The sequence below is a fragment of the Dasypus novemcinctus genome, chromosome 5 (genome assembly GCF_030445035.2).
Source record: "Dasypus novemcinctus isolate mDasNov1 chromosome 5, mDasNov1.1.hap2, whole genome shotgun sequence".
Classification (NCBI taxonomy): Eukaryota; Metazoa; Chordata; class Mammalia; order Cingulata; family Dasypodidae; genus Dasypus; species Dasypus novemcinctus.
This window is the reverse complement of record NC_080677.1, coordinates 101,189,166-101,460,100: the sequence shown is the minus strand read 5'-3', so window position 1 is coordinate 101,460,100 and position 270,935 is coordinate 101,189,166. Positions and strand designations below refer to the sequence as shown.

At 37.0% G+C, this 270,935-nt stretch overlaps 4 protein-coding genes across 10 annotated transcripts; 2 read left to right on the top strand and 2 right to left on the bottom strand.

Moving 5' to 3' along the window:
• Nucleotides 1-29,642: 29,642 nt before the first annotated feature.
• On the bottom strand, nucleotides 29,643-39,033 carry LMOD2 (leiomodin 2). Its single transcript, XM_004478247.4, has 3 exons — nucleotides 38,635-39,033; nucleotides 30,528-31,877; nucleotides 29,643-30,011 (listed from the first exon to the last, which is right to left on the bottom strand). Exons 1-3 carry the CDS (start codon nucleotides 38,905-38,907, stop codon nucleotides 29,985-29,987), a joined length of 1,650 nt encoding a protein of 549 aa, XP_004478304.2. The 5' UTR covers nucleotides 38,908-39,033; the 3' UTR covers nucleotides 29,643-29,984.
• Nucleotides 39,034-51,433: 12,400 nt separating this feature from the next.
• Nucleotides 51,434-128,187, bottom strand: ASB15 (ankyrin repeat and SOCS box containing 15). Of its 6 annotated transcripts, XM_071215254.1 has the most exons (13): nucleotides 128,044-128,184; nucleotides 111,041-111,192; nucleotides 89,689-89,805; nucleotides 87,241-87,311; nucleotides 80,822-80,930; nucleotides 79,170-79,222; nucleotides 78,959-79,090; nucleotides 77,957-78,115; nucleotides 72,353-72,598; nucleotides 70,175-70,346; nucleotides 67,923-68,493; nucleotides 67,229-67,382; nucleotides 51,434-54,403 (listed from the first exon to the last, which is right to left on the bottom strand). In XM_071215254.1, exons 5-13 carry the CDS (start codon nucleotides 80,926-80,928, stop codon nucleotides 54,231-54,233), a joined length of 1,767 nt encoding a protein of 588 aa, XP_071071355.1. In that variant the 5' UTR covers nucleotides 80,929-80,930; nucleotides 87,241-87,311; nucleotides 89,689-89,805; nucleotides 111,041-111,192; nucleotides 128,044-128,184; the 3' UTR covers nucleotides 51,434-54,230. The 6 variants fall into 6 exon arrangements, with proteins under 6 accessions (XP_071071355.1, XP_058153286.1, XP_058153289.1 ...); XM_058297303.1 differs by lacking the exon at nucleotides 89,689-89,805 and having other exon boundaries at nucleotides 79,170-79,225; nucleotides 128,044-128,187; XM_058297306.1 differs by lacking the exon at nucleotides 89,689-89,805 and having other exon boundaries at nucleotides 128,044-128,187.
• Nucleotides 128,188-128,212: 25 nt separating this feature from the next.
• On the top strand, nucleotides 128,213-143,434 carry NDUFA5 (NADH:ubiquinone oxidoreductase subunit A5). 2 transcript variants are annotated; one of them, XM_004478244.5, is made up of 5 exons: nucleotides 128,213-128,360; nucleotides 128,683-128,727; nucleotides 133,276-133,392; nucleotides 140,068-140,133; nucleotides 141,762-143,434. In XM_004478244.5, exons 1-5 carry the CDS (start codon nucleotides 128,340-128,342, stop codon nucleotides 141,861-141,863), a joined length of 351 nt encoding a protein of 116 aa, XP_004478301.2. In that variant the 5' UTR covers nucleotides 128,213-128,339; the 3' UTR covers nucleotides 141,864-143,434. The 2 variants fall into 2 exon arrangements, with proteins under 2 accessions (XP_004478301.2, XP_071071354.1); XM_071215253.1 differs by lacking the exon at nucleotides 128,683-128,727 and having other exon boundaries at nucleotides 128,248-128,360.
• Nucleotides 143,435-150,215: 6,781 nt separating this feature from the next.
• On the top strand, nucleotides 150,216-266,809 carry IQUB (IQ motif and ubiquitin domain containing). Its single transcript, XM_004478243.5, has 13 exons — nucleotides 150,216-150,359; nucleotides 160,145-160,584; nucleotides 163,063-163,197; nucleotides 164,094-164,255; nucleotides 164,342-164,514; nucleotides 164,719-164,874; nucleotides 203,671-203,881; nucleotides 227,797-227,972; nucleotides 234,251-234,421; nucleotides 238,945-239,121; nucleotides 253,308-253,556; nucleotides 259,885-260,070; nucleotides 264,665-266,809. The coding sequence occupies exons 2-13, from the start codon at nucleotides 160,149-160,151 to the stop codon at nucleotides 264,845-264,847; spliced, it is 2,415 nt and encodes an 804-aa protein (XP_004478300.2). The 5' UTR covers nucleotides 150,216-150,359; nucleotides 160,145-160,148; the 3' UTR covers nucleotides 264,848-266,809.
• Nucleotides 266,810-270,935: the final 4,126 nt, after the last annotated feature.

The window sequence follows — 270,935 nt, the reverse complement described above, 5'->3', positions numbered from 1 at the left end:
GGAGTGTACCCGTGAGGAGAGCCGCCCAGCGTGAAAAGAAAGAGCAGCCTGCCCAGGAATGGCGCCGCCCACACTTCCCGTGCCGCTGACGATAACAGAAGCGGACAAAGAAACAAGACGCAGCAAATAGACACCAAGAACAGACAACCAGGGGAGGGGGGGAAATTAAATAAATAAATAAATCTTAAAAAAAAAAAAGAGATTAAAATAGGTAAAATTTTTCAAACTGAATATAGTAAAGGGTACATAGCAATGACATTTTCAGCAGATTGCGTACCCTGAGAGTTAGAGTATACTTTTAAATAAACATTGTGAACAAAAGAATGTTACACCCTGTTCTGCTGGGAAACATGACAGCTGCTCAGGAGTTCTTCTGGAAGCCACTGCTGTGGTTTACAGAGTATTCACATTGCAAGGTCAAACTTTTGGAACTCTTTCATGTACCAAAAATGTTGAAGTTTTCTAAATCAGAATGATATTGGGGTTTACTGGTAATTTTAATAAAAACCAAACATAGCAATTCATGTGGGACTTAAATACCTTTTAATAAACAGTATCAGAAATGGTGCTCAGTTCATAAAGGAAACTCAGTTTTTTGATAAGCAGAATTTTCTGTTCTACTGACCCCACCACAAGTCAGTGGGTGTCTGAGGATTTAACTGAGTTATGGAATCTAGTGTGTAGGAAGCTACAAAATGCCTTTAGAGTTTTAGCCAAATTTAACAAACACTTCAAGAATAATTTGTTCTATTAAATTTTTCTGTTGTACAAATGTAAACACTTAAGAATGAATGTATTGACCAAACTTTTTTTTAAAAAGAGAAACATGCCTTAAAATTGTTCCTATCACATCATATTTATCTAATCAATGGAGAAATTCCTGAAATAATTTACTCTGCTTTATGAGTTCCTAAAAAGGACAAGTATAGGAGATAAGGCCTATTTATAATATAGTACAATAGAAAATCCTTTATGGAAAAGTTAGAAAATTTTACACTGCATGTTTATTTTCCTGACTCTGTCACATCTCACCTCTAAAACATAAAATTCTCTTGTAATCTTTCTGTCATTATTCATGAATTTTAGTTTTACACTTTCCTTTTTAGGGAAGCTACTGGGATAGGTAGTATAGTAAACTAGCTTTTATGAATATGATGGGGAACATATTTTGCAGCTAATACGAAGAGCACCTTTACTTCTGTATGTGGTAGTATGTTTTCTTCCATTACTATGAAGGGACCTATTGAAAACTTTGGCCAAAGCTTCTTTTTAATTTTTATTATACATATTAATATGATACAGTATTTAATTTCACAAAGGTTCAGTGTGAAATCAAAACTGGATTTGTACACCACCATTAAAATTAATGAATAAATCAAGAAATGAATAGTCCACGGGTTGTTTTGAGCAAAATATAAATGATGGTAGCTTTTAGGCGGTTATCAGTTTTGGCAATACAATTTTGTATTCTATACTTAATGATTAGGGAATTTCTAAAATATATGAGCAGACCCCTTAATTCTTTAATTTTCTGTTTAAGTTCAAACAAATTTTTTAAAAAAAGCTGTCTTGAATTGGTTGACATTTGTGACCTTAATGTATTTTTATGTTATTAAGGACCTAGTTCTAAGAATTTCTTAGCATCAATAACATACTGGGAGAAGATGTAGCTCAAGTGGTTGAACGCCTGTTTTCTATGTATGAAGTCCCAAGTTCAATCTCCAGTACCTCCTAAAAAAACAAAAATCAATTCTCATTGGAAAGTAGCTGTAGCTCAGTGGTTGAGTGCCATGTACAAGGTCCTGGGCTTATTCCCCAGTACTTCCTAGAAATAATAGTAACACTAAATCAACTATTCACTAAAAACTAAGTATGTAGTGGTTGCTAAGGTAATAACAGTAGGATAAGATAGGTCCCCATATACCTTTATGTCCTTAAATCTAAAATACTTACATTATAACTGAAAAACACTTGGAAATCATCAAGGTATATCAGAACAGAAAGATATGTGGAGCCCTCGCCTCTCATTTCACCCATATTCAGAGTAGTTGAAGGGGCTTGCCTATGGCCAATTATAGAAGGTGCTGATGTTACAAGTCAGATCTTCTGGTTACTAGGTTCAGTTCTTTCCCATACATACTGTTTTATCCTTGTTTTCCCTCTATATGTATATACTTTAAGTTAAGGATAACTTGCAGATTTTGCTTGTTTCTGAAGGATTTCTGGCTATAAATTTTACCCTTTCTGACATACCATCTGGGTGTTGATAGAAGTTTTCTGCATCCTGTTGCTGTCTGCCCAGGAAAGCTGGCATGCTTTGAGGAGCCAGCCTCTCACTGAAGCATGTGATATTTTGGCTCAGTGATGGTGGTCACTCTACATTATCCAAGCATTTCGTCATCACAGAGCACTTCTGTCATTTAGTACTGGGTTAAAATGCAGTTGTGCTTTTATTCTATATCCAAGGTATTTTTGTTATTTTCTTATAAATTTAAATGAACATATCACCTTTATGTAAGCATAAATACTTGCTAAACCCTTACAAACAACTTCCTGACAGAAAGTTAGTTTGAGAATGTATTTATTGTTCTGTGTAATTTTCAGTCAACAGCTGCACTGTCAATTTAAAGACCGGGAGTTCTTCCAATGCCACAAGGACAAACTGAACACTTTAAATCCAGCTTCCTAGTTTTACTGTTCGTGAGAGAAGGGAGGTTCTAATTTGGTTGCATGTACTTCACTCATATTGGAAAAGAAGCAAGAAAATAAAGCTTGGATCTAGTGTTTGTAGTGGTGAAAGAAACAAATTAAGTGAAAGAAAAGGGCAGGAAAGGGCATTACCTTGTCCTGTTAACTATAGGGAAACAGGAACAACAAAAATCTTTTTATAAATGTCTCAAGTCTATAGTTGTCTACAAGACAACTATAATTAGCCCTTTAAATCAGCTTCTGAGCCTAAAAAGAAACAACCTTTTATTTATTTTCTCTCTTTTTTCAAGCTAGTGTGGGAGTCTAAGGAGGAGAGAAAAGAAGAGAATTTGTTTGCAAGCAGATTTTTTAAAGCGTGGTAATTGGGAGAACACTGAGTAAAATTAAGAAATCTATTAGAATCTCCATTTTGGAAAGATGGAAACTAGATAGGAAGAAGTTAGTGCAATAGTATATTCATTTTTGTTTAACAAGCAAGAATGTGAATGTAAAAGGAGCAATTTTTTCTTTGAACCCATCAACCCAATAGAACTTTTGTGCATTCAGCTAAAGCTTATTCTACACCAGTCCTTTCAACTGGAAGGGTTTGGGTGTTTGTTTTCTCACAGCTTTTTAAAAAATTTTATTAGAGAAGTTCAGAGGTTACAAAACATGTAATCACTCATAACATACAAGATTCCCATACATCACCCCACCACCACCACCTTGAATTGTGGAACATTTGTTACAAATGATGGAAGATCATCATCAAAATGTCATTGCTAACTATAATCCATAGCTTATTTTTGCCATAAACCACCCTATTAGCACCATGTATTAGTATTGTATGTTTCTTGTAGTTCATGAGAACGTTCTCATATTTGTACTGTTAATCAGGGTTCACTGTTATATGGTCTCCTGCCTTGTACAGTCCATCCAGAGTGTGCACTCAGTGACTCTCCGTTTCATTAGAATTGTGCTGTGATCACCTAAAATGTCAATTTATTACTCCAAAAGGAAAATCCCATACCCCCTTACCCCGCCATTACTGACCCTTACCATTGAAATTGCACCTCCTTTGCCATTTATGTAAAAATACTGCAATATTATTGTTAACTACTGTCCATATATTAGTTATATTTTCCTATGTATCACCCTATTTTTAACACCTTGTAATTTATTCTAGTTCATAGAACATTTTTGTATTTGTACTAGTAACCACAATTCCCATTTACCACCAAGCACACTATATTATACAGTCCCTAGATTATCCCTTAGCATTCTTTCAATCGACATTTATATCCCTACACTACCCCTTTAAGCCACAAACACATTTATAAGTCAGCAATGTTAGTTATACTCACTATATTGTGTTAGCATCAACTCTATCCATTTCCACACATTTACAATGAATCTTATTAAATATTCTACATACATTAGCATCAGCTTCCCCTTCTCAATGCTCATTCTATCTCCTAGTAACCTATTCTCCAGAGTTTAACTCCTTGAACTTACTAATCATATTTAGTTCATATTAGTGAGACCATACAATTTTGCCCTTTGGTGTCTGGCAAATTTCAGTCAACATAATGTCCTCAAGGTTCAGCCATGTTATATGTATCCCTGCTTTATTTTTTCTTACAGTTAAATAGTTTTCCATTGTATTTTTACCATTGTATTTTATACCACATTTTGTTTATCCATTAATCAGTTGTGTTTCCATCTCTTAGCAATTGTGAATTATGTGCTGCTATGGATATGGGTGTGCAAATGCCTGTTCATGCCCTTGCTTTCAGTTCTGAATATATTCCTAGTAGCAAGATTGCCAGATAATACAGCAGTCCTATATTTAGCTTCCTACAGAACTGCCATCTTCCATAGAGACTGCATTCTACATTCTATATTCCCACCAACAGTGAATGAGTGTTCCTTTCTCACCACATCCTCTCCAGCACTTGTAGTTTTCTGTTTTTTGTTTTTGTTTTTAATAATAGCCATTCTATAAGGCCATGAAATGATCTTATTGTCGTTTTTATTTTTTTAAACTTTTCCTCACTGTGTTTATTTTAACCAAAAGATTAAATTTTTCTGTTTAGTCTTTTTTATTTAAAAAATTGTATTATTTGTATCAATGTTACAAGTTACTGAACAACTTCAATAACAATAGATCTGCTTTGATCATCTATCTGGAGTGGTTACATCCCCTTGCACCACCACCATCCCCTCCAATTTTGTTCATTCCTCAATCTTTAGGGATTTGGACAATGTCTCCTCTGCTTTAGCCTGAGAAGGGACATAGATATTATAGGGCAAAGGGAGGGAATTTTGCTTGTAGTTTTTGCTTGTAGTTGAAGATACTTCTTATTTTGGGGGTGGGGTTGGGCCATTCTCATTGTTTTGTTTGTTATCAATGTGGGAGGCCCAAAGAAGTGAAGAGTAGGAGTTGACCACATATCCGCTAGGTTTCAGGGTTCAACTGACATATTAACAATTTGAAGACTTTTAGTCTCTGAAAACTATACTTAACAGGTAAATTGAAAAATATAGGTTCAGATAAAAGGAATAGAAGAATCATAATTAGAGAATTTGTAAATTTGGGGAAATAGATTTACGTATATTCCCAAATAGGGCCCATTGAAGGGGTGTCTACTTCATAAGGCCATGTGAATTGTCTATGATGTCCAGACATCCCTAGGGCCCTCAGGAGCACTTTTGTTTAAAGCTTCATTTATTGTGGTAGTTTGTGAAGTCTGACTGAGATCTGCATAAGCAAAACCTCCAGAATGACCTTCTGACTCTGAAATCTCTTAGCCATAAAAACTCCATTTTATTTAGTATTTCTACCTTTGTTCAAGTTCTGTCCCCAAATGCATCACTGATTAATGCATGTTAATAATCCCTGGATGCCAGGAGGCTCATCCCTGGGAGTCATGGCCTACCTCAGGGGGAAGGTAGTGAGTTTATTTGCAAAGTTTGGCTTAGAGAGGGACCACATTTGAGTAACAAGGAGGTTTTCAGGAGGCAACTCTTAGGCATTAATTATACTTGGGCTTAATATCATTATTACAAGAATAAGGTTTATAAATATAAACCTTAAGATCAAGGTCTTGGCTTACTGGTCTGTTTATCAGGCAAAGCTTATGGTTTTCCCTACCACCCCCACCACCCCTTGTCGTTCGCGATTTTTCTATCTACTTTCTGTGTTCATTTGCCATGTGTTCTTTCCATGTCGACTTGTCTTTTCTTCTCATCTTTCTCTTTAGGGGGCATCAGGAACCAATCCTGGGACCTCCGGTGTGGGAAAGAGGCACTCAGTTGCTTGAGCCACCTCATTTCCCTGTTCTGCTGCATCTCTCACTGTCTCTCCTTTGTGTCTCCCTTTGTTGCATCATCTGCTGTGCCAGCTCACAGGCTGCCAGCTCTCTGTGGCATGGGCCAGCTTTTGCCTTCACCAGGAGACCCCAGATATTGAACCCAGGGCCTCCCATGTGGTAGACAGGAACCCAAACACTGGAGCCACATCACTTTCCTATGGCTTCCTTTTTTCTTTTTTTAAAGACTTTTTGAACTTTACTGTGGGTATTTGCTGGAGGTTATGATGTGATTAACTAAACAAACAGTTAACCAATTATGAAGAGTCTTAATTTAATAAGCGTAATCCTAGAATTTATACCATTTTCTTTCCAACTCACCTGTGAATGGAGTGCTTTCTGATTCTAAGTGGCTTTGTTTTGTCCATGATTGAATGACTGAATAATGTAAAATGTATTTATATTGGATCTGCTGCCTAAAGATATTTAGAAAGTTCAAGTACATTCTGAGCCAGATGGTTGCTTTAGATCTGCACCAGTGCCCAAAAGTTTTACAGCCAACGTACCTGGGTGAGCCCAACATGGTTTAGGCTAGTTAGACCATATACAAAGAATGAAGCTCTACACACCACCTGACCCCTTTTAACATCCTACTTTTTACCTTGGCATTTTCATCACTGCTTGCCAGAACACACCAAAACAGAGAAACTGCTTTGATAGAAATTGCTATCTTATTCATACACAGTGGAACCTCTGTAATCATTGTTAATTGATTCTGGGGAGCACAATGAGTACCAAAACAACGAGTACCAAACAAATTTTTCCCAGAAGGAGTAATGTAAATTTAATGCATTCCCAAACCAAACAATGCACATTTTTAAGGCAGTATGTAAAAAGATAGGGTTGTATATCATTACTTTACATGAGAAATAAACCTAAAAATTAATTCATACTTAGATTAAATAAAATAAAAACTTCCCTTTACCCTACTGATAAGAGTCCATGGCCTAATGGGATGGTGGGAGGAGAGTGGTGAGGAGGAGAGGTTACATGGAGAGTTGCTTGGAAGGAGAGTCCCCTCCAATAGAACACTGGGCACTTGCACTTCAGGTGTTCTTTCTCTCTTCTGCCTTTTTTCAACTTGCACTACAGGCTCTGATACACTTTTTGTCACCTTCACTAAGAACTTATCCAATGAGGACTGCTTTTGTCTTCTTTTCAGAAGTCCTCAAAAGTGTGAAATTTTTAGTCATACAATAAATTCACATTTCTGTTTTCAGAACTTTGTCCAGATAATACTTCTCCACAAAGTTTTGAACTTCTGCCCATTTTGCGCACATTTTTATCAAGTAACTGGGGACATCCTCCCTTATCTCCTCTTTACCTGAAGAAATCTCTTTAGCCACCTCTTGTTCATGCTTCTTCCGTAGTTCCTGCAACTGAAGAAATCTCTTTAGCCACCTCTTGTTCATGCTTCTTCTGTAGTTTCTGCAGCTTCTCAGGACTGAGCTCAATACAGTGTTCCTCCACTAACTCCTCAACATCAACAGCATTGACCTCCAGACCCATGGATTGGCCAAAAGATACAATATCCTGTACAACTGTACCCTCTGTACCTGCAGGCTTGGAGTCAGCCTCAAACCTTCAAAGTCTCTCTGAATCACAGCCTCTGGCCACAAAATCTTCCATGCCAAATTTGTTGTCCCATAAGAGACTTCGTTCCAGGCCTTATCCATAAGGTTAAGGCAGTGCAGGATATTGAAATGCTCCTGTCAGAATTCCGTGAGGGTCAGCAGGGTGTCAGAGATTATCTCAAAGCATCTCTGGGGAAGTGCCTTGGTGTACAACTTTTTGAAGCTTGAAATGACTTGCTGGCCTGCGGGCTGGATGAGAGGGGTAGTGTCTGGGGGCAGGAACCTTGCAGTGATGAAGATGAACTCCTCCAGTGAATCATCCCCCAAGCCTGGAGTGTGGGTGGGCACATTATCCAAAAGTAGGAGAGCTTTCAGAGGCAAATCTTTCTCCAGCAAATATTTTTTCACTGATGGACCAAGCACTTCTTTCATTCACTTGGTGAAAAATTGCCTCATGACCCAAGCTTTGCTGTTTGCCGACCACATCACATGGAGTTTGCTTTTTATGGCATGATGCTTCTTGAAAACTCTCAAGCTTTCACTCTGATAGCCCAATTGAGGCTTGAGTTTTAAGTCCCCACTAGCATTCCCACGCAGCAATAGAATGAGTCTGTCCTTCATTGGTTTGTGGTCTGGTAATGTCTTCTCTTTTGTGACCTAGGTTCTACTCGGCATTTTTCCCCTCAAACCTCCAGTCTCATTACAGGTAAAAACTTGGTTGGGAATAAAACCCTCAGCCTCTATGTAGTCTTGAAATTCACTGACAAATTCATCAGCAGTCGTTTTATTAGCTCTCACTGTGTCACCATGCCTTATTTCACTATGGATGCCGGTCCTCTTTTTAAAATTATCAAAACCAAGGCTGGCCTTAAAAACTTCAACACTTTCATCACTCAGTCCCAGTTTGGTTTTCAAAAGATCAGCATGCAACACGCGCTTTTTCACACCTCATGGCTTCCAATACACTGTAGCCTGCTAATTGCTTCTCGTTTACCCAAGTTAATAACAGCTTCTTTATTCTTAATGATGGTAGAGACCATTGTTCTAGGCATACCGAATTCCCTAGCAAAAGCAGTAATGTGAATACCGCTCTCATATTTAGCTATTATTTCTTTTTTTTTTTTTTTGCTCAATGGTGGTGTGAAATAATTTTCTTTTCTGCTCAGTCCTATCACTGTGATGAGAAAAAAATGCAAAAATACACAAAATGACCACAGAAGCTAACATAAGACCACAATGGGATGTGCACAGGGTTAAAACTACCGTATGGCTAATGCATGACTCTTTGTTTTGGCTGGAAAGGGTGGTGAGTCACCAGGCAACTGACACCAACAAGTTCTAGCTTATGTGTTGAGTATCAAATTTTCATATCAAAATGTGTCGAGTACCAAATTCAAAGCAGTTGAGTGCCAAGATATGGCTGTATGTTTCTTCTTTTCCCGACTGTCTAAATCTTATTAAATCTAGCATCATTCCACCCGCTTAGGAAAAGAGGGTAGGGAGAAACTAATTTATTGTGTGCTTGAATTCAGTTTTGATTCTGTAATGAGTTTGCAAAGCCTATTTCACAAATCATTATGTACAATTGATCTCAAATGGGATGTGATAGCTTGTATAGAAAAGAATGCAATTACCATTTCCACTACATGCCTGGTAACACTTAGATGTAGGATTATCTTTCTCTCTTGATCTTAGTTTGTGGCATATTATGTGTTAGAATTGTAGTACTGGCTCCATATATGAAAGGCTTCACAGAAAAAAACTCTGGGGTAACATATGAAAACCAATGCTATATTTTGACATTGGTAGGACACTCCATAAAATTAAGAATAGGGATGGACAATGTAAAAAATGTAAAGAAATATTTCGAGATTTTGCCTAAAAACCTTCAAATATTCAAGTTTCTTAATATTAATGGGAACTGGTGAATAAAGCCAAAGAGAAACAGGAACATAAGGATATGTTCTTTTATATCTTTCCTGAATCTTGAAAATTTTTAGACATCTGATTTATTTTTAAAGTCATCAGGTGAACTTACTTATTATTATCCTAATCCTATGCCAAAACAATTTAAAATCATTGTTGTTACTGTAGATCCCCAAATAAAACAAAATCCTCATTCCATGTACTCATATGTCTCTTAGGGTAATAGAGAAATTCATGACCACATAATGCTAAGCCCTGTTGAGATGTAAGGCTTTTTTTCTTTCCTTTTTTCTGGAAACTCCTTAGCAGGTTTTTAGAGTTTACTAAATTACCTTGACACAGTCAGGTTAGGAATAGACAGCATGTTCATGACAGATTATGAAAAGATAGTGAAGAAGAAAAGGAGAGCTAGAGAAACCTTGACAGTAAATAGACTTGACAGTGTGAGCCACTTCCAAAGCTATCTAAACATATGACATCTGCTCTAGCAGAGTGCTGGAGATTCATTCTGACTTTGGAGCTGCTTAATGTTATTTGAAAAATTACCTGTTTTGGTGTACATGGGCATAAACATTTCTACTTATTGATTTATATAACTTGTATTTATAGATCCATTCTGACCTGTGGATGTTAAAAAACAACTTGCCCAGGTATAAGGAGGAAGAATTAGTCTTATAAATTCTGTGCCTGACTCTATTTAGATTAAGAAATAGAATGTTGTTGGGATGTTAGCCATAGGTCATGATTTCTAAGGGGTTAATTACTGCACTCACTGCACTCAGCATCTAATAAGAAACTTTTGAGAAAACAGAAAAGGAAGAGAAGAGATTTCTATTTATAATCATTACCCACAAGATTGGCAATGAGTTCAATGATGAAAACGTAGACTAGTTGGTGATTACAGGCTGTTTTATGCAGTATTGTTAATATTGAATTACAATATAATTTATCTCAAAACATGGCAAGAGTTTATGTCATGTCATAATATAGGAAATATATGTGTATCCTTTAAGAGTTTTGTGAAAGCTATAGCAGTGTTTCTCCACTGTTGGTTTTTCTCTTATGATTGGGAAAAGAGTCATCAGGCATGGAATTTTGGACATGCACAAATTTCAGTGACCAACATGTTATTTAGAGACATGCAGGTGCCAGTGCCACTTTAGACTTTGCTATCTATCTCTTCTGTAATAAAATAGCCTGAATAAGTGTTCATCTTGATAAAAATATACATTGAGCTACCAGCACTATCCTGACCAAGTCTATTGGAAGAATAGAAATAATGCTATGCAAGGGTCAAAGTGTAGAAAACAAGGTTTTTAGTTTCAAGACCTACATTCCCAATGATATTTTGTTTTGGTAGTATCTCCCTAAAAGATCAAATCAATTCCATAATGGTGAACTGTTGTCCAAACAGGAAGAAACAACAGGTTTTAGAGAAATGTGAGGTTTGCTTCCCAGTCTTCAGTTACTGTGTTTTTTAAAAGCATTGTCCCCTCAAATTGTTCTCTAGCTTTACTCTTTTTCTAAATATTGTGCTTACTCTTCCTAGAGATTATCCAATACAATTTGTTGTTTTATAGTTTCTGCCAGTCCCTCCCACTTCCTTCTCCCATCACAGAAATTAATAGTAATTGTCAGGTGATTAAGAGGGCCGGGGTATATAAAGTGTACAAAAGATGGTTTGATATTACATGTGCGAGTTCTAGGAACTTGTAAGTGAATTGATATCGAGGGATGGGGAACAGTGAAAATTCCATAGACTTTACACAAGAACACATTCAAATGTTGGTCCTGTTTTGTAGTGGCAATATCTTTACCAGCCCATAGAAGTGTTTTCTATTAAGCACTCTCCCCAGGGACATAGTCGACACCTCCTTACTTAGTTTACAATTACAATTGTAGACTGCTTTCTGAATTCTTCAGGGTGGCATCTGCTGGCTCTGATCCCTTTCTGCAGATGTATTGTAATGTAGGTGCACACCTAACTTCAAACCAGACTACTATTTTTTTTTTGGAGGTTCCCGGGATTGAACCTGGGACCCTCATATATGCAAGGCAGGTGGTCAACCACTGAACTACACCCACTCCACAAACCAAACTACTTTTAATGATAATGATGAAACCATTTTAAAGGGCTTCCAGAAGTTCCATGACTATGCTTACTCCACTCCCAGACCTTTCATAGCTGTGATGTTTCCTTTGTTTAAAAGGCTCCATCATGATATTAGTCAATATTTATCAGAGCACTTATTAAGTGTTGGACATTGCATGAAATATTTCCATGAGGAAGGAATTATCCCAAGTTTTCATCCAAGACAACTGATGCTTAGGTTAAATAATTTGTACAAAGCTAAATGGCTAATAAGGGGCAGAGCCAGGCCTCAAATTCAGGGCTATCTTTATGCAAAGGATGTCGTACCCTGCCTGCCAGTGGCTTTAGGACACCAGTGATGGTCTGGGTAAAAATTAAAAACATTTCTCCAATATCTTTGCTTCAAATGTAGAAGGCTTGGGATTTTTCTTCTTAAGCTAATGCAAAGACTCAAAGAGAAATGTTGTCATTCTCTGTTTACATAAAAACAAGAGTAGAACAGAAAGGAAAATACACTGTAAATGTAGCTAAACCACCAGCCACTAAGGCAAGGCAAGTTTTGAGATTAAAGCAGTCTCAGATTTTTGGAGTATTCAGATAGTGAGTTGAATGTCTTTTAAAATTTCTCTTTGTTTTTCTCTTTCTCAACCTCCATTACCTTCTCCATCACCAATGAAATATTTTTTCATTTGAAGTATTAGATTAGGTAACTGGCATGTTCGAGTAATCCCAAATGCTTAATAAATGATTACACAAAAATTTATTTGAAATTATATCAGAGGGCTCTCTGTGAATTTTAAGTAGTCTCTGCCAGTGTGTCTTACTTCCTTAAGCATTCTCTGTTTAGTTCATATTTTTGTCAACCCAAAGGTGATTTTTAATTTGTGGATATCATACATGGGAAGCAAGTTGGATTTGTTTCTCTTTTCTCTCTCTCTTTCTCTTTTTCAGCTTCGGTTAGGAAAAAAGTTTGCATTTTTTCCCCTTCAAAAACAGCTTTTATTAGTGACAGTATCTGGGGTAAAATAATTGTTACCCATTCCAACAAGTTCGGACAGGTGAAGATTCCTGTTAAATTCTATAAATATCTCTGTAAAATCATCAAAAATTCTTGGCAGCATTTATAGAAAAAAGATGTTGGTGAGTATTACCTTGCCTCTCCTGAATGTGATATTTTCAGCTTTCTGCTGGCCTTTTACATCGTCTCCTCAACATTCAATGGGTAATATGCTGATAAAGCAAGAACTGCAGAAGATTGAAGAATAGCCTTTAGAAAGACATTCAGGTATAAATAAATGTATTTTCTTACTGTTCTAATTTGTGTGAAAAAAAAAGTTCCATTTTCCGTTTGCAACAATAAAGAGGTCATATAACTATTGGTTCACAAAAGTAGAAGAATGTATTGGTTTCTAACTTGAGATATTTTACAGCCACCAATCCACTCCCAGGCTTGAAGAATTATTCCATGATAAATTCAGGAAGAACAATTTGCAAATCGTAACCTGAGAATGACTTTAGATCATCTGAGATTTCATTCAATAAAAATTTTTCAGTTTGTGCTAGTGACAATAGCATTTTGCTCATCAGAGACTGTCGTGCCTTTCTATTACATTCCTAATTTTTAAAAATTCTAAATATAAAATTCCAAAAGTCTCAGTGACTCTCCCAGAAAAGTTGCATTGCTAACTAACCTGTTTTAAAGACTGTAAGGTTAATTATACAAAAATATTTCAGTCTGGAACAAATGTTTCATTGACTGATAATTAATGCAGAGTGGCCAGTGCACAAACAGATAATACGTAAAGTCAAACTGCAGCTTGAGAGTGCAAATCTGTCTAATGAACTCAAGATGTAAGGTTTTAAAGATTATAATTTTAAAGATACAATTTTACCTCAGGATGGTTTATTTAGAAAATAGGGCTGCCATTTTCCAGTTGTCAGTCCCTGGCTTGCCCAAACACTCTCCCAACTGTAGACTACCCAGCAACCCATGATTATAGCTTCCAGATCACACACTGAAAAAGGGTGGAGCCTTTGGGTGAGGAGGGCTAGTGGGAGTGGATACTGGTTATTCTTGGAACCCTGGCCCTAAAATGTGCAGAAAGGGAGTTGCCTACTGCTGCTCTGGAGTACTTAACCTCCAGGTGTAAGTCCTGCCCTTCCTTATCCCTGGGGCTAGTCTTGCCTCTATAGCCTTATTTTACAACCATGATCCTCTTTGATAAGTATGAAAAATTTTATTTCAAAGTAAATATTTTGAGTAAAAGCAAAATTGAAGACAATTGATTTGTTTTCAATGTATACACTACACACCAAGACTTTCATACATCCCTTTCCTATTCCACCATCCTCCAGCCGCAGCCTTCACTGTTGGGAACCATCTTTTTACAAGGAGCTCTACACTATTTGCACTTCTACTATCCAAACAGGACCAGGGAGTGCTACTCTTGTTTTGTTATTATACTCTGCCCTATCCCATCTGCCTACCCCCTTAGCTCCTTGCCTGTTTCCTAGGTCAGATCTGAAGTCGGGCCTGGCCTTGTCCTTCCCCTTTCATGGATGACAGTCAAATGCCTCAAACCCCATTCTGGGTGACTTCTTACCCTGGCTGCCCCTCCTTCCGACTCCATATTTCACATCCCCTTCCCCTAACACCACCATTATCACAAGAGCCATGTGGTAATGACTGACCTACCTGGACAAGAATTTTTCTTTCCTGGCCCCCCACACCTGGTCATCCAAATGACTCCAGGGGATTTCTGATTTAGCTTGCCCACCATTGGTCAATGGATGAATCTGTAGATCTTAGTATTCTTCTTCAGGAGATGGAAGCCATGGAATACAGCAATTCTAAGTACTTGATTTTGTTGGAGAGCTTACCATGTTACCACAGAATCCAATAATATAACATACTAAACATTTTCAGGATAAAAACCTCTAACATCTATCTATTCTCCTTCTTTTGGCTTGGAAACATTTTTTGTGAGTCCACATATCTGATCTAAAAATACGGTTTTCAAAAATAGTATCTTTGTAACATCTTTTCTGTCATGAAGCTCCAAACTGAGAGACTGACTGGGGCCCTTTTTGTAGCTGAGCAACACTTCACAAAGCTAGTCACTTCACAAAGGATAAGGATCCCATACCACTGTTGGCCACTCTCCCAAGAGGATGTCTTCATCTCCTTGGCTTGCTGTTCTTGAATTAAATATCTTCCATAATATCTCACCCTGAAGGGAAAAGAAAGCCATGTGAGGGGGAGTGATGAGGTGACACTGTCATGTCTCCTCACTGTTGGTGAGTGACTATCTCTATCTATTCAAATGTATGTATTATGTGCTTGCTATTTATAAGGTACAAGGATAAGATACAGTCCTTATCCAGGTTATATAATCCAGTAGGATAGCAGAAAAATTGAGAGATTAAGACAAGCATACAAAGAATATAATGCAAGGCAAAATGCAGGTAAGTACAAAAGACAAGCTTGAGCAAGGAACAATGATGGAAGAATGGAACAGATAAATTTCACAGGAGAAAAGAAGAGTAGCTTCCTGACTTAAAGAGCTATAGGGGAAAAGGCATTCTGAACTGAAGAAACAGCAGGAGCAAAATCATGGGGTTTGGAAAGCCAGGATGTTGTTTGAGGTTCAAGACCTGAGTGTCATGCTGACTGAAGGTGTTGAATGAATCAGAAGTTTCTGTATCAAGCAAATCTTAGCCACTATACAACATCAGAAGTACAAATGCTTTTACCATAAAGGCTACCCTGTAAGCCAAAAATATTTTTTTTAGTATCTTTTCTAAGAGTTATTTATTCATTCAATTAACAAATATTTATTGACTATATCAGACCCTGGGATGCTAACATGATTAGACATGGCTTATGTGCTCATTGTAAAGTGAAGAAGACAGAATAAAAATAGATAACTGTAGTATGGCATGGCAAGTGTGATGCTGGAAGTTGTCATCAATGTTGAGACTGTGGAAATCAAAGAGGGACAATTCTGTCCAGTGGGAAGAAGGGAGGAATAGGGACAGGGAACAATGTACAATGACTTATATGTGGGACTGATTTTGAAAGATGAGTAAGAACTGCTCAAAGGTAAAGAGTGGGAAGGGAATTACAGGCTGATGGAATGGTATGTGAAAAGGTGTGTATCAAGAGGGGGCATCTCTTGTTCTGTGTACTGCACATCGCTTGAGTACAGGGTATGTGAGGGCAAGTGATGGAAGATAAAGCAGAAAGACAATCAGGGCTGTGCTTGCCATTTTTTATAGGACTTTATTCTGTAGAAAATGGATGACCATTGAAGAAATTTAAACAGGTGACTGATGTGATCAGAATTACATTTTGGAAAATCACCTAACAGTGAGGAAGATAAATTGGAGGTGAGAGTGGAGGCAGATAAACCAGTTAGGAGGCAACAGCAGTCATCCAGATAATAGATTGTAAGTGGCTAAACCAGGGTTTTTGTGGTGGTTAAAGACAGGATGTAGTATTTTCCAGAATGGAAATAAAATTCTATTCACAAATATGACTTTAGGGTTGCTGCTATTAAATAAAAGTCTCTTTTGATCTGCTGGCCACATTGACCAGTTTGAATAGGGAGAGGTAGAGCTAGAGCTACTTTTGGAAGGAAGGTGCAGAGAGCTGAAATTGCTCTGCCTAACAGTAGAAAGAGTTTGGAATTCCCAAGAGTAATTTATTTTATTTTATTTTATTTTTCAAATTCTACTCAATTTATTCATTAAAAAAAAATATTACATTCATAGAATATGAGGTCCCCATTCACCCCCACTGCCCCCACCCCACCACTTCCCCCACAGTAACACTCTCTCCCCATCATCATGACACATCCACTGCATCTGGTGAGTACATCTCTGGGCATCACTGCACGCCATGGCCTGTGGCCCACACCATAGCCCACACTCTCCCACATTCCATCCAGTGGGCCATAGGAGGAAATACAATGTCCAGCAATTGTCCCTGCAGCACCACCCAGGACAACTCCAAGTCCCGAAAATGCCTCCGCATCTCATCTCTTCCTCCCATTCCCTGCACCCAGCAGCCACCATGGCCACTTTTTCCACACTAATGCCACATTTTCTCGATTATTAACCACAATAGTTCATGAATAGAATATCATTAAGTCCACTCTAATCCTTACTGTATTCCTCCTTCCTGTGGACCTTGGCTTGGTTGTGTTCATTCCACATCTATGTCAAGAGGGGGCTTAGATTCCACATGGATACTGGATGCAATCCTCCTGCTTTCAGTTGTAGGCACTCTAGGCTCCATGGTGTGGTGGTTGACATTCTTCAACTCCATGTTAGCTGAGTGGGGTAAGTCCAATAAATCAGAGTGTAGGAGCTGAAGTCTGTTGAGGCTCAGGGCCTGGCTATCATATTGTCAGTCCAGAGATTCAAATCCTCTAGATATATCTTAAAACCCAGCACTGGCTTGTGAAAAGAGATCACATCTGAGTTCAGCTCCATTATGCAGAAACACCAGCTCCAAAGAAGGGCCAACTGACATGGCAGTGAACTCCATCTGCCATGACCATAGAACCCGTGGGTCTCTTTAGCCCTCAAAAGAACCAATACCTGGGGTTGTATCTACTTTATCTGTTTCTTAGCCTCTGCTCAGGTGTGCATAAGGGCAATCCTTCTGACAACCGCCAGACTCTTTTTTAGAGACTCATAGCCATATAAACTCATTTGTCCTTTCCATTTCCCCCTTACTTTAGGTCAAACAGCATTTTTAACTCCTGTTATTATACGTAGACAGGGATATTCTGCTGGTCCGCGTTGAACCTTTAATTCAAAGGTCATTTTCTAGTTACATCATCAGCTGGTATTTGGTAGTGATCCCTTGGTGCCAGGGAGGCTCATCCCCGGGTGTCATGTCCCACGCTGGGAGGAAGGCATTGCATTTACATGCTGAGTTTGGTTTCAAGACTGGCCACATTTGAGTAACACAGAGGCTGTCAGGAGGGAACTCTTAGGCACAGTGCTGCTCTAGGCATTGTTCTTATTTCAGGTGTATAGGCTCACAAGCCTAGTCATTAGTATCAGGGGCTCACTGTTGGACCCTCATTCCTTCCTAGTCCTTGCCATTGCACCTGGGGGACTGCCGCTGCTCCCCTAGGGACCACGACAGAGCTCCCCCCCCCCCCGGCCAGGAACCCAGTACCCCGCCCCAGCTGTTGTTTTTAATTGCTTCCACTATGAGTATATCCAAACATTTCCATGCACCCTGGACACATGCCCTGTATGACTCCCTGTAAACCATATGTCCCCTGTCAATAACATCCCATACCAGTGTTCCTCCGCTGCCATTGTTGAATCACTCTGTGATCCAAAACTTCCTGAAAAGTGAAGCCCAATATAATGTCAGGTTCCCTTACTAGTAAAATGGAATATAGTGATGAGTTTAAAGGTTAGATATAGAATACATATTGATTTGGAAAATGGAGTAATTTAGAAAAGAGGAGTGAGGAGAAATCATGAGAGGGGAAGCAGAAAGGAGGAGACGAAGAGAGAAACAAGGAAGAAAATACTGTCTATTATGTGGGATAAAATAGCCAGTGGGGGGAAAAAAAATCTCTGGTGGACAATTAGCCAAAGGATTTTTAGTAACAGCAGTATCCCTGTTCAATTTCAAGTCATTTGTGTTGCTGTACTGTGAACCCCACCTTCATGTGCCAAATTTTCAGACAATGTCAAGTCTGTGGAAATCAAGAAAGAGAGCCAATGGCCACATCAAGTCAGTGTGGTTTTAAAAAGAGACATTAATAACAGATTGGCAAGGTGCATGCTTGGAGCATGGAGGGAAAAATGACTGTAGCAGATAAGTCCCAAGCCTCCACCCCTACCTCTCAGGTATTCTCAGAAATCTTGCAGATGACTTCGGACTATCATAGAGATAGAATAAGGTTTCTAGTCAACTGTACGTAGGCCTCAGTTTATATGAAAATATGTTTTTTTATCCCTCATGTCATGCAAAAGTTACACACAATGAAATGGTACCTTTTTTATCCCAAGACTTTGTGAACCCTCTGGATCTGCACCAGAGCAGCATACCTATTGTCTTGAAGCACTTTACTGCATTCCTTCATTCTTGGTGAGTCATGCCACTTGACGCAGACCACCTATTTCTATCTCCACAGTTCCCATGACCTTGCTGTCACCAAGGTCAATACTTTGAGTGAGCACTTTCAAGCTCTAGAACTCTCTGTGGAATTTTAGGCTCTTGACTACGCCTTCCTTGTTGTCACTCTGAGCATTTGCCTCAGGACTCTCCTCTGGTTTCTTTCTTCCTACTCTGGTCATACTCATCCTCAGTTCTCCACACCCTCTCCGGGTGACCTTGTCCAAATCCATGTCTTTAAATAGTGCTAGTACCATGTGACCCCCAAATCCTTACCTTCAGCAAGCACAGCTGTAGCTCCCACTACCATAATTCTATACAGAAACATCCAAGCAGACAAGTACCTGGACAAAATATGTTTAAATGTATGCTCATTTTTCCCCTCCATTTATGTTCCTCCTACATTCCCCATACTATTCTGTGGCACTACTATGCACCCAGATAGCCAACCAGGTATGTGGATATCAACATTTTTTTCTCGCCCCCTGCCACCTACATCTGATGTAACTAGATTCTGTAGATTTCTTAACCTCTGCTCTATTTGTTTTGTCTTCTTTATACTTATTCAGCATTCACAGTTCAAGTTTGTATCACTTCATTCTTAGATCAATTCAGTGGTTCCTAACTAGTCTTCCTGCCACCAGACCCACTGAGTCTGTCTTCCTCTCAGTTATGTAAGTGATATATTAAAAGCCTATAAACATCATGTTGCTCTTCCTCTTTAAATCCTTTGATGCCTCCCCATGGCTTTCATAATTAAGTTCACATTCCTTAGCTTACACTAGATTCTTTCGTGAATCTCAGTCCATCCCCTGACATTCTCCCATCACAGCCTTTTTATTCAGCCATAGGAAAATTTTATGCACTTAAAATGTGTCTTACTAATTCACACATCTGTGCTTCAGATAAACAGATAATTTGGTTGAGAGAAAAATGGTAAACATAACGATTTGGTTAAAACCTAATTTCCAGTTTTAGTGTACCACAATGATATCTCACAACTCTTGTCTAGCTGGAAGAAAGATTTTAGCTCTGATTTTCAGCTCATCATTCCTTCTCTGGGCTTTGTGGAATAATAATTAGAATAACCAAATATTAAAGGATTAGTAGAAACAAACTAAATAATCTAAATATCCAACAGTTGTAGAAATTGCTTGAACAAAGTATGGTGGATAATATCATGGTATGTATGTTCCCTGTCACTTTTAATATTTTCAACTTTTTATTTGGAAATAATATGACACTTACAGGACAGTTGCAAAAATAATACAGACCCCATATATGCAACATATTCCCACCCACCCTCAGATACCCAGAGCAACTGATTTTACCATTTGCCACCATTGCTGTATCATTCTATCTATCTCTCTATCGATCTATCTTATACCTCTCTCTCTGTCCACTATCTGTCATCTATCTTCTGAACATTTGAGAGCAGGTTGCACACATCACAATCCTTGAACACATAATATTTCCATGTACATTTCCTACAAACAAGGACATCCACTTATGTGATCATCTTAGTGCAGTTATCAAGCTCAACAATTTAACAATGATATAATGCTTACATTCCATTTTTTTCTTACATTCTTTTGAATGATTTGTCCTCCTTTATTAGATCCTATACAGCATCATGTCATTATCTCTAGTTTATCTTTCATTTTTTTAATAGTGGTAAAATATACACTACATAAATCTTCCCATCCCGTACCATTCTTTGGGGTTAATCACATTCACGATGTTACAATGTCCTCACCATCATCTGTTACCAGAACTTTCCCTTCACCCCTAACAGAAACCCTACACTTCATTTTGCTTTATCTCCCCATTGCCTGTTTGTAACCTGTACTCTACTTTTGTCTCTAAGATTTTGCATATTTTCTGCTTTTCTCTTTGTGATTACCATGAGGCTTAAATTTAATATCCTAAATCTATAGCAATCTCATTTACTTTGATACCAACTTAATTTCAATAGCATTCATAAACTATGTTCTTAAACCTACCTGTTGCCCCACAAATTATAAATTTATAAGAGTACAAAACCATTGCTATATCATTACATTTTATGTGTTTGCCTTTTAGATCTTTTTTTTTACTTTTTTTTTGTCTTTATTTATTTTTTTAATATTATATTCAAAGAATATGAGGTCCCCATATATCCCCCAACTCCCTCCCCCGACTCCTCCCCCCATAGCAACAATCTCCTCCATCATCATGAGACATTCATTGCATTTGGTGAATACATCTCTGAGCACTGCTGCACATCATGGTCAAAGGTCCACACCATAGCCCACACTCTCCCATGTTCCACCCAGTGGGCCATCTGAGGACATACAATGTCTGGTAACTGTCCCTGCAGCATCACCCAGGACAACTCCAAGTCCAGAAAATGCCTCCACATCTCATTTCTTCCTCCCATTCCCCACCCCCAGCAGCCACCATGGCCACTTTCTTTCTTTTTTTTTTTTTTTTGCTTTTTTTTTTTATTGACTTTGTAATAATATTACATTAAAAATATATATGTGAGGTCCCATTCAACCCCACCCCCCCGCCCCCCCTCTCCCCCCCCCAACAGCACTCGTTCCCATCATCATGACACATCCATTGGATTTGGTAAGTACATCTTTGGGCACCTCTGCACCTCATACACAATGGTTCACATCATGGCCCATACTCTCCTCCATTCCATCCAGTGGGCCCTGTGAGGATTTACAATGTCCGGTGATTACCTCTGAAGCACCATCCAGGGCAGCTCCATGTCCCAAAGACGCCTCCACCTCTCATCTCTTCCTGCCTTTCCCCATACCCATCGTCCACCATGTCCACTTTTCCCAATCCAATGCCACCTCTTCTATGTGGACATTGGATTGGTTGTGTCCATTGCACCTCTATGTCAAGAGGAGGCTCAGATTCCACATGGATGCTGGATGCAATCCTCCCATTTTCAGTTGTAATCACTCTAGGCTCCATGGTGTGGTGGTTGTCCTTCTTCAACTCCATCTTAGCTGAGTGTGGTAAGTCCAATAGATCAGATTGTAGGTGCTGGAGTCTGTTGAGGCTCAGGACCTGGCTATCACATTGTCAGTCCAGAGATTCAAATCCCCTAAATATATCTTAAACCCCAACATTAACTGCACCTCCAGCACATTAGCATGAAAGTCTTATGGAGGGAGATCCCAACTGAGTCCAGATTCATCACACATAAACACCATTTCCAAAGAGGGGCCATCTGCCCTGGTAGTTAACCCCATTGGCCATGACCATAACTCCCATGGGTCTCTTTAGCCCTCAAAGGAACCAATATCTGGGGGTTGTATCTGCTTTATCTGTCTCTCTGACTCTGCTCAGTTGTGCATGAGGGCAATCCTTCTGCCAGCCTCCAGACTCTTTTTTAGAAACTCGTAGCCATATAAACTCATTTCTCCTTTCCTTTTCCCCCTTACTTTAGGTCAAACAGCATTTTAAAGTCATGGTATTTTATGTAGACATGGATATTCTGCTGATCCGCATTGAACCTTCCGTATAAGGTCATTTTCCAGTTGCATCATCAGTTGGTAGTTGATAGTGGTCCCTCGTTGCCAGGGAGGCTCATCCCCGGGTGTCATGTCCCACGCTGGGGGGAAGGCATTGCATTTACATGCTGAGTTTGGCTTCGAGACTGCATGGCCACTTTCTCCACACCAATGCCATGTTTTCTTCGATTACTAATCACAATAGTTCATGAATAGAATATCAGTAAATCCACTCTAATCCATATTCTATTCTTCTATCCTGTGGGCCTTGGATTGGTTGTGTCCACTCCACATCTATATCAAGAGGGGGCTTAGATTCCACATGGATGCTGGATGCAATTATCCTGCTTTCAGTTGTAGGCACTCTTGGCTCCATGGTGTGGTGGTTGACCTTCTTCAACTCCATGTTAGCTGAGTGGGGTAAGTCCAATAATCCAGAGTGTAGGAGCTGAAGTCTGTTGAGGCTCAGGGCCTGACAATCATATGGTCAGTCCAGAGATTCAGGTCCCCTGTGTATATATTAAACCCCAGCACCAACTACAGTTCTGGTAAAAGTAACAGGAGAGGCTTGTGAAAAAAGATCACATCTGAGTCCAGCTCTATTACACAGAAACACAAACTCCAAAGAAGGGCCAACTGAGATGGCACTGAACTCCATCTGCCATGTCCATAGAACCTGTGGGTCTCTGTAGCCCTCAGAAGAACCAATACCAGGGGTTGTATCTACTTTATCTGTCTCTGGGACTCTGCTGAGATGTGCATAAGGGCAACCCCTCTGATAACCTCCTGGCTCTTTTTGGAGACTCATAGCCATGTAAACCTATTTATCCTTTCCATTTCCCCCTTGATTCAGGTCAAAAAGCATTTTTAACTCCTGGTATTGTATGTAGACTGAGATAGTCTGCTGGTCTAAGTTGACCCTTTTATTCAAGGTCATTTTCTAGTTACATCATCGGCTGGTACTTGGTAGTAATCCCTCGGCGCCAGGGAGGCTCATCCACAGGAGTCATGTCCCATGCTGGGGGGAAGGCAATGCATTTACATGCTGAGTTTGGCTTCGAGACTGGCCACATTTGAGCAACACGGAGGCTCTCAGGAGGTAACTCTTAGGCACCATGCAGCTCTAGGCTTTGTTCTTATTTCAGGTGCACAGGCTCACAAGCATAGTCGTTAGTATCAAGGGCTCATTATTGGACCTTCATTCTTTTTTGTTCTTTGCTGTTGCACTTGGGAGATTGTTGTTGTTCCTTTAGGGACTGTGATAGAGCTCCTCTGGCTAGGAACTCAGTACTCCCTCAGTTGTTGTTTTTAATTGTATCCACTATGAAAATATCCAAACATTTTTATGTACCATGGATATAAGCCTTGGAGAACTCCCTGCCAACCATGTGTCCCATGTCAATAACATCCCACACCAGTGTTCCTCTGCTGCCATTGTTGAACCTCTCTGTGATCCAAAACTTCCTGAAAAGTGAAGCCCAATCTATTGCCAGGTTGCATTAATAGTAAAATGGAATATAGCGATGAGTTTAAAGGTTAGATATAGAATACATATTAATTTGGAAAAATTACGGTAAAAATAAATTGGGGTATCAAAAAATTAAAAAATGCAAAAGCTTTGTTTTTGATGTTTTGCCTTCCATCACCACAGTAAGTGTTGCCCTGTATGCAAATTGGCAAGGCAACTACTTCTGTCTTTTCCTCAGTGTCTAGGTCCTATCTTTTTCTTTTCTTTTTTCTAATTATTAAGCTTATCTTCACAAGAGTTTTGGATCACAGTAATTCATATATACAATATACAGTACTCCCACATATCCAACATAAAACCTTTTCCCTTCCACAGCAATAATCTTTTTACATATTCATATTGTATTTATTGAAACTGATGTACAGTGCCTTTTGATCTTGTAGGAAGTAAAAAATAGTTACAAATAAAAAATACACTGATATTTATGTTTACCCATGACATTTCCTTTAGAAGAGACCTATTTCTTCATGCAGTTTCAATCAGTTATTTACTGTCCTTTCCTTTCAACCTACAGAGCTCCCTTCAGTATTTCTTGTAGGGCGAGTCTAGTGGTGATGAAGTCCCTCAGCTTCTTTTTATCTGGGAATGTCTTACTCTCTTCCTTATTTTTTCATACTTAGGACACTTTTTTTCAAAAAGTCTACTGGAATGGCTCAGGACTGATCCTCCTCATTGATGGTTGCTAATGCTTTAATCTTTCTCATTACCTAGACCATCATTTCCTGTTTCTTTGCATGCTTTGTGATCTTTTGTTGAAACCTGGACATTTTGGTATTTTAATGTGTCATCACTGGAATTTAGACTCTGAGGCTTCTGTTCCTTAAGCCTTTATGCAGCAAATGTTATGACAGAGCTTTCCTTGAATGCCAGGAGGTAACAACAAAAAATAATGAAAGAAGGAAGAAAAGAAAACAATTTTTCCAGTCTTTGCAGATTGACCTCCATGAGGACTGTCCTTCAGGAGTTATCCATAAAATGAGTTTGAAGCAAAGCTCCAGGCCAAAGTATGGGAGCCTACCTGTTTCTTTCTGTGCATGCATCTTGTCTTGGGCATATGTGTTTGGCCCTAGAAATTTTCCATTTTTAATGGTTTCTAATGTCCCGTTTTCCCTAGGAAGCAGTTTAGGTTCTCACTGTATATCTTATACCATCAATCCCTTGCCCACTGTTCTCCCATGGTGTTCTGTAGGAGAGCTCTGTGATCCACCTCCGACTCACAGGGCAAGTTCTAGGACAGCGAGTCCTTTAGTCCATGACCAAACAGATTGGTCCAGACATCTGTGCTCCCAGTATGTGTACAAGTGCTACTCTGCTTCCTCCAGAACCAGGTCTAGAGATCCAGACTGGGAGCATGGAATGGCTTTGAGCAGATCCAGTGAGCAGTAAGGAAGGGACCAGACAGGGTTCCATGATATCCTACCACTTTAAGTAGCCTTTTTCTTGATTAGGCACTTGTCCTGTTAGTGTTATTTTTCTGGAGCTTTGAAAAAGATATTTCTGCCAGTGCTTGTCAATTGTTCAAATCTTCAATTGGAGCATGGAGCCATTAAACTTCTCACTCTGCCATCTTGAATAGGGTGGGCTATTTCCCCCTTTTTATATAAGAAATAAATTATGTATATATACAATATGCATTAAGAAGAATTTAAAAGGACATACATTAAAGAGTTATCACAAAGAAATTTTTATGAAAAGGAGTTATGAGTATCTGTTCTATGTGAATGGGCTTATCAGGGATTCTTTATATTCTTTTGCTTATCTGTAGATTCTGATTTTTCTTAAGGATCATGTACTATAAAGGAAACTATATGAGTTCTATTCTTAATATGTCAGAATTACCAATACAAAAAATGGCTGAAATATTAACTTTTTATCAAATCATTATTTTTGCATGATTACATTAAACCCTATTATTTTTAGTCATTTTCTATACTATCCTTTTTCTACAAACTGAAATATCCCTTCCCATTCCCCACTCCCATCATTCAACTCTTTTTTAGCTTGGCAACTCCTCTATTCTTTAAAATGCCAAACCAAGTATCATCTTCTCTGAGATTCTTTCCTTGAACCTCTTATTCTGTTTTAGACCAAGCATTTCTAGTAAAGTATGTCCCACAGTCCAAATCCACCCAGTATCTATTTTTTCACAGCATGCATACTAAGAATGGCTCTTTACATTTCTAAATAGGTGGGAAAAAATCAAAAGAAGATTTTGTGACACATGAAAATTATATAAAATTTAAATTTTAGTGTCCATAAATATAGTAAATTGGAACACAGACATGCTCATTCATTTACATAGAGTCTATGGCTATTTTCTCCCACAATGACAGGCTTGAGTTGCTGTAACAGATACCATATACCCCACAAAGTCTAAAGTATTTACTCTCTGGCTCTTTACAGAAAAGTTTGCCAGCTTCAGATGATCAGGTTTCTCAGAGCCCACATAGGACTACACCTGCCTCCTAACTCAGCTCTTACCACATATTCTGGAAAGATTGGTTTCCTTAGGATTCACCATGGCTTTGAGGTAGGGGATACTTTCTTATTTGGCTTGGTCTCCCAAGTATCCAGCACAGTACCAGGTACAAAAGAGGTACCTGATAAATAAATACATGCGCGAAGGAATGATGTAATGCCTCTCCAGTGGAATGTAGGTTACAGAAGGACAGGGATTTTATCTCATGTGTTCGCTATGTATCCCGAGTCTCTAAAAGAGTATCTAGAACATGACTGCACTCAGAAAATATTCATAGAAGCTACTGAAGTGCATGACTGTTAGTAGAGTTTTATAGTTCATAGGTCAATTATTTTATATCGTCCTATTTTGTGATTGATGAAAATAAAACTCAACCTTCAGAGCCTCAGAGAAATACAGAAGAGACAGTTTTAACTTTGTCATGAAGGAAGTAGCTATTATATTTTTTCAAGAACATATTGATTTATCCCAGTCTTTAGTGCATCTCAATGTAGTCACTTCATCCTGTTATTATCTCTGCCTTTCACTCACTTCTAGCAACTATCTCAGGGCAGGTATTAAATCAAGATCCTGCTGACACTGAGTTATTAAATATCTTGTGGCAGCAGGGCTGGTGAAGTAGAGTGAAACTCAGCATTTGGGCTCCACTTCAAATCAGGATGAGATGTACTTTAGGAGATTAATGTGCACACATAAATCATACTCTAAACACTTCTTCTGATCTTAGACCCCTCACTCCCAGGGAGCTGAAAGCTGAGAACTGAGAGCTGAGCTCATACCAGCTCGAGGAGTTTTCATGGAGGATGAACTAAGAACTCTGTGCCAAAGTAAATAATGATAGTCAAAATACCTCACAAGTTCACAGTAAATATCCTGACATTACACGTTCTAGCCACAAAGAAATGTTTTCCTTAAGAAAAATATGAGAAACAGATGTGGCTCAAGAAATTGGGCACCTGCCTCCCACATGAGAGACCCCAGGTTCAGTTCCTGGTGCCTCCTGAGGACAACAAGCAGACAGCGAATGCAAACAATGAGCAGATGAGGGAGCCATCTCAGGGGGAAGGGGAGAATAAACTAAATAAATTTAAAAAGATAAATAGGCCCATTTAGTACCTGATTATATTATATTTTACTTATTATGGGCTTTATAATATTTTGTTTTATAGATTCAATGTGAGGGTCCATATCTTTGTTTCAATTTTGTAACTCCATGGTGCTCTCTCCTGAGGCCAAAGAATCCCAGGTTAATAATTGAGAAAATGTGGCATTGGTGTGGAAAAATGGCCATGGGGCTGCTGGGTGCGGGGAATGGGAGGAAGAGAAGAGATGTGGAGGCATTTTCGGGACTTGGAGTTGTCCTGGGTGGTGCTGCAGGGACAATTGCTGGATATTGTATGTCCTCCCATGGCCCACTGCATGGAATGTGGGAGAGTGTGGGCTATGGTGTAGACCACAGGCCATGGGGTGCAGCGATGCCCAGAGATGTACTCACCAGATGCAATGGATGTGTCATGATGATGGGGGAGAGTGTTACTGTGGGGGGAGTGGTGGAGTGGGGGCGGTGGGGGTGAATGGGGACCTCATATTTTTTGAATGTAGTATTTTTAAAAAAATGAATAAATTGAGTAGAATTTGAAAAAAAAATACAAAGGAGGGAGTAGATGTAGCTCAAGCAGTTGAGTGCCTCCCTCCCACATGGGAGGTTCTTGGTTCCATTCCCAGTGCCTCCTAAAGAAAAACAAGCAAGCAAACAACAAGAAAACAGTCAAGGGAGCTAACTCAGGGAAGTCAATGTGGCTTAGTGGTTGAGTGCCACCTTCCTGTACATGATGTCCCAAGTTCAGCCCCCAATCCCAGTACCTTGAGAAAAGAAAAAAGAAAAAAAAATGCAGAGGAGACAATATTTGTGTTCCAATCACTCACATCCAGTAAGAAGAACTGGCCAGTCTCCCCAGCCATCTCCTGGCAACATAGGTGCTAGTTTTTCCTCCTCACTCAGGAGGACTTCTTACTGCACATCCCTTTCTGGGCTTCATGCATGGTTTCATCAATTACCCAGTTTATCAGTAGTATTTCCCCCTCTGCCACATCATGACAGACATCATGACAGACAGCAAAAACTGCAGGGCAGGAGAGGGGAAGGGGAAGGAAAAAAAATAATGATCATGATTGTGGACACTAATGGAAAGAGGTTAAAAAAAAATGAAGTCACCATTAAGGGAAATTGTGAAATCTTCATGGTTGTTCTAAGAGTGGAGAGCCTTTGGAAGGTTCAAGTCTAGATGGAGGTACAGAAGTGCAGTGATGTGGACTGAGAATGGAATCAGAGATACAATTTCAGATGTAACCTTAGATCCAAGAACGACTGGAGGAATGTTCTAGTGAAGCACAATCCTCTTGATTGGAGATAATCCAAAATTGTGTGCATAAAAGCAAACAATTATCAAATAAGTGATCCAAAAGAGATTGCCAAGACCACTGTTACAATAGGTAGGACACAAAGGATTCATTACTAATCATAGTTAACACAAAGGACTTTAGAGGAGATTTATAGCTTTTCTACATTAGTAGAGTATTATTAAAGTGGAGTGAGGGTACTGTCTGATGTGTCTCTCTCTTATTTGAATTCAGACCTTTCTTGAGTGGGAAGAGAGAGGAGGTAGAATGTTAGCTACTATTGAAAACGGCAGGTGGACGTGTCCACAGGTGTGCATCATGGATGTCAATCTCATCACTGTTGTGTATTACAAACACATGTAAGGTGCAGGCTACTGAACTTAGGCTTGTCCTAGGAGACTTCAAAAGGAGAGTTGAGCAGTGACTCTTTTTAGCATCATCTAAGGGCAGTTTCAAATTCGATATTTCTTCTGCTAGACATTTTCCTATCCTTCCCTCTCCACCATGAAACTTCCTAACTTAGTTTTTTTCCTTCCAGAAATAGTTGATCTTAATGATAATTATTGCATTGAACTCTGAGTACTTATCCCACTTGTGGGAATTTGGGAGTGTCATTTGCCATCCTGTGGCTAACATCACTGTTCCAGGAAGACAATGGCTATGTTGGAGTCTTTTCCTGACTTTTTTTATTACTAATGAAATACGCTTTTAAGAAAGCTTTTGAGTCTAGTCCTTTAACAAGATCTGATTAAATTTTTGGACATAAGGAAACAAAGCAAAGCAAACCTTAAGGATCCAAGCCCTTTTTGAGTGAGACTGTAAAATTTTTAATATGCAGCAATGTTACATACATACCTGATGGATGTGAATATCAACTAACAGAAAATATTAATACTAATTTGTTTTTTTAAAAAAAAGAAAGAAAACTTCAATCCCAATTTATTGTGATTACAAAAATAATAGCACATTTCATTTTCAACTCATTACAGCTCAGTGGAACCAACACATCCGGAGATAAGAAGACTATCTTTAAATAAACTGCTTCTTGCCAATACAAATCTGATGACATAAAAAAGTTTATTTTCATATTTACAGAATAAGCATGCCGACTGCTTCTTAAAATTCTCTTTGAAATTAATGGGTGAAGCTATTTTTAAAGTCAAGGAGCATTTCAAAATGAAGAAGGTATTTTAGAAAAACATCTCACAATGCATTTTATTAATACTGCTGAACAATTCTGTATCTTCTTCTAAAGATAGTGATTTTATCGCAAAGCTTCTGGAACTTCCACCTACAAAAACAGGGGATTTTCTTTCAATAAAACAATACAAATGATTAAATGAAAACTCTGTAGGATATGTCTTTATCAGTAAGCCCTGAGAAAGACTCAGGTATAGATTGATTATTGCTGTGTGGTATTCCAATTTTATACGACAAATTACATTTTAAAATCACTTGCAACAACATGGTAAAACTTTAGACAAATGATGAATCCTTTTGGAATGTAGATTATAAACCCTACTTTTCTTATAAGGAAACTGGAGTTTTTATTTGTTGGAGGGTCTTAAAATGGGCCTGGCCCTTGCACAACTGGGTTGCTAAGAAGGTAGCCCAGGCCTTCTCAAATGGAAATGTACTCACTTGTATGCCTTCCCCTAATGTTTCAAACTTGGTATGCTTGCTTTCATATATTAAAACATTTAAGCGATTAATAAGTATTTGGGGAGGCAACTTTGGTACCATCCTGTAATGGAAGCAAAATTATTTACTAAATCTGAACCCAAATGTCCAGCCCCAGGTTACTTACCCGTCTTAGGTGTCTTATGCTGCTTCCTCGAATTGCTTCCATGAGATTGTCATGAGCTGATCTCATTGGGGTAGAAGGTCGGGAATTGTCTTCCATTTTCTTTTCTTGCACTGACCTCAGAGAATTTTTTATTTCCTTTAGGATGTTGTTTGGCTGTTTCTTACACTTTTTCCCTTTTTTCTTTTTCTGTCCATTCTGTAAGGCCCGTTGGGCATTCTCCTGTTGTTTGATGACTTCTGCAATGTTTCGAGTGATCAACTTTTTCTCTGGAAGTGGAGGAGGAGGAGGAGGTGGTGGAGGAGGAGGTGGTGGCAGCACTTGTGGTGGAGGAGGTGGCGGAGGAGGCGGGGGTGTGGCTGCAGGAGATGGAGCGTGGCTCCTGACAGTTTGGACTTTCTTTGGGAGTTTGGGGGATGACCAGGGAGAGTGCCTCGGTGATGCATAAGGTGAAGAGCCAGGTGTTCCTCTTTGCCAGACTTTGGTCCTAAGACTGGATCCTCCATCATTTCCCTCTTGCTGTTTTTGCTCCTGCATCCGCTTTTGCCTCTGTTTATCCATGTTTCTTGTCAAAATGCTTGTCATGCTCATTCTTGGTCCTGGGAGCTCAAAATGGTAGCCCAGCCTCAGCAGCGTTGTGTTCTCCTTCAGCAGCTTGACTATCTCCATTTCTACCTGGCTGCCCATGATGTGCCTTTGGTTGTGGAAGCGCAGCTCGGTGAGCACTGTATTGTGCTGCAGTGCTCTCATGATGGCCAGGATCCCCTTTCCTGTTATAAAGTTGGACTCGATGTTTATGTTGGTGATGTGCTCATTGACTTTGAGCATTTCTGCAATGGCCATAGCTGCACTGTCATCAGCTCGTGTGTTGGCCAGACTGAATATCTTCACCATTGTGTTGTTCCTGAGGGCTTCAGCAAAGCGAGTAAGGGTCTGTGTTGTGATGTTTTCTATATTGTTCAAGTTGACTTCTATCGTGTCAGGATCATTGTTTTTAATTTTTTCCAAAGCCTCCTCAATAACCGTAGGATTTCCACAAGGGTGAATGGCAACAGGTGACTCTGTGTTTCTTCCACTGTGGCCATTGGTCAAATTTATGTTTTCTATTTGACTTTTAAATGTCTTTGGCTTAGCGTTGTCAGAATTGATGCCTTCATAATTTACAGTTCCATTAATATCTTTTTCATTTTCACTTTTTCTCTCCTCTTCATCACTGTCTTCCTCTTCCTCTTCCTCCTCCTCCTGGGATTCCTCCTGCTCCTCCTCTTCAGTATACACCTCCTCAGAAACCTCACTGTTACTTTCAGTAAAGATAAGCTCCTCCTCACTCTCCTCTTTGTCTTCTTCTGCAACCTAAAGGGTATTTTAGGTATCTCCATTAGTCTTTTCATTTTTAAGCATATTTTTAATTTCTAAAAGTAACACATGGCAAATACTATGACTGCATATCATAAAAGGAGTTAATAATCTCTTGTTTCTATTCTCATTCATTCAGGTGACCAAGGTTAACATTTTTGCTTGTCCTTCAATAGCTTCTAAAAATATTTCCTTTGTCTCCTACAGAATAAATATCTAGAATTCAATTTATTGAGTAAAAACACTATCATTTTGTCAGACTAGGAAATTTAGCTTTGGAACATCCTTGACAAATTTTCATTCTTTCACCTATCCATTCTGAACTATTAAACTCCTAATAAACTTTGAATTCAGCAAGTCCAACCCTTCCTTCTGTAATCACCCTCTATTTTTCCTTATTTCCCCAACCCAAGCAAATGACAACAAAAATATACAACATGCTAATGAGTTCACTTCGTTAACTTTCAAAACTTCATCCCCAACCACAATGAGATACCATTTCACACCGATTAGGATGGCCATTATTAAAAACAAACAAAAAAAAATACACAAAAGTGTTGGTGAGGATGTAGAGAAGTTGGAACCCTCATGCATGCATTTCTGGTGGGAATGTAAAATGGTATAGCCACTGTGGAAAACATGTTGCCACTTCCTCAAAAAGTTAAACATAGAATTTCCATATGACCCAGCAATTCCACTCTACATACCCAAAATAATTCAAAACATGGATATAGATACTTGCACAACAATGCTCATAGCAGCATTACTCAAAATAGTCAAATGTCCATCAACGGATGAATAAATAAAATATAGTATATACATTCAGTGGAATACTATTCAGCTATAATAAAAGGGAATGAAGTTCTGATTCATGCTACAATATGGATGTACCTTGAAAACATTATGTTAAGTGAAAAATAAACAGACACAAAAGGACAGATATTGTATGAAACTTGTGAAATATCTAGACTTAGCAAATTCATACATATGGAAGATAGATTAAAGGCTACCAGGGGCTAGGGAGAGGAAGAATGGAAAGTTATTGTTTGGTGAGTACAGGGTTTCTGTTTGGTGTGATTAGAAAGTTTGGGTAATGGATGGTGGTGATGGTAACTCAACACTGTAAATGGAATTAATACCACTCAAATGAACACTTAAAAATGGTTAAAGTGGCAAATTTTATGTTACATGTTACCATAATAACATTTAAAATATTTTCCCCCAAATTTGCCTTCAATAGCAAATGTGGCAGAAGTCATGTGTTCTCTGGCCCAGCTTGTCTCAGTATAGACAGAGGCAGAGGTACCATTTGTTCCTGCAGCATTTATCTACCTCTGGAGTGGCAGCTGGGTGTGGGAACCCAGAGACTCCACACCACCTGAGAGTGGCTGCTGTACCTGGCACTCCTGGGGAAGGGAAGTGCAGGGCACAGGGCTGCTCTTCAGGACAACAGCAGGTAAAAACTCAGCTCTATGGAAAAAAAATTTCAGTTCACCCTTTGTTGCAAATCAACTTGAAATGTCGAGCTAGAGCAGGGTTCAATGAAATGGACATAGAAGACCAGGTAGCAAAGACAATTATTCTTGACACTATTGGATTCTAACTATAATGTGGAACAGCAAACAACAGTAGAAAATGGGAAGTAAGTCAATTGCCCCAACCTGATGGTCTTAAATTATTTAGCTTGTATCAATTATGAAAGGCTATCTGGCAAACACAATTTCATTCTATCTCTATCTTTCCTATTTACAAAACTCTCTGTACAAAGAAACCCAAGTGATTCTTTTCTCCTTGCTCTTTTTCTTGCTATCTTTTCTGATTTAAAAACAAAAACAAACACACAAAAACACCTGAAAATTGCTGACAGAATCTGACTTCCCGTCATGCTATCTTTTTAGTCCTTTTTTTTTAAAGATTTATTTTTTATATATTTCTCTCCCCTCCTTTCCCCCACCCAGTTGTCTGCTCTCTGTGTCCATTCGCTGTATCTTCTTCTGTGGTGACCACTTCTATCCTTATCAGTGGCACCAGGAATCTGTGTTTCTTTTTGTTGCGTCTTCTTGCTGTGTCAGCTCTCCTCGTGTGCGACGCCATTCTTGGGCAGGCTGCACTTTCTTTTGCGCTGGGCGGCTCTCCTTACGGGGCATACTCCTTGTGCGTGGGGCTCCCTTACACGGGGGACACCCCTGCGTGGCAGGGCACTCCTTGTGCACATCAGCTCTGTTCGTGGGCCAGCTCCACACGGGTCAAGGAGACCCTGGGTTTGAACTGTGGACTTCCCATGTGGTAAGTGGATACCCTATCCATTGGGCCAAGTCCACTTCCCCTTTTTAGTCCTTTCTCATCTCGAAAGCCCAAGGGCCCTTTCCTGTCCCCAGAACCACCAGCTGTTTTTTGTTGTTGTTGTCTGTTTGTGTTTTACTCCAAAGGATCCTGCTGCCTGAGCCATGTAGAACAAGCTTTGGAAAACACTACATTTGTCTAAATAGAAGTCTGTCTCCAGGTTTGTTTGTCCAGTTGCTGTCATAAAATAGCCTCCAGTTATCCACTTGTTTGGAGTGGCAGGCACCAAGTGATGGCCTGGAGAAGGGGTCAGCCACTCCAGGATAGTTTTTCCAGTCTTAATTTACTCACTTATTTAGAAGCAGAAGGGAGAGGGATACTCTGTGTGTATGTGTGTGTACACAAGTGTGATAGAGACATCATGTTTGGTAGCAGCTAGTGTGTGTGTGTGCATATACAAATAAGATATAAAGAGAGCCATAGTATTAGATGGTAGCTAGATGCAAGTCATACTTCAAAAACACAGGATAAAGAGGAGGTGATGGCTCTAGTCAATCCTCTTGTCATCTATGAGAAGAGAGAGGAAGTCTCATATGCCTAGCAGGGGAGCAAATGGATTAGCCAGAGAAAGAATTGTAAACTGGGTTCTTGGCATCTCCACCTTCCCGTCACCAAAGGCCTCTGCATATCTTTTTATAATTCTAGCCCAGGCCAGCTGTGTTTTTAACTGTTTCAGCATTTGGAGGAAAGGAGCTTGGTTCAAAATCCAAGGTATACTGCCTTTCATTTTGCCATTTTAACTTTATCCTCTTTGGTTTTTAAAAAGATCTTTAGGCTCTATCTGCAAAAGATGTTTTCAACTCAAAATGTACTTAGAAGAATTATATCTGACACTTCTATTCAGAAATCATCTAAATGACATTTTTTCCCAGAAAACCTACTTTGATACCACCTCCAAGTCTTCCTGCAATGCACTCACATAGCATTGTACTTTTCCTTAATAGAGCAAGTGTCAGACTTTATTTTAATTACTTAATTTTCATCTTTTCAAATAGACAATTGGGTGAAGGCAGGGACTATGTCTGTTTTGCTCACCTAGCACAGTGCTTAACATGTAGTAGGGGATCAATAAGTATTTGTGCATTAATGGTTCTAAATTGGCACAGATAAATGGTAGTTGAGAGCCAGGGCAAGACCCAGGAAGGAGTATTATACGGTGGGATGGTGTGGGGGAAAGATGACCAACTGTCTTGGTGTGCCTGGAACTGAGGACTTTCCCAGGACGTGGGATTTTAGTTGTAAAATCTAGATAGTCATGGGCAAACCAAGGCAGTTTACCAATCTAGGTGAAGAAGAATGCCATTAAAATGGAGAAAGGTGCCTGAAGAAGGAAGATGGGAAGATGTAAAAAACAAATTTTGCCTCTTCTATAAATTATTCTGGTGCTGGGACTACCTATACTACTGCAGATCACTTCCATACCATTGCTCCGGAGTTAACCCTGAACCCTGTGCGAATGAGGGTGGGAAGTAGGGGTGGGCATAAGAAGGGGGTAAAACAATGAGGGATGAGGTAGTAAGGGGCTGGACAGAGAGAAGATGAATAATGGGCAATAAGAGGAAGTGGCCAACCATTTCTCCTAATTGCCAACTTGGCATCATTACATAAGCAAGGAGGCAAGAGGCTTGGTTTTCACTTCTGGTCTGCTTCTGCCAGAGCTAGTTTACACAAAAAATTCACTAAACCTCTTTGGGTCTCAAATTAACTATGCTATAGTTCAATGGTTCTCAAACTTTAGTGTGCATCGTTATCACCAGAGGACTTGTTAAACCACAGAAATCGGGGACCCACCCCTGGAGCATCTGATTCCATAGGTCTGTGGTAGAGCTCTAGAATTTGCAGTTCTAAGAAGCGTATAGCCAATGCTCACATTTTAAGAACCATAGTCTTTGTGCCAACAGACATTGGTTTGAATTTCAGCTCTACTTACAAGCTATATTGAGTTTCTAACTTCTCCTAGTCTCAGTTATCTGCAGAAAGGTAAGAATTTAAATGAGAGAATGTGAGTTGACTCATTGGTACCTGGCCTGGTATCCATCAGATACTCAAGCCAAGGGAGCTCGACCCTTGGTCCCCAAGACTCCTTGGAGCTCTAAAGCAGTATATATTTGTGTAAACTAAGTGGAACAGAAGACTGTCATTCAACAGGCATTGGACATGATTTACATAAGCCTTCATAGAATCAACAACCTGATAACCAAGACTCCCATCTTTCATTTTTGGTCCATCCCATACTGTTCTTTACTTACAGTGGTGCTGCTGTACTCCTCCCCCAAACTCCTCTCCCCCAACCCTCAACCCTCAACCCTAAGCTATTTTGAGTTTTTTTCCTGTAGTGGGAATAATTTACACCCTCCACCAGCAAGCTTCTGCTCAACACCCCTTGGGATTACAAAGACAACTGCCCAGTAAGGAAAGTGTGGTGGAAGAAATTAGCCTAGAAAGGAATCAACTTCATCAACAAGGCAGTGTCTAATAGAGCAGATAAGCCATTGGCAGGGATCAGCAAAACCTTTGGCAGAGATCAGATGGATTTTATCAACAGCTGACAGCAGGCTTTGCCCTTCATTTCCCACCACTCTCGTGACATTATAATATTAAATTGCCTTTGTTGGGTTATTGCTATGGTGACTGTAGGTCCTGGATATTCTGAGACACTTTCATTCTTTTTAATAAAGGAATTGTTTAATAGTGATAATAAAAATGCCTTTATATTTTATATATTTGATCAAAACTTGACACAATCTCCTACATCAGGGCATCAGGGGGAAAAGGGATCCCTGAAAAATATGATAGTGAAGGAATTGTCCAGCTGAAATCGTGACCTGTCAAATGAGTTCTTCCTTACCTCCCTCTCCAGCCCTTCACCACAAGCAGCCACTGTGGCCTTGGCAGACTCTGTTCTGAATTCAGTGGCCCTTCTGGAGATGATTGACATGGACAAAGCTCATACATATCTTACTGCAAATATGTCCCACAAACTCTATCATCAAGATCATCTAACAGCACCTAGATTAATACCAAGGATGACTTGCCATTGGCTTCAGGCCATTTTGATTTAGTTGATTCCATTGGAGTGCAGGGATTTTAAGCTCGTGCTCTTGACTGTGTTCTAAGAATTCAGGGATTTTTTTGATACGATTTAGTACTCTTACTGCCATTACTATTTCCCCAGAGCACAGTCTTTTGAACTTACTTCTGTTAATGACTCATTTGGCAACTTCAAAGTAGCCATTTACTAGGCAGTAAACAAGAGCTTAGTAGATCTAAGTTCTAATATAAGCACATTTTTTTTTGCCTCAGAATCGTCATTGTAGAAAAGGAAGGGATCTTTGAGCTCGACTACATAGGCACACATAACCTGGGCCCTCATGTCAAAGTATGTGCCATTATCTTAAAATTCTATGCAAAATTTTGTATGTATATATGCACATGTACATGTGCATTTTCTTGAGGAGAGGCTCCATAACTTTTATTAAAATCTCAAAGGGGTTCTTTTCAAAAAAAAAATGTTTGTGGTAACATACATGCAACATAAAATTTTCCACTTTAACTAATTTATGTATGCATTTTAGTGGTATTAATTATAATCATGATGCTGTAATTCACCATCCTTTACCAAAACTTCTATAACCCCAAACCAAAACTCTACATCTCCTGAGCATTAACTCCCCCATCCCTGATAGCTTATAATTTTCTTTCTGCCTGTATGAATTTGTATATTCTAGTTATTTCATTTAAGTAAATCATACAGTATTTGTCCTTTTGAGTCTGGCTTATTTCGCTCAGCATGTCAAAGGGGTTCTTGATTAACAAAGGAAACACTGGCTCCAACTCCCTCGGTGGGCAGATAGGAAATAGAATCCTATATAAGTAACTATCTGGCAAGGCCTAATATCTTAGGGGCAGTGCAGGGACTAGAAATAAGGCCTCCTAACCCTCAGTCCCATGTATGTCCCACCACCCCATACTTTTTGGTATTGGAGAAAAGAAGAGCTATTTTTCCTGTAGCCACCAGCACCATCAAAGCAATCATAGTTCATAATTTTGTCTTTAAAGGAGGAAATATATTTACTTAACTGAAAAAAAATGAGAACAGACATTATGCCAATGTCACTAACTAACAGCTCAAATTAGATTTGTCTGGCAAAATATTTAAACCTGTATCTTGGTTGTGAATTATTTTCTCCTTGAAGGGCCCCTTTTTAGTCAATCAAGGAACCACAGGTAAGAATTTTACGTGATCCATTGGGTGGCCCCAGAAGTTACATGACTGAGCCTGAGAAATTTTTCAGTAGCAAATGCAAATGAAGGAAATGTGATGCTCGGCTTAAGAGTTAGAAAAATCAGAGGTATCTGGGTTTGGGAGACGGGGAGGGGGAGCAGTCAAGGAAAAGTCTGGAGCGCCTACCTTTCCATACTCCCCCAGCCTCTCCTTCTCCAAGAGTTTTTGGGACTCCTTTTCCCAATAGGCCATCAGTGCCTCTCTGCTGAATGTCCCCGTGGGTGTTTTCTCAGTCAGGCTCTTTTGCCTTAGCCCCACGGGAAGACTGTGATCAGGTTCAATGTCTTCCAACTCCCGCTCTAGCTCCTTCAGCTCCTCAGCTGACAGAGAAGCCAGGAGCTCATCCTCGTCGATGGACTCATACTTGCTAAGTCCTCTTCTGTAGCCAAAGGTAGACATGGTCCCTGCTTTGTCAGACCCACAAGGAACTGGAAGAACCAGGCATTCAAGGCAGTCAGAAGCAGGCAGGGAGGCAAGTGGGCAGGCTGGTCAGCAACTAGTGCTAGGAGTGGCTGCGATAGCCTTTTAAGAGTGATGATATAGGGCTGTGACAATGCAGAGAGGAGTGACAGCATGGGCTGTTTTAAGCATCAGACGTCAGCTAGACATTTGAACACAAAGAATGTCACATCGGTGGTGGCTGGAGGTCTCAGAACCAGAGGGGATTATTGACATACTGGCCAGGGCCATTTTTAGCTGAGTCTGATAGCTCATGAGGACAGGCAGGCAGTGTTGCTGATAGAGAGTAATGCTGCTCCTCTTACCTGGTATTCAAACAGGGGGATAAAATTTATGTTGAAAACAACTCGTCATCACCACTACAGCCATGAAAAGATTCCCTCACTATAAAGTCAGGGGTTCAGAAATTATTTCACATCACTCTATTGGTTGTTATTCTGGTTCTCCGATAAGCATTTTGTGGGTGGCATAGATGGAAAAAAAGGCCATAACATCATAGTACTTTCTATTTTTATTGTGTTTTGCAGTTTACAAAGCTCTAATGATTTTCCTAATCATAACAACAGTCCAATGAAATCAACAATAATGTACTCATTTTTTAGATTTTGGCAACTGAGAACTGAGAAACTAAGCGAAAATTTGAGGTCAGACAGCTAGAAAGACAGAGCTAGTATTTTCCCCCCTGCGCAAAATGGCTCCCCTCTCTTCAGCAAGTATATTAGTCCAAAACTAGATTTGGAGTATAACTCCAAAAAGAAAAATAATATTACAGGGTATGGTTTATTGAAGATATGCCAGCCCAGTGTGAAGCACTTTACATATTTTATCTCATTAAATCCCACAATACTGTAAAGAGTATATAATTACTCCTATTATACTGATACAGACTAGAGAGGTTAAGTAACCAGCCCAGGGTCACATAGTTAAATAGTAGAGCCTGAATTTGTATCCAGATTTGTATTTGCTAAAATCTGAAGAGAGTCTAATTTGAAATTATGTATATGAACATATTTTTATGAAAATGATAAAATATGTACATGATTTATAGGACCTCATAAATATAATATCATATATATATAATCTATTAGAATGTGAATTTATAAGGAATATGTATATATCAGTACATGTATCATGGGCAATATTTTGTTTACACATTCAGCAGTTGGTGAACATTTGGATTGTTACAAGGTTTGGGCAATTATGAATAACGCTTCTATGAAAATTTGCATATAAGTCTTTATAAGGTCATATGCTTTTATTTCTCTTGGGTAGATGCTTCTGGATAGAATTTCTGGGTCATATGGTCCATTTGCATTTAACATTTTAAGAAACTGGCAAACTGTTTTCCTAAGTGGCTGCACCATTTTACATACCCACTAGCAATGGATGAATATTCCAGTTTCTCTTCATCCTCACTTGTTATTGTTTATCTTTTTGATAATAGCTATTCTGGTGAGTTGGAAATGATATTTTACTGTAGTTGTAATGTTCATTTCCCTAATGACTAATGATGTTAAGCATCAATTCATGTGCTTATTGGCCATTTGTATATCTTTTTTGGTGAAATATTTATTCAAATTTTTTGCCCATTATTAAACTGTTTCATTTTCTTATTGAGTTGCAAGAATTCTTTCTATATTCTGGACACAAATCCTTAGTCATATAAATGATTTGCAAATATTTTCTCCCATTGTCTTGCTTGACTTTTGGTGTCTTTGAAGAGCAAATGTTTTTAATTTTGATGAAGTCTATACTGTCAATTCTGATCCTTTGACCTGTGTTTCTATGTTTATGACAATACCATTTATGTTCATTACTGTAGCTCTATGGTAAGTTTTGAAATCAGAAAATGTAAGTCTTCCTACTTTGCTCTTTTTCAAGATTTTTTTAGCTATTAAGATCTTAACTCAGGGAAGTGGACTTGGCCCAATGGATAGGGCGTCCGCTTACCACATGGGAGGTCCGCAGTTCAAACTCCGGGCCTCCTTCACCCGTGCGGAGCTGGCCCATGCGCAGTGCTGATACGCACAAGGAGTGCCGTGCAACGAAGGGGTGTCCCCCGCGTGGGGTGGCCCCACGTGCAAGGAGTGCACCCCGTAAGGACAGCTGCCCAGCGTGAAAGAAAGTGCAGCCTGCCCAAGAATGGTGCTGCACACACGGAGAGCTGACACAAGATGACGCAACAGAAAGAAACACAGATTCCTGGTGCCGCTGATAAGGATAGAAACAGTCACAGAAGAACACACAGCGAATGGACACAAAGAGTAGGCAACTGGGGGTGGGGGGAAAAGGGGAGAGAAATAAATTAAAAAAATAAATCTTAAAAAAAAAAGATCTTAATTCATTATAGTATTGTACCTCCACAAAAACTATGACTCTTTTCAATGATGCTAATGAAAGAGATGATAATAAATTAGAAATAACCAGTTCAATGAGTTGTTTTAGGGACTGAAGCATATACTTTTATGTAGCCTCAGTGGTGAAAGATCTTTTTTATTTGAAAATGTGCTTGATTTTTGGAAATGGCATCAGATCATTATAGCTAAATCTGGTAAATGAGATGGGTTATTCAGCTGTTTTCATAATATTCACATTTGAGGTAAAAAAGATGATATGACTACAATTATATAAAAATACAATGTGTTTTTTAAAAATGAAAGATGAGAACAAAATACAAGTAAATGATATGTTTATTCTTTCAACAATTATGTATTGGATGTGCATAATATGCTGACCCCTGTGTAAGCTTCTCAGCATATAATAATGTACATGAAAATAATGGAATCTCTTGTTTGTAAATTTTCCATACATTTTATATTATTTTTATTTGATAAATTTTATTTGAAAATGTATTGAGCACCTGTTATGTGCCAGTTTCTAATTTAGGTGTTGAACTTTGTCCTGATTCATGCAGTATTTGACATAGATATACTTTGATATCTTGCTTTTTTTTCTTAAACACAGCCAGCAGCATTATACCCTGCACATGGTTAAGTGCTTGCAGATGTTGAATATTGTTGATTTGAAGGGCTCTATGGGCCATGTCCAGGAGTTCTGGACTTTATTATCATCTAGTGTTAAGTGGAAATCTCTAACATTACCCCATACCCAGCATCTAAAACCACAGTTTGGCTTTTTAATTGCAGGTAACTTGTTAGTTCTAGCAAGTGAGTCTATTAATGAAGATTCAACAAGAGCATTTCAGCACAATTCAACAATAACTCCAAAAATGGGCAATACTGGTCTGCCAGCAGATCTGGTATTTCAATAAACAATATTTATAGGAAGTGATTAGAAGCCTCCTAATTCCACATAATGTAATATCTACTTCAGCCTAATCCTTTATGTGGCAGAACACACTATTTTCTAAAGATGTGCTCTGCTTATTTCTTATGCAGTTTTGGCAACTAATATTTGGAAGAGTTGTTTTCTTATAATCCCCAAATTAAAGGAGGAATTAGATAATTTCAGGAATTGTTCATATTTCAAAATGTTTGCACAGGCACTCCTATTTATAACAATAAAACATATTTAAACGAATGTATTAAATGAATATATTCAATAATAACCTCACTTTATTGGTCCTCTGATTTATTCTATAATAGGTACTTGTCATTCATAGATTTGATAAGCATGGTTTCAATAATTTGAAAGAGACCCCAAAGATCCAAGACTAAAATTTGAGCTCAAAAATGAAACCACCTTGAACATCCCCATCCGATGTCACACTGGTATATAAAACTCAACCTGCCCCAGATCAAAATATTCTTTTCACCTTTCCCACTCTCCCCCGGGCTTCCACATTTCTGAAAAGTGTCCCTCTCCACCCAGCTGCTGAGCCTGTGTATCAGCTTTGGCTCCTGCTTCTCTCACCTCCGTCATGATACCCAATCACAAGGCCTGGGCTCCTATAAATAGCCCTTGAATTCCTACTTCATTTCTGACCAGTCCCCTTATCTGAACTTCAGTCTAAGCTGCTGTCCTCATTTTCTTGGATGATTGCAACAATCAACTAGTAGTCTCCCTGATACATTCTTGTTCGACTCTTCTCTTTCCCATAATACAACCAGAGTTACCTTCTAAAAACAGAAGTCTCATCAGGTTGTTCCGGGCCTAAAACCCTTGAATCGCTTGCATTGACCCTTCCGACAAGTGCCTTTAGCCTTGTGCTCTGCTCTCCCCGGGAAAGGCCCTTCTTACCTCTGTAGCCTCAACGTGGCTCACTTCCTTCTAATCTCACACTTGGGCCACGCAGGGCTTCGGGACGCTCCATGTTTTCTATCCCCAAGACATGGCACATGCTCCTTCCTTCGCCTGAAACGGCTTTGTCTGTACTACTTTTCTTAGGTCTTAAGTACCATTTCTTCAGAGAGGCTTCGCTGATGTTCCCCCCGACCCAGCTTAGTTCTCTTAGCTCTCACAAAACTCTAGTCCATGGCAGCATATCACCTGGGATTATTTGTTTCATATCCGTCTTCTCAAGGAGGCCGATCCCTCCAAGAGAAAGGAATTTTTCCCCATTCACCATGCCCAAAGCCTAGCATAGTTATTAGGTACTCAGCAAATACGTTTTTAAACAATAAACACGATGAATCGGAGTGTAGGCAGGGAATCCAGGTCTTGTGGGGTCTGAAGACTATAGTGTTGTGTGTGTGGGGGGTGGGGAAGGCAGAATGAGAGTTTTTAATTAAGAAAATAAAAGTATCAATACAAAATTAGGTATGAAACTAAGAACGTATTTAAAACAATAATAGAAATAATGGCAAATTACTGAGCCCCAGGTAAAATGGGTTTCTTTTTCTGAGAACTCCTCAGGCATTTCATCAGAAAAGTTACCAAATTGTAGTTTGTCTTCTTGTTTCCACTCAGGACACTCTGATGCTTCTGGAAAACCCCAGCACTTACAAGGGTGGTGAAGCTCAGGCTTCATGAGTTGCAGTGTCAATCTGCCTTTGGGTGCAACCCCTAAGGTAAATAACAGAGTCCATCAGGTGTGTAAGTGTTCATATCTCAGGCTGGTGCTTTTGTTTATTCTGTGGATGCCTTCCTAATTTAAATTGTCCTCAATTTGCAGATTAAGAAATATGAAAATCATATGCTATAGTGTTATTTGCAAATTTGGGGAATCTGGAGATTCTATTAACTCATTCTCACAAATGTCAAGTGTCTTTCCATTGTTAACAAGCTGTTCCTAACTTTCAACTTCCCTCCACCCTTTTTGTTTGTTTTTTGTAAATCTCACCTAATCTACCTCACTTAATCTCTCTCACCATACAAGTACAAGATTGCTTCCTAAAATAGATCTATCATTTTTCCCGTTTATATATAGAAGGGTTTGAGTTTTCAACATTTTCTACGGATGGTTCCTATCAAGGCTGCTAAACCGAGGCAATAGCCCCTAAGGAAGTTAAGCTTCCGACTTTGCTCAATCTGTCTGCTCAGAGAGTCTCCCAGGGGGAAAGTCAGGCAAAGGTCAGGCTCTGGACAGACAACAACCAAACAAGCCATAGGGATCAGATGAAAACTGGCAACACCCTTATCAAGTCTTCACTCTCAGGCATGGCAGCCAAGAAAATCTCCTAGCTATGCCAGCTTCTGGTCATGAGCATGAGTCAAATTTAAAATTAGAGCTATTTATAATAATAGTAATATCTTGCAATTTTATAACTTTTATTGTTAATAAAATGCTTTTATATTCAGTCAGTATGTCAGTCAGTATAACAGAGTGATAGGATGTCTATTTAATAATTTTGTAGAGCTACCACTTAATTACGTGCCAGACAACACTTGATGAAATAGATACTGCTACCTCCATTTTACACATGATTAAAATGGAGTTGGAAGCTCTGAGAGGTTATGAAACTCTTTACGCACACTCAGCTGGTAAGTGGTGAATCCAGTTGTGATCCATAAGTCCAAGCTGCCCCTCATGTTGAGATTTACTAGTTTGTCATCTTCATATGTGTCAGAAAGATGGGATGAAAGATGGAGATTTGTGATAGAGCATATAATACTTTGCCTTGTGTTAACCAGTTCAAGTATTGTTTGTTGTTCTGATTTGAATTTGGAAAAATGAGTTGCATAAATGTAAATATAGACTGATAATGTTAAAACTGTAAAAAAAAAAAGATTAAAAAAAATTCCTCAAAAGTGAGGAAGAACAGTGAACTTCATCAATCAGGTCTTTCCTCTTATACAGCAAATCACTAATAAAGATTCTACTTATTAAATAGGTAACATATTAGAAAAACATCATCTGAAGTTCTAATAAAAGAAATTTTACTTGAAGTGGACCAGAGGGTATGAGACTTTCAATTAAACATGCAATTTTACTGAATTACTTTAGTTGATGGTTTCATTGCAATCGTCAGTGTTGATATTATGGTTTGGGACAGATTTGTGGTATCGGGAAGAAGGAGGTAGAGGGTGAGCAACCAAGACATGGGATTTTTCCCTCCTCATGTTTATGACAGCCTTCCTTTCAGAAAATGTCAATCTTGCAGGAAAAATGATACCTTAAAGAGCAGACAAGCTGAGATCCTCCTGTAGAAGAGGGAGCAGAAAGGTGAATTCTGTCAGCATGTCCTATAATGGGACAGTCCATGCTTGAAAGCTGGTATCTGGTGATTGAATGTTTTCTTTTGCCCTTTTATCATAAAATCAAAGACAATATCTTTTCACACAGACTCCCAGTTCCTCCATAACTTTTACTTCCATAGTTCCCCCATGTTCTCCAGATCTGTAGCCTTTGAATGTTTACTGTCCCAATTTGCATCCTGGAACTCATTCCACGTGCTATTCTCCTCCCTCCCATATCCTCCGAGCCCCCTGCCCCCTCCACTTCTTCCTGTTCTGGCTGCTACATCCCCAGGAAATCAGAGCTGCTCTTCAAGAAGTTACAAAAGATCCATCCCACTGGTACCATTATCTCTTGCCAATGCATGCCCTTAAAATGACAACCTTCAGTTTTAGCTCTCCAATCTGTATGTTTTTGTATATTGTTTTTTAAATAATCCAAAAAGTGGGAAAGTCATATTACAACCAGCATGAAAGTGTCAGAGACAGGCAGAGCAGACTGCATTTGCCTTGGCAGAGGGCTGGTAAAATTGGTAAAGGTAGCAGGCGTTGTGCTGCCCTTGAGAGCTTGTCTTATCAGTTGAGCAAAACTAATAAATCATGTGTTGCTAGCACAAGAAAGAAGTGCTTTCCAGTTGCTTTTCTCTGAGCCAGATGATTCCATTGTTTAGAGGCCACCTAGCAAGGTCATAACCATGGCATCACATGTCAATGAGACACATGTTCCTTCTATTCTTTTTTTTTATGTGATTTTCTAAAGTTTGTCTTAAATATCATTAAATTTACCCATCTTAAGTGCAAAATTTAATGAATTTTTTAGTAACTTAGCTTTTCAACAACCTCCACAATCCAATTATAGAATATTTCTATTTTGCCTAACGATCCCTTGTGCCCAATTGCAGTCAACTCTTGTTGCTACACTCCAAGACAGGAAATCACCAATCTGTTTTCTGTCTCTCTATATTTGCCTTTTTTCTGGACATTATATATAAATGGATTCACACAATATGTGGTCTTTTGTGTCTGTCTTCTTTCATTTAACATAATATTGTTTGAGATATATCCTTGTTACAGCATGTTATAGAATAGTATTGCATTGTACAGTTAAGTTAAATTTTGCTTGTTTATTTGCCAGTTGATGTACATTTTGACTATTATTAATACTGCCCCCTTATTCTTGATGAGCTAGAAATGGGTGGGGTAGGAAAAGGTTGGGATTTAAAGTCAGGAGTCCCAGGATGAGTGCCACTTCTGCCATTTATTAACTCAGTTAATTATAAAATTGGTTTCCTGATCTATAGAGTAGAGATAACTAACCCCTTTCCTGCCCTGCTCCTAGAATAGCTGTCACAAGTAAGGGGAGTGCTTTGTAAATTGAAAGCACAGGACAAAGAAAAGGCATTGCTATTTCCCTAGGTTATTTCCATATTCATAGAACAAATGATTAAGACTTTGATCTGCAAGAAATATCTGCCCTTTTTCTTTGTGGACTTGGTGTTCTACCATCTTCTTCTTGCCAACACCTAAAATCTAGAAAGGTTTTAAAATCATTCTCCTTCTCTAAATTTTACTTGTATTTTAAGCCTTATTTTTTTTCCCCTCTATGAGATGGCTCCCTCATCTACGTGCTCATTGTTTTTGTTCATTTTCTGCTCATTGTCTGTTCATTGTCTGGTTTTGTTTCTTCTTTAGGAGGCACTGGGAACCAAATGCGGGACCTCCCATGTGGAGGCATGTGCCCAACTGCCTGAGCCACATCTACTCCCTTACGCCTTATATTTGAGTGTCAAATAAAAAGGCTTTATTTCCTATTGAAGTTTCGAGAGGGTCTTCAGATACCCTAGGATCACAGTAGAAAGTCATATTCAGTATAGTTTAAGTTCAGATTTAATCAGAACACCATCCAACCTGCAGATTCAATTTGGCATCCTGGGTACTTTAGGAGATTGTGATGGCATATCCTGAATGAGGGGACTTGGGGCTGAGTTGAGCTCATCTTGAGAAACTTCCAATGAGTCAAAGTCTAAGCAAATCTTAGTGTCCTCCAATGAAAAGTGAATGAAATTGTCATTTCATTGAAACAATATTAAACTATTTGTGGTAACTAGATTGTTAGGAGTATTCAGACGTTCAGGAACATAGATTGCCAACCACTGTACATCATGCCTAGTTCTTTGGCTTGCATAAAGCATTAAAAAAAGTTAGTTTCCTTGAGAAGCCAGTGGGGACTTGTTCCCAAAAGAAAGGACTGGATATTAGTATCTCACACTCACTCAATTCAAAGGTGAGTATCACAGCTAGCCCCTTCCATGCCTTCTACCTAAGAACTTATACTTTAAATCTCTTTGGGCAGGAGCTGAGGTGGCTCAAAGATTGAGCATCCCTCTCCCACATGGGAGGTCTCAGATTCAGTTCCTGGTGCTTCCTAAAGAGAAGGTGAGCAGGCACAGAGAGCACACAGCAAATAGACACAAAGAACAGACAGTGATCAAAAACAATGAGGGGGGTAGGGAAAAATAAATAAAATAAATCTTTAAAAAAAAATCTCATTGGCAATCCAATGGAGGACTTCCAGGGTCAGAGAAATGTCTGTTAGCAGTTTACTGGAACCTGAAGCACAGAATGTGAGTTTCTGGCAAGTGCTTCCGGTGAGGTCACCGACCTTTTCAGCATTAGCACTCAGAGGCTGCCAGTGCCCAGATTCAAATTACTAGACTATCTCCTTCTGAAAACAGCAAATCCCCAGCCATCTCCAGTGCTCCCTGAGATTACATAACAGGGCCACCAGGGGCAAACAAGTCTACTCCTTCTACACATCTTTTTCCCTGAGAAGTCCTTTCTTCCCTTGTCAATGATTGATGATCAGGGTGCTGCTAAGCAAATAAAGATGTGGGGTTTTTTTGTGCTAGAGACAATTCTCTCCTAATTTTTCATGTTCTAAATTATCTCAAAGTGCTTATAGATGATAGTGAGATGTCATATACCTTCTTAACAATATTTTAAATATTTTTGGGATCTGAACAAGGCATTCTCCAAAAATGTACCACAGGAATAAAGTTCTTGACTTTCACATCTCTGGCTTTGCCACTGTGTAATAATAATGACAACTTGGGTTTCACATGCATTTACTCCATATTAGACTGTGCTTTATACACTTATCTTATAACATGTTCAAAATCAAGCAGCTAATAATTGGCAGAGCCAAATTCAAACTCTAGTCTATTTGATTATAAAACATATGTCTTTGCCTATTGCATCCCATGTGACTTTGCCATAACACCCCATAACAATATATTTTTATGTATTTGTGTTGTATGTCTATATGCCATATATATGTACTTATGTATGTGTAGGTATGGGCATATGTGTGTAATGTTTCATTTTGTTCCATAAATAACTTGAAGCAATTTAGGGTTTTCACATGTCCTAAATAATTTCTGAATTAGATGGTGTATTAGTCAGCCAAAGGGATGCTGATGCAAAATATCAGAAATTGGTTGCTTTTTATAAAGGGTATTTATTTGGGGTAGAAACTTACAGATACCAGGCCATAAAGCATAAGTTACTTCCCTTACCAAAGTCTATTTCCACATGTTGGAGCAAGATGGCTGCCAGTGTCTGCCAGGGTTCAGGCTTCCTAGTTTCCTTTCTTCCCAGGGCTTGCTTCTTTCCAGGCTTAGGGTTTCTCTCTTCCCAGGGCTTGCTTCTCTTTCCTCTGTGTGCTTACTTCCCAGGGCTCCAACTTAAGACTTGAGCATCAAACTCTAACATCAAAACTCCAACATTAGAAACCCCTCCAACTCTGTCTTTTGTCATGCCTTTTATCTGCAAGTCCCACCTACCAAAGGGAGGGGACTCAATGCCCTACTGACACAAGACATTTACTTGATTACTTAAGTAATCTAAATCGAATATAAACTCATATTCCCAAAGAAAAAGATCAGTTTACAAACATAATCCAATATTTCTTTTTGGAATTCATCAATAATATCAAACTGCTACAGATGGTGATTATATACATGAGAGTAGTGTGACTTGAACCCAAAATTTGAGTAGAGATTTCTGGTATAAGGTCAATGGCAAGAGCAAGCCTAAAGTATGTTCTCTGTGTCATAATAGATTCCATCTTGTTTAGAATTTCCATGCTGTCTAATCCATTTGTACTGATTTTTTCAAAGGGGTCTTACCTATGAATGTTTCTTACACAGAGCTTACACAATCATTTTCATACTTACACTCTCATCCCACTGCCTGACAACATGTCCTGTGTGACTGAGTGAACTGATTAAATAATATTCTTCAGGGGGCACTTCATTTCAATGTGCTTATTGAAATTATTTTAAGCCAGAAATGGAGATATTATTTAATAATTGCCTACTGAAAAACAAAATAAATTATAATCAAGGCAGAATTAAGATCTGCTTCTTTCTACTCAGATTCTCTGAATGATACAAAACAAAACCCAGTGGCAGAAACAACCATAGACTTCTCACCAGCATGGGAAGATGGCATCCAAATTCTATCATGTCTATTACACAGTGGTTAAACTGTCATCCTAATAGAATGGTTTGACTTCTCTCCTTTTCTTTTTTAATTAATTTTTTTTATTTTTGAAGAAGCTTTAAATTACATAAATATTACATCGAAAATATAGAGGATTCCCATATATCCCACCTCATTCCCCATATACGCTTTCCCCCATTAACAACATCTTTCATTATTGTGGTACATTTGCTCCAATTGATGGAACACATATTGAAGCATTGCTGCTTATAATATAAGCAGCACAGCACAGTTTTATAGGTTTGGACAAAATGTATAAGGGCCTGTAACTTTCATTGCTGTGCCATGCAGGACAATTCCAATGTTCCCAAAATGCCCCATGTTACACCTATTCTTCCCTTTCTCACCCCTCAGAACCTCTGGTGACCACAGCCTTTATATCAATGATACAAGTTCTTCCATTGCTAGAATAACAATAAGTCTACCTCTTTAGTCCATAGATGCATTCCCCCCTTATGTTTGTTCATTCCTCAATCTTAAGAATTTTGGGATGGTGATGCCCACTGTTTCTGACTGAGAGTCTCTTAGTTTCAGGTGTTTGGAACTGTCTTTCTTGCAGTTGTGGATACTCTGATTTTTGGGATGGATGTTTCCATCATCATCCTTTTGTTTGTTGTCCTGGGTGAGTCCAATGACCTGGAGAGTAGGTGTTGCAACTCTGCTGAGATTCAGGGCTCAGCTGGCATATGAATAGATCAAAGATTTAAGTCTCCGGAACATATATTTAACAAGGATTGTGCTAATTATAGGATCAAATAAAAGGGCAGAAGAGCTATGTGTAGGAAAATTAAAAATGAGTCTAACTCTGTTACCTTGAGAAGCATATATTCCAAGGTAAGGCCACTGACAGGGTGCTGAATTCCTAAGATTGCTTGCCCTGCCAATAGTGTGTTTGACTTCTCTTAAGGCTCTCTGGGAAGGAGCAGTTAGTTGTTGCCTTCTCCTGCATAAAGTGTCATATTCTCATATTCTAAGAGAAACAGAGTCCTAATTATATATAAATTACTTCCTCTTCACCATTCAGCCCCCTTAAAAATACTGCTAGAAAAAATTCTAATAAGGGTGAGAGAAAGATCAAATCTGTTTAGGTAGTATGATTACATCAGTTTTACAGGATACATTTTTCTCCTGACTTAGAAGTACTTAAAGAATAATTTTTAAAACATATTGCAAATGCAGTTAATTTACAACTTTAAATTTAATCATTTCTCGAATGTATTTATACAAGAATACATTAAATGCCTAATCTTCAGTGTACTAGAGTTTATTCAATATCTGAAGTATCAAATGCATTTACACAAAACTGGGTTAAAGAAAATGTCAATGCTTTAATATACTAGAGGTTATTTGATATGTGAAGCATCACATAGCAGACTTATATCTTCATTATTATTCATTTAGAGCAATATTTATAAGAAACAATGCATTTTAATTACAACCAGGAAAGTAACAAAGGGATTATGAAATACTATACATAAAACATAATAGTTCAAACTAAATAAATGAGCTTAATTTACATAAAATATACCCTTTAGAGAATACAAGAGGTTAAAATCAAAGTTGCCAATTATACAGTTATTTTTTCATTCTTATCTTTCAAAAAGATACACTGTAAAAAATTCACAAACCAGAGAGATATTACTGTTGAAAGAATGTAACAACTTAAGATACAAATAAATATGACTAATATATTATTAAAATCTAAGAAAAATAAATGTCAAATAATTACATTATTAAGGTGTCATAACCATTTCAGTGATTCATAATTATTTCACCATGAGATCACAGATTATTTTTGCCTGGGTTTTATATAATATTCACTCATTCGATATAGTCAACAAATAATTAAACTCCTTCTATGAGCTAGGGAATGTATTCAACCATGAGGAAACACTGGAAAACAAGATAGACATAGACCCTGCTCTCAAAGAGCTTACAGTCTAGTGGAGAAGACAAATGGGAAATAGGTATATAGCATGAGAAATGTAGTGCTAGGTTAACCATCCCAGAGGAAGTAACATCTGAGATAAGACCTGTAAAGTAAGAGGGTGGTGATCATGTGAAAAGGAGCAAAAAGTGGTGGAAAGAAAGTTCTAAGTAGTGGAAGAAGGAAATGCAAAGACTTGGACATGCAAGAGAGCATGGTTTATTCTATAGCAGTGGTTCCCAAACAAAGGTCCTCAGCTATTTGTTGGATCAAAAAGAAATTTTCACCCATCAATGGTGAAATGAGCACAGACTGGTAAGTCTTATCAAAGCTAAAGACATTTAGTTTTAATGACTAAATTTACAACCATCGTTTTTTTCTGGCATTAAAATAGCCCCTCTTCTATGAAATGACAGTGATAGTAGTTTTTAAAAATAGATTAGGAAAGCAGATGTGGCTCAAGTGATAGAGCTTCTGCCTACCACATGGGAGGACCTGGGTTTGATCCCTGGGGTCTCCTGGTGAAAAAGAAGAAGAGAGAGCATATCTGCCTAGTGAGCCAGTGCCCCACACAAGTGAGTCATGCAGCAAGATGATGACACATAAAAAGAGAGACAAGGAGAGAGTCAAGGTGAAGCACAGCAGAAACCAGGAACTGAGGTGACACAATTGACAGGGAACCTCTCTCCCCATCAGAGGTCTCCAGGATTGAATCCCTGTGAATCCTAGAGGAGAGAAAATGAGAAGAGATGACAACACAGACAGCAAAAACAGCAGGTGGAAGGAGGGAAGGGAGGGGGGTGATAAATAAATCTTAAAAAATAAAAAAATAAAAATAGAGGACTCTAATTTCAAAATTAATTTCAAAATAACAAAAACTACTTCTATAAAACCTAAATGAATAGGAATCAGTGTTCAAAGAATAAACTTCTAGAGGGTGTTTAATATGGTTAAAGGAAACTTGGAAGAGCAGAATATCAAGAGATAGGGTAAAGAGGAAGGCAGGAGTTTCATCATGAGAGGTCATGTAAAAGTTTGGGCTTTATCCTAACAGCAATAGGAATGAGTTTAAGCAAGGGAGTGACACTTCTATTTGTAAAAGATTACTCTCGGGTGCTGTGTTGCTGAGTGGAGACTATGTGTAGGGAGGGGCAAGATAGCAGGCAGGGGGGCCAGCACTGTAGTATCTAAAAAGGAGATGACAGCCAGAATAGAAGAAAATGACTTCAAGAGATAAATTTTAGGATTTGTTGACTTGTTATATTGTATAATAAAAACGGGGTGGAGGGTGTCAAAACTGATATCCAGACTTTTGCTTGGAAGGAGGTAAGTTCATTTTGGGACAGCTTGAATTGGTTCTGTCTTTATATTCAAATTTCCTTTAGGCCAATTGTTTATAGATGTCTCAAGCACATAAAGAGTTCCAGATATAAATTTTGTAGTAACCAGCATTAGATCGTAATTAAGACCATGGAAAGGGAAGAAACTTCCTAGAGAACAGAGCTGAAGAAAAGAAGGGGACTGAAGAAGTAGTACTAGAAATATTCAAATTAAGGAATTGGCAGGAGATGAGCAACCCAGAAAAGAGCCAGAGATGGAGCAGTGGGAGGTAGGAGGAAAACCAGGGCTACGACGTGCATGAAAACCAGGCAAAGAGACCATTTCAAGGAGGAAGAAGGCAACAGTGCCAAATCCTGTGGGAAGCAATTGAAACAGAAATTGAAGAATGTTCACTGACATTATTTAGCTATAAGGAACATGTTAGGGACCTTAAGGAAAGTAGTGGAGGGAGCAGAAGCCATATTACAGTCTATGAACCTGCAGGCAGGAGGAACTCTTTCACACAGTTTGGCTACAAAAGAGGAGAGAAATGGGCCAGCAACTGGCATGAAATGTGGATTTGAGAAAGTTTGTTTAAACATAGGAGAGACTTGATTCACGGATAATGTTTTCGGTAGGACCACTAGATGGGGAGAGTTTGAAGAATTGTGATTAATGAAGATAATCAATAGAAATTCGAATGCAAAATTACAATATGAAGTTCTTTCAGGATGTAAAACATGGTGCTCTGTTATGAATACATGATCCATCTATGAAATTGTCAATGAATTTCAATACACTTAACAATGTAAAATAATTTCAAAGAAATTCTATGAAGGAATAAGTAAAAAACACATTTTTAAATATTATTTTTAAGTTATGGCAATTTTAGCTCTTGTCCATACAGATCATATTCTTTAAATAATATGTATCTTTGAAGAGTTGGTGGTAGAGGAAGCTTCTCCATTGAGGCTGGCTGGCAGAGTTGCTGAAGTCCCATAAGTCTTCGAATTTTTAACCGGCACAAATGCTTTAATGAACAAGGATTCTCTAAAATGAATGGAAAAACAACAAACAAAAAGTAAAAACAGTATTTGTGGATTGACCTGTAAGATACAGGCTGTTTCAGAATAACATGAATTGTATCATCCTGAAAAAAATGTATGCGTACTTTAGTAACTGGCAACTTTAAGTGAAATTCAAATTTTACTTAAGCATTCTAGATCACTCTTCTAGAATATAAACTCTGAGGGTGGAGATATAGTTTGTCTCTGTGCCAAGAAGAGAGTCTGGCTGTGTACAACTAATTTGATGAATGAATAATGCATTTGTTTTATGAAAGCAAATGTTCACATGTCTTATTTATTATTTTTAGAACTGAGTATTATAGAGGTAAATTCCTTCACTGCCTCTCTTTTTTATCAATATTCCTGGGAACGATTATCCTGGAAATATCTGATGCAAATTATTCCATATAGATATAGGCATTCTTAGGTTAGTTTCCAGTGTCTGATTCATACCTAAATATTTTATATTTCCTCAAAAATCTCCTAAACCTTAGCTTTTATTTTCGATTCTTACTTTCTTGTCTGCACGACAAATATAATACTGATATACTAGCATATTGAAGGGACAACATAGAACACACGCTAAGTGCAAGGCCTCTGGACTCAGTTGGTTCTGCTACTTAGTAGTTGTGTGACCTTGGGCTAGTTATTATACTTAATGTCTGTGAGTTCAGTATTCTCATCTGTTAAATGCAGATAATAATGGCACATAACTCATAGAGAGTTGTGAATATTAAATCAATTCATGTAAAATAATCCAAATGTGCTTGATACATTGTAAATACTCAATAAATGTTAGCTATCACTCGACTCAATAATAAAAGCGATAGATTTCTGTTACAATGGAGATTATCAATATTCAAATTATCTATTTTATTTGAGTGATGTTTTCCAAAGATGACTGATGCAAAATTACTATTACCAAAACAGGCAGATAATCCATCTCTTTAAAAAAAAAATTCCAATTTTAATTTCTTCCCTGATAAATACAAAGCCTTATGTATACCTGGAGGAACCCTGACATCCAGTGGTTAACTGTGGTCATAGCAATCAGATGACAACACTCTATACTTGAAATAATGTATAATTGAAATGACAAAAAACTTCCTGGTCTTATTCTAACTTGGATTTTCTTTCCAAAGTCATCAAAATTGGTGATTCTTTTGCAATAAAAGCACATGGACAGTGGACTTCAGGGAAAGATGGCAGAGTAGGGAGCACTATGACTCTGCTTCCATCAAAACAACTATTAAACAGGCAGGAACTGTCTGAAACAATTATTTTGAAACTCTGGAGGCCAGAAGAACACTACATCATCCAGATAAGTGTGGGAGCAAGACCCTGATAAACCATAGTAAAGAGCAGTAAATTATTTTCTCCACATGTAGGCTACTGGTGTCCATCCCCCACTCTAGCAGTGGGCTACAGTGGGGTAGTGTCCCAGGCCAGCTGCTGCTGACAGAAAGGGACATGAATATCCTCATCCCCAAGAACAGGAGTGGGCAGGGCTGATCACTGAGTCCCAGCTCTGAGGGCAGCTATTGTTTCAATCTACCTCTGACAAAGGTGGCAGCAGCCACTGTTTTAATCTCATCTGAGACAAACATGGTGGCAGCCATTGTTTCAACCTTTCCTAATGCAGGTAGAAGTGATTTGAGATTTAAAGATGCAGTGCTTTCTTAGGGATGTGCAGGAAAATAAGTTGAAGGGCTGCATTTCCTAGACAGGCCATGAAAGCTCAGCTTTCAGAAGCCATCAGAGAAGCTTTTGGCACCCTTCTTGACCTGCCCCACAGGGCACATTGAAGCCAGCCTGTGCCCCCTTCATGCGTCCTCAGTCCTTTTTGGCCGGGAAGACTGACTTAGGAAAGTCCTCTCCAGGCTGATCTTCCTCCCAGAATTTGTCCTCCAGGCAAATGTAGCATGAGACAACAAAAGGAGTATAAAAAACTTTAGAGGCAGACAGATGGGGACAAGGACCTTCCAGCTAAAAACACCTGGCAGGGGGAGTATTGTCCCCTGGGAAACAGAGAGGACAACCAAACTCCTGTAAACAGGGAAACTCCAAAACAACTAACAAGCAAAAGCCCAGGACAAGACTGAGGCCCAGAAAGACAAGGAAAACCCTATACATAGAATTTGCCTTGAGCAGATATTCCTGATAGGAGAGCTGAAGCTCAAGAAAATCTGTCTTATTACCAGCTGTTACAAAATCAAGGAACAGACATCTCAAGGAGTACATTCCAGAATTAACATTTAAAAATACTAAAATATATAGTGTGAAACAAAAGAGTTCTTGGCAAACAAAGAAACAGGAAATGATGGTCCATCCAAAGGAAGAGGATACAAAGAAACAGAAAACACCAATGAAGAATACAAAAATGTGGACACAGAAAACAAAGCTTTAATAAAAAAGACCTTAAAATGCTTAAGGAGATAAAGGAAAGTACAGAAAAAGAACAGGAAGTACAGAAAGTACAGAAAAAGGATATCAAGAAACCAATTAATAAACAATATGACAGTCTAAATAAAGAGAGAGAATTTAAAAAAACATTCAGACAAAACTACTGAAGACCATAATAACTGAAATGAAAAATGCTCAGGAGGATTTCAAGAGTAGATTGGAGCTGGCAGAAGAAAGAATTGGTGAACTTGAAGATAAGATATTTGAAATGAGTCAGGCTGTGGAGCAGAAAGAAAAACGAAATATTAAAGGTGGAAAAGCCTGAAGACATCTATGGTACAACATCAAGTGTAGGAATATATGTATTATAGGAGCACCAGAAGGAGAAAAAGGAGAGAAAGGGGCAGGAGGAATGGTCAAAGAAATGATGACAGAGAACTTCCCAAACTTAGCAAAAAACATGAATATGCACATAAAAGAAGCTCAGAGAACACCAAAGAGAACATGAAGAAAAATACAACCCATCAGATATTCATTACACTATGAAATGCAAAGAACAAGGAGAGAGTTCTGAAAGCTGCAAGAAAAAAGCAATGTTTTATGTGCAAATAAGACCCAATTAGATTGATTGCCTAATTCTTATCAGAAACCATGGAGGCAAGGAGGCATTGTGTTGAAATACTTAAAGTGCTGAAAGAAAACAACTGCCAGTCAAGAATTTTATATCTCACAAGACTGTCTTTCAAAAATGAGGGAGAGATAAAGACATTTTCAGATTAAAAAAATGCTGTGGGAGTTCATCACTACTAGACCTGCATTACAAGCAAAGCTAAAGGGGGATTCAGACTTAAAGGAAAGGACAATAGAGAGTGGTTCATAGAAGTATAAAGAAATAAAATCCTGTGGTAAAGGTAACCATGTGGATAATCATAAATGCCAGTATAATTGAATTATATTTTTTTATATATAATTCCACTTCTTACTTCCTACAGGTGGTAAAACGCAAATGCCTAAAATGTAATGATAAACCTGGGTGTTTGGATAAACAATATACAAAGATATAAGTGGTAACAAGTACCAAAAAATGGTGGGGGTACAGAGTGGTATACGAAATGTATATGTACATGTTATTGAAGTTAAGTTGGTATCAAACAAAATATAATTGCTATATATTTAGGGTTTAGATTTTAACCCTTTGGTAACCACAAGAAAAACAATGAAAAAAATCAGATAAAAATAAGAAAATGCTCGATATGGTGCAACACAAAAAAGTAAATAAATATAAAAGTGGGCATTAATGGAAGTAAGGGACAAAAAGGTATGAGACTTACAGAGGCTAAATAGCAAAATGGCAGAAGAAATTCCTGTATTATCAGTAGTGACTTTAAATGTAAGTGAATTAAACTTGCCAATAAAAAGGCAGAGATTGGCAAATGGATAAAAATTCATGAACTAACTATATCCTGTCTGCAAGAGTCTCAACTTAAAGTCAAGAATACAAGTAGTTTGAGAGTAAAAGAATGGGAAAATATATATACCATGCAAGTAGTAACCAAAAGAGAGCTGAGGTGGCTATACTAATATCAGATAAAACAAACCAAAATTTAAAAAAAAAAATGGTTATGAAGGAAAAAGATGGTCATTATATACTGATAAACTGGATAATTCAACAGAAAGAGCCCCAAAATATATGAAGCAAATCTGACAGACATGGTGTAAGGAGAAGTTGATGGTTCCACATTAATAGTAGGAGATTTTAATAATGGATAGAACTCTCAATAATGGATAGAACATTTAGTCAAAATGTCTATAAGAAAATCCTGTATTTGAATGATACACTAAACGAATTAGACCTAACAGCTATATTAAGAACACTGCACCCAATGAAAACAGTATACATATTTTCTCAAGTGCACGTGGACCATTCTCCAGGATAAACCATATATTGGGTCATAAAACAAGTCTCAATAAATTTTAAAATATTGAATTCAAACAATGTATATTCTCTGACCACTGTATATTCTCTGACTGAAGATAGAAATTAATAAAAGAGGAACGAAGGGAAAATTCACAAAGATGTGGAAATTAAAAAACACATTAAACAACCAATGGGCTAAAGAGGAAATCAAAACTGAGATTAGGAAATATCTTGACACAAATGAAAATGAAATAGAAAGAGCCTATTTTTGTATTGAGACAGACAAGTGTTCAAATCCTTGCTTATAATTCTCTTCATCTATGACTTTGGAGAGTTAACTTATCTAAGCCTTAGTTATTTTTTCCTAGTGATTTCAAAATAGTTTTAAGCTTTAATGTGAAATAAATTAGAAATAGAGAAACTACATAGAACAAATGTATAGCTTTGTCTTGGTTTCCTGGGGCTTGGAAACAAAGTACCAAAAATTGGGTGACTAAAAACAAGAGAAATCTATCATATCAGTTTTGGAAACTGGAAGTCTGAAGTCAAGGGTTGGCAAGGCCATTCCTACTCTTAAATATACCAGGAGAATTGTTCCATGCTTCTCTTTTGGCTTCTGCTGGCAGCTTATGGGCAATATATGGCATTCACTGCCTAAATTGTCTCATGGCATTCACCTTTCTGTCTCACTCCTAGTCTGTGTCCAAATTTCTTCTAATAAGGACTCCAGCCATAATGAATTATTTAAGGGTTCACCCTACTCCAGTATAACCTCATTTTAACTTGCCTAAAGACCCTATTTCCAAATAAATTCACATTCTGAGGTACTGGGAAGCAGGATTTCAATATATCTTTTTGAGAAATACAATTCAATCCAAACAAAAAGCTAATAAATTATTACTTATTATGAGGTGAACAACTTTACTCACCTGCCAAGTCAAGGAATAGAACTTTGCCAGCCATCCCAGAAAGCTCTCCTCATTTCATCCAAATCCCAACCCCTTTCTTCTCCCATGAACAGCCATTATTCTGACTTCTGTAGAAATCATTTTCTTTAGTTTCATCATTCAGGTTTGCTATCCCTACACTTAAGCATAGTATTGATGTAAGTTTTTAAATTTGATGTCATTTAATTCTTTTTTTTTTGAGGTAACAGAGGCTGGGGATTGAACCCAGGACCTCATGTGTGGAAAGCTGGCACTCAACCACTCATCCACTGAGCCACATCAACCCTTGGGTTCCTTTTTTCATTTGTTTTGTTTGTTGTTGTTGTTCTTGTTGTTGTTTTAGGAGGCACTGTGAACCAAACCTAGGACCTCCTGTGTGGGAGGTGGGTGCTCAACCACTCGAGCCACATCTGCTTCCTTAATTCTTTTTTAATCTGCTAGTTCTCCCCTACATCCTTTTCTTTTCCTTTCAATTAATCTTTTGAAGAACCAAAGTCATGCAGCCTGTAGTTTCCCACAGACTTAATTTTGATTAAGTCTGATTGCATACTCATGGTGCAGTTCCATGTCCCACCGGTTCAGTATTTCTTACAAATTGGTTGCTGGATCCAGAGGCCTGATCAGACTCAGATTTGAGTGCTTTGGCAAACCTATAGCTGGAGCTGTGTTCTTTCATTAGAGAGTTGTGTTCTTTCATTAGTGATATTAGCAGCAGTTGATGTTAACTGAATATTTATTGGCTTACCACAGCCTGTAAATGGTGATAATCTAATAGCATTTCTTTTTTTTTTTTAAGATTTATTTATTTATTTATTCTCTCCCCTTCCCCCCAACCCCGGTTGTCTGTTCTCTGTGTCTATTTGCTGCGTCTTCTTTATCCGCTTCTGTTGTTGTCAGCGGCACGGGAATCTGTGTTTCTTTTTGTTGTGTCATCTTGTATCAGCTTGCCGTGTGTGCAGGGCCATTCCTGGGCAGGCTGCACTTTCTTTTGCCCTGGGTGGCTCTCCTTACAGGGCACACTCCTTGCGTGTGGGGCTCCCCTACGCAGGGGACACCCCTGCGTGGCACGGCACTCCTTGTGTGCATCAGCACTGCGCATGGGCCAGCTCCACAGGGGTCAAGGAGGCCCAGGGTTTGAACTGCAGACCTCCCATGTGGTAGATCGATGATGCCCTAACCACTGGGCCAAGTCCGCTGCCTAATAGCATTTCTTTTTCATTTGTTTTTAAGTTAAGAGAAAAGATGAAAGTGGTGAAGTCTGAGAGGGTTTCAAATGCAAGCTTTCACTTCCTCTCCATATGGAGTCAGAATGTGTCACATTCTAGTACAAGGATATCTTCACAAATCATGGAAACTCCTATTATTGGGTATACTATTATGAAGGGATGCTTTTGCCTATCTACTCCTTAATTACTAGTGGTACAAATCATTTAGGAAGGAGAATAAATGCTTGAATCTTTCCCTGTGTTTACTAAATTTTAAGATAGTAAATTGACTATCATTCTCGAGCTGACCAGTTTTTAAAAATATCATATATTTAACCATATTTGATAGACTTCAAGCTATTGAGATAATTATCCTTTTGAAACTTAAATTGTCCCATCTTTGGCCAATGGGAGACTCAAGTTGGGTCCTGAATTCTTTTGACAGGTATCCTGGCAGACATTTGGGAGTTTCTTTGCTATACAACATGATCAGTTGTTCCAGGCTCATCTTGCATGTTTCTTTCCCCAGACCTGGAATCATCCATTTTTCCTGATTTCTTTTGAAAGGAAATGGCATTTCAAGGCCACAATCTTGGTGCTAGGATTGTTCACTGCTGCTCAACATTATTTCTAAGCCTATTGAATGAACAGAGCTAAACATACACACATTTTCAAGATAAAATAGTTTCTAAGTCTATATTGAAAATTCCTATTCAAATTCAGGACCACAGGATTTTTCTTTAACTTTCTGTATTACATATGTATTTCCTTTCTTCCCTGCTGACAATACTGGTTCTCAAGGATACAAAGACTAGTCAAACTAGAATATCCTATAATTACTCATTTACTGAATATATTTCTCATTAAACAAAACAGTAGTCATATTATGCCACCACCATTACAGTTTATGATATATCTCAAAAAATCTTGCATTTTAAAAAGAGTTTGGCCATATTTACATTATCTGAAGGATAATATCAGAGGAACAATATTGCCTGTGTTCTTGTATGTTGTTAACAATGTCCCTGTATTAACTGAAAGTCAATTTTGCTGCATATGCATCCTTGGTTCACATTTTCTTTCCATGGATAGTCTTAAATATGTCACTCCATTTTCTTTTTTTTTTTTTTAAGATTTATTTTTGTTATTTCTCTCCCCTTCTCCCCCTCACCCCACTTGTCTGTTCTCTGTGTCCATTTGCTGTGTGTTCTTCTTTGTCCACTTCTGTTGTTGTCAGCGGAACTGGGAAACTGTGTCTCTTTTTGTTGCGTCATCTTGCTATATCAGCTCTCTGTGTGTGTGGCACCACTCCTGGGCAGGCTGAACTTTCTTTTGCGCTGGGCGGCTCTCCTTATGGGGTGCAATCCTTGCGCATGGGGCTCCCCTATGCGGGGGACAACCCTGAGTGGCACGGCGCTCCTTGTGAGCATCAGCACTGTGCGTGGGCCAGCTCCACATGGGTCAAGGAGGCCCGGGGTTTGAACTGCAGACCTCTCACGTGGTAGGCGGACGCCCTATCCACTGGGCCAAGTCTGCTTCCCTCCATTTTCTTTTGACATAAAGCATTGCTGTTTAAACGTTTAATAATGATTTATATTTTTCCTTATAAGTCACTTGCTTTTTTGCCTACATGTCCAAAGGATATATTAATTTATAATTTGTATTTTTAAATAGTTCTTTTTATTACAGAGAGTTTCCTTGAAATATAGTTTTTGTGCATGTTATGTTCCTTTGGTTCACCTTCTCAAGGAATCCTTTCATTCATATATTGGCTCATCATTTCCTTTCTTCAAATCTTTTTGAAGATGCTGATTCACAAATTCTCTTATGTATTCCTTCATTCCTATTTGATTTTTGAATTTTTCTTTCTTATCATCTTTTTCTCCTTATGACATTATCTATTGTATTATTAGCCCTTGTGTTTATTATAATTTATTCTACAAGTTTTAAATTCCTTTTTCCTTTTTCCCTACTTCTTCCCTGAGTCCTGTTAACTCATTCCTGAACTTCTCTAATTCTGATTTATGTCATTCTTTTATGTCTTATATTATTTTCCTTATATCTTTTAGCTTGTTTTGAAATAGGTTTCAATTTTAATCTGTTCTGAGGAAATGTTTTTCTAGTGATTTTCATTGTCTATAGAGAGATTATTCGTCTCCCTAATCTACTTATTTTTATAATAACTTTGTATGGGATTTGACCTTGATACTTTTCTGTTGTTTATTTTTACATTAATTTTGTTTTCCTGAACTTTTAGAAGGAAGCTTGGTTCTGGATAGCTCTTCTAATTTCACAGAGTTCCCTTTTCTGTTGTTCTATTGTAATGATACTAAATGTGGTGGCTTAGTTTATAAGGTTACCCAACCCCACCTTCATCTGGACTTTCTCTTTTCCATGTCTTGCTTGATTTTGATTCTATTCCCAATGTAAGCCCTGGCCCAGAAAGGGAGCCCTGCCCACTCAGTTTCAAGAGTTCATTGGATCTAGATTACTAGATTACTCTAGCTTCTTTAGTACTTACTCCTGACTCATACATTGGAATGGACAAAACACTCTAAATTGGCCTGTCATGCTTTCCAGTGAATATTTGTTGTCTGTTTTTGAAGCATTCATGTTGTTGGGTCCATTTTATGCTGTATTACTTCTGTATTAGTCAGTCAAAGAGATGCTGATGCAAAATATTATAAATCTGTTGGCTTTATGAAGGGAATTTATTTGGGGTAGAAGCTTACACTTACCAGGCCAAAAGCATAAGTTACTTCCCTCACCAAAGTCTATTGCCACATGTTGGAACAAGATGGCTGCTGATGTCTGCAAGAGTTCAGGCTTTCTCTTCAGACTTCCTGGTCCCAGCTTCTTCCAATGTCAGCTATAGGCTGGAATAAGTCTTGTCTCTCTCCTAGGGCTCATTTCTCTCTGGGCTCAGCTGCTCTGGTATCTCCACAAGGTCAGCTATAGACTATCAGGATCTCTCTTCCCTGGGGCCGCTGACATGTCTAAGGAGCCATCTCTATTCCTCTGTTTTCTTCTCCTATGTATTGACTTCCCAGTGCTCCAGCATCAAAAAACTCTTACTAACTCCTCTGCTTTGTCATTTTCTCTGTGAGAAAAGTCCTACTGACTTGGTCCAATCAAAGCCTTAATCATTATTTAATCAAGTAAAAGTTAAACCTCTGAATTTAATATAATCTAATACAACCAGAGGAACAGACCAGTTTACAAACATAATACAATATTGATTTTTGAAAATCATAAATAATACCAAACTGTTACAACTTCCTACTTCTTTCTCCTTTATGGACACTATTATCATACAGATGTTGAGGTTGCTGATGTTTTCATTTTACCTGCTTGTATTCTGAAGTTTGTAATGGTCCTTGTCACTTAGCATCTTTCCAGGATCTGTTGAGACTTAATCTTTTTTTATTTACTTCTTTAAAGTGGAGCTATAATTTACATATAGTAAATTTTACCCTTTTTAGTGTACCATTTTATGAGTTTTGATAAATTAATATAGTTATATGCCTACCAACATATTAATACCTCAGAAAATTTCCTTGGGCTCCTCTGTAATCAATTTCTCTCCCCCACTCCCTTGGCAATCATTAATCTGTTTTCTCTTCCTATAATTTTGTTTTTTTCCAGATTGTCATAAAAATGGAATCATACAATATATAATCTTTTGAATTCAGTTTCTTTCACTCATCATATTGTATATAAGAGTCATCTATGTTCTTATGTATCTCATGCTTTATTACTTTTTATTATTTAATAGTATTCCATTGTACGGATGTACCACAGTTTTTTATCCATTTTATCAGCTGAAAATTGTTTCTAAACTTATATATTTTTTATAATTAATTTATACTATAAATAAATATAAAATAGAAACCACTGTAAGCTTTATAATAAGTCTTAAAATCAAGTAATATGTTTTCTCCAACTTTTTTCTTAATTTTCAAATTTTGGTTTTTCCATCCCTCTGCTTTTCCATATAAATTTTAGAATGGGCCTTGCCAATTTCTATTTTTTTTTAAAAAAAGCTCTGCTGGAATTTTGATTGAGATTGAATTACATCTATTGATCAGTTTGGGGAGAATTGACATTGTAATAATACTGAGTCTTCTAATTCATGAACTTTGCATATCTCTTCATTTATTTCAGCCTTCTTTGATATCTTTTATTATTATCTTGTAGTTTCCCTTAGCCTCAGTTTTTTAAAATATAAAAATGGACATCATAATACCTTACCCTGAAATTCATGAGGATGTCATGAAATGCTTATATAAACATTTCAGATACTTTACCTAAATTTATAATGTAATAAACATATATATAAATACTGATATTTTAGTTTTGAATACAGCTAAATTAGCTAAGTTTTAGACACTATGATAACCACTTTATATGCATCATCTCTTTGAATCCCCAGAACAACTTTATGAGGTAAATACTATCCTAGCCTCATTTTGTGGTGGGAAAACCTAGAAATAAAAAGGATAAGTAAGTTGCTCAAAGTTATACAACTAATGTGACTATCTTAGTCTTTTTACAGGAAATAAATAATTACCTCAACCAGAGGAATAAAAATGAAAAAAAAAAAAAAAATTATTGGTTGTTTTTGTGAAACTATCAGCCCTGAAAGACATATGTACTATGTAACTCAGGAATTCTACTCTTAAGGCCAGAATTCTAGCCCATACTGGCTCTATATGTCCCCAGAGTTCAATTCCTAGGTTTATAATGGTACATTGTTAATCAGATTCTCTAAGACTCATGTTTTTATTGCCACATAGATCTTTTGCTGTAGAACTCATTCCAGGGGAACAATCATTTGAGAAGAGTCCAAGCTTATCTCCGAATTTGCATTGAGTTAAATTAAAACTCTTTCCAGTTAATTGAAGTTTTCCTCCTTTCCACCAGCTTATATCTCTTTGGTCAAAACAGTCTAAATACAGATTGATGAAATTATTGTGTGAGACTCACAGTTGGAACTAAATGCTTAGATGAAAACCACTAGCTCACTCTTATTTCTTTTACAAACCTTTATAACTAACAAATATGGTACTTGAGTCAACTCAACAATTCAATTTGATCTTCTTGACTGTAAAATAGAATTAATTGAATTTGAATAAAAGTTGCCTGATCCTAAAGAATAGGCTGTTGAAATTTTATGTTATCAAATTTAAGGCTTATTTAGACATATTAAGAGTACCTGATGATTTAAATTTTATGGAAAATTCTATGAAGCTTCTATATGCCCCATGAATTTGATGTCCAAGCAGATATTTGGGGAGACTGAATTATGCTCCTGCCCCCAAAAGGCATGTTCCAATCCCAGCTCTGGTTCTGCAGGTATGAACCCATTTGTAAACAGAACCTTTGAAGATGTTATTTAAGGTATGCCAAACTGAATGAGGATGGGCCTTAATTAAATATGACTGAAACAAAGGAAATTGGATATGAAAGGAAAAACCATAGAGAACTGCCAGAAGCTGGAAATCAATGGAACCTGAAGGAAAAAGTAGAAAATGCCAGAAGGTGTATTCCCATGTGACAGAAAAGCCAAAGAAGCACAAAGATTGCTGACCAGCCAGAAGGAACTGACCCCAGGAGGAAGCAAGCCTTCCAGCCTCTGAAACTATAAGCCAAACATTCCTGTTGTTAAGCCAACTCACTCTGTGGTATTTGATTTAGCAGCTAGACACTAAAACAATTTTGAAAGTTCATTTTTCCAATCTCATATTTTGGAACAGAAAACCTTTCCAGTCTTTTATTTATTTATTTTTTAATAGCCTCTATTTGTATTTGGAGTCATTTAAGATGTATTTTTATTGAAACTTTCATAATATGATTCAATTTTATTGTAACTGAAAACTTTCTCCTAGGATATCAAGATGATTTGTCTAGAATATAAATCCTTGATGTTAGCAATTTGTCAACAAAGCACTGATAGCCTATTACAACAACAATTCTAATTCCTTCTATTCATTCATTTACTCTGTGTTTACTTATTGAGCATTTGTTATTCACTAGGCACTATGGTAAGCCTTGGGAAAAAAGAAAAATAGGTCCCTGCCCACATAGAGATTACAGCCTATATTTTGTGCGATCTTATCAAAGTTATAATAACTTTAAGAAAATGAGTTTTAATCAGCATGTTAATATAGTCATAGTATTACTCATTATACACTCAAGAGTTGGAAAACATCAAGAAATACACAAAATTTGTATATCTAATAGAAAACAGAACAGAAAAGTATCAAAGAAAGAAGTAGCTTTCCCCATATGTATATTTTTAATAAAAACTTTATAGGCAAAACATTTCTCTTTACCTAGTATTTGACGGATTTCTGGCCATTCTTTCTGTACTTCTAGTGCAGACTTCAGTTTAGCACACAGAGGGACATAATCCGTATAATCTATTAATATTCGAATAACGCTGCCTACCAAATGTTTCATCCAAGGAACTGTAATAAACTCACAGAACTGAAAAGAATTGATGAATTTTAATTTAGCAGTACTTTTAATATGCCATTTATACAAGTTCTCAATTTTGTTATGAAAAATTACTATCATGATAATTTTATCTTGGAAATAAAAGATCCTTCCCACTGTCCCACCGCTTATAATTAAACAAAAATGAAAAATAAATTGCATGTTTTTCTGAAACTATCAGCCCCAAAGAGATATGCCCCCAAAGATGTGATGATAGGGTAACATGGAAGAATCATGCTTCTTTTCATCTATCCCCAACTGCCCACCAAATAAGCAGAAATCACCAATTGCATACATTTTCACATTCCATACTCAGCTTGTCAAGACTCCAATTCAAGAAAAAGAAACAGCATCTTTCTTGCTTACCTTTATGTTTATATTCCCATTTTAAACTTTGCCAACAAAACTTTAAAAATGAGAAAAATATAAAAAGTTTGAGTTGATTTTCTTTTGGTAATATCCCCAAATGAGTGAAAGTTTATAAGAACTAGGATGATGACCCATTATGAAGAAGAAAAGGACATAACTCACCGGATTATCTTTTATTACACAAGATGTCCATCCTGGCAGGATCTCTTCATTTATCTCTGACCACACAAAGGAATTTCCAAAGATGTCTCCATGCATACATTGAAAGCACATCTCCACTTGATAGCCATTATTCAGCAATAGCCTGAGCATTACTTCATCATTTAGGGCATACTGAATGGCACTGGGGAAACGGGTATCATTCACATGCATAAAATAACAATTAACATTAGCTCCATGTGAAAGGAGCAGCCGGACAATTTCATGATTATTGGCCCTCACTGCCACAAGGAGACAGTTGAGGGGATCTAGGTTTGGATTTGCACCTGCAGCCAGAAGGACTTCTGTGCAATAGATATCATTATTCGAAACGGCAAAATATAGTGCAGTCTTTCTCCCATCATCATAACTCTCAGAAATATGGTCAGCAAGCAGAGTGTTGACATCAAAATCATTTTCAATGAGTAGTTCTAGACACTGTACATTTTGTCCATCTGCTGCTGAGTGAACTGGTGTCAATCCACTTTTCTGGATTGCATGTTTGGATGTTACTGGAATAAGAAATTTCAGCGCACTAAAAAAAAAAAGTCAAATATCCGCATAACATGAAGAAGAACAAAGAAAAAAATAATTCGACGTCCTCACTAGACAAGTTATTACAGATTAATTAGTTTCTTTTACTATTTTTTTAGATAACCTTACACTAAAGCATTTAACCTTTGTCCATTGATGTACTATTTAGTTTAGCTTTGATTTAGCTTCCCCTTGTAAACATCCTTTGGGCTCATGTTGGATGTTATATATGTTTGGCCCTGGAATTGTTGTTCCTCAGGAATCTGCCCATTTTCAGTTTTTTCCTGAACAGCATAATATGTACAAGCAGTCAATGCTATTTGATAAAAAATATAAAAGTAAGCCCATCTGATGTCATAGAAGTATGCTTCATTATCTTTACCATTAGAAACATGGAGACATAGGAAGTTAGAACTGAAAGTGGCCTTGTATATATTTTAAGTTTCACCTCTTCTTTTAATAGAGCATTGTAAAGTCCAGAGAGGTGAAATGACTTTCCCAAGGTCACATAAATTGATGTGGATCAATGACTGGAACTTAAATCACTGCTCCTCGTTCACTGCTCCCTGAGCAATCTGTCTTTTAATATTGGCCATGTACATCCTGTCTTCTTCCATATAATTTGTAATTGAACTACTGGCCAAAAGGAGAGTCTTTAGTATTCCACCAATATTACATTAGACCAATCGAGGTAACTAAACACAGCTTATGTTTCTAAGTGCATGTGATAAATAGCTGTGAATTTCACACTTGACTGACAAACTGGACACAAATGAGAGCCACAGCAAGGATAACTTGATCTCTTGTGCCTAATTTGGAGCTCCTATGTGTGAATTTATGAACACTGGGAGTCAATCCAGGTAAGGTTTTAAAACTTGTCACTTAGCAGCATTTATGTGTCATCGGCCACTTCACCAAAGTGGCTACTGAAAGCAATACAGCCTAACTAGGTCAAAAATTTTGAATTTCTGATGTATATTTAACTACCTAAAACCACCTTCTCATAGTGAAGAGCTTAAAATTGTGATTATAAGCTTCTATTGACATGTGAGACACATTTTATGATTTAAAAAGCTATCCAACTATTTGTATGGAATAAAGAAATGTAAATTTATAATGAACATTTTCTAAGGAATATATTTAACATTTTACTATAATATTCTGGAGATTTTAGTAAATAATTTGAATGATACTTTTAGTGTTGTTACAAATTTTGATTCTTAGCTACAGGGAAAATTTTAGAAACCTTTAGCCTTTTGTTGAACACATTTTTTCAGGAGATACTGGGGATTGAACCCAGGACCCTGTACATGGAAAGCAAGCATTCAACCAACTGAGCTACAACTGCTCTGCTGTTAAATACCTTCTTAAAAGAAAGCTACTCTTGGAACAACTTGGGCAGAATTCTCACTTATAATCTACTTCCTTCTAAAAGAGAATTTCTTTTCATTATAAAAGTAGCATAAGTTTATTGTGGAAATTTTATAAAGTACAAGAATATAAAAAGAAGTGAAAAATCAAACAAATTCTAAGCATTTAAATACAACCATTTGTAACCATAATTATTTTTTCTATTTCTTTTTGGATTAGGGGGAGTATTACATACAGATATATACTTGTGTACTAAATACACAATTTTGCATTTTTAACTTAAAATTATCACCCTATGATTTATTACTCACAGATAATGCCCCTCGTAGGCAGCTCGGTGTATAGGAAGATGCCCTGCTCTGTTAGGCACATTTCCGCTTCCTCCATATTCCAGCAGGAGGGAAATGCAGTCAGGATTGCCCCCTCCTGCTGCCTCAAATAATAACGATGCCCCATCGTCCGCCAAAGCAAACACATCACCACCTAGTCGTATGAAAATGTTTATACAGTGAGAACTGGGCAGGATTGTCAAGATATTACCCTTAAAAATAACCTGTTGTTTTGCTTTCTTGTTAGGACTTAAAATTCAAAGTAGGGAAGAGGATGTGGCTTGAGAGTCCACCTACCATATAGGAGGTCTAGTGTTCAAACCCAGGGCTTCCTGGCCCATATGATGAGCTGGCCCACGTGCAGTGCTGCTATGTGCAAGGAGTGCCGTACCATGCAGGAGTGTCCCCCGCATAGGGGAGCCCCATGCACAAGGAGTGCACCCCACAAGGAGAGCTGCCCTAAGCAAAGAAAGTGCAGTCTGCCCAGGAGGAGCACTGCACACATGGAAAGCTGACACAGCAGGATGACGCAATAAAAAGAGACACAGATTCCCAGTGCTGCTGAGAATGCAAGTGGACACAGAAGAACACACAGTGAATAGACACAAGAGAGCAGGAGGGAGGAAAGGGGAGAGAAATAAATAAAATAAGTCTTAAAAAAAAATTCAAAGTATAGGATTAAGAGCATCTGTGTTCTCCATGTTTTCAATGAACAGTTACACAGCAGTTTTCATTTGATTAGAAAATCTTTGCATCACAGAAACATGTGGGAAACCAACAAGTTGATTTCTGTGACATACAACTGCTCCCAGGAAAAGGGATAGTTAGGCTTCTTAATTCAGGGACAAGAGTTAACACTCTACGTTCAACAAATGTTATGTGCAAACACTGTATGTAGTCCTGCAGAAAATCCTAGGATGAATTAAGGAGATATGAGGAGAAATGAAACAAAATATCATCAAAGAACTCCAACGGTGGAACATTCAGGAGGCCTTAGGACCAGGAGGCATGACATAGGGAAGGAGTTCTGTGTTTGAATCATGGATCTGTGAGGGTTTGGGCAAGTGATTTACATCTATGCATCTCCACCTCCTCATCTGTAAACTGGCTTAATTCAATCATAGGGCTTATTTCATAATTTAAACGAAGTTGTATTTGGGAGCCTCACAAATGATGTCTTCATTTACAGATAAAAGGAAACTGAGGACAAGACAGGTAAGTGACTGGGCTAGGGTCATACAACTACGAGGTGGCAGAAGCCAGTTTAGGAACTAGATCTAACTCCAGGTTCTGTAATCATATAAAATACTTTTGAATTCAAAGGAGGGCAACATCACCATCTGTCCTGGTGAATTAGGAAAGTATTTTAAAAGATTGACTTTGAACTGTGCTGAAGGGCATTCCAGATAAGGACAAGGACCTGGCCCAAATCCAGACAGAGAGAATGCCAGGCATATTTGGGAATGCCACCAGTCATATTTTGGCTGGAGTACAGTACACAGGTGGGAACAGTGAGGGGTAAACCTGGAAAACCAATTCAGAATTATGCTGTGGGGAACTGTGCATGATTCAGTGGGCAGTAGGGAGACCCTGAGGTTTTTTTGATTGGTTGAAACTATTGCATTGTCCTTGAAGGAAAAGAACTGAGTACAACTTGAAGTATGGATGGGAGACCAGACACCAGAGGGGTGAGAACATGATCACACTAGTCCAGGGAAGATGCAAGGAAATCGCACCAGGATGGCAGAGGAATTGCAAAGGGGGCACCAGCGGGAGAGAAGCTATAGGACTTGGTAACTACTTGGATGTGGGAAAAAAGTTGATGGAGGAATTAGGAGTAGATCCAAACTTTTCGTCTTGGTTGAAAGAAATTATGTCAGGGAGTAGGAAAAGAAGAGGAATTCAGTTTAGGAGGAGATGAGTGTGAGAACCTGGTGAGCCACCTATGGGAAAGTTGGCTGTCTCCAGAGAGAGCAATCAGGGCTAGGCATGTAGATTTGTTGGACTGAGTTGTGGAATAGGGGTCTACGGAAGGGGGTGGGTCCAAAAGCCTGGTGCCCACTTACATTCAGGGGAGGAAGAGAAGCCAGTAAGGAATGTAGGAAATGAGAATCAGAGAGGCAGGAGAAAAATAAAAACAGTGCATTCCTTTTTACATACCTTTGTGGATTAAGTGTTCTAACACATCACAGTGACCATACTCAGCAGCAACACCTAGTGGTGTGACTCCAAATCCGTCCCTCAGGTGGACATTACCTCCATGGTTTAGTAACAAAGCAATGATATCTTTGCGGCCTTGTTTTGCTGCTTCGTGCATTGCCGACCATCGCCTGACACAGGGCTGGTCAAGGCTGATGTTATGTTTAATCAGAGCAGATACCATGTCATAGGAGCCCATCTTTACAGCTTGAAAATAATTTTAAAAGGAACAGTCAATAGCGGGCAGAGTGACACCAATATCTTAGTATTAAACTAATTACCAAATTTAATGTCACGATAGATATTAGCTAATCCTTTTTCTTCCACAGGGTCTGTGCATCTAGTTCTCACGCCCAAATTTTGGTTTGTTGAGATGTAAGTATGCAAGGTGATACTGCCTTTTCTTCAAGAGACTGAGAAGGGACAAGAATTATTTTATTTCATGAAAAATAATGTCTGCTGCTAGGAAAGAATGTCGTGCACATTCTTTTTTAAGCTTCAATTTCTTCATCAACAAAATGGAAATATACCCATTGTAGTGTTTTGTAAATTATGTAAAATGCTTAGTTCAGTACCCAGTCCATAATGGGAGCTCAATAAATGTAAACTATTATTAATAATAAGAGTCATTACTCCTCAGACCCTGGAGCTATATGTGTGAATAATGTTTATCAAAATTTCCCCTGAAAACAAGGTTGTTTTTCTTTCACCAAAGGTAGAAGTAAGTATTAAATAAACTTCCTTTCCCATATTCTTAAAGGGGGATTACCAAAAGGACCCTTTAGAATCTAGGTGGATCAGTTTTTCTAAATGGGTATACTATGCCATAACTAATGGGACCATGATTTATGTGATTCATCAAATTGGATTTCTCTCTTCCCCTCTTCTTATCCCTAATAGCTGAGATTACATTGTTAAAATTTTTATGTCCTATAGATTATTAAGAAATTGTCCTTATTTAAATACTTCTGAAAGATGGAACACAGTTTCTCAGTCATAAGTAAAATCTTAATTAGAAACACAGCACGGTGAGTGCTACTCTCTGCAAATGGGGGTAATACAGTTCCATTCATTCATTCTTTCTTTCTTTCATTCATCCAATTAATACAAGCTACCTCTATGAAAGGCACTGTGCTAGGCATCATGGACAACAGGAAAAAGACAGACTTGGTTCTTCCTCATGGGACTGACAGTCAAGGAACCAAGTCTGCACTGTCTTCTATTTGAAGGGAAATTCACTCTGGGCCTTTGCTGGGAAAGCAGGAGGGGATGTGAAGCCACAAAGAGCATCCTGGGTTGCCAGGAAGCAAAAGGCAGAAAGGCTGTAAGGCCAAAATTAGGCAAAGGGCTCCAAAATGAGCAGTAGGAGAATGAAGACAAGTTGCCTACTTCTTTTAAAGGCACTCAAGCCATAAATGCAGTGGGATTTTAGTTTTACTCCTGCCCACTGTCTAAAGTAGAGTGTAGTGACAAATGACTTTCTCTGACTCGCTCAGCTGCCACTTGGCAGCTCTAATTACCGTGAATTACTTCATCCTTACTGGTGTAATAACAGAGTAAACATTAAGTAAGCTAAACGAATTAAGAGAAATGTGTCCTCATTTGTCTTTTCTAAATCAGAAAAATGTATTACAATGATAACCTCTTCCTTCATAATCTATTTTCCTTTTGCATGACTCAGAGAGCATGTTGATTAGAGATATTTGTCTTCATGAAAACTTAAAAAAATTTTAAATCAAAGCTTCACTTGCAATTTAATTTTTTGAACTAAGAATATATTTTCCATAGAAATAATAATGCACATAATGGAGAATCTCTCCCAGACTAAGCCACAAAGACATTCTCAACCGATAAATGTCTGAAATAATGGAAACCACTACGGCACAGTATTTGTGTAGTATAATTAATTAACATAAAAAACAATCCTCACAGTTTCTGAAGTAAAAAAAAACCTTTTTTTCAATAGTCCTGCTTAAAGAAAGTCAGACTTGAGTTGAAGAATATGTGGAAGTAGATGGAGAATTTTGCTAGAGTTTAAGGAAATAGATGGAGAATTTTGCATAATTCTAGGCACTTTTAAACAGTTAAAAGTTTGCTAGTACTTTTCTATTTTACTTGAAATTTCTGTCACTTTCAATTATTCCCAATGTACGTTTTGTTCATGTAATTTACTTCTTATCAGCTACAAATTGGATTCTTTCCTGACATAAAATATACAGAAAAGAGGATTGGAGGATTGAAAGAAGAAATGGGGTGAGAAAGAAGTATACTGATGTGAGAAAGGAAATGTCTGGAGTAAAATTAACTGGCTGTAAATGCTGTAAGATTGTGGGAAATGGAGGGCAGTGGAATTGACATGTCGTGCCAAACAGATCCCTGAGCTGGCTCCCCACCTTGGGGCCCCATGGCCAAGATAGTCTTGTGGTTATCCAACTGCAGAAAGGTGACCTTAGCTCCAGAGTGGTAGGCAAAGAAGGATTCCAAATGCAAAAAAAAAAAAAAAAAAAATCCCTTAATATATGTCAAATTGTCAAAAATCAGACATTTACCACTCAGTGAGGACCTGTGTAACATACTGTAATATATCAAATGCCATAAATAAGGGCCAGATCCAGACGGCTGACAGGGAAGAGGGGCCCTAGAGGGACTAAAAGTGACTTTTTTTGGTCCATCTAAGGAAATTCTATGAATAGATACAAAGATGGTGGTGTTCGGCTAAGAAAAGTAAAAATAAAAGTTTTTCTTCTTTCTCTTTTGTACAAGTTAATGGACTGTGAGTGGCAAATTTCAAAATAGCTCATAGACTCAAAAAGAAAACTGAGAAAGTACAATGGATGATCTATTTCCCTACAGAACCTAAAAGGACTTAATATGGGTTTTATAGCGAAGGTCCTAGAAAGATAACCCAAGAAAACGCCCTCTCTAAATATGTAGATGATGGGGACACAAATGCACATCCAAGTTTGGAAATTTTCTTTCAGGAATACTCTTGTCTTCTCTTTGACATTACCATTTGGCTTTTAAAACACATTATTTTCACATTTTAATACTATTTGACTCTAACTCAGTAATAATTCTAGTTCTTTTCCCATACTTCAGGTATTCTTAGAGTAGAGAATTAAATCAACATATGGAACTTTGAAATACATGTAAAAATGCTCTGTTTTTGAGTATTTACCCTTAATGAAAAAAATTTAATGACTCAAAAGATAACAAGTGGGTGATAATCATTACATGGTTGTTCCTTAAGAAATAAGTAGATTAAAAAGAACAGGCAGGGATTATTTGCAAAGTGAAGAAGTATGTAAACTCAGGAAAAGTGTGTCTTTTTAAAAAGCAATTATCTATAATAATGTTTATATTATGTTTCTAGATAAACATTATCTATAGAAACAACTATGAACATATGGATGTTGTTACACATACTCCATGGTACATGCTGGCCTTAAAATAATACATTACGTGTTATTGATGGTGAAGCAACCCATAGGCAAATATTTCACCTACTGTCTTTAAAGCCTGTTCAGGAAGAGAGTTCTGGTTTATTTATGAAAAGCACCATGCCATTGCAACATCAAGGCTGGTTAATGTATGTGCATAATTACATGCTACTTGTTCCTCAGTGTTCTTGTTTCCCCTCTTCCTTTAGCAACAGAAGACCCCAAGTTTTCACTAGACACTAAATACCCTGGCCTCTCCTGCACCTAGGCATGGCCAGGTGTCAAACAGTGAACTGATGGGTTGTGAGTGGCAGCGGTGTGTGCAATGTCAGGGTTATCGTCTTAAAGGCACAGATGTTTTCCCAGGGCTTCCTCTTTCTTTCTTCCTGAAGGTTGGGAAATGGTTGCTATCTGGAGAACCCTGGAGTCCCCCTGTAAGGGTAGCAGAGCCACCCTGCCAACCCTGGGCCACTTACTTCTGCAATGCTATATGGGAGAAAAATAATCTGCTCTTTTTAAACTTCAGTTTTTGTTTGCTTGTTTTGTGTTCTGTTTCAGTTTTCTTTTGGTACAAAAGCTTTATCTGTACCTTAACTATAATAATTAGATATTTGCCAAATCTAATCAGAATTTGGGAAGCTAGAAGCTCTAACATGGGGAAAGAGTAATTGAGAAGGAATCAGATCACAATAGCTCCATGGTGTGGATACAGTATTCATTTAACAAATTATGTGCAGGGGTGGAGCACCCGCCGGGCTGTTTCCCTCCCTGTCTGCTGATGATCCCCTCTACATCTTCTAGCGCAACTCAGAGGCGGCCACCTCTGCTTGTTTAGTTCCTAATTTGCTTTGAGTATGCATCTCTATTAAAGCATTTATAACTCTAAATTTCCATTTCAATCATATCTAGCTCTCTTTCTAGACTCTCTGAGAAGAGGAAGTTTAGTACATTTTTCGTTACAGCTGCGCCGCCCAGCACAACATCTGGCATAATGGGGGCTCTCAGGAAATGTTTGTTGCATTAATATTGTTGAATTCATATCATCATAAGTAGAGATTTTGCTAATATTCGTGACTTTTCCAAATTTTCTCCTAATAATATTTAGGGAATTTAGTGATATCTCCATGAACAGGAACTGTGGTGGAGCTTAACTAGCTATGAGAAGGGTGGTGACAATTTATCCTCTTCCCGTGTGGTGGTTGTTAACTAATTTTATCACTTCTTCTCTCCTCCCTCCAGCTACACACACCCACCCACATATACACACGAATTTAGTAATGGCTTTTCTCTCCTGAGCATATAGCAAATGGTAGAGGTTTTACATAAATGTTCTCTAATTTTATAATAATTTTGCAGGGTAGGAGTTGTATTTCCATCTTACACAAGAGGAAACATAGGCCCATTGTAGGTAAGTAACATGATTGCAACCTCAGATGGAATTTGAATCCACAGTGCTCAGGTGCCAAAGCCCAGATTCTTATTCTACCACCATGAGGGAAAGGAAATGTTTTCTCTGGTCCTTTGTAGTTAATCTCTCAGCTTCTACAAACAGACCTGACAATCCTTATTCCTCAACAAATAGCAGTATACACAAGACTAAGAAAAAGCTGATAAAGGACACCTTCAGATTTATTATCATTCCTTTGTTGTGTCACAGTTGGGAACCCCCTTGTAGCTGCTCAGAATCTTCTGAACTCACTTCCTTTCCAGTCTGGTCTGATCCTTCTAATATGGACCCTGATGCCTCTCTGTGGAATCCCCTTTCTGCCTCTTCTGGCTGTACATTACACACACTCCTTAGAGCTGCAGCTGCACTGTATTTAGAGAATTTTCCTTTAGAACTAGCACTGCTGGTCTCATAAAACGCCTAGTTCATATCCCGCCTGGTTAACTGCACTCTCTATAATTTGGTGCTGAAAGATGTAGCCATCTTTTACATTTGACCTCTTTGAGAGATGGGAAAATAAACCCATAGGACAGATGAGTTAGGCGTTGGGGGAGCTCAGGAAATGGAAAGAGATGAGGTCATGTAATTCTAGCCAAAATACAGTGGTTTCCAATAAATATATAGTATTTATTATTTGCCTCAAGTTATAAAAGTTCCAGGGGAAAAAAGGTCATTTACCAATCAGAAGGGGTGTTTCTCCTTTGTCATTTTTGGTGTTGGGCCACACTCCCTTTTCAAGTAAAGTTTTTACGTTTTCCACCAGACCAGCTTTGACTGCCAAAGTTAAGGGTGTGTCTCCATCACAGGTCTTGAACTCCCAGAGTGTCTCATAGGATGCTAAGAGAGGAAAGCAGTATGTGGGAGATAAAATTTTTAGTTCAAGAATATCACATCGATTAGAATAGCCCAATATTATATATATCAGATTGAAAGAGTCAATTGATAAGGGAAGACTAAAAGAAGATATGACTGAAGTTTGCCAAATGATAATGAACATAAGTAGATGCATGTGAACTTGCTCATCAAAGTGACAATTAGAAAACCAACATCTGTGTTTCAGGATGGGTTTTTTAAAAATGTGTTGCTAATTCTCTTGATCAAATATCTAAAATTAGCTCCTAGAACATAGAACTAGGAGCAACATTGAAATTTGAGAGACAGGGTACTCTCAGAGCTTTTATAAGATGCCAAGATGTGAAAAACATCATTGGAACATAAAAATTATTACTAATTCTTAACATTCGGTTGACTTACCACAATGTTAATATTTATATTATAAAAATATTAATGTAATATAAAGGCAAATATTATAACTCCTACTTCTTACACTATATCTTTTGGAACCTATTAATACAAAAGATAATTTAGGATGAAAAATTAAAAAGCCACTTCCAAAATAAAAAGTTTTAAATTCAAATTAATTAATCCAAGAAACAAACTATCTTTTATTGTTTTAGACTATAACCACACTTTCCCATTAACCCTGAACCTTGTCAAATGTTCTAATGTTTGTATTCTGAGTTTAAACATGAGTACTGCCTTGTTTACATTCCAATTAATCCTTTTCCTTCTCTCTGCTGGATTTTTTGTTTGTTTGTTTGCTTGTGATATTCATCAGGAACACCCATAACTTCTAGATTCTGGCTCTGGTTCGGTCAAAGGGGTTTTATGTTCCCTTACCATCCAGAACAATTTCAAGTATTTGTTGAATGGGTTGAACAACAGCTTCATGTAATGGGAACCATCCTTTCTCATCAGCTTCATCCAATGCATATTTATATTTCACATAGTCTTGGAGCTCAAGAATGTGACCTAAATAAACACATGGACTGATAAATTTCTGTCTTGGCAAGGTGGAATCCATTCCATTATAGACAATATACCAGTTTACCTTGCTTTATGGCCTCCACAAGTTTTCTGTTTTGATCACTAACGGGTACAAATCTACTAGAAAAAGAAAAATAAGGCATATGTATACTATTGGTATATTTCAAGGAACTGAAATTCTAATTGATACTGAATTTTAGTACATAATTTTAATCAAGACCCACAGTTAATGAACTCAACTGATTTTATATGCTCTAAAAATGTAAATATCTAGTAATTAGATGTAGAATATATTTATGACACAGTGGACCTAGGACAATTGGTGAAGATGACAAAATTCAAGAGTATAAGCCTATCTCTTACATTAATTCCAAGCAATGAAAAAATATTAATAGTAAACAATTAGAGTCACGGCCAAAAGATGATGGGGTGATCCTGGAGAGGCCAGTTAGCCTCTAGATCTTCATTTCTTTACCATGATGAGATTAAGTAGGAAAATCTCTGAGGTCTCTTATAACTTTAAAAATTCCAAGTCAATAAATGTTTGTTGCTTTGAACTTAATAATTGCTAATTAGATACTTTTCCTTTTCCATGTAAATCTGGCATACTTGGGATCATATGTTTGACCCTGCATGTTAGATTCTTTAATCAACCAATTCACGAGTAAAAACAGGTTGCACATTTACTGAGCAAACTCCCCATCCCTGGCTCACCAGGTTGCAATTTAAACTCTCTTAGCATTCTTTGGTGTGTATGTGTTCATGTGTGTACACATGTGTTTTATTCAATGGAAACAAAGTATTTCATAAAAATTTCAATTTTGTTAAGCAGAAACATCTGCTAGCTTGTAAGGTTTGGAACACCTTCCTGGGGACTCTAGAGTTTTAGAATCTGTTGGAGGTAATGGAAAATAAACTGACAAAAATTTAATCTGCCCATTTTTTTAAAAGCAATAATTTTATAGCATGAATCTATACAAAACCACTCCTAAATTTCAGAATACAAGGTGTTAATGTTATAACAGAATATAAAAGTAAATTAAAGGTTATATCTGCCAGAAGTGTAAGGAATATTTTTCACAAGAATATATTTTTGCAATTTCAGACTCTATAGCTCCTGCTAACATAAAACATCAATTTGACGTATATTTTAATTTGCAAATTAAGTGTATAATTTAATTTGAATAGACTGTGTTTTATATATTACTTTGTCATATATAACAAAAACCCACAATTGTTCTCCTATCTATTGAACTAATGGGCTAGATGGGTTAGCACTTTTCTCCACATTATAAATACATACAAATGGAATATGTAACTCACAAAGGGATACCTGAGTCAGTAGTAGAATGGGTTCTAGAATATAAAGACCTCTGTCTGTACACCTAAAACTTATATTTGCAAATTTGTTCAAATTGCCCACTGTCCTCCTTGATTCCATATTAATTTAGAAACCCTATCCAAATTCAAATTCAACCAGGAATTTCCAGTCTGGGTAATTTCCATTTTCAACAAGAGGTGAGGATTCGTGGAAGAACAGATTGCTAAAGACTATGCACAATGGCCCTTGCAAAGTCAATAGCCTTCCTGCTGGACAAGAAGGGTAAGCATTTTCCTAGAGGAGGAGTCAGGAAATGTAGTTCATTTTGTCTTAAAGCAAAACAAATGCCTAAAGAAAAAGAATTTTTTTTTGAGGACAATCATTTTGAACATTACCTTTCAGGATAAAATGCAGCCTTGCTGGCTTCGATGGATTCTTGAATACTGAGCTGAATATCATAACTTGTTAGATGGTCTTCATCAGGGTCATCATTAGTATCCATGCCTGGATGTAATTTTGAAAGAGGCAAATTTTTATTGACAGCCCATCACACAGAGCGGCACATAAAGTTAACAGGGAAAATGCAAAATACAAAACCAAAGTATTCCTGCCTTTCCTCATTTAATGAATATAAATATAGTTATTTTAATCCATGTTATAAATATGACCTATTTTATTAGTTTAAAATGTTCCAACTTTTGAAAGCTTAAATTACCTGCCCTTTGTATGTCTACATTTTCTGATTTTTAAATTTCTTTTCAGTAGTGGCTGGAGTTTTGACTTATAAGAATTCACTTTCTCCACACTTCTGACTTACACTCATTTTGCCTCATCAGCCTTCTCAGACTCTCCTTAGAACTCAAACTAAAGAGGATGCAAGACTGTGGCAAAAATAGAGAATTGTGATCCTTTCACATCCTTTACTTTTAAAATTCTGTTTCTATGTTTCCTTATTTGCTACTTTATACCTTTCTTCATGCCAGCAATAGTTTAAATTGGTTGCTGTAGCAGTTTGATATTATGGATGAATTCCAAAAAGAAATATTGGATTATGTTTGTAAACTGGTCTTTTCCTCTGGGTATATGAGATAATATTGGATTCAGAGGTTTACTTGATTACTTAATCAAGAAAACCTCTTGTGTCAGTAGAGGGTTGAGTAGACACCCATTGGTGGGTGAGGACTCTCAGATAAAAGACATGGCAAAGGACAGAGTTGAGGGTTTTTGATGTGGGAGTTTTGATGTTGGAGTTTGATGCTGAAGCCTTAAGCTGGAGGCCCAGGAAGTAAGCACACAGAGGAAAGAAAAGCAAGCCAGGAAGGGAGGAACCCAGGAAGCCTGAACCCTTGCAAATATCAGCAGCCAACTTGTTCCAACATGTGAAAATAGACTTTGGTGAGGGAAGTAATTTATGCTTTATGCCCTGGTATCTGTGGTTCCTACCCCAAATAAATACCCTTTATAAAAACCAACCAATTTCTGGTATTTTGCTTCAGCACCCCTTTGGCTGACTAATACAGTTGCCTTGGATAGTTATTATTTCTACACTTGTGTTCAGTTTCTTCTAATAGATATACTCTTACTCATCTCTGCATCTTTTACAACTCTCTAAGGTGCTTGACACAAGGAAGCTTCCCAAAATACATTTGTTGAATTAAAGTAGGGAAAGGGAATGCCACAAATGTACTGGCCTGGCCTTGCCCTCAGGAAACTTGATAGGGCAGAGAACACACTAAGAAAGCTTTAAATAGAAGGAACTGAGAACTTCAGCCAAAGTTCTTTTTGAGAAATTACTGTCCAATCTCACATATGAAGCAAACTTTCAAAATTCCAAAGCTTTGAAGTGAAAAGGAAGAGAACTGGCTTGACAAAAACAGCCCTAAGCACTTGGCATACTTCCTTCCTGTTTGGCCCCACTGGGTGTGATAGATCCAGGACTCCCTGAGTGTACCAGGAAATCTACTTCTCTGAATTTGTACTACCTGCATTCCTGAACATGGAATGCTCCTTCTGAACACCTTGGCAATATGGCATCCTAATCAGGAAGGCCACAATTAGGAACACTGGAACTGCTAGTATAGGAGCAGACCTGATAAAGGTCAGCCTGACTGGAAAACACAACCAGGTAAATTAACCTGACAAGCAAAAGTAGAGGAAAAGTGGATCCCTATACTTGCAGCAAAGAGTCAAAAAACAGAGAGGTTTCTTGGGCTCACTTACATAATTTATTGAAGGATATTTTGGTTCTCCCTAATGTACCCACTTATTTCAACCAAATCTGAGCCGATATGAATGGTTGTACAGGATGTACACAAGACTGTGTCCGGTTGCAGAAATCCAGCCAAGCTTTTTTTTTTTTTTTTTTTCCTTGAGCTACTGGACCAGGGATTGAAATCTGTACCTTATATGTGGGTAAGCCAGCGCTCAACCACTGAGTCACATCCCTCCCCTTAGTTCGATTTTTCATTTGTTTCCTTGTTGTTTGCTTTTTGTTTTTAGGAGGCACCCAGATGAACTGGGACCTCACCCGGACCTCCCATATAGGAAACAGGCACTCAAATTGCTTGAGCCACATCCCTGCCCCCAGCCAGCTCCTAACTAATTAAACCATGCTCCTTGGCGCAGTACTGTGTCTGCCCTGAGGAAGAAATGTCTTTTCCCAGTTTGCACCTATGTGCTCTAGGGCCTACGGCAGTTCTGAACTGTAGTAAGTATTCTTCAAATCCAGGCAGCCAAACAAAAAGAGGTTTAATTTTTGAAGTTTGGATCAAAAAAGGAGAAGAGATCGATATGACAACATTTACCCTTTGGTTTCCCATTCTTTTCTCAAAGTAGGCAGCTGTCATGATTTGTTCACTCTTCTTCATGAAGAATAGAGCTACCATGACTGTGATGTTGATGATGCTTCTTGGACCATTAAGTAGCTGCTGCAGCTAGATCCCTAGTTTTAGTTCTTTGGCTTGTCTAACAGGGGAGTTCATAAGATCATGGGGTCTAGATAATCATTTGACCAATTGAGATAAGGACCTTAATCACTCTCTCTGAGACCTGGGACCAGCCCTCCTGTAGAAGCGCCTTGCCCAGTTCTAAACATTAAAAGCTTCTGCTCTTGTCTAGCCCATCTCCTCTACAAAATGTACATTATTTCTCATTGGTAATTCTTCCAAATATCACCTTAGAGAGGAAAGGGTCTCACAAAATACTATTGGATCAACTGTTTTTCTTTTTTAGAAAGAAAATTTAGTTAAAGTAGAAATCAAAATAGTTCAGCAACTAGGTTGACTGACCAATACAAAATTATCTTTGATTAGTGGTATTTTCCAAGACAAAACATTCTGTATATGAAGCTTCCCAAAACCTTTATGTGTCTTTTTCAAGGGGAGAAAAACAAAAAATTATTACATGGGCAATTTCTAATGTACAGTTTGACATCTGCTTTACCCGTTCTCATTCTCCACAGTTTTGGATAAATTCAAACTAAGGACTTTTCTACACACTTGGATAGCCAACATTCCTGGCCTGCAGGCAGATTGCATACAAAATCAGTGACATTATTATGATTTTACTCTTCATTTTTCTTTATCAGTGGTCTTAGCTATCACCTGAAACAGAAAGGATAGAATAATGATAGCATTCAACAACTGTATGTGAGATAGTAATGGCACTCCCCTAAGCCGTGACCTCCCATCTCCTCAAAAGGCTGACATGACCTCTAGAATCCTATTTAAGTGATGTTTTATATTTTATTTATTGTGTATTGATTCATTGTCTGCCTCCTTCCCCTAGAATGTAACTCAGTAAGAGCAGGGATTTTTTCTGTATCCCCAACTCTTAAAGAAGCAACCATTTCATGGTCTGTGGTCTATAAATGTGTGTTGAATCAACAAATGAGTAAATAAATGAACACTGAAACATAATTCAGCCTCTACCTTATTCTTAGAACTGGTCATTTCTATCAGGTGTGGACTAATTTTTCCAAATAATAAATTTGATTGCCTACCCTGTACTGGCTTCATTTTTCTCACTTCTGTAATTTTACATCTTATTTCTCTTCATTCATGAAGCTCTCCCAGTTCTTCCACACCCATGGCCCATACTGCTCCAAGTATGGCTCAAGGGGTTTCTCCTATGGAAGCCCTTGCTGGAATCCTTTCATTCTTCTCCGTTTTTTTTTTATCTATGAATATCTCCTCCTGTGTAATATTTTTGCAAAATCTGGATTTACACTCATTTTGCATTTGTTTTGCAGGTTCTTCACATATTGTGTTTTGTGTGGTTGGACTGACTTAGTTTTCTGAGGGAAAAAAATCTTGCTTTGTATCTTTTCCTTTTATTGTCCTTCCTAGCCAACTATAGCAAATTGCTGTCCTCAGTGGTCACTTGAAAAAGTTTTTGACTCATTATAAGCAGACAAGTCCTTCAGATGGCACAATTAGATGATGAATTTAAATCTGTGGCAATACCTGTTGCCTTTCTCACTAAGACTGCTGAGCTGATAGGGGGATTGAATGGCTCTGGGATTAGTAATGGGACACAGAGCCTTTCACCTATTTAAATCACTGGCTTAAATCTAATCGTTTGAAATATGGACTTCCAGTATATGAAATAACATCAGATGGAACATTTCTTAGAAAATTGAGTTGGTCTGCTGAATTTTTTAAATGTCTTTTTAACTATTAGCCAAAAGGATGTAACCTAGGACTCTTTATTGCTTTATACCTTAAAGACAGCAGTATGAAAATGGAGGAAAAACTGTTATGAGATAGAACCACCCACCTAACACAGACTGTAATGTTTTACTAAAAACGGGATGGAGTAAAGTTCCATGCAAAGGGTGTGATAGGATGTCAGATAATCAAAGGAGCATGGTTGGAACACACTTAGAAATGTCAAGATAAAATGAGAAAGATGAGATTTTAAAATGACTAGGACGCAATCCCAACTGAAGGCAGGCAACAGTCTAATGGAAATTATTTAAATAAACCCCTACCTATGAGTCTGAGAAAAGGCCAGACAATATCTTGACATTCTTCAAGACCTACTCCCCCACAGGTGTCCTACTTCTCAGTCTAAGAAAATTAAACTTTTTGAATACTAGTTTGCAATTTAACATTCAATCTGGTTATGAAGAAGCCCACTAGTGATATTAATTTATTTTCCATAAGTCACTGATTTACAAACTAATTGTACCAATCACATTGGACAACTAGTTTTTTTAATTTAAAGCACTAGTTACACTTCTTTAGGGTCAGGAACACTTTTACTGAAAGGTATGGATTTTCTCTCCATAAAGATGCATATCTACTCAAAATTTTGCTTATAATAGATCCTCTGAAGCTCTTTCATGTATCCTATGTAAAGAGTCATTAAATTAAAGAATTCTAAAATCTTTTATTCAGATATCAATAATTACTTGTTTTCTGTATAGATGGGCTGGGTAAAATCCTAATTTAGATAGTGGGAAAAGGGAGTTAGATGATCCCAAGAATTCTAGAGTATCTTCAGTGTTAATAAAAATTATGAAAATAATAATAACCAAAAAATTATTGAGTGCTTGCTTTGTTTCATACACTATGAAAAATATTTTGTATACACTGTCTTGTTTAATGTTGTAGATATTATAGGTTAATTTGCACAAGTTGAAACTTTGGCTTCAAGAGATTAAAAGACCTACCCAATGTCACAGAACTAATAAGTAGAGTCTGGAGAGAGTAGGAAGTACATTCATTTTTAAGATTTTTCAAAAGTTGTAAGAAACTATCCCATACTCAATTGCCTTTAAAAGAAAACATTTAGATCTTGCACTTAGCCAGCTCTTGATAACAATAACTTCCAAAAATAATAAAGAGTTTCCAGGGACACATAAATCTTTTTATTTGGCATCATGTAGTCAGGAATCAGGCTTTGTGTTGCTTAGGGTGATCTGAAGTGTCCTATGCTTGCCTTCATCTTGTACTTTTTTTGTCTCAGTCCAAATATAATTCCCCTCCCCTTCCCAAGAAAAGGATCAATATACCAGCTAGTGCCTGATTGAAAGGGTCAGGAGGTTGAGATGATGTTGCAAGTTATGATGCAGGAACACAAGTGCATGACATCTCTCTACACTAGATTCTCTACAACGACCTCCAGTCTATGAACCACACTAATGCTTTCCTGTTAAGGTGTTTGACAAGTCTGTGAGGCCCATCACAGCTTCCTGTGAAACATGGGAGCCCGCACAGCACAGCACCAAGGTTCCCCTTGCTTTTCCTTAACAAGGGCTAATATGACTGCTCCGACAAATTGTTTAGTTGGCTTACTCCCAGTTACTTCCTAGTCTGTTTACTCCACCCACCCTCACACAGGGCTTTGGCATAATAAAATTGAAACCATCTCCTTGGGTCCAAGGAAGGCTTGTCTTAAGAGTTTGTACAATGGACAGTTGCTTCCATGGCACAAGACAGGTCTTCATGTCCATAAATATCACACTGCACCCAGCACCTGTCATATTAGTGCAATTCCAGTTCTTTAGAGCTTGTGGTTCCATCTTCCAGTGTCCCTTTTAAAACGTAAACAGCACTATATCTGACCCCAGTGTAGAACCAGGAATTCCTGGAATAGTTACTGGGTTATGGGATGGGGCTAAGAAGATGGCACAGAGTCCAAGGCTGAACCTAAACAGAGGTGATGAAAAAGGATAAATAAAAGCAATACGGTAAAATTTTGTTTCTTCACAATTCAAAACAAGACCAGCCCAAACCCAAAACCTGGGGTTCTGAAGGAGGTACATTTCTGGAAAGGGGGACCTTGGTTCCCCAAAGAATTTTTCTTTTACCTTAAAACTGCTATGGTTCTTGAGTGATGAGCTCATCTACTGAAGGTCCAGAAAGAATCATCAGGATTTGTCTTAATGAAAAAAAAAAGGAATAGTGAAACGATATTTCTTGTTAGTTAAAAAAATATAGTTGTTATTTTCAAATGAATAGTTACTTTTCTCTGCACTCTGACCATTTACATGTGTGATTTTGAGGATATATTGAAATCAGTACAAATAGAATTTTGTTATAACTTTGTTTTTTATTTGGCAGTTACTTTATTTTTCAGACTGTTGTGGCACGAAGTGGAAAAGTAGATAAATGACTTCCATAGGTTGCTTTCAGCAACACAGTCAACTGGCCCAGAAAAAATTTCGGAGAGAGATAAAAAAATTCTTTGTAAAAAAATGTGTTCAAATGCAATGAATATACCACACTAATGAAAGAAGTTGGCAATGTGGGAGGAGTGGGGGGTATGGGGAGTGGGATATATGGGAACCTCTTATATTTTTTAATGTAACATTTTGTGTCATCTCTGTATCCTTTTTAAAAAAAGATAATAAAAAATGAAAAAAAAAAAGGGTTGCCTCCCACAGTCACAGGTAACTTTTATTTGCAAGTAATAAGTCACAGTATTTCCCTCTTTATATTTGTGCTTTCTTCTAGAGAGAAATTCTGTGGATGGCAGCGAGAATTAGACCTGTTCAAGCAGCATTTGTCTTAGTGCAACATATTCTGCTAATAAATTTAAAACAGACGCTCACATACAATATTAGTTCAGAAAAGGAGCTATCCTCTTATGTTGCCTCAAAGAAATAAAACTCAACATTTAAGAAAAGATCAAAAGGCAAAATGAACACATTGGTTCTAAGCACAGTACCTGACACATGATGGGATTTAGTATTTGTTAAAGGAATGAAAAACTGAACAATCAAATATACGATATTCTTAAAATTAGCAAAAGAATAGATGAACTGTGTTTCCTCTCTATCTTGCCTATATTTGTGCCAAATTCACTTTCAATTTCGGGACTATAATTAATTAATGCTTAATTTCTATACAAATTCACAAATTTGATAAAACCTGTCATACAAGTTTTATCTCTAGTTTTGATTACAATATTAGAAATTTTGTAGTTTTAAAATTTCCACTATTGATTTCTAAGCTAAATTAAGACAGAAATGTAGGAGGATGCATGTTAACTTTTGAAATGAAATAGCAGTATACAAGGAGCTTTCTGTGCATAAGTAAGTGGATTTCTAGGGGGATATAAACTTACAGAAAAGAAAAGAGGAGAACAAGAATGACCCCAGAAAAGGCAACTCAGTAATAGATGTGCCCTTATCACAAGTTAGCATGATAACATGATTTAAAAATAGCCCCACACTTTGTCTGTTGTTCTACATCTGGAATCTATCTTATGGCAATAATCACAGATGTTGAAAAAGATTTGCATGTGAGACCATTCATCTGACCAGTGTTTAAACTGCCAAAACAGTATAGACAACATAAATATCCAACAATAAGGAATTTATTTGATAGATTATTGTATATACAAACAATATAATACTATGCAGTTATTAAAATTCACATCCTTGAAGAAGATTCAATGTCATGGTTAGGTCTGTTATACTTGAGAATGATGCTTATTTAATCAGATATGACAAACCACTTTTAAGGAACTAAGACTGGTGTTATGATGTTATGAAGCTAAAGCTTCCAAATCCCTTCTGGGAAAACTGACCTAGACCTGGCTCACAGGATTGAGCCTTATAGATGGTGAGGAAGGTCACTTCCTGGCAGGTCAGGAACCTTGAGATATTTTGGGGACCTTGAGAAGAGAGGAATTTGTCCAAATTTATAAATACTGTAGGTGAAACCTGGTGGAGAGAATTTCTTGACTTACAGAGGGACAGAAATCTAAAAGACTAATATATTACTTAAGTCATCCCAGCAGAGGCTCATTTACTTATGGAGACAGTTTATTTTATGTATGTATAAGACCAAAAGTTAATTTTTCACTACTCAGGGAGTGGCAGCACCTGAGGAGGGAGAGGCCAGTTATCCATAATTAAAAAGCTACACTCTGGTTTACATAACTGAGTTGTAAGGCGAACTAAAAATATTTTAATTATACTAATTAACTACCATAACAATAAAATTATATATCTCTAGACTTTAGTAAAAAGTATGGGTCTTATCATAATAGTATTTATTATCTCTCTAAAAATATTTGTTACTGGCCATGGTGTATTTCGCTCGGTGTGAGAGAAGTTCCTATTTTTCCATTTGAAACTCAATGAAGCAATAATAAGCAGTTGCATTTTCCTTTATATCTTGCTTTGAAATAATTTACAAATCATTGCTCCTTCCCCTAGAGACGGTCAAGTGCAGGGGACAATCCTTCCTATTCAAATCCTGGTCTGTCAGTTGTTAGCTGTGTTTGACTTGTAAGTAATCAGTATTACCTGTTATTATTCTGTGATTTGAACTCCTTTAAGGTGAGGAAGTAGAATTCTAGTTCCTTGTTGGCCTTTGACCAGATGACCAGGCACTCTGCACACCCATTATTTCCTTCTTTTTTCCTAGAATCACCCAACTTCAGAGTTAATGACCATCACTTTCTCCCACTCCACCCTTAAATTCCATCTACAACACGCCCAGCAAGGAATTGCCCAGCCTCAGCTTGAACATCAAAGTGACAGAAACTTCACAAGGATCCTCCCAGGCAGCCCTTCACTTTGGCCAGCTTTAACAACTAGGAAAAACATTTAAGTTAAATCCATCTTCTCAAACCATTATTGTTGGTTCTAGCTCTATGTCTCTGAGCTGCACCGAGAAAAGTGACATATACCTCTTTGACATGAAAGCTCTTTAAACATCTCTCAGGAAAGGTGTCAAGTCTCCACTGAGCCTTATCAGAGAGGCTAGACAACTGCTCTTCACATCACTTCACCATTTTGCTTGCTTTCCTTTACACACTCTCAAATGTATCTATCTTTTCCTAAAAATGAGACTAGGGGCTCTGAATGTACATCGCAGCTGCAGTCAGACCAATATAACATTAAGTGGGTGTGACCATCTCCCTTTTCCCAGCTACCTATATCTGTCAGTGTAATCCTAGCTCAGATGAAATTTTGAGCTGTCAGGTACTGCACATGATTTTTCCTACATAGTTGCTGTGTAATTCAGGGCCAGACTATTTATGTCTATCACATCTCATCCATTTTTCCAGTTTGCTAAGATCGAATGTATTTTTCTCCCTTCAAGTATTGTGCTATTTACAGACTTGATAAGCACAACTTCTAGATGCCCACCTAGTCCATTGATAATGATAAATGTTGAAGGGAAATTGGTACAAGGCAGAGGTCTCCAAGGTTGACACTGATCTGTAGTTTAACATCCTTTGAGAAGAGCTGTTCATCCAGTTACAAATCCTCTCAAAGACACTGCCATCTAGTATTAATGCCTCCTTTTCGGTAACTGGACAATCAGCAAAAGATGCTCTCAAAAAGCTTCTTGAAATTCAGATGTACAGTATCTACTACATCCTCTTGCTCTACTAATTGAAAAGAGAAAGGAAGAGAGTTGACCTACCACCTCTTAGTGATTATCTTTTCCTCAGGGATCTAAAGACCATCTTATTCATTCATTCAAAAATATGTATTCAATGTCTGTTATGTTCCAGGCACACTGCTAGACACAAGACAGACAGGATCCATATCCTCAGGGAGTTTACTGCCTTGAAGTAATGTAGTCTAGAATCTTTCCAAGAAATAACACCAAATATCAATCATCATCATCATCTAGCCCCTCCATTATAAGGTATAGCACAGAGCCAAGTGCACAGAAGGTCCTTAATAAATATTTGTTATATTGAACCTAATAATTATTATAACTAACATTTATTGAGTATTTATATGTGAGAGTCATTATGCTAAGTACATTATTTGCATTATGTCATTTAAGTTTTACAACATACTTTTCCCCCATTTTTTAGATGAGAAAACTGAGGCACAGAATGGTTAGGTAACTTGCCCAAGTCTGCATATCCAGTGAGTGGTGGAGATAAGATATAAACCCAGTTGTCTGGTAATAGAGTCCACCCAGGCCTAACTGGAACTGACTGACAACTCAACTGATGTGACAAAATTAATGAGAAAAGACAACTCCAGGAAGCCTGATTCTCATTTGGTAACCTAAAAATTCATAAGCCTCAGAAAATTTTTCTAAAAGGCTTACGCTGAAAATCAGCATACCTATCCAACAACTCTAGTAGAAATAGAAAGATTTTAGGCAAATTTTCATTTGAAAATAATGTATACCCATAAAAACAACTGAAATACAAAATTAAGATATTCTATGGAAATAATTTAATGCCCTTAGCACAAAGCAGTGATAAGATTTTCCTTGTTCATATCACTGCTATTTCATGCAAATCAAACCATTTTATATGTAGGAGGCTCCTTAAAGTTATCTGTTCATTTTAGAACCTAGCAGGTGATAGTATCAGATAAATTTTCAGGCCTTTCCAACCTCAAGATTTTATGCTATAATTTGCAGAAGCAAGTTTTCATTCTATTGATTTCTTTTTTCTATAAAACTAATTTAAATGAATTTTTAATCTGAACAGAAAACATCTCTATTGCAACTAATGAAAAAAAGGCATTTATAGAGACTTATTTTAACTTTTCACTGAGAATTGTTTCTTTTTCTCAGAAACCTAGGGCCAGCTATGACCCTTATTGGATTCTATTGTAGGTAGATTAATAATTCACATATACATATTCATTCTTGATCTGTTTTTCTCATGATGGAATTTTTCATTATGTTTAGTAATTATGCAATTGGGTTGATACTCTAGAAACAAACCAAACAACCCTGGCTTTATTCTAGAATTAAAAAAGGTCCTAGAGAGGCAAGCCCAAAGGAAAGAAAGTAATGAGTAGGTACTGCAACATGTATTTCCATCCGTTTAAAATATTCCCAATACAAATCTACTTACTAAACTAGTTGGTGAGGTAAAGATCAAACATTTCATAATCTCACCTTTTGGAATGATCATCTTGTCATTCTTATCCAGGGATTTGCCTTCCTAAACCAGAGGAAATGTCCTGGAGCCAATGTGTTCCTATGTGTATCTAAAATTAAGTATCCAGTTGGTGGTTAAATTAAGATCTGACCTTGTACAACTGAAACATAAGCGGTTCCTGGCACACAGCAAAATATTACCCATGACTTCTCTAGACCTCATCAAAAGAAACACAAACCCACGGAGGTATAATAAGATTATCTGTGTCCTGATTGGTTTAAAGAGCTCTCAAGAAAACAAATGATCTGCCAATTCAGCTGTGAAGATGGTTCTTGCTGAAGGAACAAAACAATCACTGAAATAGAATTTAAAAATATGTTTAAATGATTTGTTCAAGAGGCAGCTCTGTGAATCCATGCGTCTGCAGAGCCAAATTCACTTTTAACACATTTTAGCACACACTATTTTCTCATTCTTCATCTTTTTAGTCTCATGTCAAATGTCATAAAATATAATGTTCTTGTTACACCAATTTTCTGTCTTTCATTTGATTTGCATTTAATAACTTTCAGTTTGATAAACAGATGGAGATATTATGAAATAGCTGGTGACATCTCATCTGTCACGAATTTGCAACTCAACTAAATTGACTGTACATCGTTTTGTAAAAGTGAGTAGCAGATATAGCAGACGCAAAGTAAGGAGAAAATAAGGATTTTCATTGGGGAGAGTTGTTTCCTACAGGAAAAAAAAGTTCAGTTGTCTTACCGATTTCCTAATGAGAAGAATCTGCCTTAATTTTGTTTTGACAGATGTATTTGGGCTACTGCTAGAAATCACAAAGCCATCTGGCTTCTGTCCCCACTACTCCACTAATACAACACTTCTTAAGGTTCTCAGTGACCTCCTACTTGCCAAGGTGGATAGAAACTTTTCAGTTCTTATTTGGTAGGTCCTCTGTTGGATTTGCTGCAGCTAATCCCTCCCTCCTTCCTAGAACTCTCTATTCCTCTGCTTCAGGGACCGTGATATGCTGTTTTTTCTCTCACCTCTCTGAGCCTTTTTTTTTTTTTTAAAGATTTATTTATTTTATTTCTCTCCCCTTCCCCGCTCCAGTTGTCTGTTTTCTGCATCTATTTGCTGCATGTTCTTCTTTGTCCACTTCTGTTTTTGTCAGCGGCACGGGAATCTGTTTCTTTTTTGTTGCGTCTTCTTGTTGTCTCAGCTCTCCATGTGTGCGGCACCATTCCTGAGCAGGCTGCACTTTCTTTCGCGCTGGGCGGCTCTCCTTACGGGGCACACTCCTTGCGCATGGGGCTCCCCTAAGCCATCAGCACTGCACATGGGCCAGCTCCACACGGGTCAGGGAGGCCAATGGGTTTGAACCTCGGACCTCCCATGTGGTAGACGGACACTCTAACCACTGGGCAAAGTCCGCTTCCCTCTCTGAGCCTTTTTCAAAAAAAACCTCAGTGTCAATAAATACATGCGTGGATCATAGTGAATTTAGCAGTTTTATTTCAAAATTTGAGAAACTATAAATGCAAAAACAGACTTCCTAACTCCTTTTAAACTGTGATAAAAGAAAAAAAAAGGCTGCATTTTGGTCATCCTTGAATTAAGCTCTGAGGAGTATTTTGTGATTATACCAATATTAACTGTGTCTTGAAGGAGTTAAGGATGAAGGCTAGAACACCGTTTTCATTTTATGATTAATGTAATTTGGAATTTTTAAATAAGAATTCTTATAAAAAGGAACCAGCTTTTGTGAAACACATTGTAAAATACCTTTTTAAAAGATCTTTTTACTTACAATATTAAACATTCAAATTAAGGTTGAAAGTCTAACGCAAACTTTTGGGAAAACGTATATCCAACATTTTTAAATGTGGTTTGACATATTTCAGGGAATTTCTGCTCATATACAAGTCAACTTTTGTCTGTTTTATCCTGCGACAATGTAGTTGTTATAGATCTATCTATAACATACATTATTTAAAAGAGCGCTTAAAATGATATGACGGACAAAAGGAGAGACTGTGTGGTAAAATAAATGAGAGAACATGTTGGTGAAGACACAGACCTGTGAACAAATCTTGCTTTACTATTTATTGTCTCTGTCACCGCAGTTATTTAAATTTTCTGAGCCCCTATTTAATCATCTATAATGTAGGACTGATGAGGATGATGCTAAAATAATGCACTGATCACAGAACCTATCATTTTTATGGGGTCCACTTCCCAGGTAGTTAATCACCTATATACACACACAGTAAAATATACTTTAAGTTACTCAAACATTAAAAAGAAAAAACTGTTCATAATATTAATTATCACCTTCACATATACCTGTTTAGGAAGTTGGTGTTTCCTACTGTTTTCACAAAACTGAAATATAAAGAATCATAGATTTTGGAATGCTGATTACCTTGGATTAGATTAGTGAGGGTGAGTTTCAGGAAGGGAGGTAATTAAGCAGTGAAGGCCTGTTGCATACTACTGTTCTTCTGAGGAAGGTCCATATAATAGTGACATCCAAATACATGTTCCTACTATCTATATATAGCAAGAAATGTGTGCCATGTTCTAAGATGATAATTATAGCAGCTGATATGGGGAAGCTTAGGCTGAAATCGCTGGTGCCCTGTGCTAGACAGACTGTCCTGGAAACATCCATTTTTCATTTTTAGAACAAGGGATTTGGATAGTGTGAATTTCCACAGAGCACTATGGTTTATCTTGACCTTCAAGTTTAAGGTGCCTGCTGCTGCCCTAGTTCATACTTTGCCTATATGAACACAAAAGTACGGGAGTTGCTGGCCTTCGATTGTGAATCAAACATGCAGCTCTTACTGCAATGGGCCATACCACTACACTACCCAGCTGCACAGAGTCTTTCATTGTGTTCCTTTTGGATCCAGCCCATTCTTTATAAAAGCCTCATCAGAGATGCAGTTTTATCTCAGTCATCTGGGCAAAATGGTATTGTTCAAACATAGTGGTGAGTCCCACTCTAAGTTTCACCCTATTATTTTGTTATTTAGTTAGCAATAACTATGTACATCCCATTGGGCTCCATTTTACTTTGCTCTATCTCAGACATTCTCCTCTTTCCTCCCTTTTTGCACTTTTTCATTATTTTGTCCTGGGGGACTGTGATCTAAAATGCACATTTATGTCAGTTGTGCATAAAACAGAACAGAAAAATGCTTTCTCCTTTATTGCCAGCAGTTAGCTTTTTGTTTGTTTTTGCTGAGCTCTACACTAGTTTTTGCAGAAAACCAAACAGGTGAGTGGCAAGTCAAATGTATTAGCACTGCATTCTGTAAGTAGTACTGATGTCACAGGCTCCTGGAAGAACCCACATTGTTGACATCATCTGGTCTTTTGGTACCCATGCAGCAGCACAAAGGCAAGTGACAAGAGGGATATTTTCATATAAGGTGGTACTATAGGTAGTCACGCTAAGCCAACAATGAGCAAAAGTTCTGTAGCGGGACTCAGTTACAATTATCACTTTATTATCAGTCAAATATTTGTGTAATGTTTTATTAAACACTGGTGACTTGCTCATATGGGTTGTTATTTCCTGCCTAATTTAACCAAACCCTAATTCAATAAACTGAATAATAATGAATTTTAGGAAAGCTAGTTGATTTTTCTTTCTTTTCCTTTCTTCCCCCTTACTCCCTTTCTTTCTCTCTCTCACCCTCTGTCCCTCCCTGCCTTCTTTCTTCTATTTCCCTTTTCAACAAAACTCTTAATTTTGATTACTGTGAGAGGCATTTCAAATGTATCCAAGAGAAGCAAGCCCAGATTAAAAGGCAGGAAACCTGTGTTTTAGGCCCAGATTTGTCTATGTTCGAATGAATTAGGGTCAATTATTTAAACATCGGTGCCTCGGTTTCCTTCTATGTAATAATCCTGCTATTTTTAATTCATACCTTTGTTATGAGAATAAAGCAAGAGCATGGCTATAAAAGTTGTTTTTAAAAATAATCACTATACAGATACGGGACTTATGATATTATACTTCTGGGACATAAAATGGACACTAAAAAAATTTCCTTTTGACTATCTTACACAAGCAGAGAAACATTTTAATATGTGTAGAAAGTGGTATGAGACACTTCAGGGTATGCCAAAATGAGTGAACATATATAGTTCTAGTTCTTAAGAAGCTCACCATTGAGTAGAAAACAGAAAAGTAGAAAGGAAACCAATATTTGTTAATAAGGATAAGACATAATAAGTAGGCTGCGGATAGGGAGATGATCAGAGAACAAAAATATACATACGTGAGTTGTAAAAAGAGAAAACAGTTTCATATTAATGGATTATCCAAGTACTTAAGAGCATTTTCCTTTTCCTTCTATTATAATTCTTCTTCTTAGACATCCTAAATTGATGCTGTGAAGTCAAGGAGACTTTCACTTTTATTTTATTTTTTTTTGTATTTTATTTTTGTAAACCAAATGCCATAAAAATCAATACTGTACAATAGAGCTTTATATTAGCAACTGCCAAAGCAAATTTTGAATTATGAAAATTCAGTATCCTGTTCTGAAAATAGATCTTTTCATGTGCAACCATTGTGGTTCACTTTTTAATTGAAGTGGCTAGAGCATAACGACATTCCATCAATTAATATCTTATTGTAATGAAGAACATTTTTAACATTACCTGTCATAGAAGAAATTTTACGAACTTGATGCAGATAACATACCACATGAAAATTCAAAAATTTCAATGTAAGTCCATTCCTACCATTAAAATATCCTGCTCTTGCCCTTCATTCATTCAGATCTTTATTTTTTCCATTTCTAATCTCACCCACAATTTTATGTATATGTTTTAAAAATTTCCATTTAAAGGCAATCTTAGTGATTCTGGAAACTAGGAAAGTGATCATTTTTGCTAGACTCAGATTTACCTCAGTAGAATAATTTAAGTACTGGGACAAAATGCTCTAGATTTTCCCAAAATGATGTTTCTGCTAAAAAAGTGACTTAGTTTGTGAGAATATCTACATATATCAGATTACGTGATTTGATTTAAAATTTTCAATATGTAGTTACCATACAAATAAAGTAATTTTCACATTTCCTTTACCTTTGCTAAAATATCAAAAGTGATACAATCAAGTGGAATTTGGAGGTTTTGTGAAGGTGTTTTTACACAACTTGGAAAGTCTGGATAATTTTCCAATCATTCACGCTCTGGCCCACTAGTCTCAGCGTAGGCAAATACTTTCAAAGAGGTTTGGGGTGGGATACAAACTGACTGGCTATAGGGCAATCTTACAGAATGACTGGATCCAGAGGAGTAAATGTCTGTGGGATTCTCACTAATTTAATACCTTAGTTAATCAGTAAACATTTGACAAATATTTATTGAGCATGACAGTGTTAGGTACTGTCCTAGGCACTCAGTGTACCAAGGACCTATGAGATCCCTGACCTTGAGAAGCTTACATTTAAATTGTGGATGCAAATGTTAAGCAAGTAAGCAAACAGATTGAAGAGGCGATAAAGCCTATGAAGAAAATAAGCATGACAGTAGTTGGTAATGGTGTGTGGAGGCCTTCTTTAGAACAGATGGCTTGCAAAGTAATACATTTGTATTGAGCCCTACAGAAAGATAGAGAGGACAAACATTTCAGGCAGATGGAATTGGAAATTTAGTCTTGACTTTTTGTCTTGAGGAAAAATAAAACCATGTCTGAGAAATCAAAAGAATGTGGTGAAAGGAAGCTCAGTGAGTGAGGGTGAGATTGAGAGGAGTGGGGGTGGGCCATGGATAAAAGCTTGGTTTTTTTATTTTTTTATTTTTTATTTTTTTTAATTAATCTTTTTTTTTTAAATTTTTTTATTTTTTATTGACTTTGTAATAATATTACATTAAAAATATATATGTGAGGTCCCATTCAACCCCATCCCCCCACCCCCCTCTCCCCCCCCCAACAACACTCGTTCCCATCATCATGACACATCCATTGGATTTGGTAAGTACATCTTTGGGCACCTCTGCACCTCATATACATTGGTTCACATCATAGCCCATACTCTCCTCCATTCCATCCAGTGGGCCCTGTGAGGATTTACAATGTCCGGTGATTCCCTCTGAAGTACCATCCAGGGCAGCTCCATGTCCCAAAGACGCCTCCACCTCTCATCTCTTCCTGCCTTTCCCCATACCCTTCGTCCACTATGTCCACTTTTCCCATTCCAATGCCACCTCTTCTATGTGGACATTGGATTGGTTGTGTCCATTGCACCTCTATGTCAAGAGGAGGGTCAGATTCCACCTGGATGCTGGATGCAATCCTCCCATTTTCAGTTGTAATCACTCTAGGCTCCATTACAAGTGCACTAGGAAGTGAATTGAACTGTTTTAAGTAAAGGGTGAATAATTTGATTTATTATTGAAAGGGAGGGAATCACTTAGAAGAAAGAGACATTTCAACATTGGTTTAAAGGTAAGTCATGGAAAGTAAACTCTATCTTCTCATTTTAACTACGGTTAAAACACCGAGATCTGTTGTGATGTTGCACGGTAGTCAGCAGTGAATTTGCCAGTTTTCACACTGAGGGGTTAAAATTGGTGGTTTAGTGGTTCTGCCTACAGTTGCACACATTGTTAAACTGGGTTCAAAGTGTAAAATGGTTGAAATCCATGTTAGATGATGCAAATGCTAGGTCAGCTTTTTACATACTGAACCCCAAGTGTCTTGGTTCCCTTTGGGGACTCTATCCCGGTGCTTCCTAAACTGGGATTTTGGAAATGAGAAGGAATTCCTTTCTAACTTGAAAAAATCTGTTTGCTTCATTAACCATCTAACAATGTTCAAGTTTATTTTTCAGAACCTTTAACTTGTCCAAGTGAATCTTTATGAGGTATAAATGGGATACAATTCAAATGCAAAGATCCTTTGAATTCTTTGTTGAAATAATTATGTCACAGCTTAATGACACAGGGAAATGCTAATATATTCATGAAGATTCATCTATTCCTTCACCAATACCATGCTATTTTTTTTTCTCTCCCTTTCACCCCACCCAGGTGTCTGCTTTCTGTGACCATATGCAGTGTGTTCTTCTGTGTCCACTTTTATTCTTGTCAGTGGCACCAGGAATCTGTCTCTTTGTTTTTGTTGTTAAGCAATTTTATTGAGATATGTTAACATATCATACAATCCATCCAAAATGTACATTCAAGGTCCGGGGTTCAAACTCCGGCCTCCTTGACCTGTGTGCAGCTGGCCCATGCGCAAGGAGTGCCCTGCCACTCAGGGGTGTCCCCCGCGTAGGGGAGCCCCACACGCAAGGAGTGTGCCCCGTAAGGAGAGTCGCCCAGCGTGAAAGAAAGTGCAGCCTGCCCAGGAATGGCGCCGCACACGCAGAGAGCTGACACAACAAGATGACGCAATGAAAAGAAACACAGATTCCCGTGCCGCTGATGACAACAGAAGTGGACAAAGAAGCAGCAGCAAATAGACACAGAGAACAGATAACCGGGGTGAGGGGGGATGGAGAGAGAAATAAATGAATAAATAAATCTTTAAAAAACAAAACAAAGCAAAAAAATATATACATTCAATGGGTTTTAGTATAATCACAGAGTTCTACAATCCGCACCACGATCAATTATTTTGTTAACTATAGCTTTATAGAATGATGCGATCTCTGGGAGGGCAAGTCCTCCCTCATAGTTTTCCTTTTAAAAAATATTGTTGTATTATATATGGTCTCTTTCAGACATGTGACTCTTTTAAAATCACCTAGTCAAAATGAAATCAGGAGAGGGAATACACTAAGGATAGATTCCTTTAGGAGACTGGCCATCTCGACAATATTGAATTGCCTCACCCAGGAATATGGTATGTCTCAATTTATTCAAAATTTCTTTATTAAACCTAAGTGAAGTTTTATGGTTTTTCATTTGAGTCTTGAATATTTCTTAAGTATTTATCCCTCAGTATTTTGTAACTTTTTTTACAGTTAGAATATTTTTTCCAGTATATTTGAATTGGTTATTGCTAGTATAAAAAAAATGAACCATCTTTGTTTATCTTGATTCAGATGCTTTTCTTAATTATTTTTTGGTCTAATGATTTTCGGTTGGTTTCCTTGCATTCACTACTTTTGAAAAACACTGGCATCATGCTGAATAATTGAAAACCTTGTGAGAAATATTAGACTAGCTTGTTAGGAAAAAAAAGACTGAGTTTTCTATGAAACTTTTAGAATAAGTAATTCATATTTAAGCACTAACTCTAGGATTGCCATTGGCTTCCATTGGCATGACCTAGAAAGCTTGAGAAAACCAATGCCTGGACCTCACCCTGAGATACTCTGATTTAATTCCTGGGCATCAGGATACTGAAAACTTCACCGATGATTCTAACTTGTATCCAAGCTTAGGAATCATTTCTATAGAGTGATCTGCAATAAATAAATACTCTGTTTATAAAATACATATTACTTTTGTTTCTAAGTTTGCCTTTCTGCTCACCTAACTCCTGGTTTTAAAGAAAAATCTTATCTTTAACCGTTCTCATTTAGCCCCCCCAAATCATTCATTCATTCAACAAATATTTTTCTGGGAAGTGGATTTAGCCCAACAGATAGGGCGTCTGCCTACCAAATAGGAGGTCCAAGGTTCAAACCCAGTGTCTTCTGACCCATGTGAAGAGCTGGTCCACATGCAGTGCTGATGCATGCAAGGAGTGCTGTGCCACGCAGGGGAGCCCCATGTGCAAGGTCAGTAAGATGAGGGCTGAGAACTGACCCCTGGATTTAGCAACCTTTAGGTTTGTTTTCTATTACAGAACCATCTTACTAATTGTCCAGGCTTCCTTTTAGTGGTTTCCCAGCTTTATCTTCTCTGCCCCATCTCTCCATCAGTCATAAAGAGGTTATGAGAATACCAGTAAGTCCACTCTAATTCATATTTTATTCCTTCATCCTGTGGACCCTGGGATGGTGATGTCCACTCCATCTCGATATCGAGAGGGGGCTTAGATCCCACGTGGTTGATGGATGCGATTCTCCTGCTTGTGGTTGTAGGAACTCTTGTTTTCCTAGTGTGGTGGTTGACTCTACCAATTGAAGAAACTGTATCATTGATGTGGAGACAGTGACCATGGTAGTTGCGGAGGGCAGGGAGAGGGAAGAAGAGATGTGATGTGGGGGCATTTCCAAGCCTTGGAGTTGTCCTGGATGATATTGCAGGGACAGCTGCTGGACATTACCCTGCCATAACCCACGGAATGTACTGGAGGAGAGTATAAACTACAACGTAAACTATAATTCATGCGATGCAGCAGTGCTCCAAAATGTATTCACCAAATACAATGAATGTGCCACAATGATGAAAGAGGTTGTTGATGTGGGAGGAGAGGGATGGGGGATGGGGTATACGGAACCTTTTATATTTTTTTAATGTAATATTTTTTATGATCTATGTATCCTAAAAAAAGACAAATAAAAAAAATTTAAAGGTTATGAAGAAGGCAGATATGGTGTACTTAAGTTTAGGGGATTGTAAAATCCCATCTATAACTTCACTGAATCTAGAAATGTGATTTCCTTTTCCTATGCTTTCTCTCTCTGAAAAACCCCTCTCTCAGCTTATTTTGTTTGCCTTATTTTATGAATAAGGGCCATTGATTTACAATAATCAGTCCTTTTAAAGTTTTCCCTACCAACTGTTTTAGAATACAAAGAATATCCCACATAACAGAAATTTGAGTAGAATTTACAATTGTTTTATTCTAACTCCTTTAAAAATCATTAAACAGTGGGTTGAGGGTAGGACTGTGGCATACTGCCACTGTCAGGGAGTATTTCAGAGCTGTGTGGATTTTTGCTGCACTTCAGGGTCCTCAACTGCAGCTTCCCCACAATTCTGCTTCGCATGACATAAGACCATTAGAAAGGTGATGCCTAGACATTTAGAAATGAGGCAGTCTCTTACCTCTCTGGATCCTCACTTTCTCAGCTTAAATACTCAGACCCACAATTAGATGTGCTCTAATTTCCTTGCCAAGTTTAAGGATCTACAATGTTACCGTTTTATGAATTTTACAGCTGGAGCATTCCTTACTTTTAAGGTGTCAGATTCTGCCAAACATATTTGTGCTTTGTGATGTTGCCATTTTTTCGTCTTATATCTGAACTCAATTTTAAAACAGAAATTAGTAGATCAGTTTCTTAAGCAAGATCTATCCTGGTTTCTTTCACAGTCCTGAGTTATTTCTGAGCAATGTAAATTAGGTGTATTCCCCTTTGAGTAATACCACATTCATTTATTCACTGCTGTGTGCCAGGTACAATGATAATATTAATTAAGGTAGTTCTTACTCCTAATCTATGGAGAAGAAATGAACAGAAAGTGATGCTTAGTTTCAGAGGGGAACAAAAGATGTGTCACAGAGAAGATAAAGGCTTAAGCTGAGACTTGAAGGGCAAGAAGGACTTTCATGAGTAATTTAAAAACGAACACGCATTAGACGCAGTGAGAATGCCCAAATATCTGAGGAAAAACAGTATTTTGGGGATGTGATGGAGGATTTTGAGCACTTTACTATAGCTGGTCTCAGAATGCATTGAGGGGCCTGCAGAAAATAAGCAGATTTATTCAGGAGTCAGAATATGTAAGACATTATATACTGAACTATGGAATTTAAGGGTTTTATTTTATTTCTTCCCTTGAGCCAGTAGAACTGAGAAAGCTTTCTGCATGGTGTGATCTAGAGTGTGTGATATTTTCTATCAGAATATCTAAAGGACTAGTGTATAGCTTGGACATTTGAAACACATACATTCCCTTTGGATATTCTAATACACCCCGCTTCTGTCCCCATCCCCCATCCTCATACATCCTCCCATCTCCAGGGACAGAACATTCAAACAATGTGGAATGAGTCCCTCTGCCCCTCAAGGGTTCCTGGGCTGAGGACTGCTGTGGGAGACAAAAGGAAGCTGCAGTTGCATGGTAGCCAGGCAAGTGACGTGATCAGATAGGAAATGTCTCCCTCCTCTCCTTGTTTTGTAGATATTTTACAATTAAAATGCGAATGTAGATTTTGTTTCAAATTAATAGGAGGTGCTCTCAGTTTGTTACAAATGGACATGGAGCAACAGTAACACAGTTTCTACCCTGCTCCTGCCCCAGAATCTGTGGCTAGAGTGATGTGAGCCATGGGTGGGAGGCTGCTGTGTCTTTGTAGATAACCTAAATTATATGTGTCCTGACCTGTGGGTGTGGGACAGTGAAAGGCTGCAGCCCTGCCCCTGGTGCCCATGGCAACGACTCTAGTCCCAGAGAAACAGTTTAGCAATGAAACTCTATAAACTTTAAATATTCAGGGAAAATGCAAACCAAGTGTGCTAAAAACTTATCTAGAAAGTATGAAGTCCATGCTAAAAGCTTACCTAGGATGTGGAAGATATATGCTAATTCCAGCCTATTGAGCACTGATTTGGCCCTTCCTCTGTATAAAAGGAACTCAAAAATCTTGTTTGGGTCTCAGGTTTGAAACAGAAAGCTCCCGAGTCCACCTGGCCGTAAATAAATCATTTTTTTCCTTCTCAAAGTCATTCTTGAGTCCTGGCCTTTCTATACACAAATAGTTGAACCTCTCAACTTCTACAACAAGAGCAGTTAAAAGGCTCATTACAGTTTGTTAATTTTGCTGTTTGCTTTACCTAAAAAGCTCATTCATATTGCCTTAAGTGTTGTACAGAAATCTTTTTAAAAAATACTCCTGAAGGAGCAGATGTAGCTCAAGGGGTTGAGCACCTGTTTTCCACACATGAGGGCCCGGTTCTAATTCCCAGTACTTCCTAAAAACAAAATAAACAAACAAAAAAGTCTGCTCAGGGGGTGGCGATGTAGCTCAGTAGTTGAGTGCGGGTTTCCTACATACCAGGTCCTGGGTACAACTCCCAGCTCCTGTAACTCAAAACAAAAACAAAAAGCCTTTGAGGTCCCATATTTATTACTCAAAACTTGTCAGAGTGAGGGTGTGACAAAAAGGGAGAAAATATGCAAGCTATGTGGTATATGCAAAACTGGACTTAAATGGAAAGTAAAGAAATTTCTCATTTTACAGTTATTTATGAAGTAATTTCTTAAATAGTAAGTCCTTTTCAAAATTTGATGTGCATGTTTTCAACTGAAAAAAGAGGCTTTTCATAAACCTATCTATTCTGTACTGAATTGAAGCTCACATATTCATTACAATCAGACATGGTAAGAATGATGAAAGTGGAAATATTGAAAGTATGTTCACTTGAGTTGGACAGGGTTCCCTTCCTCTGGCAGGGAGACATGTCAAAGGAGAATTTTTTACTTTATAATTACACAGTTGAATTACCATGTCCAGCTTCCACTCCCACACTCTAATAATGTCAAAGATGGTCAAATTGTAAAGTGCTGCTGTTATTTGGTAAATTAATTATTGATGATGTTCTGGTTTTGAATTCAGAAAAATTATGTTAGGAAGTTAATGGAGCTCCTGCATAGCAGTTGACAGACCTCCTATAGCCCTCTACTATCGGGTGAGAGTCATTTCCTCCAAGCGATGTTTAAGTATATTGTGCAACATACATGCTCTGAGAAAGATGTAACAGCTCCTCCCTCGTTTCTCCCCACACAAAGAGTTGAAGGAAGCTGGTGGGGGATAGACACTCTCTATTGTTTAAGTTATTTGTAAATAACAGGCAATTCTAAACTGAGTCGAGCTGAATTCTCGATGCTAGCACCATCTAGAGGGAGAATCACATGAAATGGATGTCCATGTTTGCTTTCCAATCCTGTTCTTCTGAACTCTTTTCTAAGACTTAGGTATGCATTGTGAACACATCAGTCTCTTTTCATAACAGATTTAGCCTGATGGTCCCCTACTGAGCCTCAAAACTGTGTTTCCTAGTGGTTTGCTGCCTAATAATTATAATGATGACTAATATATATTGAGTTCTGCAAGCACTATGCTAAGCCTTTTCCTCAGGGTTTATGTGTAGAGTTGTGCAGGTTGCTCCCTGATAGGGGGAAAGGATGAGGGGACTGAAATCCATATTCACTTCCACCTACCAATATGCATGATCTGGGGTAGGGTTGTATCTACTTGGGAGAGAGGATGGGAATTTTCCAAATTGCAGAAAGGTGCTGCATGATGCAGTCCTGGTCCTTTATATACTTTATCCCAATTAATCCTCACAACATTCCCACAGAGTAGATACGACATTATCTTGCCCATTTCTGCAAGGGGAAGTAAAGCTTAGAGGGTTAAGTAAATTGCCCAAGGCCATATAGACAGTGAAGATCAGAGCTAGGATTTTGATCCAAACAGACTTATTCCAGAACTGGCACTGTTAACAATTGTGCCAGATGCCTCCCTGAAGAGAGGGCGTATGTGCATGTGTGCTTACATGGTTGGATCACTTCCTTCCATGTACCCATGCTGGAGTGAGAGAGGCTGTGCAGTATCTCTCCCCCACAATAATCCCTGCTCAGGTGGCCCTAAATAGAACCAAGCACAGAGCTGTCCTGTGCCTAGCAAGTTTGTTTGTGATGGGTGCTTCTCTCAATGATATAGGCAACTCAATAAGAAGCCAAGCAAAACCTTACCAAGTCCTGAATTAGAGAATTTAGGGTTGCCAGGTACCTCAAAATTTTATCTGCCCTCTTAGCTTAACTTGGCTTGTTTCTGAACAGGCTATGCAATTCTTCTTTCTGTATGCTTACACTGATGCCCACCTCAAATACCCTTCCTTTCTACTCTGCCATTTCTGCCTGTAGAAGTCCTTCTCTAAAACTCAGCTGAAACCTTCCTTCTTCATTTCTGTGAAGTTTTTCTAATCCAGCCTGTGCCCATCTCTTTTCCTCCTTTATCTTCTATAGTGTTTTGTTTACTTTATTTATAATTATCTATGTACATTTCTTACATCATTTATTGTTACCTTTTTAAAAACAGTGTGTGTTACATATGAGCTTTTTGCAATGTGGCATTCAATAAATGTAAATTGAATGTAGGCCTGCAGACTTAAAACATGGCAAGAGAAACCTGCATTTTATATTGTCACTTAAACTAAATGTCTAAATAGTATTTTCATAATACAAGGACATGGTGAACATCCTAAGCCAAATCTTTCATGCATTCACAAGCATAACAGATTTGTTTTTAATAAAGACCTAGTGAATAATTTAATTAGTATGATTACCATAATTAACTCAACTCCCAGGAGCTAAGGAGTTGTAGATTAGCAAGTCCCTTGGTATTGGGCAGGTTATAAACAAGTCCTGAATTTATTCTTCGCTTTCATTTTGGCTACAATTATCTATTAAGTCCTCAGGCTATAGTCAGGCAAAGCTTAAGCACAAGAGAAAAAAATAAGAAAAACCATTCGGGTTATCACTGAGAATATTATAGAGGGTTTATTTTGGGTAAAGTGAACTGGTAATAAAAAATAATTTTTTAAATTCTACCTCTACCATGTATACAGCACTATAGAAATTTAACAATAGGTATTCATTTGAAAAAAATAAATGATTCCTTCTCTGAAATCACAACTAAGAATATATTTCCTCTAAAATTCTACCAATTAAACTAAAAAATTATGAAAGGAAAACATGCTGTTAGTATGGAATTGATGTGTTCAAATATAATTGGTAAAATTAGTACAGCCTGCATTTTTAGTATGTTGGATAACATTTAGTGTTACATGCATCATACCTTTACATATAATAACTTCGTAAAAAATTGTGTTACCATAGATTTATATTTACTGAAGAAACAAACCAACCTGGACATTTTAGAAAAGATGCTGAATAGGAAAAATAAGATTTCATAAAGGTTAAAGAAAAGATGAAAATGATTCAGTAGCCTGAACCTGTATGAGAAGAGGAGAATTCTAAATTTCTAAAGATGTACATGCAAGGTCTCATTGACGAAGAAAAAGATGAGGAATTGAATATAATCACTATATTCTTTGTTGTATACAGTGATCTCATTTATGTGCTCTGTTATTAAAAGGGTGAATATTGGGAGTGGATGTGACTCTGGAAGTTGGGTGCCTGCCTTCCACATGGAGGTTCCAGGTTCAGTTTCTGGTTCTTCCAAGGGAGGCATCTTAAGGGAGGGAATTCAGTGTGGCTATAAAAAGGCAGCAGAAGGGATCCTTATGTTGATGGAAATATTCTGTCTTGAATGTATCAATATCTTGGTTGTGGTATTACCCTATAGTTCTGCAACCTATTACCAATGGGAGAAAACGAATAAAGGGGACATAGAATCTCTCTGTATTATTTCTTACAACTGCATGTGAATTCACAATTATCTCAAAATAAAAGTTTAATTGAAAAGATCATAGTATTAATACTATATACCTTCTTAAAACTAGTTATTAGTAACTAATTTGCTATAGGGAATGCACGACATACAAAACAAATCTTAAATGATTATACCTTCATGTATATGTTTTTGTCATCTAAAAACGTTTCTTTCATTTTTTATCCCACATTCTTCCTATTACCAATTTGATAAAGCGTCTCAATAAAGCACAAAGGTATTGCATGTTATGACAGAACCAGCACAGCCTTCGTGGTGATGTAAATTGTTTTACAGCTGATTACATTTTATTCCAGCACCAACAACCTGATTAGTGGAGTTTTCAGGGATTTCACAATTGAGTTTACAAGATTATAATGAATCTCTAGATTGGTGGAACACGGCCTGAATCTGTTTCCTTTGCAGATGTTGAAGCAAAAATTACAAGAATAGGGAAAATTTCAAGTCAATGAATGAAAAAATGCATTTGAAAACTATAAAGTCATATACAAATGTAAGAAATTGAGACAAATCTGTTATAAAGCCAGAAAGAATCTTAGAAGGCATTTAATGCAGTGTTTTCCAACAATTTTTGATTCATGAACAAATTCATATTAAAAACAAGATCAAGAACCATTTTACACTTTTAAAAATATGAATTATTTTGTATGATATTTAATAAAAGGTGATGTCAAATAGAAAATATTTTATTTTAGGGCTGATATTTTTACATACTATATTAAAAGTTTATTTTATGTTCTAATAATACATATAAAAGAAACAAATTTAGACAATTTCCTATTTCATAGGTGATACACTTTTGAATTTACTCTGAATTTAATATACTTTAAATGTTATCAAATCTTACAAAAATGATGTATATTGTCTTAAGATTTACCTTAAAATGTAGACTGGAACTTATCTTTCTGTTTATGATATTAAAACTAGACGAAAACTATTGTGTGACTTGGATGCACTTCTTATTTAATATATCAGCATTTATATATATAAATTTTATATTTTATTTTGAAATAATGCAATGCAAAAAATTCAGATTATGATTTGTAAGTACTTTTTTGTATGTAGCACATTTTGGCATAGATATGCTTCATTCCATATACACAAAAAGACAAGTTAGATTTTTAAAAGCGATCGTTATATTTTCTCTCTTTAACCTTGTTCTGATGTTCTAGTGACATACTGCTATGATATTTAATAGCTTTCATTGGGTAATTGTGAAATATGATTATTTTGCAGCAAGTTTTACATAATTCCTATTTTTATATTCTTCAACTCATAGGTTGACATCAGTGTTCATTACACTTACTGTCTTAAATAATCTAATACAATAAAAAAAACAAATACAATGGGACAAAAATCAAAAGCAACTTAATACTGCTATACAGTCAAAACTGGAGGCTTTCCATGTACATGTGTGATAAATTTGATCTCCACTAGAGCACAGTATATATTCAGCTGCAGTTGGAAGTTCTTGAATTATTTTTTTTTTCATGGGAAATTTTAAATACTCCTATTTATTGCTTAAAAATATAAAAATATAAATTGACCAACTGTGTTAGTTATACTCACTATAATGCATTACCATCAACACTATCCATTTCCACATTTTTACACTTAGGATAGAATGTACAAAGTATGGGATTATATAACACAGTGAACCATGTGGTGGAAAATGGACCGTGGTTAACAGTACAAATATGAGAGTGTTCTCTCAACTATAATAAATGTACAATCCTAATATGTGGTGTTAATAATAGGGGTTGTATGGAAAAAAATATGTCTAGAATACATTATGGACCATAGTTAGTGGTAATAGTTTAATCATGTTCTTTCATAATCTGTAACAAATGTTCCACCACAATGTAGGGTGTTGGTGGAGGGGTGATGTATGGGAATTCTGCACATTGTACATAATAAACTTCTCTAATGAAAAACTGAAAAAAAAATTGAAACAAATATCATTACAATTTTTATTGATAGGAAAGCCCTAGAACACAGCCTTGAACTGGAAGGGGCCCTTGAACCACCTTTCAGGAAATGATGACCAACCAATATTTGCTTTATGGATGGTGACATTGGCCAAGATCCAGAGAAGTTGAAAGACTTTCCTAAGCCATAAAATGGGTAAGCTATGGAGCTACATTCCTGCTCAGAGTTCTATTTAGTTGATAACAATTAGGGGCTGGGAAATTTGATAGAGGAAGTATATATAAATGTAAGTCTTAAGGTTTACCTTAAGCTGGGAATGATATATAAGATTATTTGATTCTGCCCATTTAAGTGTAGGGAGAGAGAAATTGCTTGATTTCTCCCTTGCAGTGTGTCCCTTGCAAAACTAATAGTTGGCTCACTCACCCACTAATTGAAAACCTCTTTAGGATCATTCTGCTCAAGCCCATAATCTATTAAGGAGGGCCAGTTCCAGTTTGTGGGTAAAGGTGAGCAGGCATACCTGCTGGAGTAAGTGAGTCCTTCAGAAGCCAAACCACTTCTTGCTATATTCAACTTTTCCTTCTCGTGCCTAGCTTAATCCAGAAATAAAGAAGAGGCTATTTGGGGAGGCATCACATTACTCTTCAGGTGGGGACTGTACCAGCAACAGCCCTTGCAGCCTTGCTGCCAGGCCAAGTCTGGAAAATGAGTAGGTAAGGCCATCTGAAGGAAGGTGCTACTGACCAACATTTACGAGCCATGGTAATAGTTGTAAGCTTTCAGTATTGTTGACAAGGATTTCATTGTACCCTTACCCTATCATAATTCTTAGACAAAAACATAACAGCAATCATTATTTGTTTCAAATTTCTAATTGTCTAAGGTACTCATACTAAGGCATTTTCATCAGACTCGACTTCCCTTCTGCATCCTCTTTCTTGTAATTTACCAGTGGACTCAATTTAATGTGTTCATCTCTCAGTTGTTCTCAATTGTTCTTTCACCACATCTCCTCCAACCATAGCAACTACACTATGTTTTTAAGATATGTGAGTTCCATTTAGTTTCTCTTTCCCACTTTGTTTAATGGCCTTGAGCTAGTGTGGGTGTGCTAGCTTCCATCCATCCCCAAGTCTGGATTTTCTAATAATCCTATCCATTTTTCTTTGGTCTGTTCCTTTTTCCTATCCAATCTCTTACCCCCAGGAGCTGAAAGTGATTTTACTGACTCCCCCTCCTTCCTTCTTTTACTGCCCCTGAAGTCAGCCTCACACATCCTTCAACCATTAAAAATGCAATATAGGGCCACATGACCAAGATCTCTTTATTTTATTATTTACTATTATTAGTAATGACTTTTTAAAATGGCAGGGATCATTTTGGTTAGTTCCTTTTGGGTCCTGGCCATTCCTACACTAGCTTTTTTTCCCTGCTGTCTAGATGTATCTGAGATCTTGTAGCCCAAACTCCTTTATTTTGAACTGTTTATTGTGTTTCTTACCAAATGGATTTGTCGGAACGTCTGAAAGCAAAAAGGTTCTTCTTCATCCCTTCAATGATAAAAGGTTGCCAAGATTACCATTAACATCTGTCTCTTTATCACCATCTCCTGGAGAAATGACTGCATGGCTTAAGATGTCATCTTAACTGGTTCTGTATGGAAAACAAAAGGCAGTTTTGAATGTTTTATAGTATCTCTATATTACAGGTTTATGCTGTAATGTAGAAAGGGCAGGTTGTCTAAATATATATTTGAGAGGTTTTTTTTTTTTACTACATTATATATTACATATAATATATAATATTATATATTGAAAATAAAGGAATAATTGGGAATAAATTACTAAATTTCATAAAGTTCATTGTGAAATTTAGAAAAAAATTTCCATGCTTAAAATATTTACCCATTACATTCAGGTCTTCTAAGTATTTGGATTCATATGCAGCATACTAATAGAATATTTATATGGATGCTTGAAATTTATAAACTAAAAGACATTTTAAACACTTTACTGTGATACCTTTAAAATGACATCTATAGTTTTAGCCAGAATTTTAGGGATTCCCTGCTAATTTTTCTTTTTAGTTATTCATGTCTATTTCCCCTTTTCTTAGCCCCCAATGCAGGCAGCTCTTTAAATGTATTCATTTCCTGCTTTCTGAGAGTTTTGCCCAGTGCTCCCAGTTAAAATATGACTTTTTGCAGGTTTGCTTTTCTCTGGGGGAACATTTTGCCTAAATAGGCTTTGCTGAATTTGAGGGTGGTTAGGAAAGTCAGCTGTAACAAACTTGTAGTCTTTTGCTTTATAACCATTAAAAAAGGTCTCCTTCTGGTCAAATGTTTTTGGTTCTGAAGTTATCCAAGGGCCTTAGCTCCCATGCATCTTAATACAGTGAATTCATCCGTGGGTACTAGTAGTTGGGTACTAGAAACTTTCACTTTGTGTGAAAATGTTACATATTGAAGTCACACTCCTGCCTACCTCTGGTATTATTTTAACTTTTTTTTTTTTTTTACTATTTTTATTTCTGTAGTCTACAACTTGGCTAATATTTGTTTATACAAAACTTTTAAAACTTATTTTATGTTTTAAAAATAAAACCCATCTGGATGAAATTTTACCTGCTTTCTTAAAGCCAGAAATCTTGGAGCCATTCTACTCTTTTTTTATTTTATTTGCTCTCACATCCAATCCAGCTATATATCTTATCTATATTATCTCCAAATTGCACTATGTATCTCTCCACCTCTACTGCCAACAATTTAGCTCAAATAATTGTCATTCTTGCACAGATTACTTTAGTGATCTGTCCACCCATCTCATTTTTCCTATTCTTTCCTATGCCAATCCATTCTCCCCCATTTCAATCAGGGTAATCTTTTAAAAGTGTAAATCAGATCATGCCATGCTATATTTAAACTGCCCCTTTGCTAGTCATCCCTCTATACCAGCCATACTGTATTCCTAGCATCTCTCCTCAGCAGTTTTGCTTTTACTTGTCCTTCTGCCTGGGAAACTTCAGCTAGTTTTTGTATGACTGGATCCTTCTCTTCCTTCATCTTTCACCATAAATGTCACTTTCCCAGAAAGGTTTTCCTGCCTTCTTAACTAGGTATCAGTATCCACTTACCATAGCCTTCCCTTCTGAAAATATCTTGTTTGGTAATTTTATGAATTATTTTTATTTACTTGTTTACTGTGTGTCTGGTGGCCACTAGAATGAAATTCCTTGATGAGCGAGACCTGCCAGTCTGATTCATTGACAGAGCCCCAGTATCTAGAGTAATTTCTGATACAAAGTAAGCAATCAATATACATTCATTTAATGAATAAATTATTTTAATTATTCTGCCATTTTATCCAGTTTTTTAAATGATCATCTCCAACATCTCATATTTCTAAAGTAGTCCCTTCTATATTTTAGCTATTGTCTTTTTTCTCCATTTTATCTTGTGTATTTCATTTCACTGAATTTGTGATTTTACTTTGGATGAAATTAATTCAAAATATATGTAGTTTTATGATAACTTTTCACCATTTTCAACTTTTTTTCTTAAACCTAATTTTATCTTTCTATTTCTATATTCTGGAAAAGTATTTGTTTTTAAAATAATTATTATTTTATCACCATTTTGTTAGTTTATTTCTATTAGAATTTATGTTCATTAATACTTATTTATTTTAATCCCATAAAATACTTTTTATCTCCTTAAACAAACTTCCTTGCTTTTTATACTTCTTTTCTACCTTGCTTTTAACTAGTAGCAGCATTCAGCACACAGAAGCAGAGATAGACATGCCCCCATTAGTGGGGATAGGGTGCCTAGAGGTCTTTATTATTCAATCCCCCCCTAGTTTCTGTTTTTCAATAGAGATCCCTATGTTTAACCTTAACATTAAACTTAATCCTAATCTGGATGGAAGAGTTGGATAACCCCAGTTTGACACAATGAATAATTCAAATAAATACATAAGAGGCAGATAGCCACTAAGATAAAACTGGACAATAGACTTTGAATTTCAGTCCAATTCAGAATGAGAACATTTATATTCTGAAAACTACCATATCTGAAGCACACACTTATGTTCTCATGAACACTTTTTGTAAGTATCCATAGCATAGCTAGAGAAGAAGACAGGAAAAACCCAAATAGTTTTGAGTATGCCTGATATAGATGGAAGCACAATAGGTAGATAACATTCAAACTATTGCAATTTTAATATGCTGGTCTGTTTTAAGAATTAATTTGAGTGAAATAATTTTTTTCTTGCCAATGTTGGAAGAGGAAAGAATACTGAGTGAAAATTATTTTTACATCTGCTTCCCAGTTGTGAAAATTTAGGGGAAACGTGTTTCTGTATATTTTTAGGAACAAACCCCTCATGCCCCGAGAATCATAATGGTTTACCATTTTCAACAGTTTGGTCTTGCCTCCCTCTTGCCATTGGCTGTGGAGCATAGCTCCAGAGCCCTAAATTCCAGGAAACATTTTAACTGCCCAACTTCAGAACCAGCTCTTCACAAAAGAACCTTGCATCGTTGAGAAGAACTTCATTTTGGAGAAACAAGGTCTCTCTTGAAGGATAGGCTAGAGGTCCTGCAAAGTAAATTGTGTCAAACAAGAGACCCAGATTTGTCTCTAAATTCACCTGACCTACAAACATTATATTGAAGGACTTCCCAGCACCCATTTCCTCTTTCCTGAAGAGGAGCTGAACTTTTGCCCCTCTGGGAAATCTCTCCCAACTAATAATATATTGCATTTCATTCCCTGCTACTCACTTTAGAAAACTCCCCAATCCCCTTCTGATATCACAGATTCCAACAATGATGCCCCTTCATAGCTAATTCTGTTGTCACCAGCCATAGGATACCCGATCAAGCCCCCTCCACACATTACACCTTCCCACTGCAAAGGGATTGGCTTAGAAAACCTACACATTTTCCCACCACATGGACTGGTCAACTATGCAGTACCTCATCCAGGATCAATTATGTCTGTCTAAACTTGGTGTCTTTAGCAAATATGGTACAGCAGAAGCCTGAACACAAACTTACAACAAATGAAAACATATGCATCTTTTATAATCACATGATTCTATATTCTAGAACACACCCCACAATGCCCAAAATTCTTAGTGTCTGTAAGGACAGGCAACAAAAACCATGACCTCATAAACTTCATTCATCTCAGTTCCAGGGAATATTACATTATCTGGTTTGAAAAATAAGGGCATTTTCTCCCAATCCTAATGTGGTTTCCTGAAAAGAGTGATCTAGTGTTTCAGACTATGTATGTCACTCCACAAAGGAGCAGATGGTTGACCCCAATGTAATAGTTTCTTTACATTTATGTATGTGTTTACAAATGTGCACATGTGTGTGTTTCTTTAAAATATAATGTATATATGTGCATGTTAGTATATTTCCTCTGACCTCAAGTATAATTGCAGATGGTTTGAATAATATAAATAAAAAATTATGATGGTAGTTGTGATAAAGGCCAATTCTAGGGTAATCTGAACTGGAAAGACTATACATCCATGGTTCATGTGCCTAAGGACAACTATCCTAATGGAAGAGAGAGAAGCATATGATCAAATTAATATTACTCAGTTATAAATTGTTCATATTTTCAACCTTGCAAGTTATTGCAAAATTATTCTCCAAAGAAGTTGTTCCAATTCGTTCTTGCCCGCAATGTATGAAAATTTCCGTTGTTCCACATCCTTGCTAACACTTAGTATTGTCAGTCTTAATTTTTTTGTCAATCAGATGGCAATGAAATTATAGTTTTGATTTACATTTCCTTGGTTACTAGGGAGGGTGACCCCTTTTCATGTTTATTGATCATTCCAGTTCCATTTCTGTGAATTGATTATTCACCTCTTTTGCCTTTCATATCGGGTTCATTAAAAATATATTTGAGTACTTATCATGTATTAGATTATTATCTTAGGCACTGGGAATATGGTAGGAAAAGATCTCCATCCTCATGTGGCTTATATTGCAGAAAGAATGATACACAAAAACAAGTAAGCTAATAATATAGCATATTAGAAAGCGATAAAGGCTCTGAAGAAAGCTGAATCAGAGAAGACAGTAATGAGTGTCTGTGTAGTGACTTGCTATTGTAAATCTTGTGGCCAGGGCAGGCCATACTGAGAAGGTAATATTCCGGCAAGACTTGAAAGATGAGAAGCAGTGACCCACGTGTGTATCTGGTGGAAGGGTTTTCCAAGGAAAGGGATGGAAGAACGCTACCTGAGTAAGGGGAAGGGAATGGGAGGTTAATTCTGAGAGCTAAGGGGCAGAGTGGACTAGCTCATGCAGGGCCTTGTAGGTAATTATAGGGACTTTAACTTTTACACATTGAGTGAAAAATCACAGGAGTCTCTTTAGTAAAGTACTTTCTGAAAGTCTTATTCTGGCTCCTGAGTTGAGGATAATAGCACAACAACAAATAAATAAAATCACATATATGGTGCTAAGTTCATGCACCAAGTCAAGTGATTTACCTGACATATTCTCTAGAGAGAGAAGTAAGAATGGAAGTAGAGAGATCTGTTCTGATTAATAATTGTTTTCTTACAGATTTATAGAAGTTTCTTACTTATTCTAAATATGACTTCTCTTTTGGTGCTTATATGTGGTTGTAAACATCTTTGCCTAGTCTCTGGGTTGTTTTACTATTTAAATTGTGTCTTTTGTTATCAGAAGGTTAAAATGTTAATGAAGTCAAGTTTATCAACCTTTTTATTTATGGTTTTTCCTTAATAGTTCTTAGACTCTTGCACTTAGTCTTTCTGTCCCCAGTCCTGCCACACTGAGGTTCATTCTCCATGCAGCCACCACTGTAACATCTGTATCTATGGAAGTGTAAATCTCAAGAACTGTCCATGGCTATAAAGCCCTGCATCATCTAGTGCAGTAGTTATTTTTCTTTAGATCCACCCACTCTGTGTGTGAGAATATAATAAGAGCTAAAATACATATATACATAAATTGACAGATAAAATTTTCCTATGATTTCAACTGATGGCTTGTCTATGATGGAGGCCCCAAGATTAAGGACTCCTAAAGAATCTCCAGACTACCTCTTTAGGCTCATCTTCTGGCTCTTCTCCCCCACTCTATACACAAAATTCCAGGAATATTGAACTGCTTTCCCAAACACACACCACAGTTCATACCAGAAGGCTTTAACTCATACTGTTCCCTCTGCTTGAAATTCTACCATTTCTTCCTGGTTTCTTCAACCTTTATGACTCAGCTGAGGCATACCACCACTAAAGAGCATTCCTGGGAGATGGATGTGGCTTAAGCAGTTGGGCTCCCATTTACCATATGAGAGGTCCCGGGTTTGATGCCTGGGGTCTTCTGGTGAAGGCAAGCTGGCCCGCACAGCGAGCTGGCCAACATGGAGTGCCATCCTGTGCAGGAGTACTGCCCTGCACAGGAGTGCCGGCCGACAGGGAGAACTGGCGCAGCAAGATGATGCAACAAGAGACACAGAGAAGAGACAATAAAAGACATAGCAGAACAGAGAGCTGAGGTGGTGCAAGAGAATGATCTCTTTCCCACTCGGGAAGGTCCCAGGATCGGTTACCGGAGCCACCTAATGAGAATACAAACAGACACAGGAGAATACACAGTGAATGGACACAGAGAGCAGATAATGAGGGGTGTGTGGGGCGGGGAGAGAAATAAATAAATCTTTAAGTAAATAAATAAAAGAAAGCATTCCTTGTCACCTCCTACCCTCAGCCCTAGGGTAACTGCCTATAGCATGTTATATATACTCTGTCATAGTGTTCATCCTTACTACTTATAATTGTCTGTTTCTTGGTCAGTGTTCCCCAGTACTTTGAACAGTGAAGTCAAGGGAATCATGTGTTATTTGTCTTTGTCTTCCCCATGTCCATCATTTTCCTTTGAAATACTCTGTCTTTCTGGCAGGTTCCTTTTCCCTCCTCATGCTTTTTCTCTCCCATCACTGTCTCTTTCTTCTTCTGATGCAGATTTCTTAGAAGAGTTGGACAAGAGCCACTAGAGTTCCAGGGTTGTGATTCCAAGTCTCTGAGTTCCTTCATAATGTATGGGGACAGCACAAGAGAAATACAAGTTATGATGCTTATTATTATGTTCTCCTGTATTCTAGAGTAGATTTAACATTGTCCCTAACTTTTCAACTTCCTGTTCCCCACATCCCTCACAACACCCAGCAGTGACTACTTATTCATAGTGAAAAAAAAAAAAAATCAGGTGGGAGTGCTTTCTTTAACTTTTTAATACTTAATAATGTATAAGGCATACAATTCAAAAGGTAGAAATGCATACAGTACAGTGAACATGGGAAGTCTCACTCCTACCTTATCATCAGGCATTGGTTCCCCGTGCCAGAGACAACTACTACTAATAGTTTCTTTTCTTTTTGTATCTGAGTGCTTCCTTTCATTTCACCCTGTGGGAGTATATTATACACACAGTCTGTACCTTGCTTTTTAGTATAATATACCTTGAGGATTATTCCACAAATATATAATTTATCTCACCAGGCAGTGATTGACAGACATTAGAGCTTTTGCAATCTTTGTGATCACAAACCAAGCTGCAATGAATATTCTTATACATCTTGTCAATACATTTAATTCCCTGAAAAAAGAAAATAGTCTATTCTCACTGCCTTTAAGTCTTTACTTCCTGTTCCTGTCTCGACTCATTGCAACTTAGACACCATCTACAATTCCTTCCACTCAACTTTTGGTGCAAATTTAACAAACCTTTCTCTTTCCTCATCTTTTGTAGGACCATTCCACCCAAAACAAGATTCTAAAGAGCATTTTAATTCTGTCATTTACTTTATTCCAATATCTGTCCATTTGCCAGGTCTAGTTCATTCCAACTCTGTACTTTCTATTCCCCCAACCTATCTCTAGGTCTAGGCAAAACTAATTTACCTTGTGCTTCTATAGATTTGCATATTCTGGACATTTCATATAAATGAAGTCATATAGCATGTGATTTTTTCATAACTGGCTTCTTTCACTTAATATACGGTTTTCAAGGACATCCATGTTATAGTGTATATCACTATTTCATTTTTTAAAGTTGCCAGTAATATTCCACTGTATGGATATAGCACATTTTGTTTATCCATTTATCAGATGACAGATATTTGGGTTGTTTTCACTTTTTGACTATTGTGAATAATGTTCCTATAAACCTTCATGTTCAAGGTTTTGTGTAGGCCTATGTTTTATTGCTCATGGGTACATAAATAGGAGTGAAATTTAGGGGTGTATGTTAATTTTATGTTTAACCTTTTGAGGAAGTGTCAGACTGTTTTCCAAAGCAGCAGCACCATTTAACATTTCCATTAGCAATGTTCCAGTTTCTCATAGACATATTCATAAACATTTGCTATTACTTGTCTTTTTTATATTAGTTATCATAATATGTATGAAGGGATATCTCATTGTAGTTTTGATTTGCATTGCCCTAATGACTAATGAGGTTGATCATATTTTTATGTGCTTATTTGCCATTTATATGTTTTTAGAAGAAATAAATATACAAATATTTTGCCCATTTATAAATTAGGTTATTTGTCTTTTTACTATTGAATTTTAAGAGTTTTTATACATGCTGGAACAAGATTAGGGAATCAGATATATGATTTGCAAATATTATATTTTCCCATCGTGTAGACTGTCTCTTCACTTTCTTGAAGGTACTGTTCATAGCACAAAAGTTTTAAATTTTGATGAAGTCCAATTTATTTTTTCCCTTGTTTCTTATGTTTTTGAGGTTGTATCTTAGAAATCATTGCTTAATCCAAAGTACTGAAGATTTACTCCATTCTAAGAGTTTTATTGTTTTAGTTCTTATATTTAGATCTGTGATCCATTCTGAGTTAAATTTTACATATGGTACAATGCAGAGGACCAGCTTCATTCTATTGCACACAGATATCCAGTTTTCCCAGAGCTATTTGTTGAAAAAACTATTTTTCCCAGTTAAGTTATCTTGGCGTCCTCCTGACAATCAATTGACATAACTGTAAAAGTTTATTTTCAGACACTTAATTCTGTTCTATTTATCTGTATGTCTATCTTTCTGTCAGTACCACACTGTCTTGGTTACTGTAGCAGTTTAACATGGTTATGAATTCCAACAATAGATATTGGATTAGGTTTGTAATCTGGTCTGTACCTGGGCATGATTAAGTTATGATTAGAACTTTGATTGGGCCACGTCATTAGGAGTGGGGACTCACAAATAAAAGGCATGGCAAAGGACAGAGTTGAGAGTTTTTGATGTTGGAGTTTGATGCTGAAGCCTCAAGCTGGAGCTCAGGGAAGTAAGCTCACAGATGAAAGGGAAGCCAGCCCCAAGAAGAGAGGAACGCTTAGCCCAGGAAGAAGCAAGCCCTGGGAAGAAAGGAACCTTGAACCCAGAGAGAAGCAAGACCCTGGATGGGAAGAACCCAGGAAGCCTGAACCCTCACAGCCATCAGCAGCCATCTTGCTCCAAGACTTGAAAATAGACTTTGGTGAGGAAAGTAACTTATGTTTTATGGCCTGGTATCTGTAAGTTCCTACCCCAAATAAATACTCTTTACAAACCAACCAATTTCTGTTATTTTGCGTCAGTACCCCTTTGGCTGACTAATACAGTTACTATAGGTTTGTTGTAAGTTTTGAAGTTGGGAAGTGTGTGTCCTTCAACTTTGATCTTCTTTTTCAAGCTTCTTTTGGTTCTTATGGGTCCTGTTCATTTCCATATGAATTTTAGGATCAGCTTTTCGATTTCTGCATGAAGGCTGCTGGGATTTTGATAGGGATTGCATTGAGAGCGTAGATCAATTTGGGGAATATTGCCATCTTAACATCAGGTCTTCAAATCTGTGAACATGAGATGTCTTTCTACTTATTTAGATCTTCTTTAAATTCTTTCAACAATATTTGTATTTTTCTGTGTGCAAATCTTGCACTTTTGTTAAATTTGGTCCTAAGTATTTTGTTCTTTTTGATGTTATTGAAAATGAAATTGTTTCCTTAATTTTATTTTTTTGATTATTTAGTGCTAGAATAGAATTTGATTTTTTAAAAATATTGATCTTGTGTAATATAACTGTGCTGAACTCATTATTGGTTCTAATAGTTTTTTTAAAATGTATTATAATATATCACTCATATATATAAGCATACATGAACAATAAATGTATAATAGTTGTGAACTTACAAAACAGATGTATATAACATCAAATAAACACATATAACATCTCACCCTACTGTCAATAACTTGCATTATTTTTAAACCTTTTTAACTAATGATTAAAGAGCATTGTCAAAATATTACTACTAACCAAAGGATTTTTCCCCTAACCAATCTGATTATTATCTTTATATCCTTTATATATGAACATACAAAAACAATTAAGTTTATAGTAAAAGCTGTGAACTTACAAAGCAAACATGCATAACATCATACAGGGGTCCCATACATCAACCCTCCATCAACACCTTGCATTGTCATGAGACGTTTGTTACAAACTATGAAAGAACACTGTCAAAATCTTACTACTAATCATAGTTCTTGTCTTATGTTTGGTGTGTTTTCCCCCAACCCATCCTTTTATTATTTTTTAAATATTTTTTTTTATGACAGGAGGTGTAAACTGATAAAACAATCATGCACATGTGCAGAATTCCTAAACAACACCCCTCCATTAACACAACAATATGTGGTGTGTCATTTGCTACAGATAAAATAATATCATCTGATCATTGCCATGTCCATAGTGTACATTTGACTCACATTTTCCACACTGCCTCAGTATCAACACAGTACATTTTTGCATAGATGCAAGAATATTATACTATTACTACTAACCACAGTCCATAGGTCACTCCAGCTGTATTTTTCCCATGCTTCTCCACATTCCCAACATCCTGAAGTAGTGATATACATTTGTTCTAGCTAACAAAGGACACTCTTGCATCTGTACCATCAACTACAATTCTCACCCACCTCTTGGTTTACTGTGCTATCCAGTTCCTAGATTATTTTCAAGCATTCTGTCAATTGGCATTTACATAACTAGACTACCATTTTCAGTCACATCCCCATTTATAAACTAGCTGTTACTCACTGTGTTACCATCCACTCTGTACATTTCCACAATTTTACAGAAATGCTAATTAAAACTTCTACATACATTAAACATCAGTAGTCCACTCAGTCCTTCTCTTATCTCCTTTAAGAACCCACCACCTACCACCAGATCTTGAAGATATTTTCCAATAATTTCTTCTAGAAGTTTTATGCTTCTTGCTTTTATTTTTAGTTTTTGATCCATTTTGAGTTAGTTTTTGGATAAGGTGTGAGATAGCGGTCCTCTTTCCTTCTTTCAGATATGAATGTCCAATTCTTTCAGCACCATTTGTTGAATGGATTGTTCTGCCCGAACTGTGTGAGTTGGACAACCTAGTCAAAAATCACTTGACCATACCTGTGAGGGTCTGTTTCTGAATGTTAAATTTGGTCCATTGGCCTATTGTGTCTTTCTTTAGGCCAGTACCATGTTGTTTTTACCACTATAGGTAGGTATTATGATTCAAAGTCTGGAGATGAGGGTTCACTTTTCCTTTTTTATGATGTGTCTGGCTATTCAGGATTCCTTATACTTCCAAATAAATTTAATGATCGTATTTTCAATTTTTCCTTTAATGCTGGTGGAATTCTCATTGGTATTGCATTAAATTTGTATATAAGTTTGAGTAGAATTGACATCCTAATGATATTTAGTCTTCCAATCCATCAGCATGGAATGTTCTTCCAGTTATTTAGGGCTTTTTTGATTTGTTCAACACTGAGTTGCAGTTTTCTGAATACAAGTGCTCTACACCATTTGTTAAGTTTATTCCTATTTGAGTTTTATCTGTCATATTTTATTTTCACCACTCTTTTGACACTTTGTTACTTTTTTTTGATATAATCTTCATTTCTAGACTCTCTTCCAGGCCTCTCTCTCCTGTTTTTTCTTATTAGGCTCTAGCACACTCTTTAGTATTTCCTAAAAATCTGGTTTCTTGCTTAGAAATTCTCTAAGTTTGTTTATCTGTGAATATTCTAAATTCACCCTCATTTTTGAAAGAGAGTCTTGCTGGATATAAGATTCTTGGTTGGAAGTTTTTCTCTTGTAGTATCTTAAATACATCAGACCACTGTTTTCTTGCCTCCATGGTTTCTGGTGAGAAATCAGCACTTAATCTCATTGGATATTCCTTATATGTTATGCATTGCTTTTCTCTTGCTGCTCTCAGAATTCTCTCTTTGCCTTTGGTCTTTGACATTCTAATGAGTATGTGTCTTGGAATTGGTCTATTTGGATTTTTTTTGATAGGAGTACATTGTGCTTCTTGGACAGGGATATCTTTGTTCTTCAATAGGGTTGGGGAATTTTCTATCATTATTTCTTTCAATATTCCTTCTGCCCCTTTTCCCTTCTCTTCTCTTTCTGGGACATCCATGACACATATGTTTGCATGCCTTTTTCTGTCATTTAGTTCCCTGAGACCTTGTTCAATTTTTTCCATTCTTTCCTTCATCTGTTCTTTTGTATGTTCACTTTCAGAGGCCATTTCTTCAAGCTCACAAATCTTTTCCTTTGCCTCCTCAAATATGCTATTATATGATTTCAATGCTTTTTTAATTTCATTGATTGCACTTTCATTCCCATAAGATCTGCTATTTTTCTATGTATGCTTTCAGATCCCTCTTTGTGCTCATCCAATGTCTTCTTAATAACCTTGATCTCTTTAGCCAGCTCATTGAATTTATTAAGGAGATTTGTTTGAACATCTATAATTAGTTGTCTCAACTCCTTTATGTTCATCTGGAGACTTATCTTATTCCTTTAACTGGGCCATAGCTTCCTGTTTCTTGGTGTGGATTGTAATTTTTTGTTGGTGTCTTTGCATCTGGTTTACTAGAGTATTTTTTATGGGTGCAGTTTTTGTCTCTAGTTTAGGGCTTCCTATCATTTCTCCCTTGCTGGTTATGCAGTAGGAGCCAAGCATGTATTTGGTGCTCTAATCTGTGGAGGCTCAAGCTGCCCCCATTGCAACAGGGACCAATGAAGCTTCTTCCAACTTTCTCCATTGCCAGAGGTAGGGACAGAGTCACAGCTATGTAGAATAATCCACGTGCGGTCCTAGACTGTAGTTGCCCAGAGAGACTGATGAAGCTTCACATCCCTTCCTCCCCTACCTGGCGCAGGGATGGAGCTGCAGGTGTGGGCAGCAATCTATGCAGTGCAGGTCCTAGGATGACTGCAATTGCCCTGGTAGACTTCTGATTTTCAGTCTATACCAGCCAAAGTTCCCTGCACTTACCTATATAGGCTGATGCAGGGCTCCTCTGGCTCCTCCCTGCCAGAGGCAGGACTGAAGCCTAGGCTGGCTGCAGGTTGGTCTGCATGAAAGAAACTATCAGCCTGGCTTCCCCTCAGGCTGGGGGCAGCGTCAGAATGGTGGCTACTGGCCTCTTTCTGACTTAGTCTGGTCCTCACCCCAGCTGTTCCCAGGGTTATCTCTCAGCCAGCCAAGTCTCCCAATCAATAGCTGAAATCAGCAGCCAACTGTCTCCTCCTCCCGTTTCTGGGAAATGGAGCTTCCAATTCCTGTCACATGGCAGCTCCTGGGGTGGCTCGTGCTGCCAGTGTAGGACAATGACCGGCCTCCGCAGCTTGGTCAGTAATTTCCTGGAGAGGCTGGTGCAGGTCCCCTCAGCTTCCTCCCTGCTGGAGGTGGCACTGGGGCCTAGGCTAGACCTGCAATCTGGCCTGGATGGAGAGGAGCTGGTCCCCACCAGCACTGGGATTTCCAGTCTGCCCCACTTCCCCTTGTGCCAGGTGCGGAGTTAAGATGGCTGTTCCTGGCCTCTTTTTGACCTGAACAGGTTCAAACCTTAGTTGTTCTCAGGGTCATACTGTAGCCCACTGAATTTACACATTGATAGCTGAAATTGGTGCCCATCCGTCTCTGCCTCCCCTGTTTTGGGGAAGTGGAGCTTTCCATTCCAACCGCGGAACAGCCCCCAAGGCGGCTTGTGCCTCCTATAGAGGATGGGCACTGGCCTCTGTGGCATGGAGTGCTCTACTTAAGAGTCTTCTCTGCAGACAGGCAGTCTCCTCCTTCCACTCCTCCAAGGATGTTGCAGGATGCTCTTCTGGCCTCCTGGAGCCTCCAAACAGGTGCTTCAGCTAGCTGCAGAGAGCTCTGGGTATTTGCTAACTGCCCTGTAGCAGGAGCTGACTCTTAGGAGCTCCTTACTTGGCCGCCATCTTGCTGGTTCTGCTCTCTAATAGGTTTTTAATGTGGATTCCTTAGGATTTTCTATATACAAGATCATGTTACCTCTGAGTAGAGATAGTTTTTCTATTCCCTGTCCATTATGAATACTCTCCCCTCCCCTCCCCTACTTTCCCCTTCCCTTTCTGTCCCTTAAGTGCTCTGACCTGAGCCTCTTGTACAATATTGAATAAAAGTGGTGAGAGTGGACATCCTTGTCTTGTACTGATCTTAGGAAGAAAGAATTCAATGTTCCACCTTAAGTCTGATATTAACTATCTTTGATATTTTTTATCAGGTTGAAGAAGATCCATTTTTTTCCTAGTTTGTTGAATGGTTTTATTTTTTCTTTTTATCATGAAGGGTTTTGGAAATTGTCAAATGCTTTTTCTGTGTTTACTGATATGATCATGTAGTTTTTGTCTTTTATTCTATTAAATAGTTTACTGCATTAATTGGTTTGTGAATGTTGCATTCTGGGAGAATCCCACTTGGTCATGGTATATAGTCATTTTTATATACCACTGAATTCCTTTGCTAGTATTTTATTGAGGATTTTTGTTCTATTTTCATAAGGGATATTGGCCAGAAATTTTCTTTTCTTTTGATTTGTCTATTCTTGGTATTAGAGTAGTCCTGATTTTATACAATGAGTTGGGAAGTTGTCTTATTTTGCCAAAGGCTGCCAATGCAAAGAACCAGAAGGAGGTTGGCTTTTATAATGGGAAATTTATTAGGGTAAAAACTTACAGTTCTGAGGCCATGAAATGTTCAAATCAAGGCACCATCAGAGATGCTTTCTCACCAGATTTTTTTCTGCTGGCAGATCCTGTAGTCCTACCATGTGGTGAGGCAAGATGGTGAGTCTGCCAGACTCTCTCTCTCTACATTCTCCTGGAGCTCAGAGCTGTGGGTGATCAGGCATATGACTTGTCTCTTTCCAGGCCTCCTCTCTCAGCCTTGGCTGCTCGGCTTTCTCCCTGAGTTCACAGGCATATGGTTCATCTCTTCAATTCTCAGCATCTCTGTGGGCCCAGCCTCTTGGGGGATTCATGCTTCAGCCACAGCAAGTCCTCTCTCACAAGGCAGGGTCAAAATGGCATCTGTCTCTTTTTGTGTGTCTGTCTGTGTTATCAGTTTATATAAGTTCCAGCAAGAGGGTGGAGACCCAACTGTGTCACCAGTCATGCCTCACTTGAATAGTCCAATCAAAGTAATCTAATCAAGTGATCTAATCAAAGTCCTTAACTGAATTTAATGTGATCAAAAGGCACCACATCCACAGCAATGAATTTGTTCAAGAACAATCTTTTCTAAGATTCAAAGTATTCCTTCCTATTCTACTTTTTGGAATAGTTTGTGAAGAATGGTGTTAATTCTTCTTTTTCAATTTTTTTTTTTTAAGGAAGCAACAGGGATTGAAACCAGGACCTTGTACATGGGAAGCAGGCGCTTAACCACTTGAGCTATATCCACTCTCAATTCTTCTTTAAACATTGGTGAAATTCATTAATGAATTTATCTGGACCTGGGCTTATCTTTGTGGATAGTTTTTTTTTTAATTACTAAATTCTATCTATTTACTTGGTTGGCATACAGTTGTATATAGTATTCCTCCTTAACACTTTTTATTTTTATGAGTTTATTAGTGATGGTTTCTTTTTATTGCTGATTTTATTGATACTTTTCTTATTTTAGCTAAAGGTTTGCCAATTTTTTCTTTTCAAAGAACAAATTTTTGGTTCCATTGATTTTCTCTATTGATATTCTAGTTTCCATTTCTGTGCTAATCTTTCTTTTTCTGCTTGCTTTTGTTTGCTTTTATCTTCTTTTTATCATGCCTCTAATCTTGCACCATCTTTTCCAAATTCATTCTCCTCCACTGTCACCAAAAGTATTTGTATATCAGATATACAAACTTGATAGTATTGTTCTGATCCTTAAAGCCTTCTAATTTCTCCCATTTCATACAGAATAAAAAAAAAAATTCTGTAGAATGGTATATGTGGTTGATTGACTCACGTCCTTCACAAAGAAATGTTCACATCCTAATCCCAGGCCCTGTGGGTGTGAACTCCTTTGTAAATGGGACCTTCAGGTCCATATATTCCCTACCCCCTCCTCCTGTGGGTGTAGACTCATTTATAAATAGGATATTCAAAGATCCTATTCAGAAGAGACTAAACTGAATCACAGTTGACCTTAATCCAATATGATTGGAGTCCTGGACAGGGAAACAGAAGGAACAGAAGATAAAAGATGCATTGCCATGTGACAGAGGAGATGGATTGCCAGCAAGCTATGACTAGAATGCCACAGACTTTGGAGAAAGCATGGTCTGACAATTACCTTAATTTTGGATTTCTAGCTCCCAAAACTGTGAGAAGATAAATTCTGCTGTTTAGGCCACCCAATGTGTGATATTTGTTGTAACAACCCTGGCAAAGTAAGACAATATATAAGGCCATTCGTGATATTAATGTACCTTAACAATCAAACCTCCTTTCTAAAGATCCTGCCTTTCCATTCATTTCATACCACCTGCAATTCTACTCTTTAGCCATAATTGTTCTTACCTCTGTTCCTTTGCACACGTGTTCTCTCAATTAGTTGTGCTTTTCTTCCATTGGCTTTACAGAAAATGTCTTTAACTCCAGCCACCCACAATATTTTCGAATTATTCTCTCTTCCTCGTTATTGTAACACTTAGCAAAAACCTCTTTCAAAAGCTTACCAAAGTGTTCATTCGCACATGCTTTCATCATTCTGTGCATTTCAGGATGAGTTCTTGTCTTACAAATTTTTGTCTCCTATTAACTAACATATAATGGATGCTTAATAAATGCTTGTGGAGGTAAATGGGGAGAACGGTATGGCCTGGTTCCAATTTAATTGGGAAAATGAAAAAAAAAAGGGGATAATAATGCATTTCAGCGAGTAAAATGCGAAAGCACTGATAAAGCACTGCGAATTTATCTTTGCCAGAATGCACTGCACCTAAGAGATGATGCTCAAACTCCTCGATCTCCTTTATTTTACTACTGAAAAACTCAGGAAAGAAGGTTGAGGAACTCCCTAAAGGTTAAGAGAGTGAAGGTCCTAGAACGCCTACGTCCAAGTTTTTGGTGGCCTGGAGTGTTACCTTAAACGTTTGAGCAAGCCGTCAACAGCGACACGGACAGGAACCAAATCGTAAAACGAATAATGCAAAATCTTTTCCCCAATTCTCGCCTCCAAGTCTGATTTAGACTTTTGCCACACGTTGCGCATGCGCTAATATCCCTTTGAGGCTGGGCGGGACAGAGCTCTACGGTGGAGGCTAGAGTGGGTGGGGCCAAGATGTTTCCAAGGTGACGGAGCCTTGGCCTCGGCGGTGGATTGAGCGGGTCTGAGTGGAGTTCCCAGACTGCTGCGAGTGATCCGCTGCTCAGCGCTGTCATGGCGGGTTTGCTAAAGAAGGTGAGGCGAATAGAGGTCACTGTTTGAATTTGGACTGTAGAGGCAGAGTCAGTCCGAAAACCCCTTTTCTCGCGGGTGGTGGTGGTAGCTGGCGCGGGTTGGGCGGTGCATCTTGGGGACTCGTCTGCATGGCCTTCAAGGTTAACAGTTTAGTTGCTCCACCCGGAGAGGCAGATAAAAGCTCCGAAATAGTGAGGTTGAGAGACCGGTATCTGCCTCCAGACTAGTTCTTAAGCAGGGTAGTCTTTGTTTTGCTTTCCTTAGCGTGGGGAACGCGTGGAAACCTTAGTAATAGCCTGGATCGTGTTTTCTTTTTTAATAGACCACTGGCCTTGTGGGATTGGCTGTAAGTGATAGTCCACATGAGGTAGGTACCTTTTTCTCTTTCTTTATTTTTGAGTTCCCGAGAAACCTTGCGACCTTGTTTGTTGTAAGGTTAATGCACATTTTATTACTGGATACAGATATTTCAGGCACTAACTGACAGGTCAGCGTGAACTCTTGAGACAAGAGCGGTATCCACTTGGTGAAGCAGGGACACTCTCGCCACCCCACCCACCCTTAAGCCATTTTTTGCTGACTTTTTCCGTGGCATACACATGGCTTCACGTGTATTTCTGTGAGCTCCTTCCCAAATCTATATCTCTATTTTTTACTTTTCCACCGTTTTGACCCCATTTCCGGCATCCTAAGTTTTCCCTTCTACTAGATCATTTCCCTCAGTATTCAGAAATACTTTAATATAAAAACAAAACAAAACAAAAACCCTCCCTTGATCCTTCTCTGCACTCCAATAATCATACTTATTTCTCTCCTTCCCTTTATAGATAAATGATTAATCTTCTTACTGTTTCCAATTTCTTATTTCCCCTTGAATTCACGCAGGTCACGCAGGGCCAGAACTGCTCTTGTCAAGGTCACCGTGACCTCCATGTTGCTCAATGCAGTGTCAGTTCTCATTTCTCGTTTTGATTGACCCTGTAACACATTTGACACAATTTACTCGACTTCAAGACACTGCAGTCTTATGCTTTTTTCTCTACCTTTTTGGTATCTCCTTTTCTGGTCCCAGTCTAATGTTTTAAAATATCATCTATACACTGATGAATCTTAAATTTCCTTATCAAATTTCCTTATCTTAGTGGACATCACTTCTTGGATGTCAGTAGGTAATCCGAATTTATGGCCAAACAGGGTTTTGATCTTTAAAACCTGCTTGCTCTCATGTTTGCACATCTCAGTGAATGGCAGCTCCATTCTTCTAGTTACTCAGTTTGAAAACCTTGAAAGCATCCTTGATTCTTTGATTTCTTTCACAGCCCATATTTGGTTCTTCAGTAGATCCTTCGGGTTTTACCTTCAAAATAACATTTGAATTTTGACTACTTGTCACTGCTTCCTCTGTTACTACCCTTTAGCCACCATAATCATTTAATCATTGCTGTAGATAATTGCTTCTTAATTACTTTTTTCTGTTTGTTTTTGCTTCACTTTGGTCTTTTCTAGAGTGAGTCTGTTAAAAATGTTTGTGAGTTCATCCTTTCCTCAAAATCTTCCAAAGGCTTTCTGTTTCACTCTGAATAAAAAATCAGAGTCCGTTACCTGGCCACAGTTTCACAATTCAACTGTTTATCTTGTTTTGTTGTCTGTCTGTCACTATTAGAATGTAAGTTTTGATGAAGGCAGGGGCTTGTCATTGTTTTGTTCACTGCTGTAACTATGATTAGTGCAATCAATAAGTGAATGTCTTGAACTCGTTATGAATTCATAACGATTTTAGATTCATTAGGTGTAATCTGAACTCATTGTTTTCCCCTTCTAAATCTGTTTTTTCCTCTGTGGATGAAATTTTTCTTGATGGTATCAGAAACTTTCTACTCCCCAGTCTAGAAATTTGGACACCATATTAGATACCTCTCTTGCCCTTGTACCTCACATTCATTCCAATGACGAATTCTGCTGATCCTTTTACATATACTCCTTTACTCTGACCTCTTTCCTATTCCTACAGCTACTACCATAAGTGAGGCTTTAGCTCTTATTTAGATAAGTACAAAAACTCTATTACTGGCCTTTCTGCCTGGTTTCTCTTTTATCTAATCCTTCTAAGCCACTACTGTCAGGTTAATTTTCCCAAAACAGATATAATCATATGATTTCCCTAAATCTTTCAGTTGCTTATGGAATAAAGCTCAAATACTTTGGGATGCAGAGCCACTTATAATCTGACACACTTTTTCTCCAACTTTATCTCCTAAGCCAGGGGTTCCTAACTTGGGATCCGAGAGCTTGAATTGAAATTCAAAAAAAGAACACATTATTCTTGTGGGGACGTGTTGGTGTGGCTGTGATATATTTATTAAATAATACACAGTATAGTGAGAACTTAGTTAAGAGTCTGTACTTTTACCTGACTGGCAAAGGGGTCCATGGAACAAAAAAGGGTAAGAACCCCTGCCCTAAGCATTTCCTGATATGTCTCATCTTCTAACCTATGGCTGTTCAATAAAAATACAATGTGAGCCACAAATATGACCATGTTTGTAATTTTAAATTTTCTATGAGCTATACTAAAAAAAAAGGTAAAATTAACTTTAATAATATTATTTTAACTTACCATTTATATTTAAAATCAATATAAAACATTAATGAGGTATTTTACAGTCTTTTGTTTCATACTAAATCTTTAAAATCCAGTATGTATTTATACTAACAGCATATCTCAATTTGAATAGCCACATTTCAAGTGCTCAATACCTATATTTGGCTAGTAGCTACTGTATTAGAATAAAACAATTCCAGGAAAATATCAAATCTACGTATTCTAAGTGTTAAATTGCCTTTTCCAACATCTCAAGTATCCACATGGATCATCCCTCCAGTCCATCTTAGATTCTGCCTTCTTGATGAGCCTTTCTTTGATCTTTGATTTTCACTCATTGAAACTTAATGTTTGCCAGGTGTTGTCCTAAGTTATATAATACTCTCTGAAGTAGTTACTGTTATCCCCATTTTATATAAGAAATAAAGGCATAGAAATGTTAAGTAACTTGTTCCATGTTGAATAACTAGTGAGGAGTCAGTGTAAAGTCCAGGCAGTCAGGTTCCAGTTAACACATTGTTAAGTACTATTTCCTTTCTCTGCATTTCACCTACCATACACATACTTATTTTTATTTTACAATGTCTACCTCTTTTTTCCCCTCTTCTGTGTCTTATCATATAAACTTTAAATATACGGGGGTGGTAGGTGGTAGGAGCTATGTCCAATCTACCTTTTTTTTGCAAATAGCTTATAGTGTGGTGTTGTACATTGTGGGCCCTCAGTATATTTTTATGGAACTAATGAAAGATCCTTAGGAGAAGGATTTATATATTTATATACTTAGGGTGACCATATGCCCTCTTTTCCTGGTCAATTCTGATTTATACCTGTGCCTTGGCATAATTATTAATAGTGTCTCCTATTATTTTCAGAAGTTTTTCAGTTTGTATGATAAATTAGATGTTCACCTTATTAGCAACATTATTTCTTTTCTTTGAACTATATTAATAATTCTTCTTTCTCATCTATATTTCTCCAGGAACAGATATGTTTTTATCGGGAAAGATAAAAATAAAAAAAAAATTTAAGCCAAATTTTAAATCAGATTAAAACTTTTTCACTAAAAACAATATGTAAATTATACATTAGAGAAGGTAAAAATAAAATACCAAATTTTAATATGTAAATCAATTTTTTGGTTGTTAATATGTTTTCTTATATCTGTTAAAAGCAAGTGTTTGTGGGTTGGAATTTCCCATGTTGTATTTTCTTCTTTTTACCTATGAATACTGACTGCAGTGAACACATAGGATAAACTATGATGACTCAGTGTTTATTATAGAATACAATGGAAACAGCATATAGGATAGACTGCAGAGATGACTGGTAGCTGCATTCCCCCATTATGATAGCAGAAATAGAAGGGGATTGAATAATTAGAACCCAAGTCTCTTGACTATGTCTTTCCATTATCATCCCATTGATAACATTAAGAAGAAATGAGCTTGCAAACACACACACACTTCTGTTTATTTATCTTAGATATGCTCTACATTAGTATAGTGAAATACTCTATTATGCAACATCATTCAAATATATGAATAATATCTACATATAAAGGCTACTTTTTAAGGGAAAAAGTCTTGGAGACCCTCAAGGCTGGTTTGTTTATATATGTTCAATATATATACATGAAACTGGGTATTGGTGCCTTTGGATTATATGCAATTAAACTAAAGAAAATTTCAAATTAAATACAAAGAAAAATGAAAAATTCATTACATATGTATATTTTATGACTATATTGTTTATAAAGTTGGGATCTAACCTGCTTATCATGTAATTTTACTACTGATGGCTGTACTGAACTTTAAGCTTAGTGTGCATCAATATGCTGTGCAGTGATTCAGTTTTCTTGCTACTTTCTCTATTGAACCTTCAGTGAAACCTTCATTTGCAAGCATAAGCACTGAAATATTAAATATATATACTTTCAGTTAAAAGTATATCATATCAGAGTAGAATATCCTTATATTACTATTTTTGAAATTCCACAGACATTTTAAAACTTGAAAAAAAATTGGAATTTGCAGTGTCCAAGAGATCATTTTGAGAAAGAGTGGTTTAGTAAATTATTTGAGTTTAGAAAAAGGTTGGTAGCAACAAGTTAGACTGCAGGTCTCTTTCTACTTGTTATCATGCTTTTTGACTTGTATACAATTTTTATAAAGTTTAGAGTTTTCACATATATACTTATGTTTTCACTAAGTTGTAAAGGATGGGTAAGAGGCACAGAGCCTGTAATTGAGCAAGGAAGAGTTAAATGTTGGTATTTTAGCCTATGGAAATTTGTTTGATTTGTCTTTTCAGAGGCTAAGAATATTGTACACAAAGATCCTTGATGTTCTTGAACAAATCCCTAAAAATGCAGCATATAGAAAATATACAGAGCAGATTACAAATGAGAAGCTGGGTGTTGTTAATTCGGTAAGTAGCTAATTTTCTATTGTTTTCTTGGAAAATCTTTGGTACCCAGTGTAGCATTTAATGAAAAATTCAGCCAACTCCCGCTTATTGAGTACCTTTTCTATGCAAGACACTATTCAATACTATAGTATAAGAGTAATATCAAGTCCCTGCCCCGAGTTAACATTCCATTTATTCCTTTTAACCTTCTTCCTTATCTAGTCCTTTATTTTTTGCTTCTTACCTAGGATATGTCAGTCATTATCTCTTTCCTCTAGTCTCAGAATGGAGAAAAATGAAAGCACAACAAAAAATTTGTGTTGTGCTTTCACTGTCAGAAATAACTATTTTTAAAAAGTTTCATTGCAAAAAAAGAGGAACAAGTTAGTCTTATCAAGAATTATACTGAGCATTTTACAGCTCTTAAGTCGAAGATCCTAGATAGAAACACAGTAGACTACTGCTGATTCTCTTGTATCAAACTATATTGAGTCTTAATGTATTTTTCTTATTATTATATTACCAAACTTGATAGTCCAAAGAGTTTTTTCTTTTCTTCTCCTTAGTAAAGCAATGCAATTTTATCTGGAACTCTAATTCTTAGCCTGGCAATTCTGTAAGTAATATGTAGATTGAAGTCGCTAAAGGGGAAGTTCATATTTCTTTCGTTTAAATGTTTTCTGTAAAGAATATGGGCTTCAATATTTTTCCCTTCACAGAGTAAGAAATTTCTCACTTTCTTTTCATGAGGATAATTTCTTCAACTCTGTTCTTGACCTTGTTTGTTCCCCTTTAACTGTTCATCCTCTTTGTCCTCTTTTCAGCCTCTCCTATTTTATTATCATCTTTCCTATAGCCTCAGAATCTTTTAGCTTATTCCTGTCTTTAAAAAAAAAGGAAGAAAGAAAAAAAGTCCTTATTGCCCTATTTCTCTTTTCTCTCATAGGCAATGCCAATCAAAGAATAGTTCATTCTCATTGTCATTATGTTCTCATTTTTTAGTTCTTAAGTTCTTACCTCTAACCTGGGCTGTTTCAGTAACCTTGTTAATTCGCCTTGGGGTGTTAAAGGCTATTCGTATTGTACTGTTTGTTTGTAGTCCATCATTCTTCATATGCCCCACATTGCCAGCAGTGGTTTTTTGTTCGGTACATAAATCCGATTGTGATACGTTCTGCAGTTTCCCATTTAGTGTATCTCAAAGATGGACTTCAAAGATTTATACTGAGCTTCACCTAAGTACGGTTATCTGCATGATTTTTGTGTAAAGCTAGGTTTGGGAACCGCTGACTATAGGATAAAGTTTTTGACATGGTACATAAGACTTTCTAAGGTCTTGGTGGAGGTTACCCTCTCTGTCTATCCTGTCATTTTCTGTTTTGTAGAAATTAGCAATATTTTAGCTATACTGAACTGCTGACAGTTTGTGAATTCCAAGTGGTTTTATTCTTTTTTTGTATTTTCTATCCCCTCATCCTGGAATGTCCTTCCTTTGTGTGGCAAATCCTTACTCAGTCCTCAAGAATCATCGTTTCTTCTGTGAAGGCTTTTTGTTTTTTATTTTTTTTGCTTCCCTGAGAGAGTTGAAAATTCCCTCACTTCTCTTCCATTGTACCTGTCACACTGTATTATTTTTATTATTATTATTATTACTGTTGTCATCTCTGCTAGTTTGTAAGCTCCTTGTGAAAGATGTTGGATTCATCCTTGTATCCCAAGATACAAAGGTACCTGGCATAGGAGGTCCCTTAGAAATATTTGCTTATCCAAAAGACTCAATACAAATATTCTTTAACGTCCCTGAGAACTTCTTAAAAGTTTTATTGTTAATTCTTGTTTTTGGTAAAATTACCACAGATTTTAAATCCTGCATAGAGCCATATACAGGGTTGTCAGTGAATGTTGTTATGATTATAAAGTACCTATTCACTAAGACTAAAATGGAAATAAAAGTCTTTTTTTGGATTATTTTTAGAGATAGTAACAGCATATTGGTGGAAAGCATTGGTTTGTTGCCTGCCCCCCTCCCTTTTTTTTTTTTTTGACTTTTCAAAAATTTTTATTTGGTGTTAACTCCACAAGAAACAAAGAAATCAGTTACTCTGGTGTATGAGAAACCATAGGGAAAAAAGTCTTAGCCCAGGAATGGAAAACTGATATGTCAGTGCTATGGATATGCAGTGAGCTTCATACTACTGTGTGTTTCAACGTTTTGCCAACTTTTTTAAAAAATGCTTTTCCTTTGGGATCATTCATTCACAAAACTAAAAACCACACTTCAGCTCTGTGGCCAAAAGCCGCTGAGCTTCAGCCACTTAACTGTGAAAACAAATAAACACATTATGTGCTTATCCTCTTGCCAGGCATCTTCCACTCCCATCCCATGGCAGGTGCAGCACCTTCCTGCCAGTGTGTGAGAGGGGCTGCTCCTGTGCCACCCAGGGCTCTTTACAGATAAAAAAGCAGCTGTCCCAAATCAACTGAGCTAAAGGTTGTGTCTGAAATATATTTGGTCTCTGTTACATAAGCAATGATTTCTAGGATAATTGCCCCTCTAGTGGATTTCAGAAATGTACAATTCCCAATTCTTTTTCACCTTTACTATTAAATTATATTTCAGTGCAGATGCTAATCAACTTTTTAGGAAGCACTGGAAGAACAAAAAAACATGAAAACTTATCTGAAGTCTGTAAATAAATAACAGTAACACAAAACCTTCAAACAGGCACACACACAAACCCACGTTAAAGTATCAAAATGTATTGTATAAAAACAGACATTCCCAGGTGGGTAGATGAAACCCAAGTAGCCCCTCATCATGAGGAAGTCCAGAACCTGAATGACTCCACAACCTTTGATGATTTTTTCTGTTCTCAGTTAAGAAAATGGCAACAAAACCCAAGTGCTCATAGCAAACCATGTATTTCAAAGCCAGTTCAGCTCAGTAAGCAACTGTATGTTTATCGCCTGCCAAATTTTAGTAAAGCTTGTCAAGTCCATATCATACTTTTCTGTGCTTCCTGATGTTAATGCTAAAGGCATGCTAAATTAATCTCACAGATTAGTTTTTTATTTTTGTTTTTTTTAGAATAATGAGTTAGTTAAAAATAAATCTAAAATGTTTAGGTTTTGTAAATATTGCTCCTCCTCACTTCAACCTATGGCACAGCATGGCTAAAGCTCCATGATGACCTACCTCCCACAAGCACAGTTCAGCTGGATGGCGAGAACTTAGCAGCCACGCCAGCACAACAACAGCACAGGAAGCTGGGAAAACTGTGACTGCCCACTCGCAACCCACTGTACGCTGAACTTGTCCAGAACATTCTCTCCAACACAAAGTGAGATAGAAGTGATGCTAAATTACAGGCTGCAGCAGCCAAAGGTTTCTTTGGGTGAAGAGCTGACTTTTACTGCATCCTGCCCCAAATTTTAATATCAGCTCTAATACTTACTAGCTGTGTGAATTTTGGCATATTACCCATTTTTTCTCTCAATTTCCTCATTTATAAAGTGTGTATAATATTACCTACCTTGGACACTTACTGTTAGGATCGAGTGTGCTAATATATGTAATGTCTTAACATAGTCCCAGGCAGATGGTTAATATTCAGTCCATGGTAGTTTATTAAGCTTAATAGCCTTATGCCATTGGTAAATAAAAATTACATTTGTTGACTCATCTTCAGTAAGACAAACTTTGAATTGTTTTCTTAGCACGAGCTCTTTCTGACTTGAAAATATTGTTGAATATTCCTTGCCTTTTTCTTTGTTTTCATGGGTCTCTTATGATAGTGCTGAATGTCTCTGTTTTGTTTTTTATTTTTGGCTTCATAGCTCAGTTCATTCTTTGTTAAAAAATTTTTCTCAAACATGTTTATCTGCTTTAATACAGTTCTTTTTTCCTTTTCTTTCCATCTTTTTTTTTGTTTATTCATTTATATATTAAAAAAGCATGAATTGAATGTCTGTTATATTCCACATATGGTTCTAGGCTTGGGAGCTAATGCCTAGATGGTAGTGAACAACAGATTAAACATCACTGCCCTTGTTGAGATTGCACATTAGTGTTGGGAAGCAACAAATAAATAAGAAAAATAAGTAAATGAATAAGTAAATTATATAGTATGTTAGAAGATAATAAACAGAGTGAAGGAAAATAAAACAAGGATGGTGTGTGCCAGAGTAGGGATGGGGGAGTGGGGATATGCTTTAGTTTCCTGTGGCTACTGTAACAGATTACCACAATCTGGGAAGCTTAAAACAGCAAAAATTGATCATCTCACAGTTCTGGAGGCCAGAAGTCCAAAGCCAGTATTACTGGGCTGAATTCAAAGAGTTGGCTGGGCTGTGCGCCCCATGGAGGCTCTAATGGGTAAGCTATTCCTTGCTTCTACCAGCTTTTGGTTGCTCCTGGCATTTCTTATCTTGTGGCCACCTCCCTGGTATCTCTACCTCCTTGGTCACATTGCCTTCTCTTCTGTATATAATCTCCCTTTGCCTCTGTCTTTTAAGGACACTTGTGATTGTATTTATGGCCTACCCAGATAACCCAGGATAATCTCTCCATTTTAATACTCTGTTTCAGTTTGCTAGGCTGCTGAAAGCAGATAACATAAAATGGGTTGGCTTTTAACAATGGGAATTTATTAGCTTACCAGCTTGCAGTTTTGAGGCTGAGAAAAACGTCCAAATCAAGACACAGTCAAGGTGATGCTTTTTTTCTGAAGGCTAGCTACTGGCAATCCTTGACTCCTCTGCCAAGGGACATGGTGGCATCTGCTTGTCTCTTCCTTCTCTTTGGGGTTTCATTACTTTCAGCTTCTTGCTTCCATGGCTTTTTCTCTCTTTTTTCATCCTGTTTATAGGGAACTCCAGTAAGAAGATTAAGATCCATCCTGGGCCAACCTTAAATGAAGTAACCTCATGAAAACCCACTTTCAATAGGTTTACATTCATGGAATGGATTGGCTTTAAGAACAGGTTTTTCTGGAGTGCCTTTAATTCCAAACCACCATAGATCTGTAATTTAATCACATCTGCAAGGTCTTTGCCATATAAGGTAACATTCGGTTTCCAGAGATTAAGATGAGTACATCTTGGGATAGGGGAATTATTCATCCTACTGTACAATATAAATATCAGAATATTCCTTACCAAGAAGATGATATTTAATCAAAGACTTAAAGGAAGTAAAGGAATAGGCATGCAGATGTCCTGGGCCAGCCAGTAGATTGTCTGAGGAGGAACCTGCCAATTCCATATCCTTGTCTCTTTCTCTCTCTTTTCATTTCATTTATATGCCAAAGCCTTCCTGTGATGAAAATGCCTTTTGCATGTGTATGTGTAGGGCATTATTTCTGGTGCTCTCAGAAAGCTCAGTTTACTAAGCATTCAATATCTTTGAATGTGCTAGGTACTATATTTGTTATCATAGGATTTTTAAAAAACTTTATTAGAGAAATTTTGGTTTATAGAAAAAAATCCTACAAGTACAGTTCCCATATTAACTTCCCCACCCTCCCCACTCCTCACACAACTTTCCCTATTTTTAACACTTTGCATTAGTGTGATACCTTTACAACTGATGAAACAATATTATTATAGTTGTAATACTAACTATAGTCTATAGTTTATATTAGGGTTCACTCCTTGTTTTTTACTGTTCTATCATTTAAAAAAATTTTATTCAGGTAACATAGATACAACTTAAAATTTCCCATTTTAACCACTTTAAAATGTATAATCCAATGGTGTTAATTACAGTTACAATGTTGTGCTACTGCTACCACCGTACCAAATATTTTTCATCATCCCAGATGGATTGAAGTATAACATACATAAAGAAATGTGCTGAAATCTGAAGTATAGAGCTTTGTGCATTTTTACAGTTATCACATCCATGCAACACTAGTCAAGAAATAGGACTTTTCCAGAATGCCAAAACCCTCCCTTGTTTTCTCCAAGTCACGACCTCCCCTAAATGTAACTATTTTGACCTCTTAACATTGTACATTAGTTTTTTTAACTTTGTATAAATGGAAACATCAGTATGTACCCTTTCGTGTCTGCATTCTGTTGCTTAATTTTATGTTTGAGAGAATCTTCCATGTTGTTTCATGTAGTTGAGTTTATTTATTCTTATTGCTTGCAATATTCTTTTATGCCATATACCATAATCCATTGATCCATTCTCCTGCAGGTATTCATTTATGTTGTTTCTAGTTTGGGGCTATAATGACTTGTGTTTCTGTGAACGTTTTTGAACATGTCATTTGATTAATTGCATTTCTGCTTGGTAATGTACCTAGGAATGGAATTTTTGGGTCATAGAAATTATTTTTAATGCTAATGTTCTCAGAGGAAATATAAGAAATAGTAAGAAAAATAAAGTGCTATGAAATGATATATAGAGTTTTTTTAAAATCTGAATTTTAAAAAGGGTCAAATCAGGCATATTTCTTGCCCTTGGTAATCATGACAGTAAACATTTAACACTTTTTAAATATTAAGACAAAAAAGGCAATTAAATAGTAGAGAGATAAAATGGAATTGCACCAGTTATTTGGTATGAATTTAAGTCTATGGTGAAATAAAAATTAGTTATGTTTGTGTAAGTGCTGGCTTTTTGTATTTATTTTTAAAATATAAAATTTTGCAAATTTTTTTTTAAAGCTTTTTTTCCTGAAATTATAGGAACCAGATGCTAAGAAATTAGAAGACCAGCTTCAGAGTGGTCAAATAGAAGAGGTAATTCTTCAGGTAAAGAAAAAGTTGAATATTTTAATATTTGCTTTCAAATATTCTTTTTATATAGTGGCACAAAACTGCCATCTCAGAAAGAAAGGGTAACTAGAATTTATTTATACCACTTCATAAAATATAAGATTAATTAAATATAGAAAATGCAATTCTACCAAAATGTTTGAGTCAATTAAATAATTATTTATATTTAGTAAAACCTTCATTTATGAGACTTATGTTGGAAGTTTGGAATTTATTTTCTTTGAATTTAATCAGCATGTAAATTAGTGACACAATATTACAGTTATTTTAATAATTTTATCTTTAGGATATAAATGTTTATTTTCATTTTTAAAAGCTTGATATATGAAAAAGTACAGTTGCCTTCAGTCACAGTCTTCACTTTCTTCATTAGGGTTATTGTGGTGATACCTGTGTGTGTCAGTAACAAATATTTATTGACTGTGATAGCTATGCTTAGCACTGGTCTAGGCATTGGGAAAATAGCTTTTGAATAAGACAAAATTTCACCTTCAAAAAAGCTTATATTCTAGAGCAGAATTGTCCAATAGAAATATGAGCCACATATATAATATTAAATTTTCTTGTAGCCCAAAAGAAAAGTAAAATTAAACCGTTTAAATTAATTTTAATAATGGGTTTGATTTAAACTCACTATATCTAAAAATGTTATTTAAATGTATAGTCAGTATAAAAAATTACTGAGATATTTTATGTCTTTTCTGTACTAAGTCTTCAAAACCTGGCCATATCTGAATTTGGACCATTTGCATCTCAAGTGCTCAATAACCACGGGTGGATAGTGGCTACTGTATTTGACAGCCGTTTTCTAGAGGGATAGGGTGAGAAGAATCAGGAAAGAAAAGTGTCTCAGAAACAAGAAGAAAGAGGAATAGGCAACAGGGGCTGTTGAGGCAGGGCTAGATACCTTCCTTAACCCCCTTCACCCCCCACAATGCCTTGGTGGGATAGAGAAAGCACCAATGCCCAAGAGTCCTAGGCCAAAAGGAGTTCAGAGAAACAGCCACCTTCAGGGATATTTTAAAGCAGTTATTAATTTATTTTCTCATTTCAGCATAAGTAAATTCCTCTACCCTGAAATTTCTATTATAATAATCTACTCTTTAACTCTTTACTCTTTTACTCTTTATGCATTTTATTTTAGACTATTACTAAACATAGATTGGCTTTTTGTAGCACTTTGTAAATGGAGCATTGCCTCTTAACTGTAAAATCATAGACTCCAATATAATCAGCCAATTATTCTGTGTTTCAATTCCTTTTCTGACATCCCTGACAAGCATTCATCAGTGTTCATCTTCTAAGTTGGCTAGAGCAGACAATTACGATTGAACACACTTATCAACTGAACTTTGATCATTCTAATTATAGTGTATTTCAATCAAATAGAGATTAAAAGGGAACTCATTTTTTCTTATTCGTAATAATTGTGGCTGTAAGAAGGTGATTTATTTATGTAATATTCAACTTTTGATGGTGGAACAGTTTTTCAGTTATTAATATGAAAGTAATAGCTCTAATAGTTAAGTTTCTAAGTATTGGTTATGATAAATATCTATTAAACAGTATTATCAAATGATCTTTTAAAAAATTTTTATTAACAGGCTGAAAGTGAACTAAGTCTGGCAAGAAAAATGATAAAGTGGAAACCATGGGAGCCTTTAGTGGAAGAACCTCCCATCAATCAATGGAAATGGCCAATATAATCATCATTAAATGACTTTGGTGTGTTGATGGGAAAGTGATATAATTAAATATTCTGGTATATTTTAAAAAAATGTTTCCATATTATTGACATCTTCGAATCAAGAAAATTGATATAGAATGTATTTAGGGGACTTACTAAAATTAGTGATTACTTCACAGTTATGAAAATAGGGACTTGTGAATCAATTTTTGATTTGTAAAGCATTTCAAATATGATATTTCTTTAAACTGAGAGGTGATGGGAAGATTTGGAAATTAATTGGAAAAATTCCTACAGAGCTCCAAAGAAGGGCCCTAATCCAAAGGTGAATACATCATTAAATAAAAAAATTATACATCATTTAAAAAAAATAATTTCCCTGGGAAAAAAGAGAAAAGAGATACTTATTTACTATTATTGTCTACCAAATTTATAAGTCACCACCACTTGAAGTGAAATGATGAGTGAAGATGTTCACATGTGATGAAATAGTGAAAGTAGTTGGTGATGTAATTTTAAATTGTGGTTAAACTCCTTGACTCTGATTTTATATGTGTAAAGTAAAGTTTAAATATACGATTATATACCAATTATCAAATCTGTTATGGATGAATTTTTTAACCTATTTTCGAATGATTTATTCCATTTACTGTTTTCATGTCTTCATTTTTTCTTATCTTTACCATATCACATTTGAAAACCTTTGTCAAATTAGAATTCATTGTACAGAGAATTTGTTTCAGACTTGAAAGAAGGATTTCTTTTTTTTTTTTTTAGGATTTGTTTTATTTATTCCCCACCCCGTACTCTCATTGTCTGCTCTCTGTCCATTTTCTGTGTGTTCTTCTGTGTCTGCTTGTATTTTCATTAGATGGCTCTGGGAACTGATCCTGGGACCTTCCAGACTGGGAGAGAGGCGATTATTCTCTTGAACCACCTCAACTCCCTGTTTTGCTACGTCTTATATTCTCTCCTCTGTGTCTCTTGTTGCATCATCTTGCTGTGCCAGCTCTTAGTGTCAGCCGGCACTCGTGCGTGGGGCCGCTTTCCTGTGCTGGGCAGCATTCCCATGCAGGGCGGCACTTCTTAGCCGGAAGACATTGCCATGTGGGCCAGCACTGCATGGGCCAGCTTGCTGCGTGGACCAGTTTGCCCTTACCAGGAGGCCCTGGGCATCAAACCCTGGACCTCCTATCCTATATGGTAGATGGGAGCCCAATTGGTTGAACCACATCCGTTTCCCAAGATTTCTTATTATACAGAAGTACTTGGAAAAGCCTTTCCTTTTGTCTAATTAAAGAAAATGAACTTTCTGGTCCTTAGCCCTTAATTTTTTTTATCATCCAAGTATATCAGATAGAGATAGAATTTTTGTAAAAAAAAAAAAAAGACATTAAGAATTTCTAAAGTTAATCTGGCATATGTACAAGCCTCTGTTCAAAACATCTGAATCCTATGGTTATAATTTCAAGGTGGAATTACTAAGTAGTTTTCAATATTAGTACAACTGGATGTCAAATAGAAGACAATTAAGGAAGCAGTTGTCAAGCTTAAGGTTAAAAAAATAAAGTTACTTCTCACATGTCCTCACCTTTTCTTCTTTGCCCTCTATTATTTCTAAATACCTGGGTAAATTTAACTTGGCATTTCTTTCCTTCTAGAATGGTACCTTTCTTTTCCTTTGTATGTTGGTGTATTGCTATCTCCTGTGGCAAAACAATCTTCTTTTAGAATACAAGAAAAAAATCTATTGTTCCTTTTTTCCAATATCTTTCTGTCCCTATGGAGCTTTAAATTGAATGCTAAATGTAACTATTAAATGAGGCAGATTGAGTTACTTCTTAAACATTGGTTGGTTTTGCAAGAAAGCTCTTTCTTTGGGAGAAGTGGGAAAAGCACTAGAGGGAAAGTCAGAAGCCCAGGGCTTCTCATTTCCATGGTTCTAGGGCTGTCACCAAATAAGTGACTAATTTGAGGCAAGTTTTCAAGCTCTCAGGTCCTTCTATTTCTTTCTCTAAAGAAATGGAGTTTATAATATATAACTTTTCAGTTCTAAACACTTTAATGTATCATATATTTACTGAGGTAAAAATATATGATCCCAAAGCTTGTTTACAGGATGGTTTCAGGCTAATTTTCTAAGCAATTTTTTGAGGTCCTTGAGCATATGAAAACAGAAGGATGGCTTGACATGACCTTGTCATGCTCTCAGTCTTATTTTTCCCCAACAGAGCTGTGTAGCCTTGTTGATAAAAGGGGACCTTGAATTGGTGTTTGCATTAGAAATGAGGCTAGTTATGGAAAAGGAGGAGTAGCAGGATTAGTAATAGTACATGTAATCATAGTTGTAGTAGTAGTAATAATAACTAATGTTTATTGAGAATTTATTAATAATATGGATGATTGACATTGTAAGCACTAGACTAATTTCACTTATTTAAGGATTACTGCACCATAATCCTGAGAATGAGATACTCCAATTATCTCCATTTTCCAGATAAGAAAAATGAATCCAATGTGAATAGTGCTCCCTGGAATTGTGTAACATGGGGGTTTTAAAGGAACTGAGGCATAGAGAGTTTAATAACATATACAAGATCACATAGCTAATAAGATATACAGCTAGATATTGAGACTAGACAGTCCAGAACTGATGCTCTGGATGGTTATTTCTTATGAAGATACTTGAGATGCTGTCACTCCTGCTGTACCCAAAGAGCCTAGATCCTACTTTCTTGTTTCTATTGGAGTGCCATTTCAGAACAAATAAGAACAGAATTAGTACATTGGATTAATTCTATCCATCATAGGCAAATAATGTTAATGTGGTAGTTACCTAAAAGGCATTGCAGTTTGGTCCCTCATTCCTTTGCGTTTTCTGCCATCCTAATTGCCCACATGACCCTATCCTTGGTTGTTTTTACTCCTTCAACTCATTTTCCAGTTGCTTCCTATAAACTTCCGTATTAAGCATTCTGTTTACTTTGCAGATGGTTCTTCTATTCAAAGACTTTCTATTCAGACTGTTCCTGAGTGGCCTCTAGACTAATTTGGGTAATTTTCGGAATAGCCTATTTCAGTTCTCCCTAGGCTACCCATATGTTTCATTCAAGTTAAATAACATACTCCAGATACTTCAAAAGTGAAGCTAATTTGAGAATTGCAGAGAAGGAAATGATTCTCCTCTTTCTCCCATTCTAAGACTTAGTGTAGAATATTGCAATGTGTCGACATTCTTTTCTTTGGGATGGAAATGGCTTATGTCTAGGGTAACCATCTAATTATCATACAACCTGGAATGACTTTGACAATGAAAGGAAGTAATAATTTTACAGAATAACAGGTGTAAAACCATGACTGTCTTAGACAAACAGAATGTATGACACCCTGCTTATGCAGATGGTGTTAATGCTTCTCACTGACCAAGACTCAACTCTGAGGGTTGCCATCCTTCCTACAGCAGGAGAAACTGGAGTAGCCTGCCATCTGAATAGAGTGGATGTGATGCCAACAGTAAAGCAGCCATCATCTGTCTCTAGACCTCATGTGTCATTACGTCCCTTCATTCTCCATCACTGAACTCCCACCCAAGCCTTTCCCTCAGAATTGGGGGATGGAGGAAAGGGAGCGTAATTTTTATTGGTTTGTTTCCTTACCAATGCTAAGGTGTAGTCAGGAGTGAAGCTAATTGAACCAATAACTGTGAATGTGTGTCTATTTGAAGAGAAAAAATCAACAGTGGCTCTGTACAGGAAAATTCCCACATACAGGCCAACATTAATTTTTCCTTTTCCTTCACAATCTCCATGATTATATAACCAAAAACAGGTTTAAGAAAACCATTCTGGGAAACGGACTTTGGCCCAGTGGTTAGGGCGTCCGTCTACCACATGGGAGGTCCGCGGTTCAGGCCCCGGGCCTCCTTGACCCGTGTGGAGCTGGCCATGCGCAGTGCTGATGCGCGCAAGGAGTGCCGTGCGGCACAGGGGTGTCCCCCGCGTAGGGGAGCCCCACGTGCAAGGAGTGCACCCATAAGGAGAGCCGCCCAGCACGAAGGAGGGAGCAGCCTGCCGAGGAATGGCGCCGCCCACACTTCCCGTGCAGCTGACGACAACAGAAGCGGACAAAGAAACAAGACGCAGCAAAAAGACACAGAAAACAGACAACCGGGGGAGGGGAGGGGAATTAAATAAATAAAAATAAATCTTTAAAAAAAAAAAAAAAGAAAACCATTCCACCCCCCTCCCCCCCCCCCCCCCCCCCGCCCCACTTTCCCGACACAACCCCATATAAATCATGTTCCTGGGTTTTGGATAAAGTACTAAGTTGCGGAAATGCCATGAGTATTTTGCATCTGCTGAGTGCAAACTTCTCGTGATAATGTAGGCTGCATAGCTTGCTTAAAATGGTACCATTTAAAAAAAACAAACACAAACCAGAGAATAGGAATTTCGTTGAGAGGAATGAAGAGGTTTATTTTAAACAGAATTTCACAGTAAATTTAAGTGGGACTGTGATAAGGGTTTATAGTCTTGAGAACTGGAGTAGTTGATTTAAAAGTTTTTATTTAGAGGTAAAAAGCCAGAACTCTAGATAGTGAAGAAAGTATGAGAAAAGTAGTAAATTAGCATGTGCTTCCCCTAACTCTCAGTGTCTTAACACAAAAATTTGTTCCTTATTCATATTACATGTCCAGGGAGGGTTGGCATAAAATTGCTCCTAAGAGTCACACAAGGGATCCAGCCTGATGACAGCTACATATCAACACATGCTTCTATGTACATAGTGGTAGAGGAAAAGGAACATGGTAAATCACGCATGTTGTTTAAAGCTCTCCCCAGAAGTGGTACACATCACTTCCACTGACATTGCATTTTCCAAAGCAAGTCAAAGGGTATAGAGAAGTGTATTCCTACCATGTGCATGGAAAGAGACCCGGAATTTTTGTGATTATTCCTAATGACTTACAAAAGCAGCACACCATTTGTTCAACTAACAAGAAAGAAACGGAAAACCAAGGTAAAAAAAAAAAAAACTTTAAATTGTGCTGTAGAAAAATTTAGCTTCCCATGCATTGATAATAATGAATTTTCAAAGTGATCTTTACAGTGCCATCTATTTTGACTTAAGTGAAATTCGTGATAGATTCTATGTATGACTCTAAATGAACGTATTGTAGATAGTCTTTTGGGATTTCTTGGAATCATCTAATGTTAACTATATTTTAGGTGAAACTCAACATTTCTAAAGGTCAGCATTGCTATTTTATTACAGAACATTGCACTGTACTCTTTTTCTATAGCTGGAGGATTGATTCCTTCAGAGCAAAACAATTCCTATCTGTAATTCCAAATTCCAAAAATCTCTTAAAAGTTTTTTCATAACCCTTTTGACAAAGCTATTTGTGGTCCCATTTTTAATGTGAATATGAATATATTTTATTCCTGAAGTGTTCATGTATTTGATTCTGGAGGACTTCTTCCAGTGAAGGGGTTCCAAAATACACAGTATGTGCCTTATTTACCTTTCTAAAATCTTAAAAATTCTTAATTTCAGACATATCCCCGAAGGTTTCAGAAAACCTGTATTTTTAGCCTTTTATCAAGTTCACAAAGAGGTATTATGATCCAAATTTACCCCATGTAGATAAGTTTCCTACGCCTAATTTTCAGGTTATTAGTCTTCTGATATTTTTTCTAATGCATTATTCTTTGTATCAAAATACATTTTAGCCTGAGGTAATATTGGGGAGTACTTTGAGATGCCTGGTTTCATAAAGCCGCTAGGTGGCAGTCTGCGTAAGAGTAAAAGCACATTAAAAGAAATAGTCCTCTTGAGCAATAAATACACAAAATCCATAGGGTTATTGTGAATAGTAAAAAGGAACATGATTTTATAAAATTATTTTAACTTTTTAGAAATGTAGAGAATTTTTCCTATTGGTTTTTCTCAGCTTGCATTTATATTTTATGTAACCAAACTTATAGTTTCTTTACATACAACACACAATGATTTTGATGTGCTAGTAACCTTTCCAACATGTATGAACTGCTTACCCAGGCAGCCTTTTGTGTAAGATCATCTTTGCGGCAAACTAATAAAATAAGTACACATAGGGAGTATCAATTCATATTTAACACTACAAAGTACTTGAAATTCTCCATCAGTTTTTCTTCCCTCCATTGTCTACTGCCATGCCTAAATCACATCTTCATACTGTCTCCCACATGGAGGATGATGAATGATAAATTTAATTCCACCCAGATGCTTTTGAAGTTTTAAAGAGGAGACCTAGAAAGGTGAGTGTTAACCAACGGAATCCTCACTGGTAAAATTTAAGATACAGTCTGATTTTGGAGATGGAAGTGGGGAGTGTTTAGAGGAACTTGTTCACATACTTCCAATTACATCTGGACTATCCTATGAAAAACTGATCCTAGCGGTTACGTATATATCCTTTTGTCCTTTTATTCTGTTCTTCATGCATATTTGGAAAAGGATTGGGTTTTATTTGAAACCATTATTAAAACAAAGCCAAATTTATCTGGTTATTGTAGTAAGAAATATCTGTTTAGAAATGGAATAATTGAAAAATTGACATTGGGCATTAGGAAGTTATTAGGAGATGAGAATGAAATTTCAGCAGAATGGTATAAAGGAATGAAAACACTGAACTTTATTAAGGAGGGAATGGAGTTGTACCATGTTCTTATATAACAAATTTTTAAATTTATTACTTAATCTTATGTACTTTTAAAATATCGGAATGTTAAATCAAAAATAGCAGCATAGAATAGTGGTTTAAGATCTAGGCTCTGAGGTCCTGAGCCTCAACAGACTCCAGCACCTACAATCTGATCTATTGGACTTACCACACTCAGCTAAGATGGAATTGAAGAAGGACAACCACCACACCATGGAGCCTAGAGTGATTACAACTGAAAATGGGAGGATTGCAACCAGCATCCATGTGGAATCTGAGCCTCCTCTTGACATAGAGGTGCAATGGACACAACCAATCCAATGTCCACATAGAAGAGGTGGCATTGGATTGGGAAAAGTGGACATGGTGGACGATGGGTATGGGGAAAGGCAGGAAGAGATGAGAGGTGGAGGCGTCTTTGGGACATGGAGCTGCCCTGGATGGTGCTTCAGAGGTAATCACCGGACATTGTAAATCCTCACAGGGCCCACTGGATGGAATGGAGGAGAGTATGGGCCATGATGTGGACCATTGTCTATGAGGTGCAGAGGTGCCCAAAGATGTACTTACCAAATCCAATGGATGTGTCATGATGATGGGAACGAGTGTTGTTGGGGGGGGAGAGGGGGGGTGGGGGGGGGTTGAATGGGACCTCACATATATATTTTTAATGTAATATTATTACAAAGTCAATAAAAAAAAAATACCACTTTAAAAAAAAAAAAAAAGATCTAGGCTCTGCTGTCAGGTTGGATTTAACCCAGGCTCCTGCCCTAAACCTCTCTACCTTAGTTTCCTGCTTAGTAAAATGAGCCTAATTACAGGTCCTCCTTAAGAAAATTGTTGTGAGGAAAATTTAAAAATATATATAAAGTGCTCGATGGTAAATAATACTTGATAAATGTTAACTTTTATTATGAAGTAGCCACATGAAGTCTGTTATTACATTTGCATCAGGAACATTGTAGTCAAGGATCTTACCCCAGTACGACCCCGTGCTTCTTTAATAACTTTCTCAAAGAATTTATAACTTTGAAAAACTTACTACATTTCTTTGTAGGATTATAAGGGTTCTATGAGTATAGAAATATGTAGTTGTACCTGTAACATCGCACATACCATACCTGTCTGTGCTTTGCTTTTACACGTCAACAATACTTTGTATCTTGGAGATTGTTTTCTATCAGAATTTACTGATCTGCCTCATTTTATGTGCATATGTAAGTATGTATTTAATAGCTACTTTTTCTTTGGCTGGCAGGAAGCCAAGAGCTACGTTCTAAATTAAACAAAAGCAAGTAGGCGCCTCTGGTTAGTACAACTAGGTTCTCCATTGTCAAGATCTTGCCTCTCACCTGAGGCAAGATCTTGACAATTATAGTTTCCCTGATCCTGATTTTTATATGTATAAATATACTTAAACTGCCATCAGTGTTTGGTGCGAATTTATGTGCTCATTTCCAAGTAATTTTGGAAAGGTTATCGACGGATTCACTTTAGAATCTGGGTTTCTGTTGCACCCTCACGTTCCACTTCGCCTCACCAGCACATGGCTCCGCCCCCAGCCCATGGCACCGCCCTAAACACTTTCCTCTCCCTGCTCCCGCCCCTCGGCTCCGCCCCTTCCTCTTCCTCCCCGTTACTTTCCAGCGCGGGCACCGCCCCTTCCCGCGGGGGCGGTGCCGTGGCGGAAGGAGGTGGCACCAGGCGTTGCTATGATACGGCCTCCAACAAAAAACCCTTTTAAGTACCGACGTTGCCCGGTAGGAGCAGGAGAAACCGTTTCGCGGGGAGTAGCTGCGTTTCTTTAAGGTAGGAAAAGAGCTTCCAGCTGCCGTCTCCAGGCAGGACGTTTAGACTTGGTTTTGCGCCGGTGAGGCTACGGCACAGAACTCCAACGACCAGTACGAGGCGCTGATCCCTCCTGGGCTATGGGGTTAGCCAGATCGGTTCCGAATGCTCAGCCTTCACTTTAAAACCGTACAAAGCATCCCATCTTTGTTGGCTTCCTTTCTGGCTCTGCCTCTCTGAATCGGGGACTATGGTGCACCAGCATCAAGCTAGGCGTACCTACCCGAGTGTTTATCCGGGGAATGCTATAGAAGCAGGGCGTGTGTGTAGAAAACGTTTAGCCATCTATGGTGACATGTTCAGTCTTTAGTAAATTGAGTGTTTTCAGATTTTCCTCACCAGGCACTCTCGCTCAATCTTTCTCTCCACTAATGATCTTCGCTGTTCCTCTTATCAACTTAAAACTCAACAAGTCTATTTCCTAGAAGCAAAACTAGATCTTTACGTTATTGACCTTGAAATTCCAGATGTAACAAACTTTAAATGGTAGGGATTGAAATCATGGGTTATACAGGAAAAAAGGGCACTCTTTTTCCTATGCAATCATAATAGGTACTTTTATTTTTGTAAACTTTTTTAAGTTTAAAAACATTTACCTTTAAATTGGCAATATATACAAATTATAAAAATTTCAAACAATAAGAAAGATATACAGTGAAAATCTTCCTCCTACCTATGTCCCCTGGCCTTCCAGTTCACCTCCAGAGGTATTCTACGAGTACACAAAACTTTCTCAAATCGCTTTTAGAATTTAGTGTTAGAAAAAGCTTTGCTTCTCCTGCTTTAGAAGGGTTTTTATGCATATACAAATATGTGCTGTACGTGTAACATCCTACATACTAAAATGTGCTTTGCTTTTTCGTTTGGCAACACTATGTATCTTGGAGATTGTTTTCTGTAATATTTGCAGATCTGCCTTATTTATGTGTATGTATGAATGTATATAATGTGGGTATGCATGGATGTATGCTTTTAGGTTTCCGTGTGAGGAGGGGTTTCCAAGCATATCATGAAATTAGGAATCTCTCATAAGCAAAAAGATTAATACTTACAATGGTAAAACTTCTATATAGCAGAAGACAATATAAACAATGTCAAAAGACGTAATGGGAAACGTACTTGCAACACACAACAGGGGAATAATACTGAGATTGTCATAAAACCATATAAGGATGTAAGGAAAGAGGTAAGGGACTTTTGTTGGGTCTCGAACACGATGGATTACCTGTCCCAAATGTTGCCTTTTTGGAAGGCAATTTGATGGGATTTAAAAGAATTAAAATTTGCATGTCCATTGACTGATCCATTTTAATTCTGGAAACTTATTTTACAATATACTTACTCACATATACAAAGATACATGTGTAAAGTGTTTGCTGCAGCAGTGTTTTTAATAGCAAAAACCTGGAGACAATGTCAATGTCCATCAAATGGCAACAGTTGAATATAATGTGGCTTAACCCTGCAATGAAATTACTATGAAGTTGTTGAAAAGAAAAAGGCAGAATCATATGAATTCTGTAGAAATATGCTATGTGTATATTCAATAAAAAAGGAAATTGTACAATAGTATCCCATTTGTTTAAAAATATACTGAAATGTAGTTTAAGTGTATTAGCACATATATTAATGCATTCACAAACAGATGTAAATATAAAATGATATTTAATTGTAGCCAAAGAGACAGTTTCTTTAAGTACAGGTAATCTCTTAACATTGGCTACCAGTGAAGAATTGTATGTAGGTTATCCGGTGGATTAGAAGCGATTATATTCACTTTTTTTTTATTCCCTTCTGTTCTGTTAGTTCATTTTTTCTTCCGGTATGCACTGGTCTTTTAACAACAATAATAATAATGAAAAAACATTATTTCAAAAAGTCTTTTAAATTATAGCTATGATACTCTGTTACCTGTTTGAGTTGAAATTTCATAGCATTTTACATTTTACACTATAATATGTGTGCTCTTTCAATTTAATATCTGCTGTAGTGAGAATTTGTACATATTTATATAAATAAGTAGAACATGTTAATATTAGGGGAACACTAGGAACGAATTGAATTAATTCCTTATTCTACATATGTGAAGTGAGAGAAAAACCAAACCAAAAAAATCCCTGTTTAATATTTTCTTCTCAGTTTAAAATCCTAACCATGTTTCCCACTTAAAAATAAAAGACAGTCTCTGATAATATGTCTGATTATAATATGATTTTTAAAGTTCTGTACCTGACCACCATTAACCCACTGTGGGGTTCAGCTTCTGCATCTAGAGGACACTCAGTAGTTTTTCTACTAGATTTTTCTTAATCATCAGGAACCTTTTCCTAATCCCTCCTCCTTACCACTCCTCTCCCTTCCCCTGGCCCCCATGGAGTCCTATACTGCCAGGTAGCCCAGCGTAATGGTTTGGATCTAGACTTCATGGATTTGGATCCCAGCTGAATTGCTTGCTAAATCTGTAATCTTGAACACATTAATTAATCTCTCTGTGCTAATTCCCTTATCTGTAAAATGCACATAACAGTGTCATCAACCTGTGAGGATCAAATAATATGTATTTGCTAATATTATGCTTTATTTTGAAAGTATTTTTTTCCTGCTGAGTAAAATGATAATGCAGTGCCTCTGAGGCATAATTAATGTTTAATTTTCATTCGCTATTTAGAAATTTTGAAACTAGTTCTCAGTAGCTAGTTAGCATTTATTAAGTACTTCCTCTGTGCCAGGTACTGTTTGATAAGCACTTGTTCTTGCTTGCCAAAGGGCTGCAGATGCAATGTACCAGAAATGTGTTCACTTTTATAAAGGGTATTCATTTGGTGTAAAAGCTTAAAGTTCCAAGGCCATGAAAAGTCCAATTCCAGGCACCAGAAGAGGTCCTTTCTCACCAAAGTCAGCTGCCATGTGTTGAAGCAGGATGGCAGGTGATCTTTGCCTAGTCTGTTCTTTCCTTCTGAGCTTCCTTTCTGAGGCTCAATTGCCCTGCTTTCTTCCTGATATCAGCTGCAAGCTGGCATAGGGCTTGTCTCTTAGGGATTCCTATATCAGTCTTGGCTGTCCCACTCTTTTCCCAAGTTCATCTGTAAGTAATCAGGCATATAGCAGCGTTGATCTCCTCTCGAGCTGCTCTGTGGCTACAGCCTCCTGGGGCTTCATGCTTAAGTGAGCCTCTCTCTTACACAGCAAGATCAAACACGGCAGTTCCATTTTCCTCCTCTGTTTGTCTATGTGAGTCCGTTTATATCAGATATTTTGTTTTTTAACTGAAAAGGGCATTATTTTGCTTTAATTCATTGTTTCATTTGCTTTATTAAGATATAATTTAGACTCAGTAAAAGTCACTCATATGATTTTTCTTCTTTAATCCATCCATTGGTGAATTAAATTGGTTAATTTTTAAAATGTCTAACCAGGTTTTAATTCTCAGGACAAATGCCAATTGGTCATTTTATATTATTTTTATATGCTTTTGATTAAATTTCTTAGTATTTTATTGAAGTTTTCTGCTTCTTTGTCCATGAAGGATATTGATATGTAGTTTTCTTTTCCTTTAATGTGTTTTTGCTTTCTTCTTTCCTTCCCTTCTTCCCTCCCTCCCTCTATTCCTTTTTCTTTTTGTATTAGAATAATGAAACCTCATAGAATGAGTTGGGATGTATTTCCTCCTCTTTAATTTTCTCATAGATTTTGTGTATAATTGGTATTATTTCTTCCGTAAATATTGGTGAATTTACTAGTCAAGACATTTAGACTTCGAATTTAGTTTTAGGAAGGTTTTTTAAACTTCAAATTTAGGTTTTTTTTTACTAGATTTAGGACAATTAATATTACCTAATTGTTCTTGAGTGAGCTTAGGCAGTTTGTGTCTTTCAAGTAATTACATTTAAGTTGTTGGAATTTATGGCAGGAGAGTTGGTTTTTAGTTATGCACTTTATATTTTTTAAATGTCTGTAGCATCTGTAGTGATGTCTTCTTTTTCATTTCTGATAGTTTATCTAATATGTAATTCTCTGCCTTTTAATTGTATATTTATCAAATCTAGTTAATGAAGCTATTATTACAGTCAGAATAAAAGCTACCAACTTCCTAGCTGTTTTATATTTATTTTTCTCTTCTTTGTTTCTTATTTACTTCCTTTTCTACCACTTTTGGATTGAGTATTTTATGTGGCTCCTTTTTATCCCTATTTTTATTTATGCCTGTTATATCCCTTTTATGCCTATTTTAATTTTTTAGAGTTTAAGATTTACATCTTTAATTAATATTAGACTATCTTCAAGTAATAATGATACCACTATACCTGTAGAATAAGGACCTTTCAACTTTGCTCCAATCTATTGTACTATATTGTCATATAAACACACAATGCATTACCACTATTTTTTTTGGTCTGAGACAATCTGATATACTTTATAACATTTACAATGATTAAAAATGAATTTTATATTTGCTTTTATTTATACCATTTCCAGTGCTTTTCACATGTTTGTGAAGTTTCAAGTTTTTGCAAAGCAAAAAAAAAAAAAGCTTGAAAAACTAACATTAACCAGGAGAGCTCTTGGTAGTAAATTTTTTAATTTTAAAAAATTGTCTGCTTATTTATTTATTAAGCTACCGCTTACTCTACTTATGGCACCAATGTAGGTGACTTTGGGAAGTTGCTTAGAACCAAATGTCTGCCTGCAATTGTCTCTGTAAAATGATGGCCCCTCTTCTCCTCCACTTTCAAAATTTACAGAAGGTCCTGGATCATGGCAGGTGTTACTTGAAAATCATTGTGGGAAGGAAGAACAAAAACATAATCAGACTAACCATTTACTTCATTGAGGACAAATCTCTGCCCCTTAATGGAAGTGGCCCAATTTAGTTAAATTTTTGTCAAATAGCTAGTTGTTCCCTCAGCTATTGGAGTTGTCAGGTTGGTGACTAGGAGTCCAAGGCCAGATTAGCTTTGTTGGGGGAAAGCCCATGTTATAGATCCATGCATAACTTCTATTGCTGCCACCATGCCACCTTGTTCATGAGCCTGTTTGATGAGCACTAGGTTGGTTAGGGAAAGAAATCTACTAAAATTCACAAAATGGATCATTTTGTCTATCTGATTGTTGAAAGCCTCTTCTGCAGTGAATGACTTTCTGTACCCTTTCACGTGGGTCCAAAATATTCTCATACTCTGCCCATTCCAAGCATCCCATTTATATTTCTCTTCCTACACCTCCTTGCATTATTCTCCAACTTTGTTCCCTCTAAGTTCTTGATCAACAAGCCATTATCCACCAAGCACTTTAGAGCCACACCTTTGGACATATCTAGGCAAATGGATGATCAGATGCATCTTTTACAGTTCTGCTTACAATGAAGATTTCTCTTTTCAACTGATCTTTGGGATAATGCTTTGAGTGGGGCTCTAGGATTATAGACATCCATTTTAAGGTGGAATCATATCATGAAGAACCATTTGGACAGGCCTGAATTATTTCTTCAGCGATCTTGTCTCAGGGAACTTCGCGTAAGTTCTTCAGTGTCAATGAAGGAAGAGGTGATAATGCAGCAAATGTATATACTATAAGGTCAGATCCATTTATTAGGATAACTTACTTATATCAACATAAGCTACTTGATTCCAATACCATATATGCCACCTTCATTTGATGATGGCATACTATTCTGTACAATTTTGGTTCAGATAATACTCAGTTGATGATGGTTTCTTATTTTCAGTGTTACTTGGTGTCACAGTCAGATATTCAGTCTCTTTTGGGACCCAGTAGAAATTCAGGAGCTTTTTTTTCAAAGGTGAGTTATTTGAGAAAAAAAAAAAAAACCCTAGGAAATGGCATGTTGATTTCCTTGGGTATATCAGAGATTTCACAGCATCCCTCTTCACCATTGCCATTAAATTTTCTTTTTTTTTTTTTATTAGAGAAGTTGTGAATTTACAAAGCAATCATGGACATGTGTGGAATTCCCATACAGCACCCCTCCACCAGCACAGCACATTGTTGTGGAACATGTTAAAGATTATGAGATAACATCATCAGACTACCATTGCCATTTTGAGTACCATTGGATCTGTTGGCTCACATGGCCCAACTGATCCCTAGAATTTTGAAAACAATCTGATGCATTTTATCTGTTCCTTAGTTTTAATTTTTTTCTAGATTTTTTAGTTAAATGCTTATTTGACAGATTTTCTATTGACTGCTTTAAAGATAGAAAATTTCTTTCAAGTACTTCTTTGATCACATTTCAGAGATGATGATATGATGTATTCTTAGTGTCCTTCATTTCAGAGTAATCTGCAATTTCTGTTTTGACTACCCACTCAGTATTTTAGAAGAGTTTTTAATTTTTAGGTTGATTACTTTTTTTTTTTTTTTTAGCCTTTCCTTGTTAATTTTGAGTTTTGTTTTATGTGGTCAGAAAATGTAATACATGAGATCTGCTTTTGAAATTTATTGAGATTTTCTTTGTTGCTTAATACATGGGCAGTTTTTAAAAGTATTGTGAGGTATAGGAAAAAATTGTGCATTCTTTCTGTCTTTCCCTTTTCCTTTTTAGCTCTCTCTTTAGATGCCAGAAAACATTATGGTCAAATCTTATCTGTTTTTGCTTTTTTAACATATCTATTTTTTTTTTTTTGGAGAGATGGTAAATCGTCAACAGTGATTGGATCTCTGTTGCTTTCTTCTTATATTTTTAACATTTTTCTTTATAGATTTCAGTGTTGTTTGATGCAAAGATTTATGACTGTTCTTTCTTCTAAATTAATTTTAATTTTTTGGATATAAAAGATTTCTCTGTTTTATATAATAATTTTAAAATTATAATTGTTTTATTGATATTACTATAGCAATTTTGGTTTTCCTTTTACCATTTGTCTTATTTGCCTCAATTATCTTTTTTAAAATAATCTCTCACTTTTAGATATAGCTCTTGTAAGCTGTATATATTTGAATTTGGTTGGTATTCGTTGCCCAATATAAATTTTCTGTTTTTTTTTAACAGAAGAGTTGAACCCATTTTCAGTTTTATGACATCGATGTTTTTGGGTATATTTCTGCTCCTGCCACAGTCTCTTACCCCTCCCTTTTCTTCTCCCCACTCCCATCCCCCTTTTCTTCTCCAGTGTTGTGGATTACTCCATTTTTTAGGGGTACTTTTCTTCCCCTCTAGTGAAAAAAAATGCAGCCTATTCCTCTCTTTCTAGTAGTTTCATTTCAATTTTTAACAATCATATTTAAACATATTTTTATATAAACTTATGCAGTGTCCTGCCCCAAAGACAATATGTTTAGCTCTCTCTCTCTTGTGTCCTATCTCTTCCTTTTTCTTGGATTTATTTATTTTTGTTCAACTGGAATATATTTTCAAGTAATTCTTTTTTTCATAAAGGAGAATATAAATCTTTCTGAAGCAAGGTATGAAAGATCACTTTGATGTGTAAATGGGAGAAAAATAAGTTGTGGCTATTGGCGTTGTCCCTTTTGGGGAAAGGATGGCCTGCTAGATATAAATGAAAGCATTACCTTAGACTGTCCAAAGAGGGCAGTTGAGTCAATACATGTTTGATAGGAGTTAGGGCTTCTTTATGATACTCTCTTTCTATCGGGGAGAAAAGAATCAAAATGAGGAATATTTGTAGGTGAGAGTGTAAAGAGGTTTCTTGAACTTTATTAAAATTGAGTTTTCTTTTTTTTTCCTTATTCCACTTTTTTCTTCATTGTTTTGAAATTTTAGAACTTTATTTTTTGTTCTTTTATTGATTTGACTTGAAATGTAACAATTCATATTTAACTTAATGAAGTCTAGGACTAAGAATATCATATTCCTCAATTTTCAAAGGAGAATAAGGATTTGAGAACATTTTTGTCTGATTTCCCCCTTCTAATGACATATTGTTTTTGTTGTCTAATATTTAAATTCTTGATTATTTTTATTTACAGTGTTTGTTTGGGTTATCTATATGTTTATAATTTTATGTATTTATCTTTCCTTCTTGCACTTCAGACTTCCTTTAGCATTATGCATTATTTTCCTTCTTGAAGTATATCCTTTATAAGTTTCTTTAGAGTGTTTCTCTTGATGGTAAATTATAAATGTTTTTATTTTTTTCTTAAAAGATAATTTTGATGGGTATACAATTCAAAGTTGATATTTCTTTCAATGAATAATTATTTTGGCTTATATTTTTCTGATGAAAAGTGTGCATTTTATTTTCCTTCCTTTTAATCAATGTTGGCAATTTAACATGATTTAAAAGAATAGGTTCTATGTCCTTACTACCATCTGCTTTCAAGACCTCTGTTTTGGTAGTCTGTAATTTTATTACAATGTATATGGATGTGAGTTATCTTTGTTTCTTTTGTGAGGTATTCATTTTTATCGTGTTTCCTGAACCTGCAGATCTGTATTTTTCATTATTTTTGAAAAAATTCTCAGTCATTACCTTTTAAAAATATCTCCTCTTCTCCATCTTTCTATTTTCTTCTTCTGGTATTCCAGTTTGGCAAATGCCAGACCCTCAGGATCTGATAAACTTTACTGAAAAGAGCCAGATAAGAAATGTTTTAGGTTCCACAAGTCATGTACCATCTCTATTGCAGATTGTTTGTTGTTTCTTGCTTTCTATAACCCCTTAAAAATCCAAAATCAATTTTAGCTCACAATAAAACATATGCTTAACACAAAACAAACAAACAAATTTATGCTGGGCTTTTGTTTTTTTTCCCTCCTCTCCATGGCTCTTAACCTCTCATATCCTGTATCTCTGCAGCATTCTGGATAAAATAATTTTAATAATTTTAATATTATTAAAATATTTCAACAATTGCATTTTTCCATTTCAGAAATTCCATTATTATTATTTTATTTGTCTTCTACTAAGTCAGAAAACACCACTGACTAAGGTTGGTTCTTTTTCTCCCCCAGGCTTTGGGCTCAGATTGGGAGCCCCAGATTCAGCTTTCCTACGGTGCTACTGTTCCAAGGTTTAATCTTCTCCAACTATTGTCACTGCAATATGGCCTCAGGGCAAACACTCTTTTTCCCTTCCTGGCTATTGGCTTCTCTAGGTAGGCTCTTTGCTGTGCTGGATCATCACAGCTCTGACTCAGCTCCTGCCTCTGATCTGCCTTGGGTGGCCTGACCCAAGCTCATAGAAGCTTCTACCCTCTCTCTCAAGCCCAAGTCCTTCATTGCTGTAGCTGTGGCCTTAGTCATCACCATCTCAACTTGTATTTGTTTCTTGGTATGTTTGTTTTGGTGGCAGAGGTCACTGGAGATATCTGCTATGATTTGTGAGATAAGCCACTTGAAAAAGTACATTCTCTCCAGGATTTAGTTGCTATGGAGCTGGCTGGCTACTTGGAGATTCTAATTATTTGTAATGGCGGAAGTAAAAAAAAACCACTCAAAAATTACCTGTTTCACAGACATTGTTCACCAAACAAGGAAGCGATGACAAAATACATTATTTTTTCAAAATATTCTTCACAGAAGGTTGCAACCAAATGTATTGTGTTTTGAAGCTCTATTTGTTACAGATTTTAACTTATGTGGTGTTTTAGTTAAAAATCCTCTGCTGTTCTTTACCTGACACCATTGCTAAGGTAATCAAATTTTTAAAAATAATAAACAACATTGTAGTATATTATGAAAATGACTCTATACCACTAGCACTGAATTTGACATTTGGTGTGGGAAGTTTTATGTAGTAATTTGTTTATTTTACTTAATTTAGGAAAATGTCTGATGAGGAAGAAAAGTCTGATGCTCAGAATATAGTTGATGTATCAGAAGAAAGTGATGATGCTTTTGAGATTGTCAATATTCCAGTTCCCTCAGAAGAACTTCAAGAGCCAGATCAAACTGAAGAGCAGAATGACTCTGAACTAGAACCATCCAGTGTGGACCATGAAACACATGTTGAAGAGAAGACTGAAGAGAGTGACCAGAGCTTTATAAGCTTTGATGATGAAGAACAATTCATGGAAGCGGCTCTGTCACCCCAAAAAGTTTCACATACTCCAGCAAGTTATCAAAACAAGTCTTTAACCATATATGATAAAAAAATAAAGTTACCCGTACATCATCCAAATGATGACATAATGACTTTTATGGATAAAATAAAGGCTGTAAAGGAGTCTTTGAAAATGTCAATGAAAGATTCTTTAGCAACAGGTATTACCTAGGAAAGATAGGGTATTTCATTTTTTCCTTTTGAAGAATGATGGTTTTTTCTTGTTTGTTGCTTGAAGATTTGTTTTATATTATTTTCCCTATCCTTTATCCTCCAAACTTCTGTAGCCACACTATATGAATCTTTACGTATGAAAGCTTCTCTATTCTGCAGAATCTATTCTTTCTAAATAAACGAACATAATTACATTTAAAATTTCTATTTATGTATTTTCCTCAAATAATGAAATTTAAAAAATATTTAGGGATCTTGGAAAATATTGGAAAAATTCTCAAGTAAAATTGAAATTATTTTGCATATCATTTTGTAATTAATTTTTACAATAGTAAGAAGGAGGGAGGATGAGAACTTGATTCCAAATTTCCTATTTTCAAATCCAGTGTTTTTTCCACACTGCATGTTGCCTTTAGATATTTCCATATTTCTGCATAGTGCTAACTTTATATTTACCTTTAGAAAAATCATTTTTGCCTTTCATTATAGGTTACATTTAAACACATACAGAAAATAATGTCGATGACATATAGGAGATATTATTACACTTTTGATAACAAAACAGGGAGAGAGCAAAAATAAGGTCGTTACACAGAGAGCCATTCCACTTGTATAGTTCACTGACTGTTCCTTCTCCTTATCTGTTTGGTTTGAGTGGACTTCCATTCACAACTTGGAAAATGTGAGCCAATGCAATAACATTAATAGCAGCAAGATAGTTTGGCTGGTAAACTGTAGCTTTTGAATCCAGTGGCATAGTTTAATCTTGTGTGGTGTGTCCCTGGTAATGAAAAATGGGAAAAATGAAGATTTAATTAAGTCCAATTACACCAGACTGAACCTGGCACCCCTCAATATCATTCAATATAAATGTAGCTCCCATTTTTGGATATTTGTCTCATTCCCTGATAATGTAATTTATAATAAGCACATGATTAAAACAAAAAAAGAAAAAGGTTGACTTAGTCCTAACTTCCTGACAAATCTCTTAATAGTTACCCCACCTCAAGCTTAAGAAGTCACTATGAACGTTTTAATCACAGCTTTTTGAAACCATAAAACAAAATAGCTTTTGATAATTTAACATCTGTGAAAGTGTTCTCTTTGTTGATAATGTATAGGGAAAACAAGTTTTAGTAAGCTCAAAGAATCTTAGCATCACCAATGCCTAGTTAAATTTCATCATAGGATTATTGATAAATGTCTCATTAAGCTTTATGAAAACTGCCATGTCAGACACAAGAACTGAAACATGTTTAGCATACAGTATGTGCTTGATACTCCATCTTACTTATTATATCTTCTCCATTAAAACTTGAAAGTATATAGATATAAAAGAAAAAAGTTTATGCATAATAATGTTATTAAATACTATATTTCCTTCCTATAATTTTTGAACAGATTATCATTTTATGGTAGTTTTTCTTATCTTTATAATTTTCTTTATCAAGATATGTAAATGTCTAGATTTCTTATTTTGTGGAGTTGAGTGATACATATAATGTCCATTTTTAAAAAACTATAATGTATAGTTATTCAAGATATTTATAATAAGCTTTGGTTTTCTGTTTCACAATTTTGAAACTATATATATGGGCATGGAGGATTATAAAAATAATAATTTTAAAAAATGCTTTTAGGGATTGGAAGTGATTGAAGCGGTTGGGTACTTGCTTCTCACATGGGAAGTCCTGGATTTGGTTGCTGGTACCTCCTAAAGAAGGCAAGCAGATAATGGCCAGATGGACGAAGGAATGATAATAATAATGATAATAATAATAATAAAACACTTTTATTGCTACAAAGTCAAGGAAAATTTCAAAGAAATGTTTTTGAAATTTCAAAGATTCTTCTTAACTTCATCAATATGTGCTGATATTACTAATGTATGACATCAGTATGCTCTCAATTCTTGCACAATTCACAGATCCCTCTTAGGTTTCAAGTTCTTCATTTCCAATACTCACTTCTAATACCTTTCCATTACTCACTATAAAAAAAATGTTTGATTTGCTGAGGTGTTTCCGTATGCTTATTTCTGAGTAACGTATATACCAAAGATAGGGAACATTTCAAAGCAGTTTAGCGTTGTGTTCTTTTCATATGACTTGTGCACAAGTATTTGGAATGAAGGGGTTATTCTGACCCTGCAGTGATCTTCAAAACAGTGAATGAAAGAGGGATCCGAACTTTGAGCTGGAGTTGGGGGAGCAATCATTAAATATTGATGCTTGCTTTTGGATAGTGAGTTGATTTTCAAAGCAAAATGTTGCAACTGAATGTTGGTCTTTTCTCTCCATAGAAAATGAGAAGCAGCTCTTATCAGTGGAAAATGGTGGGCGAACATGGCAGAGGCAACCTGATTCCATTTGATTGAAAAATCAGCCCATACTTCTCTAGCTGCTTGTAGAGTATAGGTTGCTGACCTATATTTGACTACAATTCTTTTCTCTTTTTCTCCACAGTAAAAGTTGTACTTCTACCTGTGTCACAAGAAATTATAATGCCTTTTAAAGTTGACACAGTGATTAAATGTCTCAAGGATCATTTTTCACATTTATTAAATGTCCCATCTGATGTACTACAGATAAGATGTGCAGGTAAGTTCGGAGGCTAATAAAACTTAACAAGAATTCTCCAATTTTAACATGTAAATAATCAAAATCTTTGATTTGCTAGGCTATCTTTATATTTACTATTTGAATATTTGCCTGTACATTCATTCAACACATTTTTATTGAGGACCTACTTTGTTCTAGATAGTTTTCTAAGAGCTGGAGATACAAAGTAACATGAGACAAATAAATTCTCTGTCCTCAGGTTGTGTACAGACTAGTTTGGAAGAAGATGCATTTAATAGTTACCAGAAGGTAACTATGCATACCTTAGTTAGTTAAGGCATCTGTACATACCTTAGTGGAGATATGTACAAAAAGTTATGGGAAAAGTTAGGAGACTCCAGAAAACTTCATTTAATGGAAACGCTAATAAGTTCCAAAGAGATGAGAGAAACTGGAACTTTGGGGAATTAGGGAATTCTGAGTATATGCTTTCTGCTGTAGTTGGGGAAGATATTAAAATAATCAGACTTCCCTTGATATGGATGCATGTTGTATGTAGATATACTACATTGTGGCTTCTTATAGAGTCAATGTTTAGAATATGATTCTGGTCATGTTACAAAATTTTGATTTTTAAGTGTTTATGGAATTTCATAGTTATATATTTCTATTTCTGATGAGTTGAAGGTTGTAGCTTTACTTTCTTTCTAATGCTGAATTCTTTCCGAGGAATGCCACTTTACTCTTTTCCATTATAAACTTTTCAGTGTTAACATTACAGCAAAAGGTGGAAACTACCAATACTATATTTGGTAATTAAATGGTAAGCTTTCATACAAGCAGCTTCATTGTTTTCCATTCCCTTAAAATGAGTACCTATAAATAGTTATATCTTGGTCAAAAACTTCATATAATTTTATCTTATGTTTTTTTAGGGATAATTCTTAAAAATAATGAGACTCTACTACAATATGGAATTAAACCACAAGAAATTGTACAAGTGGAAATCTTTTCTATAAATCCAGAGCAATATCCAATAAAAAAAATAGATGTACTACAAAATCTCTCTCAAATTATAACTGTCAGAGTACAAACTGGTAAATTATTTTAAGTCTTTTGGACAAGGTATTTTAAGAGTCACTTTATGGTTGAACTTTTATTCAATCTAGTTTTATCTTCTTAGGTATTGACCGTTTCCAAGATGTATCTGTTGAGATTGTAAAATCTGACTTTCACAAACCATTTCTTGGTGGATTCAGACATAAAATAACAGGAATAGAATATCATAATGCTGGAACACAAACTATACCTAAAAAGATTCCTGAAAAACAGAAAGTATTTTGTAGGGATACCCAGGTAATATTTTTAGTTTTCCATTTTGATATTTGAAGTTATAAAATGGAAATGGTGAACTGTATGACACTCTCAAATTGAGTTCTTATACGTAATTATATGGCAGTTAAATAAGAGAAATATTACTTAAATATGTGGGAAGATATGTTCTTCACTTACCTATGTGTATATAGTGCATACTTACTTGAATTCTTATGCTTTTTTTAGACAGTTTATCAGAGAAAAAAGATCCAACAAACAGCAAATACAACATCTACACAGATGACTAAAATTGGTGTGTATGTATCAAATATGACTGATAAACTGGTAATACCAGGACGATATTTTTCAGCAGCAGAATACCATGCTCAAAGATTAGAAGCTGTAAGATGATTTTTGTTTAAATTTTTAATACTAAAAATTAAATATACAAGCCATTTGTCTGTGCACCTGTGTGTGTCTGTGTGTGCTTCCCTAAGCCACATTAGCTTGGGGAATAATAGTCTATGGGTGTGGGTCCATTTCTCAGGTAATAGAAACAGTCTTTGTCTATGATCTTTGTCCAGTATAAGGAATAAGAATCCTAAACCCTCTCAATCCTTCCCTTCTCAATACCTCTGTTCCTTGACTTTAAACCCTGACACAGTAGAATCACAAAGGGAGCTTTTCAGATTAATTGAAACCAATAGAATCTTTAAGTCTATTTTGTCTCTTCAACTACTCCAGCTCTCTTATAGTTATTGTTTGCATGGTATATCTTTCTCTATTCCTTGACTTTCAATCTGTTTGACTCTTTGAATCTTGAATACCTTTTTTCTAAATCTGTCTGACAGTCTTTGCCTTTTGATTGGAACATTTAGTGCATTTATATTTAACGTAATAAGGTTGGATTACAACGGCATTTTATTTGTTTTCTGTATGTCTCATTTTTGTTTTGTCCCTTTGTTCTTCCTTTATGTTAAATACATATTTTCTAATGTAATGTTTTAATTCCCTTTTTTTATAGTTGAAGAGCTTTATCTTCTGTACAATGATACTTTAAAATATATATAATTAAATTATTTAGTGTATTAACGGAGTTATGCAACCATCACCACAAACCATCAATTTTAGAACATTTTCACCACCCTAAAAAGAAATTACCTCCCTTTAGCATCATTACCCATTTCTCTCCAAACTTCTAGCCCTGGACAACTACTAATCTACTTTCTGTCTCTATAGATTTACCTATTCTAGATTTCATATTTATAGAATCATATAATATATGGGCTTTTGTGATTGGTTTCTATCACTTAGCATAATTTTTTTTTTAAATTTTTTTATTTTTTATTGACTTTGTAATAATATTACATTAAAAATATATATGTGAGATCCCATTCAACCCCACCCCCCCACCCCCCCTTTCCCCCCCCCCAACAACACTCGTTCCCATCATCATGACACATCCATTGGATTTGGTAAGTACATCTTTGGGCACCTCTGCACCTCATATACATTGGTTCACATCATGGCCCATACTCTCCTCTATTCCATCAAGTGGGCCCTGTGAGGATTTACAATGTCCGGTGATTACCTCTGAAGCACCATCCAGGGCAGCTCCATGTCCCGAAGACGCCTCCACCTCTCATCTCTTCCTGCCTTTCCCCATACCCTTTGTCCATTATGTCCACTTTTCCCAATCCAATGCCACCTCTTCTATGTGGACATTGGATTGGTTGTGTCCATTGCACCTCTATGTCAAGAGGAGGAGGGTCAGATTCCACCTGGATGCTGGATGCAATCCTCCCATTTTCAGTTGTAATCACTCTAGGCTCCATGGTGTGGTGGTTGTCCTTCTTCAACTCCATCTTAGCTGAGTGTGGTAAGTCCAATAAATCAGATTGTAGGTGCTGGAGTCTGTTGAGGCTCAGGATCTGGCTATCACATTTTCAGTCCAGAGATTCAAATCCCCTAAATATATCTTAAACCCCAACATTAACTGCACCTCCAGCACATTAGCATGAAAGTCTTATGAAGGGAGATCCCATCTGAGTCCAGATTCATCACACATAAACACCATTTCCAAAGAGGGGCCATCTGCCCTGGTAGTTAACCCCATCGGCCATGACCATAACTCCCATGGGTCTCTTTAGCCCTCAAAGGAACCAATATCTGGGGGTTGTATCTGCTTTATCTGTCTCTCTGACTCTGCTCAGTTGTGCATGAGGGCAAACCTTCTGCCAGCCTCCAGACTCTTTTTTAGAAACTCGTAGCCATATAAACTCATTTCTCCTTTCCCTTTCCCCCTTACTTTAGGTCAAACAGCATTTTAAAGTCATGATATTTTATGTAGACATGGATATTCTGCTGATCCGCATTGAACCTTCCGTATAAGGTCATTTTCCAGTTGCATCATCAGTTGGTAGTTGATAGTGGTCCCTCGTTGCCAGGGAGGCTCATCCCCGGGTGTCATGTCCCGCGCTGGGGGGAAGGCATTGCATTTACATGCTGAGTTTGGCTTCGAGACTGGCCACATTTGAGTAACATGAAGGCTGACAGAAGGAAATTCCCAGGCACAAAGTTGCTCTAGGCCTTGTTCTTATTTTGGGTTTATCAGCTCACAAGCATAGTCATTAGCATCTGGGGCTCACTGTTGAACCCTCACTCCCTCCCGGTCCCCACCACTGTACCTGGGAGACTGTCGCTGCTCCCCTAGGGACCACGACAGAGCACCACTGGCCAGGAACCCAGTACCCCCCCTACTGTGGTTTTTAATTGTTGCCACTATGAGTATATCCAAACATTACCATGCACCCTGGACATATGTTCTGTACAGCTCCCTGTCAGTCATATATCACCTGTCATTGGTATCCCATACCAGTATCCCTCCATTGCCATTGTTGAAACACTCTGTGATCCAGAACTCCCCGAAATTTGAAGCCCAATATAATGTCATGGTCCCTTACTAGGGAATGGCATATAGCGATGAGTTTAAAGGATAGATAAAGAACTTGGATAAAGTTAGATAAAGAACTTAGATAAAGAATGTTGACTTGAAAAAATTCCACATCCTATTTTTTTCTTTTTTTTTTTCCCCCCCCCCCCCCCCAATTATTCAGCTTTTCTTCACAGGAGTCCTAGACCACGGCAATGTATATATATAATATACAGCACTCCCACACATCCACCAGAAAACCTTTTCCCTTCCACAGTGATACTCTTACGCCCTATTCATATCATATTTACTTAAAGTGATGTACAGAGTCTGAGACATTAGCTTTCTAACAAGGTGACATCTGTGCTTACATTATGGTGCATACTTTAGGATACACAGTTCTTTACATTTTTAGTTATCCTATGTTTTACATTATGGTTTACATTATCAGTCTGTCATCTCCTATATGTTATGGTGTAATATTACATGTTTTATATCCATCTTTGTGTACTCTCAAGAAACTCCTCTCTTACCCCCCATTTACTTTGGTTCCACACATTTAACGTCCATTTTCCCTTCCACCTTGGTGCCCTCAGTGATAGCCAACCTCCCTTTCCTGAGGAGCCACTTCCAGAGATAGATGGAATAGTGTTCAGGGCCTAACTTGCTCAACTGCCCCAATGCCCTGGGAGCCACCCTTTCTCTCGAGGGATACAGTTCCCTCTATTGGATGGCATTAGTCCTCCCCAGGATGTGGGTCCACCCCCACTCTCACTACTTGGGTTTCTACCCCATGGTGTCACCCACTCTGGCAGAATGAGCATTTAGACATTCCCCAGGAGCCCGTCCTGCATCAGACCCTCCCCTCCGAGCATTCTAAACAGGTAACCCTCTTTATTATATTTTGATATGATTTTCTCGGCATTTTACTCTCCACCAACACCTGACCCTCTCCTGGTTCGTATGCTACCCCTCCCTCCCCCCACTTTTGGGCAACGTTACCCATCCGTCCCTCCCCAGCCACCCTCAAACCCGCAAAGCCCCAAGCAAAGGCAACCCCTTACCCCCCTTTTATCTCTTCTTTGTGTTCATACTTACCACCATCTCGTCTTAAATTCCACCCCTGCAGACAGCGGCTCATATCCTTCCTCCACCCTCCGATTTCCTGCAAGCCTATCGTTCAGTCTCTTGCTATCTAGGGCAGCTTGTTTATTTCATATCATTGAGGTCATGTAGTATTTGTCCTTCAATGTCTGGGTTGCTTCACTCAACATAAGGTTCTCAAGATTCATCCATGTTATCACATGTGTTTGTAGTGTGTTTGTTCTTACAGCCGAGTAGTATTCCATTGTGTGTATATACCACATTTTATTGATCCACTCGTCTGTTGATGGGCATTTGGGTTGATTCCAACTTTTGGCAATAGTGAACAATACTTAGCATAATTTTTTAAGGCTTATTTAGGTCGTAGTATGTATCATTACTTCATTCCATTTTATCGCTGAATACCATTCCATTGTATCTGCCTGATTTTGTATATCCATTGTATATATTCCAAAGTACATGCCACATTTTGATTATCCATTTATCAGTTGATGGACATTGGGTTGTTTCCACTTTTGGCTGGTAGGAATAAATCTGCTATGATATTTGTGTATAAGTTTTTGTGAAGATGTATATTTTCTTTTCTTTTTGGGTATATACCCAGGAGTGGAAAAGTTGGAGAATTATGTGGTAACTCTATGTTTCACTTTTTGTTTCACCTTTGGAGAAGCTGCCAAATTATTTTCCAAAGCAGCTACACCATTTTACAATCCCATTAACAGTGTATAAAGGTTCCAGTTTCAACACATCCTCGCCAACACCCTGTGTTTTTTTTTTACTATAGCCATCCTAGTTTAAGGGTGTGGTATGTGACTGTGGGTTGATTTGAATTCCCTGATGGGACATGAGATTGAACACATTTTCATATGCTTATTTGTCACTTATATATCTGTAGAGTGAGTGACTATATGCTGAATTGTGGGAAGCAGGCTTAGGCACAATAGAAACTTTCAGCAAATGACTGCATTATTACTTACACAGCACAAAGGGACCAAGGAAGCAGGGGAAGAGATACCATTATGGCCAGTCTCCTGGGAAGGCTGAACTGTTTGGGTCAGTGTCCATGAATGGCAGCTCCACCTGCCCCATTGTGTGTCAAAAGGGGAGAAACCCTGTGCAGTTTGAGTGTAAAGTATTTATTTACCCTAGGGGAGGGAGCCCTGCTACTGTGAATTTCTGTCCTGATAAGCATCTGGGGCTGCTTTTTCCTGGTTTCTGGGTTTAAGATCTAGGCAGTGCCTTTTCATTAGACCTAACATCTTCCCTGGGTTTGGAATGTAAACAGACTGAAATATCAGTGCCACAATAGAAAAGGAAGTAGCGGGTAGATGAGGGTTGGGAGATGGCTGCTGAGCATGTGTCTGTGACTTCCCCATTAATATCCGCTTAGGAGAAAAGTCTATTCAGAACCTTTGCTCATTTTTTTTGGTAGGGTGATTTGTCTTTTTATTATTGCTTAGTTTTTTTGAGTTATTTCCTAAGTTGTTGCATTTTAACTGACAACAATGTACTTGACATTAATACTAATTTAAATCCAATAAAATATATAAACCCTACCCCATCATAGCTCCAATTTTCTTCCTCCTCTTTTGTGCTATTAATGTCCTACAAATTTCTATGTTCTAATCCCTATAATGCAGTTTTACTATTGTTTTATGCAGCTTTCTTTTAAATTAAGAGAAGAAAAGAAAAAAATATGTGTATATATTCACAGTCTTTTATTAACCTACATAATTACCTTTGCTGATGCTGTTTATGTCTTCATGAGGATTCAAATTACTATTTTCTTTAAGCCTAAGGGACATCCTTTAGTTTTCCTTGTAAATATTGGTTTGCTTGATGATATTTGAAAAGTCTGAGTCTGTGTTCTTTTTATTTTTTCTTTTTACCTTCTTTTTACTTTTTGTTCTTCAGAGTGGATAATTTCTAGTGATCTGTCATCAAGTTCATTACTATTCTGCCAGCTCAAATCTGCTTTTGATCCCGATATGAGTTTCCTGACTAGTAAAAGAACTACCAAACAATGAGTTGGCTTAAACAATGGGGAATTTATTAGTTTATGGTTTTGAGCCTAGTAGAAGTCTGAAATTGAGGTGCCAGCAAGGTGATACTTTCTCCCTAAGACTATGGCTTTCTGGGCTGGCTGTCAGCAATCCTTGGCTCTTGGCTTTTCTGTAACATGGCAACACACATGGCAATGACTTTTTTCTCCTATGGGTTCTATTGACTTTCAGGTTCTTTCCATTGCTTTTTCTCTGTATATCTGAATTTCATTCTGCCGATAAAGAATTCAAGTAATCTGAATACAGCCCAGCATGATTCAGTTGGACCCACCATAACTGAAGTAATGTCTTCAAGAGATCCTATTTATAATAGGTCCACACCCACCAGAAAGAAGAATAAAACCTAGAATATGTCCAAACTAAGGTACACAGTTCAATCCACCACAAGTCCTCTAGTGAATTGTCATTTTATTTATTTTACCATTCAGTTCCAGATTTCCATTTGGTTCTTCTTTATAATTTCTGCCTCTTTATTGATATTCTCTTTGATGAATCATTGCCATCTTACTCTTTTAACTCTTGAAACATGGTTTCCTTTGTTTCTTTGAACATGATTTCATAACTTCTTTGAAATATTTGCTTGCTAATTCCCATATCTGGGTTACCTCAGAACCAGTTTCTCTTGCAGCTTTTCTTATCTTGAATGAGTCTTACCGTCTTGTTTCTTTGGGCATATCATATTTTTTTAATTGAAAACTGGACATTTTAGATAATATAGCATCCCTTGATCCTGTTCCCTCTCACTCTAATATTAGTATAGCTACTCCCACCCTGTTTTGGTTATTGTTTGCTTGTTTTCCAACCATTTACTTTCAACCTCCTTGCATCCTGGGTCTAACGTGGGTTTCACGTAGAAGCACATAGATGGAACATATTTCCTTATCCAATCTGCCAATCTGTGCTCTTAACTGTTGGGTTTAATCCATTAACATTCAATGATATTACTGTCAAGGAATTACTTACATTATGCATATTTTCTTTGGGTTTTTGTATGTCCTAATTGTTTTTATTTCTCTTTTTGTCTTTTAAGTTGTTCTTATCCACTTCTCCAACTCTCTCTCCCATTTTTTCCTTTCAACCTGCAGGACTCCCTTTAGTATTTCTTGAAGGGTAGGTCTCTGATTGACATACTCTCTTAATTTCTGTTTATCTGTGAATATTTTGAACTCTTCCTCATGTTTCAATGCCAGCTTTACTGGATAGAGAATTCTTGGCTGGAAGTTTTTCTCTTTTAGCACTCTTAAGTATGTCATACCACTACCTTCTTGCCTCTATGGTTTCAGATGAGAAATCAGCACTTAATCCTACTAAGCTTCCCTTGTTCTCTTTTCTCTGACTGTTTTCAGTATTCTTTCTTTGTCTTGAGAATTTGACAATTTGAAAAGTAGATGTGTTGGAGTAGGCCTGTTGGGATTTATAATGTTTGGGGTGTGCTATGCTTCCTGGACATATACATGCATCTCCCTCAATAGTGTTGGGAAGTTTTCAGCCATTATTTTCTCCAACACTCCTTCTGTCCTCTTTCCCTTCTCTCCTTCCTCCAGAATGCCTATAATGTATATGTTTGTGCATTTCATGTTACCATACAAATCTCTAAGTCCCTGCTGGATTTTTCCTATCTTTTTATCTATCTATTCTACTATCTGTTTGATTTCAGATGTACTGTCTTCCACATTGCTAATTCTTTCTTCTGCCTGTTCAAATCTGCTGTTATGTGCTTCTAGTGTATTTTTTATTTCTTGGGTTGTACCGTTTATCACCATCATATCTGTTATCTTTTTATGTATGTGTATAGTTTCTTCAGTATATTCTCCCAGTGTCTTCTTAATATCCTTAATCTCTTCCTTTTTAGTTGATTAATGATATTTGTTTGTACAACTCTGATTAGTTGTTCCATGTTCTGTACCTCCTACTGGTTTTTGGTTTGTTCGTTGAAGTGGGCCATGCCTCCCTGTTTCTTAGTGTGGCTTATAATTTTTTGTTGGTGTCTAGGCATCTGTTTATCTTAATGTGTTTATTTAGTTGATTAGCTTCTTTCTCTTCACTATGGTTTTGTTGTTTTTGAGTGTGGTAAGGTTTCAACACTACATTCTTCAACTACTTCAACACTACATTCCTCTTATTCTATTTCCTTGCTCTTGCCTATGTTCCTTTGAAAATAAAGTTAGGACCAGAGAAATAGGAAGAGATAGGAAGGGAAAAAGAATAATAGTAGTAATAATAGTAAAAGATAGGAGGACCATACAAAGTGTAGGAAATTGAATAATTGACTTGAGTACAAAGTATAGAGGAATAAGATTAGAAAAACAAACAAAGTAAGAGGAAACACAACAAGAAAACAAGACAGTGACTACTCATTTTTTTTTAAGAGGTAGAAGGCAAGAAAAAAAGATCATAAAGATAAACACAGGAAAACAGCCTTTTCTCTTAGACCCCTAGGGTTCTTCTCAGGCTGCTGCTAGTCACCAATTAATCACCCATTCACCCTACAGCCTGTTCTCTGCACGTTTTAAGCCAGGTTTTAATGTGTAAAATAAGGAAAATATAAAAGGACACTTTTTTTTTTTTTTTTAAAAAGAGCAATCCAAGAAAAGCTAATCCAAGAAAAGCTAATACAAAGAGAATGTCAGTATGTTCCCTGTCATAGTTTCAGCTGGTTGCCTGATAGCCCTGTATCTCTTCTCAGAGAGGAGCCAGGGATCAAACTATATATGTTATCAAACTTGTATATGCTGGGCAGGAATTCTTCCACTGTACTAATCTGTCTCCTAGGATAGAGAGACTTTCAGAAGCCTACTCCCCACTCTTTTCCCTTAGGCAGATTAGATTCTCTGCAGGCCTGCTGCTTAGTCTGTTATCTCTGCCTCCTTTCTGATGTAATTCCTCTCTTCTCCTAGGCTGCTGAGCATGACAACCTTCCTGAGTAGGTCCCTTTTCCCTATCCCTGTCACCTCAGGCTCCCTTCTGACATGGAGGGGAACTCCGCTGGCTAAAGTAATGGCAAAGAAACCGCTCTCTACCTCTCTGACCCCCATCCTCCCAGGGAGGTTGCAGTCACTCTCCATTTGGAGGAGGAAACCCAGGGCTCAACCTAGGCTCTTTGTACTGATGGCAGGATACATGTGCCACTTCCAACCTTAGGGGGGAGAAACTCAAGATTTTTCTTCACCTTCCTTATCTTTCCAGTACCCTCCTAGATGACCCAGGGCACCCTCCCGCTCTATATGTACCTAAAGGAGCTGGCAGGGAGTAAGCAGTCTGTCCTCTCAGTCAGATACAGTTTGCCAGGAGTTTTATCCTTGCTCAATATCTCAGGGTGGGGAGGGGAGCCCTTCCCAGTGATGGGAAGAATCAGTGTCTCACAGCTTGCTGTTTCAGCCTCTTCCTCTCTGTGACCGACTCTCCTGGGAGTTGTGGAGCAGTGTCCTGATTTGCTGTACCCCAAAGCAGGTCAACGAAGCAGCTCTTGGCTCCCTCTCAGTTGTTTCAGTGAGAGCTTAGCTTTATCTGACTACCCCATCTGTTGTGTTCCAAACCGACCCCCCTCCCCCCAAGAATGGTGATGGTTACTGTTTTTAGGTTTGCTTATTTTTATAGTGACTTACTGGATCGATTAATTGGAGGAGGGGTTCTCAACAGGGGATATATTGCCCACCAGGGGACATATGTAATGTTTTGAGACATATTAAAAATTATTTTTTTAATTAGAGAAGTTGTAGATTTACAGAAAAATCATGCAGAAAATACAGTTTTCTGTATGATTTTCACTCTCTTCACACAGGAAGATTTCCCTATCATTAATTCTTTCATTAGTTTGTATCTTTGTTATAATTGATGAAACAATATTATTATAATTATACTATAAACTATAGTCCATAGTTTACATTAGTGTTCACTGTGTTATATAGTCTGATGGTTTTTTTAAACATGTTTTTCCTAGTAACATATATATAGCCTAAAATTTCCCCTTTTAATTACATTCAAATACATAATTCATTGGTAATAATTAAATTCATAATGCATGCTACCATCACCACATCCATTACCAAATAAGAACTCTGTACAAATTAAGCATTAACTCCCCACTCCCTACCTCTACCTTGGTAACCTGTATTCTGGTTTCTGACTCTATGAATATGTCTATTCTAATTATTTCAAATTGATGAGATGATAGAATATTTGTTCTTTTGTGTCTGACTTATTTCATATAACATGATATCTTCAGGGATCATCCTTGTCTTATGTATTAGAACTTCATTCCTGTATTCAGCTGAATAATATTTCACTGTATATACACACGGCATTTATTTATTTATTCATCAGTTGATGGCATGTGGGTTACTTCCATCTTTTGGCAATTATGAATATTCTACTATGGCAATTATGATGTTCTACTATGAACATCAGTGTGAAAATATCTGAGTCTTGGCTTTGCATTTTGTTTCGTTTTGTTTTGGTATATACCTAGAAGTGGGATTGCTGGGTCATATGGCAATTCTGTACTTAAGTTTCTGAGGACCCACCAAATTGTTTTCCACAGTGGCAACACCATTTACAGTTGCAACAATAATGAACAAATGTTCCTATTTCTCCACATCCTCTCTAACACTTGTTATTTATTTGTTTTAATTGTAGCCATTCTAGTAGGTATGAAATGGCATTTCATATTGGTTTTGATTTGCATTTCTCTAATGGCTAATGTTGAATATCTTTTTATGTTCTTATTGGCCACCTCCATATCTTCTTTGGAAAAATATCCCTGCAGGTCTTTTTCACAACTTTTAATTGGGTTGTTTGTCTTTTTTTGTGAGTTGTAGGTTTTGTTAATATAGTCTGGATAATAATACTGTAATGGGTATTTAGTTTCCAAATATTTTCTCCTATTCTGAAGGTTGTCTTTTTTACTTTCATGATGAAGTTCTTTGATGCACAAGTGTTTTTTTAAAATATATTTTTTATTGAAGTATATCATTCATACATGAACATGCATATAAACAATAAGTATATAATAAAGGTTGTGAACTTAAAAAATAAACATACATAACATCATACAGGGGTTCCATACATCACCCCTCCCTCAGCTCCTTGCATTGTTGTGAAACATTTGTTACAAACTATGCAAGAACATGATCAAAATATTACTATTAACTATAGTCCCTGTGATGATTAGGCTATTGTGTCAACTCAGCTAGGTAATTATGTCCAGTTGTTTGGTCAAGCAAGCACTGGCTAACTGTAATACAAGGGCATTTATGGACTTTGGTCACCATTGACTTTACTGCAGTGGTAAATCATAGATAGCTGGTTATAATTGCATCAGTCAGGAAGATTGACACCAGCAAGAGTGACACTTAAACCGATCAATTGAATGCTTTAAAAGGGGAGGTGATTCCAGCTTTGAGAGAGAATGTCCCAGCTTGTCTTTGGACAGCCAGCATCTCCCAGAACTCGTCAAGAACCGTCATTGGACTTTCATTGCCTGCCTGTGGAACATGGACTTGTGCATCCCCACGGCTGCATGAGAGACTCTTACATAATCACATACTGTTGACAGATATCTCTTGTTGATTCTGTTTCCCCAGAGAACCCTTACTAACACAGTCCCTATCTTACATTTGGTGTATTTTCCCCCCAACCCACTCTATTTTTAAAAAATATATCTTTATTACAGAGGTTGTAAAGTTACAAAACATTCATGCACATGTGTAGATTGACATACAACACCCCTTCACCAACACACCACACTATGGTGGAATATTTGTTACATATTATGAGATAATATCATCAGACTGTTACCACCAACGATCGACCATAGCATTCATTTGGCACACTTTTTCCATACTGTCCATTATCAATATAGTACATTTTTGACATTGATACAAGAATATTATAGTATTGCCGTTAACCACAGTCCATAGATAACACGAATTGTATTTTTTCCATGCTTCTTCACATTCCCAACACCCTGCAATAGTGATGTACATCTGCTCTAGCTTACAGAAGGACATTCTCGTATCAATTACAATTTTAATCCACCTCTGGGTTCACTGTTATTCAGTCCTTAGATTATTCTCTAGCTTTCAATTGATATTTTCTTCCCCAGACTACTCTTTTCAGCCACAATCCCATTTATAAGCCAGCTGTTATTTGCTATAATGTATTACCATCAACTCTATCCATTTCCACACTTTTACAGTCAAGTTAATTTAAACTTCTACATACACTAAGCATCAGTAGTCCTCTTATCTCCTAATAACCTATACTCCTAATAACCTTTAACTTCATGCACTTATTCTTTGTATCTAGTTCATATTAATGAGACCATGCAATTTTTGTCTTTTTGTGTCTGGCTTACTTTGCTTAGCATAATGTCTTCAAGGTGCGTCCATTTCATCATACATGTCCCAATTTCATTTTTTCTTACTACAGCATAGTATTCCATAATATGTATGTACCACATTTTGTTTATTCATTCACTGGATAAAACAACTTGGGTTGTTTCCATCTTTTGGTAGTTGTGAATAATGCTCCTATGAACATCAGTGTGCAGATATCTGTTCATGTCATAGTTTTTAGTTCTTCTGGATATATTCCTAGTAAAGGAATTACTGGATCATATGGCAGTTCTATATTTAGCTCCCTGAAGAACCACCAAACTGTCTTCCACAGAGGCTGCATCATTTTACAATCCTACCAACAGTGAAGGAGTGTTCCTATTTCTGCACATCCTTTCCAGCATTATCGTTGTCTGTTTTTTTAATAATGGCCATTCTATGTGTTGTTAGTTAATACCTCATTGTTGTTTTGATTTGTATTTCCCTAATAGCTAGTGATATGAAACTTTTTTTTTTCCACGTGCTTTTTGGTCATTTGTATTTCTTTGGAGAAATGCCTATTTAAGTCCTTTGTTCATTTTAAAAATTACATTACTTGCTCTTTTATTGTTGAGTTGCATGATCTCTTTATATTGAAGGGAAATCAAAGCCTTATTGGCTATGTTTCCATATCCAATATGTTTCCAAATATTTTCTCCCATTGAGTGGGCTGCCTTTTCACCTTCTTCATCTTCTTGATGAGGTCCTTTGAATCACAAAAGTGTTTAAGTTTGAGGAGGTCCCATTTATCCATGTTTTCTTTTGTTGTTCATTCTTTCAGTGTTTAAGAATCCACCACCTACCACCAGGTCTTGAAGCTGTTTCTCTACATTTTATTCTAGGATCTTAATGGCTCTTGCTTTTATATTTAGGTCTTTGGTCCATTTTGAGTTAAGTTTTGTATATAGTGTGAGATAGGGGTCTTCTTTCTTTCTTTTGGCTATGAATATCCAACTCTTCCAGCACCATTTGTTGAATAAACTGTTCTGCCCCAGTGGTTTGACAGGCATGTGAAAAATCACTTGACCTTAGATGTGAGGGTTAGTTTCTGAATCATCAATTCAATTCCATTGGTCTATGTTTCTATCTTTATGCCAATACCATGCTGTTTTTTACCACTGTAGCGAGGTAATATATATTAAAGCCCAGAAGTAAGAGTCCTCCAACCTCACTTTTCCTTTTTAAGATGTTTCTAAGATGTTTCTGGCTGTTTTGGGCCTCTTTCCCTTCCAGATAAATTTGATCATTATGTTTTCCATTTGTTTGAAAAATGTAGGTGTAATTTTTATTGGGATTGCATTGAATCTGTATATCATTTTGGGTAGAATTGACATTTAATGATATTTCGTCTTCCAATCCATGAGCATGAAATGTTCTCCAATTATTTAGGTCTTTTTAAATTTCTTTTAGCAATGCAGTATAGTTATACAAAATAAGTGCTTTACATCCTTGGTTAAATTTATTCCTAAATATATATATATATATATATATATATATTTGCTGCATAAAGCTTTATTGTTTACACTTGGTTCAGGGCTTATTAGAGGGCTACAAGATGGCAGTTAGAAAGATGCCTCCTGGCTGGAGAGGCTTAGGCAGAAGCCTGGATGTTGGGGGAATAGAGTACCCCCCATGGTCTCTGGGCTCCAGAAGCTGCTAGTTGTGCTTGAGGGTAAGCCTTTCAAAGAGATACTCACCCAGCCCAGACTGTGAGCCAGCCATCCTGCAGAGGTTGGTCAGGTGGTCACCTATCTTTTTGATCAGTTTCACCTTCTCATCTAGGAAATGGTTATCCAGGAAGTCACAGAGATGGGGGTCTGTGTTGGCAGATCCCAGGGCCAGTAGATCCAAAATGGCCTGGTTCAGGGTCTTCTCCAGGACAAGGGCAGCTCCATGGCATCCAGGGTATTACCCCACTCATCTTTGGAAGGTTTCTTCACATCCTAGAAGAGGGCATGGCTGCTGACTGGTTTTGCATCTTCAATAGATGCTCAGCGCCCTCGTGCTTCTCCTTCGCCAACTCGTGGAAGAAGTGGTCCACGCCCTTCAGGGCCACATTGTTGTGGTCGAAATAGTAGCCCAGAGAGAGGTAGGTGTAGGAGGCCTGCAGCTGCAGGCTGACCAGGTGGTTAACAGAGGCCTGCCTCCACTTCGGCGGAATAATTCTGACAGACCTGGGAGGTCATAGTTGGTCGACAATGAGGAACTAACCCACAGAAAGCAGTGTTAGCTGGTACCAGAAGCAGGGTTGACTGAGAAGTTGGTCCCAGAGGTTGCAACTGGAGAAGCAGTTGAAGATGGTCAACACTGAGGAGGTGTGGGGAAAAAGTCCCTGGGTGCGTTCTGTTCAAACACTGTTGAAGCAAGAGACAGATCTGTGGGACGACCGGGCACACTGTGAAATATTCCTAAATATTTGATTCTTTTAGTTGCTATTGTAAATGGAATTTTCCCCCTGACTTCCTCCTCAGATTGCACTTTACTGGTGTATAGAAACCACTGATTTTTGCATATTGATCTTGTATCCTTATACTCTACTGAAACTATTAATTAGCTCTAGCAGTTTTGTTGTGGATCTTTGGGAGTTTGTAGATATAGGATCATATCATCTGCAAATCGTGAAAGTTTTACTTCTTCATTTCTGATTTGAATATCTTTTATTTCTTTTTCTTGTCTGTTTGCTTAGTTGGAACCTTTACACTATATTGAACAACAATGGTGATAGTGGGTATCCTTGTCTTGCCCCTGATCTCAATAGGAAAGCTTTCAGTCTTTCAACATTGAGTACAATGTTAACTGTGTGGGTTTTTCATATATGGCCTTTATTATGTTGAGAAAGTTTATTTCAAATTCTATCTTTTGTAGTATTTTTTATCAAGAAAAGATGCTGTATTTTGTCAAATGCTTTTTCTATATCAATTGATGAGCTCATGTGATTTTTCTTCTTTGATTTATTAATTGGTGTATTGTGTTTATTGATTTTCTTGTTTTGAACCAGCTTTGCATGCTTGTTTTAAAATGCACCTGATCATTGTGGCAGTTTGATATGGTTATGAATTCCAAAAATAGATATTGGATTATGTTTGTAATCTGATCTGTACCTAGGCATGATTAAGTTATGATTAGGGCTTTGATTGGGCCATGTCATTAGGGCATGGCAAGGGGCAAAATAGGGTTTTTTTTAATGTTGGGAGTTTTAAGTTGTAGTTTGATGCTGAAGCCTTAAGCTGGAGCCCCAGGAAGTAAGCTCACAGAGGAAAGAGAAGCAAGCCCCAAGAAGCCTGAACCTTCACAGACAACAGCAGACATCTTGCTCCAACACATGAAAATAGACTTTGATGATGGAAGTAACTTATGCTTTATGACCTGGTATCTGTAAGCTCCTACCAGAATAAATAACCTTTATAAAAACCAACCAATTTCTGGTATTTTGCATCAGCACCCTTTTGGCTGACTAATACAAGCATAATGAATAGTTCTTTTAATGTGTTGTTGGATTTGATTAGCAAGTGTTTTATTGAGGATTTTTACATCTGTATTCATTAGAGAAATGGGTCTGTAATTTTCTTTTTTCATAATATATTTATCTGGCTTTGGTATTAGTTTGATATTGACTTCATAGAATGAGTTTGGTAGCATTCCTTCTTGTTCAATTTTTTGGAAGAGTTTGAGTAAAATTGGTATTAAATCTCTTTGAATACTTGGAAGAACTCACCTGTGAAACTGTCTGGTCCTGGTCTTTTCATTTTGTGAAGCTGTTTGATGACTATGTCAATCTCTTTACTTGTGATTGGTTTGTTGAGGCCTTCTATTTCTTCCAGGTTCAGTGTAGGTTATTTGCATGTTCCTAGGAATTTTCCATTTCATCTACATTGTCTAGCTTTTTGGCATAAAGTTGTTCATAGTATCCTCTTTTTTTTTTTTTAAAGATTTGTTTATTTATTTATTTCTCTCCCCTTCCCCCCTTCCCCCACCCTGGTTGTCTGTTCTCTGTGTCTATTCGCTGTGTCTTCTTTGTCCACTTTTGTTGTTGTCAGCGGCACAGGAATCTGTATTTCTTTTTGTTGCATCATCTTGTTGTGTCAGTTCTCCGTGTGTGCAGCACCATTCCTGGGCATGCGGCACTTTCTTTTGTGCTGGGCGGCTCTCCTTACGGGGTGCACTCCTTGCACGTGGGGCTCGCCTACATGGGGGACACCCCTGCATGGCACGGCATTCTTTGTGTGCATCAGCACTGTGCATGGGCCAGCTAGCTCCACATGGGTCAAGGAGGCTGGGGGTTTGAACCACGGACCTCCCATGTGGTAGACGGACATGCTAACCACTGGGCCAAGTCCGCCACCCATAGTATCCTATTATGATCTCTTTTATTTCTGTGGGGTCAGTAGTACTGTCCCTGTTATTATTTATTTGCATCTTCTTTCTTTTTTTCTTTGTCAGTCTAGCTAAGGATTTATTGATATTGTTAATCTCAAAGAATCAACTTTTGGTTTTGTTAACTCTATTGTTTTTTTGTTCTCAATTTCATTTATTTCTTCTCTGATATTTGTTCCTTCTATTTTATTCCTTCTACTTGCTTTGGGATTCGTTTGCTCTTCTTTTTCTAGTTCCTCCAGCTATGTAGTAAGGTCATTGATGTTATACCTTTCTTCTTTTTTAATGTAAGCATTGAGTATTATAAATTTCCCTCTCAGCACTGCCTTTGCCACATCCCATAGGTTCTGATATATTGTGTTTTCATTGACATTCTTCTTGAGATATTTATTGATTTCTCTTGAAATTTCTTCTTTGACCCACTGATTATTTCAGAGTGTGTTGTTTAACCTCCATATATATGTGAATTTTCTCTTATTCTGCCTCTTGTTGATTTCCAACTTTATTCCATTATCATCAGAGAAAGTCCTTTGTAAAATTTTTATCTTGTTGCATTTATTAAGTTCTGCTTTATGACCCAACATATGGTCTATCCTGCAGATAGATCCATGAGCACTTGAACAGAATGAACAGAAGTATAGCCTGCTGTTTTAGTGTGCAGTGTTCTGTATATATCTGTTAGGTTTAGTCCATTTATCACATTATTCAAGTTCTGTTTTTTTATTGGTTGTCCGCCCAGATGTTCTAGCCAATGCTGAGAGTGGTATATTGAAGTCTCCAGCTATTATTGTAGAGGTGTCTATTTCTCCCTTCAGTTTTGCCAGTGTTTGTCTCATGTATCTTGGGGCATGCTGGTTAGGTGCATATATATTTTTGATTGTTATTTCTTCCTGGTGAATCATCCCTTTTATTAATATATAATGTCCTTCCTTGTCTCTAATAACTTTTTTAAAGTCCATTTCATCAAATATACCTACCCCAGCTATTTTTTGGTTACTGCATGTGTGAAATATATTTTTCCGATCTTTCACTTTCAATCTATTGGTATCCTTGGATCTAAGGTGAGTCTCTTGTAGATAACATATAGATGGCTCATATTTTCTTATCCATTCCACAAATCTGTGTCTTTTGGTTGGCGAGTTTAATGCATTAACATCTTATTACTGTAAAGGCTGTTCTTATTTCATCCATTTTGACCTTTGGGTTTTATCTGTCATTTTATTTTCACACTACTAGTTACTGTTACTGATACAAACATCATTTCTAGACTTTTTTCCAAGCTTCTTTCTCCCGTTTTTCATTTCAGGCTGTAACACTTCCTTTAGTATTTCTTGCAAAGTTGGGCTTTTTGTTATAAACTCTCTCAGTTTCTGTATATCTGTGAATATTCTAAATTCCCCCTCATTTTTGAAAGATAATCTGCTGGATATAAAATTCTTGGTTGCAATTTTTCTCTTAAATATCTTAAATATATCATACCACTGCCTTTTTACCTCCATAGTTTCTGTTGAGAAACTGGGACTTAATCTTTTTGGGTATCCCTTATATGTTATGCATTGCTTTTCTCTTGCTGTTCTCAGAATTCTCTCTTTGTCTTTGGCACTTGACATTCTGATGAGTATGTGTCTTGGAGATTGGTCTATTTGGATTTATTTGGATGGGAGTATGATGTGCTTCTCAGACTCAGATTTCTATTAGTATATCCTGTAATAAGGTTGTGAAATTTTCTTCCATTGGTTCTTCAAATATTCCTTCTGCCCCTTTTCCCTTCTTTTCTTCTGGGACACCCTTGATATGTGTGTTCACACATCTCTTGCTGTTATTTAGTTTCCTGAAACCTTGTTCAATTTTTTGCATCTTTTCTTCATTTGTCCTTTTGTATGTTTCCTTTTGGAGGCCATTCAAACTCACTGATCCTTTCTTCTGCCTCCTTAAATCTGCTGTTATATGCCTCCTGTGTATTTATAATTTCATTATTGCACCTTTCATTCCCATAAGAGCTGCTATTTTTCAATGTATGCTTTCAAATTCTTCTTTGTGCTTACCCAGTGTTTTTTTTAAAAAAAATATTTATTTATTTCTCTCCCCTTCCCTCCCATTGTCTGCTTTCTTGTGTTCATTTGCTGTGTGTTCTTCTGTGTCTGCTTGCATTCTTGGCAGCACTGGGAATCTGTGTCTCTTTTTGTTGCATCATCTTGCTGTGTCAGCTCTCCATGTGTGCCGTGCCATTCCTGAGCAGGCTGTGCTTTTCTCATGTAGGGTGGCTCTCCTTGTGGGGCGCACTCCTTGCACTTGGGGCACCCCTACATGGGGGTGCCCGTATGTGGCGTGGCACTCCTTGTGTGCAGCAGCACTGCGTGTGGGCCAGCTCACCACATGGGCCAGGAGGCCCTGGGGATTGAACCCTGGACCCTCCATATGGTAGGCAGACACTTTCTCAGTTGAGCCATGTCTGTTTCCCTCAGTGTCTTCTAATATCCTTCATCTCTTTAGCCATCTCATTGAGTTGTTAAGGAGATTTGTTTGAATGTCTATGATTATGTCATCTGCAGCTTATGTTGTTCCTTTATCTGGGCCATGTTTTCCTGTTTCTTGGTGTGGATTGTAATTTTTTGTTGGTGTCTTGGCATCTGCCTCACTAGAATATTTATTCTTGGTGCAGTTTTTGTCTTTAGTTTAGGGCTTCCTGCCATTTCTCCCTTGTAGGTTATGTCGTAGAAGCCAAGGATGTAGTTGGTGCTGTAAGCTATGGGGGTTGAAGCTGCCCACATTGCTCCAGGAATTGATGAAGCTTCTCCCACCTTTCTCCTTGTCAGGGTAGGGACAGAGCTGCAGCTGTGTGTAGTAATCAAAAGTTATGCAGGACAAGACTGTCTGTTGTTTACCAGAGAGACTGATGAATCTTCATACCTCTTCCTCCCTTATTTGGGGTGGGGATGGAGCTGCAATTGTGGTCAGAAATCTGTGAGTCCAAAATGACCACAATTGCCCAGGTAAGCTGACCTTGTACCAGCCCCCCTCCCTGCCAGGACTGGGCAGTCTGAAAGTACCCACCATTGCCTGGAGAGGCTGAGGAAATACCAGCCCCCTCTTATCCTATTGGGTGTATGTTTGGGGGGGTGGATCCATGGGCACTCAACATTTCAGTTCCTTTAGGCTGAGAGTACCTGCTGTTGCCAGAAAGGCTGGGGAAACACAAGCCCCCTTCTATCCTACTGGGTGGTGGGGGTGGATCCACAGGTACCCCATCATCCAGCCTGTGCAGGCTGAAAGTGCCTACCATTGCCCAGAAAGGCTGTGGAAACACCAGGCCCCTCGTTTCCTATTGGGGGTTAGGTGGATCCACAGTACCCACCATTCCAGGCTGTGTGGGCCAAAAGCACCTGCAGTTACTCAAAGAGGCTGGGCAAACATAGTCCCTCCATAGGTGCCCAATGTTGGGTTTGTGCAGGTTGAAAGCACCTGCAGTTCCCCTGAGAGGGTGAGGGAACACCAGCCCCCTCCTATCCTATGGGGTCAGCAGTAGAGATGAACTTGAGGTGCTCAGCAAACCAGTTTGTGTGTGCTGAAACTGCCTGCCATTGTTCTCCAAGAGGCCAAGGAAGCCCAGCTCCTATCCTATTGGGGTATGGGGATGCAGCTGCAGGTGTCTGACTATTCTGTCTGTGCCCGCTGAAAGCACCTGCAGTAGCCTGGAGGGCCTGATGCAGGTTCTGTCAGCTTCCTCACTGCCAGAGGTGGGCTGGAGCCTAAGCTAGGGCTACAGTCTGATCTTGGTGGAAAGAAGCCAATTCTTAACTTCACTGATATTCAGTCAGCCCGGCTTACCCTCATGCTGGGAGCAGAGTCAAAATGGCAGCTATGGACCTTTTCCAACTTTGACAGGTTCAAGTCCTTGCTGTTCTTAGGGTTATGCTTTAGGCATCTGAATCCACCAATCAGTAGTTGAAGTTGATGGACAATCATCTCTTTCTCCCCTGTTTATGGGAAATGGAGCTTCTAACTCCAGCCAAGAAATAGTTCCTGGGTATAGTAGGATGGGCATTGGCCTCTGCAGCATGGCTTGCAGTTTCCCATAGAGGTGATGCAAGTTCCCCCAGCTTCCTCCCTGCCAGAGGTGGGGCTAGAGTTTACGCTAAAGCTGCAATCTGATCTGGGTGGATAGAAGCTGGTCCTACCAGCACTGTGATCTTCAACCAGCCATGCCCACTTCCCCTCATGCCAAGGGTGGAGTTAAAATGGTGCCTCTTGGCCTCACTCTCACTTGCACAGAATTAAACTTTAGCTGTTGTTAGGGTTATACTTTAGCCAGCCGAATTTACAAATCAGTAGCTGACGTCGGTGCCACATTATGTCTTCCTCCCCCATTTTTGGGAAATGGAGTTTCCAACTCCCACCATGAAATAGGCACTGGCCTCCGTGGCATGGAGGACTCTATTCACGCATCTTCTCTCCAGATAGGCAGTCTCCTCCTTCCATACTTTCAAGTTTTTGCAGGATGCTCTTCTGGTGTCCTGTAGCCCCCAAACAGATGCTTTAGATAGCTCTGGGTGATTACTAATTGCCCTGTAGATGAGCTGACACTTGGAGCTCCTTACTTTGCTGCCATCTTGGTTCCTCCTCACAAGTGTTTTATTTTGATGAGGTCCCATTTATCTATTTCTTCTTTTGCTATTCATGCTTTTGTTGCAAAACCTAAGAAACAATTGCCAAACACAAGTCCTGAAGATGCTTCCTAGATTTCTTCTGGAATTTTGTGGTTTTGATTCTTATATTTATGTCTTTGATACATTTTGAATTAATTTTTGTATATGGTTGAGGTAGGGGTCCACCTTCATTCTTTTTATATGAATATCCAGTTTTCCCAGAACCCTTTGTTGAAGAGACTATATTTTCCCTATTAAGTGGATTTTATACTCTAGTCAAAAATATATTGGCCATAAATGTGAGGGTTTATTTCTGCACTTGCAATTCAATTCCATTAGTCTATATATCTTTCCTTGTGCCTGTATCATGCTGTTTTGGTTCATGTAGACTTGTAATAATTTTTAAATTGCATAGTGTGACTCCTCCAACTTAATTGTTCTTTTCAAAGGTGGTTTGGCTATTTGGTAATTGGCATTTCCATTTCTGCAAAGAAGTCTGTTCGAATTTTCGCTGGAATTGCAGACAATCTATAAACTTCTTTGTGTAGAATTGACAACTTCATATTATTTAGTCTTCTAATTTATGAACATGGAATGGCCTTCCATTTATTTAGATCTTCCTTGATTTCTTTTAGCAATGTTTTATGGTTTCTATGTATAAGTCCTTTTTATCCTTGGTTCAATTTATTCCTAGATATTTGATATTTTAACTACTATTTGTATTAGTCAGCCAAAGGGGTGCTGATGCAGAATACCAGAAACAGATACAGAGTAACAAATATGTGAGGAAGGAGAGACAGCTCCATTTGGTACAGCACAAGCCCCAGGAACAGAGATGAGCTGTTAGCCTAATAGTCTGCAGCCAGCCTTGTAGAGAGAACAGAGCAGCTGAGCCCAGAGAGAAATGAACCCCAGGAAGAGAGGACCCAGGAAGCCTGAACCCTTGTAGAAGTCAGCAGCCATCTTGTTCCACCATGTGGCAACAGACTTTGGTGAGGGAAGTAACTTATGCTTCATGGCCTGGTAACTGTAAGCTTCTACCCCCAAATAATACCCTTTATAAAAGCCAACAAATTTCTGGTATTTTGCATCAGCACCCCTTTGGCTTACTAATACAGAATGTGGTAGTGGAGAGTGGGGAAATGCTTTTGCAATTACCAAAATGCTGAAACAGTTTTATAAATGGATAAAGTGTGTTTTTCAGAGGAATTGTGAGATGTTTGATAGAAAAGGCCTAGAGTGCTTTGAAGGCACTTTTTATGATGCCTAGGAAGTAAATGATGAGGGAAACTGATGTGGCTCAAGTGATAGGGCCTTTGCCTATATATGGAAAGACCCAGGTTCAATACCTGGGCCTCCTGGTGAAAAAGAAGAGAAAGCATGCCTGAAGGCAAGCCTGTGCTCGCATGGTGAGCTGAGTGCCCATGCAGTGAGCCGAGTGCCCACATGGGAGCCCATGTGGCAAGTCAAGGGCCCACACAGTGAGCTGAGTGCCCGCACGAGTGCCTGTGTGATGAGCTGAGTGCCCACATGGTGAGCCAAGTGCCCATGTGGATGCCTGTGCTGTGAATCAGTGCTCATGCAGTGAGCTGAGTGCCTGCATGTTGAGTCAGTGCCCATGCAAGTGAATCATGCAACAAGATGATGATGCAACAAAAAGAGAGATGAAGGGGAGAGCCAAGGTGAAGCGCAGCAGAGACCAGGAACTGAGGTGGCACAATTGACAGGGAACCTCACTCCACATCAGAGATTCCCCGGATTGAATCCTGGTGTATCCTACAGAAGAAAGATGAGAAGAGAAGACAAAAAAGAAATAGACACAGAAGATCACACAACAAATGAACACAGACAGTGAAAATAGCAGGGCAGGGGATGGAGAGGGGGAGGAAAAAAAAGAAGTAAATGATGAAACTATTATTGGAAACTGGTGGAAAGGTGAACCATGTTTTAAAGTCACAGAACTTAGCAAGAATAACTCCTGATGTTTTATGGAAGGCAGAATTTGAAAATGGAATCCCTGGACATTTAGCAGAAGTTTCCAAAGTAAACTTAGAGAATGTGGCTTGGCTTCTCCTTGTAGCTTACAGTAAAATGCTAGGTGAGAGAGATAAGCTGAGAACTGAACTGTTGGGTACAAAGGAAACTGAAACTGATTCCAGAACTTCCAAGTCTCTGGAAATCAAGCCCCCAGATGATAGTGCCCTATTTGAGGACTTGCCTAAACTTGGAACTTGTAAATCAGGATTAAAATGCAGTTATCTAGGAAAGACTTGTGGGAAGTCTTACTTTCTGATGGCTTGGACCCCTGCTTCCTTCATGCTACACCAACAAACTTTTTGAGAGCTATATGACCAAAATTGCTGTTGTCTTGGACTGAAAGGGACATGGAAAGGAGAGAATGAAGGGGAAACAGCTTTAAGAGGAAAACCATGGAAGCTAAGATCTGGAATTAAGACATTGTCTTGGGCCAAGAGAGGAACCCCACCCATGTGTACAGAGAGGATGAGTTTGCTCTGGAAGTTGAAGAGTGTGGATGTTCCTGCCTGATGTTCAGGGAGAGTTTTACTACCCCAGGGTACAGAGAGGGTGGAGCACATTTCCTGGGGGTTAGGGAGGTTGAGGTCAATTCCCCATAGGTCTGAGAGGGGCAGGCCTGTCCCCCATTAGGTCGCTAACTGATTGCTATGAGAGTTTTGGGCCTGTATCGCAGAGTTTAGGGAGGATGTTTCCTTCACCTCACTGTACTAAGGGGGTTAAGACTAACTCAAAGATTGGGTAAAGTGTGGCAATCACCGCATTACTCTTGGAGGGCGAGGTCTGCAGCTTGGTCACCATGCAGATACTTGATGAGGGTGACCAAGAAAATGGGCATTGGGCAAGCCTTTGGAAAGGGTGGGTTGCACATGACCCAGGAAGAAGAAACCATCATTTTGCAAATGACTCTCAGACTTTGAAATTGAATGGAGTATGCCCTGCAGATTTTCTGAACTATAGAGGACCCATGACTCATGTTTCCCCACCAATTTCTCTTTATGGTAATGCAAATATATATCCTTTATCTGTTCCTTTGTGTATTGGAAGGAAATAAATGTTTTTCTAAGTTCCAGAGGTCTACAGCAGACAGGGCTTTGCCCCAAAACAAACTTTATTTTCATAAACTGATTGTGATATGATTTTGCACTTAGTATTGCTACTGAAATAAGGTTGTTTTTTTTTTTTTAAATATTGTAATGTACTTTTGGAATTCAGAGGGTGGAGTGTTGCAGTTTGATATTGTTTATGAATTCCAAAAATAGTTATTGGATTATGTTTGTAAACTGGTCTGTTCCTCTGGGCATATTAGATTATATTGGATTCAGAGGTTTCACTTTTACCTGATTAACTAATGATTAAGGCTTTGATTGGGCTCCATTAGTAGGACATTGAGTCCCTGTCTGCCCTTGGTGGGCAGGGACTCACAAAGAAAAATGCAGAGAGGAGATAGTGAGGAAGGAGAGAGGGCTTCATTAGACACAGCAAAGGCCCTGGGAAGAGAGATGAGCAATTAGCCTGATAGTCTACAGTTCTATAGCTGGCCTTGTGGAGAGAGCAGAGCAGTTGAACCTGGGGAGAAATGAGCCCTGGGAGGAAGCCCTTGCAGACTTCAGCAGACAACTTACTTCAACATGTGGTAACAGGCTTTGGTGGGAGAAGTAACTTATGCATTTTGAGGAAGCTTCTACTACAAATAAATATCCTAAATAAATAACCATATAAAAGCCAACAGATTTCTGGTGTTCTGCATCAGCATCCCTTGGCTGACTAATACACTATTGTAGATGGAATTTTACTCTTGATTTCTTCTTCAGCCTTTTCATTATGAAACAGGATGGACTTACATGTGTTGATTTTGTACTCTGCCACTTTGCTGAATTTGCTTATCAGCTTTAGTGGTTTTGTTGTGGATTTTTCAGGACATTCTGTACATAGGATCATATAATCTGCAACTAGGAAAATTTTTGCTTCTTCCTTCCTAATCTGAATGTCTTTATTTCATTTTCTTGCCTAATACTCTGGCTAAAACTTCCAGTGCAATATTGAATAGCAGTGATAACAGTGTTCATCCTTGTCTTATTCCTGATCTTAGAGGGAATGCTTTCAGTTTTTCACCACTGAGGATGATATTAGCTGTGGGTTTTTCATGCATGCAGGCCCCTAATCATGTTGAGGAATTTTCCTTCTATTCCTAGTGTTGTAAGTGTTTATATCAAGAAGAGGTGCTGGATTTTGTCAGTTGCCTTTTCTGCCTCAATTGAGATCATCATGAGGGTTTTTTTTTTTTTTCTTTCATACTGTTAACATGGTATATTACATTAATTGATATTCATATGTTGAACCTCCCTTGCATATCTGGGATAAATCCCACTTGATTATAGTGTATAATTTTTTAATGTGCTGTTGGATTCAGTTTGCTAGCATTTTCATGGGAACTTTTGCATCTATATTCATAAGGGATATTGTTCTGTCATTTTCTTTTCTTGTATTATCTTTAATACAAGAAAATTTAATACAAGAAAATTTGGTTTTGGTATTAGGGTGATACTGGCTTCATAGAATAAGTTACCTAATGTTTCCTCCTTGTCAATTTTTTTGGGAGAATTTGAGCAGGATTGGTCTTAATTCTTCTTAGAATGTTTGGCAAATTTCACCAGTGATGACATCTGGTCCTGGGCTTTTTTTTTATTGGGGTGATTTTGTTTACTAATTTAATTTTTTGTTATTGGCTTGTTGAAATCTTCTATTTCTTCTACAGTCAGTGTAGGTAGTATATTTGTTTATAAGAATTTGTCCTTTTCATCTAAGCTTTCTAATTTGTTGATGTACCATTATTCACAGTATCCTCTTATGATCCTTTTTATTTCTGTGGGGTGAATATGAATGCTACCCCTTCATTTATGATATAAGTTATTTGCATTCTTTCTTTTTTTCTATTTCAGTATAGCTGAAGGTTTGTTGATTTTATTGTTCTTTTCAAAGAATAAACTTTTGGTTCATTGATTCTCTCTACTGTTTTATTAAAAAATTCTCTATTCAACTTATCTCCACTCTAATGTTCATTTCCTTCCTTCTATTTGCTTTGGGTTTAGTTTTTTAGTTTGCTGCTCTTTTTTCTAGATTTTCCAGTTATGAGGTTATGTCCCTTAGATGATATTTATTTTTTATTTCTTTTTTAATTTAAGCATTTAGAGCTCTAAGTTTCCCTCTCAGCACTATGCTGCATCCTTTAAGTTTTGGTATGGTGTGTTTTTTGTTTTCATTTGGTTTATGATATTTCCTAATTTCCCTTGCAATTTTTTTCTTTGACCTATTGGTTGTTTAAGACTGTGTTGTTTACTTTCTACATATTTGTGAATTTTCTAGTTCTCCCACTGTTACTGGTTTCTAGCTTCATCTCATTGTAGTCAGAAAAGATACATTGTATGACTTCAATATTTTTAAATTAACTGACACTTTGTTTAATGACCTAACATAAGGTCTATACTAGAGAATGACGCACGTGCGCTAGAGAAGAACGCATATTCTCCTTCTGTTGGGTGAAGTATTCTATGTATGTTTATTAGGTATAGTTGGTTTATAGTACCTTTCAAGTTTTCTATTACTTTGTCTTTTGTCTAGATATTCTATCCAATATTGAAAGTTGTATCTTTAAGTCTCCTACTATAAATGTAGAACTGTTTATTTCTTCCTTCAAATATGTTGATATGTGCTTCATGTCTTGGGTCTCTGCTGTTAGGTACACACGCATTTATTATGTCTTCTTTTTGAATTGATCCCTTTATCAGTATATAGGGACTTTTTTTGTCCCTTTTAACAGTTTTTTATTTAAAGTCTATTTTACCTGATATTAATATATAGCTATGTCACCTCTCTTTTGGTTACTATTTGTATGGTGTGTGTGTGTGTGTATACATATATATATGTATGTATATATTTTCCTTTCACTTTCAACCTATTTGTGTCTTTGAATCTTATAAACAGCACAGTTGGGTCACGCTTTTTTTTTTTTTTTTTAATCCATTATGCCAATCTCTTTCTTTTGACTGAAGAGTTTAATCCACTGTCATTTAAAGTAACTACTAATAATTTAGGACTTTCTTCTGTCATTTTGCTAATTAATCTTTATAAGTCTTATACCTTTTATATTCCTCAGTCCTTCCATTAATGCCTATTTTCATATTTATTTGATTTTGAGTTCATTCTTTTTTCTTTCTCTACGTTTTATTTCAGATATTTTCTTTTGGTTACCATGGGGCTTAAATTTACAGCCTAAATCTATAACAATCACATTTGATTTGATACCAACTTATTTTCAATGGCATAAACAAACACTATTCCTATACCCTTCTGTACCCCCATCATTTGTTTTCCTTATTACAAATTATATCTTTATATTTTGTGTATCCAAAACCATAGATTTATTATTATTTTTAATGCATTTGAATTTTAGTACCTGTAAAAAGAAAACAGTAAAGTTACATACCATAAAATACAATGCATTTATCAGTACCCATATGGTTACAATTGCCAGAGTTTTTTGTTTCTCTATGCTGCTTTCATCTGCTATCAAGTGTCCTTTCTTTCAGTCTGAAGAACTCTTTTTTAAGCACTGATTATAGGCCAGGTCTATTGGTGATGAATTCCCTCAACTTTTGTTAATCTGAGACTGTCTTAATCTCTTTCCTCATTTTTGAAAAATAGTCTTACCTAATAGAAAATTCTTGGTTAACAATTTTTTTTAGGTGGTACTGGGAATTGAACCCAGGACCTCATACATGGAAAGCAGGTGCTTAAACACTGAGCCACATCCACTTCCCAGTGAGCATTTTGTTTTCTTTTAGTATTGTCAATAATTCATCCTACTGTCATCTTGCTTCCATGGTTTCTGATGAGAAATCAGTACCTACTCTTATTGGGGCTCCCTTGTACATAACATGTTGCTTTTCTCTTACACCTTTCAGAACTCTCTCCTCATCCTTGGCATTTGCCAATTTGATTACTAGGTGTCTGGGTGTGGTTCTCTTTGAGTTTATCCTGTTTGCAGTTTGTTGGACTTCTCAAATGTGCATATTCATGCTTCTTTTTAAAATTTGGGAAGTTTTCTGTGATTATTTCTTTGAGTATTCATTCTGCCTATACTGACTTTCTTTTCCTTCTGAGACGCTCATAATATACATATTGGTATGTTTGGTGTCCCACAGGTCTCAGATTTTGTTCACTTTTTAAAAATTCTCCTCAGCCTGAATAATTTCAGTTGTCTTATCTTCAAGTTCATTGACTTTTTTTCTTCTCCCAACTCCAATCTGAAGCTAATCCTCTTGGGAATTTCTAATTTCAGTTATTTTGGTTTTCAACTCCAGTATTTCTGTTTGGTTCCTTTTAAAAATTTCTGTCTCTCTTTGTTAATGTTCTCATATTGTTCATTCATCATTTTCATGATATCTTTTAGTTCTTTCTCTGTGTTTTCCTTTATCTCCTTAACCACACTGAAGATTACTTTTTAAAAACCTTTGTCATTATGTTAGAGGTATGATAATCTTTATTGATGGTTTATGAATTTTTAATTTATTCCTTTGGGTGGGTCACCATTTCCTGTTTCTTTGTTTGTCTAGTAATCTTTTTTTGCACACTGTGCAATTTTATGTTTTATTATGCTACCTCTGGGATTAATCCCTGAACTGTTTCTTAAGTTTGTATCCAGCTAATGAGAGGACAGATTTCCTTGAGTGCCAGAAGCTAACAGACAGAAATTTATGAAAACAACAAATAAAAAGCCCTTTCATTACCTTTTAAAATTGGCTTTGTGTTGGTTGGTACTCTCCTTCAGAGTTTAGTCTTCCTATCAAGAAGATCATCCTGAGGCAAAATTGAAATATAGAGTACTCTGTGTTATCTGAGCCTGCATCTCTTCTCGGCCTGAGTATGATCATGGCAATCTGAATCTCCCCTCTATAGGCATACCTCACTTTGTTGTACCTCATTTTATTGTACTTTTTAGATTTTGCATTTTTTACAAATTGGAGGTTTGTGGCAACCCTGTTTTGAGCAAGTGTTTTAGTGCCATTTTTCCAACAGTATGTGCTCACTTTGTATCTCTGCTTTCACACTTTTATAATTCTTGCAATATTCAAATTTTTCTTTATTTTTATATCTCTTAAGTGATCTGTGATCAGTGATCCTTGATGTTACTAATGTAATTGTTTTGGAGCACCACAAACTGCATCTATTATATATAAGATGGTTACCTTAACTGACAAATGTTGTATGTGTTCTGACTTCTCCACTGACCGGCTGTTTGTCCATCTCTCTTCCTCTCCTTAAGCCTCCCTATTCCCTGAGACACAATACTATTGAAATTAGGCTAATTAATAACCCCACAATGGTCTCAGCATGTCCAAGTTAAAGGAAGAGTCACATATCTCTCACTTTAAATCAAAAGCTAGAAATTATTGAGCTTAGTGAGAATGGCATTTTGAAAGCCAAAATAGACCAAAAGCTACACCTCTTATACCAAACAGTCAAGTTGTGAATGCAAAGGAAAAGTTCTTGAAGGAAATTAAAAATACTACTCCAGTGATCACATGAATGATAAGAATGAGAAACATTCATTTTGAAAGAAGTTAGCTGATATGGAGAGAGTTGTAGTGATAAGGATAGAAGATCAAACCAGCCACAACATTTCATTAAGCCAAAGCCTAATCCAGAGCGAGAACCTAACTCTCTTCAATGCTATTAATGTTTTGTCAATGTGGAGAGAGGTAAGGAAACTGCAGAAGAAAAGTTTGAAGTTAGCAGAGGTTGGTTCATGAGGTTTATGGAAAGAAGCTATTTCTTTTAACATATAAGTGCAAGGTAAAGTAGCAAGTACTCATGTAGTAGCTGCAGCAAGTTATCTAGAAGATTTAGCTAAGATAATTGATAAAAGTGAAAGTGGCTGTCTTAGTTTGCAAAGGGTCGCTCATGTAAAGTACCAGAAATGGTTTGGTTTTTATAATGGGGATTTTATTTTAGGGTAAAAGCTTATAGTTCTGAGGCCATGGAATATTCAAATCAGTGCACCTCAGAGATGCTTTCTCACCAAGGTCAGCTGCTGGTGTTTCTGGAGTCTTGCCACTTGGCAAAGAGGGTCATGGATCTCTGCTGAAGTCCCTGTCTTTCCCTCCAGAATCTACCATCTCCTGGAGCTCAGCTCTGCTTAACCAGGCATAGAGTTTATCTCTTACCAGGCCTCCCCTCTCATTCTTGACTGCTCTGCTTTCTTCCTGAGTTCAATTGTGAGCTATCTGGCATATGGTTTGGTTCTTCAACCTGGGTGCATCTCCTGAACATTGAGCTGCTCTGTGAGTCCTGCCCCTCAGGGGCCTCTTTCTGTGCCTCCATGCTTTGCTGGTTCCAGACTCCAGGACCTCTTGTAGCCCTCAGGGCTTGCCTGTTTTTCTACAATCCTCTCTCTCACATGGCAGGATCAATATGGTGGCTTCCTTTTCCTGTGTATGTGTCTTTCTCTCTGTGTTTCCATGTACATCAGACCCAGCAAGATGGCAGAGACCCAAACTGGCTCATGCCTCACTGAGGTGGTCCAATCAAAAGACCCCATACCCAAGAATGGATAATTTAAAAAACATAATCCTTTTCTTTTTGGGATTCATAAAAGAATTTCAAACTGTCACAGTGGCTACACTAAACAGTAGATTTTCAATGTAGATGAAACAGCTTTCTCTTGGAAGAAGATACCATCTAGGACTTTGTTAGCTAAAGAGGAAAAGCCAAGTCCTCACTTTAAAATTTCAAAGGACAGACTGATTCTTGTTAAGAGCTAATATAGCTGGTGACTTTAAGTTAAACCCAGTGGTTATTTGCCATTCTAAAAATCCTAGAGTTCTTAAGAATTATGCTAAATCTACTCTGCCTATGCTCTAGAAATGGAACAACAGACCCTGGATGACAGCACATCTGTTTACATCATGGTTTATTTAATATTTTAAGCCCATTGTTGAGACATGCTGCATAGGAAAAAGAAATAATTCTTTTAAAAATATTACTAGACATTGCAATGCACCTGGTCACCCAAGAGCTCTGATGGAGATGTACAAAATTAATATAGTTTTCATGTCTGTTAACACAACACCTGTTTTTCGACCATGGATAAAGAAATAATTTAGACTTTCATGTCTTATTATTTAAGAAATATATTTCATAAGGCTATAGGTAGTGATTCCTCTGATGGATCTGGGCAGTCAATTGAAAACCTTCTAGAAAGGATTCACCATTCTGGATGATATGTGATTCATGAGAGGAGTTTAAAATATCAACATTACAGGAGTTTGGAAGTTGATTCTAAGCATCATAGATGAATTTGAGGATTTCAAGACTTCAGTGGAGGAAGTAACTGCAGATAAGGTAGAAGTAGCAGAAATGGAATTAGAAGTGGAGCCTGAATATGTGATTGAATTGCTATAATCATGATAAAAGTTTAATGGATGAGGAGTTGCTTCTTATGGATGAGCAAAGAAAGTTGTATCTTCAGATGGAATCTACTCCTAGTGAAGATGCTGTGAACATTGTTGAAATTACAACAAAGGATTTAGAATTTTCCATTAACTTAGTTGCTAAAGCAGCAGCAGGGTTTGAGAGGGTTGACTCCAATTTTGAAAGACTTATCTGCTCTAAAATATTCATAATGCCCTTGCTGAGAAACCCGATTTTACAGTCTGTTTCTATCACAGTATTTGGCCAGGCCTCAGGTATGTGTATGTGTTTATTTTTAAGGCTGGCTTTCTAGGGGTTGTTCCCTGGTATAGTATAGCAATAACTGATCAGACGTTGTGCTCAAATTCTTGGTATTGTTTCTTCCACTCTGCTAATGGATCATGTGTAGATTGGAGGATGCATCCAAAGTTCAGGCAATTTTTATAATTACCCTGGCTTTTATTTTCTTCTTGACTTTCTTTTTGGATTTCCTTTGCCTCTGCACAAGGACTCACATTCATTTGGGATGTGAGCCTTCTTCACTCTCCTGTGAGTATGTACAGATCCTTGTATGTGTGCTCAGCCTTCCAGCTTACCAGCATTATGTGGGAAACTATCATGACCAACTACGGCTATATCATTTTCTTGATCTCCCTAATAAATCTCTGGCTGGTCTGCCAGTCTGTTGCTTCTTCCAGAACACAACCTCAGGCTATGTGAACTACTGGCCTTCCCTATTTGTTTACTACCAAGATTACTACTGTTGAGATATTGCCCAGGGATATGGGGTTTTCCAATGTTTCATTCCAAATTAATTCAGCCCCCTTCATTGGCAAAGCAGATGCAGATGGAACTGAGGAGGAATATGAGAACATCCCCAGGCTAACATAGCGCTGATTCTTACTGTTCCTCTGTGGGTTTAGTAGTTTATCTTGAATTAACACTTTTTTCCATGTATGTCTTTGATCAGTTTCCTAAGACCTGAAATAGTAATTTTTGATAATTTTGTCTGGTTTTATTGTTGTCATTTGGGGAAAGGATTTGCTGAGCTCTTCACTCCACCGTTTGGAAGTCCTGTGCACAGACCCAACTGAAACTTCAGTGACTTACTTTGACAATACAGAAATTTCTCAGTTGACATATATTTTAGATCCTACTCTTGGGTCCTTGTCAGAAGATGCATACACACACATACTACACACTACGTACACAGTGTAGTTCCTTAAAATATGTGCACTCTATAATCATCTATATATATATAATTCAATCACTGTTATATAGCTTCTTCTATATTTTCCTAAAAGGAGCTTGCAGATATATAAACTTGGTATGAAAGTAATTTTCTATTTTCATTTTTATTGCTCATTTTGGTAGATTTTGCTAAAGAGTTAAGCAAATGCACACTTCCTCTTCTCTATAAGGACCCCCCTGAGTTCCTGGGAAGTGAATTTCCAGATAATGGAGTTACTCATGTAGGTATAGCTAAATCACCCTTCTGCAAAGGAAATTAGGGTATACAGAACCACTGCTGACATGAACTGAAGGGGACAGAGATGGGACAAATTGAAAGAATAACTTTAAGGACAGATCCATAGGGACAGAAGTTTGACTTCAAGAGATCTCCTCAGGCCAAGAAAGAGGACTCACCAATGTTTGTGGGGAAGGGCTAGAGGGGGTGGGGCCTTCTGCCCCTTCAGGGATAGTTTGGCTGCCACCCCAAAGCTTGGAGTGGGTGAAGACTACACCCTAGATTTTAGAACTGTGAGATCATCACTCCAGTGTTCAGAGAGGGCCGGGCCTCAGCTCTCAGCATTGGAGAAGGACTCGGCTGTCACCCTGTTCTCTGAGAGGGTACCTAAAAACATACCTCAATTGTTTCTTGCCTAAATTGTTTCATGGGAACTTGTTCCTTTTGTGTTGCTCATAAAATTTAAAAAAAAAAAAAATTATTTTTTATTTATTTCTCTCCCCTTTCCCCCCTCCCCCCCCACTTGTCTGCTCTCTGCGTCCATTCGCTGTGTGTTCTTCTGTGACCGCTTCTATCCTTAACAGCAGCACCAGGAATCTGTGTTTTCTTTTTGTTGCATTATCTTGTTGTGTCAGCTCTCCATGTGTGCGGTGCCATTCTTGGGCAGGCTGCACTTTCTTTTGCGCTGGGCAGCTCTCCTTATGGGGTGCACTCCTTCCACGTGGGGCTCCCCTGTGCAGGGGACACCCCTGCGTGGCAGGGCATTCCTTTTGCACATCAGCACTGCATGTGGGCCAGCTCCACACAGGTCAAGGAGGCCAGGGGTCTGAACCGTGGACCTCCCATGTGGTAGACAGATGCCCTATTCATTGGGCCAAGTCCACTTCCCCATAAAATTTTTTTAATACATTAAATATTTTTATATTTTTATATCAAATGTACATTTTGTCAGGCAATATATCTTCCCAATGAACAAGTCAAGAACTTTAACAGGCATTTTCCTCATTTTCTTTCCCATCTTTCATTTGGAATGATTTGATCTGGAATTATAATCATATATGCATAATTTATATAATTACATATAATTTAATATATAGTTATAATTTTAGATTATTATTTTTATATATTTATACTTGTATAGTATATAAACATTTTTCCTAACAGAATATTTCTTTTAATAACTTTTTTTTTGAAGTTTTTGCTCTCTAAGTTTTTGTCCTTGGATTTATTGTTCTTGTTGGAATATAGTCTCTTCTAATTCTTTCAGAGTGTATGAATAGGAGGCAAGTCATCTAAGTCCTTATTGAGTGACTTTGTTCTTGAATTTTAGTTTGGATGGGTATATGTAGAAGTTTAGGTTCAAAATTATTTTCCTTTATAACTCTGAAGCTGTATTTGATTGAAAGTCTGATGTCAATCTGATTCTCATTTCTTTGTTTCTTTTTTCTGGAAGCTTTTAGGATTTTCACTTTATCCTTCGTATTTTGAAATTTTATTGTGGTGTGCTTGAAACTTGTTAGATTCTTTTTATCTGAGAGCTTATGTCTTTAGTTTTTGGAAGAATTCTATTATGATTTGAGTAATTTCTCTAGTTAACTTCATTCTATTGCCTGGAACTTGTATCAGACATATTTAGGAATGTCTGGGTTAATCTTCCATCTCTCTTAATTTTCTTTCATTCTTTCTAATTTTTATGACCTTTTGTTCTAAGTTCTAAGAGTTTCTAGTTTACTAATTCCCTCTTAAACTTTGCATATTCTCCAGATCAACTGTAATAAATTGCTAGTTCTTTTCCACTGTAACACAGCTGTAGCTGGGCACACTGCTGCCCCACTGAAGACTGCATTCCATAACCTCCTTTTTAAGTGTGGACCATGTAACTAAGACTTGGGCAATGAGATCTGAGGGGAATGGTGTGAGCCACTTTTGAGTATTGCCCTTAAAACGCAATTCTTTTTTTCCAGTCCTCTTTTCACCTGGCTGGAAAATGATCAGAGGTGGAACAGCCATCTGGGATATACAAGTAGGAAGCATTTGTTGAATATGGCAGTGTTGCAGCAAAGCCAGGAGTTCTGAGTGGCAGAAAAACCCCAAAAGCATTTGGAGAGGCAGAGGAACACATTTGTTATGCATGGGCCCAGAGGAGAGTCAATCTCCAAATTCTGAGCTCTGTTTTTCAGTTTTCATAGGTCTATATAGGATTTTATGTGGGACTGGCATGGTTCTTGCTCATTGGCTAATGCATTGCTAGGTGCAATTTTGCAAGGGGGGTTACACAAGCAGAAGGCAGGTGCAAGATCATGCTTTTGCAGGCTGATTTACAGAAGCGGGGAGCAGGAGTGGTTTGTTAAATTACAGAAGCAGGGGGCAGGATTGGTTTGTTTGATAGTCTCCTGCAAGGCCATGTTCTCATGAGCTGATTTACAGAAGCAGGGGGGCAGGAGTGGCTTCTTAGATAGTTTTGCAAGGTTATGTCATTTTTTTTTCTTAACAGCAGAACTTCCTGTCAGCCCTAAAATGCTTGCCTTTCTCTTGATTGTTATATGAGAGGGAGAAAACTTCTGATTGTCTAAAAAAACTGTGTTTTGGCATCTTTTTAACAAGTTTAACACATTTAAAAATAGCATCCAAGCTAATATACAGTATATTGGAAATTATTTCAATTTCAAATATGAAAATTTTGTCATTGTCTTCTGTTATTTCTTTTATATTGATTCATTAGCCTTTCTCTCCCTCTAAATAGTAATAATATGTATTCTTTATGTTTTCTTTGCTCTAATAGAGTGGTTCTAAAACTTTAGCAAGTATCAGAATCACCTGGAAGTCTTATTAATATATAGGATTCTATGTTCCTCCAGAGTTTCTGATTCAGTAACTCTGGGGTGGGGCTTGAGAATTTGAATTTCTAACAGTTTTCCAGATGATGCTAACAGCTGGTTTGAGAACAGCAAGTTGAGAACCATTGTTCTAGTAATTCTTTTTCTCACAAGTGTAAATTCTTTGTTGAGTAGAGAGTCTTATTTAGTTGGCTCTTATTAAATGTTTGTTCTTTGGTGTGTACTCATAGAGTATTTGAAATTCTAATGTGCTAACACTGTATTTGTTTACCACAGTTTGATTCTAGTGGCTTTGGGGCCTGGCAAGGCTTGATTCTTACAGAGAGCTAGTTTTCTGGGTTGGGGGCTTCTAGTCATCCACCATGTCACCCGCCTTCTGGGACACTAAATATTGTTGCCTAAAGGCAAATGCCTTTATAAAGACAAATGACTAAATCGTTTTGGAGGATCCTGTTCCTTTTGTGTTTTTTTTTAAAAGATTTATTTATTTCTCTCCCCTTACCCCCCCCCCCCACCCCGGTTGTCTGTTCTCTGTGTCTCTTTGGTGTGTCTTCTTCATCCGCTTCTTTTGTTGTCAGCGGCAATGGGAATCTGTGTTTCTTTTTGTTGCGTCATCTTGTTGTGTCAACTCTCCGTGTGTGCAGTGCCATTTCTGGGCAGGCTGCACTTTCTTTCACACTAGGTGACTTTCCTTTCAGGGCGCACTCCTTGAGCATGGGGCTCCCCTACGTCGGGGTGTGGCACGGCACTCCTTGCTTGCATCAGCACTGCGTGTGGACCAGCTCCACACGGGTCAAGGAGGTCCAGGGTTTGAACCGTGGACCTCACATGTGGTAGACAGATGCCCTAACCACTGGGCCAAGGCCGCTTCCCCTTTTTGTGTTTTTTCAAGCAGCCACTTGTTAGTTGCTTTTAGGCTCCATTGTGCACTTCAGCATCTACTAGTTTGGGACTTGAAGTAATACTGAAGCCACTTCTGGATTGTCTGGCTTGCCTCTGGGTACATGATTGAGCTGTAGATTCCTTCTTTTGATACCATGCAAAAATAGACCCTTGCCCCTTGTACTTCAAAGACCAGTGCATAGCAAGAAGGTCAGAGCCTAATGACCTAAAATCTGCCTACAGGAGTATGAAGAGTTTAGGGTTTTTATGGATGCAAACAGGAGAGGGTGGACTGCTTACCATTACAATGGCAAGTATATACAAGGGTGAGCCTAGTTTGAAATAACCATAAACAAATGTTAATGAAACTCTAGGGAGTTTCAGTAATTTCAGGTACTGACCTGTGGCTATTCTATAATATACAGGAAAAGTACAAAAAAAAATCTCTATTATGATTAGTAATAATAGTCATTTGTTAATTCTTAACTCTCTGTTAAAATTTAACTTATCTCATCTGCCTCTTTTACCAAGGGTACTCTTCAAAATGTCTATTTTTCTGTGGGCACCCCTTTGTTATGCCACAACATCTTAATCAATTTCTGCTTTACATAGTTTTCTGTTCTTATCAGGAATTAGAGGAAAGGGGATGAATCAGCATATGCTTAGTTCTCAGTTTTGATCTAATGTCTCCACATTTGACTTTTAATTACACTTAATAAATAAAAGTATAAAGTATACTGTAAGCTTTTTGAGGGTCAAGTGCTATGCCTATCTTAGGCATATTTATATCCCTAGCAGGTTAGCAGCCTAATAAATACTCCTTTTTACCTAGTCTGCCTTTGGTGGTTTCCACACACAGCCTACCAGCTGTGTGTTTTGGAAATACAAGTTTGTTATAAATATGAGCCTAGGTTAATGAAAATGAATATAAGCTAAATATCATTGAGATTTAATATTCACAATGATAATTAGTATTTAACATAGAATCGTGATGGACCAGGCATTGGGCTAAGCACTTTACATGTATACTATTTTACTCATGAGGGTACTGCAGCACAGAGAAGGCAAGTAACTTTTCCAAATCAAAATAGTAGCAAAGGGAAGATTCAAACTAAGTTTTACTCCACAGCCTATATTCTTAAGCCATTACTAACTGCTCCCTATGAAAACGTATTTGCTAGATTTCAAAATCAAGTAGCGGTGAAGTGCATTACCCCTGGGCTTTATGTTATAATGAGTGTAAGAATATCTGGCATGGAGCTAAAATTAGACTCTTTGTAACCGGATTTTGTCTAGGTTCTTGACTATGCTGCAGAAATGAATTTCAAGAGCATGTTGGGTTAGTTAAGCCAATAATTTATTAAGGTAGGGAGGAAAGAGAAATGGAGAAAATAACAGATCCTAGGTAGAGAGGATCCTTCCTGGAGAGTGGATCCAGGTAGAGAGGAAGTGATAGAGCAGGCTGATTTACAGACTACAATTTCCCCTTTTAGTTTATAAATGCCCAGGTTTTACTTGCATATTGATCCAGGTGGGCACGAAGAAGGCCAAAATTGGGTCCAAAGGCAAAAGAGAGCAAGAGAGTGCAAGAGAGAGTTCAGCCTTTGTGCTTGCTTTTTAAACCGTTAATCATCCCACCCCTTTGCTAATGGCAGGGGAGGTGTCCCAGCTATTTGCTGTTTTGATTGATTACCCCACCCATCAATCCCCCAAGAAGGCCCAATCACAAGACCCCTGGAGAATATCTGGGGCTTCTCCTGGCTTCTGGAGGAAATCCCTTTCTGGATTGGATTTCTCGTGAGAGTCTTCCACCAACCACCTTGGTGGTACTGAATGGACTTCACATGGACTTCTTGCCAGATTCCAGATCCATCTATTGATTCCCTATCTTACTAGTCAGCTTCATCTTGGTGTTTAAAATATTTTTTTTGTGTGTGGCTGAATCAGAATTGAAATCATCATCATTGCTCTTCTTTATTATCTGACAATAGACTATTTTCTTTTAACTAAAGGCAATAGTGATACAGACTTACTACAGGCAATGGCATGCTAAAGTCGTTGTAGAGGATTTAAGAAGACAGAAAAGGTTGAGGTTGGAGTGGGAAGAAGAAGAAGAAATAAGGAAGAAAAGAGAAAAAGAAGAGTGGATGAAATTGGACTATTACCGGAGGCATAATCCTAAAACAAAAGAAGATTTTGAACTTCTTTATAATGCACTAGAACGTAAGTTTGGCATAGGATTTCCATAAAACATCAATTTTATAATTTTTGTTAATATGGAAAGTAAGTTTACAGAAGAGAAAAGGAAAATTTTATAATTTAAGGAAGATGTCTTGGGAATGTGGACTAGAATATTTTAAAAGTTGAATAATGTCTTACATTTGGAACAGCAATTAAGATTAGGTTAAAATTGGATGTACCTTTATATTAATAATTGATAGAGACCATGTTCATATTGTTCTGCAAGTTTTGCAGTTTTAATACATTATCTCATTTGATCCTCATCCATGTGAGATAAAGAAAGTATTGTCTAATCTGTTTCTCTGACTGGGGAATTTGAACTCATGGTTGAACTGTTCTTTAATCCCTCAACTCAGCATCCTGTCTAATTCTCCTCTTTAGATGAAGTGTTTGGCAATACTTCTTAAAACTCTTCTTCATTAATGATGTTATATAAATGTATATTTTCTACACATTTAACTTTTATATTTAACTTCTTTTGTAGTATGTGTGCTAGTCATTGATGCAATAAAAGCTTGAAGTACTTGAACAAGCTAAGCACTACCCACTCAGGGCATCTGTTGTACCCCTTTCCGAAATCCTTTCTGCACTGCGTACCTTCTGACCTCCTACTTTAGTTCACCTACTCAAAGGCTTTTGTGACTGACACTCTAACTTGGATAACCTGTTGTCATTTCAGGCCCCCATTATACCCCAAACTTTTCCTTTGTATTACTTGCAGCTATTTGTGATAATGTATCTTCTATTTAATATTTATTTCCACCACTGGCTGGATTGCAAGCTCCTTGAGGACAAATTTAATTTATTTTTTAATGTCTTTTTTTTCCCTGTCTAGCTGAATGCCCAACAAATATTTGTAGAATGAATGAATGAATAGGAGAAACCCATGCATGTCATAATACAGCTATCTCTAGTTTCTACTTTTCCAGCAGTACCTGCTAAAATGGAAGTAACTGAAACAAATTATTTATTACATTAGATGACTGAGAATGGAGATCTTGGGTTCTTGTGATGACAGAAAAGACGTTTAAAATTAGAAGAGCTCTCAATTTTTTTACAGTTGAGCCCGTGTCATTTTATCCAAGAAAATACATTCTTTCACCACTTTATGACTATTCATAACATTAACTTTAAGCAAATTTTCTTACTATAATTTTGTTTATTCATATTTGTGGGTGTTATGTGTTCTTTTCTATTAAATTCATCGTTTTCTATTGATACATTTTTAGATGTCAGATATTGGGTCTATTTAAATAGCTTTATAAAAATGTTATTTACTGAAGATGATACAATTAAACACTGGATGTAAAAAGCAATATTAAGAAATTTATCTCATAACACATGTAAGTGAGTGGTTCTAGGACTGTTTGCAACTTCATGTAGCAATGCTTTGAAGTGACTGTTATCCCTACTACCTAGACATGTGTGTCTGCTTCCCTTTTATACTATTCATTGACCTTTGCAAATACTTCCTGTTTTATTTTAAACCCATTTCTACTTCCATTTTCTCTATAAGATAGAAAATAGTTCTGAGTGTTCTAAGTTCAATAGCAAATACTGTTAGTAGTTTGTGAAGGTCTTACTGGCAAGTATAAAACTAAGTTTTGTTAAATTAGCGCTGTATTCAAATAATATTCCAAATTCATATATGAATAAATAAATAAAATGCCATTGCTATTTTTGTTTGGTTAAATGCAACCATACAAAATAATAGAAAATAAGCTGAGTGAGTTTTTGCCTTTTCTACTTGTTAGGGTGGGACAATTTACTCACTACTCTAAGCCTTAGTTTCTTTATCTATGAAAAAGACAACATCTGGCACATCTGCTTCAGAGGCTTTGTGAAGTGAAACTTACAAATTATTTTTCATATGAAAGTACTTAAGAAAGTGAAAAGCCCCATACATATGTGAGTTACTATTCTATGGTAATACTTTTATACAGAATTTCTACATTAAAACAGAACAGATATATTTTATATAAGTCCACAAATGATTTATATGGAGGAAAATGAAACATGAAACTTTAAAAATAAGAGATGCCTCTTAGGTTTCTTTCAGCCGTAAAATTCTACATTAAGATTTTAGAAAAGTAATTTTTAATTTCTGTTTTCCTGTAGTTAAAATTTCTGAATAACAAGCTCAATTTATATTGCTCTTCTATTTAATAGTTTTCATTTGTTATATGAAATGCCAATCTTTGAACCTGCTGCCCTCTTGTGGCTCACATTGACAATTGCATAATTTGAACTATAATTAGCAATATGCTTAAAATTTCCTCCTAATAACCATTTTTTAAAGATTTATTTTTATTTATTTATCCCCCACCCTCGCCACTTGCTCGCTGTCTGCTTTCTGTGTCCATTTGCTGCGCATTCTTCTGTGTCTGCTTGTCTTCCTTTATTGCATTATCTTGCTGCGCCAGCTCTTGGCAGGCTTGGGCCGTCAGCTCTCCGTAGGCACAGGCCAGCTTGCCTTCACCAGGAGGCCCTGGGACGCGAACCCAGGGCCTCCCATATAGTAGACGGGAGCCCAATCTGTTAAGCCACATCAACTTCCCCCAATAACCTTGAAAACCTTTCACCACTGTACACCTTCTGATCTCAGCTTTAGTATCACCTATGCTAAGACTTCAGTAATTAAAAGCAAAACTGAATCAATTTAAGAGAATAAAACTGTACAAGATAAGATAATATATGAAAGACCTCACTATCTCTAGGCAACCATATTTTTCCCCCTCCCCTGCTTCTTTTTTGCTGTGTCCATTCGTTGTGTGATCTTCTGTATCTACTTCTCTTTTTTTTCTCTTCTCATTTTCCTCCTCTAGGATTCACTGGAATTCAATCCTGGAGACCTCTGATGTGGAGAGAGACTTCCTATCACTTGGTGTCACCTCAGTTTCTGGTTTCTGTTGCATCTCACCTTGACTCTCCCCTTTGTCTCTCTTTTGTTGCATCATCATCTTGCTGCATGACTCACTTGTATGGGCACTGGCTTATTGAGCAGGCATGCTTTCTCTTTCGCTTTTTTTTTTTTTTTAACCAGGAGCCCCTAGGGATTGAACCTGTGGCCTTCTATATGGTAGGTGGAAGCTCAATCACTTGAGCTGTGTCTTCTTCCTTTTGAGCCACATATGCTTCCCAACCATGTTTTTTTATTTTTATTTTTTTATTATCTTTTTTTAAAAGATACATAGATCACACAAAATGTTACATTAAAAATTATAAGAGATTCTCATATGCCCCACTCCCTACCCACCCCCACTCCTCCCACATCACCAAATTCTTTCATCAATGTGATACATTCATTGCATTTGAGGAATACATTTTGAAGCACTGCTACACAGCATGGATTATAGTTTACATTGCAGTTTACACACTTTCCCAGGCCATTCAATGGCTTATGGCAGGATATATAATGTCCTGCATCTGTCCCTGCAATATCATTCAGGACAACTCCAAGTCCCGAAAATGCCCCCATATTACATCTTTTTTTCCTTCCCCTGCCTTCACCAACTCCAGTGTGTGTGTTGTTAGAGGAAAACATTGCAACAACATTGAATTTAGAATCTCATGGCTTTTATGAGCAAATCATGAATTGGACAGCTCTTCCCAGTCATAAAGTAGATGGGACTCCTCTGGGAGAGTAGAAATGGGGAGCGTGGGCAAGCGTGGAAGCAAGTTAGATGGACTGAAACTGGTTATCTGTAGTTGTCTAGAGTACATTCCAATTTCTCGGAAAACCCCTGCAGGTCAATTGGTTTTGTCTTCTGGAAAAGCCTTTCTTGAATAGGGGTCCCTCCTCTCAAAGCCTGATGCAGGTAGACCTTTTATTTAACAGTGGCTATTCTTTATACTTTATTCTTGTATTATCAGTATGTTTTTAAACTTCCATGAAAAATGATTAGATTTTATTGGAATTTAATACATTGTAATTAATTTGTTTAGAATTGGCATCCTTATGATGGATCTTCCTATTCATATAGACACCGCATATAGTTCCATTTATTTATATCTTTTTCTGTCTTTTGTTTCAGTTTTATAATTTTCTCCAAAAAGGATTTCCACATATTTTATTAGGTTTATTCTTAGTAAATGATAACTTTTTAAAAATAAAATTTCTAATTGCTTATGACTTATTTTAGTTGTGTGGTAGATTTGTATATTGATCTTTTCTTCATCAAACCTACTGATCTCTTTTTTTTATAATAATTTTTCTGTATATTCTCTGTTTTCTATGTAGACAATTATCTATGAATAATGGCAAATTTCTTACACCTTTTATTTATTTTTCTTGTCTCATTGAGCTGATGTTGCATAACATTGAATAGTGCTGGTGACGGTGTATATCTTTTCTTGTTCCTAATTGCAAGAGGAATGATTCCAAGTTTTTATTGTTAATATTTATGATAGGTTTTTAATTGATATCTTTATTAGATTAAGAAAATGCCCTTTCATTTCTAGCCTACTAAATTTGTATGCTTTCTCTTGTTTATATTGGTTGGTGAATGTAATCACATGTTTTTTCTGTCTCTATTGAGATAAATGTATTGCTTTTATAACTTATTTTTGCATTTATTTATTTTATTATTTTTTTAATTAAAGTTAATAGATCACAAGGAATGTTACATTAAAAGCATTAAAAAAAACAAAAAACATAAGAGGTTCCCATATACCCCACTCCCCACCCCCACCACATCATTTTTGTAAATTGTATTTTTTTGAAGATATATACATCACAAAAAAAATGTTACACTAAAAAATATAAGAGGTTCTTGTATACCCCCCATCCCCCCACCCTACTCCTCCCACACCCCCCACCCACCCACCCCACTCCTCACATACCAACAACCTCCCTCATCATTGTGGCACACTCATCGCACTCGGTGAACACATTTTGGGGCACTGCTGCATTACACGCATAATAGTTTACTCTGTAGTTTGCACTCTCCCCCAGTACATTCAGTGGGTTATGGTAAGATATATAAAGTCCAGCATCTGACCCTGAAATATCATTAAGGACAACTCACAATCCCAAAAATGCCCCCACATCACATCTCTTCTACCCTCTCCCTCCCCTCAGCAAATACTGAGGCCACTTTCTCTACCTCGATGCTAAAATTTCTTTTATTACTCGTCACAATAGTTTTATAGTAGAATATCAGTAAATCTACTCTAGTCTGTATTTTATTCCTCCATTCTGTGGACTCTGGGATGGCAATGTCCCCTCCACCTCTAGATCAAGAGGAGGCTTAGATTGCACCTGGATGATGGATGCAATTCTTCTGCTTACAGTTATAGGCCCTCTTGATTCCCTGGTGTGGTAGTTGACCATCTTCACATGCCTGTTAGCTGGACTCAGATGTGACTTTTCTACACATGCCTTTTCTGTCACTTTTACTGAACCTGTGGTTGGCGCTAGGGATGGTCCATACTCAGGGAATTGAATCTCTGGACTGGCCATATGCCAACTGGGCCCTGAGCCTCAGCAGAGTGGTAACTCTACTCTCTGGTTTGTTGTTTCTATTACTTAAAAACAGTAGTATATTGAATCATATTTTTGTATTTTCCATTGTTAAACCTTTATTTGACCTCATTTGAGGGATAAATCCAAGTTGATCATGATGAATATTTCTTTTTAAATGTATTTCTTGGTTTAGTTTGCTCACATTTTATTTAGTACTTGACATTTCTATCCGAAGTGACATTGGTCTGCAGTTTTCTTTCCAATGCTGACCTTGTCTGATTTTAGTGGCAAGGTTAAACTAGTCTCATAAAATGAGTTGGGGAACATTCTGTTGTTTTCTATTTTCTGAAACATTATACAAAAGGTTAAAATCATATCTTTTAGGAGTTTGGGGAGATTTAGCCTGTAAAACTCTGGAACTTATATTTTAATTATTAACTTTTATCTATTAATTCAATGAATTTAATGTTTATGCTTATAGTTAGGATTTCCATTTTTTTCCTGAAAATTTTTTATATTTTCTTAGGAAAATTTCCATGTCTTATAAATTTTTACATTTAGTACTGTACTAGTCAGGGTTCTCCAGAGAAGCAAAAGCAATAGGATATATGAATGAATGAATGAATGAATGAATAAATAAATAAATAAATATATATATATGTACATATATATATAGAGAGAGAGAGAGATTTAGGATTTTTAGGATTTGGCTTACATGATTATGGGGGCTGGCAAGTCTGACGTTTGTAGGGCAGGCCAGCAGCCTAGAAGGTTGGGAATTCTGGTAGAGTTGATACTGAAGTCTTGAGTCTGAAATCTGTAAGGGAGGCCATTAGGCTGGAAATTCCGAGAGGAGTAGATGATGCATTCTTTTTTTTTTTTTTTATTTAACTTTATTCTTAAAGGAATTTTAGATTACAGAAAAAAAATAGAAGGGATTCCCATATACCCTTACCCTTTCCATTCTCACATTTTCCCCTATTAACATCCTTCATTAGTGTGGTACATTTGTTACAATCGATGACCAATTATTGAAGCATCACTACTACCCATGGTCTGTAGTTTACCTTATGGTTTATATTTTTTTTATATTTTGCACCATACAATTCTATAAGTTTTGACAGAATGTATAATGGCCTGTTATCCATCATTGAAATGTCATGCAGAACAATTCCAGTGTCCCCAAAATGTCCCATGTTTTTACCTATGCTTCCTTCTCCTCCCCTCCGAACCTCTGGTGACCTCTATCTTTATATCAATATTACAAATTCTTTCATTACTAGATTAATATTAATAAGTCTACTTTAGTCTATAGTTGCATTTCCCACTTATGTTTGTTCATTCTCAGTCTTGAGGATTTGGGGATTGTGATGCCCACTCTGCTTCTGATTGAGAGGGGGCTTAGATCACATGGGGCAGATGGATGGAACTGTCTTGCTTAGATTCTGTTTGTTGTTGTTGTTGTTGTTTTGGGTGTTGTACATCATAGATGATGTATTCTTGAGGTAAGATTTTTTCTTCTCTCTGGAGCTCTCAGTTCTTTGCTCCTAAGGTCTCCAACTAATTACGTGAGGCTCATCCACATTATTGAGGGTAATCTTTACTTAAAATCAGCTGATTGTAGATACAAATCCCATCTACAAAATACCTCCAGAGAAACATCTAGGCCAGTGTTTGACCAAACAATTGTACACCATAATCTAGCCTAGTTGACAAATAAAATTAAGTATCGGAATTGCTGTAATGTTTTTCACAATATTCTTATACTGTCTTTTCAACTTTTCATAGATCTGTAGTTATGCCCCTCTTTTCATTCCCAAAAGTTTTATTTGTATCTCCTCTCATTTTTAAAAAAATTTTTGCCAGATTTTCCTTATATTTAGAATCTTGTTAGAAGCATCAATTTAAGTCTTGCTAAATCCTGTCTTTTATATATTTTCTCTTTCATTCACTTTTGCTCTTGTTAAATCTTCTTGCAGTAGGTTGAATTATGTATCCCGATTTACACATTTTTACTCTTGTTCTGCTTTCCTGTGAGTATGAACCTATTGTAATTAGGATCTCTTGAATATGTTATTTAGTTAGGGTATGGCCCAATTGAATGAGGCTGAGCCTTATTCAGGATCACTGGAGTCTTTTGAAGAGAAGAAATTCAGGTGCATAAAAAATTAAGCTAAGTTGAAAGTTGGAAGTCAATGAAACCTGGAAGAGAAAGGAGAGGACATCACTTTGTGATAGAAAAGCCAAGAAACTCAAAGATTGCCAGCCAGCCAGAATGCTACCAACCCTGGGGAGAAAGCAGAGTTTTGGCCAAAGTACTTTGGCTTGGACAATTCCTGTAGTTTAAGCAAACCCATTGTGTAGTATTTGTCTTAGTAGCCTAGTAAACTAACACATTGCCCTCTGGGATAATTCTGTATTATTTGCCTAGTCGCAGTACATTGTATACTTATTCTATAAGTATTGTACTTTCCTTTCTATTATAAACCTTTAGGTCCATAAAATTTCCCCAAGTACTATTTTGGGTGCATCTCAAGGATCTAATTTGCTACTATAGCAGAATATTAGAATTTTATTCTTTCTTTCCTTCCAGCCTCAGTTTTTTAAATGTAAATTTTATTAAAGTATAACATACATCCAGAGAAGGACACAGATATTAAATGTATAGTTCCATTAATTTTCACAAATTGAATACTACATCCAGATAAAAAACCTGTATCAAGTATCTAGATCAAAAACAGCAGAAACTCAACAGCCTTTTCATGTTCCTTTTCTGTCATTCCCTCTCCCAAGTGTAATCACACCATAACTTCTAATAAAATTGTTTTGCCTATTTTATAATTTTATTTAAGTGGAATTAAAGAATGAATTTGTTTATGTGTCTGCATTTTTAATTCAATATGTTCCAAAACTCATTCTTGCTTTTGTAGTTTGTGTAGTTGTAGTTTGTTCATTCTCATTTCTATATAGTATGCCTCTGTGTGAAAGTACTACAATTTATCCATTATGCTGTGGATTTTTATCTCTCCCACCCCCTAGTTTTTGGCTATGAATAATGCTGCTATGAATATATGTTTGGTGAACATATGTATACATATATATACATTCCTCTTGGATGTAAACCTATGAGTGAAATTGCTGGTCCATAGGATATGCAATATGTTCAGTTTTAGTGGATTCTGCTAGATAATTTTTCAGAGGTTATACCAGTTCATACTTCTGCAGAAGAGTATGAGAGTTCTGTTTGCTCCATCATCCTCTCCAACATTCAATACTGCTGTCTTTTTCATAATTCTGGAGTATGAGCAGTGATGTCAATCTGCCTCATTTTGACTGAGGCTCCAACAGGTGAGATATCAGGATACCTGAGGCAATATGAGAAAACCTCTTTCCCCCTACAGAATTTATGAAGAAAATGAAGTGGCACTTATTCTTTGTCTCATCAACCACTTAGCAAAATCTAAGATATAGAAAAGGGAAAGAGGGGAGGTTTTGAAGAAGTTTGAAAAAAGGTTTCTTTGGAAGGAATCATTTCTATATTTGGGGTGAAAATCTTTGTGATATTTTCTAGCCACATACTTAGTGAGGGGAATCTCGAGGAGAACCTCTTGGAGAGCTTTGAAATGTGCTTCCTATTTCAGGGGGACACAGAGGATAGGTTCCTGGACCTGCTGAGGTTAATGGGTTATATACCACTCTAAACTCGGTAACCTATAGGAAGTCCAACAAACTTTTATTAGTGGAGAGTACAGCTGTATTGATACAGCACTTCCAAGGGTTTTTTTGTTTTGTTTTGTTTTTGTTTTTGGCAGAGATAAATGAATATTTGCCTTGCATCAAGAGAATACTACACAATAGAAAAAGAGAGAGTGAGTGAACAAAAGAGGCAATTTGAGGTCCTCTTGGGTCCTTCTTGACCTATCAGGCCAAATGGAGGGATGAGAGGATCTTGTTAGAAAGAAACTTGAAGTGAATGACCAGGTCCTCCACAAGTGTCTATGTAGTTAGTATGCAGGTGCATCTATCTGGGGCAAAGGAGTTGAAGGAGGAAGGATTCAGCAGGAAACATTCAGAAAGTCCCAAGATGTCCATCTGCCAGTCTGGAGAGCCAAGTAAGAACTGTATTTTCCCACTCACCCATCTTCCAACCTCTCATCAGCCAGCAGGGAGGAATGGAACAGAAAGGTGAAAGAGATTTCAGAAGGATCTACCCCTCCCATCCCTATAGCACATTTCTGTCTTTCCGGTCTTTGGTTTATCCTTTCATTCTCTGAACAGTGTCAGTCACAGAGCAAATATTTTTAATTTTGATAAAGTTTCATTTATCAATTTCTCCTTTCATATATAATGCTTTTGGGATTGCATCTAAAAACGCACTGCCAAACCTAAGTTCACACAGATTTTCTTCTATGTTTTCTTTTAGAAGTTTTTATAGTTTAAAGAATTACATTTAGGTCTTTGATCTGGTTTGAATTGATTTTTGTATGAGCTCTGAGATATTTGTTGAGGTTCATTTTCAGTTTTTACTTTCGGACATTCAGTTATCCAGCACCGTTTGGTGAAAACACTATCCTTTTTCTGTTGAATTGCCTTTGTATCTTTGTCGAAAGTCAGAGGACTGTACTTGTATGGCTCTATATCTGGGCTCTTAACTCTCTTCCACTGATCTGAGTGTCCTCTCTCACAATACCACATTGTCTTGATTACTGTAGCTTTATAGTAAGTATTTAAATTGAATAATGTCAGTTTTCTGATTTTGTTCTTTTTCAAAGTAGATTTGACTATTGTGGGTCTTTTACCAAATCAGTTTTCAATTTCTACAAAAATGCCTTCTGGGATTTTTGATTGGGGCTCAGTTGAATCTATATTACAATTTGGGAAGAATTCATTTCTTAATATATTGAATCCTCTAACCTATGAACGTGATGTATTTTTCCACATATTTAGATATTTTTGAAGTTTTGTTTTTATTTTTGGTGTTCATCCATTTACTATTATATATCTAAATTGGCTTAAATTTATTTTTATTTATCCTGCTTGGAATTTCTATTGTTTCATGAGTCTGAGAGTCCATGATTTTCATAATTCTGGATATTTCTCAGTCTTTAACTCCAGATATTACCTTTCTCCTATTTCTATAGTTTCTCATATTGCATCTCCTATTACATGTCTGTCAGTGTTTTTTATTCTATTCTTCATTTTATAATTTTATATCTAAGTTTATTTTTGCTTATTGTATAATTTCTTCCTATGTGTCTTTTTTCTCTAATTTTCTATTTGGGCTTGTTTAAAATACTGTTTAGGGAAGCAGACTTGGCCCAGTGGTTAGGGCATCTGTCTACCACATGGGAGGTCCATGGTTCAAACCCTGGGCCTTCTTGACCCGTGTGGAGCTGGCCCATGTGCAGTGCTGATGCGCTCAAGGAGTGCCGTGCCATGCAGGGGTATCCCCTGCATAGGGGAGCCCCACACGCAAGGAGGGCGCCCCATAAGGAGAGCCGCCCAGCATGAAAGAAAGTTCAGCCTGCCCAGGAATGGCGCCGCACACACGAAGAACTGACACAGCAAGATGACGCAACAAAAAGAGACACTGATTTCTGTGCCGCTGACAACAACAGAAGCGGACAAAGAACACGCAGCAAATAGACACAGAGAGCAGACAACCGGGGTGGGGGAAAAGGGGAAATAAATAAATAAATCAATCAAAAAAAAAAAAGGGAAGGAAATTTAAAAAAATACTGTTTAGCCCATCTACTTAGTTTTTAATTAAAAATATAAACATATAATTTGTAGACATTAGATTTAACTCTTCAGATCTGCTTGGTCTTTTGGTATAATATGTTTTTCCTTTTTTTCCATTTTAATATGTAGTTATTTTATAATTTTATAAACAACTCCATTGTCTGAATTATGGGGGATGTCTAAGTTTACATTACTGTTGATTTTCATGTAATGGTGCATTTTTCCTCTTATTTAAAAAATATTGAAGTATATATACTCTAAAGTACACATCTTAAGTGATAGTATGGCTCTATGTATCTTTGTATATGCATACATAGATATAGCAATCACCTAAGATAAGTTATGATATAGCATGTATTCATCTCCCAGAAGGCTCTCTCATGATCTGTCTAGGTCAGTAGTCTACCTGCAACCCTGTAAACAACCACATTCTGACTTCTATTAGTTGTACGTGTTATTGAGCTTCATATAAATAGCATCATGTATCCCTCTCTTATTTATGGCTTCTTTGCCTCAGTGATATAACTATGACGATAATCTAATTATCCTTGTAGCTGTAGTTTGCTCTTTTAAAGTGCCACACGGTATTCCTTTGTAGAAATACACCACAATTAATTTACCCATTTTTCAGTTGCTAAATGTTAAGATTGTTTCCAATTATTGGCTTTTGTGAATAAAGCTGCTATGAACATTCCTTGCACTTGTCTTTTGGATATATGCTTTTAATAATTTTTGATCTGTTTTAAACATTGAATTGCAAACTTGTGTGAGCTAGTTTTTATTTTTTGTTTTTGAATTCCTAAGAATTGAGGTAATTTTCCTCAGATAATCCTCCTACTGGTTGCCTTTTGTTAGTGTGTGAATAGTTTTTGTACTGAAGGTAGACTTTTTGAGTTTCCAGTTTGTGTGTGTGTGTGCGTGGTTGAGGTGGAGAAGGGGAGTGGGAAGGGACTCAATTCCGTTTTCTAAAAAATGTTTATTTATTTGTTTATTCCCTTCCACCCTGCTGTTTTTGCTGTTAGTGTTGTCTCTCTCCTCATTTTCTCTCCTCTAGGATTCACCAGATTCGATCCTGGAGACCTCTGATGGGGAGACAGGTTCTCTGTCAATTGCACCACCTCAGTTCCTGGTTTCTGTTGCGCTTCACCTTGACTCTCCCCTTGTTTCTCTTTTGATGCATCATCATCTTGCTGCGTGATTCACTTGTGCAGGGCACTGGCTCACCGTGCAAGCACTCGCATGGGCACTGGTTTGCCACATGGGCACACTTTCTCTTCTTTTTCACCAGGAGGCCCCAGGGACTGAACCTAGGTCCTCCCATATGATAGGTGGAAGCTCTATGACTTGAGTCACATCCACTTCCCTCAATTCCATTTTACTTTTCATATATCACCCTTCCCACAGCTTTTCAGCCCCTTATTTTGGGATATAGAGACTCACAAATGTGCTTGGTGCTCTTGAAACTTTCAGTACCTACTTCCCACTCTGGATTTAGGCAACTTGCTTTTGTTTTTTAAATCTATGGTGTTTTCCTTACTTTCTTGTGTGCTCAGCTCAACTTTGTATTTGTTATATTTTCAAGGTGTTGGTAGTGGGGAAATTTTTTCACTTTACAAATAGATGTCCCTCATGTACTGTTTAGACATAGGACTATTGCTGATTACTGGTTTTACCAACTGTATTTCTTATTATTGTGGGAAAAATGTTTAGAAAGACCTTCAGATGAATCCTGCATTGACAGAAATATTAAGATGCACTCACTCAAGAAACTTTTTTAGTGATATCTTTTACTATGAAAGAGATCATTGTGTCAATGTGTATACCCATTGAAGTGTGTATGCGTGTCACACTCAAAAGCACCTACTTAGCTATAGTTGTATTGGCATTTCTGCTCTTAATTTAATAATTTACTTTACTCTCTCCATCAATTAATAGGGCACATAGAAATAGTGGTTAGAAGAGGTTAGATGTAAGCATAATTTATCATTTTTTTTCAGGTTAAAAATAGTCTTCTCTGGTATGCTGATATCCTCTATTAAGAGTGGGAACCATTAGTTACAGCATGTGGTTTAAGACAAAAATGTCATCACAAACATAATCTACTAATTTGTTGACGGATATTGGACTTTAAATACAAACAAAAATCTGCACATAACCTCACAGAGTTGTCAGATTCCAGGGAATATTCCAGGAGTTTCCAGTTGTCAGATTCCAGGGAGATTCCAGGGACCAGTTTCCCCTGTTACATGAGGAAAGGACTTAAGTTCCCATCAGTCTTTATATATATATTTAGGTACTGGGGTCAGGATTGAACCTGGGACCTTGTATGTGGGAAGCCGGTGCTCAACTACTGAACTTCACCAGCTAAACCAAATTGTTTTTTTCATTTATTTGCTTGCTTGTTTGTTTTAGCACTACCACAGGAGTATATCCACTCCCTTTTAATAATTTTTGTTATAGAAGTTGTGAATTTACAAAACAATCATGCACATGGGTAGAATTCCCACATAACACCCCTTCACCAACATACAATATTGTTGTGGAACATTTGTTATAGATTATGAGATAATATCATCAGACTATTACTATTGCTATAGTCCATAGCAAGTCTTTGTAGTTGACCTTTAATACTTTGGTCATCCTTTGACAGAGTTGCCCCAGGAGAACTTTCCAAATTACTTTATCAACCTTGTATGGATAATTGGTAAGATTGAACATTATAAATTATATATAAAGTCATTACCTGCACACAACCAAGGCCCTTTAAAACATCCTAAGGCCTACTCCAATGCCCAGGGATCCTGATTAAACATGTACTTCTCAGGAATGTAGTATAGTTCTTGGAGAGAATAGAATTAATTAGAGAATATCTATAGAAACATTTAGCATATTTCTTTTATAAAATAAGTACTCCAATGGTAGGTATTATTTGTAAAATCATTCACATTTATTATAACTGAATCTCTTCAGACTGGGCTTTCACTCTGAGCCTGTTTGGTTAGCTCTACTAACTATTGGTTGGTTTTCAGTCTGTGATGACAATTTTTAAAATGCAGTTGCATAGAGATAGTGGTAGACAAAATATTGTATGTTCTCCTATTTTCTTGCTTGGAAATTGCAATTTAGATCTCAGAAATTTTAGAGTTAGTGTGGACTTTAAATACTAGTCCCTTAATTTTATTTTAGAAATGATGAACTTCCCTTGGAAATTAGGAGCTAAAGAATGAGTTTACATTTTTCCAAGTGAATGAATTCCTTTAATATCTTTTGCTTATAAAAGTTGGTGGTTATTGGCATCTTGAATATTTTTGTTTTTTTAAAATTATCAATCCTAGGGAACACAGAATCTCTTTTTCTCACATAATGCATTCTCTATATAGTTCTGGAAACTGTCAGATTAGATGTAAAATCACTTTTGTCCAGCTGCTTCTATATCCTCTGTTTTTCTATACCTTTTAGTAGGTGGGACATGGTAATTTTTTCTGCCACTTTCTTTAATTTACTATAGATTTACTATAGATGTTGTTTATCTAATGGAGAAGTATACTGGAATTAGGTTCATTATTCTTAATTCTAATAAGGTTAGTTGGATTTTTTTCCCCAAAAATCATGCTATAATTTAGCAAAAATATAAAATCTAAATCTAACCATAGTTTCTGGAAAAAAACCTGAAGAAGAATTTAACAAAGAGATTACATGTATGCTTTATATATATGAATATGAATGTATTTGAATATATACATACTTATATAAAGTATTCATATATATATAATGTATATGTAATTTAGTTCCATAGGATTCTCCAGCAAATATGATGAAATGGATTGGCTTAAACAATGCAAATTTATTACCTTACAGCTAATAAAAAAATTTCTTGAGGCTAAAAGAAATTCCAAATTAAGTCCTAATTAAGATGATGCTTTCTTCCTGAAGACCATCTGCCAGTGATCCTTGGTTCCTTTGCCACATGGCAAGGCACATGGCAATTTCTGTTGGTTTCTCCCTTCTATTCCAGGTTTTGTTGATTTCTTACTTCTGTGACTTTCTCTTTATCTCTCTGTATTCATTCTGTTTATAAAGGACACCAATAATAGGATTAAAAGTCATCCTGTATGAGGTGGATTACACTTTAACTGAGGTAGTATCACCAAAAGATCCTATTTATAATGGGTTCACACCCACAAGAATGGATTACATTTAAGAACGTTTTTCTGGGGGTACGTACATCCAGTTCCAAACCCTCACAAAGTATATCTCCAGATTCACTCAAGGTTTAAGTATTAATCTAGGAGAGCAATATATTGCTCTTTGAAGTTGCCAGAATATCTTAAAATAATATCCTAATGGTCTAAATTTATTACAGGTTCCAAAGGTTTTTAATGTAAAATTGGACAGGAGAATAGGCTTACTATCATTCATTTTTATATGCTCTTTGGAAGATCCATTTAGCCCCATGAAATAAATATTCACAAGCAAGCAATTTTTCTCCTCATTTTGGTATGTGGATTTTGTCATTTAAAAAAAAATATTCTTTTGGTTGGTAAAATTACTCTTAAATGATAAACTTATCAATAATGTATTTCCTGGACTTTCATAACATAATTTAGCTCTTAAATTTACAAATTATTTTGCTGGGGAGACCAAGCTGTATAGTATCTGAATAATGTATTCCTGGCAAAGGACAGATTGGATTCTTATAAAGAACATGACTGGAAAGTCCTTGACCTGATCAGAATGATTTTAAATTGAAATTTGAGAGGAGGAAGAAATACTTTGGTAATACTCTCAAACTAGATATCATGACAGGCAGTGGTTATACCAGAGGAGAATGAGAAACAATACTTACAGCTTCTGATATTTATCTTCCAATGCATAGAAACTGGTGCTAAGGTAAACCTGAAATTTTAATAGGAGGAAAACATGATTTCTAGTTATATAAATTACATTGAAATGTAATATATTTGAAATATCCTTGCAACTTGATGAGAAAGTAATCATATCTGGAATATAACAATGGGAGAGTGTATATTTTACTTGATTGAATCATATTTAATAGACGAAAAGGACAAGTAATACTATGTCAAGAAGTGATCTTCCTAAATGAAATGTTACTCCTAACAGTAGAAAGATGTATGCCAGGATTTTGGTGAAAGTGCATGGAAAGAGAAACAAAGGGCTGTTTTTTGGGAAGGATTCTACAGTCTTCCCAACCAGGAAGAGGTTTGGAAACATGTTCAGTCCTTTAAAAAGATTCTCTTCTCTTTTTCACTTTTACGTGCTGCATAAAATTTTACAGAGTTCTTTTCATATAATAATTGCTCAAAAATTTATGTCAAATGTTTTAAATTGGTAAAGAAGTGATCAGATTTTGGCATGTAGTCAACAGTCATCTTAAAGTTTATGATAACCAGGTTAGGGAAACAGACTTTTTAAAGTCCAGAGAAAAATTAGGTTTGAATCTATGGCCAGAATGAAATTCATGAGATCCTAAAACTACATCATTCTGACAGTATAATTACACATTATCTCCATGGTAAAGAAAAGAATTAGATAGCTAGTTAAGTAAATGTGGCTCTCCAGTGGTAAACCAACCAGTAAGACCATACTAAAAAGGATTGTGTACAATAGAAAGAAGGTCATAGTTTTTGAGAAATGCAATAACAATGGTTCTGAGCATGGACCATGGAGCTATGCTGCCAGAGTTTTGAGTCCTGACTCATCACTTACTAGCTGTGTAATCTTTGACAAGTTATAGAGCCTCTCTTTTTCTAGCTTTTTTTTTTTCTTTTTTCTGTAGATAGAGGATCTTAATAGCACCCATTTCACCAATTTGTTAGGAGATTAAATTTGTTAATATGTATGTAGTGCTTGGGGCAGAGCCTGGGAATGAGTAAGCACTACATAGTGCTGCATGGTGTTTGATATTATTTTTCGGTACCTTTTAATTAGAAAAGAATGAATTGGGAAAAAACAGGAGATTAAGTAAATAATATACTAAAAGACTTTTTTTTTTTCCAGTGCAGCTGTTTAAATAAAGGGAATTAAAGCTAAGTCCAGTCATATCTTTAAACAACAGTTCCTGTGTCTATTAGATAGAAGAGGATGAAACTTCTGTAACAGAGAGTAAAATATGAGGCCAGATCAGTCAGCATATTCTGATGTGTTCTGGGGTGAGGTTATCTTGAATGAAGCTAAAGCTTGGGTGGGAGACAGGACTGCTTCCCAGGGGGAGGAGTTTCCAGCTCAATGCAGAAGATATTCTGCAAATTTAAAACCTGTGAGAGGCACAATAAACAGGATGAGTATGAGTATTTTCAGGAATAGTCTTAAATGAACTGAAGCTTATGATAACTGTTAAAGACCAAAATGACTTTTTGGAATATTTGTTCAGAATAAAGAACAGCTAGATCACTGTTTCATGGTCTATGAATAACAAAGAACAAACATGGCTTAAATGAGCTCAGGTTCTTTGATACAGGGTATCAAAGTAATTTTCAAAACCACCTGTAATCTTTTAAAAATCATGGAGATTGGGATAAGTGTCCAGAAAACATGGCTTCTGAGAGCAAGTTTGTGGTTGACTGCCACAAACATTACAGTTTTTATAAACCCCTCTAATTTTCATTGTACCTGATTGGAGTTTGAAGCTTATTTCTGCAAAAATCCCCTCAAATTTATTTACTGCAATTTTTATTGCATCCTATGCATTTCAAAAGTAGTGGTGGTTTTTCTTTTCTTTTAGAGTTGACATTCATACTTTTTACTTCTTTAATTAATGTGTTTTTTAATGATATTTTTTAAATTTCCAAGCAATATTCCAAAGATTATTTGAATGTAAACTTTTGTTATTAATTCTAGTTTACTTCTATTGTGGTTAAACATGTGACTTGCACACATGTTTACTTGGGGAGTTTGTGTTTTCTTTCATTTCTATCCCCAGAATATGATAAATTTATATAGATATGTCACAGACTTTTGAAAAGAAGGTATATTTTTAGCTTTGGTGCACAGTGCTTGATGTATATCAATTAAACTTGTTAGTCATGTTGTTCAAATATTTATGCTTTTAATATTTCTTTAATAGACTGTCATAGATTTACTCATGTGTATTTTATTTATGTTTGTGTAGTATAAAATATACTCACTACAGTAGTGTTTGTAACTATAATAAAAATTTACTTTATGTAGTTTGATGGTATATGATTTTGTGACAGTCATATCTTTCACCATAAAATTACATTCTTCTCTGAGGATTGAATTTTAAAATATTTTTCACCATTTCACAGTTTCTGTTTTCATTTTTGTTCAGGTTTGCCAACCTTTTTTTCCCCCCCAAGCCTTTGTTGCTACTTTGTTTTAAGTGTTCCTTGAAAACATCATCACACTGGATTTTTAAACAATTATTTTATTTTATTTTCATTATTTTTAAATATGCTTTTTATGTTAAATTCGTAACAATTTAATCTATTTTTAGCATAACTATTATGCTTGATTTTGCTTCTCTTATCTTTATTTATGATTTCTGTTTTTAGGGTTTTTTCCTGTCTTTTTCTATATGAACCAGAATAAAAGCTTCCATCTTGTCAGAAATTTGGTATACCATGTTAATGACATGGTAAGGCTGAGGAGATTGACATAGATGGGTCAGGAAATGATGTCAAATGATGTGCAATTTAAGAAGGAGGCATTCAGCATATAAATGCATTACCTTCCTCCAAGTGTGGGACATGATTCCCAGGGATGAACCTTTCTGGACACTGAGGGATTACTACCAAGCACTAACTGATGATGCAACTGGAAAAAGTCCTTGAATAAAAGGGGGAATGGTAAAGACAAATGAGTTTATATGGCTAAGAGATGTCAAAATGAATAAAGAGATAATCAGAGGGGTTGTACTTATGCACGTCTCAGCAGGATCTCATAGATAGCTAAAATAGATACTACTCCAGGTAGTGGAGCTCTTGAGGGCCACAGAGACACCCAGGTCCTTTGGTCATGGCAGGTTGCTCTGGAGTTTGGTGCCTTGCCAGTGGGCCCTACTTTGGAATTTGTGCTCCTGACTGTGTCAGAGTTGGACTCAGTGTGACTTCTCTGCACATACCTTTTCTGTCCCTTTTTATTGAACGTATGGTTGGCACTGGGGTAGGTGTATGCCCAGGAGACTTAAATCTCTGGGCTCGCCATGTGCCAGCTGGGCCCTGAGCCTCAATGGAGTTGCAACACCTACTCTCCCATTCTTTGGACTTACCCAGGTCAGCTAACAGAGAGGTGAGAATGGACAACCACCACACCAAGGAACCGAGAGGGGCTACAACTGTAAGCAGGAGAGTCCCATCCATATGCCATGTGGGATCAAAGCCCTCTCTCAATTAACAGGTGGAGTGGGCATCACCATCCTAGAGTTCTCAGGACTGGGGAATAAAATATGGGCTAGAGTGGACTTATTGGTATTCTACTATTATTGTTACTCTAGCAATGGAAGAAATTATATCACTGATGTGGAGACAGTGGCCACTGGATTTGCTGAAGATGGAGAGGGAAAAAGAGGTGCGAAATGGGGGCATTTTCAGGACATGGATTTGTCCTGAATGATATTGCAGGGACAGATGCAGGACATTATATATCCTGTTATAACCCTTTGAATAGACTGGGAGAGAGGGTAAACTGCAATGTAAACTATAATCCATGATGTGTAGAAGTGCTCCAAAATGTATTCATCAAATGCAATGAAAGTACCACACTAATGAAAAGTTGTTGGTGTGGGAAAAGTGGGGATGTGGGACGTGGGTCATTTGGGAATCTCCTATATATATATTTATTTTTAAAGATTTATTTATTTACTTATTTCTCTCCCCTTCCCCCCCCCACTTGTCTGCTGTCCATGTCCATTCGCTGTGTGTTCTTCTGTGACTGATTCTATCCTTCGCAGCAGCACCAGAAATCTGCGTTTCTTTTTATTGCGTCATCTTGTTGTGTCAGCTCTCTGTGTGTGCGGCTCCATTCCTGGGCAGGCTGCACTTTCTTTCGTGCTGGGTGCCTCTCCTTACGGGGGCACTCCTTGCACATGGGGCTTCTGCATGGCACGGCACTTCTTGCACACATCAGCACTGCGCATGGGCCAGCTGCACACAGGTCAAGGAGGCTAGGGGTTTGAATCGTGGACCTCCCGTGTGGTAGGCGGACACCCTATCCATTGGGCCAAGTCTGCTTCCCTATGTTTTTTAATGTTACATTTTTTGTCATCTATGTATCTTTTAAACATAAATTAAAAATATATTAAAAATTGGATTAAAAAAAGAAGCAGACATGTTTATGTCTGGAAAAGAGAAAACACAAGTGAGATATGACAGCTATTCAAAGGGATGCCATGTGGCCAAGGAATAGACTGACTCTGTGCTACTTCCCAGGCTATTACTAGGACCAGGGTAGGCAAACTGAACCTGCCCATGCTGCAGAGAGGAAAATACTGCTTTAAATGGGGATTGAGTAATTTAATTTCTAAGGTTCTTTCTAAACATATGTTTCAGTCAGTGTAAATGTCTTGGTTTGCCAGACTGCTGTGATAAATACCCCACAATGGATTGGCTTAAAGAAAAAGCATTTATTGTCTTATGATTTTGGAGGCCAGAAGGTCAAAATAAGTTATCAGCAAGGCTATGTTTTCTCTCTAAAGTCTGTAACTTTCTGGTGCTGGCTTGCCACAATCCTTGGGGTTCCTTGGCTTGCATCTCTGCTTCTCAACACATGGTGATCTCTCTCCTCATATCTACCCTTCCAGTTTCTGCTGACTTCTTACTTCTGTCTGTGTGGGCTTCTCTGACCAAATTTTTTCTGCTTATAAAGAACTCTGGAAATATAAATTAAGGCCCATCCTAATTCATTTGGACCACACCATAATTAAAAATAATAATTTCAAAAGGTCTATTTATATTTGCATTCACATCCACAGGAACTTGAATTAGTAATAACATGTCTTTCTTTGGGGTACGTAATTCAATCTATCATAATAAATAAGATTGAAATGCGAGATATAAAACAGTTTTGCCACAAAATTTAGTGTCTATGAGAATTGAATGGAATACTTGTTAAAATTCAGATAGCTGAACTTGAAATTTTGATTGCTTTAAGTTTGGTGTAGGGTTTAGCATTCTATGTTTTTATGTAGATGAATATTCAGATCATATTTTGAGGATATAGTGTACTTTTTAGATAAAATGAATTTAATATATTATTCTCTTGTGTTTTATGGTTTGGTCTTAGGATGTATTTTATGCAACCCTTTCTTTATTGATAGTATCCAACTCTTTAAAATATTATGTGAATGCCCCGGCCAGCGGGGCATTCACAGCTGGCGCCCCACGTTGGGCGCCAGTTGTAGCTGAGCATGAGGATCTCGTCCTCGCTCAGGCCCAAGAGTCGGGGGGACTTGCTCCTGCCGATCAGCCGGCGGGGGGTGCCCCGAGAGGGAGCACCGGTTCTCCAGGCGTGGGGGACGCGCGGTTGGGGAAAAACCACGGAGACCGCTTGAGCGCAAGAACAGGTCTGCTTTATTACGGAAGTACACTTAGCTATATAGGGTTGGGTAGAGGGAGGGGCGTGATGAAGGGAGGGCTGGCTAAGGGGCGGCTGTGGACAGGCTGAAGCTGATGGATAGACCTGAGGTAAGCAGTTACTGGGGAAGAGGGCAGATTGTGGGTTGGCAATATGGGCGGGACTGGCGGGAAGGACGGCGGGGGCTGGAAGGGGAGGAGGGGTGGAGAAAGGTGGCAACAATATTATGAATATTATTACTATGTAATACACTGTTTTGAGTAAATGCTATAACTATGTAACTTTTGTTGATATAATTTAGGGTTTTGAAAAGATATGGATGGGAAGTGGACTTGGCCCAATGGATAGGGCATCCACCTACCGCATGGGAGGTCCGCGGTTCAAACTCCGGGCCTCCTTGACCCATGTGGAGCTGGCCCATGCACAGTGCTGATGCGTGCAAGGAGTGCCCTGCCACACAGGGGTCTCCCCCGTGTAGGGGAGCCCCAAGTGCAAGGAGTGCGCCCCATAAGGAGAGCCGCCCAGCGCAAAAGAAAGTGCTGCCTGCCCAAGAATGGCGCTGCACACAGGGAGAGCTGACACAACAAAAAAAAGAAACACAGATTCCCGGTTCTGCTGATAAGGATAGAAGCGGTCACAGAAGAACACACAGCAAATGGACACAGAGAGCAGACAAGTGGAGGGGGGGGGAGTGAGGAAGGGGAGAGAAATAAATAAATAAATCTTAAAAAAAGAAAAGAAAAGTTATGGAAAATGTTTCCTCAGTGTTAGTGAATGAAGGAAGCAATTGAAGTCAACAATTCTACATAAAACGGTGTCAATTTGGCTGCACAGGTTAGCAGACACAAAGATGTAGTTAGAAGTAAAACATAAAGGGAAGAGGGAGCAGGAATAGACAAAGTCTTCAGATTGAGATGAGGTATGACACCTGTGAAATGAGAGAGGGAAAGAAAGGATTGGGTATGGAGAGCGTCAAACTGATCCAGTTCTGAGAATTTATAAGCCAGTCTAAAGAGAAAATCTGGTGTAAAGTTAACCACAGGAAAGTCCATTGGTGGTTATACATGGCCAGGCCTGGATTTCCCCATGTTTCTCAGTCATTGACTGGTAGCTTCCTGTGAGAATGTTGCATCTTCTCCACCACTGTAGCAGATGTGAAGTGCTGCAGCTGGCTGTTCACTAACTACACTCCTTGCAACAGGTTCTCTCTTGAAAGGACACCTGAGTGATGTATTTTCATGGCTACTACAAACCCCAAACACTGTTGTTTTCTGATCCTTCCACTGGTGATTGGCTGGGGAAGTGAATATGCTTACTTACTTATGGCCATAATTTGACTTATTTGTGCTGATTTCCTTTGGCTTTTGTTTGACTCTACTTTTATTGCCTTAAGTTTCTCAACTTCCATTTCATCCTTTTTTTCCATAAATCACGTTGTTTTAGTATGTTAAATGCTGCCAAAACAATATACCAGAAATGAGTTGGCTTTTACGTGGGGGTTTATTAATTTATGAGCTTACAGTTCTGAGGCCTTGAAAGTGTCCAAATCAAGGCATCATCAGAGATGTGTTCATCAGGTATGTGGTGGCATGATCAGAAGATGCACAGCTCTGGGTGATTAGACCTATGGTAGCATCCGCTTAGCTCTCCTGTCTCCTTCCCATTGCTTTTAGCTTCTGGCTAAAGTGGCTTCCTCTCAGCTTCCATGTTCTGTGTTGATTTCAACTTCTGCCTCTCAGGGCCTTCTCTCTCAGCTTCTGAGTCCTGCTCTGTCTCTGCAACTTTTTTCCTGTGTCTGTGGCTTTTTATTCCTCGGTTTAGAAAGGACTCCAGGAAGAGGATTAAGACCCACCCTGGGTCATCAAATCTAATCAAAGGCCCTTAACAGAAATAATTTAATGAAAGGGTCCCACCTACAGTAGGTTTACATGCACAGGAACGGATTAGCTCTAGGAACAGGATTTTCTGGGGTCCACAAAATACTTCAACCATTACACATATGTGTAATACGAATGATTCTATTCATGTGTAATTTTGTTTAAAACTGTATAAAAATATTCTCATCAGGATGTGGTGATTAAAAATGCTCTTTAAAGATGTGGGTTCTAAAACTCAAGAATCTTTCATGTTATTGCTCTAGTGTGGAGGCAAGAAGAACTTACCCACATTAACCAATCTTACACTGGAGCTGAAAGGAAAGCTGCTTTGTGTGAACTTCTGGAAAAAGAGACCCAAATAATTGCTTCCATTGGTAGACATAGATACATCGCTGATGTGGAGAACCAGGAAGCATCGATGCAAGCTTTTTTGGATAAGGTTAGTGAAGTATCTATTATTCAAATATGAAAGTATCCTGAATTTCAAAATGTTGAATAATGAATTAAAGAAGAGAATGATACTGTAAGAATTTGCATGTCCTTTGTTTAGCATTTTTGGTGACATATTTCTTTAAATTCTACATAAATGTAGAATCATCTCCTTTCTTCTGATAGAGCTTTAGATTTTAACTGCAGCCTAGAATAGAGATTGACAAGTAAAATGAAATTAGCATGTTCTTAACCAAAGGGGTTTGGCCATGAAAGAAACGATGGAGCCACCTTCCTTGGACTCTGTTCATTTAGATTTAGGTTGGCTATAGAAATTGAACAATTAGCATACCTCAAGAAAATGCATAGTATTGACATCATGAAACATCTGGGTCTAGGATGCCCTGATAGTAAGCAATCGGGGGGAAATAGCTATAGAGCAGTGTTTTTGCCTTTGCTCACCAGGTCATTACTGACTGGAAATTTCTGACTAAAATGGTATATGATTATTGAAACCATGAAAACATAAAATTCAAGGAAAAACTAAAGTGATTACCCTTTTGTGGTGAAACTGCCTGTTTGGTATTGAATAGTCTGTTTCCATAGTGACTACATCCTTTTATAAATCAGATCTTTCCAAACAATTAAAAGCTAAACCAGCCAAAGGAAAAAAAAAAAAGGCAGTTTTCCAAGATATTAGCCTATAAATGATTCTAGTTCTGTGATTCTTATTATTTGGTATCATTCATTCTCAAGAAAACACACCATATTTTTTGATACTGTAAATACCCTCTTCTCTTCTTTCTTATTACAGAGTCTCCTCTTTGACTTAAATTTGTCCTGTTCTTTTAATTACTACTTGAATCCTGGAACTCCCTACATTTCCAGGCCATAACTTTCTTAGGAACTTACAAATCATATTTCGGTTGCCTTCAGGCATTGCTCTTTGTATGCTCCAAGAGGACACCTATTGTTGCATCACCATCTTCCCAGACCTTTACTCCCCAGCCCCATCTCCCAAACTCCCAAAGAGATCCTGTTCTGTAGCATTTATATAATCTATCTCTATGACTGTTTCTTCATCTACTCAGTTGTACCAGACAGAAACCTGTGTGTTATTCTTGATATCCCCATCCAGTCACCAACCTGATTGTTCTGTTACTTTAATACATCTTTAATGTTCCTTCCTTTCTTCCTTTCTCAGCCCACTACCACTGCCTATAGGGAAATGGCTCTGCCATGGTTCCTTGATGATGATATTGAATATATCCTAATAGGCCAAGGAGGCAAAGGCTTAAACTGCAACTAATTTGAGTCTCGGCAGAATGCCTTGTGATCCTCCCGGAATATGAGACCATGAAAAGCCTCTGAGGAACTGCTATGGGGTATAGGCCTCCTTTATGCCTCCCTGTCTCTCCTGGGAAGATGTCATGGCCAGTGTGAGTTTGATACTGATTTCATGGAATCTGCATTTTCTTCTCATCTGGGTTACTTTATGTCTCCAAATTGTGCTCTTGGCCCCCAGGCTTGCTTCTCAGTTCCCTCCTCCATCATCCGTACCACTAATAGAGTAATCTTCCAGAACGCAACACTTACCCAGCCTCTCCAGATTGTCCTGAGGGAAGGATGGAAATGTCTTCCAGAAAAATTTGTAGAAATCAAGGGAAAGGCGTCTTGTGGTCTCAGATTTTGGACTTAGAGTTCTAAGTCCAGGGTCACCTCAACTAATCTCATGTGCCTAGTGTGCATTTCAGAGGAAATGGGCATTTGACTGGTACAAGAGGAATTTGTCTCAGCTTTGATCAAAGTGTTGTGCTAGGGCAGGAAAAACACAACCACAGAATGGAATAGCCACACTTGAAGTTAGGCCCCAATAAATTCACATGACCTAATTAATCAATTCTTTAAAAATACTAATTTTTAAATGTCTTTTGGCCTGTTTCTAATGAGTTATAGTAAATGAGAAAATACATCATTATTCCAAAACAGAATCATTTTAATTACCTTTTTATATATGATGCCATACTTTAGAAAGCAATTAAGATAGATTTTATAGTTTTGATTTGTTGTAAAGACCAAAATGTCTTTATGTCTAGCACTGTATCTAATACTTAGAGGAATCAGTAAAATGTGTTAATTTCATAAAACTTGATTGAAGTAACTTGTTATCCTAGACGGTTTTTTTAATTTGAAAGAAAAGGTAGCTTATAATTCATTCCTGAAACGAGACAAAGACAGATTTCCTCAGATGTTAAAACTAACCATCAGAGCCATAACACAGATATTAAAACATTTATTATAACATTTAGCACCATAATGTATAGATATGTAAGGGGATAAATTTATCTTCCTATAATTTGGAAATAACTTTGGAGAATAAAATTTGATGTTTGGTTTTATTTGAACTTATTTAGTCCAAATATTATGTGATCTATTGATCCAATACTTTATTTTGTAATCTTTTTATTGTGAACATTGAATTTCTTGGAATAATGAATTATATTTTAATTAGTTCAGTCAAGGCATTGAAATAATCATTTATTTTAAATTTTGTGCTAAACTCTAGTTCTTAGTTTAATCTAAAGATTTTTAATAGCATTAGTTAAATAATTTGTAATTTTAACAAATCAAACATTGACTTCCATAAGTTATCAAATGTTAAAATTTCACAAGTTAACAGAGTTGAAGAAATTCAGGTAAAGAACTTCAAATAAAAACTTACCAGCCAGTTTCTAATGTCTTTGGTACTCTATACCCAAACTGTGTAAAGAGACCACTTGAATCTCTTTAAGATGTTTTCTCTAGAGTCAAGGCTATTTATTTCTTTGATTCTCTTTGATTCTTTCACCATTTATCACAATTACAAGCTAAAGAATCTGCAATCCATGTTAGCTGTGTCATTTAAATGTTTTTTTCTCTATACTCAGGTGGCCAACAGTTTAGAGGCTAGAAAGCAACCGATTCTTCTTGCCTCTTTCTGAGCATCACTTCAAACAGGAGCATCCTCTGTGGATGAACAAAACCTCTTTATTGCGTAAAAGAAAATTGGATCACTACCTAGCAGCTTTCGGGGTGGGGGTGGGTTAAAGATATTCCTAATTTGTGCCCTTAGTACTTGAGAACTAATTTAGGAGGAAGAAAAGAGTTACTCTGCAGTCATTTCTTTTCTCTTACTGAAGCCCGCTGCTCTCAAGGTTTTTGTTACTTCACTGCTTTACCTTCCCTGAAATGTGTCTTCCTGCTGTTCTTCTGTTTCTCTCCAGAGTCTGTGCTGTCTCATCTGTTGGCAGCTAAATGGGATTTATTACACTCCTATTTTCTGAAGTAATTTAAGAACATGATTGTTGTACATCTCTTATTGCAGCCAGAATACTCAAAGAGTAAAGGAAATAAGAATGAGAAATAAGCAAAGCTGACATATTCTTGCCTCACGGTGAAAATATACCTTAAGTCCTGAAATCAAAGAAACCTAGACTTGAGGATTAAGTTATTATTGTAGGCAGCAATACATCCAAGTATAAAAACAGCTTTGCTGAACAGATTTTTACATCTTCTCAGTGCCAGCACCTAGAGACTAGAACTTCAAAGCAAAGATTGTTTGATTGCCTCACTCAGTTCTCTTTAGTCTCACAAACTCCTAGTTATTCTTCAGGTTTCATCTTAGATACTGTTTTCTTTTCACCACTCTAAACCTGGTTAAGTGGCTTTCCTAAGTGCTTCATAGCAACCCATAATTACCTATTTGGATGCAATCATCATGCATAGTCTTTTATTTTATTCACTTCTTTCCTTATCTTTACATTTCATTAGATTTGAAATCTCTTGAAATCAGGGCAGTAGTTTACTCAGTGCTTGTACATTGACTAAGATATATTTAACACTCAATAAAAATTTATTGAATGAATGAATGAGTACTGTAGGCACTGTGAGATACACAGAAGAACTACATGAGAGTTTTTTGCTTATAATCTTTTGAGAGAAATGGAATTAAATATCAAACAATTATAGAGCAATTTGGGTCCAAATTTCATTGCACTGAGTGACTAAAAGAAAAATACAAGTACATATGTGATATTCTATTCCACTCTTTACAAGGGCAATAGAATATCATATTTGAATGATATTGTTGGTTCAAACTGTTATAGTTAAAGGAATTTCGTGGAAGAGGTGGGGTTAGAATTATTGAAGGCCAGGGAGGATTTAGATGTGGCTATATTTGCAAAAATTCAAGATATGGCTATATCATAACGTATTACCAATGAGCTAAATACTTATTCTTGGGCTTGGATTATAACAAATGGAAAAAGTTATCAGCCTCCAGTGCAAAAGATTTTGTCCACATTACTGGAAGAAAGGAAATTACATTTAATGGAGCCATCCTGAGGAAAGTACATGCACAGATTGAGACATTAGACTTTAGAATACTGCATGTGAAAGTTAACATAAGATTTTTTATTCCTTATAACTTTCTAAAAGAGCTTTGAAACAAGCATGAAACATCAACACTTTGAGATTATCTTAAAACAAAGCTGTATCTATTTAAAAAATATCTTTCTTATTTCTGAGGAATGATAATTAAATGATAAAATATTAATTCTAGGACTGCAGCTTCACACTTACTGGATTAAAACTAGAACTGATGGAAATGTTTTTGTAATGGATGAAGATGGTAGCACAACATTGTGAATGTAATTAATGATGAATTATATATTTGAATGTGGTTAAAAGGGGAAATTTTAGGATATATATGTTACTAAAATAAAATAAAAACAACATAAGACTGTACAACATAAACAGTGAACCCTATTGTAGAAGATGGATATAGTTAATGGTACAATTATAAAAATGTTCTTTCATTAATTGTAATGAATGTACTATACTAATGCAAAGTGTTAATAATAGGGTAGTATATGGGATCTGTATTTTATGCATGATTTTTCTGTAAAACTACAACTTCTCTAAAACAAAAAACTACAAAAGAGAATCTAGTTTCTGATGAAGGTTTCTGGCTTTGAACAACATTCACTTTGGTTTTGATCAGAAAATAATGCCATTACTTTCAAAGTATATCAAATATAGTTGTGTTTAAGAGGTAGCTTTGTGGTTCTTAATGTAATTTAGTGAATATGAAATGTAAAAAGTCAAAGGCAAATTGAAGCTATAAATTTAAAATTCCTCATAGTACTGGCACTCTAAATACAGTCTTATATTATGCTTCTATTTGGCAATTCTACATTCCTGGTCATTTGTTCCAGTACATAGAGCTTTTATTTAAATTTTATATTATATTAAATCTAACATTTAAATGGCTGCAAATATGGCATAAATGGAGCTACAGTGCCAAAATCATTACCAATCAGCCTGTAAAAAGGTCTAACATCTGAGCAATTAATAGCCATGATTACATAGCCTTATTTATGATAGATTATAATCAGGGAAAGAAATAGAGCAGCTTTATGTAATATTTACATAATAAAAGAGCAAAAAAAAGTTTCACTGTGAAATTTCTAGGTGAATGTAACTTCTTTCAAAGTCTCAGTAGGATGGAATAGAAACTGTGCAAAGACAGATTTACCATCATTAAAGATCGTGCTGGTGTCCCCAGTTCTGGTCTCTGAATTCTTAGTTTGGGAGTCTCTAGATGAGCTTCAGGGTAAATAACCCTCAATGTAGGAAGTGGGCTAGGTTGGGAGCCACTACGCCTGATTTGGAGAGAAGAGGTGAGAATCATAGCTTTCATCAGGGACCGCAGCCTTACTAAGATAGCTAAATATAGCTAATAACCAAATCAGAACTAGCAGAATCCCTTTTAGCTATATGTTAGGCATAACATATTGAGGATTGTCTTAATTGCGTGAAGTTATCTTTAGTTGGCAAGGCATGATCAAGGCACATTTATTTATACATACTCTGAATATAATTGAATGAAACAGATAATTTTAAAAACATGCTAAATAGTGTGCTTCATTCCATGGGAGTCCTGAGTTATTCCATATGCCCATCAAGCCCTTCAACATGCTAGCTGAATTAGTAGAAACTTCTGAACTGGTGTTTGCACCCTTATAGACTGAATAGCTTTCTCGTGTGTTTTTTTCCTAAAATGTTTTACTTTCACATGATCTACAATTCTTCAATTAATTTTCTTAACTTTTAGTGATACTTTGATTCATAAGGGTACTTGTTTTTACTCATTAGTATGATATTTAGGTAAATCTTTATTAGAAGAAACAAGAATAATTATTTTTTATCCTTTAATTAATTGATAATGATGAACATATTATTTTTAAGTGTTCAGCTCCAAAGACATGGACTTCATTTGATGGGAAAATAACTGAGATGGATACACAATTCACTATCCGAGCCAGAGAGCTGCAAAACATCTATAAGTGTATTACACTGAAAAATATCTCTCAAGATGAGAGGCTAGATATACTCTTAACACTTAAACACACTGTGAAGGTATGTTAAGTTTCTCTTAATGTGGAGGTATTGCTCACAATTGATAAAAATTAGTAATTAAATACTAATATAAACAATTATAAATTAATAAATGTACTTAGCAGGTTTTTTTAATCAATGGCTATATTGTTTTTGGTATAATTTGGGAGGGATATGGTATGTGCATTAATATTTCTCTAAAAGCTCTCAAACTATTTTATGATACATAATGAATATAAATATAGCATAATGAATATTATAAATATATCCTTATCTGTGTAATGAATGCAAGTATATGCATGAGATCAATATTCAACTCAGTTCAGTTCAATAAGACAGCAATTATTGTCTACATATTTTGCCATTTTCAATGGAAACATTTTTTAGCAATTTTAAAACAACTTTGGTATAAGTATTTTTACTTTTTTTTGATCTCATCAATGATTGATTTTTTTTTTAGAAGGTACTGGGGATTGAACTGTTATCTCATACTTGGGTGCTCAAACTACTGAGCTACATCCACTCCTAGATTTTCTGAATTTTCAATTCAACTTTTAATGAAAATGGAATTATTGGATGTTACAGGCAAAGTTTCCAGAAATGTGGATTTGCATATAGGAAGTTTATTGGAGAGTGCTCTTTGGAGTAACTTGTGAGGGAGTAGAGTAAGCAGGATCAGGCAGATGAAGAAATTAAACTTGGTGTATTTGCAACAATGAATTCAGCCAATCTCACAAGAAACTCAAACTGGGAAGGCCCTTTAGAGTTATCCTGCATTGATGCAAGAGCACCAGGTATTATACCCCTGCAATGACCATTTATTGGATGCAGGCTGCCCCCAGGAAGGAGGTGTGACCTTGGATGAGGAATTTCTCATCATCCAAGAGCAATTCTCAGAGAGGGACTCATTTGAGAGTTGTCAGCCAACAATATTCCAGGTCTGGAAAGGGCAATCTACTCCACATATTGCAGCTTGGATCCACTTATTTCATGTAAGTTTTAGCTGCAGCTCCTTCAGGATTTGGATATGCCTTTGTTTCTCCCCTTGGAAAAATGACAAAAGCAAGGTTAGTGAGAAAAACTACAGCTTCTTACTGTCATTGGTTGCCATTGGTTCCCCAACCTCACCCCCCTTAGAATGGCTCCCTCATCTGTTTGCTCATTGTTTGTTCTAGTTGTCTGTTCATTGTCTGTTTGTTGTTGTTGTTTGTTTGTTTGTTTTTTATATAGGAGGCACTGGGAACTGAATGTGGGACTTCCCATGTGGGAGGCAGGTGCTCAACTACTGGAGCCACATCTGCTCCCTGCTCCTCCTTTTTGTTTTTGCTCATTGACTTGCTTGTTTTTGTTTTTGTTTTTTACTTGTTGTTTGTTTTTGCTCATTGTCTGCTTATTGTTGTGTTTTTCTTGTTGTCTGCTCATTGTTTTTGCTCATTGTCTGCTCATTGATTTTTCTTGGTGTCTGCTCATTGTTTGTCTTCTTTAGGAGGCACTGGGAACTGAACCCACCTCCCAAATGGGAGCACTCAACTGCTTGAGCCATATCAGCTACCCTGCCATTGGTTTTGAGGCCACAACAGATGCTCATTTACTTTCTCCTCTACTACCCATTATAGATTTCCTTTACCTTCAACTAGCACTTTGGCTGATCTAGGTGACCTACCTGTTGGGTGACCCACACTTTAAGAGATCATGTCACCATGTTCTTCTCAGGCTGAGGCTGCTACACTTCCATTTACTGTTGGGCAAGGATATACCAAGAAGTACCCATTACCCAGTGCCAAATATATTTTTCCTTTCTCCCATTGGAAAATAAAAGCCCTATTACTTTTTAAAGATCAGGGTCAATTACCTCTGCTAAGATGGTGATATCCTTCCTTGCCCCCAGGTCTCTTGGTCTGTGGAGCCTAGGCAATAGTTTAAAACATAATAGGACTCTTGCTGTGTTTTCTGGTAGAATCATTCTCTTTCTAGAAAGCAGGATATCTAAATTTGAAGAGCCCACAGTTGCAGGGACAGTAAATATTCCTCAAATAGTAATAGTGGCCATTTCTACTGCCATTTCTTTGGTTCCTAGCTTAGGGCTTCCACTTGACCTTCCCCATCACCCCAGCTCTTACCCCACAAGCCAAGGAGCCAAGTGGGGGAACTCTGTGCCAACTGCCATATATTCTATTCCAATTATACATTCAGGGACCAGGGAAATGACCACTGGGAAGTCTGTGAACCCAGTGGGCACATTGTGAACTTGATCTGGATCAGGACGCCATTTATTTTCTGGCCCCTGTATACCCTTATTTTCACTGGGGGATCAAGCCTTGATACTACCAAATTGATTATTAATTTGATGAAGGCTATCCCTTGGGAAGAAAGTGCAACCTTTGGTTAGGCAGTTCTTCTTAGCTGAGGCAGCTATCTTCAGCTGAGGGCAATCCCAAAGGGGCTCAGCTGAGAGTGCCAACCCTATTAGTTGCTGGGAGAATGAGCACTGAAGTCCTAAAGTAGAGGTAATCCAGGCAGCACACTACAGCATTCACTATGGAGGGTATATTTTCTATATTCCTAAATAAAGGGGAAACCCAAGAGTCATTAGGACCATTGGTATAGCACTTGTGTTTTTCAGCTCAAATTGAAAGTAATATTGGGCATATACTTCTGTCAATATTAATAAATTAAATGGGCAATTCAGCTAAAAATACTTGGCTTCTGAATTATGCTTTGAGTTATCTAAATAAGACACTTGCCAGATGCTCATTTCACTTAATTTCATAGAGATATAGGTTGCTTCTGAATGATCATCTGTATTAACTATTTTAAGATTATATGTAAGCAATGGGTTGGATAATTGCATGGTCAGTGTATTTGAGTCATTGGGCCTTACAAATATGTGGCCCTCAATAATTAATAACTATTATTTTTATGACAATTATTAATACAAACCAGTGGTTCTTAAATCTGTGAACATATTAGAATTACCTGAAGAGTTTGAGAGAAAGAGAATATAAATATTATATGATATCTGGATACCATTTCAGAGCACTTAAATTAGAATCTCAAGTGTGAAGGAAATTTCACAATGTTTTAATATTACCCCCAGGTCTTTCTAATGTGCCTCCAGGGTTGAGGACCCCTTATATAGACACTTGTATTAAGCTTCATCAAATATGTATGATTTTACAGTTACTGGCTTACCTTCTGACTCTTTCATTCAAGGCATGTTTCTTCTAGTCCACCCCTGGGCAATTGAGGAACTTAAATCTATTTTATTAATACTACTTTTTAATGCTTCTATTAACTCTTACCTGGGGATTTCACATTCAACCACAACTCATTTCTATTACTTAATTTAAAGAGTATTGTAAACTATAATGAACATGAAGAAAAATGCATAAAACATATATTTACAGTTAAACAAATATTTTGAAGCCAAAAAACTGTAATCACCACTCAGATCCAAAAACAGGATGCTACCAACCTTTCTAGGGTCCCCATTGTCCTTTCCCAATCTCAACCCACCACTCCTCCTAAGGAAGGGGTTACCATACATACTTTTATGGTAGTCATTCCCTTGATTTTTCTTTAGTTTTAAAGCCTCTGTATACTTCCTTAACCAAAATGGTTTAGTTTTGCCTATTGTTGAATTTAAGAGGAACTATACCAAATGTATTACTTTGTGCCCTGCTTCTTTTGCTCAATATTAATTGTGAGATCCAAGCTCATTATTGTATATAGCTGTAGCTCATTCATTTCCCCTATCATATACTATTTTCCCCCTACCAAATATTATATTGTATGAATAAACCATAATTTATTTATCTGATAAATTTATTTATGGATATTTGATGTTTTAAAATTTAGACTACTTTGAACAATGTTTCTGTCTGCATGTTTCTTTTTTTTTTTTTTTAAAAGATTTATTTATTTATTTAATTCCACTCCCTCCTCCGGTTGTCTGTTCTCTGTGTCTATTTGCTCCGTCATTGTTTCTTTGTCCGCTTCTGTTGTCCTCAGCGGCACGGGAAGTGTGGGCGGCGCCATTCCTGGGCAGGCTGCACTTTCTTTCACACTGGGCGGCTCTCCTTGCGGGGTGCACTCCTTGCGTGTGGGGCTCCCCTACGCGGGGGACACCCCTGCGTGGGGCTCCCTGTACGCAGGGGACACCCCTGCGTGGCATGGCACTCCTTGCGCGCATCAGCACTGCGCATGGGCCAGCTCCACACCGGTCAAGGAGGCCCAGGGTTTGAACTGCAGACCTCCCATGTGGTAGACGGACGCCCTAACCACTGGGCCAAGTCCATTTCCCTGTCTGCATGTTTCTCTAAGGCACATAGGAGTGGAATTGCTTGATTGTAGATTATGTTTATTTTCATCTCTGCTAGATAACTATGCAATTTTTCCCAAAATAGTTGTATCATTTTATATGCCTAAGAGTAATGTTTCATTTCTTTTGGAGTCTAGTTTTTGGTTTGTTTTGGGTGGTAATTTTGAAAATGTAATTAATGATTTTAAAAATTCTACACTGAATATTTTTATTCATTGTTTAGGAACATGAATGTAAATTGACTCAGGAAATTCTAGAATTGATTGACAGAGAAGTTGACCTTATGATGAGAGGAGTCAAACATCATAACCTTGAAGGACTCAGAAAAAGAATTGCAACGCTCTTTTTTCATTATATCAAAACACCTTTGTTTAATCCTGAAGTTGTAAGACACCTTAAGGTACTCTTCTCTTTTCTCTACATACCTTTCTCAAAATCTTGAGAAGTCATCCAGTTAGTTGAAGTATATTCAAATTTTGCTATAATGCTTTACTTGGGAATCCACATGGAAGAACTCCATATGGATGAAATTGACTTTGAGTGATTATTTTTATGTTGATAAACTAAACTTGTTCATTTAACTTCTGGGTCTGTATTTCCAATCTTTAATTCTTTCCTAAACTTGAACCAGATTTCCAGTTGAATAAGGCGTTATGTTGAATCATCATGATGGCTCATACCATCAAACTTATGTGTGTTCTCTTCCTTCTACCTGGAAAGTTCTTCCTTCTTTTTACCCAGCCAACTCTTATTCATTTTTTAAGTCAACTCACATGCCCCTACTTCATGAGGTCTCAGAGAGAGTTCAGCTCTTTATTCTCTGAGATTCCACATTGTACCATGTTTGGTCCCCTTATAATACTTATCACATAGATATAATTATTACTGAATAGATCCATGTAGATATACTGTGATAACTTTAACTGTAACACATTCAAATTAAGCTATCTTCTCCAACTCCAACATGCTTAGGTTTCTGTGGGGATATTGTTCTTTAAAGTCAATATAAGTGCCTCATTGCCTTCTTACCATGCAAAATTATTTAAAACTTTTTAGTAAAGTCCCTGGGGGCCTACTAACAACTCTAAATAGTGTTTTTATTCCAATGTTATTTTTAGAGTTATAATTAATTTAGCTTTTTTGACATAAATAAGATCTCAATATTTAGTCAAAATTTTTAGAAAATATAAAAATTATTTAAAATTCACATATTTTCTTTTTAATTACATTTTTAAAATTTAATTGTGCTTCAAAAAGAATATTAGAAAACATCAAAACCCCCAAACATTTCCCATTATATTGTTTCTTATTCAGTTTAGCATTTTATTTGTCTAAGCAACCTTCTATTCCTTCTCTGTAGACTTACTCACTTTTTAAAGTTTTACAAAAGATGTGCCCATTTATTATTTGTATTTTTGCATACATTTTGTAAGTTGATATAAATTTGAAGAAAATTAAATACAGTATTAATTTTGCAGGACATTTAGCATCCTGTTATGTTTTTCTAGATCAATTAATCTGGACAAGCTGCTAGTGGGGACATTTGAAATGTATTGGGCGTAGCTCTGACCAGCTGATTATTCTCACCTGCTTTGACCTGACCCCCACCTCTCCAGACTTACATCTTTTCCCACACCAAACTGTGAGCTCCTTGGGAGCAGACCCACGTTGGTTTGGGTCACTGCTGTAGACCTATCCCCAGCACAGTGTTTTGCGTTGAGTAGAAACAAGGTCCATGTTTCATTAATTGAAGTAGCTCTTTCCTGTCCTCTGGAGTGACACTGCCACATCAGTTCCTGGAGTGTTCTGTGATTCGCCTCAGTCCACTCTCCTCCCTGCAGTTGGCCGAGTCTCCACTGCAGGGAGAACCAACCAGACTTCTTTACTAGAGCAACGATTCTCAAGGCATCAGACATGGTAGTCTTTCAGTAACATGTATTTTGTAACACCCCTTTACTATTCTGGAATAGACGTAATAGATTAAATAATCTACCAGCAAGTATATTTTAAAAAGCCAATACAGTGGCAGTGGACTGATAGAAAGAAATAAAAGGAAAGTAATTGATATTAAGATACAATACATTTTAATACGCAAATACTTGGATGTGATTTCCAACAAGATGCCATGACTTAGTCAGTTGCTCTGCCTATGCATAGGAACCTGTGAATGCAGTAGCTATAGATGCTGTCTGTAGAGGAGCAGCATTTCAATCAGTGAAACAATTTTCCAAAATGGTGGGCAATTTTTGGTAGAGTTCAGAACAAAACAAAGTACAAACTTCCCTTGATTTACATGCATTTTTCGGTCCTCAAAAATTGATTGCATATTAAGGCTAAGCTCTCCACTCCCCACAATCCATAATAAACCAATAATAAACAGCTAGATCTAGGCTTGGATAATTATAAACAGGAGTTTTACCTATGTTAGAGTCTAGGATGTGGGACAACGTTTTGTCATGCAGGACTGTCGTTTATATTGCAGGGTGTCCAGCATCTCTGACCACCCCTCCACTAAATGTCCATGGTGTGCAATCATTGTGATAACAGTTCAAAATAAATATATAAATAAGTAAACATGTCCACACATTTCCATAATCTTCCCTAAGGGCCAGTTCTGGCCCCGTTAAGAACTACCTATGCTGTGATAGGGTAGCCACAAGTTATATGTAACTATGGTTTGTGCTATGAAAGAACTAAATTTTTAATTTAATTTAATTTTAATTAATTTACATTTAAAATCTGAAACTGTTGTTCAGTTCAATTAGCTGAAAACTTTTAAGTATGTTTGGAACAACTTAGGTATGAGACTCTAACTTTATCAACTATAAATTTTATGAAATATGAATACAAAAACTTTTGCAATGTGATATGCTATAAATATAAAAAGCACAGGAAATTGGAGACTTAACAGGCAAAAAGGAATATAAACTATCTCATGAATACTTTTACTTTTTAAATTTTTAATAGATTTTACTTTTTAGAGAAGTTTCAGGTTTGCAGAAAAACTACACAGAAAGTTCTGATCGTTCCCATATACTCCCTCTTCCCCTTGCACAGGTTCCCCTATTATTAACATCTTGCTTTTGTGTGGTACATTTGTTACAATTGATGATTGAATATTGATTTATTATTATTAACTAAAGGCCATAGTTTACATTAGGGTTCACACTTTGTGCTGTACAGTTCTATGGGTATTGACAAGCATACAATTTCATGTATCCACTGTTACAGTGTCATGAAGAATAGTTTCACTGCCTTAAAAAAGCCCTGTGCTCCCTCTATTCATCCTTCCCTCCTTTCTCCTGATCTTTTTACTAACTCTGTCATTTTGCCTTTTCAAGCATTCCTTATAATTGGAATCATATAGTGGTAGCTTTGTCAGACTAACTTCTTTCTCTTAGCGATATGCACTTAAGGCCTCTCCATGTCTTTTTTGTATCTTGATAGCTCCTTTTTTTTTTTTTTAATACTGAAGAATACACCATTGTATGAATGTACCACAGTTTATCCATTTTCTATTGAAGGGCACGTTGGTTGCTTCCAAATTTTGGCAATTATGAACAGAGCTGCTGTAAACACTATGAATACTTCCTTATGTGGGATTGACAGGCTGAAATGTTAAAAGTTTGCATATATTCAGCTAAATAAAATATATTATTAAAATTAATTTCACCAGTTTTTTTATTTTTTTATTTTTACTTTTTTAATGTGGTTACTGGAAAATTTTAAATTATATGTTGGCTTGCACTTTGTTTCTATTTTCAGTGCTGGAATAGATGAATCTCAGGACCTTTTTTTTTTAAGTTTAACAATAGATTCTAATGAGTTACTCACAGCTCAGAGTATTTACCTTGCCTTCAACACTTTTTGGGTCTCACTACCGCCCCTTCTGTCTTTTATCCTTCCCATTTCTTTCTCTCTCTTAGAGGGCCCAATCACATTTCTTGTCTCTTACTGCTGACTTTAGAGCCACCTTTGACTTTCTATCCTCCACTCGTGTCTGCAAGTAAAGCATCCTGCATCTTCTTGCTCCCTTACTTCAACTTTAAAGTTAGGCATGTTAATAATTAAAGGTAGAGTTTTAACTTTTGTAGGATGCAAACTGGAAATTAACAAGGATTTTGTTTAGTTCAACTACTAAAATATAAAAATTACTACATAAAGGGTTCTTCCTGAACTCAGGGGCCTATTATAAAATAACATAGATTCCTGCCTCCCCCCTCCCCCCCACCCGGCATAAGTCCTTATGGGTACTTATGAATAAATTTTGTTACTATGAAAATCCAGGGGTAAATAATGAAGAGTTAGATTAAACAAGTATTCCCAAAGTAGGAAACTACATTAACAACCTGTATATATACTAATGGTCACATAAAAATCTAATTTATGCTCTATCAAAACATAACAATAGGTGAATACCATTGAGTTAAAATTGTCATTCATTTCTTTCCAAGAATTACTATTTGAATGCTCTTGCTCCTGTTTTTCCCTCCTTTGAAACATGCAAACTGGTGTGTATTCAGTTCAATTGAGTTACTTTTTTTTTCAGTAAATGAGATAATTAACTATTTATAATATTTGCTGTTGGATTGTATTTGAAAGAGTGTTACATGGCTATTGCCAAAGTGAAAAGAATCATTGAATTACTACTGGATCATTCAGGGCAGCTTAACTTCTTTCCTCCCCCAAATTCTTTATTGTTCCTAAGACTGGGCTACAAAAATGTATTCTACATTTCGCAGTTTTTATTTTGTTTGTTTGCTTGCTTATTTGTTTTCCCTTGAAATGGTACAAGGATGGTTCATTAATTATATATAGATATATTTATATATTTTTTTCTTAACAAATCAATTTTATTAATACTTATTAATAAAGCATAAATCCACCTAAAGGGTACAGTGGTATTTACTGTAATCACATATTTGTGCATTCATCACTTCAGTCATTCTTAGATTACTTTCATTTTTCCAATAATAATACTAATAAACAAAAACAAACAACTAAAACGCTCTATGCTTTTCCTGCCATATATAGCTCCTATTCTTTTTCCTTTTCTCTAGTATATTTGAATATTTTGTAAAAAACAGTCTATGTATGCAATATCACCCATATTTGTGTTTTACATGAGTTTTTATTGTCTAAGTCCCATGTTTTTAGCTTTCCCTTTCAACCACTGTCATACCCAATCAATAGCACTGCTCGTTACAAACACCATGATATGCTTTAACCATTCCTATTCACTTCCAAAGATTTACAAATAATTTTTTTTACCACTTCTGTACAAATTAATCTTCAGCTTTTTTTTTTTTTTTTGCTGATGTGTAGGCATCTGAATTGGTGAATTTACTCTAATGGCCAGTTTTTCTCTCTTGCCTATTGTTGTTGTTGTTGTTGTTTTTCCACAGCTCTTCTTTGGTATTTGGTTCAACTTACTCTAAGTCTTTAAAATTGCCTAACTTAAGTTATCAAAATCAGACCAGGGACTCACTAATGGGATGAAGATTTTCTCCCGGGGTAGGATATAGAGAGTATCATAGTTTTTGTCTATGCAATTTCTAGAATGGCCAGCAGATGGTGCTTCTCAGCGCACCTTTCCACAGAGGTGTTTCAGTCTGGGTTTTCCCGTGTTCTTGTGTTGAATCTCCAGAGCTGAGATTGAAAGCAGGCTCTGTTGGCCAAATTCACTTCTCTCCCTTTTCCCTTGAAACAGCTGACAGGGAGGACGATGTCTGTTCCTCTTTCAGTCAGCTGCAGTGAGCCAGGGATTTTACCCCAGCTTAATATCTTGGGGGTAAGGAAGGGGAGCCCTTCCCTGCGGCGAGAGCTTGGTAACTCACGTTTGTCATTTTGGCTTGTCTCTGTCCTGGAAGTTGTGTAGCACTATCCTGGTGTGCTGACCCTCAAAGCATGTCCCTCGGACAGCTTTTGGCTCTTTCTCAGTTGTCTTTGTGAGAGCACTGAGCTCTGCCTGTTAGTCCGTTGCCATCTTCTCACAATCCTTCTTACCCAGTTTTTATGTTTGCAGTAATATAATACAATTTTGCATCTACCGTTTCACATATTATACCATTTATATTCACTCTGTGAATTTATGTTTGGTAAAATTAACTCTTTTTGATGTATAGTTCTGTGAGTTTTAACAAATGTAGAGAGTCATGTAACCAACTAATACAATTAAGATAAGGAATAGTTTTATCACTCACTCAAAATTCCTTCATGCTGCCACTTTGTATTCAACCTTTCCCCTGACTCCCCAGTGCCAGACAGCCACTGATTAGCATTTTGTTTCTTTAGTTTTACCTTTCCAAATTGTCATATAAATGGAAGCATATTATATGTAACCTTTGGAATTTGATTTCTTTCACTTAGTATAGTGTATTTGATGTCCATCTATATTTTTTAGTCTATCAGTAATTTGTTGTTATATCTGAGTCATACTCTATTGTCTGGGTAGACCACAGTTTATCCATTCACCAGTTGTAGGCTGTTTGGGTTGTTTACAGTTTGGGGCTATTATAAATAAACTCACTACAAACATTTGATTCTAAATTTTTGTGTTAGCATAAGTTCTTATTTTTTTTGTCAATACCTAGGAATTAGGATTTCTGAGTCATATGGCAGGTATATGTTTACCATTATAAAAGATGCCAAACTATTTTCTAAACTGGTTGTACTGTGTTGTATTCCCACTGCAGTGTGTGAGAGTTCCAATTGCTCTGAATCCTTGTTATTGTAATTTTGGAAATTCTAAAAGATGCGTAGTGTTATTACATTATTATTTTTATTTTACTTACATGCCCTCCTTATCCATATACTCTCCTTCCCCCTCTCATTATGGTTTTAATTTGCATTTTCCAAAGGCCAATAATATTTTTATGCACTTATTTCATCTATGTATCTTTTCAGTGAAGTGTCTCTATATGTCTTTTGCTATTTTTTTTATTCTTTTGTTTTCTTATAATTGAATTTGAGAATTCTTTACATATGCTGCAGGTAAGTCTTTTGTCATATATATGATTTGAAAATATTTTATATCAGCCTGTGGGCTATCTTTCATTCTCCTAATATTATCTTTAGTGGAACAGACTTTTTTATTTTGATGAAATCTAATTTATCCTTTTTTTAAAAAGTGATTATGCTTTTGGCTTTCTATCTAAGAAATTTTTGCCTAACCCAAGATACAAGGATTTTCTTCTGTGTTTTCTTCTAGAAATTTTATCATTTTTTATTTTTTAAACAGCTTTATTGTGATATGATTCACATACCATACAATTCACCCATTTAAGGTATACAGTTAAATGGTTTTTAATACATTCACAGATAGTGCAACCATCACCATGGGAAATTTTAGAACATTGTCATTACCTCAAAAAGAAACCCAATACATTTTAGCTATCACTGCCCTACTACCATCACCCACATTCCCTCCAGCCATAAGCAATCATAATTCCACTTTATGTCTCCATAGATTTTCTTATTCTGGACTTTCATATGAGTTGTCTTTTGTGACTGCCTTCTTTCTTTTAGCATACTGTTTTCAAGGTTTACCCATATTATAGCATGTATCAGTACTTCATTTTTATAGTGAATAGTATTCCATTGTACGGATATATCATAATGTGTTTATTCATTTGTTCTGTTGATTACATTTGAGTTTTCACCTTTGAATATCATGAATATTGCTTCGATAAACATTCATGTATAAATTTTTGAATGGACATATGTTTTCCTTTCTCTTATTATGTATCTGAGAGTGAAATTATTGGGTCATATGGTAACTCTGTCTTAAATTGAGGAATGACCAGACTGTTTTCCAGTGCAGTTGAACCATTTCACTTTCCTACCAGCAGCGAAGTCTTCCACTTTACCAACACTTGTCATTATCCAACTTTTTTATTTGGGTCCATCCTGATGGGTATGAAATAATGTCTGATTGGTGGTTTTGATTTGCATTACCCTGATGACCAATGATGACAAACATTTTTTTTTCCATGTGCATATTGGCCATTTATCTATGTTCTTTGGAGAAATATCTATACAGATCCTTTGCCTGCTTTTAAAATTAGGTTATTTGTCTTTTTATTATTGAATTATAAGAGGTCTTTTATATTCTAGATAAAAGTCCTTTACCAGATAGATATATGTTTTGCAAATACTTTCTCCATTCTGTAGGTTGTCTTTTCATTTTCTCAATGGTAAAGCACAAAAGTTTTAAATTTTAATGATGTCCAAGTTATCTGTTTTTTCTTTTGTTGTTTGTACTTTTGTTAGAAGATCTAAGAATCCTTCGCTAAATCCAAGGTCATAAAGATTTACCCCTCTTTTGTTTTTTTCTAAGAATTTTTACATTTAGGTATTTGATCTATTTGGAGTTAATCTTTGTATACAGTGTGAAATAAGGATCCAACTACATTATTTTGCATCCAGTTGTTCTAGAACCATTTGTTGAAGAGGCTATTCATTCCCCTTTGAATGCTCTTGGCACACTTGCCGAAAGTCAGTTGACAGTTGATGTATAGGATTATTTCTGGATTCTTCATTATATTCCAATTGATCTATATGTCTGTCTTTGTGCCAGTACCACAGTGTCTTGATTTTCATTGCTTTGTTTTAAGTTTAAATAAAATTGTGAGTTCTCATTCTTTGTTCCTTTAGCTATTCTGTGTCCCTTGCAATTCCATACTAATTTTAGAATTGGCTAATCAGTTTCTAAAAGAAAAAGTCAGTTGGGATTCTAGTTCAGGTTATGTTGAATCTATAGTCCTTTTGGGGAGTATTGCCACCTTAACAATGTAATATTTTAATTTGTAAATATGGGGTGATCCTTAATTGCTTTCTACAATGGTTTGTAGTTTTCAGAATGTAACTACATTTTAAACATTTCTTTTGTTAAATTTATTCCTTAGTATTTTATTCTTTTTGATATTATTATGAAGGGATTTTTTTCTTAATTTCAATTTCAGATTGCTCTTTAAAAATGTTTAGAAATACAATTTTTTGGAGGGGTATTAATATTGTTATCTTGGAACCTTGCTGACCTCATTCACCATTCTAATAGGCTTTTAGTGGATTCGTTAGGATTTTCTATTCACAAGATAATGTCACATGTGAAAAGAGATAGTTTACTCTTTCCTTTCCAATCTGGATGCCATTTATTTATTTTTTTCTCAAATTGTGCTAGCTAAAGCCTCTCATCCAATGTTGAATAGAAGTGGCAGTAGTGGAACTATTGCCTTTTTCCTTATCATAGGGAGAAAGCATCCAGTCTTTCATTATTAAGTATTATGTGAGTTGTGGGTTTTTTATAGATATACTCTATCAGGTTAAAGAAGTTCTCTTCTATTCCTATTTTATTGTTTTTTTTATTAATAATGAAAGAATGTCAGATTTTATTGAGTGTGTTTTTCTATTTCAATTGAGATGATCATGTGATTTTTGTTATTTATTGTATTGATATTTGTATTAGGCAGGGTTCTTTAGGGAAACAGAATCAACAGGAGATATCTGTCAATAGTATGTGATTTTATAAGAGTCTCTCATGTGATTGTGGGGATGCACAAGCCCAGGTTCTGCAGGCAGCTCCAAACCAATGTCTCCGATGAAAGTCCAATGAAGGTTCTTGATGAGTTCTGGGAGACGAGCTGGGAAACTCTCTCTGAATGTTGAAATCACTTCGCCTTTTAAGGTACTCAACTGATTGGATAAAATCACTCATGCTGATGGCATTCTCCCAGACTGATGTAGATATAATCAGCTATTCATGCAGTAACCTCACTGGTAACTAAATTCCATAAATGTCTTCGTATTACAATTAACCCAGTGCTTGCTTGATCAAATAACCGGGCACAATTACCTGACTAAGTTGACACATTAGCCTAAACATCCCAATATGGTTTATTACATTAATTGATTTTTGGATATTAAACCAACCTTGCATCCTTAGGATAAATCCCATCTGGTTGTGATACATAATTTATTTTATATGTTGCTGAATTTTGTTTGCTTGTATTTTGTTGAGGATTTTTACATCCATTTTCATATGAGATATTGGTCTGATAGTTATCTTTTTTTGTGACTTCTTTGTCTGGTTTTGTTTTAAAAAATTGGAAACTGTTCTCTCCATATTTTTTGGAAGAATTTGTGAAGGATTGGTATTAATTCTTCAAATGTTGATGGCAGCAAAGCCATATTGGCCTAAGCTTTTTGTCGGTAGTTTTTTTTTTTTGTCCTTATTCATTTTTTTAATATTACATTAAAAAAATATGAGGTCCCCATATACACCCCACCCCCCTCACCCCACTACTCCCCCCATAGCAACATTCTCCTCCATCATCATGAGACATTGATTGCATTTGGTGAATACATCTCTGAGCATCACTGCACCTCATGGTCAATGTCCATATCATAGCCCACACTCTCCCATGTTCCATCCAGTGGGCCATGGGAAGACCTACAATGTCCAGTAATTGTCCCTGCAGCGCCACCCAGGACAACTCCAAGTCCTGAAAACACCTCCACATCTCATCTCTTCCTCCCATTCCCCACCCCCAGCAGCCACCATGGCCACTTTCTCCACACCAATGCCACATTTTCTTCGATTACTAATCACAGTAGTTCATGAATAGAATATCAGTAAGTCCACTCTCATCCATATTCTATTCCTCCATCCTGTGGACCTTGGATTGGTTGTGTCCATTCCACATCATGTCAAGAGGGGGCTTAGATTCCACATAGATGCTGGATGCAATCCTCCTGCTTTCAATTGTAGGCACTCTTGGCTCCATGGTGTGGTGGTTGACCTTCTTCACCTCCATGTTAGCTGAGTAGGGTAAGTCCAGTAAACCAGAGTGTAGGAGCTGAAGTCTGTTGAGGCTCAGGGCCTGGCTATTATATGGTCAGTCCAGAAATTCAGATCCCCTGGGTATTGTAGGTAGTTTTTTGATCACTAATTTTATCTCTTCAATTGTTATAAGTATGTTCAAATTGTCTTATTTATTTTTCTGTCTGTTTTGGTAGTTTTGTATATGTCTAGAAACTTGTTAATCTGTGTTATCTAGTTTATTGGCATGCAATTGTTCATAGTATTCCTTTATAATACTTTTATTTCTGTAAAATTAGTAGTAATGCCCCCTCTTTCATTTATGATTCTTGTAATTTGGGTCTTATCTCATTTTGATTGGATAGGCTAGCTAAAGATTTGTGAATTTTGTTTATCTTTTCAAAGTACCAGCTTTTGGAATCATTGATTTTTTACTATTTTCAAAATTTTCTATTTTATTAATCACTGCTATAATCTTTATTATGCCTTTCCTTCTGCTTGCTTTAGGTTTAGTTTGCTTTTCTTTTTCTAATGTCTTAAAATATAGGGATAGATTATGGACTTGAGATCTTTTTTCTTTCTTAATATAGGTATTTACAGATATAAATTTTCTTCCAAACATTGCTTTAACTGTGTCCTACAATTTTCAGTATGTTTTGTCTTCATTTTCATCATTTTAAAGTAGTTTCTGATTTCTTCTTTGACCCACTGGTTATTTAGGAGTGTGTTATTTGATTTTCACATATTTATGAGTTTCTTAACATTTTATTCTGCTATTTATTTCTAATATCATTCCATTGTGGCCAGAAAACATACTCTGTATTTCTATTTTTAAAAATTTATCGAGGTTCATTTTATGACCTAGCATATAGTCTATCCTTGAGAATGTTCTATGTGTACTTGAGAAGAATGTATTTTCTGTTGTTGTGTGGAGTTTTCCATGGATGTTTGTCAGGTCTTATATTAATCAGCCAAAGGGGTGCTGAAGCAAAATACCAGAAGTTGGTTGTTTTTATAAAGGGTATTTATTTGGGGTAGGAGCCTACAGATACCAGGCCATAAAGCATAAGTTACTTCCCTCACCAAAGTCTATTTTCACGTGTTGGAGCAGGATGGCTGCCGACGGCTATGAGGGTTCAGGCTTCCTAGATTCCTCCTGTCCAGGGTCTTGCTTCTCTCTGCGTTCAAGGTTCCTTTCTTCCTGGGGCTGGCTTCTCTTTCCTCTGTGAGCTTACTTTCTGGGGCTCCAGCTTAAGTCTTCAGCATCAAACTCCAACATCAAAACTCCAACATCAGAAACCCTCAACTCTGTTCTTTGCCATACCTTTTATCACCCTAATCATAACTCAATCATGCCCAGGTACAGATCAGATTACAAGCATAATCCAATATCTATTTTTGGAATTCATAACCATATCAAACTGCTACAGGTCTAGTTAGTTTATTGTATTGTTCAAGTCTTCCATTTCCTCTTGATCATCTGTGTAGTTGTTCAATCCATTATTGAAAGGGTATTGAAGTTTTCATCTCTGCCTTTGATTAGGTTGTTTAATCCTTTCACATTTAAGGTTATTATTGATATAGTTGGATTTATGTCTAACATTTTACTTTTTGTTCCTCTACTCCTCATTTACTCTTTTTGTTTGCATTAAGTGAATATTTTCTAATGTAGCATTTTAATTTCCTTAATGACATTTTTATTTGAAAGGGAAAAGTGTGCTAATTCATTTTCATGAAGTTGCCTAATGTATTTTTCCACTCAAATGCCCAGGAGGCAGAAAGATAAAGTAATTTGTTCAAGATAAACAATGTATAAGTCACAAAATAATAGAAGAATCCAGAAAAGTTGTCTCCTTTCTTACTTATATCCAAAGATCACTTTTCATTGTTCAGAAAACTTGATTACCTTTCAAATGTATATATTATCTTAGCTCCAAGTATTATCAATTATGCAAAAAGTAAGTTTTCAGTGAATATTATCCTTTGGGAAGATGTCCATTTCTTTCTTGTAAAAATATTTTTGAAAATTTCATATGTGAAATACCATCTTTGTTGCTGTTTGATCTTTCTTCTCATCGAGGACAGAAATATTGATGTATATTGTATTAGTCAGTCAAAGGGGTGCTGATGCAAAATACCAGAAATTGGTTGGTTTTTATAAAGGGTATTTATTTGAGGTAGGAGCTTACAGATACCAGGCCATGAAGCATAAGTTACTTCCCTCACCAAAGTCTATTGTCATGTGTTAGAGCAAGATGGCTGCTGATGGCTGTGAGGGTTCAGGCTTCCTGGGTTCCTCCCTTCCAGGGTCTTGCTTCTCTCTGGGTTCAAGTTTCCTTTCTTCCTGGGGCTTGCTTCTCTTTGCTCTGTGTGCTTACTTCCCAGGGCTCCAGCTTAAGTCTTCAGCATCAAACTCCAAAATCAAAACTCCATCATTAAGAACCCTCAACTCTGTCCTTTGCCGTGCCTTTTAAAAATTTTTTAAATTTTCCGTCCACCCACACACACACACTTTGTGCCTTTTTGTGTGCTGTCTGCTCTCTGTGTCCATTCACTGTGCGTTCTTCTGCATCTGTATTTATTTTTATTTATTTTCCCTCCCCTCTTGCGGCTTGCTGGCTGTCTACTCTCTGTGTCTGTTCACTGCACGCTGTTCTGCATTTTTGCTTATCTCCCTTTTTGTTGCGTCACCTTTGCTGAGTTGGCTCTCCACAGCACTTGTGGGTTGGGCAGCACTCCGCAGCACTTGTGGGCCAGGCAGCACTCCAAGACACTCAGGCTGGCAGCTCTCCTCAGCATGCAGGCAAGCCTGCCTTCACAAGGAGACCCCAGGATGCGAACCCAAGGCCCACCATATGGTAGACGGAAGCCCAACTGGTTGAGCCACAGCTGCTTCCCCTGTTATGCCTTTTATCTGTGAGTCCCCACCCACCAAAGGATGGGAACTCAATGCCCTAGTGGCACAGAAGTTTACATAATTATTTAATCAAGTAAACCTATGAATCCAATATAATCTCATATGCCCAGAGGAGAAGATCAGTTTACAAATATAATACAATATTTCTTTTTGGAATTCATTAATAACATTAAACTGCCACACATGTCAATTAAGAAAGACCTACTTATGTAAGTCTTCATACAATTTGTCCTGAAAATGTTCTTCATTCATTCGTTCATTCATACATGATATTTTGGCCAATAAAGAACCATTGGATTGACTCTTCTGTAGTAGAGTTAATACTGCCCCTCTGTCTTCTCTATATGCAGAATTTCAAGTTTTGAAAATTGATCATTTAGCCATCCAAATTTATTGTGAAGATGAATGAAATAAGAAGAACACTTGTCTAAATGAACTTTTATTTATATGTGAATATAACTGTTGCCTGTGGGTTAACTAATGTATCATAGCAACAAAGATGTACAATCTAAACTTTTTAATAAGTGCCAAATCACTTGGAGGGTTTTTCTTATTATTATTGTATCCCAAAGCCTTTACCAACTAATTATTTTTTCAATTAATTAATTGTCTAGATGATGTACCACATGTATCTAAGGGTTGGTGAATGATGCAAATATTTACTATTTTTGGCAGGATATATGAATTCTGCTTGTAACTTAAATTCTGTATAGAATAGAAAGTTAGGGGAAAGTCTGATTTTAAAAGTTACCCAACTTTTTATCTCATTCTAAGATCAGTGGGCACTGAGTGCTTCTATTGGTTAGTTATTAGCCTAGCTTTTATATCTTTCTATATTTTTCCTACTTAGGTCCCTCAAGACCCATTGAAGTTTTATAAGAAAATTTACTTTTGCCACAGTTGCCAGCTCTATTTGCCTTCTACTGAGTTTGCTGTATCATCCACCTCACGCCGCATATACCGCTGTCGTCACTGTGTTAGACTTGATAATGAAGCTCGACAACGGGAATCGTTTTTGAAGTACAAATGTTTACTCCAACGGCTATACTTTTCAGAAGCTGATTATGAAGATGATTCTAAAATTGCTTTCCTGATGCAGGTATGATCAGTAAGGGGTGGCAATCATGGGTGAAATTTTTTTCTGTCAAGGTATAACATGAGGTACAGTTGAGTACATTCCTTATATGGGAAACAGTGCCGTTGATTTCCTAATATAGACAATGATTCCATTCCTGAGTTACATGTTGAGACATGATCTTGATAATTAAGTACTGTGTTACGCACTGGGGGTACACAGTGAATAAGACCTTACAACTTAGAAAAGAAGACAAACAAAACCACTACAGGTTCCTGTAATAACAATACATACAGTTTTATAAAAGGAAGTATTGGGCACTTTGTAAACATTAAACAGGGGGCATTAAAGTGATCCGAGGGACAGAAAAGGATTCCTTAAGGAAGTAATATATAAATTGTGATTCAAAGAATGAAAATACATTAATCTGGTAACCATGGTGTGAAACATATTGCAGGTAGCAGGAAATAGCTTGCATGACAATCTAGAGGCTGAACTGGCATCATGCTGTTGCAGTAGAGAGTATATACTATTTGGGGTTCTTTTTTTTTTGAGATTGGATAGCTAGAATATGTTAGTGCCATTGAAAAAGATCCAGTAGAGAGGAAGAGGTTGAAGACATGGGTGCAGGATGTTGGAAGCATAATAGCAAGTCCTGGCTCTGCCACTTGCCTTAATGTCTGTATACCTCATTCTCCTTACATGCAAAATGGAGATATTAATAGTATTTTCTCATGGCAAATTATAAGGACTAAATCACTTAAGCTATAAGATAGTGTCTATATAAGATTGCTTAAAGAAAATAAATGAATAATAGAGGATGTGACCCAGAACATGGGGTGATGATTGGTCTTTGATGGATGAGAATCACTTCCTGTTTTCAAATAAGTGTGAAAATGATGGCACAGTACAGGTCTATTGGCATCTGAAGGCTTGTGTTTCCATCTATTGAAAAAACAATGGGAGGATGAAATTCAGAGGAATACAGAGTATACAGAATATTTAGGAGTGAAATGGTAGTCAATGAAGAGAGTGGGAAAGAGAGCTGTAAAATAAAATAGAGGAATCATCAGGCACTTTAAAGGCCCAATTCAGATTAGCGACATGATTTTATATTGTACCAGTTTGCCCAATTTTGAGATTTTCTTCAACTCTCTTCATAGTCCAGGTGTAGATAGGAAAAATGTGGATGGTAGAATTAAATTAATATTACACATTTTGCAGCAAAAGCATAAAGGTCCAAGGAAGTTTAGGGTATTTGTAAGAATGTTACTGAAAAGATAGAATATAGAATATAAACTGTTAAAAGGAAGGAGATGAAAGCAGAAAAGTCCTAATGGATATGAAGAAAAGTGAAAGGAAAGATTCCACACTAATGAAAAATGTTATTAATAGGGAAATTGTGGAGAGGTACATATTGGAACTTGGTACTTTTGCATGATTTTTATGTAAACCTACAACTACTTTAATTAAAGCATTTTTTTTTTTTAAAGTAAAAGGGGCAATAGGCTGGTGATCACTGTGAGGCCATGAAACTAGTATTGCAAGAATGGTAGATCAAGCAAACTAGAAGAGATCAAACATTATGTTCAGAGAATGAGATGTCTGAATGGGAAATTCTGGATGAGAGTGGGGGCAGTTTTGAATGCTGATAAAGTCTGGACTGTGACAATGGTAAAGGGTGGTAGAAGTAAGATAGCTTAGAAGGCCATTGACAATGATGTAATCAAGGAACTCAGAGCAAGTTTTGGATGGGTTGTCCATTTGGACATATAAGTCACTCAACCTAATGGCAAAAATTAGGGCATAGATTAAGTTTGAGAGCCAAATGCCTTAATCTTATGAATGAAGGATAGTGTCCAAGAGTTTTGTCAGTGAGCCTCTTAGAGTTGGGGGTTTTCTAAGAGAGTAATTAATGCATGATTTGGAGGCAGAAGTAGGGAGCAAGAAAGGTATGGAATAATAGCCTCTACCTAAGATGGCAGCAGGGTAAATAGGATCCTCAGGGGAGAGCCATGCTTCAAATTAGGCAAGAATGTAGGGAATGTACTGACGAGTTAGGGGATTTTGCCTGTTAGTGACAGGAGTTTCCAGAAAGCACAGTGAAAGAACTGGAGAGGAGCAGGAACTTGGGAGTAAGTGGAAACCTGGTACTACAAGGATGATGATAGTGTGGGAAATGATAGATGACACTCCTTGTGGTTTTATTCAGTGGAAGGAAGTTGAGGCATGGAAGACAGCTGCTTTACCATATGTACAAGGTAAGTGCTGAATGTGGACAACTGTTATATGGGAATGGCTAACTTGTAAGGACTCAAATAAAAAGTTAAATGAGTTGTAAAATAACTTTTGTAATAATAGTATGCAATTAAAATTCTCCTAAAATTTTAAAATTTCAATTTATGGGTTCGCACTATACTTTGTTTCTCATAAGGGCAGACTTAGGTCCATTTTTTCACTTAACAAAGAGTTCTTGAGCACCTACTATATGCCCATGTAGTCCTCTAATAGATGAGGATACAGCAGAGAATAAAAGATAAGACCCTTACTATCCTTGAGCTGACATTCTCTGCAGGGAGTTGGGGATAAGGACAGTTAATAAATAAGATATAAATATACAGCTGTAGCTAAGTTTCTATGAAGAATCTGAAATGGAAAGAAGTAATAGAGTTACTCATTAAAGGAGGGCCTTTTTAGATGATGTTATCAGGGAAAATGACATTAGAAATAATAACTATATGTGAAGATGGAGCTAGACAGTGAATATAAAAGACAATAAAAATTAAAATGTAAATTTCTCCTGAAGGATATATTACTCTCATTTATATACTGTCATGGTTGCAATTTTATGTATGTCTGCATGTGTGTGATTAATTTTTTAATGATTATCTCCTCCATGATAGGGTTAGTCTGTGAGGTCAGGGTTATGTTGGTTTTTTGCACATCAGTATATCTCTATAACAATACAGTGCCAGGTCCATGTAGACTCTCAATATATATTTGTCGAATGAATGAATCAGTTTACTTTCCCAGAAATGGAGGCTGAATATAAACATGCTAGTGTTCATGGAAACAGTAATAATTAATATACACTGATCATTACTATGATGGTAAGTAATAAGACAAATAAAAGCTACAATTCATAGAAGTTAAAAATCCTTAGGGAAGGGCTTTGAGTGGATACTTACCTGTTTAAATTACCTTTATGATACAATCTGTGACTGGAACATTTCTGGCCAAAGTTATTTTGGATGAACAACTGCACTGGATCATTTGCCCTATTGGTAATCTCCCACTTTTAAAAACACTTCCTCACTTTACAAATTCTGTAAACTGAAGTTATTAATTGAAATTAAGTAAATTTTAATTAATACCAGATGGGAAAATAGGCATCAATATAAATAAAAAATTGTAGAGGTTTAAAACAATAGAGATTCCAAATATAATATACTATGTTTAAAAAATTCCTCTAAATCAATGACTTTTAAACTTTTGACCACAATCTGTAGTAAAATGTATTTTTATCACAATTGGAACAAGCATTCTTGATAATAATAATGAAAATAATAATAGCCAACTCTCAGATAGTGTTTACACTGTTGTATGCACTTTATATATTGATTCAATCAACCCAGCAATCGTTTCCAAATAGGTATTATTTCCATTCTGCAGATGAGGAAATTGAAGTGTAGAGAGGTTACCTAACTTGTTCAAGCTTACACTTGTAAATACCAGTAGGGTTTCCAGAGTCCATACTTGTAAACACTTTATTATACTGTCTCAAAAGAAAAATTTCGTGAAACAGTGTTTACCTTTACTATTATGGATGTACTGTGATGTTTTCTATTCAATCCAAACCTACTCATTCTTATTAACATCTGGAAAAATCTAGTTGTTACTCAAGAGGTAGCAACCCACAGTTTGAAAATCACAGATGTAAATTATTGCCTATTTTTTCCAGTGGAAATTAATATTTTATTAATAAATTTAATAATAAAGATGTTTATTTCAGAGTTTAAAATCTTATATACTTTTACTCGAGAATTGTTGCTGTGACAGACATGTGCTTCCTTGTTGGGAATCATATTTATTAGAGCTTTAGTATAACTTACCTGCAAGTACCACTTCAATATTGCATATTGAGTGAAAAAATTCTAGGGGAGCATTGTCACCTTTCAGATAGGAATTGTCTTCACTAGATATCATTTAATCTGAATACTCTACCTGTGTCAGGTTTTGGTCTCCTTTAGATTACTTTTTAAGTGTTTTGGTTAGTAGATAAATAAGAGTATCAAATAGCTTTTTTCTTTATAAATGGTATAATTTTGATTAATAACAATATTTCAGCAACATTATTGCCATGCACAATTTGGTGTGTGAACTTTTTTATGAAATAGCAAAGCTCATGGAAAGCAAAGATTAGCATACACTGAATTTGAACATGATGACATGTAATGTAAAAACAATTAAAGCTAAGATACATAGAAAATAAAATTTCTGTTTAGAAAAGAGATTTGTGTGTTTTATCAGTCATCTAGCTTATCTGTAATCATTACAGATACCACCTAATAGTAGACAATAGTGTTACTCTATTGCAGCAACTTCCAGTAATATAAGTGTTTGAAAGACATGCAGATCTTAGAGGCTGCCAACCATATTTATAATATGAACATTTGACATTTACATGCAATAAATACTTTCTCTTTACTTTGCTTTTACTTTTCATTCTCTTTACTTTGACAGTTTTAAAATTATCAACACAAGTAATGAAACTAAATTGAAAATCAAAATATAAACAATAAGTATATTTTGAATGTTAGTGAAGATAAATGAAACATTGAAATTTAAAGTTCTATAGATTTCTTTTCCAGAATAGCTGCTGCAGTATTGTTTTTCTAGAATAAGTAGAAACTAGATTGCATTAGTTGAACACAGTATATTGAGTTACTTTTTTTTTAAGATTAATTTCATTTATTTATTTCTCCTCCCATTGTTTTTCACTCACTATCTGCTCTTTTTATCTGTCCGCTGTGTGCTCATCTTCTTTTTAGGAGGCACTGGGAAACAAACCCCGGACCTCCTGTGTAGGAGGGAGGCACCCAATGACTTAAGCCACCTTGGTTCCCTGACTTACCCATTTCTGAAACACTATAATAACTGATAATATCAAGTTCTTTTTTTTTTTTTTAAGCTTTGGTAAATTGTGTGGATTTTTGTCCACTGATTTTATAGAAAAGATCCATTCCCTCCCATCCAAATGTTTTAAAATAATGTTTAGGTTTTTGTTTTTTTTTTTCAGTCCTTATACTTTGTGAAGCTTTCTGTTCTCTGGCAATTATAACTTTATATATGCAGACCTCATGAGAAAAAGTCACTACAAGAGTTTTAGCTAATATTAAAAAATTAAAGTTATTGCATTTCACCACTTGACTTTTGGTTTCCATTAAAGCAACAGTCTTTTAATAACACTAAATGAATTACTTAATCTTTATTAAATCTTCAGTTTCTTCATTCATCAAATGGGAATAAAAATCCTTAAAGGGTCACTACAGTGGTAGTTACTAATGAATTTGAAAAATATTTAATACCATATAAATGTAAGGTAAAATTAGCATACTGGAAGAAATGCGTACAGCTTACCTTGGGTTAAAGCTGAGGTCATGGCTATGAGACTGATAATGTTAGTAATTTGAGCAGAATTAAGAGAGATTTGATGAAAACTAAGAGGCCATGTGCCAGTGAGAACCCATGAATTATATTTCACTTTTTTTTTAATTTAGAGATTTTATTTATTTATTTCTCGCCCCTCCCTCCATTGTCTGCTTTCTGTGTCCGTTCAGTGTGTGTTCTTCTGTGTTTGCTTTTTTTGTCTCATTAGGCAGCTCTGGGAACCGATTCTGGGACCTTCCAGAGCGGGAGAGAGGCAATCATTCTCTTGCGCTACCTCAGCTCCCTGGTCTGCTAAGTCTCTTATTGTCTCCTCTGTGTCTCTTTTTGTTGTGTTATCTTGCCGCACCAACTCTCCGCATGGGCCAGCACTCTGTGTGGGCCAGTACTCCTGCATAGGGCACCACTCCTGCATGGGGCAGTACTCTGCACAGGCCAGCACTCTGCATGGGCCACCTCGCCACATGGGCCAGCTCGCCTTCACCAGGAGACCCTGGGCATTGAACCCTGGACCTCCTATATGGTAGACAGGAGCCTAATTGCTTGAGCCACATCCACTTCCTATATTTCACTTTTTAAAACTATGCACAATATAATTTATCTCCTAAGCTAATGTTATAATCTTTAAAAGATTATGTTTAGCAGTAAACATAACATTATTTTTCAAACTTGTTTTGGCATGTAGCTACAGGATATTGAGTACCTGACAGAGAACATCTGGGCATCCCAGTCAGTTCTCAGTGCCTGGGATGATCTCAATGATTTGGTCATGGTCAGGTGGAATAAGTTCTTGGAGTGGTCACCCTGGAACTGCATTCTTCTTACTAAAGATGAAGGGGTTGCTCATCTCAAGCTAATGAACATTGAAGAGGTAAGAAAGCCAAACATTATTGGGGAATTAATTTAATCATTTGAATTATTAGGTTACTTGCCTGCCTTTTAATACATGCTATGCATAGTTTAAGGTAGAATAAGAAACAAAAAACTCATGAATAACAGTAACAAAATATTCAGATGGTATGTATGGCAGATATTAAAAATAAAGAAAGCTAAGACATGTAAAATGAAAAGATAAGAGTTTCAAATGCCTTACAGGTACTTAAATAAGATACTAAATAGCCATTTCAAGCACAGAAAAGGAGCTAACTTTATTATTATAATATTTTGCAAGGGAGTATGTTCTTCTCCAAAATTATTAATTTTTACTTAATTATTGGTTATGTTACTCTTTCACTAAAATGTAAGCTTCATGAGGGCATTTTGATTAGTGTCTTAGTTTGCCAAAGGCTGCTGATGCAAAGTACTAGAAATGTACTGGCTTTTTATAATGGTGATTTATTTAGAGTAAAAGCTTACAGTTCCAGGGCCATGAAATGTCCAAATCAAGGCACCATCAGAGATGCTTTCTCACCAAAATCAGTTACTGGTGATCCTGGTGTCCCAGCATGTGGCGATCAGGCATATATGTCAGGGGTTGTCTCCTTAGACTCGAACTGCTCTTGGGAGCATCATGCTTAAGTGATCCTTAAGTCCTGTCTCACAATGCAGGATAAAAAAATGGCAGAGCTCCCTTTTCCTGTGTCTCTCTCTGTGTGTCTCCATTTATATGAGACCCAGCAAGAGGGTGGAGGCTCAAGCTGAGTTAGGCTTCATTGACATCCAATCAAAAGCATCTCAAAGCAAAGGAATGTATTAGTTAAAAAAACAATCTTTTTCTTTTTGGGATTCATAAAGAATTTTAGACTGTCACAACCCAGAATCTATCTTTCTTTGATTAATCATCATAAGCATGCCTAAAAGCACACTAAATTCTTAAACTTTGTTCATAATTTGGGCAATCAAACTGATGGGGTATGGTTCTAAGACTCCATTTTTCATTTGCTTCCTACTAATCAGAAGTGGGCAAAGCACTGCAAAAATTAAAGACCATTTAATTTCAATAATTTACAAGGTCCAATCTGCATAGCATTTTGATGAACAGGTTTGAGGGGCTCCTGATGAGTAAATGGGGCCCAGACAACTCCATTTATACTAAGTAAGCCTTGGCTCTCAAGATCTGCTACAGGTTCTTTGTCTCTATTGATGAGATTGCTATATTTTTAATTCCATGGAAGATGAAATCAACTAAGGGAAAATAAAAAATGATTTTGTATATAATAGTCATTTTGAATAGTGCCCTTCTCTACCTGGTTTCTTTTGGTGGGAGGAGTGGGGAAAATATGTAATGGGGAGAAGCTAGTTAAATTTTTAGCTTTTTGAATAATATTTTGGTAGGATTTTAAGAAGTCAAACTAAGAAATAATTCATTCTAGTGATTGAAAGGGCAGCAAAAACTTAGAGCTGTGTTAAATATTATATTTAGTAAACTAAGCTGCCGCATAGATATTTAACCACTGGAAGCATAGCCATTACTAACAATATTTCATCTACAACTTTTAGAAAGATTGAAGTTCATTCCCTAAACTGATATTCCAGGACTTCTTCAATTAATCCACACAATTCCCTTTGTGTATTTAACTGAATCACTGCAATATCAAATTAAGTGTTCTATTCGCATGCACTTGTGATTTCAGGGTGCCAGTCTTCTTGAATTTTTACAAATATAGCTGAGATTCTAAACAAGAAACTCAGAAACTTTTGCCTGTATTTTGGGTTGAGCTAGCATAATCCTTTAAGCATTAATATTCAGTCTGAAGAATAGTTTATGTTTTGTGGCAAGGTAAAGCATTCCTAAAATTCCCTTAAATAATACTCGAAGTTAGAATAATCCTGACTCCCTGCCACCATGATACGAGCTGAAGAAAAGCATGGCAAAAGATTTCTGCTCTCTGAACTGTCAGTGAGGCAGGTAACACATCGTGTGTTCATTATCCAGAGTAGGAACAAAAGTGGACTTAAAATTAAGAGATGCAACCCAGGTTTGTCCCATCTCTGTCACTAACAACCTGCAAGTACTGGATGATAAGTTTCAGGTCCTCAGTTTCCTCATCAGTGAAATATGGGCATTAAGAACTGTCCTCTTTGCTTCACAAATATGTTATAAATATTATCTAAAATATGGAATCAGTATAGAGGATAAGCTTAGCCCTGGCTCTGAATTCTGGCTCTGCCCCTTTCAAGCTAGAAATTGGGCAAGTTTGTTAATGTTTCCATGCCCCAGGATTCTCATCCAGGTAAAGGGATTAATCCTATAAAGTAGCTCTGAGGACTAAAAAGATCAGTATTTAAAGCTCTCAGCTTGGCATGAAACAATGTAGAGGATACTTATGTATATTATAACATTTTAAAAATTGTTTAGTTTATTTTAATTGTCATAAAAGCAATAGCTTCTTTTTTAAAAAATACCTGAATAGAACAAAACAATGAAATGTAGAAGGTAAAAGTTTCCTGTTATCTGCCTATCTCCTCCCCACAATTCCTAGGGGTATCTGCTATTTATGTACAATTCATTGAAATCCTTCTAGAAGTTTTCTATATGTATGTATGAATATATAGATGTGGTTAATTTTATTTTATTTTTTGCACAATTGGTTTCATATTAAATTATTCTACAACTTGGTTTGTTTTCTTTACTTAATAGTAGCTCTTGGATAGTTATGATATCCTTCCATATTATTTTATTCTTTAAGAGTAGTTATTTTTCCTTTGAATGTATGTACTGTAATATGTTGATCTCATATTTAATGATTGATTTTTAGAAGGAACTTTGAAAACCTATAAAGTGCTGTACATGTAAAGTAAAAGTACTTTGCAGAAATGTGATAGTGTTTGTTTAATAAAATATGGGCAAAGAAGTGATAGAACTAAGATTAGTGCAAAGAATGAGCATTTTGACTTGGTAAATTTGTCTGGAAAGAGGAAGCTTTAAAGTAAGTTCAGAATACTCCTACATAAATACTCGTGCAAAAATATCAAATCCTTTGGCTTCTTTTCCTAAGGGCTTCCTTTTACCTTTGATTTGAGCCCATGATGGGATCCTTAGGGAGGAGATGTCTTCTGCCTAGAAAATAAATTTTAGGAGGAGGTACAAGTATTATAGTATTCATGATTTGGTTGAAAAGGGCTGGTTTAGATTAAAAAAAGAATAGTTGGTATTTATTCATTTAACCAGAATTTACTTTCAATTGTGCCAGATACTATGCTGACTGCCTGTGAAAAACAAGAAAATATAATGAACATAATTCTTCATTATTTCAGCTGCATTCATGTTCAACTGAGAATAGCATACTAACCAATTTAAATGACTTTTAATCAAATAGGGTTTAATTTTCTCATGTAACTGCAACAAGAATTCCAGAGATTATCAATTCCAGGTCTGATATTACAGCCCCACGGTGCTACTGGAATCCCTGACACTCCAACTTTTTCCTCAGCCATATTTCACGCTTAAGTTTTTTGTGTCATGGACTCTTAATAAGATACTACTCCATGTCCTGCATTATATCCACCTCCCAGGCCTGGCAAAGCCTAACAGTGCTTGAAAAGTAAGACTACTCCCCTGAAAGACCCCTTAAGGAGCTTTCTTGGAAGCTTTACCCAGTGACTTCCATTTGTATGCATAATGGCCAGACACTCATACTATGGCCACGCCTAGCTAGGAAAGCTGGACACATCCAGTCCTATACAAGAGCAGACCTCTAAAGATATATAGAATGGAGAATGGATATTGGGTTGGCAACTAGCAATGTCTGCCACTCTCATTAAACAACAGATACTTATGTGACATTGTTATAAAAGACTAAATTCAAAGTACTTTTGTAGCTCCAGAGAGACAAGAAACCTAAAACTGAATTAAGAATAAAAATAGAAAGGCAAAGATATTTGATAAGAGTAGGAAGGTTATTTTTGTTTGCTTGTTTTGAAGACAGAAGAGAAACATAGACTTATAAGGTGGGAATGGGCGGTAACAAAATTAATGATCAAAGGAAAGGTTACAGCAACAATGTGACCTTTATTTTTAGCTCTAGAGGTATGGAGGGAAAGACCAATTTAAAAAAATCTTTCAAGTTGATTGTTGTATCAATGTTGAAATAGAATTGAAGGTTGAGGTAGATTTCAAGAGAGAACCAAAATAGCAAGAATATTCATTTAAAAATATTGATTAAGTATGAAAAAGACTCAGTTTGGACATCAAGGAGCTTTACCTATCATGGAAATGACAAATCAGTGAAAATCAACTCAGAATGAACTAATTATTACAATTACAATTACAATACAGTAGAAATGATTGAAAGTACAGGGGAAGTAGGGATTAGTTTGGACTCAAAGAGGATGGAGAAAAAATCAGAAAAGTCTTCCAAGCTAATATTCATATTAGCTTGAACCCTAGAAGAAAGACAAAGTGGAAAAAAGTGTGTTTTTGACTGAAGGAACTGATGAGCAAAGGCAATGAGGCATAATGTGTTTTTACCTAGGAAAATATATCCGTGACATTAAATAGAATGTGATTTTCTTTTTTCTTTCAGGCTTATGAACCCTTGTTTATTCACAAGATCAAACACAAACATATCCTGGCTAAGAACTATTTTTCTCAGATTCCAGTGTTTGCCTCATTAATACTTGATGACTCTGAAATAGATGATATCAAAAGGAAGTATCACACAGAAACATCACCTAAGATTATAGAATCACAGAGGCCCTATTCTTAGAAGGCCCAGAAGATATTTGTTTGATGATTAGCATTTTTGTCCATTGCTAATAGAGAAATACAGTATGGAATAGAATTTTATCTTTTTATGGATTTTATTGTTGAGTCATATGAAGAGAAAACATCCCTACACAAATATTTTATTGTAAGACAATTAGTGTTAAAATGCAATACCATTTTGTTGCTGAAATTAATATTTTAAAGTAAAGAAAAAATTTATATATTTTACATATTCCTACATCATATTTTTATTCAAATTTCAGGTACATTATACTTAAAATTCAACAGACAAACAAAAACTAAGCTTAAGTTTCAACCCAAGTTATTTCTTTTAGATAAAATATAGTCATGGGAAAATAGTCAACACAGATGGGAAGAAATATTTACAAATGTTTTCTGGAAAATCTTTACAAGCAGGATAAAAGACTTTAATTTTTAATATAAGAGTTTGAATCTTCTTTTTTTAACTTTCATTTTCACATTCCAGTCTTCTCAAAACCCCAGTGAAACAAATAAAAATATTTATATGCAAGAAAAAAATCCGCATTCCATGCTGGAAAAACAGAGTAAACTCTGAAACTTTTATTCTGTGGGAGAAAAACTACCCTTGGGTCAATGATAAAATACTGTAAGAAGAATAAACTTGATCAATTGAACTACAAAACCTCTCCCCAGTAAAGCAAGGAAATAACATTGACTACATGTATGTCAGGGACATATAAGGATGAATAAGGGTGTCAGACTCCTATCAGGAAAGTGATGGCACATTCAACATAAGATAATTCAGGAAAGTTTATTTACAAATGGACTTATATTTGTGGGCAGTATGTAAGGAAACCAAAGGAATAGTACAGAAACCTTGGGCCAGTCTCAGTCAAGTTGCCATTACCCCTAGACCCAAAGGGACGCAGGGATGGAGAGGTTCTGGGAACCCAGAAAGAGAGTTTAAGTACATAACTCTGGGAGGAGCAGTGATGAGCACCTAGGTAATGTTATGGGCCATAGAAATAATTACCTTAACCTCACACTCTCCCATTCACCAATCTCTTGCTTGGGTTTCCCATTGGCAGAAATCAAAAGGAAAGAAGGAATAGGTGTCTGTTGACATAATTCATATAGTTCAGGGCAAGGAGCAGAGTGGATAAGGTAGAGAGTGGATCTGGAGAGCCAAATGGAAGATATTCAGCCAGAGGGAAAGTATTTAAAGTAAAAATCTGTAATTCAAGTAGCACTATTTCACATGTATATTTTTTTCTCCTAATTCTAATCAGCAATTAATGACACTGTTCACCTGTTCTCTCAAGTTTAGTGATCAAGGAATTCAATCTAATAATATTCTACATAAATATTTGCCAACACATTAGCAACACATTTTCTAGGATATATACAGGGTTTTTTGTTGTTATAGTTGGGTTTAGTTTAGTTTAGTTTTTTTTAACCTAGCAAAAGCATGGCCTACAGCGATTGTTCTTAAGGAATTAAACATGTCATAACTATCTAAAATTTTATCTTCTGCCTCAGCATTCCTCTTACTTTGGATTTGCCATTTGCCTCCACATTGATACTTGGGCCTATTTAATACACAGTTTCCCCCCGCTGGAGCCTGACTCCCCAGAACACAACTCACATCTGCAGCCACCACCCACATCACACCTATGTCTCAGCCAGAACCTACTTCTGGTCCCAAATAATAAACTAACCATTCCCACCTTCCTCAGACTCCAAGTCCCTTTGCTTTTGTGTACACACTTGCTTTAAGCGAACTAATCCGTGACTTCTGCGGGTAATCTACTAATCTCCACCCCTGGACCACAATAAAGGCAAAAGTCCCCTGGTCTCTCTCTCTCTGCTTGTGTACTCCCCAGCTGCTGGTTGAGCTACTTGAGCTGATCTCACTTCCCGTGGTCTTCTCATGGCACCCCTTCCCCGGACCTGTGAGTAATAAACTATCTTTTCTCATGCATTATGGCCTCAGTTTCCCATTGTGGCACACCTGACCACCGCTCAGATCCAAACTTAAAATCCAACTTAACTAATTGAAAACAATATGAAAGAGGCATGTGCTATGTAATACTGTTGTTATTGTTAAGGTTTCATAGACAATCAGACATCATGGTAACATTTTAAACAACAGATTACAGAAGGGATTAGATTGGAGACAAATCTGATCACTGATAAAAAGTCAACAATTTAACACAGACAAAAGTGGGCTTTCCCTGAAAGATAAATGACCAGATTTTCACAAAACAGTTCAGGACAGTCCTCCAAGCTCAGGGAGGGCTGGGAAATTACGGGGTGAGGGAGACAGCATATGGAGTAAATAAAGGACTTTTGAGAACTCCTGAATTGCTCCAGAGGTGAAGAAACTGACCATAGCATTTGCTAATAGGAATGGAAGACTTGTGGACTAAAACTGATAGTTTTATTCAGTTGGTGGACCAACAAGAATAACTGATTTCTATATGAAAAAGGGCCAGGCCCTTAATTAATGGCAAGGGGAATAATCACAAAGGGAGAAGAGTAGATCAACAGCAGACTTTCCTTAATAAAAGTCAACAATTCTGGACTCTTTTCCTAGTCCTACTCAAACTATGCAGGTATCCAAAAATTCACAGCGGAACAGTTTGGAAGAGGTGTCAGGCTGGGGGACAAGCAGTCAGGAGGGAAAAAGTATTAATCCCAAATCAGGTTGTTATCTATTAGAAGCTCAATGCCAGGATTGTGGAAGGTAACAATTTAGTTAATCTGTAAATCCCCCCTCCCTCACTTCTTTTGTAGTGTCTGCATTCCTCTAGTTCATGACCAGATGAACATTCCTTCCCCACCCCACTAGCAAATGATTTCCCTCTTTCTCCTTTATGGGGACTAAATTATTTGTTTAACAGCCTAAACAGTCTATCAGAACAAACTTTTATATCCCACTACTGCAAAAACAAGTTAATAAAAGTCACCAGATATTTAAAAAAATTCAATTAAACAAAAGGAAGCCATGTAAGGATTTAGAATATATATTCACCTGTGAAATAGTCTAATTCTAAAAATCAGAAGAAAATATTTTTAAAATCTCTTAATTCATGTTAAGTATATTTGATAGCACATTTTCATCTTTTGAAAAGGAAAACAAAAGATTATTGGGAAAAATTGCTATCAAGTAAAATATGCAATTACTGATTTACAAAAAACAACAACAACAAAACATTGGTGGCAGTGAACAGATTTGTGACTTGAAAAGTTAAATCAAGAATTTATTTGGTAGATTAGCCCAAGTTAGTCCCCTGGATATCAGAGAAAAAGGTAAAGAAATGAAGATGAGCAAAAATCATGTTTAACAGCTTTGCTATACCTAGACTAGAAATAATATGAGCCTAGAATGGGGCAGAAGAGGAGAAACAATGATCAAATAGAGATTTTAAGCCAATTTCCCTAGGCAATAAAACAATTTAGACCCTGAGCCCTATAAAGAGCCATCCAAATACTGGGTAAAATTAATAAAAAAGAAACACAAATAGACACTACTTTGTGACATCTCTGAACTTCAACTATAATGGACAAATTCTATTTTACTTTTAAGTTGGAGGGAAAAAGTTAGGCAGAAGATAAAAATCAATAGCAATATACAGAGTTCTCTTCCCCAGCACTAAATGCCAGAAGACAAGGAAGGATCATATCCATTGAAATATTTTTAAATTTGAGGAAGAAAAAAAGTGACCTAAGAATTTTACTTCTGGGCAACAGAAATATATTCCCTAAGCAGAAAGCCTGTCATCAGTCTATGTGTACCCATTCTATTCTCTACTCCAGCTAACCCCAAAACTATGGAGGTAAGATAGGGACATGATATTGCATATGAGAAATGGCAATAAACAGTACAATCTTAAGATCCTCTCTAAATGACTGTTGTTTATATGGTTATGAAACAATGTAATAAAAAAAATTTAATTCCTCAAATGAAAACATGTACTGTAAAAAGTAAAATAATCTGAATCTAAGGGAAAAAATACCTTGATTATTCCAGTAAAATGTCTGCTATAGGAGGGGGCAGGGTATAAAAGTACACCAAATCTCTCTTTTTTTTTTTTTTAATGTGCACAGTCCCCACTTTACTTTCATTTGTCACACACGCTTTAAAAAAAAAAAAAAAAATTGCACAAGTGCTCACAAAATGCCCAGACATCAGGAATTAGAAAGACTATAAACTAAGGGTTTAACGGCAGCAAGTATAGCTAAGGTTCCAGGACAAAACAATACCAATCAACTAGTGAAAATTCCTTGGTTCAAAACCAAAGGTATGTTGTTTTTAATGAGATTTGTTTTTGTCTGTAAGTTTAAAAAAAAACAGGAAGGAAAGGTTTAGGGACAAGAGCTAAGCATCTTGTACTGCCTGAGGCAGGGCCTAGCTTTTCCTCTTCGAAGGGCCTTTTGCAAGATGCAGGTGCCAGCATTTCCTCGCCTCCTTGCTCAGCTCATCCCTCCACCACTCCACCGCAATTGCAGCGCAGGCCTCTGGCCCCACTCTGAGGACCATGGGCAGAGACTACAGCGCATCCAGGATGTGGTCGATCTTCATGACCAGCTCCTGCCACTTTACCAAGATGGGCTTCTCATTCTCGATGTAGGTATCTTCCTTTATTCTTTTTTGTAGTTTTTTCTTGTTCTTCTTTATTTTCTTTTAATGTTACATTAAAAAAATATGAGGTCCCCAATTACTCCGCACCCCACCCACCCCACCCCTCCCACATCAACAACTTCTTCCATCATCGCGGCACATCCACTGTACCTGGTGGATACATTCTGGAGCACCGCTGTACCACATGGACAGTGGTCCACATTGTAGTACACATTCTCCCCCAGTCCACCCAGTGGGCCACAGCAGGACACACAACATCCAGCATCCGTCCCTGCAGCACCACCCAGGACAACTCCAAATCCTGAAAATGCCCCCACACCATATCTGTTCTTCCATCTCCCTACCATCAGCAGCTACCGTGGCCACCCTCTCCACATCACTACTACAATTTCTTCTCTTACAAATGACAATAGTTCCCCAGCAGAACACCAGTAAGTCCACTCTAATCCATACTCTATTCCTCCATCCTGTGGACCCTGGGATGGTTAGGTCCAGTCCCCCTCTACATCAAGAGGGGGCTTAGATTCCACATGGATGATGGATGAAATTCTGCTTGCAGCTCTATGCACTCTTGGCTCCCTGGTGTCATGGTTGACCCTCTTCAACTCCCTGTCAGCTAGCCAGGGTAAGTCCAACAAACCAGAGGGTAGGAGCTGCAAGTCTGCTGAGGCCCAGGGCCTGGCCATCACATGGACAGTCTGGAGATTCAGGTCTCCTGAGTATACACCAACCCAAATGCCAACCACAGGCCTGGTAAAAGTAACAGAAGAGGCATGTGTAGAAAGGTCTCATCTGAGTCCAACTCCATCACACTCAGGAACACAAACTCCAAAGTAGGTCCAACTGACATGGCCCTGAACTCCAGAACCATCCGCCATGACCGTAGAATCTGTGGGTCTCTGCAGCCCTCAGGAGAACCAGCACCTGGGTTTCCATCTACCTTGGCTGTCTCTGGGACCCTGCTGAGGCGTCCATAAGTGCAACCCCTCTGATGACCTCCCGACTCTTTTGGAGACTCATAGCCATATAAACTCACTTGTCCTTTCCCTTTCCCCCTTTTATCCAAAGTCAAAAAGCAGTTTTAACACCTGATATTACATGTAGGCTGAGATATTCTGCTGGTCTGAGTTGACCCCTTTATTCAAGGTCTTTTCTAGTTATGTCATCAGCTGGTACTTTGTAGTAATTCCTCTGCACCAGGGAGGCTCATCCTCGGGAGTCATGTCCCACGCTGGGGGGATGGCAATGCATCTACATGCTGAGTTTGACTTAGAGTGTGGCCACATTTGAGCAACAGGAGACTCTCAGGAGGTAACTCTTAGGCACCCTGCAGCTCTAGGCCTAGTTCATATTTCAGGCACAGAGGCTCATAATCAGAGCCACCAGTATCAAAGGCTCATCGTTGGACCATCCATCTTTGTTGGTCTTTGCCATTGCGCTTGGGGGATTGTTGCTGTTCCAT

What these genes read in the sequence shown, in the direction of transcription:
- ASB15 (XM_058297303.1), bottom strand. Translation starts at nt 80,928, where the DNA reads ATGGATACTAATGATGACCCTGATGAAGACCATCTAACAAGTTATGAT. An exon ending in GCTGCATTTTATCCTGAAAG is followed by an intron (nt 79,226 to 80,821) that starts GTAATGTTCAAA and finishes TTCTTTTTCTAG; the next exon opens with TAGATTTGTACCCGTTAGTG. An exon ending in GTGTAATAAAAGATAATCCG is followed by an intron (nt 67,383 to 67,922) that starts GTGAGTTATGTC and finishes AATTCTTTTCAG; the next exon opens with TTCTGTGAGTTTATTACAGT.
- NDUFA5 (XM_004478244.5), top strand. Translation starts at nt 128,340, where the DNA reads ATGGCGGGTTTGCTAAAGAAG. An exon ending in TAAGTGATAGTCCACATGAG is followed by an intron (nt 128,728 to 133,275) that starts GTAGGTACCTTT and finishes TTGTCTTTTCAG; the next exon opens with AGGCTAAGAATATTGTACAC. An exon ending in TAGAAGAGGTAATTCTTCAG is followed by an intron (nt 140,134 to 141,761) that starts GTAAAGAAAAAG and finishes TTTTATTAACAG; the next exon opens with GCTGAAAGTGAACTAAGTCT.
- LMOD2 (XM_004478247.4), bottom strand. Translation starts at nt 38,907, where the DNA reads ATGTCTACCTTTGGCTACAGAAGAGGACTTAGCAAGTATGAGTCCATC. An exon ending in GGCTGGGGGAGTATGGAAAG is followed by an intron (nt 31,878 to 38,634) that starts GTAGGCGCTCCA and finishes AATACCCTTTAG; the next exon opens with GTTGCAGAAGAAGACAAAGA. An exon ending in GCATAAGACACCTAAGACGG is followed by an intron (nt 30,012 to 30,527) that starts GTAAGTAACCTG and finishes CTGTTTTTGTAG; the next exon opens with GTGGAAGTTCCAGAAGCTTT.
- IQUB (XM_004478243.5), top strand. Translation starts at nt 160,149, where the DNA reads ATGTCTGATGAGGAAGAAAAGTCTGATGCTCAGAATATAGTTGATGTA. An exon ending in TGCAAGCTTTTTTGGATAAG is followed by an intron (nt 227,973 to 234,250) that starts GTTAGTGAAGTA and finishes ATTATTTTTAAG; the next exon opens with TGTTCAGCTCCAAAGACATG. An exon ending in AAATTGCTTTCCTGATGCAG is followed by an intron (nt 253,557 to 259,884) that starts GTATGATCAGTA and finishes TTTGGCATGTAG; the next exon opens with CTACAGGATATTGAGTACCT.